Source organism: Spea bombifrons, chromosome 3 (genome assembly GCF_027358695.1).
Source record: "Spea bombifrons isolate aSpeBom1 chromosome 3, aSpeBom1.2.pri, whole genome shotgun sequence".
Classification (NCBI taxonomy): domain Eukaryota; kingdom Metazoa; phylum Chordata; class Amphibia; order Anura; family Pelobatidae; genus Spea; species Spea bombifrons.
The window spans coordinates 76,357,702-76,627,105 of record NC_071089.1 but is presented as its reverse complement, the minus strand read 5'-3'; the positions used below and the strand labels follow the sequence as shown (position 1 = coordinate 76,627,105).

Genomic DNA, 269,404 nt, shown 5'->3' with positions numbered 1-269,404 from the left:
ACAAGATTTAGTCCATGTTATTTCAAATGTTTGTGCATTTATGACACAGGGAATACTTGAAACACGAGGTTGAAACACAAAAACGTAAGCAGCTACTCTCCTACCCAATGTTGCGTTGCAATATAACCAAGGCTGTGTGGTGGGCTAGAATGGAATGGAATGTGAAATTTCTAAACACCATGGTGGTTATCTGGAAATGATTTCATTTACACAGTCATTTCTCCATGAAGGGATTTTGTGGGTGGGATGGCAAGATGTCACAAAGTTACTGCTGGCATGTGTTTCTCATGTTTCCTAAATTTAAGATGTTCATAAATCCAAATTTAAACTAAAATCAATTTAAGGAAAAGTCCCTGGATAACTGTGCGAGTAGTCAGACTTATCAACAGCTTTTCACATTTATTTTATTATGAGCACATTAAACTATCACAAAGAATTGCTTTATACTTACCAATATTGAATCCAGCCTTCTATTTATCTGAACATTCTCACAATTTAATAAAATAATTTCGCAACAAACACAATTTGGTTTCTTATACAAAAATGGAAATTATGTAAAAGAAAAAAATATCAATACCTCAGGCTCTTGGTGCCTGGGGATGGTTCGGAGGTCCTGTCCTGGGTTGACATTACAGCCACTTCTCATACCTGTGAACATAAGGGGTTAGGCTACCCAGAGTGCTCCCTCTTTTGAGGGAGTGGATTTGTGAGGTGCTGGGGCTAGCCTAGCTGCTTTAAGTCTGTGACTAGTCATCTGGGGGGTGGGGGTCGGGTAGAGTGAACCACTGACAAGAGCGGTGCTAGCTCTATACAGCATTAAATGGGTTGGGAGTAGGAGGACACCCTGTCTATGATGATGAGAAGAGTAACCCAGAGACCCAGGAGCATCACTCCAACCAGAGACCCCATACCATTTTTAGATTCCTTCTTTTATGGTAAATGCTAATGCAGAATAAAGTTTATTGTCTGTTTTTTATTCTGCTGATGAACTTTAGATGCTGACCTCAATCTTTATGGGAAAGTCACCCTTTTTTAAGTCTTTGTTTTCACATTCATAAATATTTTTCCTCTTCCTTATATGTTTAATTTGTCTCCAGTTTTGCAGCTTTATACTTATCTAGGGGTCCATTCACTAAAGGAAGAGTTGACAGGAAAGTGTTTCAGTTTTGTACATTATGAAGGTCCATCCTCCAAGACTTCCTCCTTGACCTGACCCAGGGCAACGGCAAGAAGGCGATCTACCCACTGCTGCAACACCCTCTGGACCTGCATCCTTAGGACTAGGTCAGCTTAGTCCAGGATACATCACTGGGGCCAGCTCGGCACTTCTAATTGGAGCAACCGTTGGAATTGCCCCTTGATAATGATCAGCGACATGAGAGAATTAAAACCACAACTCCTACTTTCCCTTTAGTGAATAGACTCCCCATTATGACATAAATTTAAACCTGTATGCCATACCCATTAAACGTAATCTACCACCGTGTATATATATAAATATAGCGTACAGTACATAATGAGACAGATATACAGTAGGATATTATCTATTATAGCATTGCATGTATAGATTATCAGATGATGCAGGGAGACAAATATTTTTTAAGATCCCACTATTAGTATTAGGGTAATCTGGAATATGTCGCAGTTCCTCTTTAATGAAAGATGTTTAAAGGCCACCAAGGTTAATTAGAAGCAGATGAGAAAAATAACATTAAAAATGGAGATTTGGGCTCTGTAGGCATTTGGCAGAAGCAAGTTACACACCGTAAACTGAGTTCTTTTTATCTATAGCATATAGAGTGTTTTTGTATCCTCATTTGATGTTTTGGTTAATATGGTGGGACTAGACCAGGAGAGATTACCCTTAATATCCTTTAAAAAACATTTTAACTGTATTAGGTTAAAGGGGTAATAGGAAAGGCCATCTCACATTAAAAAAGATTAGCAAAATAATTAATGCAGAAAGGCTAAGTATACAGATATGTTCCTGGAAGAAGTCTATGTGTACTTTAATTGCTTACTAAATGGAAACAATAAACAGTAATATCAGATCTTAAAATGGAAATTGCTGCTAGCTAGATCCCTCTAGGATAGATTACAAACTAACAAAGAATTTATCTTCATCCATTTGCTCCAGTGAGAATTAAGCAGCTGTTATTTTTGTCTGTATTCCTACTGATTAACTGCTCCAACTTGTAAAGGTTTAAGGTTATTTCTTTCTCTTTGTGTTACTAATATTCTAGAATCCAATTATTTGTGATACTTTTTTCAGCAAGCCAATTTTCTTTGATATTTTAGTGTAGTCTTTAGCGTCATAGTATGATCCACTCGTTGCATAAAAAGGTGTTAATGCCAGTGAGGAAAGATGCGGTACATTATTATTGCTATGGTAAAGAGTAAATTTCTTTATCCTAACTCTTCTTTATTTCTTCTTCTTTCTATCTTCTGTTTCTCTAGAGCCAGCGTTCTCTTTACTTGTTTTAAATATCCTCAGCTGTCCACAGGTGGCTCAATAATTGTCTGTCTAATTAACAAAGGCGGTGGAGAAATTTTACTCTTTAGATTTCAACTTGACCCATTTCTTCTACTCTCTCAATCTGTCCTTATTTTTGTCTATGTGCATTGTGCTAGAGCGCGTATGGATGATGGATGACTACTGTATTGTCTTTGACTTATATCATGTTTGCTTATACAGCATTTAATTATATTTATTTTTAGCCAACCTTTTTGTTTAGCATATACTGTATATATGTGTGTATATATATATATATATATATATATATATATATATACCGCAACTTCAGTTGTCAGTCGAGTTAACTCTTAAGTTATTGGTGAATAGATCTACATAAAGAGCAGTTGACATGTTCTAGTTTGCCATCATTTTTTATGCTACGGCACTGTAGGCTGTGTGTACTGCATTTAGTGGTCAGATTCTGCCATCATGTGGAGGACATAAAATACAAAACTTCATGCAGCTCAGCCTCTGCCAATTCATAATTTATTACAAATGAAACGTACATGTATACGTAGGAAAAATTTAAAACCATATCGGCAAAGTCTCTAAAGTGTGCAGTGATCCACATTAAGGAATTTACTCACATTTTCAAAAGCATGGTAATATTTTCATTAGCATAAATAATATTAAGAGCTAGTTAAAACAATAGGGTTTATGCATAAGACATGAAATTGGTGAATGCGTCAACAAATGGGATGGCACAGTCAGCAGGCCCTTTGCATGAAATACACTATTTGTTCACTTTTCTTTGTTACAGAATTTGAGCTTGATGGACCTTAGTTGATGTCCAGTTAATGAATCATTATTTGCATTTAGTATTAATTCAGCTTGGCATAACATGAATCACCAAATGTATTGATAGTGTGGCTGTCTCACACATTTAACCAAACTTATGTTCAATGCAATAAAAAGCATTTATGAAAATCAAAGCCAACATTACTATATTTTTTCTATTATCAGTTACATAACAAGTAACTTTATTAAAAGTTATTTTTGAAAGTAGAAATTCCATTGCTTTGGCAGAAGAGCAATGCTAGTAATAGGCAATAAATATACATGTGATAAAGCGAACGGTTTCAAATAACAAACAGTAATAACATACAGATAAAAGTAATGATGGATAGCTTTAAATAAACGTACTTAGTGAGGAAATATGTAGATTGATATCATATACGGAAAAGGGAAGGGAGAGAAAATATACTTGAACAAACAGATGCATACATAATGATCACGTGCAAAATTCACTCCACCAACATTTTCCAGTTTATTTGAGCTAGATTGCATATTTTATTGCACAGCTATATTTTATTTCCTCAAGCCTCCAACCTTAAGCCAACTCTCATTTTGTTTTCCTCTTCTTTCCCATAAAGGATAAGGGATGGAGGGAGTGGTAAGAATGATCTCATGCTTCTTGAAAAGGGTTAATTGAATTCCAACCTCTTATCACAACGGGAACCGAGGGCATTAGTGGACTCTTATATTATCTTTAACCATTTCATGGGGAATAGGATGGGCTCCATGCCTCCCACAGGCCTGATCATTGTATTTCAGTCCTACTGATGATAGGGGCTCTATATCCGCCAAAAAGATATTCATTTCAATTCTCCCTACCCAACACAAGTTGAAATATGTGAGTCAAGAAACTTTTGTGAGTCAAATTAAAAAGTCAATCTGACCCAAGTGTACTGTACTTCAATATGCAAAAAAGTTAGTGGCTGTTAGGTATGGTCAAGTTAGGCACCTGCATTTTCTTGCCAAATTAAAAGTTAAGTTCGTATTTGTTCACATGTGAGTTACGCATTTTTTGTGCCCTTGTAAATTTGACTTGGTTTACAACTTACCTACACATAACCATTTGTGAATCTATTGCTTAACTTATAAACTTCCATCTCAGGAGATTATGTTTGTGCACGCATATGTAACTCACCTTCTCTTGCCAAGGAAACCTGAGTATCCGCTAAGGAGGCTTTTTGCAGCATTCACTTCCTCATTGCTTGAAGTGGCTGCTCAAATTTAATGACACACCAAAAACACACCAAATACCTGATGTATAATTACTCCAAATAAATAGCTTAAGATAACACTTGAGGTAAATGTAGATTTAAGATAACTTTGAAACAGGGTGAGGTCAGGTCATGGAAACATTTTACAAACAGAGCAAACTGGAAGAACATTGTTGAATTGGTCATGTTCTTCTGAGCAAAGAGGATGACAGAAAGATATTGGTTATTATATTATCGATTATTTTTGTTATGTTTTATGTCAAGTAATTCCTAAAAGAGCAAAATGCTAAAAAGTAATTTTTACTGAAAAATCATTTATTTTGTACCTTCATATACCATTTTCTTTATAAAAGTGAACATTTGAATCTTTGCCCATTAAAGTATTCTCTCTGCATCAAGAGCAGTATTAGTCCAAACAATTCCCTAGGCACCCGATCCTGTGGCAGGTTGTAGATTTGCACAGTTCCCGGTAAGGCATTGCCCTGGTGGCCCCCTTAAACCAGAGAAGCCTCTCAGGCCAGGTTGTCCCCTATGTCCACGAGGGCCCATTGAGCCAGGTAATCCATCAAATGCCTTGCCAGGTTGCCCACGATCACCTAAAAGAAACAAAAAAAAAAAGGATATTTTCATATTGGTGTATGAATGTGTTGTATATTTCTCATAAAATTGGCATTCATATTAAATGGAAAAAAAAAGAGTTATGCTTGAACGAGTCAAGCCATTATTAGTTCATGTTGATAGACTAATTAAAATAATTCAGTAGTTGGGATTTGTTATAAACAAATAGGCTCTGGAGTTGACAAGTGGTTGGGTTATGTGATTTTAACATGTTTGGCCATTGTTATGCGTGTTTTATTTGTGATCAAACATCTAGGTGCTTTGTGATCCTGTTTTACATTACCTTGACTAGATCAATACCTACATTAAGAGATCATCCATGCATAACTTAACAACCACTTTTCCAATAACTAAAATTATAATTCATTTACAAATACTATGAGATACAGGATGTTTAGAAATATTTTTTACAATACAATAAAACTTTCGGGTGGTGATGTATATTACCTCTTGGTCCAGGATCCCCTGGCAATCCAAGGCGCCCATAACCGTTTGGGCCTTTGTCTCCTTGTTCTCCAGAATCACCTGTGTAATGCATACAAAAATAATTTTTAAAGAGATACCTTAACACTTTAAATGATTTTCCTATAATGACAGTCTAAGTAGCCAGTTATATCCTTCAATGTATTTCTTTTTTTATGCAGTCTAGTATCTGATTCCTTCACATTTCTAGCTGCATACTGAGGTGTTACTGCCTTTCTAGATCACTGTTGTACTTGATTGCAAAACGTATGAAGGACAACAGAGGTAATATAGTTTATTGGTCAAACAGTAGTTTTCCCATTTATTACACTAGACATTTCCCAGAGAAAATTATTAGTAACACATTAGTAACGCACAATGGAGCAGGACCCTCCTTACCTTTTGTTTCTGTAAGTCAACTTGTTATGTTATATATAGTGTGTGTAAGTGTGTTTACATATGTGTGCCACTGGACCCCCCTGCAATATACATATACACTCTGGCACACATATGTAAACACACTTACAAGGCCAAGGTGCAATGATGGCACAGACCAGCTGTTGAAGTTGAGAGGACCTGGGGCAATTTTCGCACCAGGGCCCTGTGGTTTTTAGCTTCGCCCCTGTATATACTACATGTCATGTCCTGTTTGCCCATCGTACAGCCCTGCGGAATACGATGGCGCTATATAAAACAATAAATAATTATTATTTTCTTGTTTGATCCGTGGGGTGCTCTGGTGCACTGATGTGGTGTTATCACTCTCCATATCTGCCTGCTGTGCCTGATGTCTAGCAAGAGATATGTGGGATATGATCTCATTCCCAGCAATTGTGCATTGCCAAAGTCACCTTCCATTAAGTCCAAATATTGTGAAAAAATCATCTATGTAATAGAAGAGGCGCATGTGCATTCAGCAAGATTCTAAAGAAAAGAGTGTAATGATATTTGGGGCTATATTTCAGTATTTCGTTACCTTTTTCTCCTTGTACACCAGGGTCACCTGCTTCCCCATAATATCCTTCTGGTCCAGTTTCTCCATCAAGTCCTTTCAGTCCAGGTTCACCCTATGAAAAGTTGTATAATTTGAAAATATTTGCATTTTTTAGCCCATATTTCTCATGCTACTATAAATCCAAATTACAATAACATAAAGATGAATTAAATACTTAATATTATAATAACAATATCGTCATGTCTGGAAACCTGCCGTGGTTGGTTACCTGAAGCTGCTCCTCTTTTGGGGGCATAGCTTTGTTCAAGGGGTAAAGTTAGCTATAGTATGATGGGTGGAAAGTGGATTGCAATTAAATTGTAGTAGTATAGCATTAGGTGGGATGTGAGCAGAACCTGAGCCTAAAGAAAACTGACCCAGACCCTCAAGACCCAGACCTTCCAGGTTAAGCCATGAAAGTTTCCTGGTATGAAAATCACTTGGAGTCCCCAGTATCATGTGGGCTACATGGTTCATTTTTAAAGCTCATTTAAGATATGGTTTCATTTGCATTATTTGCACGGGCTGTTTTATTATTTCTTTTTCTTTTTAATGTACTTACTGTTTTCCCTGGTGGCCCAGGCAAGCCGACAGGTCCTGGCATACCCATAGGTACTTCACCGAATAACGGGCAGGTACTAGCACACTGTCGCCTCACTGCCTGTGCATACGATGACATTTGTTCAAGAACAAATTTTTGGCAAACTTCTATTACTCGTGAAGCTGGAAAAGTTGGACCCTGTTGCAGGAAAAAAAGATCAAAAGCAAATCAATTTGTAATAATATCTTCCGTAATTAATAAATGAAGAGTATTAAATTGGCAGCTATTAAATGCATAGTGGTGGTCGGACTGTAAGGACACTTCTAAAAGGGCTCTTAAACCTACACTTATTCTATAATATCAGAGGAATGGTTTTCTGCTAATAGATTTTACCTCAAATTCATTCAGTAATCTGAACAATGTAATGTTTATAATATATTTTATTATGTTATTGGTAGCCCACATAGCTCCTAGTTAGTTTTATTTAGATAATTTTATTTTATTTCTTTTTATTTATTGCCATTTATATCATACCCGAGATCCTAAAGGTCCAATTTCTCCAGGAATCCCAGGATCTCCTCTGACACCTTGTTCACCTTGGGGACCACGAGCGCCGAGTTCGCCTGGAGACCCTCTTTTGCCAAGTCCTCCTTCGGGACCCCGTAAGCCAGTTTCTCCCACCTATATATTATGTATATTAGAAATGGAAGTGCATAAAACATGTATTTTGTAGTTTGCATGCTTGTCTCTTGTTAAGTATGTGATACAACTATTGGGTCTAATTAGTTAACCCAGTATTATAGTTCATAATTTCATCAAAAAGGCACACTGAACCCTTGGATGACTCTAATACAGTCCACTGAATGTCGTATTTCTTTATTTGCATTGCCTTAAGGATTTTAATAAACACATAACTCCAATTTTTTATTTCAATGGAATACCCAAGGTATCTCTACAATTCAACCCAATGACAATCAAAATTATGAACTCTAAACCTGAACAATGTCCCAGGCAACACATGAAGTCGAAGGAAGCACAGACTAAAAAATAGTTGTATATGCAAGTCACATAAAATATTAGGAGAGCTAACCTTAAATGTAATAACCCTAACCCCGAGCACACAAAACTTTTCAAATATATTGAAGAATTGCTCACTCTGAGTATTTACAAATGCAAGTTTTTATTGGTAAGTGTTCAGATGTCCTACCCACATATAGACATGATAATTTCATAAAGACTTTAGCAACTTTCCGAGTGACTCTGTGCAAGGGACTGGTTGAACCCGATCTTTTCAACTAAATTTTTGTCTACATGCATCGCCTTTTGTAGGAAGTCATCAAAACATTTGGTGTGTGGTGCCACCCCATGGATGTTTTGAGGCACTTTTGGACTTCATGAATTATGTACATTTCTGTGATTATCTAATTTAGAGACTTTTTTGTTTAAATGAATTTACGCTTTTTTTTTACAGTAATGAATTATTGTCCCTTAATTCAAATTCCTATGTGTACATATAGGAAGATGTTCGGCATCTATCACATTTTCTCTTGTAAAGAATGGTCACAGGAACTCAGTTTTCCCTGTTCTAAATTGTACCTGCTGCACATGGTCTCCACAGGACAACACCCAAACTTTTGAGTGCTATTTAGGTTGGATCAACATCAAACAGTAGAATGCAGAGGTTTAGCCTCGCCAACCTTCAAATGCACTATACTATTGTGCACCTGAGGCCAATAGATCAAAGGCACTAAGAATGTTACGATATGTGGGTGCCACATCTCATAATATCACCTGGACAAGTGGCCTTGATTAAATAGATTTCATTCATACTTACGATTCCTTTGGGTCCCTTTGATCCCTTTTCACCCTTGGAAAGATTAAACATGTTTGCTTTACATCAACATTATGTACACTGTTTTTTTGTATGTAATAAATAATGTATATTTTTGCATATAATTAATATAGTATAAGGGTAAGTATTAGTATGAATCACAAAATCAAGTGAAACAATGCTGTACATTTCAGAACTGAAATACTGATCTGCTATAGCCACATTTGTCTCACAGAATTGCTTAAAAATAAGACCTTAAATTGTTTGACTTGTTTGCATTCACTATATACAAAGTCATCAAAGTAAAAAACAGCTATGCATAGGGTAGCTGGCCCAGGGGATAAACAACCCTTGCCTTTCTTTACTAGGAGAAGATATGCCCAGGTGAGTGATCAGGCTCCCTGATGACCTGCACCTCAATTGTCCAGTTAGGGAGATATCTGGCCCATTTAGATAATAGAGGTCTGCTCTTAGCTAGTACTCTGTAATATATTGTACTTCACAACCCGAAAAATAGCTTATAGAGATTACCCCATGTCCTGAAACTTTGCATACAGAGTATCCTTCTTAAAGTTTGTAAATATCATGTAAAATACTATGTTTTGAGCACAGCTAAATTAACATTCCTGTTAAAAGCTTACTTTTAGACAAACATATTTTTCTCATCAGTTTAACCAAAATTGCATACGCACATGGATGCAATTGTTAATTACAAACACATATTTGTTGTATATATGTATACCTTTCCACCTGTTTTGCCACTGATTCCTTGTTCTCCTACAACACCCTGCGTGAAAAAATAAGGAAAGTAATTATTTCAGACACCAAGTTAAAGATCATTAGATAGCAGAAATATATTTGTTTATTAAGTAATAGATCAGGTGAATAGGGTTAGTGGTGTCTGGGTATGGTATTTTTTCGGTGCCTCCCTCCTCCATCACTAAAACAAATGCACATGACAACAATTGCTCTAACACCACGTCACTTTAATATCATACACTTCGATTAGATAGACATACACAATGGTGTATCTATTTTCGGTCTAACCAAGTGCCCCCCTTCGCGTTGCCTTGCTTATTGCTGAGCTTATTTCATATGCCGCCACTCCTCCTTCTAATAATGCTTGCCATCAGACAGGAGTCTCCTATGGAGGACTGTGCCAAATCGGTATAGTTCTCCATAGTTATCGTTATCTCCTTTTTAACTGTCCCACTAAACAGTGGTGAGCAAGGAGCCTGATCACCCAAGAGGATGATAGGCATATTTGTTTTGCAGCAGAGGGACTTTCACTATCCTGGACCTGCCAACCTAGAGTACACTACTGCAAACACTCCTTCCTCCTCTCCCTCCTCCTTGCACCTTTAATCCTAGGCTCACACATACGCTGAGACACACACATTCACACTCATAGTATACACTAACACACATAAACACACTAACACACACATTCTCAGTTAACGCACATACTAACAACATACACCCACATATGCTAACACCATATGCTCACACACACATGCTAACATATACAGTATACTAACACACACTACCACCATAAATTAACTCATGCACACGGATAGCGCGGAGAGGCAGACAAAAAAAGAAGAAAAATAAGAGACAAGACAAGAAACGGAGCTGCGGATAAAGAGCCAGGGACACAGAAGCGGCTGAAGGAGGAGGTAGGGAGACATTGAGTGACAGCATTAGAGAGTGTAAGAGTGAAAGAACCAACAAAAATTAAGAGCTCTCTGCATTTGGATTTGTAAATGTAAAATGCAAGCAAGCAAGCTGCCGTGCTGCTGGCGCCTTTCTACCTCAGGCTCATGTAACGTGTGTTGCATAACCCCGCTTGGAGCATTGGTTACCAGGTGCACCTGCAGTATCTATCATAGCTTATCCTATTAATAGCTAGATTTCCATTTTTTAACTGTTGGCATAATGAAATGTATTTATCAAAACTCCTTACAATCCATGACATTTTTGAGGTATTTAAAAATAAGGGACTGTTGCACTTTATATAAGCTGAGATCCGTCACAAAGGATCAGAGAACCGAACTCTTAATCTTAATCTGTAAAATGTAGAATTTTGCAAAAGTGGCAGATCTACTTCAAGTATGTCTCTTTAGTGATCTCTTTTTGCAGATAATATATATTATTTTATGAATATAGTTGATCGATAGTAGGTAATGGTCTGCAATGATCGTCAAAAGAATTACAAGAATGCTTTACTCATTCATACAAAGACGAGGAAATTATATATTAGGAATTTTGGCCTGTGCAATAACATTACTGTAATATACTGAGTATAACTTGACAGTTATAGTACCTTTTGTCCTGGGGCACCAGTAGGTCCTACATGGCCCTGAAAAGAGCAGAAAGAACTCATGGTAAGTTATCTTAGGTCTTTAAATGTATACTGTTACACATATATTGCTTTTTCTTGTAGCTTCATTACATTTATTAAGACATATATATAAAGACACAAACAAACAAAACAAGAGAATGACCACACCATAATTCTGACCCTACATCAGCCTAGGTAATGTTGTGTCTATGATGTTCTTTTGTTCTGTGTCTATTGATATTCTTTCCTAATTTTGCTGCTTTAAACAGGGCTTCAGTATCTCACATGGCACACTATTAAATAATAAAGTATTAAATATTATCCTTAAAAACATACTTACAGCAGCTCCAGGTGGACCAACAAATCCTGGTCTTCCTGGCTTTCCTGCTTCTCCCTTTGGACCCAGTGGTCCCTGTTTCAGTAAAAAGAAAAGAAGTGATTTTTTTTTAACGAAAACAACGTCTATTTGAAAACTGAGGGTTGTGACAAGGCAAAAACTCAAGCTTAGAATGCACTAGAGAAACTATACCACTGGCACCGCTCTGTTGCATGCTTGTTAACATAGGGGTAAACATGGTGGCTGCCTAAGTTACCCATATAATAAGACTGGACGTGACAATGGGCAATCCTGTTACACAAGATTTAAAGAGGCAATACACTTTATTTTAACTTTTTTAACAGTTAAGAATCTGCAATATTACGCAAACCTTATGAAAATTGCACAATTTTTATCAACAGTGAGGACACTGCTGGCACCCATTACTGTTGTGAGAGAAAGCAGGCAGCAGGAAGCTCTCAGAGGTAAGAGAACTGTTACTCAAACACTTTATCATTTTCTTAAGAGTTTCAATTCAAGTTTACTGACTCGTTAACTGCATTTTTTGTAGGATAACTTTTGAAGGAACATTATTCTATTGCTAAGGAAAGAAATAGGTTCATATTTATCAACAGAAACCATTTATTACAGCATTAGGGAAGTTTTTTCTTCTTTGATGCATGTGCAATCACTGTGCTGAAAACTGGTCTTTTTGATAGAGACAAGCCCTGGATATTAAGAGTAAGGGCTGCATGACTGGGCCTGTATTAACAGTAAGCATGCTGGCCAGGATTTAAGGGTCATCTAGGGGACATCCTATGGGGTGCCTCGACCTGTGGGGTGGGGTTTTTGGCGTATCTATTTAGAGGACCCTCTTTTCCCGCCTCTGGTCAGATACTATTGACCAGCGTTGTATAGCAGTAATCTGTTATAAAACAGTGAATCCCTGCCCTCCCTCCCCAATTTATTTACCTTTCTTTGTTTTACTATGGTTTATGGCTGAATTTTAGAGATAGGTATGGGATGTTTACAATTGGCTGTTATGCCAAATTTTATGTTCATTTGTATTTCTCCACGGGTTCAGTCCCTGGGGGAAGTTTGAAGGGTAGGCTGTTCCGACCCAGCGGTTCCCGTGTGGTATTCGGCGGGATATCCCTACAAAATGTTATTTAACAATGGTTATGGTTTTACATGTTAATCGATGCATACCTATCTCATATTTCTTAAAATTATTTCTTGCACTTTGTCACAGTAATAAAGCGCTGTGGCCTTATTATTTATTTATGTATTTCGCTGTATGTTAATAAATAGTGCCCCAGTCAAGGAATTTCAAAAGGAATATCGTATGATTATATTTTTAAAATATCTTGGCTATTTATATTGTTATCCCAAAAAGCAGCATACAATTATCTGGTTTGAGACACAGTTTAACACAACTTATGCCATGGTCTAGCAACATAACTGGCTAGCTATAACCTGGACATTAGCTAATCAAGAGCAATAACACTAGAGACCACGGTGAACAACCTATGAACATTGTGCCAATTTGTTAATATAAAGGAGGGTATCAGATATAACATATAATAATGGATGGTTACCAATTCCTTTCTAAATAAATTGTATCATATCTTCAAAATTCATTCTCTTAGGGAGATAGATGCACATAATGATTGATATCTAACTACTCCCACAAAGTGGTGAACTTTCGTCTTTCCAGATGATTTCAGGCATAAACAAATTAGGAACCAATTCTTAAGTGAATTTTAATTTCTACTCACAGATCTTCCCTGAGGACCCTCAGATCCTTGTATTCCCATGCGGCCTTTCTCACCCTTAAAGGTAAAGGTTTAAAAAAGGCATTATGTTAGAATTTTACAGCTCCAGTTTGAAAAAATAACAAATGATGTACAAAGACACAAAATAATGCAAACTTTGAGTTAAGGAATATTAATAATAATTAAGTGTATTATTAGTTAACTATTGGTTACCTACTTTCAAATGTATAATGAGATATTGAACTATCAAATATTTATCATTAGAATTGAATTTTTTTTTTTACCTTTTGCCCCAAAAGCCCAGGATTACCTTCACCTCCTTGAGGTCCCTGGTAGGCCTAAGAAGGAATGAAATACATAAATTGTTATTGTCAGTCGATCTCATCATGAAAATGTAAAGTGTGCACTATGATTGGGCCTTCATTGTATGCCAAGCCCAGTATGACCAAAAACTCACATCAAGGCTCTGATGGATGATGTTGTACTCATTGAGGCATGATCATGTTGTGTACAAGGAGGACTTGCGAGATGGTTGGTTTTATGCGTAGTGAGGGATGGAGGAACTGCCGGATTATATTGTGTGCAGGGGGGAGTTTTCAGATTTCGTATACAGTGACATGTTGTTTGAGAAGTTAGAGGGTCTTGGTGCAATTTGTTGGCACTTGGGGTTTCTAGTTACATCCCTGCACATATTTGTTCTATTTATGTATGATAAATTAATGGTATTCGCTGTAGACATGGAAAAAGCTATTTACATATTTTATTTTAACACTTGAATATTAATCATATGAATCGTTTAACTTTAAAAAGTGAGTGATAACCTCTCAACCCAAGCATCGGTTACTTAAACACATTTAATTAATCAACCAGGTGTTTAACAGGTATGGCACATTCATGCCATTAACCTTACTTCAACTCCATCAATTCCATCCCTTCCAAAAATGCCAGAGTCTCCAATAATACCCTGAAAACAACACAACATAATCTTGAATTAAAGGTTTTTAAACATTGTTGGTCAGCTGATAAATGTGTGAGCAAAACATAAATACGGTACTATATTATCGCTAGATGATGGCAGTGGAAATACTGAATTACATCCAGCTCTCCAACCTAAATGAAACGTCTCTAACAATATAATAAGATTCTCTAACAATCTCCCTGTGTGTTAGAGTACTCGAATTAAAAAAATATTCATTTGAATGGCCTAACAAAATTTCACTTCTACCCATTTTCTAACCATTTATAATCTAGAGTAGAAGCAAAGATTAAATAAAATCAGTTATAATTACCTGGGGACCTTGGGAACCTTGACGCCCCTTTTGTCCAGGTATGCCCTAAAGAAAATTGTAACGTTAAACTTCTCATTAAGTTACACAAGGGAACAGATGGTTATCACATAAAATATATTCGTAGGTATGTGCAGGTATAACAGTATAAACATAAATCTTCTATAGTTGTATATAGTTGTATAATTTTGCGTGTCAGAAATATTCACTTATCTCTCCAGCGCTTCTCTGTCTAAATTACTAGTCGGCCGTATATTACAGGGTATTCTAATACAGGTTAAATATGAGACATTAATAATATTTGGGGAAAACAGAATAGTGTTAAAAAAATAATCGTTAGACTGCTATATTATATTGACAAACTATATAATTACTTTTAACTACCCTGGATTTTACTTTAGCCTTTAAACCCTCTGCAGTTTTTCCTCGCCCTTAATTTGTTTGCAGTCACACTTACTTCCTGGCTAGGCACCTAAACTGATCCGTCATCAAGAATTGTGGACTGTTTCTTTGCTTTTAGAAGTGTTGATAGATTGTTCTATGCTACTGCAACCATTTTGAAGGATTGTCATACCTGGGAACTTGCCTGGTTTAACGTGGAGCCTCTATGTGATCAGATTTTCTCTGGGCAGGCAAGCAGTGTTTGATCATATCTATTCTTTTACCTGCTTCTGCCTATTCCCACTTAATCTTTACCTACCACCACCCACCTTAAAATCTAACGGAGGCTACCCCCATCATCAGGTTTGACAAACCTCTAATAAATGTCATCCCCTTAGAGGGGGACTCTGGGCAGCCAACACTGAGATGTTTCCAGAGATACCAAATGTCTGTTTTCTTATCTGATGATTTGAGAAATAGGGGAAATATTAGTGGCTGCATCTTGAGCTATTTATCCAACAGTTTTGGAAACCATTTTTGTATATTCTTTGTTGTAAACGTTTACTTTTGTGAAACTATGTCTCTATAACAGACACTTATAAATGTGAGTACCTGAAGCTTAGGGATGTGTACATTGCTTCACAATGAAGAATGATTGCTCTTTGAAAAAGGCGGTGATTTAAAACATTGGCACTTCCTCTCTTAGGTGCATTTTTAGTAAAAACCAAGATTTTGTATGAAAACAGCTCCAAACTTGAATTGCTTCAAAACTTATGTATGAGCAAGTAACCACTCTAACCTCCTCTCTTGGTATTACCGTATATATATGCTATTGCATCAATAAACATGAACATATTACACTGGATTTACCATGTCATAGTCTACCAAGTTAGAATTTATCCTACACATTTATCCTACACATATACTTTTTCATGCCGATGTACAAGCCAAAATATGTTGACACTTACTGGCATGCCTTTGAAGCCAGGCTGTCCAGGCTCTCCTGGGTCTCCAAGAATACCCTGGAATTTAAAGATATTTTTTATAACGATAATTTTAGCAATCAGTTCTCAGGTGGCCAACTTAACAATACTGTGTATTAGCCCCAGGTATCTTAAATATAAGAGCCACAAAGCGCCGCCAAATGTACTTTTACCCACCCTAATGTTGGTAGTAAAAAGTCAATTTATGTAGTATGTTCTATTATTAGGATTCAGCATCCTAAATGTGATGCTTCAATTAAACAAAACAGTAACCACACTTTCTAGTATGTTATGCAAAAACCTGTCATATCTGTCATATTATTCTTTCTTCTGTGGGTTTAATCACATATTTTGGCAACTATCAATGTCTATCAGTGTCTGCTTTTGTGAGTAGGTGCAACATCATCATTAAACAGAATCCATTATTTATGATTAATTATGATAAGGCTATATAACTATTGCGGAGCTATAAAAGAAGTGTAATATTTGATCAATAGAGTCAAATATGGACTATTACTAGCTACGGATTGATTTTCCTTTAGTTAATTTCAATTAATTTAGTGTATATCTTGAGTAATAAAGTAATCCTGCTCTTCCACAATAACATAAATGTATGAAAAAACAATGCAAAAATAAAAAGACAAACTTATCGTAAAGTAAATGCACAAAAATTGGACAATGTTCTAGTTTGAGACTAGTGCTGCCATAAGATGTGAAACTCGATAATACCTTTTGTCCTTGTCTGCCAGGGAGGCCTTGCCTTCCAGGAAAGCCTTCATCACCCTGTAATCAAAACGTGTATGAAAACATATCTGGACGTATTTTACCAACATTTCCTGTACCAAATCCTCACTGTTACATATGATGTGTAAATACATATAAAGTGTTACTGTAAACTGGTGTATATTTCCACCTTGTAACCTATACTAAATTCAATTTAGTAACCATCGATTGCTCTCAACATAGCATTACATCACTGAACTCAGTAAAGATCATGGGGTACAAAAGTATGTATAAAACAAAATGTGTCTTTGCTACAAAGTACACTCAGCACCATAATACTTATAAAGTGACCATTCCATTGGTTACTATGATGATAAGAGCACAAATCTCTGTTCTCACCCACTACACGGTCAGGCACTTACTTTAAATACATTGTTACCAGTATATGCAAAAACTAGTATTTCATATAAAATTACAAAATGATCACACAATTATTACAATGTTTTTTTTTTTTCTACAAGCACAATGATATGCATACTAGGAACTACACTAATTAAGGTTATGCGAAAATATGATTCTGATTTTTTCACACATATTCATTTATGACCTATATGATGATTCTATATATATGATATTCTATGTCTAACAACAAATGCTAAATTCAGAGACGGTAAGTAATCAGCAGAAGTTTATCTGGCCTACCTTTACACCTCGCAACCCAATGATTCCTTCAAAGCCAGGATCCCCTTCATCCCCCTGCATTATTAGACAAAAATATGTTAATTGCTAGCTATTCATAGAGAAAGAAAAATATACCTGAATATATTCATTAAAACATTTGCCATAGGTAATAAAACATGTTGAGTTAGTAAGTTGATTTTATACAATAGTTATATATGCCAATATTTATATTTTTTATATAGTAATATATAGGATGCTTATAAACCCCAACGCATATTGGACCATATTCACATAGAACATAAACAAAATATTATTCTCCTTTACACATCTGGAGAATACACATACACGCATCTGGAGGGGGGGCAAGAGGGGGCACTTGTCCCCCATGGAAATTCAAAGAGGCCTACTGGAGCAGCAGCAAGGGATGGAGAAAAAGTAGAGTAGTTTAAAACCATATTAGTCAGGGGTGTGTAGTTTTTATTTAATGCAATGCACCCTCTGTTGTCAGAGTGAGTTGGTCTGCTCTTTTACTCTTCCTTTTAACTGGTGTCCTCCATTTTACTCTGGTAGCTGCTCCTTCGCAGGCACAGAGTCCCTGCCAGAGCAGAGACGCAATTTGCATGTTGCCGACACGAGGTAGCTTATTTCAAGCATGTATTGCATCTGGGGTTAGTTAATACTCTGTTGAGACTACATTTCCCATGATTATCAGCCAGTCTGGTATATTAAGCATTGTGGGAAAGTGAGTACTTAACAACTGGAGTGGTTCAGAGCCTTTATGTCCATTTTTATTACTCTTTAACTACCTTCTTTTTTTGCCATACCTCAGAAACATTAATGTCTTGACTGTACTTCCCATGATGATGAGCAGAAAAATTGCTAGCTGATTATTATGGGAATTATAGCTAAAAACAGCAGATTGGGCTTTGGGGGGGTATACACTAAGTCTACAGTACAAACACTAACTTTTGTTGACTTCCTCTTCAATACACACTTTTTTGTTGTTGACTGCAGCTCCCATGATAAACAGTCATAGGGATTATAGACTGGGGTAGTTGCGACCCCATGATCATATAATTTAATTTAATTTTAATTAATAATCCTATTAATTGGTAGTGGTAACTAACCACCATAAATCCTTGAAGGTCATGAAGGTAGGCAATGGGTAGGAGATAAGAAGGTACAGGGATGGGAGAGGGAAAAAGGTGCAGATAATGTTTTGACCCCCCCATAGAAAAAATCCTGCAGACACCCAGTTTGTACAATAAGTAATTTAATTTGTACACATTCTGTAAAGAAGATATCTTCACCTTCTCTCCTTTTGGTCCTTCTATCCCCCTGGTTCCTGGTGGGCCGGCAATGCCCTAAAATAAAATGAATGCTGTTTTAACAAGATATTTGTTCAGTTAAATGATAAATCCTTTTTAGTATTTTGTGATAGTATTTTGGATGCATTACAATCTCTGGTGAGCTCAGTTGGTTTCTGGTGTAAAGCACTGCAAAAATGTAGCATGAAGCGAAATATGCCTTATCAGGCATTTCTATGGTACTTTCTGCCTGGACCGGCAGTCTGTAATAATGCAGGAAAAGGCAGAACACAAAACAGCTTTACTTACTAGATCATAGCAGCAAGACTCAGACAGGATAACTACATACAAAACAGCATGGTCATTTATTAGAGAAGGACAAGAACATGCATTACCCCCAATGTCCCTTGCCATACCTTAAAACCATCTGCTCCCGGTAATCCTTTAAAGCCAGGGTCACCACGATCACCCTTTTAAAGCAATATGTTTTATCATTACATGTGTTTAAATATACAATAAAAATGTACAATATAAAGCGTCCATTTACTGTAAGAAGTTTCTCTCATAAATAAAATATGTTACAACATGTGCATTGCTAAATAGTATATAAATGCTGAAGTTCCTCTGAAAAATTAACTATTACATTTAATTTCAACTGATTTACAACAAAGGAGTATGGTGGCGGATGGAGGATTCAAACAAATCCTCGGATTTTAGCAGCAAAACAAATTTTACTGTGGCCATCCTAATAATAATAAAATGACCGCCATTTTATTTTGAACTAATAACATTTACCTGTAACACAACCACACAAGTACAATGTAATGCGGCAGGACCAGGCCGAGCCAAACATTCAGAAGTGGCACATTAAGTCTAGTGTCCTCAAAAAGCTGCCTTTGCTGGATAGAGAAATGTAGTGGACCACATTACTGAATTATATCCGCAAACCCTAAACATATTAAAAGTGATGGGGCATAGAGAAAGTTAAGTTGTTATTTCGTTACATATATAACAATAATTACCCGTTCTCCAGAAATTCCACGTTCTCCCTTTTCTCCTTTAATTCCTCTTTCTCCCTAAAAAAGAAAAACGTCATGGGTATTTTTTTTTCTAACTTCATTATAAACATTATTCACACTTGAGTTACTTACTTTTGGTCCTGTGTCTCCAATTAATCCATAAGCACCTGGATCACCCCGTATCCCCTACTCAAAATAAATAATAGATAGATTTGATCACATAATCCTATTTGAAATTAAATTAAATAAAAAAATTTTTGGCTAGACATACTACAAAGTTATACATATTCACATACTGTATATTGCAGTATTATGTATTAAAAAAAAAATAGGCTTCTATGACATTCTTAATAAAACCACCTGGCATCTCTGTGCTTTGCATGCTGTATGTATGGTAAACATTATAAAGGACCACTACACTTAGCCTTTACAGACCATAAAACTCTGGGATAACGTAACATAGCACCTCTAGGAAAGTTATTCAACAGCAAGTAAATGCATGTATTCTACCAATACATGTGCAAGGGTTCCCAGCAGCATTGCACTGCATGCTGACAACCGCCATTACATACCAATGGATCTTTGCACAAGAAAACTGAATGTAGCAGTATACCACATTACCATAATTCCTGTTGGTCCAAATTCTCCTTGTGACCCCGTGTGTCCCTTCTGTCCCTAAGAATTTAAGAAAAAACATCATGCATTTAGATGTACTGTATTTCATTGTTGATATGCATGTTTCTTTCGTGATATTCTTTTTGTGAAGACTGAAGTGTCATTCTATGGAGAATGAATTCCTTTAGAGATGCAAGGAGACCCGGGTTTGTCCAGGATATCACAGAGCCTGGCAGAGGAATACCCTTAGGAGACAGGCCCCTGTGTTGAGAAGCCAGTGACTCTTGCAGCTGCAGATGGCTCTTGCTTAATGGAGACCCAAAACAAAAATAGGATCACAGTATATACCAAGGTATGAAAGAACAGTGCTAGGAGCAGTCAACAATAGCAATTGGAATGGCTACGTTGTATCAGACAGCAATTCCATTAAGAAAAGAAAGAATTTAAGGAAATTTAAGGTATTGAAGGAAAGGTAAGGCAGGTATAAATAATCTGTTGGTAGGCAATGGCAGCTCTTCTTTATTGAAAGCAGGTGCTTATTCTTATAACGGTACCATTGTTGCATCCAAAGACTCATAAACAGCACTACAAACATATAGGATGGATGGAGGAGAGGACACATGAGAAGGAATACTACCCAACTTGTGGTGGGTAGGTGTAGAATTGTGCACAACAAGTAATACATTCACACCTCTCATACAAACCTGGGTTTAACATAGGGATTGGCTTAGTCTGAGGAAGATTATTAGCAGGCATTGTTAGCAATGTTTGTCCAAGGCCCTATCATTATTAACCCACAAGCATGAGAAATCCAGAACTCATCTGTACTCAAGCTGACAGGGACGGGCTGGGCCGGGGGGCAGGGGGGCAATTGCCCCCAGGCCGCCTGAAATCTAATCTAAACGGCCGCTGGGTGCTGATGCCGCCGGCCGGCGCTACTTTAATACTTAAAATTTAATATGGCAAGCCGGATCGGCTATTAAATGAAAAAAAAATAGTATTAAAGCAGCGCCGGCCGGCGGCATCAGCACCCAGCGGCCGTATGCAATGGCCGCCAAGTGATGGGAGCAGCGTGAGGGGTGAAAGCTCCGCCCCCTCGCACTCACCTTTCACCCCTCACGCTGCTCCCATCACTATGCGGCCATCAGATTGTTGGAAATCGAATCTAAACGGCCGCTGGGTGCTGATGCTGCCGGCCGGCGCTACTTTAATACTTTATTTATTTAAAGGGGTGAAAGGTGAGTGCAAGGGGGCAGAGCCACTTCACTTGACTTGCCCCCCAGGCCTTAGGCTGCCAGCCCTCCCCTGCAAGCTGATAAAGTGATTCCACAGAATACAAAGTAAAAATACACCTTACTTGAACCCATATTTTCTACTTGAATTACCTTTGGGCCTGTGGATCCCTGAGGGCCTATCAATCCATGAGAGCGCTTAGTCCGGGAAGGAATTGAATTAACACTTAAATCTGCTGGTCTTTCACACTGTAAGTCATAAAATGAAAGAAGTAAAATAATAAATAACATATATATGAAAACTTCGGAATTGTATCTATCTATCTATCTATCTTCATTGTTTGTAGAAGCTGCCTGTATCTGCAAGAAAAAACTCAATTACTGAATATACAGTTAAATAAATTGAACTTGCATCAATGTGACTACTGCACAAATGAATTCATGCAACTTCAGAAACCCCGGTGTTTCTGGCAAGGTGTGGTCAATTTGAAAATCCAAATTGGAAAAGTGTGCACCCATGTCTCCCTCACCCCAATCCTGTATGGGTGATTTATAAATCAAACAGATCGTTTTCTTGGGAGCCTTAAGGGGTAGGAAAAAACATGTTGGTTGGTAAAATGCCCACACATGCCCACATCCCATAAAATGAGGTTTGGGGGCATGCATATTCAACTTTCCATTCCCCCGGCAATTAGAGGGTCCAGTAAAAATATTTTTGAGTATCATGACAAAATGTCAAGCTTAACAATATGATTATCCTTTCGAACAATGGGCACTGTACCATAAACCTCAATATTTACATTATGTCTTACAATATCTCCTAATTCTTCACAGAGGAAAAGAAAAAAGATCCCAGATTCAAATACTTGACATTGTTGAAAGTTGGAAAGTCAGGTAGCTGTCTACATCTAATCTAGTCACACATGTAACAGGCATCTCCTTGTTACCACACAACATATATGTATAGTTGTGTGTAATTTGTACACAAAGGATAGTTATCCCACATCATTAGAAATTGTATGATGTACATCAAGGACAGAATATTCCAACTCACTTTATCATTCAACTCACAGCATTCGTCCGTTAAAGCTTTTTCTGGGTCACTATGTATTTCAAGTTGCTGGATGTCGACCTGAAAAAAGTGAACACGCTAACAATTATTTTTTGAATGCTCTTTTTTTTAAACAAAAAAAGTCTATGCATGTAATATGTATCATGTGTAAAATGCATACTATTAAAACAAAGTTGTTAAATAAAAATACTGAATTTTGAATATCACTGTCACGTTTAATCAAGTGTTTTTGGCCTTATAAGCCTATTGTAGCAAATGTCAGAAACTCGTTACATTTTAATTATATATCATCCTATAGAAACAACAGTATTCTCTGTCTGTAAGATTTAAACTGTAGATAGGGACCTAAAACCTTAGGGAGTCAATCATAGTCACGGTATGTGAGAAATTCAGATGCCGCAGGGGTTAAAACAAATTAAAATGAAGGAGAATGGCCTATGAGGAGGTAGGGCTTAGATTTAGCACAACGTTGCCTTCTAATGATGAGACGTAATACTAGATAAAGCTGCCATTTTGACAGAAAAGCATATTGATGTAATCTTCCTATTAAAATGTACAGTGTTGAGCGAACGCAGGTCATTTTTATGCAGGACAAGCTACTTTCCCAAATTTTTGTGACATTGAAAAAAAAACTTTTGCTTTTACAAAAGAAGCCAAACTTATTTTTAAAGTTGAGTGACACTTTAACGTGCCTGTAGTCTGTTGGTGTTTTGGACATTTAAATAAAGTCCTAATTACACCAGAAATAATACACTGGATAAGTAAACTGTATTTTAAATATATCAAAATGGAAATGTGCTGGTACAATTTGGATCATGAAATATTACTCACCAAAGGGCTGGAGCCTGTGTTTCTTTTTAACAATGCAACAATTGTTTTCTTTGAATCTTGGCTTTGCTCAACAATGGGATTCACAGAGACCTCGCTGCAGTCTAATAAGAGCTTAGAATCATCTTCTTTTACACTTAGTGACAATTTGTGCCATTTTCCATCAAAAAATGTTTCTATGTTGCCTAATTCCTTTATTATTACAGTCTTTTCAGGCCAAGAGTAGAACAAATTCAAAGAATTTGAATTATCAAAATAAAGTCCAAGTGTTTGTTTTTCATCAGAATCAGTGATTTGCCAGATATTTTCAATTTTCTTTGGTTTGTCCGCCAGGATTTTAAATGTGACTGTGATAGAATATTCACGGGGCAATCCATTTACAGGGAAAAAACTACAAATGAAAATGAAATACCAGTTAGTGTTAAGAAATCCAAACAAATTTCAGTTTTGAAACTCCATCATGAACATACATGAACAAAGATTAAATAAATAGGAAAGTGCAATGGTGGAAGTTGTGCCTATAATGTGTACATCACACAGGTCATTGTACGTAGCTATTCATAGCCTTAATTCTTCTACTGTTATTTTCTTACCATACCTTGTTTTTTTGTTCAGATGGACCACAGGATTTGTGCGAAAAGCAGTTAAGTTTGGTGTAGAACCATTAACTGTTCTTATTTCTGGAGCTGTGGACAACCTTAGTTCTTCAAGAAGGTCAAAAGCTAGAAGTGAAACAAAACTAGAACATAAGTGCAAAATAACTTCTCTCTTTTGAGTATTTACAAATTTCATACAAACAACAGAAGACAGTAGGGGTTATTCCAATAAACATTATATAGTAGCTAAACTCAGGCAGTGAAGTCACCTGGTGAAGTAAGAAATTATGACATGGCAACTCCATAGAAGAATTGAGCTTTTATTGATTAACGCATGGTTAAATAATTTGAGTAATGAAGTTAAATAATTTAACAATACATTATTGAGCTTCTAATGCTAATCCTCCTCCTCACAGGAGATATTCTTTCCCAGGATTGGCCTTCACATTAGTAAAATTGGTGAGATTGAGTTTTTCATACCTACGAATCAAGTGGTTAGATCTCCATATGATGGAAACAGATTGACAGAACTATATATATATTTATGTTCTAAAATCAAATTCAATTGTTTTCATTTTATTTTATGCTTCACTCACAACTTTCTCTTTGTTGCTAAAATCACTGGTGCCCCCCAGTTATTAATGACTGCTTCTGTTTCCTACATTGCAATCTATTTAAAAGAACAGTCCAAGTAAATTAGACTTTCTCTTTGTTCTGAAATATTTTTTTCATTCCTACATTTCCTTGTTTTAGGTTACCGTTAATTGGACTACTAGGTTATACATGAACTATACATGAACTAATTACTGTACAAAGCAAACATATATTGCTTGACTTACCAGCAATTGTAGATTCTTGACATTGTTTAAGCCTGACTAAAATCAGGAAGCTAATAAGACTTAAGAAATTCATCGTGTTTTCTGGAATATATCTAAAAAAAACACATGGTGATGTAAAAAAGGTCAAAAAGTAAAAGGCAATGAAATGGTATTCACATAATTTAACACAAGGAAAATGACAGGCGTTTGATGAAAATGACGTTTGGGCCAAGCTAAAAAATAATATGTTCCTTATCTAGAATGTGTTGTGATTGGATAAAGTTGTATTGAATAAGGTGATCCAAAATGTTCTGCAAAGAACAGGGTAAAATGGCATTCTTATATAATCTTAAATCAAAATTTGTTGTCCAAGAGGAAATACTCATATATTCCATATGAATGATACAGTTTCCTCATATAATGTAGCGTAAGTTTTTCCAACAACCAATAAATAAGCTGGAAGCATTCCTACAGCAAATTTCAATTTGGACTTAATGTTCCTTACGGCTAATAATGTGAGAATTTTGCCCACATACGGTAGCTGCTTCTAACTCATTACACATTTCATTGTTCTGTATGTGAGAATGTAAACCGTTGGTGCTAGATAGCACTTTGCTGTGACATTCTATGCAGCCATATCCAAGCAGACACAGTTATGTATTCTTACACTACTCAAAGTCTTAGAAAGGTTTAATATTTAAAGCAACAACTGTTAGTTTACAAATCTGGTTATAAATATTGTATAATATATATAAAATCTATTTTATCGTATAAAAAAATTATAATTTGCAATCTGTGAAGATTATATAATATTGGCCAAGTTAAAGTTTACTAACCCAGGCAACCCATAAATCCCAAACCAACTATTTATTTTATCACACCTGCAACATCGGATTTTCAGTGCATTAAAAGCAGTGATCAAAACACACATTTTATGAGACAGTTCCTCTTAGAAGAACTGATCAATATCTTTTTTGTTTTCAATAAGTAGGGGATAAATCGAGCTTTTATAACACAGTGTTCCTTGGTTAAGAGGGAAAGAATGCATTATTGAATATATTATCTTGTTATGTAGAATTGTGAGAAGTTACAGTTTACATTCTGTCACCATGCAAAATATGCATCCCAGATTTGAATATCTTTTTAGAACTTACTTTTCATGCTCTGCGGTTGAAGACACAAAGTGTGCTGCAGCAGCTGGAAGATCCTTCTGGGAAGTTCAGGCTATAGAGACAAGAAGAAATGCAAGATTCCCAAGAGAGGGAAGGCACTGCAGTGCAGCACTGATTCTTCACTACTAGCAAATCGGGTGCACCTTGTGTGCCTAAGGGCTCTGCTCTCTGGTGATAGGTGTAACATATGGCCCTTGCATGTTGATTGGTTAGTTTTAAACTGTCAATCATACTGCAAGACATTTAATGAATTGTGCATATGTAAAGTCATAGGTCATTACTCTAGGTTGCAACCAATGGCGTTTGTATTTTAAACTTAGGAAGAAACGTTTTATTTGATTATACTTGTTCCTTTACTCTCTTTTACTTTTATCTCTGGTGAGATTATTTTATTTGTTATTTACAATTCTAATGTAAAGATATTAGTTTAAAAAAGTAATCTGATTGAACCCCAAAAACATGATTACTATGTGGAATTCAATCCAGTAAATGGAATAGTGCTGGTGACTTTTAACAATTCATATAAAAATGAATGAGACAAAATGAAAAATCAAACCGATAATGGAAAGGTTAAAAATCTTACTATGGGACACGAAAGAAAAAGATTTAGGTCCCATGATAATCAAATTTCCTAACCGATGCATTCAGCGGATTCCTAGTAGGGAATCTGGTTATTATAGGTCTTTTCCTTTTTAGTTTCAGTTGCGAAATATATTTTTTGTTCCAATTTTTGTTGCATTCATTTTTAATATGAATTATTAAAAGTTACATCTTAGATTATTTCTTTCTATGATTGACATGGTTACATATTTGACTCTTCATTTAGTACGAACACTATAGCAGTAATTGTTTTCAGTAATTTGCACACAGCTGAAGAAAAATACCCCTAAAATACATTAACTGTATTGATCAAAAACTAACCCCACACAAAAACATAAATGGCACTAATCACACAAAATTACAGGACACAATGTGCAGCCTTTTCCTTTTGCATTTTCTCCTCATGCCCCCTATCATTCTGGACTGCTTCCCACTCACCTCTGGCTAATGAGTGGAAGTTTTGGCCCTGGGCAGTTGCCCCTTTTGCTCTGTGGTAAAGACAGCCTTTATGATGGCCAGGGAGAGTGCTATTGGGTAAGATTCAGCAAGCAAATTTAGAACAAGCAGTACTCATTGATAAGATCAACTATTACAATGAAACATGTGTGTCTATATGGAATCTTTTGTTGACGTTGATTTATGATGGCTTTTTTATTGTTCATCAATCATATGTTGTTGTGACCTTAGTGGTCTTTTAATCTGGTGTAATTCTTGTAGATATTATATTTTAGATGGAAATAAAATCAACATTAGAATATTGTTATTTCATTACTGATGTGGGCATCGCGTTTGGGAATAGCCAGAACCTCTGCTAATCAGGTCAAATTTACTTTGAATCTGGAAAGCTACAGGTTAGAAAAGAAAATCCATGCTATACCAGATAAGTATTACTCTAATGAATTAGAAGAAAGAGTTACACACGTATAATAAAAACCTTCTATGCAATCGGTATATTTTACAGTGCATTCACATGTCTTCTCGAAATACCATACAATGTTACAAGAAACTGTTAGATGTAAAGTCAATAGATAGTCTATGAAAGGAATGGAGCCCGAACGTAGACTGAAACAAGATGAACTTCCAGGCAGTCCTGTATACCTCCAAAAGCTAGTTTATAGGCACTGAACCTTTGGTTTTTTCCATAAAGACCATGAGCATCCTTCCTTGCCCAGCAGTCTGTCTGATGGGCATTAGGATGAGTTGGGAAATGCCCTCCAGCAGAAATGATAGTGATAATCGCTATGGAATTTGATGGCGCTATATAAAACAATAAATAATAATAAATACAGCAAAGGAACATAGTTTTTTTCAGCAAGTAGAGAAACAGGTAGACCAGACAGGCTGCGCAATTCATACTTGTTGAATTCTGGCATGTGGCTCTCAGGTTGGCATAGACATTTTTTGTACAGTACATTTGTATTTAACCTGTTTATTTTACCTGTATTTTACCTGTTTTGTGTTAGGCCTTTTGGTTTGTTCAAAACAATATTTGGATAATCCACAAAATGTGGCATTGGTCACTGATATCCATCCAGTAATTTATTATAGGAAAGCATGACATATCTTCTGGATTTTATCCTAACATGACTGCGTCTTGTTACATGATGTTATAAGAGCAGATGTACTTGCTGATACTACAAAATAAACATATTACTGATATACATATAATATGTTCCAAGCCTTATTGGCCTAACTTGAAGGTTTAACTCTTGTTATATCCCAGTCTGTATATTAGTCACTGTCTAGTCTATGTAAAACATCTGTTTTTCTGCTTTAGAATCATAAGCATAGGCTATATCACTATTTAAAGTGTACTGAATCAGTAAGCATTTATATCATTGAATTAGAGGGCTCTTTAACCAGATGTGTTCAATCACTGATAAGACAAAATGCAAGTTTGTGGTTTCAATTTAAATAAATATGTACTTGGAAATGCTGCAATAATATTTACGCACACTTCCTAGTTTATTGACTTTGCTTATGCATAATACACTTAGATTACTAATAACTACTAATTGTCAATTCTGTATGTAACCCAGTGCAGTTATTTTGTCTAATAACATTACAGCTGGGTTGTCATGGATACTGACCTTTCCTTCCAGCACCAGGTTACTTGTCTCCTCTGAGCCAATCAGTATCTCTATGGGACATATGTCAGTTTTCCTAAGCTAGGGAATGTTTCTCAGCCTATCAGAGGAGAGGGTCTAGGAAGAAACTTCTGGAAGAGCAGAGCTAAGCAGGGGAGTGAAGGAGGAAGAGAGACAGACTGCCCTCCCTGTAATTAGGCCTGAAATAAGCCTGCTGCCTTTAGTGTGTGTACTGCTGACATCCAAGCAGTACATTGAAGTAGAAGTGTGCAGAGAATACAGCATGGTGCTGTATGTTCCTGAGTGAGTGTGAGAGACTGCAAGTACCCAGAGCGTCCAAGTCCTGCATCCTGTACCAGTGAGGTGAAAGCAGAGCTGCAGACAGACATCTGTGTGGGAAGACAGTTATTACTCTCAGCCAGGAGGTTAAAGGGGCAGCATCCCAGAGTTGCCTGAAGACACTAAAGAGGAGGTACTTCACTAATATATCAACATAAATATATCCTTGTCTCCCCGGGTAGCGCTACCTGCATCAAGGGCCACAACAGTGCACCAACACTGGGACATCTGGGTGGGAAGAACACCTACATTTGGGGTGGGGAAGCGGGTGTTGGCAGTTATCTGTGTTAAATATATATATTCTCAGGACTGTGCACCCACTGCTCGAACTGAACTGCATAGCCACAGCAGCTGGGTCTTTATATTATAATACCTGTTTATTTCGATATATTCTATAAATAATTAGCATTTCAGTTGTGTGTGTTATTTTCTTGTGTGAAAGGGGCCATTTCTCAGTGGGTGGGTTCCCCTACTCAACATAGTACAAATCACTGAGTGGAGGCACTGCATAAAGAAAGAAGATGTCCCGATCTCCCAGCAATTGCGGAGGCTCAGGTTTCCTGTCACCAGCGTCACTGCAATATGTAACTACCAGCCTGGCAGCGGAGCAAGGTAAAAAAAGGGTTACATGTATATTGTTAACTTTAATGTTATTGTTTTCCTCTCTCTTTTGTAATGGTGCTACTGAATCTGCTGGCACTCTACAAATAAGATGTAATATCAAATTAGGTAAATGTATATATTTAGATGAACTGTCACTTGATATTATCAATATGAATGAATTTCCAGTTACTCCAAAAAAATTTTGGAACTGGCAAATAAATCTTGGTTTTGGTTTTATACTGTAATACGGGTCTGTCTATTCAGTCTGTCGGCCTTGGATTTTTGTTCTGCTATATGACAAGTTGGATAAATATAGACAGGGTCTCCATTAGAGAATATGCCCAGATGTATACAGCTGTATGGTGCCTGGCCTCCAGTAGAGCCAGCACCCCACAAAGACTCACACTAGCATATTTTCCTTCCTTAACATTAAACCTATTGTGTGGTAAGGAACTCTTGAATCAGCACGGAGTGCGTTAGTCATCAGTCACAACCCTCACTGTCAGGCCCAAAATATGCTCCCAAATAACAAAGACAGGGGACATGAGGATAAGGGGTCTATGGAACATGAAGGGCCTTTGGGGGTATATGGTATATTAGGTAGCATGAGAAATTATTAAAGGAATATTATTCCCTGGGGAAAAATAAGGGAGGTTTTGATATTAGGGGATAAGAGGGATCAAGTAAGGTTAGAGAGAATTTGCAGTTGAGGGCATGCTAAGGATCATGAGAGACGTGGAGATTAATGGAGCCATAAATTGATACTTGTTAAAAAAAAATAGCCCTGCTTACAGATCCACCTTATATCTTCAAAGCAGTGAGCATTGAACGACACAGATCGTTCTGCTAATGATCAACAGGTAACATGCTTATACCTTTAACAGTACAAAGCCAAAAAAATTATAAATCAAACTATACCGTAGCTAAATTGTGGATAGCAGTACAACTTATTTATTATTGTATTATTAGTATGAAAACTTTGTTGAAACCTTATAGAAAATGTTGCATACGTAAAGAATGGGAAAGTATGCAAAAGTATTGCCTTTAAAGTGAGAGGCTCCTGAAAGTCTCTTTCATCTATGAAATAGAAGACAATTTAACCAGGAAAATGGCAGCTTAATTATTTTACTTTCTCCAAGTCAAATGGATGTTTGTGATTTATTTATTGAATATGCAAAGTGGCTTTAGTGAATTTGTGTTTTTGACTTCGGTCCGAGTTTTGAAAATGTGCTGTTACAGAAATAGTTTTTGCCAATTCACAAGCACTTGCATGATAGTGAATAGAGTCAAGTGTAATTTGCGAAGCTTGGTACAGATGTAATGATGATGTAATGTATAACTGGCTTGCTTATAGCATCACTTTCCACTAGAGGGCACTAAATACTTTAGAAACTTGACTACTCTCTAACTTCAAAAGTCCCAAACATTTACATCCCTGAGTAATGAAGTTACTTAATCTACAGTAAATGATCTCACCGGAATTTAGCAGAGACTTAGGAAATTAATATTTTTTTCTGAAAGCGCTTGTCATGTGTCACAAAAGCAAGTACAATGTTGACAAGAAACTTGTTTGCTCAGCACACTAGAGTGTTGGGAACCAATGGACTTGGACCAGCGACCCTGAGCTTACAGGTGTCATCACCAGGAGACTCTGCCGTTTAAGGCATTCCGGTCTCCCTCATGTCCCTGTTTAGTTTGTCACTGGTTCCTGTCACACAGTGGCATTGCTAGTGGGACCTACATAATATCCCGAACCCCCAAACTGAAACAGCATTTTTTTATGGCACGACGGAGCACCCATATAATCTAACACGTGTTCCCTTCAACCAGCGATTTTTTTATGAAATGCCGCCAGTGCAGAAATGCAACGTAATCTTGGTGCTTTTTCACGCTGTGTTTGACATCATGACCGCATATTAGAGACTCTACGTGATAGGCCTGTGTGGGAAAGTTAGTCGAGGATAGACAGTCAGACTGGGCAGAGCAGCTTTGTAGAATTAGTGGAGGACAGCCAGCCGAGCAAGTGAGTAGAGAGCAGTGAAGTATTAGCAGAGGACAGCTGAGCCTGCGCAGCAGTATGAGGTGTGCTCCCTTCTGTTCAACCTTAATAAAAATATTTTTATATATATATATAAATATACATGCTGCATGTTATTTACCAAGGAGATTAGATTTATTTTATTTGGTGATTATTCATTATGTGGTGATTAATTTAATCCCCATCCAATCAATAAAAAACAAATAAAATAAATCATATCCCCTGTTTTATTTTGCCCATCATCCATCATTCACATTAGCTGTATCCCCCCATTCAGTCCCCACACACTCTATCAATCAATGGGGGGCATAATGTTAATGACACTGAGGTAGCTGGAAAAAAATCTAAATGTTAATTTCAAAATGTTTTGCAAATATTTCCGTGTGTATGAATGTGTATATATAGATTTTTAAAATGTCCTCCCTTCTTTTGCCCCTGTCCCCCCAAGTGCTCCCCTAAATATGATTGCTGGAGATGTCAGTGCTGTCACACCTGAGGCCCATCAAGTAATAAGGGCCTTTATTACTAGGGATGGTTCCAGGCTTGATCTGTGTATTCTGGTTTTTGACCCCTGGCTCTGGATTCTGATTATGTTTCTTTGTCCTGATGTAGTACCCCATTTGGATTGATGAGACAGGTTCTTTGACCTTGAACTGTTCCTAGTTTATGCTTCCATCTCAACGCGGTGTACCATACTTTGGCCTTATTGAGTATGACCTTGGTTTGCTATCTTGTCTGCCACGTTTTCCCAGTCTCTGTTGTTATCTGGCAGTCTGCTATCCTCAGCCAGTTCCCTGCTCTGTGCCCGTCAATGGCTTCTGAGAAGAAGGCAAAGGCAGTCATGTGCAAGCAGGTACTTCTACACCTGTGTGGCCCATGCCGAGTTCTAAGCCTGAACCTATTCCTAGTTTAATGCTTTTTTTAAATGAGATGCATGTGCTCAAGATGAGCTATCCATAATTATTGCTCGTTTCCAGCCCTGGACTAGAGTGAAACAACACCATTAAACAATCCACAGTAATGTTTCATTGTTTAAATCCTCAAGCATACCCCTAAACATTCCAGGCATCCAAACCAGGACAGCTTTGTTGCGGAGTAGGGGTGGAGGTGGGGCAGAGATGGGTTGGAGTTGGGACAAAAGTGAGAACTTTCACCCTCCTTATCCATGCTTAGCTAAAATATGCCAAGCAAATTCCATCCATGTCAGAAGAACTCTCGCGCAAACCCATGTTCCCCAATGTCCCCAAAAGCAGGACATTGGGATGTATCACAAGCATGAAAAATGGATTAAATGGAACCCCAAAAAGGAATCCCATTTTGATGATTTCAGATTAGTTAGTTGATCAATCAGTCCTTATTTGTGTTCTTGGAACACAAAAGAAAACAAAAATTGAGCATTTATAAATCTGCACTCTTTGGGTCCACTGATCTACATGCCAAACTGACAAAACCACATGTTCATTTTTTGTTATTGAGAAGACTGTCAGTGTGTTACTACAGAGCAGCTGGATATGACTGCCTTGTTGCTGAATATATGAATATCCATGGTCAGGTGATTAGATGCCACTACCCAAAAAGTTATCATATTTATCATATATTTATAATATATATTTATAATATATATTTAATGCAAAATGGAAACTAATGAAGTGCACGAGTTACCAGGTAAATACGCTTACTATAAATTAAACATCCTGGCCCTGGCGGGCTGTTATTGAAAATACATGTAATGTAATCTCATGGAAAAAATAAATACCTCAGCTGTGTCTAGACAGCTAAGCACGTCTTTAAGGTGTATGACACAGATTTAACCACCATCCCTTAGAGACACTACTTATTTCAAGTGTGAGGCATTGGTATTAATTTGTATTAGAAATGTGTATTTTACTTTTTAATGCGTGTTGTCTGCTAATGCATTGGCTCCAATGCATTTTACTGCATGTATTTTTGAGTTACTGGAGGTTGAGACCTCTGTCTCATTTAAATCTTCTCTTGGCTGCAACTACTGCAACCAAAAATCATTAGTATGCAAGCTTCTTGCAGATGCTCAGTAGCAAAGACAATTTAGTATTTTCTTTGGAAGTAACAATACAAAATATTTAAAAAAAAATAAAAAAGGAATAATTCTGTCTTGTGTTAGTTTTTATTACTCAAGAAAATCAATGAAATTGTTAACTTCAGCTTCTGTATGAGAATATGACATATTTAGTTCCTGGTGTGTTTCAGCATTTTCTGAAACAAGTTTGCTAAGCTGATACAGTCGTTTCAGTCATATTTTAGCAATTGTATATGTTTATAGCCTCTCTCATTTTTTTCAGTTTGCCTACTGGATTTGCACGCATTGAACCTATACTACCGTATATGCCCAAAAGTATGTAGAAACTTCTACTAATTCTTGAATTTAGGGGTTTCAGCCACATTCATTGCTAACAAATGTAATTATTCAAGCACATAAGCAGCCATGTCCATAGACCAGAGGTGGGGAACCTTTTTTCTGCCAAGGGCCATTTGGATATTTATAACATAATTCCCGGGCCATACAAAATTATCAACTTAAACATTATATTCATCCCACCAGACCACCCTCCCTTTAGTACTGATTACGTGATGCACCCATCCAGCCCCCTTGTGAATGCATGCACCATTGCCCCCCAAACCCTTGTGTGTTACCCCCAGCCAGCTCCACATCTCCACATTGTATATTTATCCCACCACCCAGCCCCCCTTTTTGTATTGATCTATGTGATGCCCCCTGCCAGCACCTCCTTGCACCTCCTTGCGTATTTTGCCCCCACACCATTGCGTATTGCTTGAAGTCAGACCCACATTGTGTATTTATGCCACCCAGGCAGCATGTCATGTATCATGTCAGCTTTCGCACCCAGATTGCATCCACAGGACCTGCCTAGAATCCAGACTGGAAGCATAAGATATTTGCCCCCAAACAACCTCCCTGTGCCATCCCTGCCTCAGCAGCCTCCCTGTGCCATGCCCCCCCCACTTACACATCAATGCTATCACACACGTATTTATTCATTCACTCATTTACAACTTTGTAATTGACTATTGTAGCTGATTTTAATGGAATATCTTCATAGACGTACAAAGGCCCTTTATCAGCAACCATCACTCCTGTGTTCCAATGGTATGTTGTGTTCTCTAAGCCAAGTTTAAAATGCTAATTGATCATTAGAAAACCCTTTTGCAATTAATTAGCACGGCTACAAATGTCCATGTATTCTATGAAAACAGCTAAGTGACCCCAAACTTTCGAACAGTAGTATTTATATTTAATATTGTGACATAAACCGTGTCGAGAAGCATGGTCTTCTAGGGCAATATTTCAAGCAAACTGTGATTTTTATTTACACGTGCACAAAAACACCTGAAAAAAATAGATGTTTTTTGAATGGTATTCGCAGGGTATGCACTGAATTCTTGCTTTGTCTTCTGGAAAACCTCCCCCAGACAAAATGCTAAAAAGTCCAGACAGGTAGTGACCCTACTTGGCTCAGGGATAGTCATGAAGGCCTCTTCTTTCTGTGGGAGCACTAGGGAATTTCCTCTCCTCCCAACAGTCTTTCAGATTGTGAGGCTTCAGGGGATTTAAATGTCCAGCACCTGTACCTCACGTGGACGGGATAAATGCCTCAGTTACTGAGCACCTGGGTCCCCCACACACGCCTCAGCTCCCCGCCAGGCAAACTAGCCGTACATTTATTATATTTGTGGGATATTTGAGTTGTAATGTAGAATAATTAATATAGCGGAAGGCTCTTGGAGGTAATAAAGATGATTTTGAAGTGGATGAGCTGTTTCATAGAAAGCCAGTGTGTTTGTTTTAGTGTGGAGTTGAGTGATCCTCTTCAAAATGGCCTATAACATAGTCTAGTTATACCCATTCAAGTTAAATAGTTCAAGGTAGGGTGGACTGCTGAAAGCTAAGCATTTACATATTTTTGTTAATTTCTAAAGACCGCACTCATGGTGGTTTGGAATAATATAAATATTATGCGATTTTGCTTAACTTTTTTTTTTCCAAAAAAGCAAACCCTAAAGTGTGGAAATGTTGCTAAATTTAGCCTGAGTTAATTATAGTCTTCTAAAACCATCTGAGATCCTCTGGATAAGATTTGAATAATAAAACGAATATTCACATTCGGCCAATGCTTGATGTTCTTTCTGCATGTTTTACATGCCTTCATTTAAACCTTGTCAGAGGAACGGGTAGATCTGCAGATTATGTGCATATATGGCAAAGTCGATTCACAATGATACAATCACAGTGCTGTGAAATATAAAATCTAGGTACTGCTCCTTGCCAAAGCGTGAATCAGATGCATAATGGACCCAGATCTGTTCTGTTTTCCATTGCCTAATAGATTTGTATGAACAATTGCTCATAATAATTAAACTGATTAGACTAGCAGACACTGGCAGGGAAACTTAACTGGCAGCAGTCCCTGAGGCCCTTATTGACATTGTATTAAATTTAGAACAAACACAAGTTCATTAGTTCACATCAGTCACCGTATTTTGAAAATAATTATTGGTCTCTAAAGGACAAGCACTAGCGTGCTGGATAGAAGAAGAAAAACAAACCACTCTCCCTTTTCATATGTTTTTTTGCTCTGATCCAGTCTTATCGCTATTCAATCGTGTTTCTTAACAGAGGAAAGTGCATGTGGGTGTCCAGCCAACCACTGACCCACAACAGATATGAAGGAAAAAAATAAATGCTGTAACAATACATATATAATGTTTATATACTTTATATAGCTGCTTTTCAATAGTATGTGTTGGGTGTGCACTGATTCCTTGCTTGCTGTGTACAAAGTTGTAGATATTTGGCATTTCAGCAGCACACTTTTTAGGGTGTGCTTCCCTTTATATATACACTGATCAGCCATAACACTATGACCACTGACAGGTGAAGTGAATAACACTGGTAATCTTTTTATCATGGCACTTGTCAGTCACTGGAATATATAAGGCAGCAAGTGAACATTTCGTCCTCAAAGTTGATCAGAACATTTCCAAAACTGCAGCTCTTGTGGGGAGTTCCCGGTCTGCAGTGACAAGTACCTATCAAAAGTGTTCCAAGGAAGGAAAAGCGATGAACCGTTAACAGGGACATGGGCGTCCTAGGCTCATTGATGCACATGAAGGGCTAAGGATGGCCTGTGTGGTCAAATCCAGCAGATGAGCTACTGTAGCTTAAATTGCTGAAAAAGTTAATGCTGGTTCTGATAGAAAGGTGTCAGAACACACAGTGCATCACAGTTTGTTGGGTATGGTGCTGCAATGCCACAGACCAGTCATGGTACCCATGTGGAACCCTGTCCTCTGATGATGTCCTCAATGGGCATGTGAGCATAAGGACTGGACCACAGAGCAATGGAAGGTGGTGGCCCGTTCTGATGAATCACATTTTCTTTTACATCACGTGGATGGACAGGTGCGTGTGTGTTGCTCCACCTTGCAACTTACTGAACTTTAAGGATCTGTTACTAATGTTTTGGTGCCCGATACCACAGCACATCTTCAGAGGTCTACTGGAGTCCATGCCTCGACGGATCAGGGCTGTTATGGCTGCAAAAGGGTGACCTACACAATATTAGGAAGGTGGTGTTAATGTTATGATAGATAGATAGATAGATAGATAGATAGATAGATAGATAGATAGATAGATAGATAGATAGATAGTAAACTTTAAATTCTAAAAACATTAGTGTTCATTTTTGGTATAGTGACATCAAAGCACACTTGGTTTTTATGTATGCTATTTAATGTAAAGGAAACACTGCACTCCCATAAATGCTGTTTAAGGTAATACTATTATAAAGATAAGATGTTTAATATCTAAACAAAAGGACTGTGGGATGTGGATTAATCTCAGTTTTATTATTTCTAGCGTGTTTGTGTTGCCGTTATCCAGCTTGTATTGAGCTAGTATAATTTTTCTATTTAAAGGTTTTCTGGGAACATGGAATATGTTATGGTTTATTTTAAGAAACTGTTATGGGGATGTATTCTCTGTTATTCTAGTAGATTAATGGCTGTCCTTGTTCCTGTCTGTATATGTAAGTGTTCCAGACACATGGAAATAAATGCAGTTCCTGAAGCTGTATTTCTTTAAGCTACGCAAGGAATCATTCCTGTATTTGGAAACCTTTCCTGTATTGTGACTATAGAGAGACCATACTCTCATAATTTACAATTTGAGTGTTTATACACAAGCATGGTCTGGTAAACAGACCAGGGCCATTTGAGGAAACTCAAGCTGTAACATCTAATTATTTCTTTTTTTATATTTTTAAAAGGCAGCAGTCCATATTTATGGATGTGTATTAGCGCCGTTCAGCTGGAGCAGTTATTTTGATCTTTTTATTTTTAGAAGGCCGTTCAATGCCAGTGTTCAATATTTTGCCTCATAAAAAATATCACATTCTGAGAGTTACAGTTTAATTGGTGACTCACAGTTTTTTTTTCGTTTTTTTTGACCTATGGCTTGTGTGGCCTTAAGTGCCTAAACTGTCCTGTGTAGAGACATCCTGACTGCTCCTAACCACCACAGAGTTCCATGAAGGTCAGCAACAATGATGTATTCTTGGTCTGTAGAGGGTAGCTGGACATTACCTGGGGTTCAGAGAAACAGAGAAATGCAGTACTCAAAAAATTTTAGGCAGGTGTGAAAAAATGCTGTAAAGTGGGTGCAGCAGGTACTCTGGACTCATGAGTCAGAATTTGAAATTTTTGGCTGCAGCAGAAAATAGTTTCTCCTGAATGGCTGGGGAGCGAGGCATGGTGCAGGTTCCTTGCAAGTTTGTGGCTGCATTTCTGCAAATGGAGTTGGGGATCTGGTCAGAATTAATGGTCTCTTCGATGCTGAGAAGTACAGGCAGATATTTATCCATCATGCAATATCATCAGGGAGGCATCTGATTGGGCCAAAATTTATTCTGCAGCATGACAATGACCCCAAACATACAGCTAAAATCATTAGCAGTAAAGAAAAACGAGGAGTCTTAGAATTAATGGCATGGGCCCCACAGAGTCCTAATCTCAACATCATTGAGTCTGCCTGGGATTACATGAAGACACTGAAGCTGCCTAAATCAATAGAACTGTGCTTAGTTCCCAAAGATGTTTCATAAAAAATACTGTGTGCGAGTGTACCTAGAAGAATTGATGCAAAGGGTGTCACACCAAATATTGATTTAGATTTTTATTCTCACTTTACATTTTGTTAAGTGATAAAAGCCTAATAACATGCCTTTTTGACAGCATTCTTACTTTACAGCCATCATATTATGTGGTGCTGTACTGTGGGTACACAAAACATAAAAAGTAGTGTATCACACAGACACAAAGGGTACTTAAAAATAAGTACTATATCAACGGTATGCATATTGCTTCTCATAGGATTAACTGTGGCCATTTTAGTAGTCTCTAGTGAAGGCACCGAGAGGCTTAAACCTCTTGTTGGCTCCACTGAACAGGCAATGCTGCCAAAGCAGCCAGCCCCAAAAAACCTTACAGCTGTATTTCTGAAAAACATAATCCAGTTACATTACATTTTTTTGTCAATGTGATGTCTCCTAGTACAGCAGGTTTATTGCATTCTCTTATAACTCAGTGGCAGAAGAAGCACCAGGATGTTTAGGTCAATATCACATCATTTCTTGTAGAGATGCACTCTTTATTCCACTTTAATTACCCCATCTCTTATAGTAACAATATATAGCGGATTTCTTGGACCACCAGTTGAGGATAACTAGGAGTTACCGTGTACACAGTAAACCAGATCTTTGGGAAGGACATTTGAACAAATGGCTGATAGGCATTAACAACTTCCACATCATTGTCACACACCATTACGCTTGTACATTCACAGAGGGGGCAAGATGCACTTGGCATTCTTTTTTTTAATCTACGTCACACAGACAATGGTAGTTGTGTTTGTAATCCATGTTATTGCTATTATTTTTTCATGGATTAGGGTAGATGCTTCCACTTTACTCTAATTGACTTGATACTTAACTACCACATCCTACTCTGACATGCATTTTCTAGTATATACAGTGATCTTTGGAAGGCTTTGGACCTGCGACATTCATACTCCCATCAATTTGTTTCATTGGAAGTACTTGTTCAATACGCATCACAAATCTATATGATTTATATTGAATAAACTACTTGGGTTGGGGAAAGTGTTTTGGTGTTAGTCTTTGGGTGTCTGATTACCCAAGAATGTTATACTTGAGAGCTATTTTGGGACCTTTGTGGAAATGGAAAATAAGGGCTCCAGTCATTTTAACTTTTCAGCTTGAAAAAATTTTGGTGGATCCAAGCCAAGATATATTGTATTAGTTCCAGTTGTACATTTTTTTGATATTTTTTTTAAATGTGACATAATTTTGCTTTGTATAAATTAACACAGTGATTGTTTCTAAAATCTGTTTCTAAATATTTGCTACATCTGGTTTTCCAGATGTGGATATTTTTGGTCAGATAAGGATTAAGTGCTACAAATATAAAACACTTAATGTTCTGTAAAAATACATGACTAAATTTTCTCTGGGTGACTTATTAATATACCGTATATTAATTGTAAGTTAAAGTCGTAGTAATTTATTTTCAAGATTTTCTCAGCCATTTAAATTTGACTTTTCTCTACCCTCAGCCCTCATGCATAGTCAGCCACAAAAGGATTGGATTCCATTCCTGGATATTCACAAGCAAAATGTTTACTTTTCCCTTTCCATCCCCAGCAGTACAGTATAGACACAAGGGACTGTTCCTTTCAACCAGGTAGGGGGCCTATACCCCCATGTGTTTTCCAGTACTACCTGGTATGTTGTTTTCTAGCTCCCTCAGTGGTAACCTATTCTCTTTTTTCTTGTTCTGATCAGACCCCGGCTTCTATCATTAAAGAAGAATGAAAACATCCAGGAAGAAAGTTGAACATGTCCAAGGGGACCAGGAAGCCTTTCCTCTTTGATGAAGAAGAGGTGGCTCTCTAGATTCCAAAAGTGGATACTGTTATGGTGAAGGCTACTAGGAAGACACTGTTTCCAGTTAAAGATGCCTCTCGCTCCTCCAACTCAATGAATAGGAAGGCGAAGGGACCCCTGCACGAGTTATTTCATCTAGTTTCATAGCATAGCTATTTGCATAGCTTTTGCCTCAGTAGCCTAATCCATGAAGATCTGGCTTCACCCAGTGGAAGATGCCCATGTAGCTGGTGCCTCAGATTACTTAATATGAATGCAGATAAATTGTTAGTTTAGACTATATGTCCTATGAAACATTATTGTCTGAAGATTCCGGTATTCTCTTTGAAGGAATCCATCCTGAGTATTTGTAATCACTCTGTCTTTACCTTGGGAATTCCCCCTTAAGGTGTTATCTAGATTTTATCACTAGCAGGAGATCCATCTTCCGTCTTTTTTGTTCATGTCTCTCTTCATACTTGTAGAAACGTTTGCATTTATTGGATGTGAGGAAGTGTGGTCTGATTTATCTTGAAAGAACTGAGACTTGTCAAAAAACATGCTGCCCTGCTAGTCGCCTTTTCGGCTATCTCTAAAAGATGAAAGGTGTCAAGATCAGTATGTCTCACATCTGCCAGGGATGGAAAGCAAAAAAAATCTATTTACAGGAATACCTATTCTATCCCATGACAATACATTTATTTCCCACTCAATACATTCATTTTTGCATAAATATTTGTCTCTTATTTTGTGGATTTTTGTATTACACATAAGGATAATAAGAAAGGGGAGGTCATTTATATATATTTTTGCCCTATCGGTTGAGTCTCTCAAAGGGCTGCACTGGGAATTAAAACCAGCCCTGGAAATAACTGAATACCAGTTGCTGAAAAAGTTAATGCTGGTTCTGATAGAAAGATGTCAGAACATAGAGGGCATCGCAGTGTGTTGTATATAGGGCTGCATAGCTGCAGACCTCTCAGGGTGCCCATGCTGATCCCTGTCCACTGTCAAAAGTGCCTACAAAGGGCACGTGAGCATAAGAACAGGACCGCGGTGCAATGGAAGAAGGTGGCCTGGTCTGATGAATCACTTTTTTTACATCACATGGATGGCTGGGTGCTGTTGCGTTGCTTACCTGAAGAACACATGACACCAAGATGCACTATGGGAAGAAGGCACGCCGGCAGAAGTAGTGTGATGCTTTGGACAATGTTCTGCTGGGAAACCTTGGGTCCTGCCATTCACGTTGATGTTACGTGGACATGTACCACCTACCCAAGCATTGTTGCAGACCATGTACACCCTTTTATGGACACTGGCATTGGCCTCTTTCAGCAGGATAATGTGCCCTGCCACAAAGCAAAAATGGTTCATAGATGGTTTGAGGGACACAACAAGTCCAAAGTATCGACTTCAAATAACGCAGATCTCAATCCAATCGAGCATCTGTGGAGTATGTCCAATCCATGGAGGCCCTACCTCACAACTTACAGGACTTATAGGATCTGCTGCTAACGGTTTGGTCCCAGATAGCACAGCACACCTTCAGGGGTCTAATGGATAGATGATAATAATTAAACTGATGCTTTTCATTTTTAATAGATTTTTGATGTGGTTTGAAACATTTCTTCTTACATTGTTTTACTAAAAATGTGTATATTTAGAACAAGTATTTTTAAATAATTTGTATGTCTTGCTTTTGATTGGGAACTGTATTTTGTCCATACCAATTAAAGTCGTCTTCAAATATGTTAAATATAGAACAGAAAAAATCCTGTTAGCCCTTTACATGTTGTTTATCTAGGTAAGTGTTATATTGTTTTATGTAAAACATACCCTGAACATTATAGTGAAGGGTAATTTGACCTTATTCAATGCCCCGTCTCCTCATCTGCCAAACCCCAGACAGTGAAGTGCGATTCATCACTCCAGAGAAGACGGTTCTACTGCTCTTCAATACGATCCATTCCACTGCCAATGTTTGTATATGGAGATAGCTGACTATGTGCTTGATTTTATACACCTGTTAGCAATGCGTGTGACTGAAACTCAATAATTTGGACATTTCCACATAATTTTGGTTACATAGTGTTCTGTACATATGTTGTCACTGAAAATATGTAAAAAGTGGCACAGTAAAATTAGATTTTTGAAGAAAAAAAACCTCACTAATGAACAATAGGGCAATAAAATAAACAAATATATTAACTAATCTTGTTACTTACCAAATCTTATTATTGTGTAGTCAGTGATATTTCCAGTGTAATTTGTTAGGATTAAGTTATAGAATCTATAAATAGATAATGAGATTAAGCATGATGATTACATAGATATACGAGTTCCACTCATACTGTTTGTGTGAAATTAGTAATGTCTTGGACTTCCCAGGGCCATTCTTGCGAATTTAACCTTTTGCATTCTATTGCTTTTCAAGTTCATGTAATACATAAAAGCCATATATAACAGGATGACTTGTATTTGAAATTTGTCTAAAAGACACATTTGAAAAGGATAGGTATTTGAAAGGGTGGATTTATAGGACTGTTTAATAATGTGTTTGCGTATGCAGCACCCTTCTGTATGTTTTGTGTCAGCCTGTGGTTAGCAGGAACGCATGTCCACCAGCTCAAAATTATAAGTACTATGAGAGTACCTTCAGCATTATTTTAATGAGCACAAGAGAATGATTGTTGTAGCTCATAGTGCGCCCTGACCTAAGGCAAAAACTACACTAGAGAAGGTAGACATATGCATAAACTGCCATGTTTGTAGCAAAGGCAATGGTTCATGGATCAACTGTATCCATGTGTAAATACCGTAGCTTAATTAAACTATATGTTCATTTTGGGGGAAAAACTCCACCAATTTCCCACTTTCCCCAATACAGTATTTTATACATGTGCCTAAAATCATTTCAGTGCACTTTATGAGTCTCTGTGCTCTGGGGACCCCAAAGAGTAAAGTGTCCCTCACTGAAACCACTGAGAGGACTGATACATGGCCCATGAAATATTGATATGTAAAATTAATTGTCATCTTGGTCATAGCTGTATTGGGGTCCCACGTAATTTTTTCTTCTCTTATTTGAAAGGAAAGGTTAAGATGGATCAGGTGAACAAACAGTGTTGTACAACTTCTATTTTAATTGTTTTTATGCCTTTTGTGTTAGACGTGACTAATCATTTTCAGTATAGTGATTCAGAGGCCACACTGGCCTTGGCTCAGAGACGAGCGAGAGAAGAACGAGAGAAAAAGAGAACAGAAAAGAGAGGAGAAAGCCATCCTTCTCTGGCTGCATTGGTTCTTAAAGGTCGTTAGTGAATTTGCAAACTTCCAAGCTGAGATTAACCTGTTCACTCCCAGGTAAACGAGTATAACAGACATTGTAAAAGTGAGATGGTAGGAAAGGGTTTCGCTGAGAAAAAGAATAATTTTGGTATTTTAGTATTTTATGTATTTTAGTATACCATTTTAAGTCACTTTATAGAACTTTTTTTTATAGTTATATTACACGAAAATATGATATGACCAACAGAGCTGAGGAGACAGGATGTATTAACCTATAGAATGTAGCGCTCTACTTTTTAGTTCTATGCTTAATGACAAAGTTCCTCAAAACAAGCTATCGCTCACAAACCCTATGAGTCATGTTTTATGAGTACTTCATGAGTACTGTTCTTATACCATATTCATACTCCCATACTTGATAAGCCTTTGCAGGTCAGCCCTAATGTTGACACCTTGGGCTTTTTTCCTCCCACAGCTCCATGGATACAGATTAAAGGAGTAATCCTTGAAACCTTTAACTCAGACTGTTTCCAGCTGTTGTTATGTTATAATGGCCTTCTGAACTCATTCCCCGTCAGATCCACGCACGGATCACAACTCCCATGCCTTTACCTTTTAGTTGTTCGTATCTGTTGTCAACTTTACAAACTCATTAATATTCTGAGTACCAGTTGGCGAGCAGTACACTGCTTTGTAAAAATGCTAAATGCTTCTCCAGGATTAAAAATCTAAACCTGGTGCCAGGTTTCTATCAAGCTTGGCTTTCGATCTGAGTCCCACTGAAAAACACTGGACTTAAGACTCCCAGGCATTTCCAAGATAAAGCTGCTCTATACCTTAAGAAGAGTGAGCAAGCTAGGTTAATACCACTAATGGAAGGCATGCTCAGTGTATCCAGTAATTCACTGATATGCTCTGACACGTGGCTGCTCTAACATGTTCATTATTTAGGGACGGAATAAAAACAATCACCCAATTTATCCACTTGGCAACCAGAGCTGGACAAGTTTTATTTCATACATTTTCGCAAGCAAAACTTGATTTCATACAAAAGAAATTCAACTGGTCGATGACACCATCCACTCAAGCAAAATAAAACTGCGCCTATGAACTTGATGCGATGATCTGGAAAGTGTTACAGAGTTCTAGTAGACGGAATCTCACAGCCAAAATTTTAAATGAAACCACAAAAACTGCATTTCTGGCAAGTGACCAAAGAACCGTCTCTGAGGCCTCTGAACTTAACCCTTCCAGTGCCAGAGGAATGAAAGATGCTCATTCCTCTGGCTTCGAAGCTGTGAAGGTTTTAAGCGGCCAACAATGAAAGCCAATTCTGTACCCAAAGGATTTTAACCTACATACAGGCATTCAGTGTTATGATACTCAAGTGAATGCAGAATCTGTAGTGTTCTTTTAAGCTTGCTTCGTACGATTACCGTTTTGCAGTATTATAAATAATAATGAGGTATTCTTAATCTGTAACTAATGGAGTGTGTTTGGCATATACTGTATTTGCTTCCAGCTTGCAGAGAATCATAAATACATTCAACAACTGTTTTAGTGTATGTTTGCCACATATGAGCGTACATGTTAATTTAATGTAATCTCCCTTGCTTGTTTTTTCAAAGTATAAGACAAACAAATATTGTTGATAAAAATATATGTAAAAAACATGACTAAAACACATTTAAGGCCATCTGCAGGGTTAAAATCAAACGCTCGCATTATTCCACAATAATTTCTACATAATATTTTACATCTTACAAACTTAAATAGGCAATGAACAATGAAAGAACTCTCCTGAACATGTCCCCCTCCCTATCTTTTTGTTGACTGGTTTAATTTGCTCATGGGTGACCGCCGCTGTGGCGTTGGGATTTTGGAAGGTTTGCCAGTGGAAGAACGTGAACTTGCTCGGGGAGAGGGCCTTCCACTGCTGTGGACAGTCTCTGACATCTCTGAACATACAGACTGGATTTCTGAGATATCAAAGTCAGAAGCGTCACTGCCCCGCCGACTGCTCGACCTGCTTCCGGCCTTGCTTCCAGTTCGACCTCCTGTTCTTTTGAGATCTGAATAAAAACGAGGAGAAAAATCGGGGTAAATTTGCAGTAACTCAGCAATATGAATAATTTTAATGCGTACGATATCATTTTGAGATGGTATCTACTCCAGGGCCTACTCAACAGGCATTTATAGCTCCAGAGGTTAAATGCAAGCAGTGTCTGCATTGTGCCTGGATGTATGTGTCGCCTGTGATAAAGCTGCCATCCTCCACCTTTTCCAAAAAGCTACTAGCAAGCTATAAGACCTAGTGAGGTATTGTATGAGGCCGTATGTACATTGTGACTTATGGGTCATACTTAAAATAACTCTTACCAGCAAACTGTGTCCTAACTTTGGTGGCTGCGGTGGTTAATATACTGTTGTCCTCTGTGGAGTGAAATCCTTTCCCTGATAGATATCCTGGAAGCCTTAATTTACTTCCTTGGATAGGAGTTCCCTGAGTAAAAGAAATAAATAATTTAAAAAATTGCAATGTTACTTGACAACAGGTAACGAAGTGTCATTAAGAAATGAAGAAGTATTACACGTCATGCACAGAGAATATTACAACGTACATTTATTAAACGCATCACAAGGCAACCCCAGAACTGGTATGTGAAACCTTGAAATAATACAAACATTGCATTTGCTAATGAAGAGGAGAAAGGAATTCTAACACACTGAATTAATCTATCCATCTACAAACACGGCAATATTTAACCCCTTAATGACAAAGCCCGTACATGTACGGGCTCAAAATGCATTGTTTTCAATGGATTAACCCGCCCACTGTCCTTAAGGGGTTAAAGCTGGTACATAATGATAACAGTAGTAATAATAATAGTCTTGGTTAACACAACTCTTTAGCGAAAGGAAACATGATAATATTCCTTAAGTAAACAGGAGGTATCAAGTGTGTGAAATGGGACAGGACAGTTTGAATGTTTTCTTTACCACGTGCATTTCACTGGACGCAAGCAATCGCAATACTGGACAACAATACAAAAGCACAATGCCTTTCCCGACAATTGGGAACGACGCATGAATGACTATGATTGAGGACACTACTGTGTCTGGAGTCTATAAGCAATGTTATTGAGCAGAAGGCCAGAAGGTAGGACTATCTCACACAACAGAGGTGCCTTGTCAGAAAAATTAAATGTATACATGATTTTATCACTGTCTACCAGCCTTCACCTTCATGTAACTTGTTTCTTTCACATTCATTTGACGTCCTGTAAGCTTAGGACTTTTGCAACTGCTTAAAGTGATCTGACTATATGAGGTCTAGGAATATTTAGAAATATGCTGCAGGACTACATCTCCCATCCTCCTCAGCCAGCTCCATAGCTGAAAGAGCATTATGGGAGATATAGTCCTGCAGCAGCTGGAGGGCCGCAGGTTGGACGCCCCTTGTATACTGCATTTACATGCAATGCTTCAGAAACCTAAAAAAAAAGTATGTTCTATAGACAGGAGAATAACAAATAAAAATACATTCAATCAAAAAGAATAGACATGGCAAGTTAGTTTAAAGGTTTATATTTGGATTTACAAAATTGCAGTACATATTATTAAAGAGGAAAGGAATGTGATTATTATTATAGTATTAAACAGAAAGTGGGAAAATTTCAGACTGCTGTATCGAAGACGAGCATGAATCCAGAAGTGCATTAGTGTGCAAGGTACGACGTGACACGAAATAGTGAATAGTTGTTAGTGAACTTTTACAGTGGTGATCTGGAAAAGTTATAGGAAGTGATGCTCTGTCTTACTGTACCTCTGAAGATGAGAGCTGTGATTCTGGGGACTCTGGACTCTTACAAGGAGTTGATGTTTTGCTGTTTGTCAACCAAGGTTTACCATAATTGCGTGTTAAGTGGATAGGTGTCTGTATGAAACAATGGCAAATCAAAACCACTTATTCAAGTCGTCTAACTTGGTGCAGATATGGAGGGTCTCGTCACTCTTATTTCATGCATTCTTTTAAACATATTGGGAAAAGCCACATATTCTCAGAATTGGCTTAATTTAAGAATAGTAGGGCCAATAATTTAAAAAAAGATATTACACCATTTTAATAGACATACATCAAGATGTGGTATTCTGAAGGCGTCATATATAAAAAGGAATTTTAAAGACAAAGGAGATTGTACATTTTGACCGTGTAACCGGTACACCGTGTTGCAGGAGTGAGCATAACAGAGCTTGGTAATAACTCGGAGTGTCTTTCATTCACTGCTGAAAGGGTATTCTAGCTCCAATCATGGATGTGTGGGTATTGAGGACTAAGCCCAGGAAAACCCACAAGGTTGATTCTAAGATACAAACTTAAGACATTGGACATCACAAATATATTGATAAAATGCTTATTGTACTTGGAGCTTTCAGCTTAATCAAGTCATTTTACTACCCACAGAAGTTAAAGAGTATTTTGTCACAAAGTGAGATATCTTTTAGTCTTAAGAGTTGTGCGTCTTAATCAGAACTATTTCATACCCCCAAAATACCCATAAATGACATATATGCTCATCTTTATAAATGCATTTAGATCCCCACTCTGGATGTGATACCTGGCACTTGTGTCATAAGTATGGGGGCAAGAGCAACATGGTCAGTGGTCTACAAAAGAGTCCTCAATTTGAAAAATGGTCCCCTGGTGGCTCCCCTGTATTTGTCAGTGTATTTTTAATGATGTGATGGGTTTGAGCCTTACATTTTAGAGATAATGCATTATAAGACTTACCTACATCTAACATCAAAATGGACCTATTCCAAAGCTTTGGTGACTCTCATGGAGGGCAGTATAGGGGTGGCAATAACTAACAGTTCATATTCATAGATGAGCTGAACACTTTCTGACATTGCTATGCATTATAAACAGCAGTTCCAAGTGAGTTTCTGTTTCAACAGAGTCTACATCAATGAGATTGAAGTATTTTTCCCACACTACTAATTCAGTGTGCACACTCTATCATGTCAGGAGGTCAAAATGTTTACAATAACAATTACCTTGGGTGTAGTGATACCAGTAGCCTGTGATGAATTGGCCTGGATGATTGGACTTGAACTAGATCTGTTGGGTGATGCCCCTCGTGAAGATGGTCGAGATCTGCGACCCTTTGGCCGGAACGGAGTCATACTCTGACTAACTCCTTCAGGCAACATAAACTTCTCACGTAGCTCCATATTTGTCCTTCCTTTAGCTGCAATACGAACAAATATCTTAACACAATGCTCCGCTCAGAAAATAATTTACTGCTCATACCCGAGAAATCCCCAGCATTGGTTCCCAGGAGAGCCACCCTTTCAGCGCCTTATGGGAGGTAGCATTGTACATGGCCAGGTTACGGATAGCCCCTAACAGAGAATAAATGGGGTGGGGAGAAAGCAGGACTAGGAGATCAAAGGCTTTGAGGGCCAAACCCTGAGATTTCGCAGGTATGGAGCCGGTATAGTTGTATGTATAGAAAATATGAAAAATATGGGGCAAAACAAACAGAGACCCGGGTAGGATTGCAAACCTGTTCGATACAAGTCTGCTAATATCTTTTAGAATTATTTGTAATAACCCTTCTTTAGTAAAATAAATTTACTGTGTTAAAAAAAGTTTAAGAAACGCAACAGGAATAAAACAGGAATTATATTTAATGAATGCAAATTCCCCGGGAATGCAAACAGATTTGCTTATCTCTGTTTGGCTGCTACTTCAGAATACAGAAGCAAATTATAAAACAATGTACATCTGTAAGTGTATACATCAGAAAAGAACAAAAAAAATGGTAAAAGCCACAGCCATATATTGCAGCACATTCAAATGCCAAATATTTGGATGTAAGATTGTGATTATTCATTTTTCTATGAAAATTGTTACATAGTTACGGCTCATTATAATAATGAGCAGATATGCATCGTTGCAATCTTGGCTAATTATAATAAGTAGAAAATTGCCCTTTTGTACATTATTATAAATGATTACTTTAACAAAATAAGGTCTTCAATGCAGGTGCAAAGAAAAAAACTATTTCACAGTAGAGTTGTATGTTCACATTTAAAAAAAAAAAATCTCCCTGATTGATTGATGATCTAGTATGGTTTAAAAGTTAAATCAAGATGGCCATCCACGTGCATTGATCGTCCAGCCATGAAATGTATTGCAGGATCGAGAGCTAAAATGTTCTTAAACAATATGTTTGAAACTGATGGGACATATCAAATATTACAACAGCCCATACAGACAGCTTTTGTTATACACTGACTATTACACTTTAAGGTCATTTGGTTCTACGTCAAACAATGGAAAATTGAAGATAAAATAAACTCTGTACTCAGCTATTTAAGTAATGTGAATATCTGGCTCCAATCTATCACCAGTTGCAATAAAAAGAAACTGTGTCATCTGTCCAAAAAACTACCCCTGTGTGAGTTTTAAAACATCAACGTACAATGTACATTTTACTGTATATCCTGCAGCACCACGATTACTGACCGAGACAAACGCCCTCCACGAAACGCTTAACTTTTAAAGGGACACTATTAGGCAAAAATAGATAGGAATCATATTCTATATAGATCCAGGATATCAATGTTAGAAAAAAATAAATAAACCGTTTTGGATAGATCGCTGGATGGTTTTAAACTTATTGGGGGTTGTGTAAAAAGGTGCGGCAATCACAAAAAAAAAGGTACAGGCGTCTATCTTGGACATCTGATAGAGATCTTCCACTGAGTAAATTTATAGGAAAGAAACAAAAACAGTTCACCCGATTAAGAGGAAAATAACATTTAATTTTAGAATTCGTACGTTGTCGTACAAAGTTGTACGTTGCATCAATAATATAGTCATCCACAAACCATTCAAGATCTAAATGCCCAATCCTATTTTGCATGATAGTGCCCCTTTAAATGAAACCTGTGCATCATAAAAGGACTATTTACAATACATCTGACCTTCTTCAAACAGGTCCTCCTGCCTACATATCAAACCTCCTAATTGCATAAATAATTAAACCTTAAACACATTGTTGATCAATTATTAAGATTTGCCAGGTAAGACAAAAAATGTGTTAGAGCATCACTGGATCCAAAACCAACCACTACATTGTTAAGGCGTAACTTTAACAACCAAGATATTTAAGCACTCATTTTAACTCACAAAACACGTGGACGTATTTTGTGAGAATCAGCATGCAATATATGAAAATTTAGTTTACTAGATGTGAACATGAATAATGGTGTCCAAAACATCACCTCACTGCACATGCCAACCACAGCTAATACAGAAAATCACAATCGGTGCCCCCTGAAAATGCCAAAAAAGCATGCATGCGCTACACACAAAACCCCCAAAACAACACACATTAATACGGCAGAGCTGGTGAAAGAGAAAACCGTAAAGAGGTCAACAGAAAAAAAATGAAAGAAAGGGAGAAATTTGCCAACCTATAAGAGGCTGAGTAGTAATTGAAGAGTTTGATTCCGAACGTAACATTTTACTTCCATGATGATGAACTAGGAAGAAATGACAGAATACCAGTCGTGAAAAGAAGGCAGGGGATTGGGAAAGAAAGGAGAAGTACAGCACAGCCAGGAAAATAAATAAATATAGAAAATATACAAAAAGGCATAGATACTATATATTAGGAGATGGGATAAACAAAAACATTGAGGTATAGATTTTATTTTAGATATTTTGGGGTAAACAAAAGCACCAAGAGTGCGAGTTTTCCCATTTAACAAGCAACTCCCTGTTGGTACAAACCACTGTATAGATTTTAGCCTCTAGAACTTGTGGAAAAGCTTTTTTTTTCTCAGACCTTGATGAGCTCCATATAAACAAGGTGACAATTTCTGTAGCGAACCAGCACTATACTTACACCTGGAAAGACATTTCCCTCCTTGCATGTAATTGTTGAGAATCTCTATAGAGCTTTGAAGGATGTGTTTGTTATCTTGAAATTCAGCAGTGCAGAAGACGTACAGAGTTTGGGGCAGAGCAATTATTTCCAGTACAGGGGACATTGAGTACACAGAGTGCATCACACACAGGCACGGGAAACCATTGCTCGTCTCCTCTTCTGTACAGCTACTTCACTGCTCAGCGCCCTGCATGTTATTCCGCACACCACACACTCAGTCTAACATCATACCCTAACACACCGTACACTGTACAGCAACAAACACTCTTTACACATGAACTCTGACACGCCCACACACACACATTCAAACACCGTACACTGACACTTCACACACTCATTCTAACACCGTGACCTCCACACACACACCTACCCATTATAAACCTATATACTGTCAGCTCTCCACACACACTCATTATAACCCTGTACACTGTCACACACTCAGTCTAACACCATACACTGTACACGAACAAACACTCTGTACACAGGAACTCCACATAGTCTAACACTGTACACTGACACCCCCACACACAAACCTACTCAAAATAAACCTATATACTACCACTCATTATAACCCTGTCCACTGTCACACACTCAGTCTAACACCATAAGCTAACACACCATACACTATACATTTGTTTGTGTGTTCTGTTTAGCACAGGACACATCACATACATCTACACATACCTACCATGCGTGCAGCCCTCTTTGCAGCAGCACTTTTGCTGGTGGGTCACGCAAGACTGCATTACGTGACCCTGGGGAGCCCTGTTTCTGCAAGCAATTTGAATACTTAAAGGGGCGCTAGCGCATCTGCCTCAGTATTCACCTGAAGGCTGTGGCGGCCCCCCTCATTCAGGCTCCCCAGGAGATAACCTCTACTAAAATGGAACCTGTATTCTGAAAAAGCTTTTGTGACTGTGCTGAAAAGACACAAATTGAAGGGAACAAGCCGAACCAAAAATATACTTTACAAGAACTTGCTCCAAATTAACTAGTGATCTACAAAACACGCAGCACTTGCTAAAATTAGGGCAATTCTGCATGAAAAATGAAACTGCACTGTAAAAAAAAAAAAAAGTTTCCTAAAAAATATGTTTTGTACTTTGGGGTAGTACAAGGTAGTGGCTGTCTGTGTATTGTGAATTGTAAACGGTGGTTACATACAAAGAGCCATTCCAGTGCACACTGGTAAAAATGGAGTATTCCAGTGGTTGCCATTGCACCACATTTCAAATTGCTCTTTATATAAAACCTTTATGACACAGGTTTTCCGCACCTCCACTCAGCTTACCTCTACACGGGTCATTTTTCACCAAAAATTCATCAAGCGCCATCCAGCCGCCGCCAACCCGAACCATCACAGTGCTTCTCAAAATGCGTACGAGACGAAGTTGTTGGGAATCACCAAACTTTAAGAAGAGATAAAACCATTTTTTTTAAAGAAAAAGTCCTTTGTACCGAAGGAATGGAGCTAGGCATGCAGGTTTAATCCGCTTAGTGCGAAGTGATCCATGATTTTATTAGTTTCCCAAAAATGATTTGCGGCAGATTTGTGTAAACAGGTCTAAAACAATCATGCAAGACCTTTTACAGCAAATTGATGAATTACGTGGGTAATGCTTGTAGTGATTACGTGAAAAGATGCAATTTTAAGATGGAATGCAGGGAGGGGTACATTTTTTAAAAAAAAATTTAATTTCTTTATAAATGAATGAAACTTTTTTTTCTCAGCAAAGAATCAATTACCCTTTTGGAGCCATGATGAACAATTCATCACAAATCCCACAAATATGATATAACGAATCACTAATGATTAAACTTTAAGTATTTTACTTTGAGATCCCTATTTGCCCTATGGATCAGTGATCGCCAAATGCAGCTCGATATAACCTAGGTTTTCAGGGTGATTTAACAAAAAAAAAAATGCTTAGTAAGTTAAAGGGTTAATTTCATGTTAAAATACCAACAGGGGGACTAGTGTGCACATATTTATGAGTATTATGGTGCTATAATACTTGGTGCTACAAAAATATGGAAAAATATATACAATTAAGCCCAGGCAGCTATAGAGGCCATCGCCAGGATGATGCGGGGTCCAGGGCAAATGTGAATCGGGGGGTCCCACCATTAGGAGATAACGCTGGAAACAAGCGTTGACGAGGCTATCTGTCTGCCAGCTGCCCGTTTCTCTGATGTATATCTTCCCATGAAACCACAGCGAAATGACTCAATTTCAGTGTTTTCTACCTGTGTTCTTAATGTAGGATGCTGGGCCCCAATATACATTTGCCCCGGTTTGCCAATAGACTGCCTTGGCAGCCATAAATAAATTTGGACTTTTGGATTATCTTCAGATAAGTTACTGAAATGAAAGAAAGCGATTCCGCCACAAGCCCGTCACCAGCACAGTTACTAATCACCCAAAGCAAAAAAGGGTTGGTGCGTTATGGTAGGATGGTTGTGATTATGGCAAGATTGTAGAACCAGAAACACACACATATCATACACTTTACTGCTTTATACCTGATTTCCCAGGAAGAACTGACAAAAATGGAGAAAAAATACAGTTAGTGTAATTCTCAGTTTTCACAAAACCTTAACACATCTAACAAAAGTGAGCTGTGTCTAATGGGACATTACGTTGCAATGAACTGATCTTTGGGGGGAAATGCACTATATCCCTTTTCTCTATAGCTGCAGGGAATAAATCGTCTAGCAGGGGAGTTATCGTTTCATCTCATGGACTTCTCTTTATGTAACAGGGCACCAGCCCAAGTGGGCTTGAGCTTTAAGAATATCTTGGATGGCCCTCTATAAAACATTTCTTCTAGGTCATCTCACCAGCCCGGATTTATTTATAAAAACCTACTGTCAACTCCCACTTTAGTAAATAGTCTAACTTATATCACGTTCTAGACTGAAATACAGGGTTCTAATCTTATTGCTGATAGAACCTCCGGTGGCTTTTCCCATTTAACACAATTCCTCAGAGTGAAGGAACAGGGCTCGGAATACGCAATTCTGACATGTCGCACATATGGCTATGCGGACAAACTTGGCTCAGTTTTTTCTTTAGATTTTAGAGAATCTACATTATTTTGGGTGTTTTGAAATGCCACCTACTTCTAAAAATATAAAATATTGAAATGTCATACATAATTATTCCAGAATACGCTTGCAGGTCTTTTTTATTATATGTTTATATGCACACACATTTATTTTTACACGTGTGTAGCTTAATCCCTTCCCCACAGCTTTTTATACAAGTACATATGATGACTTACCCTGTACTTATTTTCTCCAATCTGTTCCACTTGGAATCTCTTGGCGCACTTACACTTAGCTACTTGTCGTGTCACCTGTTATAACGATTATTTTTTTTAGATTAAATATATAAGTACTCAGAAATTACAACAATTAGGCCAAAACATTTATATAATAAAATGAAAGAAGAATACCTCATCTTCAATTTTGTCAGCATCAGTGATCGGCTTGTATGCATCTTTGTTTGGATGAAGAGCTGCCACAAACTCATAATAGTCAATATATCCATCGCCATCACGGTCAAAGATATCTGCTACAGCACTCATCTCTAAGCGGCTGGTTGGGAACTCTAAACAAGGGGATGGAATAGAAACGCGGGTTAATGGACAAAGCAGCAGAATTTCAGGACTCAGAAATACACTATATGATCAAAAGTATGTGGACACTTGACCATCACACTTATACAAGCTTGTTAGACATCCTTTTCCAAATCCATGGACATTAATATGAAGATGTTCCCCCTTTGCAGCTATGACAGCTTCCATTCTTCTGGGAAGGCTTTCTACAAAATTTTGGAGTGTCTCTCTGGGAATCCAGTAGACAATTTGTGAGGTCAATCACTGACGTTTGACAAAAAGGGTTAGCTCACAATTTATTTGTATGCTGTAGCATTAACATTACACTGGAACTAAGGAGTCTAGCCCAAACCCTGAAAAACAACCCAGACCATTATTCCTCCTTCACTAAACTTTACAGTAGGCACTATGCATTCGTCCATTAGACTTCCAAATAGTGAAGCGTGATTCATGACTCCGGAGAACACATTTTTGCTGCTCCGTCTTGTGTGTAGCCATGGAAACCCATTTCATGAGGCTCCCGACAGAGGCAGTTGTAAGCGGTGCTACAGAGGACAGGTGATTTTTACGTGCTACATGGTGTCCACATACTTTTGGTCATATAGTAGTAGCATAATTGCATACTTAGGCCATGCCACAGTCTGATATATTCAGAACACCACAGCACAGCATAAACTCTAGTGAATCCTAACATTTATAAGGAAATGTGCCAACACAACAGCCTCTGTCTAAACATTTCAACATTGTAGACATTGTTTGAAAGGCGTTGCACATAGATTATTTTTCCCTTTCTAAAGTGATGTTACCACTCTTAATGTTTGTCAAGATTGGCACTCCGATATCTGGAATGATGACACACATCTGATTTTCATCTTGGGCCTTATGCGGAGTGTATTGAATGTCTCTGGCAGCTGGAAGACGTGACTAGTAACTGCTATTGAATTACATTTATTTTAATAGCGCCAGCAGATTCCATAGTGCGGTTACAAAAGGGGACAGTGAAAATATTTCACAACGACAATTTAAAATGAAAATTACATTAACACATGTTAAAACATACTGGTACAGAAGGAGAAGAGGTCCCTGCTATGTGTGTGTGCTGATAACTAATTAGTGGGAGACAGAGGAAGGACACATTATTGTACACTATTCAATCAAATAAATCCAGTCTCTACAATTTACAAAATTACACATAGAAAATAAAAATGATGAAACTATAAGGGCGGTTAAAGTTAGTTTTAGTGGGTCTGATCATAGTAGTACCACAAATTATATTAACTCAACTTACTTGAGGACAGGATTCCTTCGATGAACTCTTGTCTTGTTATCTTCCCATCTTGGTCTTTATCTATCCTCCTGAAGAAGTCCATCACGCGGGATTTTTTATGGTTCATCCATCTCATATATTTCTTTCTCCAAACATCAAAATCGAAGTTGGCGAATTCCTTTAGCTTTCAAAAAATATTTTAAAAATGAGTTCACATCACAAACTTATTAATGAAATAATCCCCAATATGCATGTAAATGATTCTAAAAGTGGTTTAATATGGTTCAAACATGGCCAGGATTTTCGTTATACTCCAGTCATGGACAAGTAGAAAGAAGTCTACTTTAGTGATATCACATAAGCAAATACTGTGGGGCTGTGTCTGGGTGCTTGGATACTGAATGTTTACTACTGCATTAGTCTCTGAATCCCAAACATTCCCCTCCAATGTAGTAGTTGACTAGTGTTTGAGTACATTTAGACTCTATCCCTCCAATGAACACCTAAGTCTAGCATGAAGACCTTTGTGGTGTACGTTGGATGTAAAATGATTCTGATGGAAGGGGAATGGGAGAAATCAGGTATGCTGAGCTCTTATTTAGTGATACCTCTTCCAGCCTATCCAAAGCGTCATTGAGGTTCCTCCTTCGCTCTAGTGCCAAAAGCCACACTTGTTGCCATTTGCTCACTAGTAAATTAACCCTTGGGTTCTTGGTTTCAAGGTGTGTTTGCGCTCCTGATGGATACAAGTTGGGTGTTGGTGATCGTTTTCCTATTAAGATGCAAGAAAATACCATTAAGTAAAACAAAAGAAACCAACTCATTCAGTAGAAAGCATTATTCATTTTAAGGTCCTATCAATTCTGCTTATCTAGTATAATGTGTGAAGATAATGCCTACAAAGAATAACCTAGCTTTTTATACTTACGGCCTGTTCTTCCCTTATCCAAGATAGGGATTTGAGACTGAGACGTAGTCTCCACTGCTTTCCTTTTGTATGTCTTTGTGACTTTATCTACATCTGGCTGCTTCCTAGTCATTTCTTCCATAAAAGTCTACAAAAATAAATACAATAAAGTTATTTGTGGCACAAAATCCATCATCAAAACACAACAAAGAAGAAGCACTTGATCCCTCTTCAATACGTTGGGATCTGTTTAACAATATCTATTTTACCTGATGTTCCGCAATCAAAGCTTTAACCTCATCAACCTCCTCAGGGATTTCTTCTTTGTCTTTATCATTGAGTGTTGTTTCAGCCCACTGTAACCATGACAGCAAAGATTCAAGCAGCTCCTTCTTGGTAATTAAATCTTCCAAAGCTACTGCCAGCCTCTGTTGATGTTGCTTTGCCCACGTTAGAACCTGGCAATTTTCAACCCAAACAGAAAACAATCACTGCCATGTTATACTTAGGAAATGTCATCAAATACCTGTCTCCTCAAAACAGTATCCTTAAAACATTACAAAATGGATGGGAAAAAATGATACCAAACCTCTTCAAATCGGGCCTTGATGATAGTAATCCAGTGCTTGATTGTAGTGATGGAGTCTGGGTGACATATTGCTAGTATTGTCTCTCCCATGCTTGCTCCTTTATTCAACTCTGCCCTCTTCTCTTCCACTTTCCTCATAAATTCCTAAACAAACACATTGGATGTTAGGTGCACACAAACAGTGGGGTGTTTAGCTTAGGTGTTGCCCCAGGCCTGATCCTGGCACTCAGCGCCATTTAGTTTATCTATAAAAGCTGACTTTGATAGTCTAAATGGGACAGATAGGGAGATCCGAGATACATCATTCCACAAGATGTCAAACATACCCATAAGATTACCATCTGTCAAAAAAGCCGTGGTATATTTAGATAAGCAATTTTCATGGAAAACAAGGCCATTTCTAGTTGTGTTACATAATTGAAAAAGGGTCATAATGATCAATTAGTCTTTTTCAACTTAAACTTGGATTAGCGAACACAACGTGCCATTGGAACACAGGAGTGATGGTTGCTGATAAAGATTTCATTAAACATCAGCCATTTCCAGCTACAATAGTGATTTACAATATTATCAACCTCTACATCCTGATCCATTTAATGTTATTTTAATTTTGGACAAAATTTGCTTTTCTTTCAAAAAGAAGTTAAGGATAATAACATAGATAAGGTATAGGCACAGCAGTTTAAGGTTGTCGTAAATTAGTTTTGTTTTTTAAACTATCACTCTCACTCTTTTTACCCCTCCTAATTATTTTCACACTGGCTAAACTAAAGTACCCGTTATGGTTACAGTATACACATTTCATGTACTTTTAAAATATATATATAACATCATGGAAATGAGACAGTCCCAACCGATACAGTTGAACAATTATGTGTGAGCCGGCTCATGTCTCAGGCATTTATATTCCTGCACCTCAATAAATAATGCAGCACAAGTACTTGGCTTGTGATCTCATGCTCCTTGTATGCTTCAAAGAAAATCTAAAACATTCGTAAATATCCCAAGGTTGCCAAAGCCACCACAGGTTCACTCGGTAAAGCTGAGATCTCCTGGCAGAACCAATCCAGGTCCACCAAAAAGAAATGGCAAGAATCGCCTCTTAGCCCATCTTAACCTGTGAACACCGTTACACGTTCATTTAGTGCACTGAGCTGTGAAACGTAGGGTTTGGAGATCATAAAAAAACAGCTGTAATCATAATAAATGTTGTGTATTTGATTTATAACCTCCTTAAGTCCGGGTAAATCGGATTTTTTCAAAAGTAGAAGCTTTTCTTCGGAAAGAGTGCTAACATAATAACGTCAATAATACAGTCGGTGTTACGACGCATAACCGAAATACTGTCCTCTTTTAATATCGTATGCCGAGCAATAAAAAGACTGTACAGCTACCGCATAGAGATATTTAAATGGTACATGACAAATCCTCTTTGCATCATTGTGGAAACATAAGAAAAAAATTAACACACTGCCAATTGGTACCAGGCATGGGCGGTCAGGGCGAGATATTGGCTGGAGCCTTAGACTCCTTTTGGCCAGGAACACAACCTCTGTCTCCGGATAGATTATTTCCCAGCTAGTCACTTGAACTCAAACTACTAATTCTTGTCAAACCCCAGATACTTTCGTAGTATTTTATCTAGAATTGGAAGAATCCACACATGTATCCTAGCATCCCACAAAGAACACTGTGTGACGCCAACTCAACACAAGCTCTGCATCCTATCAGCAATGTTTTTTGTTTTTTTTTCCCAGCAATGGCTTTCTATGTTTTTTTTTTTTTTTGCTTGGTTTTGTATTTAAATGAGTGTACTTTTGGGACATTAAGAGAAATGTATTACACAACTTTCTGTTATCAGCAAAGGGTTCAGTTATATAGTGCAGGGTGAAGGCACACTTGGAAAGTACAGCACTTTACTAAGATGTCAAAAAAATATATAATAAAAATAACCGTCACCTGTCTGCCAGATTTTTTAAAAACTCTTAAAATCTCTCAAAGTAACACTTCTATTTTCTTTCCAACAAGTTTTTTTGGTTCCAAACTAAACATCAGGCATATCGTCATCTGAAACGACTTTGCCTAATAAAGTCCTCTTTTACTTGCTTGTTATGTTTTCATGTGCAGTGTTATGTTTTACGTGTTAGCCTCCCACCAGTGTATCCAACATAAGATACTTTCTTTGAAAGAAAGTGATTATATTAATGTGGCCTAGGGGGCTTTTTCTCAGCCTGTATGACCACGACAGCTCTTCCATGAATAAATAGGAGATCTCGGGTACTAACGCTAAACCCCTGTAAGGAGGGTCAAGTTGGCCATGCACAACACAAACTCAATATAGAGTCAATATAGAAACATTAGAGAACTTCATGGGACATAAGGACCATCTGCCCATTTTTTCCTGATGTAAAGACTCAGACCTTAATCAGTCGTTGGTCTCCGGTTCAGTATAGAAATATGTCTATCCCATTTATGTTTACATTGTCTATATATATATATGTGTGTGTGTGTGTATTAGAAAGCCAAGTTATATAGTGTATATGACTTCTTAACTTCCCATTCTGAGGATCTGCATGATTGCCCTGCAGTTATTCTGCAGGTTCTTGTCGGCAGACTTTGTAAGGGTGAATGAGGAGAAGGACGATGGTGCCTTTTTGGAGATATTGACAAACCTAAATTTGCGGTTACGCGTGTAGGTAGACAATAAAATGCTTTTCTCTGATCACCTTATGCTGCTCTATGAGTGATCTCAGAGACTCTTCATCTTCAGGAAGAAGTCCGTGGAATCTCAGGGCTTGTTCCGCCTCTGCCAGCCACTCCAGAAGAACATGCACAGCCGAGTGGAATGCTTCTGCCTGCCAAAATAAAATACAAAACACCTTGTCAGCACGGCTATAAAATAATAACACAAAGCAGATTTAGAAAACAATCTTCATTCTAAAAAATGCCAAACAATGTTGCATTGTACATATATTTTATAACGCTAACAGATGGTTCATATTTCAATATAACACAAGCAATTCTACAAGTATTTTGATGACACAATGCACCTAGTTTACAAGTCCAGCACATTGTAAGGAGGCATTATTTTAATTAAGACCATTTATACATGCTACATTGCAAACATGGCACTTGTGTACTGACTATTTTTAGCAAAATGATAAATATTCTCCTCATCAGTAAGATTTATGCTGATGATGTAATGTACCAGTATAAAGCTGCCTTTCGTACAAACCAGCCTGTAAATGCTACATGTCACATTATAATGTTATTGAATGAGATTGCTTTTCTTTTCTTTTTTTAATGAATTGTTTTCATGGATTCTTCATCCTTAGTTTTCAAGCTTTCCTTTAACAACGAAGCAGAGTTTAACGATTAAAATGAGTGTCTCTGGAGTCGTTTCTAACTGACCCTGTCATCAAATGTTTAGACCCACCTGATGCAAAGCTTCTTCCAGACGGATCTGCTTGGCAACAGACAAGGCACAGACCGTCTCCCAACGAGTGCTTAATTCTTGCATTTGGGCTTTCACCCAAGACGGGTCGTCCCGGCTCCCCTCCACCAGTTCTCTTGCAGAGCGTTTCAGCGCCTGGATGCTGCCGCTCCTCTTACCCAACTCCTTCTGGAAGACCTGAGGAGACACACATTTAACACAATAAGATTCATGAGTAGTGAAAGTCAGTTGTACGCTTGTGGTTTTATTCTGTAGTGCCACAATTTCATTACATTTTTTTTTTACAGGAAATCTATAGTATCAGTCCCAATTCAAACAAAAACAAACAAAAAGTGATGGAATGTAGCATTTTACAAGGTGTTTGATTATGTTACATTTTAGCCAATCTCAGTGTTATTTTAACACTTTTACGCACACCCCATGAAAGGCCGGCTCTCTTGTGTGAAGTGAAAGGATTCTTTAAGACGTGCAGCGCAGCCCTGAGTGTTTATGGAAAGTTAGATACCAGTGGCTGACGGGGATGGCAGCTGGTTTATTTTCTATTTATGGTAAGTTCTATTATTCTAATTATAATTTTCTATTTATACAAGTTCAATCTTTTATCAGAAATGTTTTTAATATGACGTAGATCCTTTTTCCATTTCAACGTGAGTCGAATGCATATTTCTGGACACGCTGAGCTGAAAGATTCTTATCTGTGCTCTGATTTTTAACTCAATAAACCAAAGAAAAGTCTGCAAATCCATGAAATGCAGCAATGCTTAGCAACTGCTACTTTTTTTTTTACTGGGTATATGCATACAGGTACTTTTCTGTTTTACAGCCTTTTCGTTGTAAAGGGCTTGAAAAAAATAATATGGCAGTTCTTATATTAATAACATCAGTGCAGCATTTAGTTTACCTTTTCTAAAAATACACTAAACGCGTGACTTCAAAGCGCTGGTCCACAAAAGATTAATTGCACATTCTTATATATTAAGTAGATAAATCTTAGCAGATATGTTATTTTATGATTTCCTCTGAATGGTTTATCACATAGAATCACAGAAACTTTCAGATAGGCTGTTGAGTTTCTATGACAACAACTTATAACTTTTTTTGTCACGTGAAAATCATCTGATATTTAATAATAATAAAATTAATGATAATAATAAATTAACTATATTTCTGGGAATGGTGTCAACATTCAACAGTACTGAGAATTATATTTATATACCGTATTTGCTCGATTATAAGACGACCCTGATTATAAGACGACCCCCCAAAATCTGAATATTAACTTAGGAAAAAAAGAAAAAGCCTGAATATAAGACGACCCTAAAGGAAAAAAGTTTTACCAGTAAATGTTAATTCATGTAAACTATTTTTTTTAATAAAAGCTATGATTGAGAAAAATATTTTTTTTTTGTTTTTATTTCTTTTATATTTTCTATTGTATTTTCCAACCTGTCCCCCAGTTACGCACATCTGCCCCCAGGCTTGCCACACCAATATGGCACTGTGGCCCATGATATGCCTTTTAACCCTCTATATGCCACTGTGCCCCATGGTATGCCTTTTGACCCCCTATGTGCCACTCTGCCTCCAGAAATGCCTTATACCCCTATATCCCATTCTGGCATTTAGGGGGTTAAAATGCATATTATGGGGCAGAGTGGCATATAGGGAGGTATAAGGCATTCCAGGAGGCAGAGTGGCATTAAGGGAGTTAAAAGGCATTATATAGAGCACTCTGCCTCCAGAAATGCCTTATACCCCTATATGCCACTCTGGCATTTAGGGGGTTAAAAGGCATATTATGGGGCAGAGTGGCATATAGGGAGGTATAAGGCATTTCAGGAGGCAGAGTGCACTATTAAATGCCCCCTTAACGCCACTCTGCCTCCTGAAATGCCTTATACCTCCCTATATGCCACTCTGCCCCATAATATGCCTTTTAACCCCCTAAGTGCCAGAGTGGCATATAGGGGTGTAAGGCATTCCAGAAATGCCCTACACACACACACACACACACACACACACACACACACACACACACACTTACTTACTTACCGGTGCTTCCAATTTCCTGCTGTATTGCCGGGGCAGCGGGTTGACGTCTCATTCCGCGGCAGCCGGAAGGAGGTGGAGTTGGCAGCGGGGGTTTGTATGCGTCCGTCGCAAATACCTTCCCCGGCTGTCAGTGATCAGGAACTCTGGAACTCTGATCTCTGGCAGTCGGGGAAGGTATTTGCGACGGACGCATACAAACCCCCGCTGCCAACTTCACCTCCGGAAGCACCGGTAAGTGTGTTTGGGGGGGGGGGGGCGACGACAGGAGGATCCAGGTCCCCTGCAGCGGTGCGGGGGATATGGATCTTAGTCTCCTAATCAGACCTCTATTTGAGGTCTGATTAGAAGACGACCCCGATTATAAGACGAGGGGTATTTTCAGAGCATTTGCTCTGACAAAAAACCTCGTCTTATAATCGAGCAAATACGGTAATATATGTTTCATTTAGTTACAAAAGTGAAAAGTTTCAGCACAGTAGAACAGAACGTTTACAGTGACTGACACCTTTTCTTAAGCGGATATATATATGAAGTATTGCGCTCCTAATTGGCGATATATATATACGCCAATTAGGAGCGCAATACTTCATACTCTTGAATTGAACATCTAGGGCTCATCATAAAACACAATGAGTAGTCCACATTACGAGCTAATACTGTCCACCATGAAATCTCGGATACTAATAATGCACACCATTATCAGATGTGCTGCAATCTGTCTATATATACTTGATGAGATATGTATGTCTGCCATGACATAGGATATATAACTGTCCAATGTTGTCCAATGCTATTACCTTGTGGTTATCTATAAGGTTCATCACTACATCAATGTCTCCGTGCACAGGCTGATCTTCGGCCAGCTGGGGCTCTACTCTGTACAGCCAGTCAATGAGAGCTTGCAGAGCGTCCGTGAACTGGCCTGAGAAGAGAAGTGCTTCCTCCAATTTGTTTTGTCTGACAAACACAAAAAAAAACACATCATCAGTGCCATAATGGCTGGTTTCAAAGGAAACGTTGAGACCTTGAACATTCCCAACCACTGTATGAAAACACAAGTTCCAGGGGGGCTTGTACTTCTTGGAACCTCATCTGTAGTACTGCACAGTTCTACTAATATTCTGAGTGATACTTACTATATCCAGTCCTGTATAGTACTCTGTAAAATATATAGCATTTACGTAGATGATATATTCACATATTATATATATATATATATATATATATATTTCCCTTAAAAACAACCAAGAAGAGTTCAGATGGCGATGGTTATTGCATAAGAATCACAGTGGTACCTTTCTATAGATTTCCCACAGACGGTGTCCCATTTGTCTCTTATCTCACTAAGCATGTCATCCAGTTTCTGTATATCATCTGCCAGTGTTGCTTTCTCTTTCAGTGATCGCCCACTCCGCGTGGTGGTATCATAAACCGAATGCTTAGCTCCTAATGCTTTCTGAAATTCCTGCAATAAAAAACCCTATTTTGTTGATCACATTTCACGCTTTGGTAACCCCTTTAAAATACGCAGGGCAAAAGAGACGCTACAACATGGTTTGGTAATCCTTCCTGACCACGGGGAATGTTACACAGATCCATTTGGCATCACACTACTGGAATTATATAGTCTAAGACTCTAAATCATGACAAAGAATACCTAATGTGATACGTCATCTAAGTAACAACCCGACGGAAACATTTGCTCATAGCTGTTCCATCTTCCAGACCGATGTGTTGTTGTGTGTAGAGGGTTGTAGTACAGATTATGTTATTAGCTTGTGCAAGTAGTATAGGGATTAGTATTGGCAGATCATCAGAGGTAGTAAAAGCCCATTCCAGACTCACTTCAGTAATCTATCAGCCTATATACTGGCCGCAGGTTGAAAAAAAAGAAATTTATATGAATTTCCAGTTAAATTAGTATCTACAGTACGGAATTTGGCAGTAACATACTCATCCACAGAGGAGAGCTACAAAAACTGAAAAATGTACCCAAATATATGAGATAGACAGATATCCACCCTATACGGTTTGAATTCGGAACTCACTTGCACCTAAGTCAGTAGGGTATACTCACTACAGGGTATTTCCATAATACGTTAAGAAAGGTCAATTATGGCCAGTTCCTTTTACAAGCAGGTCCGATGTGGCCAGGTAGAATGCATAGTTAATGCCAGCAGATAACCTGCTCAAGGTTTACTGAATAATGCTTCTGCGCAACGAAAGCTTGAAGGAATTTCCCACAATGCTCTGCCAATTATTTAAGTGGTACTCCAGAAATTGTGATTTCCTTGTACAAAATAGTTATTTCTATTCGGATGGGATTTATCCTTGTGTTTTATTAATTTAAGATTATTTCCAAAAACCAGCCATACAAGATACACTTAACTGCTAGATTTCGAAACATTGTAGAACAATGCAGAATATGTACAAATCACAATGATTTCAGCCTTACCATTTTATTTGCATTGAAAAAAAGTTTTAATAATGGAAAGTCTGACTTCTTTTCTGAATCTCTTCCAGCTCTGGTTAGTATGGCAACCGAATTTCCCACAATATATTTTGGGGGTTTTCATTAAAGGGATGTGATTCCACATGCACTAGTCTCCGTCAATTATAGCTATTATTTTAAATTGCTCCATTATAAAATGTAAAAATGAACCAATCCAAACAACAAATCCTATAAATCCTGAATGCTGGGAAAACTAATTCCTACAGAGACCTCTCTGAAGTCCAGGTACATGTTCATTCATGCACACAAATGAAATCCAGAAGCTTCTACTATGTTACAGATAGGGCGTCAATAGGGGATTTAAAGAGGGATTTAGCAGGAGAATTTGCTTTTTTAACGGAAGCTTCAGTAATTCATAGTTGAATCAATTCAAGAAGAAAAAGGTTTGGCCCCTCAAAGGGCATCATACTATCAGGAAGATAAAATGTTCAACACTCTTGCAAACTTTCGCTTTAGTAAAAAAAACCTCTTTATGTGCCAAAGGAATATGAATGTACCTATATTTACATTCCAAGGGTTATTCTTCCAAACACAGACATTTCCACCGACTGAACATTTCATGTAAGGGTTATCACTATGATCTTTTTGATCTGAAGAATTTTTACTACCTCGTGTCTACAAGGGTATTTTACATTGAACTATGTGAAAGCAACAAAACAAACAATAACATCATTCTGTATGCTACATATATTGGGACATATTAGTAAGATAAATGACGGATAGCACAGAATGTATACCCCAATACCCAAAATCTGGGTATAATATCTGCATTGTATTGTAACATAACAAATATCTGTCCTTAACATAACATGGGGTTATTGTTGGGTCTTACCATATGTTTATGACTTACCTTATGCATTGTTAATTGTGTCTTGATCTTGTCTGGGTCATTTGCAATTTCAAGTTCTGAATCCAAGGATATTTCTGATTCCTCAAGCCATTCCATTAGTTTGTCAAAAGCTTCCTGAAACTATGAAACAATTACAATTAGCTGAAATGTATTCTCACCCCCCCCAGCACTAGAGGTTACATGTTAATGCTAGTTGTATCAGCCACTTTCTTCCTACACATCATAGGCTAAGATGGGCATAAAACCTCAAGCAGAATGGGCAGAATTGAGGTTGGTCAACATGGGCAGGTTTTCTGTTAAGGCCTTCCCCTTTGTTTTTTGTGATTAATCTTAAATCTAGGCATTCAAGACACATATGCACAATACCTAGTGGATAAACCAGCCCTGTATTGGCTGCGTCTTATCTATCCGTTAGCCATTCAGATATTGGGAAACAACTAATCTCAATTTACCTGTTTTGACCTTTTACGTGCATCGTCCAAAGCCCTTCCTCGCTCCAGTGATCTCTGTACCACATTTTCCCATCGGCTTTGCACACTGATTAGTAAATTTTTAATCAAAACAACATCTTGCTTTTGACTGAAGTACTTCAAGTGAGTCCCGGTCTTGTCTAGCTCCATAATCTGATCCTTGTGTGCATTCACTTCTGTCACAAACACCTAAAATGAGACAGCGAGCACTATTAACCTGTGCCCGTACAGCATTGCTCATGGACATAGGAATTATATAACCAACTCATAAATTGTAATACATTCTAATCAATTACTACTGGAGAAAAGACACTAGGTAGCTGGTGCTCTGAAATATTAGACCCACTAACCTTGTGTTCATCAATCTGAAACAGTACAGTATCAAGTACGAGGCTTGGTGGTGAAGCCATAGTCAGGGTTTGCTCTGCTTGAGTAAGCCAGTTAATAAAGTCCTGGAGAGAATTATGAAATCCTGTTGCCGATTCCAGAGCTTCTTCTAATTTTGTCTAAAACAAACAAAAAGAAATCCAACTGTTAATCCTACTGCCGGGTATCAAACAGGTAATAAAAAAGGTCTACTTTTTTGGCTTCTTTTTTATATCACCCTCAGATAAATTTAGACATACCTTTCTCTCACTCAGCTTGGTTTCAACAGATTCCCATTTCTCTTTCAGGTTGTTTATATCTTGATCTACATTTGCTTCCGGGTCATCCATGCACCTTTCCATTAACTGTTGACTTTTAAGCACTAGATTCCTGTATGGACCTTCTTTAGCTTCAAATGCAGCATATAGTTCCTATACATTGTAAAAAAGACTTTCAATTACCATCCATGTTAAATTCACCACTCCTGTGACCCAGAGAAAGAGCACGGTGACCTGGAGACTCTGGGTAAATCTCAATTAAAATGTCTGGTAGTTATTGTATTACGTTCAATGCAGGCTGATAGATCTGGATTTCAGAATCTGAGTGAGCACAGTGATAAATTATTTAGTAAACAATTTAAAAGAGAAGGATTCCAGCAATAACCTGTCTATCTTTGGAACTAAACTGCCTGTCCAGCATCTCCCAGATTCCTGGAGCCCTTTAACGTGTGAGCTGAAGTGGCGTTTTTGGAAGTTTTCAAAACAAGACTGCAAATTTTCCTTTCTATCCATTTAAATATTAGTGCATTTTTTTTTCACAAAAACAACTAAAAAGCACAAAATTGAGTGGGATATGTACAATGTAGTTTACATTCCGCTCAAGAAAATAACCTGGAATATAAAATATAACAAACACATATATTTATATATTCTCAAATAAAATTTAGAAAAGTTTACAAAAACATATATTTTTATGAATTCCGTATTCTACTTGATGATATTAAGCATCTCTTACTCAACAGAGTTTATGGTCACTTTTTTAAGATTATTAATGCATTAAATCCCAAATTATTGTTTTTTTTTAGCCCTCTGAAATAAGACAATGTCAAAGTGAATAGAGTAGGCAAACTCTATTCACTCTATACACAATATACTTTGTCTGCATAGGTCAAATCAGAAGATGACATCTTATTACAAATGGTTTGGTGGTGTAGGTTTAAAATATTGCTGTATATGGCATTTTTCTAGTTCAGTATAAACCTAGATACGGGTTCTTACCAGATGAGCATTGAGCTGCTCGCGAGCGGTTTCTGGTAACCCTCCAACGGGTTTGGATGTCAGTAAATGACGTTCAGTGTCTGTCAGCCATTGATGCATTTCTTCAATTTCACTGTGCAAACCTTGGGCCTATGTTACAGAGCATAGATCACTATTAAACAAATGTCAGGGATATAACATAACGCAGGCCCTTGTAACAAAGTCAACAGATACTTCTGGGTTTCCTGCAACGGCAGATAGTTTACCATATATTCATATGGAATTACGGAAGCTGGAACCAAAGTAGGATAATTTATAAATTAAGATAAAAATTCTCTTGATGTATTATCCATCTGATAGAGCAGGCAGAACTTTTCCGATAGATGGTAACGATCTACAATCATACTTATTATGTGCATTACAGATAGCTGAGTAACAGTTATAACTTGAGCATCCCAAATAATGAAATAAGTGAATAAACTACTAGATTATAAGACTGGCACGTATATATAACAAGACCACTGTCCCCACCGTTCATTTTGTACCTGGAAAAGTGCGCTGTCCAGCTGTTTCCTCCTCTCTTCTGTTTTGCTCAGGACCTTTTGCCACCGTTGGCCCAAAGTCTCCAGCCTGCTCTGTAAACTGCTTGCTTCTTCCCCCCCAGTAGATTCAATAAGATCATTGCCTGCCTTCATGACCGTTTCTACACTGGACTTATGTGCCAGGACATCATTTTGTAGTACCTGGTTTAACAAATGCCAAAGTTACAAAGAACATTTTAAATAAACTTTTTATATTTGTGTACCAACTTTCTGTAGTGTAAGTTAATATGGAGTGATAACGTTGGTTTCTTTTTGCAAAGTTACTTCCGAGAGGCATCAAAACACCTTCTGAGCAGGAAGCCAATAAAAAATAAAATCATTATCTCATGCGAATATGGTATTTCACAACATACATGGTGTTTTGCGAGTTCGATCTCAATTGTCTTGGGATCACCGCCAACGGGTTTCTGCTCGCTTAGCAGTCCTTCTGTGTGCGTCATCCATGTTAACAGCTCGTCTAATGCGTGCTGGAAGGGTCCCAAAGCCAAGAGCGCGCCTTCCAATTTGTGCTGAAGTGGAACAGAGTCCATGTTAAAAACCAAGCAAGATGATTTTATTGTAATCCTTTAGGCCCTGGATATCGATTGGGCACCATAAAGATACATTCACACACAATATCAAAACAATTCAATTTCCAGGGAACAGAGAAATAAAACTGTGGTAAATATCCATGAAATCATCAATACAACAAGGGGCAAAGGATGCCACCAGGATAACAAGGGTCTAGGATACATATCCGCGTTTATATGTGTCTAGTCACATACAAAATGCAGCTGTCCATGTCTATATCACACAGCACCCTTCATATAGACATTATTCTTTCCATGGGAAAGGCTGTATATTTAGAAGCACAATGAAGGTGGTGAATAATGAATCACTCGGTAGAAGTGTATCGTTTCTTCATATGCACCTTATCTATCTAACAATAAAGATTGCTGGTTTCTTCATACCTGTCGGTTGATAATTTTACCCTCAAGGGATCGCCATAAAAGTTTGAGCTCTTTCAAGGAATCTTCAACAGCTTGCTTATCGCTCTCCTCTGTCACTTTCTTCAGCAACAGCTCTTTTTGATGATTCAACCTTTCCAGTTCTATTTGCTGTTGGTACGCATCTGTCTTGAATTGCTGTAGAGGAACGTGAAGTTACCGTTAAATATACTGAAAGCATGCAGCTTTCTTATACAGAGCCTCAATATTTATTGAATGTTTTTCTTTAATCTAAGAGAGTGGCTTAATAATACACAACTAACATGACAAGTACCAGCTAAATATACACTACATTAAAGACATAAAGTGTAAAACTGGGTGCACAAGTATACATTTACTTACAAATCACAGTAATATCAGTGGGATACCTAATATAATCCCATATACAGCAGTAAAACTGTACCACAATTCTTTACGACAAGGGGCTTTACTGTTAAGCAATTTTTGGGTTTGGAAAACCAAAAAGATCAGTTGTTACCTTCAGCTCCACAATTTGCTGCTTCACTGTTTCTAAGTCTGTTCCAATAGGCGGCATCGTGTCTACTTTCCCTGTTGCGATGTCCACCCAGTCAAACAGGGCCTGTATATGTTATAACATAATGTGTATCAAACATGCAATAAGACAAAGGAGCTACAGACAGCTGATTCAATGGCAATTCTGTGATTTAAGATGAAGTTCTGCATCAGTTTACCAAGAGGCTTTCTGGAACACCATATGAACTAGTGTTGATGTAAAATGGACCCTAAAATAAATCTTACTGAAATGGGGGAATTAGGTTTTTAAACTCACCATATTAGAAACCTTTATATTATTTTATTACTTTTTCTTAAAAAAATAAATTAAAATAAAATGTTGATTTGTTTTTTTTTACTGCAGAACAACATTTAGTAAACAATGCCCTTGAAAGAAACAAAGATACTCAGAAAATCTCCTCTAGCAGATGTACACACCAAAACCAAACAAAAAAGAATAAATGAAGAAGAGGTCAACGTCTCACATAATAAGAGGTAAGACATGTTTTATTGTATAATACCTGAAGGCCATCTTGAAACTTCACTGCCGCCTGCATAGCTTCCTCGAGCTTCTGCACTCGTTCATTCCAGGTTTTATTTAGGGTGTCCCAGGCAGAATTAAGCTGAAAATCAAATAACATTTAACTCAAGGTCTATGAACCATACGCATCAATATTTACATGATTCTGTGAAACATTTTAATACATACCTCATCTATGTTTTTATTCACGACGGGTTTGTCAGGTTCACCACACGCAATGGTCAGCTCAGACCCAAGGTTAATGACGATATCCAGTTCTTCTTGTAACCCATCAATTTCTTCTCTTATTACCTAGCACATTATAACAGACAGGTGACTTTTATTATGGAAAGAAAACAGCACAATTCCGCACTCACAAAACATTGAGTGGTTCCAATGAGTAAGAGAACCACCACAGTAGCTATCAGCCTTTTAGTCCCAGTTCCCTTGCAGTCAATAATAATAACCAAAGAACCATTTGTTGGGTCGACACCTGTGTGAAATGAAGCGAAATCCAGATTAGAGAACAAGGCTGCTTCATTTGACACATGTTACTGTGTTTGTCATTGCCCCCAAAACAGACCATGGGATCTGTATTTCAGTAAGTACCATGTAAGACAAGATCAAAATGGAAATAATAAAAAGAAGACAACATGCTGTCATATGACATTTTGCCTTAAGTGGTTATTATGTATGGAATATGCCATACAGAGCTGTTTCGCCCCATCTGACCCTGGTGTCTCATGTGTCTTAAATCTCACCTCCGCGGCTTCTTGTTGCTGTTTAACTACAGAAGGATCAACCCCGGGTTCATCAAGTTCCCGGATAAAATCTTGGGTGTCCTTAATGGTGGCAATTAAAGCAATGTGGTCACACCAGAACTTCTCTGCCAGCTCCATAACGTCCAGCAACTGGGCCTCTCTTTCCTCTGTCAAAGCCTGGATGTCCTCCCAGATAAAGACCATTTGGTCAAGCTTATCTTGGACAGCTAAAAAAAAGAAGAAACTCACTATATAAATATTTGCTTCAGCAGCTTAAATCATTTCAACTAAAACAATTCAAATGATGTACTTTTTAGATGATTGTGGCTCTACAAAACTGCAATTAAAGCTCGAATAATGCATAAATTATTGTAACCATAAACAGATCTTAGCTCTAGCCTTTATCTTGCCAAAACACACATTTCATAACAATGTCTCAAGAAAAAAAATGATTATTAACTCCAAACCTAACTTTGGCACAATATGACAGAGCAGTACTTCAAGTTACACTACTTAGGTTTCATTGAGAAATAAAAAGATTGTTTTGTTGTTGTTTTAGAGAACACATTACCTTTGGCTGAGATATCCTTATCAGCACCTTCTGAACGAGCAATCATTTCCTCCCCGCGCATCTTGAGCGTTTCATAGACAGGCTGAAGCTTTTGCAGCTCTACGGACACATTTTTATTATCGCTGATCTGTTCTCTAATCTTCTCGCACTCTGCGGAGATGGAAGGTGGCTGCCTCAAGCGTTCAGCTATGCGTTGTAGGCTTTCAAGTGTCGGGTCGATCTTGTCATGAAACTTGTTGGGGGGGAAAATAAACACACAATTAGGTGCCACAAAATTATGCTCATAAACATAAAAGTGAAGTGATCTATGTTCTAGTAATATATGTCCCTTTATGCTTTCCATATTATATGGTCATCACTTAATTAAATAAATAATGTGAATGGATACCAATTGCAAAAAAAAAAGAGCACAAACATCATCTGGTAAGTTTATAAGCCGCCCGCCAAAGAACTGACAAGTGAGTGCTATTTCAGTTGAATTATAGACCCTTCTAGCATTCAGTATGACCTGTGCCGAAAGTATGCTAACAATAGAGTGACCTGAAAGTTCCTGGCACCAATACCTGTGAGGACTGTGAAATGGCTTCGTCCAAGGCCACAGCTCGTTTCTTCACAGCCTCTTTGATGTCACAGTATAGTGCGTCGGCCGACACATATTTCTCTTCGATGAGGAAGCCTTCTTCAGGGCTGAGTTCTAGGAGTTGCGGCCCAGTTTTATTCATCTTATCTATATGAGGTTTGTGTTCAGCGATGAGCTCACGGAGTTGCTAGGACAAAACATAAATGGGTTGCTTGTTTTTGCAATTACAGCACTTTTAATGCATCCAACTGGCAAAGTACAGTAAACATATTTATCCTCTGAGACATATAAAGCAAAAGGCACATGATATATGGACATGTGTAATCCTTATTTTAAGACTGTCTGTATGTGTCAGCTACAACTCTACATGTTGAACACAGGACTGCTAAGGCAGGAATGAACATATGGACAGTAAGCCACACACTACATTACAAGACTGGCTACAAAGTACACGGGGTGCATGGTGTGTCTGATGGCTAGTTCAGCAAATGAAGACGCCTGAGGTCTAATGTATAGCCAGAGGCTGTAAGGCATCAACGCAAAATATCCAGTGACTCAAATGAGCTCTAAACAACACTCTAAAACTGTTATTTTTACAAATTATAAAACATCAGGGTCTCTTGCATTTAAGTAATCTGTGTTGTAAATAAGTGCGGTAACGTCTCTGATCATCTGTAGGATAAGGTAGGTCTCACACAGATTTACACGTACTTTGTAAAAGGTGCTGGCCTACAAACTACATGCCAGAGGGTAACACACCAGTGACAATCAAAAAGCTAAATGCTCTATTTTTCTTAGAACAAAACTCTAAATGTATAACAGCATGGAACTGACTTGTGCAGATAATATATCATCATTAAGAATAGTTCTACAAAACAGTCCAAATATTTTAAAGAGTGGACATGAAATACTTTTATAGATGACTATTAAAGGAAGAGTAAAACCCTTGAATTAAAAGCCAGAGTTGAGGCGTGTATGAGCTGGAACTCCGAATTTAACAAATAAGCAATCCTTGTAAGTGACCAATTCAGCAAACTCTTTGTTTTCATAAAAATATAACCCTCAAAACTCTCTGGAGACCAGAACGTGTTTACAATGGTCCTGCAATACAAACATTGGAAGATTTTTAGTTTTGGAAAACTATTCAAAGCAACAAGTGATGGAGACGCTCCAATCCACCAGGGAGAAAAACACTGTTAGCACAATTAAGCAAAACCATGGAGTGGTCTTACAGTTAAAAACGTGTTATATATTTATTACATTTAAACTACCATGCATGAAGAATACCAGGATACCATCTTGGTTACCACATAAAATAATAATACTAATAATAATTTAGCTATAAATACTACATGCTACCGCACACATGAAGTAGTATCTGTCTAGTCTATGCTGCACTAAAATGTACTTTATCTTTAACATAACTGACAATAGAGGTTGCTTTCCTGGTTGTCTAGGTTGCTTTTCAAGGATTGTGAAGTAAATGAACATTACAAACAGGTTTGTACGGGTCCTCGGGGACAAACATTTCCTGCTGTAGAGGAGAAAGCTATTAGAGAAGTAACCGCTGCTCATGGAAGAACTCTTACCCGGATCTCTTCTTGTTGATATTTCAGAGTGTCATAATCCAGAGCCGGTGCGGGAAGCTGGGAGATGACGCGCTCCGTTTCCATTAACCACGGCCATAGTTCCTCACAGGTCTCCCAAAACTGACTGACTAAGGATACGGCTCGTTCCAGTTGAAGGCTCCTTTCAGCGTTCAAGTGACAGACGTCATCGTACTTCTTCACCAGGTTTCTCAGCTTGCTCTTTAGTGGGAACATAAATATAATTTTTTTACATGTTCATGGAATCCAACAACTATGATAAAGTGTAGCAGAAAAACTCCCAAATGTTTATTAATCATCAAATTATAGGGAGCAATCTATAACATAAACGTCAATAATGTATGCATATACCATAAGATTGTGTTGGCTCTGTGTGGCTGTTTTATGTAGTAGTTTGTAAAGTGAAATCCATGCCCATATGGACTGCCTGTTATATTCCTGTCTCTTCATCATGAAAGCACTTTAATTCAGTACAAAGCTTTGACATCCTGAATTCAATGTTTATGACCAGGGTAAGCACATTTTCCGATGTTTTATGACATAAATTAGCAAAATCTATTCATTTTTATCAGTGTGAAAGCTAGATAAAAGAGGGAATGTGAGTTATTAAGTTAATATAAATGTTAATGCTTTATTTTAGAGGTGGAAAAACAGTATGAATGACTTGGTTGCAGACATTAATTAAATGACAACAGAGCTATGCTCATTACGACAGTAACTTTATTATTTAACCAGTCACTTCTAACTGAGCCTTGAATCTAAAAACAAGCTTGGCAGATAGTTTATATTTCCTAGTTATTTTAAGAAAGCGCAGGTTTATATTTAAATATCCCACCTCACTATAACAGCTTAGCGGTAACATAGTATAACCACTTACAGGCTTCATGCATTTAAAGTCCCTTCCAAATCCATGTGTCTCACTATAGCTTCCCATCCAACACACCGAGTAATGTGCATGTCCTATCATCTAGACCTTCTAGAGTACTGATGGCCAACAGGCAGACTGGGAGTTGCAAGTGCCCCTCGAGCATTTTTAGTTTTCATACATTATTGACATCACTAATTTATTCGGTTCAGCCTCCAGAGGCATCTCAAGTTCTAATAAAAAGTTGGACAACACTGTCCTGGAGAACTGAAATATAGTTGTTGAAGCCAGATATTTGTACAGTCAGGCATGGAAAGCTATTCTATGTTTTTTTATGATTCAACCACAGCTGACTCATTAAATATCTGGTCTTTGTTTGGACATTTTTTTTGTATTACATGCAATATATTTATAATTATTTTACAACATTTATATTGGCATTCGGTATCCACTTGGCCTTTTCCTACTGTATTTAAGTTACACACCACCAAGAAAATAATAGAATTCTGTCTCAAGAATCTGTCAAAGCGTCTGGCTGCAGCACATAGCCAAACACCACAGGCGTGCAATCATACCCCTACGCGGTCAATGCATAGGTAAACTGGAAACTTTTTTATTCTAGCAGATTTTTTAAAAAAAAGATAACTTAAAAGGTATCATGATGACAAATTAAAAAAAAAACATGGATCTGTTCTACAAAGTAAAACTAAATTTGACGTGCCTGCAGCTTGTCATGGGTTACAAAAACACATGACATTCAATGAAGGAAACTGGAAAGATGCTGATGACACTGGGAAAGTACAATTGTCTTTCAATGTTGATGTCTCATCAAAACGCCTTGTGACATCCGCCCCAAAGGGCTTTCTAGTTATTGAATGTTGATATTATTTAGACAAAACGGTACCTTCATGGACTGCTTTTCTTCTTCGTTTAATGTATTCATAACCTCCTCTCCTGAAGCAATCAGTTCATCAATGGTATCTTTGTGTCTTAAAATTTCCATTGCGAATCCCTAGAAATATAAAATTGCTTGTGAGTTTCTGTCCGTCTAGAGTGGCATTAGAAACACATTCCCGCATCGTGAACACGTTACGTTACCTTTTGCATCTGGAGTTGTGCTACAGCCTGGTCTTGCTCGAGGGCAATGTGACCCGCGGCTATCATTTTATTTTCAGTTTCTTCGGTCCAGGACTGCTCTGCACTAACTGCTTGCTCAAACTAAAACAAAAGACACATGTTTAAATTATTATTATATCTGACAGATAAGGTAGTGGATAGTTAGATATAAAAATATAAAAAAATGTATATTTTTAACCCCTCAATCTTCCAACAGAGCATGCCTTATTACAATAGCGTTTTAGATTCTCCTGGGGCTCTATGAAAAAAATATTTCATTTCTAGAGCTCAATCCATAAGGGCATTTTGCCAATGCATGTAAGCAAATCCCTTTTTTTTCTGGCACAAATAACACAAAACTCTGATAGTAAAAAAGACGCGAGTTGAGTAATGGCAGCCAAGTTCTTACTGGTGATTTAGTTATTATGTCATGAAAAATGTTTTCAGTGCTTTACAGATTCATGTAAACTCCTTTTATCAGTGAAAACCATGCATTATCCTGTAGCATGAAGTTGAATATATTTTTTGACAATATACAGAGCTGCGGAATATGAAGTCGCTATATAAAACAATAAAAAGTAATATTAATATTGCGGCAGAATTCAGAGTAGTCATATTTATGTTTTTTATGGACAAAAATGCAATGCAGCATTTCTTTCTAATTTAAAGCTGTTCTCTGACTCTTGGATAAATGCACTTCTATGTAAACAATACTTGGTAGTTTTGAATCTTCCAGCTCATTAATAACTAGATCACATGGAAGACACAAAGTGACAAGAGCTGGGAACCCTTAGTTTTTTACTCTAATGGCTTTGTTCACCTTCGCTATCAGCATGTCTTATGTGTCTTCACACAATTCTCACACTACACCACCGGGAATATGTACTGCACGGTTTTGAACCAATACCAATTGCAATACAGCCAGTAGCTACCATACTGATGTTGGAGTCATGTATATCAGTCCCTGAGGTGGAGCAATTGGGCAGCAGGACGGGCCGGTACTCGATTTCCCTTCCTAGACAAATGTCCATGCCAGATTTTGACTATCCAGTCCAAGATTTTGATGAAGTCTGCGACAGGTGCAGGAGAGGAGAGGACATTCCTCTTTGCTCCCAGGGCAAGGAGAGTCCCTAAAGTATCCCTGAGTGTGGGCTACCTACCTAGACCTATGTATGCACAGTCTGGGGGAGGTTTTCCAGAGCCTGGCTTAGCTAGGCCTGGCAGGGATACGGTAGTGGATAGGCTGGTCAGTCTGGGCCAGGAAAGTATAGATCAGACAGGGTTCTGATTAGTTTAGTAGAATATTGTTGTTCCTGAGCCTTATAGCCATAGAACACTGCATCCAAAAAGTTACTACATTGACCCTCAGCTAAGCGGTTGTGTCAAGATCCTGTTCTTAGGGGTGACAAAGGCCTTCTCCGGGCAATATATCAAATGCTTAGGGTACTTAGGGTCAAGATTTAGGCTAACAAAAAATCTTGAAATTACATGATGTACAAACCAGTTCTTAATCCTTATCTCACTAGCCTAATCACCAACCTTAAATTGAAGATCTGCTACATGGCACATTGGTATTCAGCAGAGGAATACTGTGTAAGTGAATAGTATAGTAAGTATCTTAATTCATGCAAACATGAAGCCAGATAGTAAGACATGTTTAGTGAGGAGTACAATGCCATTAGACAGGCTGTGGATTCATATATGTACGCTTATTAATTCTGTCTGCATGAAGAAGAGATAAGGAGGGCTGAGTGATGGCTTCTTTTGATAAACTCAGGTCAGTGCCTGCCACACATAAGAGAGTATAACAATAAAGTAATAAGCAGGCACACAAATAGCAGAATGGCTATCTGGGGCCTTTTGATCTGAATAGCACGGAGTAGACTCCAACAATGGAACAGATGGCTATAAGAATATACAAATTAGCTTTGCTCCAGATACTAAATATCTCCCTAGTTTGGACAAATTCCTTTCAAGCTATTCTTTTGTCCATGCATGTCAAATTGATAGCAACATTACTTTTTTACAGAACGTATGCTTTTGTCTAGAGACATGACAGCTTTTTTGTTTGTTTTTTGTTTTTCTTTACATGCTGTGGAGATTGTTATTCTGTACCTGTTGAGTTCTCAGTCTGGCAGCATCTATCTCTTCAACCATTTGTGTTACAGTGTCATTTACTAATCGGTAGCGCTCATTATCCTCCGTTACCATCCGGTCGAGTCCTCCTCGCGCTCTCCAAGGCACAAGTTCCAACAAAGCACTGCTGACTTCGTTTAAGGAGTCGAGCAAAGACTTATTAGACTTTGCTTCATGTTTCAGCTCCTAAAAAAGCAGAGGAATTAGAACTATAAATATACTGATTATTTATAACATACTAGAACAGTGCCATGTAACTAGAAGCTAGTGAACGTTATTGTCTGGGTGCATTAAAACTTGAATGAGCTTCACCTTTTTTCTTTCATGAATGAGGCTCAGTTCCTCTGGTGTATTGCTTCCTACTTCATACTTCTTCAGCTGATCTTCCACCTTGTCTAGCCACTGGCAGAGTTCCTCATGTGTGGAGTGGAACTGGGTGGAAAGACGAAGAGCCTGTTCAAGGACCTTGGACACTTCTGAACTTAACTTTGTGATCTCGGAATATCTTGACTTAATTCCATCCAGCTTTTCTTGAATGACGACAACTTCATCACCTAATGTATTATAAGAAAATATAAACAAGTCGTTGTAAGTGTAAGTGTGTAACTCTACAATTACCAGGACAAAGTATACATACAAAGTATACAAAGTATACATTGTTGTACATTCATTTAGTTATTACACCAAGACCTCTTATAAAGTGATTTCCTAATGTAGCATTTCTAGCATTTATTTCTGGAAGACTTAAGAGTCAGAGGCCAATGGATTATGGACTGATTACATGGATTAAACGTTGAAACTAACAAACAATACATTACAACATACTAAACATTGAGCTCATTCAAATGGCCAAAATAAATATTAAAACTGAATCCCCTATTCTTAAGTAACCCTTGTTTTAACATTTTCATTCTACAATACAAACTTAGAGTCTTCGGCAGCCATTAACGTAGTGGTCACTATAAGAGTGGAAACTGTCCAAGAGATATTGTGTTCAGAACCCATTTGGCAATCGGACCAGACAGACAAGAACATGCAGTCATATTTTTAACCTTGTTTTTGGTCTGCGTTTCTTGAATTAATTTGTATTTAAAATAGCACGGATTCTGTATGCCAGTCTCCAGTGGGTTGTTGGCAGAATAGTTGAAGAAACTGGGTCTCAGCCCAACCCGGGATGATGTCTTGTATGATAAACAATTTGTCAGGAAGCAGAGCTTGTTTTCACTTTGTCAAATGGGGCAATCAATCCAAACAAAACGGTGCTAACGGCACTGAAATGCTTTCAGCTGTGTTAAAGGGAAATGGGCTGCACACGTCCCTTTACATGTGTGCAAACAGTAGTGATGAGACGGCTGATCTTCTATTATGTTTAAAGCACTCTCCACACCTTAATCCGCATGTATCCAAATAAATGCATGGATGTTACAATGTGTGCAATCTTTAAAGGGAATCACAACATATGCATATTTATATGTTGACTTAAGCAATGCATGAGATTCAGTGAGATTTTTGATGTTTTTGCATTTAGTATGTTTGTTATCACACTAGATTACCATAGTAAAATAAAAATTAGCATCACTGATTTTATTCGCTAAGGTAAATTACATTAATACTCTTAAGGGGCTCAGGAATGTCATCAGGAAGCATCTAACTTTAGTCCTAACATGAGGACTATGGTGCAATATGGCTTTAAGGTGCATCTGGCATAACACGGGACTATATCACAGAAACCATATTTAAAAGCCAAAGATATTTAAGTGGCATGCATTCCCCACACACTTTCATAAAGATAATTAACACTTATGGGCGCTGAGTGATAAATGCAACAGGTCACAGTAAGTTAAAATATTTCATAAATCACTCTAAAAAAATTAGATCCGCGTATAATCCTTTTTTGCAACCATATCCAATTAAGCGTCATAAAACATTTTCAAACCTTGGAAAAAGACCATATGGCATACACATAGAGCTACAGACCCAGCTCTGGTTACACCGTGCCATCAGTAACACAATCACTTTCTACAGCACTCGTTACCTTGTTAATACCAGGGGGGTAAAAACACTCACCGGTGGTTTGTTTCAGGAGTTCCAAACCATTTTGGATGGCCTGGTCCACATTTTGTTTTCTCAGAGTTATGTCTTCCTGAAGGAGCTATAAACAAACATAGCCTGAATGAGAACCACTCGTCTATCTTATACTTCAGGGAGCTTAATCTACATATAACTAGATAACAGCGAGCAAAATGTGAGCAGGTCAGAAGTGTTGTATCTAAAAAAGCATACAGCAGTTATCGACACATAACATACAGCAGTTATAGACGTACCGTACAGTCAGGATCATACAGAATGCTAGCCATATGTTATTAACTCACTAGCTAGCTTTTGTTCAACTAGACCTATAGAGGCTACCATAAGGTTCTTGAGGACATGCAGTATTACTGCTCCGGGAAAGTTCCAGAATTGATTCTTTCGGTATTATTGTGCTTCTCATTTTTTTGGCCAAAAATATGCTATAATGAGTTATCTTTTTGGGGGGCAGTGCTGACACATAGGGATGGTTGCAAACCACTTATATGCTCATATACATTACTATGCAAAATAGTCTAGGAAATTCTTTATGCAATGGCGCTAACTTGTCACATATTTCAGAATAATCCATTAATTTACTTTGTTTTTGTTTGTTTTTTCAACGTCAGAATTGCAAAGGAGAAATTTGGTTATAAAATGATAGTTATAAAAAGGTGTAAACAGAAAACAATAAGAAACGAATAAGAAGAAAGAATGAAAATAATGATAAACGGATGTGTAAGTACCAGCAGCTCGGTGTGTTGCTTTGTGAGCACACCGATATTATAATCACGGACTGAGAGTTTGCTTAGCTTGTCATACGCTTCGTTTAGCCAATTCATGAGCTCCACTTCATCATCGCCAAATATCTGAGCATTGCAGTGGGCCTGCTGCAGAAGTTCACACCGCCTGTTACTTTTCTCCGTGATCTCCACGTATCTTCCCTGGCAAGTGTCTAATTTTTCCTGAACCATCTCTTTATCGTCCCTGGAACTCAAAGTCTTTAAAGACTGCCCAATGCTCAGACACTGGTGTAAAACTTTATTATGAGCTGTGATGTCTTCTTGAAAGACCTGAGTGGAGGAGTGAAAATGTAAAACAGAACAAAAAAGGGATGGCCAAATCATATATAAAGGGCAAATGAAAGAACAGAAAACGCAGAACTTAATCGGGAGGGTTAGTGTTACAGATGAAGACGTTGGACAATCAGAGCACCTTGAGAAGCACCTTCAACTCACTGGCAGCTTAGACTCATGAATCTTTTCTTCATTAAAACTTGTGGCTATTAATATTTGCATTAATTTAGTACACCCATGAACAGGTGTTTAATGTTATATTTGTATAACTTTTTATTATTGTAACGTATATATTTTAGATAAGATGTTTAGGCATTCATAATACAACCAGATCATATTAGAAATAAAGCCAGTCACAATGAATGTGCTCATTAACGTGCCGTGATTGAATTCTTTCTTGTACCGAGGAAATTTTCAAACGATGAGAAAAGACCCCCCTTTGTGTGAACTCCGTGCATTACAGACTGTTAAAGGAACAAAAAGTTAGCAGATTCCAAGTTGTTAGTCACTTTTTAAGTTTTGTGTGAACTCCGTGCATTACAGACTGTTAAAGGAACAAAAAGTTAGCAGATTCCAAGTTGTTAGTCACTTTTTAAGTGTCTCCAGTTTTTTAAACATTATTTGTACATCACGCTGGATTGTTAAAACAAACATTTTTAAAGCACCAGAAAGTACTTAAACATCATTCAAATAAATAGTGTTACTTGCAGGAAATACATAATAGAAATTAGAAGGGAAGGGGAAGAAACAAAACCCATGATATAATCTTCTCAAACTGATTAGGTTTGTGAAATAAATTAAAAATGGTGCTTTAAAAATGTAAATGTGATTCAGCATCAGAAAAAGAAGTTCAGCCCGAAAATTCTTCATTATTTTTTTTTTATTTCTTACTTTTTGTTGGGAAATCTGCTGAAGAAGTTTAGGTGTCTGGGTACCGATCGGTTCAGAGTTTGCTAACTTCTTCTCTGTGGCACTGAGCCATTCGCACAAAGGTTCCAAGGTGTTGTGAAAGTGTTCTGCGACAACCAAAATGCCGTCCAGCTGCCGATTCCTGCAAACCATCAGGGACCATCAGTCACACCACTAAGCTCGGTATGTAAATGCAAAACCAAGTTATTATAAAAAAATATCACCCTTCCTAAAAAAAATGAAACCTTTACAAGAAGCCAAATTGTCTTGGATACCACATGGTAAGCATACATATAGTTTAGATAGGTGACCATCAGTCATATACCACTAAGCTCGGTATGTAAATGCAAAACCAAGTTATTATAAAACATATAAAAAATAAACCTTTACAAGAAACCAAATTGTCTTAGATAGCACATGGTAAGCATACATATATATATATATATATATATATATATATATATATATATATATATATATATGATTAATTGAGCGTGAAATATAGTATACTTAAGATGAAAACATTACAGGACAATTAGGGAATGCCATGAATGTGTCCCATACGTTTGCAAATCTCTTCCTTACTAAACATGTACTGTGGTTGTTCATTAATAACACAAGGTAAAACACCAATTGTGTTGGTCCACGTTCCTGCTAATGGGATTTGGTAATGTGCAGTAATGATATCTAGGATGGATATGCAAAGAGAATAACCTCAGAATATACACAACGTGATAGGGGTTATTGCACACAAGACAAGCTGCGGCAGAGAGAGACGGCCTGGGATCAAATTTTTGCAGTCATGGCTTACTTTAGGTCTTTTTGATGTGATATTAGACTCTGTACTTGTTACCAGGCAGTGATAACTGAAATCAGGCACCATACACCTAAACGATGAACTGATGGAAAACTTTTTTTACTCAAGCAATGTATTCAGTGCCACACACATCAACACTAACAGGATATTCATATCCTGAAGATCTTATTAACTGGCTTAAAATAGTTTTCATTCTATTATATATATATATATATATATATATATATATAGCCCTAATTTGTTTGGAGGCTTGTTACCCGGCCCAAACGCTGATAAAATCATCAATTTCAAATATGTCATTATACAAGGTTTTATCCAGTGAGACCGGCAACCACGACTTCCTTTTCAAACGTGGATAATAAAGCGGTGTTGTAATTACATAGAGAGAATCTCATGACATCATTGGCACAGAGAGAAAAGCCAGAACCACAAGATGCAATTATAGATTTAAATAAACAGTTTGGGTGGATTTGATGCATTATTATAGAAGGAAATGCATTTGCTGGCTCCACCGCTCTGTAGTCTCACGGCTCATGCCCTTGTGAACCCGTCTGTTTTTTTCCGACATCTTAGTGTTATCAATGTTTGTTTCTCTATCCAATGAGCCATCAGAATCTGTAACGCGCTACAGTAAATAGCCATTCATCTATGAGACATCTAACCAATGAAGTAAGACTGGAGGAACTCTATCTATTTTATAAGCTGTATTGTAATTATTTCGTTGTACTACTTGAAAAAATGAATTTAAATAGAATACTTTTCCATTTAAATCCTTTTTCTCCTCAAAAAAATACACCCCCCCAACTGCTACAATACAGCTTATAAAAAAATAACTTTATTCTTACTTGCTTTTTTTAGACGTTTGGAGAGCAAATATTTGATTACTTTCTATGCGATAATTGTTGTTTTAGTTGTATATTTAAATCTACTTTTATATATGATTTTTAATTGAGGCACTGAGTATTTATAAAGGTGTTTCTAAATGGTCCTAGAACGCATTTATCAATACATTCACTCAGTTCAATTAAAAGGTATTATTATTATTATTAAAAAGTATTTTTTGTACGAATCTACTGGACATCTGGAGGGGGTCCTATTCAAGAGGATAAGGGCCCATGGAACAATGGCTTGCAGTAGCATATTAATCCCTGCCGATCTTCTGCTGCACCCGTGTCTAAACCATAAACTGTAATTTCTAACCGGAAAAGGGCTTCATCATATTTTCTCATTTAATAATAATCTACAACACTGGCTCTTTATAAATAATTCAAAAAAGAATATACACTGGTGGATAATAAAGCTTTAACATTATGTGTTTCCTATTAATTGATATAAAAGTTCAAATCGTTTTAGAAATGGTTTAATTTCCCCTTTACATTTTTCTACATTGACATAAAAAAAGAAAAAAAAATAACATTCTTCTTAGCTCTATAAAATTGGAAACAGTCAGCCAAATGTATTAAAAGCAATGCATCTTAACCTCATTTGCAGCAGAGTAACACAGCCAGAAATAAGCGTGCAGATAGCAGACACCAGATGGGATTAATCTATACCTTAATCCTACAGGTCTGTTTAAAAAATATTCTCATCCCCGAGTGTTTAAATTAATGCTGGGTGGATTTACCCCAGTATTATCTCCGAAATAAAGAAACCATAATAATATAATCACGTATTCTTTTTTTGGCGATCAGATAACCTATACAATAAAAATACATTTAGTCTTGCATAACCATTTCAAGAAAGTTGCTATGGAGTCTGTTTGTAGAAGCCATGAAAACATGCGGTTTGTCTCGATTCTTATTCTGTACGGATCCAACTTTTTATAAGAAGTCACCATGCTTGTAGAAGACAATATGTCCCCTCATTTCAGAAAACTGTAACCAACCATGAGACATAAGAATGCTTAACAAATACAGTAATTATCAAGCAATTAAGCAGCTATCTTCTAACTATGTATACATCTAGGAATCAAAAAGTTGTTCTCTATAATCCATTTCAATTCTCTAACAGATGTAAGTGATCTAGTGTGGTCCAGTGAACGTAATCATTTGATATCATAATCGTTTGTACCTTATCTCAGCTTTTTTCAGTAACTCATCCCATCTAAGCTCCAAAGCACTCAGCTGCTTCAGTAACTTCTCCTTATCAGCCTGGTCTGAGGAGGCAGCAATCTTTTCTCGTTCTCGCTTTATGAGGTCAATGGTCGGTTTACGATCATCCAGTAATCTTTGAAGAAGCTGGAAACACCAGAGCGGAATTTTTATGTATTTACATATTTATTTTATTAAAATCATCAAAATACTAGAAAAGAATCAGAGAGAACACATCCATTAAACCCGGTGCTAGCAGAAAAGGAAGGAAAAAATGGCCTGGCCAAAAGTCAATGTTGTGTGGCCCAAATGTACAAGGTTTCACAACCTCACTATTTCAGCTACTGGAACATATGTGCTGAGAAAAACCATCTTGACAACCTGGATTATATTTCATGGGAACTATGTTGTAACTGGCACTCATCACACATGTAGTCTCTTTGAAATCGAGATGTGGGTAAACTTGTACGAAGTCTGGTGGGAAACCTAATCTGAAAGGTATAATCGCAGATGAATTTTGGACTACTGCCAAAGTGTACCTTCTGCTCTTGAATCTGGGCTTTGACAACTTTGAACTCGGCAGAAGGCAGTTTCTGATTGGCCACGAGCTCCTCTGTGTCCGTGAGCCAGCTCAGTAGGGACTCCAGAGCATCCTGAAACCTGCCGCAATGCAGGAGGGCTTCTTGTAGCTGAGCTGCTCGCTGTGCAACCTGAAAATCATAAGGTTAGATAATACGACAAATACCAGCTATCACAAAATGTATACAGTGGATGAGATAGTATGAATCATCGCAAATGCAACTATTACTCCTACATTTACACCACTACTGGTGTCCCAAAATGCCTGGTCAGGCCCTGGACCAGAGTACTGGCCAGAGGTGACAAGGGAAGATCATTGTATATTGGAAGGGCTATATTTGCACAGTATAGATATTTGCACAGATATAAAGGTGAATCTAATGTTAGGGCTTCACCCAGGGACACCTTTAACTTCTACATTCAGCTAGTGGAGCCATTAAGTCTGTTTTATATGCTAACAATTGTGTTATGACTATAATGCTTCGCTAAAGCGAAATCATTGGAAAGTTACATGATCAATTTAAAATCTATTTCAGGAATCTTCAGAATCTTCCTTATCTATTTTGATTAAACCCCTGCCTCCCAGCGCCTTGCTTTGCAGGAGATGCTGAGGAATGTGTGGCCTATTACCTTTTTGCTTAGGGTGTTCCATCTTGTGTTCACTTCTTCGAGGTCCTGTTCTAGGCTCTGGGTGCTGATGTTTTTCCCAGCACTTTGAATGAGTCCTTGGCCTAGCCAGTTAACCTCTTGCAAACGCGCTTGCAATGGTTCAATCTCTTCTTTCTGGAAAGTCTGCATTTAAAACAATCCATGTTAAATCAAAACGGATCGTGCAAGTTAATCATGCCCTGTTGCAAACCAGAAGAGAACCAAGTCTACACATTACGCTCCAGGATGAAAATATGTAAATGGAAATCAAAAAGGGGTGGAATAGTTGAAACAAGGGTAATTTTGTGCTGAGAACATGCTTGCACTAAATCAAAACAAGCGTCTTTGTGGCTCTGATTTATTGAGTACATAATATACCACTTATGGGCAATTTACATAAAATGCAGTTAATACCACACAGTGTAATGACAATAATTTAAACTCAGAACAATGTAAGATTATCACAATCTATGATTACAGGCCTGTTTTTGTGTTTGAGTGAGCTGGCTCCATACCAGTGTAATGGCTTAACTGGCCATACTGGTGTCGGTTTTTATAGCCCAGAAGAAACTATAACAGTGACTCATGTTCTCCGTAACAATGATGCTATCTCAAAGTGCAAACGTCGGATGAAATATGCAATGTTTATTTTAGGCTTTCATTATTAGACTGTTTTTGCTCAAGAACAGACAAGCCTTTATCTATAACTAATGTTAAGTGTGATATTATTTTCTCTGTGACGAAAATGATGAAAACATTATTTCTATTGTCTGAGATATGACTCTTAACATCTGTCCGGTTAGCCACAGTGAAAACTGCCGTGGTATTATAAGGCATTGCGGGCTAACGTTCATACCATTAACTTTAAGTGTTCACCTTTAAGTAAATTCCCAACTAGCACGTTTCCATTATACCAACATCAGTATTTAGAGAGGCTGGTATTATTATATTATATTATTATTATTATTATTAAATGGCATTTCCATACAGGATTCTAGAATTTTCATATAGCTTACCGGTATTTTTAGTTATTAACTTAATGCATTCTGTATCCCTACATAAACCTCCCGGTTAATTATTTCACTGAAATTAAATGCTGTGGCTTTATGTACAAGTCTGGGATTTTTTTTAATCACACTCCATGTCCAAACCTGCCGCTTCCACCAAATTGTCTTAATAATTATAATTACACACATTAAGTGCACATGCACCAGCAGTGGCTAAAAGCGAACTATTAGTCCCAGCTGACGGAGATGTGCAATAAAAGTCTCCACGTTACGGGCAACTCAATTGGCACTTCAAAGTAACTTTTTAGAGCGTAGATTCTACCCCAGTGGCAGACATTTTGCTTGGGCCGATACAGAGCTTATCACGAATAAACGGAGCAGGGTAAGGAGCGCTGACATTTTTGTATGATATGTGCTGTGTGTGTTTGCTAAAAGGAAATGCAGCATTTGCATCTCAGTCATGTGTACACGATGTCGCTGTTGATGATGGCCTCAATTCGTATGGTAAATAAGCTCCTTGATGAGTCGGTGGCCTTCACAGGGACACGGTCACAGTAAAAAGCCACCTATTCTCAGGTTTAAATTGGGCCTATAGAAAAATTCACGGGCAGCCCGTCATGGTACACATGCTTATGATGGCGATTAAAAGGTAAAAGAAAGGTATGGCCATAAACCCCTCTATATGGGAACCAGGACCAGTGGCAGCTTTAGATGCTTCAATCTACTACAGCAGCAGTTTCCACACATTCACTAATGGCATTTAGATTCCATCATTCTGTTTGAATTCTCACATAAGTATGTTGTGGCAAAGTGGATCCTGCCTTTATCTTTTACCTGAAAAAGCGTACCTTGTGTATTATGTCTTAGGCACATTGTCAGCGCTACTGCTAACACTATAAGGAAACACCAAAACAAACTCTCTGAAATAATAAACCGCATGGCTGAAACGATAAAACCACATCACAGACTGCTGCAGTTATGAGGGTAAATTCTGCCTTATAACAAAAGCCAAACAGGAATACTCCTTTTGAAGACAGAAGGTAATTCCGGAACAAAGAGCATGGCCGCCTAAACACAGGTTAGCATTCAACTCCGAGGCCCTGATTAACAAGCTAATTATTGTCATGTAAGACAACCACACACCTTTGATGACTGCAAACACACAACCCTGTTTTAGTTTTGTGTGCTGTGTTTGTTTTTAGATTAGGGAACTGGATGGATTTGTTCTTCTACTAAAGGCAAACACAACACACATTAGCAGGGCAGTTAAGCAAGCAGATAAGGCGGCTTCTCCTGAAAAGTTAACGTCTAACATTCTGCAAGGTTTTAAGTAGTTTGTGCTTGGGGGCTTTAGGATAGGTCCACAATTTATTTGCCCCCTGGTCAGTTAACAGGGTTTAATATATTTGCCAGCTGCTCCTTAGCTTCAGTTTTCACAATCTGTATTATCTCTGGCTGTGCAGCAATCTGTATCAATGGAACAGAGTAGGTTAAGCATATTTCTTGGTTAAGATAGCAGTCACCTAACCATGAGATAAAAGCAAGGACTGCTCGGAGACGGAGTCCTTTTAACTTCAATGTGGCCCTGTGCCAAATCCAGCTACATTGTGTCCCCACTAGGATCAGGGGCTTAGTCACGACTCACTGGGGGATTTTTACAACCCACTCTATTGATCTCAAACTAGCAGTTTTTGTTTTTGGAGATGAAACTAAATTGATTGCTTTCAACAATGAGATATTTGTTTATTAATGTAATTGTTTCATTGATAACAGGTCAGTGAAAATTTGTAACAAAAGATATGTTGCACATATCCAAATACTAGAATCTAAATATCAAGATATGAAACAAATCAGCTTGAAACATTTGGCAACAAGTTCACCCCCTAAGACTGAAGAAAAATGGCTTCAATTGGATATCGTGTTCATCACAGAAAAATATGTTAACGGGTTATTTCCTTTAATTCAGCCCAAATTAAAATTTTGATCTAGAATTATGGAAGCAACTTTAAAGTTACACTGAGACTGTTTTCTCTTTCTATGTTCATTCCCTACTGAGACGAGGCTACTCTTTATTTCGTATAGTCCTAGAATTCAATTGGATTGACTGACTAAGGGTTGTACTTACAGATACTTCTCGTCTGAAGTAACTGAACGTGCTATTCAGACCTATTGTTCTTAGTTCTATACAGTGGCATTAAAAGTGACAGTAACACAGCTGCGTGAACCAGGTATAGAGCAAGCTTCTCTCTTATAACGTAGATGGGAGCAGTTATTATTCTTATCTAGAACAGATGAGATGGCTTGAGCACTCGTTTAGCGTAAATGTTTAAGACCATTAATTAAGTATACTCTCCCCTTATTCTACACACCTCCAAATGATATAACATTAACTCCAGCCCTGAGACTGACATCGGAATCAACTTCTGTCAAGACAGCACAAAAATATATGTTCTGGCCTATTTTTCATCCTGCTGCAAAACTTCAAACCTTATTCAGCCCCATTGTATTAACCTCTACCACGTCTGCTGGAAGGTTAATTATCTTATCCAACACCATCTAAGTGATAAGTTACAGAACTGTGAGCTCACTGATTTCCCAGATACATTGAGAGTTATCCAAAAAGTCCACTTTTAAAGCAATTTGGTTAAGGTGGCTTAATCACCATTGCAACAGACTCAACGGTACTTCTCCTGGCTCCACTTTTACCAGTTTGCACCAGAATCATTCTTCATACCTCCACTGAAGCTTATCCTATTGGGAAACATGTGTGTCAACAAGCTGAACCATTCTGGAAATACCCAGAGCCACATTAGGATCAAAAAACATGTTGAGAAGTAAAAAAGATGTTGCTTTTTATGCCTTTTACTGCCCCTTTAAGGCGTGCATTATTCTCAATAGTTCTAATTAGGGATTTAATGAAAGTTAAACAAGTACTGGCAAGCTAGAGATTTACTTACGTTGTTACAGACAAAAGGGATATGTTATGCTACAGTATAAAAAGACCAATTATTGTATTTGTGGTTCACCAAAACATGGGGTTTTTTCTATCACGTGACTCTCCTTCTGTCATTATACAGCATTTGATGTATATATTAAAGCTTTCTCAGTATCATTATCAGGATCATTTGCTTTAACAGTTATATAGTAAATAAAATAGCATCAGGGCAATGCTAAACCATCTGAAATACTGGGACATACAGACACTGATTAATAAGCTGGTTGGTATGTTAACAATGATCAATACAAAGAGAATTCTGCAAGATTATGCCGGGTATAGCACCAAACGCTGTTTAATGTAACTATCCAGGGTTTCAAACATGGCCCTTAACTTTTAGTACTTGCCTAGCTAAAATATAATGAAACAAACAGTATAAATATAAATTGTGTATGACCATCAAATGTCGATATATATATATATATATATATATATTATATATCTCACATATACCATTGACTGAGATGCTTATTTTCTGTCAACTGCCACTAGAGTAAAGCACTAAATTGTAATTATCCTGAACAGGTCCCACTTAATTCAGAGGGTTTCTATTCATCAATTAGCAGAGCCAGTAGTTACCTATCATTCCATGATCTGATATTTCAGCCAGTTACTAAAAAGAGGAAAAAAATCCCATTAAAGAAAGAAGTGTCTGAAGGGTCTAATTTAGTATATGTGGATTAATGGTGCAAAAAGTGAGAATTAAATAACTGAAATGTAAAATTGTGAAACGAGTGTTTGTCATGCCACTCAGATATGGATCTGATCCACGAGCATTACAGCTTGTCTGGTCGACATACATTAATTGCCATAAACAAGCTCATTGACGTTTCGGCTTGCCCTCGACTCAATGACACATATTTCTGATGGAAGCTGCCATGTTTTCTGTTCAGTTGAGGTCATCCATGCATCTTGTGTGCACCAGCTCTTCTGCAATATGATTCTCATCAGTTGTTAACAGTCAGATATCTAAATTTAGCCTAATCCTGACTATATCGACCTGTCTCGTATGGAAATTATGGCCAGGGGGGAAAAAATAGGTTCCCAGCACAGTCCAATAGTACTCACTGAGCAATACCTACAAAATGTTGGGTCAGGGTCACAACAGCTAGAGATAAAGGTAACATGCTAAATAAGAACCATGTGAGAATCCTTACCCAAACTCAACTCCAGTCCTACTTGAATGTTAAATGTTCTCATTTCCTAACTCCAATAACTAAACAATGAATGCTTTAATTTACAGTAAAATGCATTGGAGTCCATGCAAAATTAATTCCCACGTGTATGAATACTTATGTTGTTGTTAAAAACAAGCTGAAACAAAGTGACCCGTTTGAAAGAACTTAAAATCTAAAGGACCTCTATCACTTTGAAATCAATTGTCTTATTGCTTTATGTATTCCAAACTCTACTTCCTCTACTTTTACAATGCGAAAAAAAGCACCCAAAAGCAACCTGGCAGAAATAATTAGACCACCACTTACTTCAGCCAACCTATAGCTCCGAAATGTATACATCACAGACAGAATTGTGCGTATAAAGGTGGAAATAATAGATTCCCTTTGTTTTTCCAAATGAAACAGCCCATATCAATATGGGTTCAGTATGGGACCGTAACCTCTAATTGGACAAGTACACCTACCAAAAATTCATTTGTTTAATAGAAAAAAACTAAAGCTCCACCACAGTGTCATTGTGTGACAGGGGCGACTTTTACGTGTTCCAAAAAGAAACAAGCTACACCATCTGGACAATAAAGCACAGGATTTCTGACAGCTGGGAGCAATCACTGTTGTCAAAGAGCTGCCATTTAAAAGGTGACCAAATAACCTCTCCAAAATGTATCCTATTTAGCATTCAAAGCAAAATAACAAGTTACTTAGTTTTGTCCAGACATCTGTTTAACAGAGCTGAGCTGATACAGACGGATAGCTTTCTGCTTGGGGTGTCTGACTTCTCAATGTGTTTATGAAATGAGCTGCTGGCTTGAGAATAATGGGGGCTTCTAAATAAATTGCACTTTAGTGTGCTGTGAAATGGGAATGTCATGTCACTTACCTGGTGTTAACCCTGTTCATGCACAAATGTTACACAGATCAGTGTTTCTAGATTTGCATTACTTGTACACAGAGGGGTCATCCTTAAGGCAACCAAGGATGCTTGCTAGGGCCTTGTCTTGGGCCATAACAGCTATTACAGAACTATGTATGTCCGCCAATTTAAAAGTGCAAGGATTGGGGTCATACATCAGTTCCCCTTAGGGTTTCTCCATTGCCCAGAAGTACTTCAGTACATGAAATGATATGTGACATATATTTCTTCCTAAATTGGTCCTAATGCACTGCAGAACCTACTGGCACTATAAGCAAAAAGTTTTCCTGCAGAAGAAAAATCACTTGGTTAGAAAATAGGCTACGAAACACCCATCTAAACGATATGAGAAAGTTGAACACTGTTGTTGCATTATTAGATGTTACAGAAGAACAAGAGATTCTGGTTATTACCTTTCTGGGAAAGAATTGCGAGGTTGTCAGTAGTTCTTGTTCAGATTCTTTTCTCCGTATTCTACATTTATCTGTGAGAGGAATAGTTTTGGGAAGTATATATGTGCCCTCTATCTCTGAATTTGAGGTGGAACCCAGCACTCTTAAAGATTTTATACGTGCTATCCTATGAGGTGGCTGACTATGTGCCAAAAAATCTGTGTCATGATTGCTACCATTAGAGGTGTCATCAGTTCTAGAACTCAAACCACCATCAAAATCATCGGATGTGTTCTCTGAAGGGGTCATGCCATGCCCATTTGTATAGCATTGGCTTTCCACTTCTTCAAATAAATGAAATGTTTCTTCTAAATTCACATAGTCCCCATATGGCACTGAATGCTCGCTATCCAGGTCAACGTCAGAGTTCAGGGCACTCTGGACTTCAGGACTTGTAGAATCTGGAATACTGCATGTTATCAAGCTGCAATCTAAGTCACTCTGTGCCTTTGTATATAAAAGGAAAGGAATGTGCTGATCACTGTTAGAAATCCCTGAAAATAACCTGTCGACCATGTTACCGTTATCCACACAGCACAAAGCAGACTCTCCTTCCATGGCCATTGAATCTTTCTTTTCTTCTCCTTCAACCTGAGGGCTGCACAACCCAGAGTCATTTTCTGAGGCTAGCGAGCTGGTTTCCTTGTTACAGGTACTTGATTTTAATGGATCAGAAACAGGACTTCCAATACACGGGCTTTCATTTCTACACACATAATCTGCTAGGTTTACCGGTACAAACATCCTCCATGACCTCCTATGCTCCCTTTTTTCCGTTTTACTTTTGTCTCTGTGTCGTCCTCCAGTCCGAATGATATCTCGATTCATCTTAAGCGCGTCAAATATCATTTTTTCATCCAGTTTGGTTGGCTCAATTTCCCGGCTTCTATATTCAGTCCCAGATGCCAGTGCACCGTTGCTACATAAAGTACTGCTGTCCAGTGTCCTCTGGCTGTACGGCAAGGTTCGGTCACTAAAATGCCTGGAGGAGAGGCTACCCTTGGAACCAGAATCTATCTGCTCATTTAACCTCACTGTGTCATAGATCGATCTCTGGGGAACGTAACAGTCCTCAATATTAAAATCTTCTTCCTCCACCTTTCCAACACATGTGGGGTTCTGACGTAAACAATCCGGCCGGCTCAGCGGCTTGCCCATTTTTTTTTTCTTAAAAATACTACAGAGGTCAAAATATTACTTTAAAAATCCAAACCATCATTTCGAAACTATGAAATACCAATTTTTCCTAAAGTCGCACAAAAACTTTGGGGACTGGGAATGTTACGTTGCATGACTATAAACGCCTATAAAGTGCTAAAGTGAACGGAAAGAACCCTTAAATAAGCACAATTTGTTGAGTGCATAGCAGAATTGTATCAGTCCTTGTTGATCTTTGTTTAAGCTTGCAGAAGAGATTCCAAACACTACGCGGAGGAAAACAGACCGTTCACAATCCTTCGTGGGTTACTAATTAACTGTAATCCATTTAAATAGCCTGTGAAATACAATCTTCGTGCCCAATAAGACATAGTAGTGCAAGACGTACAAAAACGCAGGAAAAGTGAGTAATCAGCATCATAGTACAAACCTCCAAAATTAAACTTTATCATCCAGGCTCCTTCATGATAACACAAAACACTCTTCATAGGCAGCAGTTAAAGATCCCATAGATTGCAGTTTTTCTAAAACTAAAATACTAAATACGCTGTGTTTTATCCTTAAAAACCCAGCAAGCAAAATATTGGCTTTATGACGCATCAGTTAGACGGTTCTTATATTATATCCTGAGTTGCATCCCAGCGAGATCAATAATGACAAGAATAATGAAGAGTAAGAAGTTCCACCACGCCGAGGATCTGAAATGAATGCAGTCACAGCGTTATCCTCCGCAGCGAGCCCGATGAAAGAAGTATGAATCGACGATGAATACGTCCTGCGTGTTCTGTACAATCCAGTGTCTGCGGTAAGCAATGCTGCTCTCCTCGGCTTGCTCTGAACTGACAGGCAACCTCCTCGCAGTGAGCTTTAGGAACGCCCTTATTCTTTCAGCAACATCTGCTACTACTCCATTCGTGCTCCTAGCTATTATTCTATTGCTCAGGGTCTGACCCCTCAGCCCTGCCCTTTATGTTCCTGTCCCACACAAGTCTGCCTCCGGCGGACCATTTGCCTTTAAGGAAACTGGCAGAACAATGCCTGCTGATTGCAAGCAAAGGGTCAGCGTGATAAGGAGAAGAACAGCGTGTCTGAGAGATCTGCTCTACACAGTGAGATTTATACCACGCGCAGTGAAAGCGGAATTGAAATAAACATGGCAATGAGGACGGTGTGATGGGAATGGAGATTCAGGAGCACGTCGTGCGAGGACAGAACGTTACAGAAATGTTGTAGACTGAGGAGTGGATACGCGGCACGGCTTTTGAAGAATCAGAGATGCCTCGATATGAGGGGAAAAAAAGGATGCATGGAGTAGGCAAAAAAGATCAATATTTTCAATCTGTTCCTATTTCTGTTACTCGTGTTTGCTTGATTTAAGTAGAAACAGGTGAAAACGATACATTTGCTTTCTAACAGCTTTCAGTGTCATTAAACACACTTATCAAACTATTTTGTATGCTGTGCCATGTATTTGAAATCAGCCTGGCTAAGGCTGTGTGATGTCTGGAGCTGAGGCTGTTATATAGGAACTTTACCATGGAAAATAGGTGCTGATATCCTGATTATTGATATCCTTCACGTGATAACCCCTGGTGGCAGCTGAGGTCAGGGCACATGGGGCTAAAGCTGCATAACAAATAACATGCCCATTCTAAACTCACCTCCCCTATCCTCCGCTCCCCTCTGACTACGCCCCCCACGGGCAAGATGAATAAACTCTTTACACGTATAGCTTATAACTTATATTTCTGTTTATTTATATCGCTGCAGCAAGTGACACAGTGCTTCTCACAGCACGTACATTCAAAGGGTACGACAAAGCTAGAAACGACAGAATCATTTAAAACGATACATTAGGTAAAGAGGCTCAAAAGTGAATCACGGTATTGATCAGACATGCATCATGTGAAGGCATGCAACATGTGAAGGCACATAAGAACCATCCAGCCCATCTAGCCCTTAATCGGTCATTGGTCTCATCTGAGATTTAGGATAGCCATTTGCTCATCCCATGCATGTTTAAATTTCCTCACTGCATACACCTCTACCACTTCTGCTGGGAGGCGGTTCTACTTACTGACCACTATCTCAGTAAACTAAAATTTCCTTACATTACATATTCAGCCTCTAACCCTCTAGTTTTAGATTATGTTCTAACATTTCTCCTTCTTTGAAATAAACTCCCCTCCTGTACTTTGTGAAAGCCATGCTTTCTCTGTGAGTCACACACTAGGCCAGGCACCAAACAGTTAACCGGACCAGTAAAATGAGTCAGTGGCTGACTGGTACTAAAGAAGAGGCTTTGTTGGTTACTATGTTCTATGGCGAGCACCACTGACCTCTGCCCTATGTGTTTCATTTTATTATTTTATTACGAGTCCATGTAGATAGATATCCAACCCGGTTCTTGTTATCAGATGCAAGATGGTGTTCAGCTGAGCAAGACCACAAAACAATCCAAATTAAACACGGGTTTGGTTGCTTTATTTGAGCACCCGTAAAAAAAGTTTATACACCTTAAACAAATACTTAGAAGAAAAGCAGTGGGCCCAAACTCATTTACAAGAATTACTGGTATTCACCGTATGAAACAATATGCAGAGCATTAATAAGCCAGCCAGATAGAAGTTCTATGGAGGAGTGGACTTCGGTAATATTGCCATAAAGTATCAGCTCGGTGTGGTGTCTGAGCAGGAAACTCGCCCTAAATATCACATGACTGACAGCAATGGCAGCCTCTAGATCGGAAGTAAAGGAAGGTTTGATTGACAGAGTAAAATAATTTCCATGTAACCTCTCATGAAAACATCTAAAAAAAAACATTTTTTTAATATGAGAGTAAAGTTTAGTTATTGTATAAAGGTACCCCCCCCAAAGCAAGAACACATCTGTTGGGGGCACGGTTATTGGCAGAACCAGGTAGGGTACTTACAAATGTTAAAGATGGTGGTTCCCATGATATATCCAAGGAGTGGGGTTTAATACACATAAATTACTTGTTTTAATCTACACATGTTCTGACATGGGTTTCTTCATTGTACATTGTAGAAAAGGCCGCAAATCCCTTTTAATTGCCCCTTTAATTGCCTAATACAATCATGCCTGTTTCCCAGCGGTATTTTTTAGAGGGGTGAGAAATCTACGGATTAAAAATAAACGAATGTTGTCAGATTTGTAATAACCAAAGGGCGCTTTTCAAAGGCATTTCTTCAGGGATCCAGTTGCCTGGGCTGTGGCGACATCTAAATATTGACAAGGAAACAACTGTGCAACACCCACATATATATACATATCAAATACGGTGAGTCAGGATTGTGTAAACCCCATCGCTCAGCCATGATCTAAGTGCCATATTTAAAGGGAAATGACACCCCCGATAATATAAGAGATAGTCACCATTATCCCAGCTATGAGATGTGTGATCTAAGTTAGCTCCAAGTCCCAGGGGTGGGGGGTTAAACTTCCTAAGCTCTCCGGAGGTTAATCCTAGCTATAACTTACTGACAGACAACTTATATTGTGACGGCTGACACTGTAATTACCCAACACGGTGTGGGGGGGGGGAATGGTTTACATGGGATAAGGGAGAGATGGCGACTTTCTCTCTGGGGGAGGTCCAGCCAAACGTCCTAGTGAACACATCTGGCACATATACTACCTCGTCCAACACGTGCCCTCCTTGTCATAGACTTGCCACATCAGCCGTGTAATTTCCACATGTTGCTGATCCACACACATATAAAAACCCCAAAGTATGTGGGATTTGGAGTATGTGGGATGTGTAACTCGTCACATGTGCCGGTCAGCAGCATCTGAATCGCATGCGTCCCGGAAAAATGCTGATGCGGCATCGCTGTTTTGTAGCAACAGAGTGAGCTGAGAGAAGAGCTTCTCTGTGTGCCAGCCCCACTTCGAACTGATAATAATATGTTTCTATGTCTTCTGCCAACCTCGCTTAGTGGTAAATACACGTGTAATTAAATATTACACGCAATGAAAACCCCCTTCAAAGCAGCATATGAAGCTTCAAAGGGCAGAAGTAGCATTCTGCAGTGTCTGTGCGTCTCGGCTGGGTAGCTGATGAACTTGGTATGTTGCAGGAAATGTACTTATTAAAGTTTGGCCTCGACTAACGCTGGTCGCTGCGACTGCTTTTAACATCAGCATAATTTTACATCCAGCAAACCGCAGAGCAGAGGCAGGTTTATTTGATTGAAACAAAAAAAACTCCATACGGAGCAGATGACACGTACGAGAAATGGCTAGCTGGCAGCTATACACCAAAAGCTGGCTAAGGAGTTAAAAATGTTTATCGACACCTCCTGTAAAGATAATACACAGTACATTATGTGCTTAGCTGTAGCATGTAACCTCAAACTCACTGGGGCAGCCCAGAATAATAAAAAAAATATCGTTTTGTTATATTATCGGTCTTTCTTAATAGACAGTGGCTTCGGAAGAAGGGTGATGGGCAGTATAAAGGAGTCTGTAAAAGGGTTGTACTGTACACGTGTGGCAGGGGTGGGACAAGGAGCTGGCAGGGGACAATACCTGGAAGGGGACAATATGAAGAATAAGTCCCCCCCCCCCGGTGTAAAATGGCCCGGGGTCTTTAGGTTACAGCCTGGAAGCACAAGAACCTGTAGAGGTGGCGTTCTCCCATCTCACAAGCCTCGTGCACAGCGTCTAGTGTCACCTCACCATGTTGGAAGCTACTAGGAGTTATGGAGCCCAACTGGTACCCGACTGAAATTGAAGGGAATAGGAATATTTCAGGCACTCTTAAACAATAGTTTTTAACTCACCTGCACTACACGTCTACTATGTTGAGTGTGACCTTATCCCTGTGTTTCCTGTGCACTATGATTTAGAACAGCTAGCCACAGGAAACTGACTCAGTTCAGCCTGAGAAAACAAGCCAAGGACGGAAGGTAAGCTCGGGCCGTGCTGCAGGCCGGTGACCTCATCATCCCATGGAAAAACCATAAGTTTTCCTGTCACTTCGGGGACATCTGTGGTGCTGAAGAAATATTCTGCATATACATATATTTATCACCCAGCTGATGTGCCTGTCCTTAAAGTGTCCTACTCACAGTGTCCAACCAAATCCATGTGGAGTGGTTCTGTACCTGTTCTTCCCTCCCTGAGTAGATGCTACACTCAGAAGATAAGACTAACTTATTAAACCTTCTCTTGCCCAGGTCTGCAAACAGCATAATACATGAGTACACTCGGCAGCGCATACTTAAAGCTGTTCAGCCTGTGCCACTCAGACTCCAACCCATTTAGCATTGCTGCACACGGCACTAGGGTAAGAGGTGCGAGCTCTATGAGTGTCAATGAAGAGAAACACGAGGATTTCACAATGTGCTGACAAACTAGGCAAAGGCTAAAAGCAAACCAAATCCGGCAAGTGATAGATGTGTTCCCAGTCCTAGGCATTTGGCGGATGTGACGTAAACACAGACACAAATATACAACATAATATATCTAGGAGAGGGTTTGTCACGAGTCTTCGGTACCCCACTGGAAGACTCCCCGGACACCAAATAAAGCGGTTATGAAGAAAGCTCCGCTGCGTTCTCTGCACACATTCTGATTGTACGAACAACCCTATTACCGTGCAAATGTACCCATATAGGCCTGGGCTACCATTTAACCACTATGGACAACTATGGCCTATTGTTTAACACTCTTTTTCCTCCAATACATTTAGGCCCCCATCTCCCATGTGGTGAATCTGTGGTAGAAATCTTTACAAAGCCTCCAGGCCTGCTGATTCATCACTCAAATTCCTGGAGCCTTACTTTAATTCCACATTTACTGAAGAGGCTAGACCGCAGATGAACCGTGACCTCATACACGTCCAAATACATTTGGGCATCACACTAGTGGGACATTACAAAGGCAAGTAGTTACATGTAGGTGGCATGGAGAGAAGCCTCCTTTGAAAATATGCTCCTGGGTGGCATTGCAGGCTACTTGAAGGGTCAGTGAATATGATCTCTTTGGTTGTGGTACACAGCAGTTTACCGAGGTTGATGTTTTACTGCTGCTTAAATATACAGCAATTGAAAAATACAATTCAGCGCAGAACTGTAAAAAAAAATGCAGCATGGGAAGGAACCAAAGCAAATGGGGGAAGAAAAGGTGCCTATTGCTATATGTTTAGCACTCCCACATCGGACAGCGCAGAATTTAGAAGGCGAATTATAGAAACCAACACTACCACACCACTGGCAGCAATTATCCTTGTAAATTGCCCTTTTACATGGGAATTACAGGGGTTCTGCAGGATCATGTCTGCATTAGTCGAATAAAATCATTCATATGGGAGTAACCTATAATTTCACTAGATTAACCTTGCCGGTTATGGTGCCTTCACACTATACAGTGGCAAATTATATTTTCACTAAAATGTTATAATTGAATGTGTTCTTTCAAAGTGTTTCCTAATTTTTTCATATACAACAAAAGACCAGAAAAAGAGCCAGCACTTTAGATAGTAATCTTAATATAACTAGAATTGTAATACTAGCCGTGTGATAACAGAGTAGCAGAACGAATCTGCATTGAGTCCTGGTGCGTGATGGCTGTAAGGTCCCGCCATGTAACTCTGGAACACCAAATTGACTATTATTCTGCTTCAGGATGAGGAGATTCATATATACACATAAACATCCAAATGCCAATCTCTTAGATATGTTGCAAAAACTGGTAGACATACAATCATGTATTTTTCTCTCACTTACCTTAAAAATGTTAAGCTGCTCATTAATAACATCCGTTTCCATTCCTACTGGACCTTGGGATTCTTCATGCTCCTCTACCACCTTAAGCAAATCAACAAACTGTTTTAAAGTGGTATAGAACTCGTCAGTTCTAGTGACGGTGGCATCAATTTGTTCTTCTCTGGATTTCGCTCTGTCCAATAGTTTGTTGCATTGCTTATTTAATGCCTCCAGATCTCTTTTGATGCCAATAAGGTCTGGAGAAGATTCTGTTGCCAGCATCATCTTACATGTCTTGTTGGCATTCTCATTACTATCTATAAGATCTCCTAGCTTTTTGAGGAATTTACTTATGTCTTCTTTCTGAAACTGCAGAGTAACTCGATCCCTTCCAACTGGTGACATACTGTCTAGTTCATCATCCAACTCTGCAAACTGGGAGAACATCTCCCGAATACTGTTTTGAAAATGACCGATGCCTTGCAGTTTGGTTTCTAAAAATGAACATGTTTGGTCTACTTGTTGACTGATGTCACTGTGCTTTTGCTGAAGAGAGTCTGCTTGCAAAAGTAGGTCAGAGACACCTTCAGCATCAGATGCTTCCACAACAAGTTCCTGGGCCAGTTTTATACACTGCTCCACTTGTGGTTTAAGGCTCTGGAGAGCCCTCTGCTGGCTCTGCATTACCGTCAGATGCTTGTTACTGCAGGCCTGGGCACCAAGTGAATTATGAATATCTAAGTGTTCCTGGGCAGCTGTAAGATGCCTTTCGGAGTCCTTCACAGACTCTTGATAATCTTTAAGACGCAGCATCATTTTCTCCAGCGAGTCTCTCTTATTATGCAAATCATCAACAAGTGATTCTAGTTGTTTGTTTATACTCGCCTTCTCATCTATAACGATTTCTTTATCCGTTTGACAGGAGCTTAATAATGTATCAGCTGCACTGTTTAACATCTCTACCACCCCACGCTGCTTATCAGCTTTCTTTTGTAGAACTTTCACTTGTCCAATTGAATTCTCTATTGCAACTGGATCTATGAACATCTTAACCGCAGACAGTTTATTTTGGTTCTCCTCAATCCATGGCTGTATGTTTTCTACCAGCTCTTTGTATTTCATAGCTTTCTGCTGGCAATCAATTAAACTCTGTTCCCTTGCTAATGTTCGCTTGTTGAGGTCTTCCCAATCACACTTAAGCAGGGAAAGCTGGGACTGAAGTTTAGCTTTTTCTTCTCCATCAGTTTTTTGTAAGAGATTTTCCCCCTCTGTTACAACATTTTCATAGGCACTAAGTTGGTTATCCAAGGCATGTCTTATTGCTGTCTGCTCTGTGATTAAAGACTTCAATGTGTCCAGCTTGGCGGATATAGGTGCAGCTTCAGATTGCTCCCTTTTCTTCGTTTGAATCCACGATTGGAAGTCTTCAGACATTTGGTGGAATTTTTGAGAGCTAGTGAATGCTGACTGTAGCTGTTCAACATGAAAACCTAAGGAGTTAATGAAATATAGTTAAGTGAACAAATCTTATCTCCCAAACGTGGCCTAAGTTTTCAGGGACAATCAGTGTGTCCTTGGTCAAAGCGTCCTCCTGTTTTAGCAACTCTCCCATGTTAACAAATATTGTGTAAAATTATTATGGGAATACAGAATATACAGATATTTTGTGACATATCACAAGCTGGTGGTCTCCTAGATATACTGTACAACCATCTGCACTTTTTGTAACTATCATGTATGTGTAAACAGTACATAACACTGTATATAAATCAGATTCCACCTGACATATTTTATTGGTTTAGTGTTCTGTTTCATGATACTGCTAATGGACTGTGACGACTATGTTGTAGAATGCACTATTTTGATTGCATAGGCACCCTAAGCCTGTTTTAGAAACTTTGCTATGTTTGTTTTCATTAGCTCTCCACTGGGACCCAAACAGCATGTCTGAAAGACCTTGTTCCAGCATTCTCTGTTTATGCAAGCACGCTGCCCTTATAATCGTTGGAATCTACACTATTGCGTAATCTTTTCAGTATTTGGATTTCTCCTTGTAGAGCTATGCTTCGTTTTGTCTTTCACATACCTGCTTTCTGTTCCAAATCCATGAATGGTTTAACAATGGTCTCCATTTGTCGATTTAGTTCAGCTTTCAAGTATGACTCTGAAACCAGCTCTGACAGCTCTTCGCATAACACTTTTGCATTTTCAATCTTTTTCATTTCTTGCTTAATATCCGCCAGAACTTCCCTGGCTGTGTTGAGTTTCTGCATCACGGCATCAGGGTGGGCGCTGACCGTCATATTGCTGCATAGTCTGTTGTTCAAGGTGCTACATTTATCAGACAGGCCTTTCAGAAGGTCCTGATACTGGGTGCTTTTCACAATAGCATTGTCAATCCTATTGCACCTGTCATTTAATTGACCAGTCAGTGTCTCCCATTTACACGCGACGGTGGCCAGCTGATCTTTGATGGCTTCATCGCATGGAGGAAGGTCACCGGGTCTGTTCAGTATCTTCTGCCCAGCTGTATTCAGTTGCTCGTACTGCTGCTTTCGTGCATCAAACTCTTTCAGGAGAATCTAGGATAGAGAGATAAAGAATCATTCTACGGCAAAGTACTAAAACTAAAGCATGAAATGGGTAAAGTGGAGAGAATTCATAAGGGACATACTGAGGTAGGTGCATGGGGTGCACCGCACTCAGGTGTCCCTACAACTCAATGGTTAAGAAGATCAGATATCTCCTTTACACAAAAATATAGTGGCAAGGAACGACTGTGCAGCCACCTCCTCCATCAGGCTGCTTTTAAGTCTGAGAACTTTGATATGATGCCATATCATGGAGCTCAGCTCTCTGAAAGAGAAGGAGCATGCCCATAACATAGCTACGAAGTGTGCAGATAGGATTGTGGTCCACAATAGATCTAAAAGCCGTTCTGCTGGGTCTCTAAGCAAAGGGTGTTTTTATAATCCTTCATATCTCACTGAGCTCACTTTCCTTCACGCCCACAGCCAATAGAGACACCCATTTATGTGTTATTTTCTAAATCCATATGGTCTGCTAACTTGAGAAAGCTAAGACTGTGTTATAATAACTGCTCCTCAGAAACTGGATATTTGACACAAATGCTAAAAACTGATATCCAGGGCCCGCTGGCGACTTGAGAACTGCATTTTCAGTGATCATTTTTATCTAATTTGCCAGTGGGAGATGAATCATCTGCTGCCATGCTGGTTTGTTCCTCTCCCTTTACCCTCCACAACCACTTTATTCCCATTACAATCATTCTCCAGTTACCATGCCTTGTTGCTATTCTCATTTTCTTTATTATCATTACACCTTCTCTCTCTCTCCAGCCACCAGCACCACCACACTATATTTTTGTTGTTCCCTCGTTAGTTTGTTCTCCCCTTCTCTCAAACCAATGCTCTTGTCACTGAAGATGAGGTTTATGCTCTTCTTCTTTCCTCTTGTCTAATGTGTGTAATATACCCTTACTCCCTCTGGATTGTAAGCTTATTTGAGCAGGGCCCATTCTAATGTGATATGCTTGTTAACCCATTGTGGAGTGCTGCAGAATATGATGGTGCTATATAAAACAATAAATAAATAATAATGATCTACGTTATAGAGAATTTGTCTTTATTTCTTTACTGCTGTTTCCTACTCCGATTTCTTAGTCCACATCAGTACTAAAATAATGACTTGCTACTGTACATATGACGCGTGAAGCTACATTACGGGTCGTCATATATCTATGCCCTCATGTAAATGCGTATACGTACTCGGTTTTGTTAGCCATCACATCAGTACAAACATTCAGCAGACCTTATCTGACTATAGCTGAAAAAAGTGAACAAAGAGCTAAGAAGTGAAATATCCATCACCTGAACTTGTTGTTTTTGAGTTTTCAGCATATTGGGATCAATTGAAAGGGGCCCTAGAACACTAGCCATGAGTTCCTTCTCCCCAAGCCATTGTTTTAATTGAATTTCCGCGGTCTGGAACTGGGTGATATCATTTGAAGACTCCTCCAGCGTCTGCTGCCTTTCAGCTGTCAGGCGGCTGATGTCACTCCACAAGGAATCTGCCACAATGAAAGTGATAAAGCACACATTATATCTTAGATTTTCATATGCAGGGACACGTCCTATCGACAACCAAAACAATGGGTTACCTCAATTATAATGCGCAGGATGCCTAATACCTACACCAAACAACACATAAAATAAAAATAGCTTATACACTGCATTTTTAGTTCACCCACTAAATATAATACTCTTAATAATACATGTTCACGTTATTGCCATGTAATATGTACCTCTGTATTTAGCATTATTTACGATGTAAGTGGAGTTTTAGACCCTTCTTTAAAATTAAGCTGCTTTTACATAAAAAAAAAAAAAAAAAAAAAGATCCACAGGTTATTGTCTGTGTTAGATGATATCAACTTTTAGGAGTACATTTAGCTTAATAAATAACCTTTGTGTGCAAATAGTATTCTTTCAAATGCAAATTGGGTATCTCTGATATCTCACCAGGCTTTCTGTATTATCATTAACCACATATTCAAAATGATGCCATGCCTAAAAGAAGACAGGATGCCTATGAACCATAGAGCAGACATGGTAGCTTGTAATGGCCGCATAGTTTTAACTCTTTAACAAAGAACGCTATCATAACCCTCAGCTGAATTTCAAAGTGTATTCTATGTCGTTCCGATGCTGGCCAATGTGCAGCAGAAAAAGATGAGTACAGACAGGGTTTATCTTACTCAGGAACCGAGATTGACTGAAGGAAGCCTAGTGCAGCCATTCCTGATGTGTTCCATCAAACCCATAGCGGTGAACGTGGTGGTATGTTCACCGCCAGCCAGCTCCAGCGCTGGCTCATGCAGAAAGCATGCACACCTTCTTCAAAAGGGTAGCATGTGTTACTTTGAGTTTATTTCTAAAAAGACCCTTCCCTTAAACGAAATCATAGTAATTAATTTGACGCTTAGTTCTACTGGGAATAAATACCACTTAAAAAATAATCCAGTTCTGTATTGTTTCTAAAACACAATATGATAGGACCCATACCCAGGTAATTAATTAAAAATTAAAATCAACACTGCAACGGGCAGTTCTTCAAAAATATGTCTGATTTCCATTATTCCCATAAATAATAATTACCAAAAGGTTACCCCGGTGTTCTTGGAGCACAGTAATAAGACATAGTGGGAATTGTCCTGTATATTATTCTAATTTACAAGCCAAGCTGACTTTGACAGATCAACATCATCTTTTGCATATGTGGCGAACCAGATGTGTGTTATTCATGGCGACCTTCTCTGCTGGCCATGTGGCCTCTCATTCAGCTCCCAACGAGGACCATCCTTGTAAAGAATCTGAGGCGAGCCTGGTAACTGTATCTACAGGTATATATCTCAGGTGTGGCCAATCGTCTGGGGAGATGTATACAATACACCTGAAAACACGGCTAGCCAGTACTTCTGCTATCCTGCTAGAAATACTCAGTGATCCTGAGTCCCACTTTGGTACCTTGATTTTGGACTTACTCTTATGTGATTTTGTAATTGCATTTTTCTCTCTCTTGATGAATCCCTACATAAGTGAAGACAACATTAGGTACCTATGTTATCCAGTAGTTCTTTCCACTTGTGGGATTCTGGTGCATCTGGATTAGCATCTAGCAAGGCTTTTAGTTTGTCCTTCAGCATGTCCACTCTACCCCCATTCTGCTGTACTTCTGCTGCAAAGCGCTGCAGAACAAATAGAGGGGAAAAAATCTTACTGGAGGATAATTTACAATACAGTAATACAGATTATTTGTTTGTAAATATGAGAGCGGCACGGCAGTGTTGCAGGTGCTTAATGCATTGTAAATGTACCTTGTGCTCTTCTATCTGGGCTCGAACCGCTTCGCTGTCTGCTGGAGCCTCCCAAGCTTTGGCTACCTCCTGCATTTTCTGAAACCATTTCATCAGCGTCTCCGTTTCTTCCTCGACTTGCTTCATTTGGGAAAGTCTGGCTTCCAGATCATGCACTTTCTCTTTTAACAAAGCACCCACATTCTCATAGCCTTCATTGACATCGGATACCTCCTTCTTTACTGTTGCCAATTCTTTAAACAAAAAGCATTTGATGAGAATATATATTAATATGTGTGTGTGTAAGGCCAACGATCACGTAAACAGCAACTATCTTGTGCGTAGGAACAAAGTTAATATGGTTATGCTTTGTATATTTTATCTTGATGCAAATAAGATACATAACATTTTCTGTTTGGCACTACAATATATGTAAAACCATATTGCACACGAGATATATGATTCTTCATTATAACCAGATTGAGTTTTTGGCAAAGGAATATAAAAGGGGTTTATCTGAAATACATTATATAAATAAGACTGTCTGGGTCTACATCAAGCATTCTGATTTGTAGTTCGTATCGTCTGCTGATTTTCAGCAGGGTCACTCGAGGTTTAAAACCTAACCAGGTTAGGGACGGACTGGCGATGGCTACTGTTTGGCAATCTGCTAAATGTATTACTTTTATAACTTAATGCATCTTTAGAAATATCTGTTTATACTGAAAAAGCATTGTAAAAGTTTCTGTGCTTTTCATTCTCTGTTATTGTATTAGTGCTACTGAATCTGCGGGCGTTCTATAAATACCATGTAATATAATGCATAATGCAATGTGAAAAGTCACAGTTTTTCAAACATACTCTATAATTGTCAGTTAATACACTTGAAGAAAGCATGCAGCTGCAGTCTATTGCCCTCCTTCTGTCACTCTACATTATTTTTCTTACACTTTTCTCTGTTTATTAAACACGCTTGGCTTATGACATCATTTCCCTGCCGTCACGTTGGTTTAGATAAAACCAATATCAGATTTTAACACGCATCCCCATCTAGTGGTAAGTTTAAGCAAATAAAAAAAGCTATACTAAAAAAAAATGTAGGTCATTTTGTAAACGACGGTGGACAGTACTCGGTTCCATTAACTGTAAACTTGTCCCCATTTAATAGATAAAGACATATCATCATTTTATACACAAAAACCCCACAATAACACAACTGAAAACAACAGAGGTAACCCAAAGGCACCAGTGTGATATCACATAACAGAATAGCCACTACATTACATAAACCTATTGACTGTTCTTCTTCTTACCTTTATTAGTTAAATGGTCCTTGGCATCAGAGGTCACAGCCCCGTTCACGACAGTCCTACCTGCAAAATCCAAAGATACACAAAGGGCTTTATTTATAGAGCGTGGTTTAATTAGTGGGAACACACTATTGGTTGCTATGGTGGTTGCTCCACAATCAGAAGTTTGCCCTGGAATTGTTCTTTTCACATATGGTCCAGGGCTCCATGCACTGGATCCATACGAATAACTCATTAACACAGAAAACCGACAACAAAATATCATTTGCTAGCCAAATGAAATATATTCAAATGTTTAGCTAAAAGATAAAAAGACGCACAACAGGACAGTATGTGTTTTGTTCCTGATCGCATGCTCGTGGGAACCCTGGATGATAGCTACTTTATGTCATTAACTGGAAAGTTCCACTACCCTTAATAATGTAGCAACTGGAAAACCTCTACATTATCTAGTGAGCATCTCATCATATGTATAAATATACAGACTTAGAATTTTCTTCTGATGCACTAATGTTATTCGTCTCTATGTCAGATAACTAAATGTGAACTGTTTCTACATCGTCTACTTTGGGAATGGAAATGATCGGTATAGAATCCATCTTCAGAGTCATTCATTTAAAGTTTTCTTCTTTGGCATTTTTGGGGTGAAAATGACGTGGCTCTATTTTCTCAGCGTGGAGCTAAGTGCAAGCACAAGGTGTCAAGACCAGTAGTGATTTTATGAGATCCTCTCTCTTCTGCTCACCTTACCCACACTAAATGCAAGGTACATAACATGACAAAAAAATAAATGAAATGGACCTTAGCTTTCTTAAATACCTACTCATCAGAGAAACTGTGTTTCACATAGAAATCCATTTACGGAGGTGTTCAGAATCATATCTGTCCATGCTATGACTAGCTAACATACTGGTGGCTGGGAGTTGGTGGTACTCAGAGTACATAACATAGACATGAAGGGTGGGGTTAATGTTACAAAAATGGAGCCCACGTCTCCTTAATGGCACTGCGTCTATGCTATGCACAAAAGGTGTGTTCCTAATTTATAAATCTTACTATTTCATCTGCAGACATTACACAACTTCCCAAAGTATACCGTACTTTAAAATACAGTGAATAATCTGCTTTTAGTGGCTAGTCATCCACATGTTTAGGTTGGGCCCTATAGGCCTAAGCCGGTCCCGGGGCGACCTTTGTCATATGGCGCACACCGTCTAAAAAAGGATCCTATGTGGTTACAAGAGACATTTCTGATATCCCCGACAAGCCCACTGAACAGTGGAAGGCATGCAGTATAGAAACAGAAACCATCTGTAGTACAGTACCTGCTTTACCTGTTGCCCTGGTTTTAGCAGGTGAGGTCACTGCACTTATTAGGTGACACAATGCTGCCCCTTTGCTATTGACTTTTTGTACGTCTGGTGCCTTTTGGGTCCACTCTGCTTGTAAGTTCTAAAAAGAAAGCAAAGAAGCTTTGTAAATAATTGTCCTCGTGTGATGACACAGCTTGTAGGTGCCAGCACGTAGACTGCTTCTTGCAAACCTACCTTACACTCATTCAGATGAGTAGATAACTCTTCCACGCCAAGACTCGGTGAGGCAGCTGGCATTCTTTTATCTACTGATATGAACCAATGCTTTAGAGATTGGACTAAAGCCTGAAACATATCCATCTGATTTCGGCAAGAAGACACATCTTCTTCCCTGAAAGAAAGAACACAATATATAGGTGAATAATATATAATTATTCCACAAGATAAAATCATAGCACATTAGATATACTATATTATAAAATACTACTAGATTTATCATACAAATCTATCATATGTAAAATGGGTTGCACATAAAGAAGGAACATGTCATGGAATCAAAAGAACTATTTAATTAATTGCTATACCGAGAACATCACTTTTCAAACTTTGCATACCAGCATGACAGCTGTGAGCTGTTAGGGCCAAACTGTTTCAGTCTACTATCTATGGTGTTAGTATAATGGCTCATTAGTAGCTATAGTTAACCATTGTATCTTAATGTATAAAATATGAAATGCACTAAGATATGGTTGAACATACTTTGTTTTAACAGCCTCTTCCAGATCTGTGTATTTCCTCAACATTGTGTTTACTTTTTCCAAAACCATTGCCTTGTCTGCAGGAGCACCATACACGCACAACTCATCAACAAGTTCCTGTAAGCTTTCCAGGCTTTTCTTATGCTCCATCAACTCAGTGCTTGTTTCCTGTAATTTTACAAAAATATAATAATAATAATAATAATATTAGTTAGCTGAATGGAAGTGTAGGACGAACTATGTACAACGTAATCATGGACGCTTACAGTTTAAGATGACTTTTATTCTATTTGCAGGTGAGAGTGGTCACAGTTCTGGGGAAGTAATAGTAAGCAGCTTGTGTATTTCTTTCCAAATACAGGGCCTTTTTGTCTCCATTATTTAATTAATAGCAGATTAATACATTTAGTAAAGTAGTAGTTAATCATCCATATAGCATGTAGCATGCTAATACAGATCAAGTGCCAACTAACACTGTTAGAACATGGTTCTAAACAATCATTTACTTCTGGGTATATATATGTGTGTGTGCTGTGATTCTGATACCTGCATATACTGAGATAGCTCGGTCACATCCTTTCCTGGACCATCTGTCTCGGTAAAGTCTTGGATTTTCTTGTCTAGGAATTCTTGGACTTTTTCAGACAGATTCTCAAATAATTCCACCTTGGTCTTCAAGCATTCCATTTGCACGATGCGCTCCTTTGTATCTTCACTAGCTTTATTAAAGCGCTGAGACAGCCCGCTCATTTTTGCACGTAAAGAAGAGGCTGTAGCTGGATCTGCTGTCTCCATAAACGTATTCACTTTTTCATTCATCGCACTAATACTGCTTTCGCGGCTGGAGATGTCTTGTTCCAGCAGCTGGGAAGAGGAAACAATGATCGTGGATAACATTACAGTAGTAGATCATACTCAGCTTTGCAGTAAGGTGCTTACATATATGCTTTACAGACTGGGGTAAACACATGGGTCTGGATTTGAGGTTTTAGGCAGAGGCTGCCAAATTGAACTCCTTCTGTGTTTCATTTCAATGAAATTATTAATCCTTGTTTATTATTTAGATTGCCTGTTACTATAATCTGTCATTCTCTATTAACTTGTACCAAACACATAAAAACAATTATTTGTTATGATTTTGGTAACAATTTAAATGTAATCAATTAAGCTAAGTTGACAGTCATACAATACTTCTGTAAAATGCTGATGCTGTTATGGCCAGTTATTGGAAAGTGCAGCGTGGCTGATAGCAATCAATCTTTATACAAAACTCTGACTGCTTCATATGGTTGGTTCCTGTTCTTTCCTGTAAAATACTGGGTTTAGCTCAGCAGCCAGCAGACCGGTTACCAAACTGCAGCGTTTAACATATTGTCTGCAGTGTTTAACCACTTTCACTGGCTTCATGGGGTTAGTACATGGAGACCTGAATTCATGACATCCTAGTTCTAGAACTTGAATGGGTACACTGCTAATGCAATGTAAGTAAATTCACTTACATTATTTTTTGATATGATTTCCTGAATGGCAGAAGAATTTAATGGCACTTGCTGTTGGTCTTTCAAATCATGTTCGACCCCCTGCATCCAGTTTAACATTTCATCCAAGCCATCCTGGACACTAAGTGAGCGAGTGAGGGTTATCTGGAGTTTCCCATTCCAGTCATTCAATGACTGGGATACGTTATCATATTTTTCCGCAATCTCGTCTGCAATAAAAAAATGATATTAACAAATATAACTGGTTAAGATCCCAGAAATCCCAAAATCCTGAATACTCATACAGTTTAAATTCCAAAAAGTGCGTTAAGTTAGATCCTTCCAAGATATCCCAAGCTGAATTAAATAGCTAACATGGCCTTTCATGAGATGCCATTGTAGCATGAGCGCGTCATCACAAAATAACATCACACATAACTATTAAAAGTTAGAATTTGATGTACCATTGGTATTTTAGTGACAAGCTAAAATAAATGAATAAGGCTTAATCAAGAAAAACCTTTGTTATGGGTCATGAACAATGAAATTAGGTGTAGCCCAAACTATTAATGAAGTAGAATAAATGAAGTATACCAAGTGGCTTCTGGATTTCATCGTTGTTTAGTAATAGACCTCCTTTGGTATCCAGAAGCACATCTGCTGCCTTCTTAAGCTTCTCTACCCCAGCTTGCTGGGTGGCCATCTGCTCACACAGCATCTGCAGAGACAAGAATGTTAACGATGTTCAGTTAACATCTAATAATAAGCAGTACACAGTTATAACTCAATATGTTCTTAACTGCTACCTTGGCCCGAGACAGAAAATTCAATTCAAGCAAACATAAGGCCCAACTATGTCCAACTCAAGTAAATGCTGTCAGTTTAATGTGAAATATATAAATAGAATCCAGAAAATATTAAACTTAGAAGAAGTTTCCTCCAGAGAAAATGTCCTCACTGAAAGTAATAGGGATTGTCAAAACTGCCTTGTAAATGGTGAATGTTCCAAGCGCTCCATGTTTTAATCTGGGCAAGTGTTTTGACCAACTACATCTATGCACATTTCCTAAACCTATTCTTAATACAACCTTCTCGCCCTTCTCCACTGCTGGCTTCCATGGAACTAAGCGTGGTACAACGTCTTCTGAAACAAATCAATGCAAAACAGATTTACCTTTGCGTCTTCCAGCTGCCTTTGCAAAGTTCTGGTGTCAGAGGCAATGGGCTCCGATAACCGTTTGTTTACAGCTACTTCTGAGTTCTGTAACCCGGACAGAAGTTCGGATGATGCTTCCTTGTAGTGCTGGTATTTGTCTACTAAATCTTTCAGGTTATTCCCCAAGACATTGCACTAAAAGAAAAACATATACAACTAGATGAAACTATTTGACAAAATATTACAACGAATAAAAACTAAAGAAATCCAAAAAATACGTGCTACTTAGGTAAAATGTGATAAATAGTGAATAAATATGTGAATACTTCCCTAGTATAGACCGCAGCTACCCAAGCGACACTCCTCCTCGAAGTGTTGAAAATGCAAGAAAACCAGAATGTATGGGGCGCAGGTGCATATATAGGGAAAAAAACAAAAAAACAACACAATATAGTGTAGATGGTATGCCCAGTATTAATTTATAAGTGATATGTTGCACTCACAAGTGAAAGAGGCAAATCCAACCCATCAATAAGGACTGTAAAAAACTTTAATATTCTTCAAGATGAATCTAAAAAACAAACTAAAATAGTGCGGTATCTTAAGTAAAACAGTATATACCGATAGTAATGCACTCACAGTTTTTTCATGCACAAAGTGCATATGCAGGCATTTGGTTAAAATCTCGTGAAATAAAGTCCAATTGAGTCTTTCTACGCGTTTCGCCCTTTGGGCTTCTTCAGGAAATCAATTGGTGCAGATGTCTGTAGATGTCAGTCAATTCAGCAAAAATCAGCAAAAGTCAGAAATCTGTGTGTACTTTCATCCCTTCAGTCTGTTCTTTTATAGTCTTTTGAATGTGTATTTCCGTATGTGTCATCCCGTTTTCACCTTTGTCCTTTGTTGTCATCACGTCTTTATCTGTCGTTTGGTTGTTTTCCCGTTTGTCAATAAAGATTGCCGGCAGAAAAAACTGCAAGGGGCAAGGACCGCGTCACCGCTATGTAGGAGGATATTCAGCCCACGTCACTCGGGAGACAGAGAAGGGATATTAGTTCATTCATCGACAAAAGGTGGATGATCGTGATGTATGCGTTTCAAACGGAAGGGATATGAAAGACTTTAATTTAGAGAAGAAATTGGAACTGAAAGTGAAAAGAGAAAGTCAGAGGAACTACCGCGGCATTCGTATTTCGTATGAAGACCGGGTTGAGGTCTTGCAGAGAACTTCAAAGACCGGGGTTCGAGGAGATTAAAGCGATCGCGATGTGTGTGTCCCGTATAGAGACTGAAACGGAATCGAGTGAAGAATTCGAGGGAGAGCAAGAAGAGGACCTTATTTTATATCCCGTGTGGAGACTAAAACGAAATAAAGTGTAGAATTCGAGGGAGAGCACGAAAATTAGGCTCTTTTCGTGCTCTCCCTCGAATTCTACACTTTATTTCGTTTTAGTCTCCACACGGGATATAAAATAAGGTCCTCTTCTTGCTCTCCCTCGAATTCTTCACTCGATTCCGTTTCAGTCTCTATACGGGACACACACATCGCGATCGCTTTAATCTCCTCGAACCCCGGTCTTTGAAGTTCTCTGCAAGACCTCAACCCGGTCTTCATACGAAATACGAATGCCGCGGTAGTTCCTCTGACTTTCTCTTTTCACTTTCAGTTCCAATTTCTTCTCTAAATTAAAGTCTTTCATATCCCTTCCGTTTGAAACGCATACATCACGATCATCCACCTTTTGTCGATGAATGAACTAATATCCCTTCTCTGTCTCCCGAGTGACGTGGGCTGAATATCCTCCTACATAGCGGTGACGCGGTCCTTGCCCCTTGCAGTTTTTTCTGCCGGCAATCTTTATTGACAAACGGGAAAACAACCAAACGACAGATAAAGACGTGATGACAACAAAGGACAAAGGTGAAAACGGGATGACACATACGGAAATACACATTCAAAAGACTATAAAAGAACAGACTGAAGGGATGAAAGTACACACAGATTTCTGACTTTTGCTGATTTTTGCTGAATTGACTGACATCTACAGACATCTGCACCAATTGATTTCCTGAAGAAGCCCAAAGGGCGAAACGCGTAGAAAGACTCAATTGGACTTTATTTCACGAGATTTTAACCAAATGCCTGCATATGCACTTTGTGCATGAAAAAACTGTGAGTGCATTACTATCGGTATATACTGTTTTACTTAAGATACCGCACTATTTTAGTTTGTTTTTTAGATTCATCTTGAAGAATATTAAAGTTTTTTACAGTCCTTATTGATGGGTTGGATTTGCCTCTTTCACTTGTGAGTGCAACATATCACTTATAAATTAATACTGGGCATACCATCTACACTATATTGTGTTGTTTTTTTGTTTTTTTCCCTATATATGCACCTGCGCCCCATACATTCTGGTTTTCTTAAAATATTACAACGTGCAGCATCAGAACTGAGTCCAATTACTTTTTTGTTAAGTAGATTGTATTTGGGGGTCATTATAAGAATTTCCAATCAGCAACTAAGGAAGAAAAACTTCGAGTGACCACTGATTGGAATAATGAACCTTTTACCTTGGTATATATGCCTTCACACTAATTATTGTTATGTCCTGCATATCTGCCCCACACACATGTGGAGTGATCAGTTTATTACAACAACCAAGTGAAAACAAAAGCTGAAAGGAATATGTTTTGGCAATTTATTCTGAGCCATTAGTCACTGTTGTCTGTCGTTAGATAAGAGAAGAGCGGCAAATCAAACATTAGGCATCAGCTGGGAAGAGAGACATAACGTAAAGAAATGCCACAATGTTAGAGTCCTGTGGGCCGTACAAAAAAAACACAAAAACTAGTTAAGCCTAAAGAATAAGTTAGAGCCAAACGCTCCATAATTACCAACAAAATCCTTTAAGGTTTGTCAGGCTCAGCCCTGGCTTATCATCAACATGCACTTACACATCAAGCAAGGCAGGAAGCTGTCTCCGGCCTTCACCGGCTTGCTTAGTACTACATTATACATTATAACTAATTCTGAATTGTATCCACAAAGATATAATGTATATATACACACATTAATTAGCCACCATCCACACAACCCATGGCATCATATAAGTATGTGGCTAATAAGCACTGCGGTGCTTCTTTATTGCCTTACTGCGGGCAAATCAATCAGAATTCTGTACAGATGTCATTAAGAATACAGTGCCCCGGGTACCACGACCATGTGAAACTGACCTTTGAGTGTAGTGACTTAAAATTCTCTGCTGCCGTGTCCAGCTTGCTCTGCACCATTTTGCAGGTTTCCAGAGCGCTAATGTTATTGTTGTTTTCAGTGACGTCGTCTTTGCTGCATGACTTGGCGGCATCCAGTACTCTCTGTCCGGAAATGGTGATGTAACGCAAGTCCCCTTTGTGAGAGATAACATCTTCCGCAAAACTTTTCTGTCTTTGGAGTTTGGCCATGATACCCGCAAAGTCCACGGGCCCAGATTCTAAATCTTCTAGTTCTCCTGTAGACTCGTGAAGCCAATTCTCAAATTCATTGTAGTCTCCTGTGAACTTTTCTAGCTCCTCTTGCACAGTCTGTATCGCCTTCATTTTTCGCTCTGAATCAAACAACGTTGCCTCATATTGGGCTTTTAATTCTTCAATGTCTTTCTGCAACTTTTCCTTCTCCTCAGGAGCAAGATGGCGGCCCTGCTTCTCAAGCAAGACTTGGGCTGACTGTGTGGCTATTATAACCGCCTGGTGTTGGGACATGATTTTCTCATGTTGCGCCTACAAGAAAAGAGGAAAGGATGTCAACATCTTAGTGCTCTTATCAACTAATACTGAAATACACCTCCCAATCTACCCCACTGGAAAAACAAACTAAGTGACTTACTAAGGCTTCATGAGAATGTTTTGTACATGTACATTTATGTACGCAGTAGTGTTGTCAAGCAGTTCAATGTGAGTATATATGAATACACACTGAACTTTTGTATTGTTAGATTGTTAGCGCATACAGTGAATTCAAGAAAAAGATACATATCGCATATCGTATAGACACTACCATTCAAAGTTTTGGGGTCACTTACAAATGTTCTTGTTTTTTGAAAGAAAAGCAAAATAACATCAGATTGATCAGAAATACAGCATAGACGTTGTTAATGTTGTAAATGGCTGTTGTAGATGGAAACGGCTGATTTTGAATGGAGTATTTTCATATCCGTATAGAGGCCCCTTTACCAGCAATCATCACTCTTGTGTTCCAATGGCATGTTGCGTTCGCTAATCCAAGTTTAAGTTTAAAATGCTAATTGACCATTAGAAAAAACAAAAAGAAATGGCCTTGTTTTCCATGAAAACAGCTAAGTGACTCCAAACTTTTGAAAGGTGGGGTATATCCCAAGTACGGCATATGGCACTTACTACCGTAACAAAATACAACTTCCCCTGTGTACTATTGTAATCTATCAGGGTTCTGGATTAGTTCTGATGCCAAGTCCATTACCTTCACTTTCTGATACTGGCTGCTTAAATCCTCTTCCTTGGCCTGTTCCTGGGCACTTACAAAGTTCTCTTTCCCATCGGACTCTATTAGGTTACCGTTCACCTCCTCCACACCACCAAGTAATGACGTGAGGTCACTATCTTTGTGATGGATCCCGTTATGCTGGGTCTTTGGCCTTTTCACACTGTTTCCATTGTTTGAGTCTTTGTCCACATGTGAGAGCCATTCCAGCAAGCCCACTATTTTAGTTTTACTTTCTTCAAGTTGCTCGACTGCAGCCGACTGGAAAAAAAAAACAGATGTCGTAATTGTGCAAATACAGTAAAATGAAAAACAAATGGAAAATTGATATTCCTTCTAAATTTCTTTACATTTAATTAGTATCAAAATTGCAAACTGTGCAGTGTATTACATTAGAGCATGTTATTAATAATGCAGAAGAAACCCCCTTTATACATAGCATAAAGGCAAAACATGTATGTTGTGATTATGGTAAAATGACATTGTACACACCTTTTCTGTTTCTTTTTTAATAGCTGTCGTTACAGCTTTTTCCAGCTCCTTTTTGGATTCATCTGCCCTCTTACTGAGAAGCTCGAATTTGGCTTTAGCCTCTTTGAGTCTTTGCTCAATGAGAGCTCTGTCTTCTTTAGAAAGTTTATCTCCATGATCCTGGAGGAATTTTTCTGTGTTTTTCACAATTTCAGCCAATTCGCTGGCACCAGCTTGCATGTCCTTTTGGAGCTCCTACAAACAATTAAGAACATAATACAAGTAATGAATCACGTCATTGTGGATAATGTTTCAACATAATATAACAATAATATAACAATAACAGTATATTTCATCTTTTGTGTTATTATTTAAAAATTGAGTGTGTTGGTTGAAACTCGGCTACTTGATATCAATTAACTACAACAATTGCAGCGTCCTTCAAACAAAGCCATTTAGAATAATATTCTACTAGATTTAGCAACATTATGAACCCTAAAGCTCCTACTTCCATTCAAATGTGGAAATTAGACAACAAATGCCTACTCATCCAATGACCTATTATTATATTTATTGTTTTATACAGCACCATCATATTCAGTAGCGCTGTACAATGGCTAAACAGGACGTAGCAAGTAGTAAATAACATAACAATTTGACTAACAGAAACAACAGGTGATGAGGGAGCTGCTCAAAAGACCTTACAATCTAGAGTGAGTTGGGGTGTATTATCAGTATTGTCTGGAGGCAGGAGAGGTTACAGGGAAAAGTGATCTATGGAATATTTATCTGCTTTTTGGCATTGCATGTCTGCTGGTATCTTGAATATGAATTTTATCACAGTGAGAAGTGTTACCGATACAAAATAGAGAGGGGGAACGGACCTCCTATGGTCATTCTCCTCGGCACCGCTGGAAGGATGCATGCTACCAAACCGAGTTTAAACACTCCCAGTATTAACTGCAGCCTAGTGTTTAGAGGGATCACATCTAATCCCATGAATGTATTAATCCCATTTATAAAGAAATTGCCCTCAATACAGCAAAACATTGTAAAATAAGAACTATCTTATTGTACTCATTTGTGTACCTCATATTCACTCTGATAATGCTGCAGCTCAGTCGGGCTCTCGCGTACACAAAACATGTCTTGCTTGCCGATGAGCCTGTTCTCGGTCTGCGTGAGAAGAGCGCAGATCTCCTCTAGCTTGTCCTTGTGCTCTTGTAACTGCACTTCAGCATCCTATAAGAATTAGAGAGAATAGCTAAGCGCTACGTCCCTATGTAACATGCCGCTTGGAAACAGAGTAACACAGTAACGGATCTACGTATGCTGTAAACATGATGGCGGCAGGTAATAGGTACCACATGGTGATCACAGTGTAAAAAGATAGAAAACATTACATTCATCTCAAAAGAGCTGTAAAAAAAGCTTCAATCACTGCGCGAAAGATTTGCTTAAAGCCCGACCATGCACATGTTAGAGTAGATGGCTTCACTGCGAAGGCAATTCCAGTAGCCTTTAATCCTGGAACCTGTGTTAAATGGCGCTTCAGAAAAAAGATATCAAAACAGAAGTTAGTTTGTATATGATTGTTAGAATAAGGAGTTTGCACAGCAAGGAAATATGTTTATAGATGAGACAGAAACATATAATGATAATAGTCAGATCAGCTCGTAAATGTATTTATATATGTATTTATATTGTGTGAACGAATAGCTAATTGTACAAAGTGTCATAATATTTTTCATGTTTGTTAAAATAACTGTATTGAGAGCAATGTGGCGTAGGACACTCATTTACAGCACTGCAACCACGCTCGTCCTCTTCGGCCATTATAATTCACCAGCATGCACATCCACAGAGAGGCAAACCTTCTGGTCACTCAAATCTTGGGCTTCCAATAAAAGACTTTTTAGAGATTCAATCTGGGTTGCAATATTCTTCTGAGCCTCGTGAAAGCTTTTCTGTGTCGTGTTGAGGAGCCTCAAAAGCTGTTTGCTTTGGTTAGGGGAAAGATCTTGGGCATGCTCTGATATGAGGAACTGGACATCAAATGCTGTTGTCTCCAGTTCAATCTTTCGTTCCGACAGTTGTCTACCTACACTCTATGGAGGAAACAGTGACAATAAGCTACAACCTAATCAATCCTTATAATATACTAAAGTACATTCATATTGTTTCAAAGGTCTATGGAAATTGATAAAAAGACACACCATAGAAATATAACAGGGCACTAGTGCCACCAAACCTTATATAGAACATAGAACATGACAAGCATTTCCGAGAACCTCTTTCTCAGTGCCCCTAAGCCATACTAGTGCACTGAATGTGGATTGTTGAACATTGCGTAACAGTGTAATAGTAGTACTTCTACGATGGCACACGGTCATATTACAACTAGTAGAAATGACATTTTGAAATCAGTTTACCTTGAGAGACTGCAAGCTTTGCTTTATTAGATCCACGCTGTTAGTGTTTACCGTACAGGACATGTTGTCTTTGTTTATTGTAATCCAATTGGACAGCAACTGTAGTCTGCTCAAAAGTTCTTGATGCGATTCTGCTAATTTAGACTGCAGCATAAAATATAATATATATATTAGAGAGAATACATTTGTAATATGCATAAAACACACACAAATTCAAAAAAAAATGTAACCAGATTATAATTATCTCACAAAGGCACATACACTCGAAATTTACTATAGTGACAGCAAAACACAGACCAGATTACTGTATACATGTTTAAAACATGTGCATATTTGTTATCAAATTCATAATCTCACCATCTCTGAGTCTACAGCCAAAGCGATCAGTTTTGCTCGATCTGAAGACATCTCACAAACCATGGCGAAGTCATTCTTCAACTGTCCTTTTAACTTATTAAGATGCTGCCTTGGAAGGTCATCGGTTGGAGATAATAAGAACTGCTTCTCTGCCAACTTGACGTCTTCTTTCATTGTTACAGAGAAGGTAGTGAGCTTAGACTCGAATGACTAAAAGTGAAGATATCCACAACTAGTTAAAATGCATCATTAAGAGCAAACCAAAAACCCCTTATTGAACACTACTTATCTGCTTCCAATGGAACAAGTTTGCAAAACTCAGAATATGCAAGACTGGTATCCACCATTTTTTTTAACACTACTTGGACATTATGGTTTGTGTAAAGTCCTCGTGTTATACAAATATGCCCAATAAAAAAGCAGCTAATCGCTACAACAGATGTGTCCAATTAAAGAGAACTTTATTACAATATTAGAGTACTGTGGAATGATATTACTATTGTAATACAGATATTATAGTACTGTTGATGTCTGTACGTTATGTTTGACTCCATCTATGTGAGGAGCAAACCAGTGATGCTACTAATAGAAAAAACTATACATCAGAATTTAGAGAAAATGCCACCACCGCTGCATTTCCATGATTGATGTGATTTCTTGAAACTACCTATAACTTCTGGTGTGCCCTCAAATACAAGAACGGCTTGCTGGTCCTGCATAATGCACATTTGAAAACCCTTCTAGTATTTTTCATTATATATATATATGATATTTTCGGGTAGCTGCATTCTAGCTCTGTTATTGCAGCTGAACCTACCAGACAAGCAGCCTGATGCCTTATACTGCCTCTAGTAAATAATAGAATTACTTAGTCTTAGCCCGACAGTCTGACTATTGAAAGTCTAGAGAGGGACTTATTGCTGTAAAGAATGATTGCGGTGCCTGAGCAGGGAAAGTCGCCCAAAATCTCATGGCTGAAAAGAATGGCAGCCTCCAGGTCTTCAGATAAAGGAAGTTTATTGGGAGAAAATGAGAGATAACCAGGGTTTTGCCAATCCTAGCCTACATTACTGTATACAGCACTGTAGTATGTGGAAGGAGAGAAACTATTTTTTACATAGGACTCCCTCTTTAATTATGCATTATGCCGGACGAGCTTAGTCAATGGGTTTGGTGAAAAAATATAAAAGACTTTCTATGTAACTTTTTTTTTCATGGAAACATACAAAAAACCCCCCAAAAAACTGAAAATCATATGACTGGTAAAATAACACTTTTTTTGGTGGCATACCTCAAGCTGTTCAAGTTGTATTTTTAATGTCTCCAAGCTATCGCTGATAGGAGGCAAGTTGTCCAGGTGGAATTTCAGATCCTGAACCACCGTCAGATGTTCACTTAATGTCTGAACAAAGTGACTTATTGCTGTATGCGCCTAAAATAATGAATTGAAGAACAGTAAGGCATACTTGATCATGCCAAGAAAATATCAATGAAATAACAAAATAGCATGACAGCACATGATGATTTGTAACTGAATATAAACGGCTTATCTTTCATTGTCTATTAAGTGTTCACTTGGCTGGTTGGATTGCTGCCTTAAACCATGCAGATGAAAATGTCTATATGCTTGTTCCATTTTAGTTTACTTGTTCTTGTAAAATAGTATACTATTTGCCTACAGTATCATATATGTATGTATGTCATATTTTTATTAACTAACATTCATTTCAAATGACTAATTGACAAAAATGTAAAGAAAAAGTATAAGGATAAAAAAATCTACTGCATTATTTTCATAGGCATAGTAGAAAATGTGATATGGTACAATAAGAGGTACAATAGACAGTCTGATCTATAAATTGCATCCGCCAAAGGGCTGGCAAACGTCTACTTCAAAAATCCTTAGATGTATATCTTTCCACTCTATGACTTCAATTATTTCTATGGCTGAATGTTGATTTATCTACATTTTAACTGTGCAGTATTAGTTAAAAATCACCTGGGGGCTATTCACTAGGTCATTCCTACTACATTTATACTATTCAACCAATTCAAAGCAATTGAGCCAATAATTGAACCTGGTCTATACTACAAGTGAAGGGCATACTCCGCTTTATCAAGTAGTTCTCGGAAGCTCCCAAAATGTTTTAGATTTAGCTTCTAAAGTGCGCCATGCTGTCCTTGAGTACTCTTAATATCAAATTATCATAACGCTGGGGAATCATTAAGAAACATGCTCCTTTACATAGTAAAGCACATTTAACAATTTCTTCTACCTTAGTGTGAACTCACCACATCAGCTGATTCACACCCCTGTGTGTCTTGTGTTTCAAGTTTGTTAATCGTTCCAGTCATCTCTCCTAGTTCAGGTCTTGTGACATGAGACTTCACGTCTTTGCTTGTCTGCTTTTCATCAGAGTCATCTTTACTACGGTTTGGCTCCTGTTTTGTCTCTATAGGTACATCGTCTAGTCTGAGTTTATCAATTGTTCCTTCGTTTATAGGCTTTTCTATGTTTCCTGATTTGGATGAAAAACTGATCATATCGCTCGAAAAAAGACCCTTGTTTAGGTTTATTATGAGTTCTTCAAACTTGTTAGAGGTTCCAGAATCAGGAGGAATATGAAAGATTTGCTCAAGTTGTGAAGAAATTAACTTGGGCTGATTAGGCAACAGGACTTGTTGTTCTCCAAGGCTACCATCAGCAGTCTCTTCCACAGTTTTTTGATTGATATCAACTTGTGTTTCAGGCTTCTCATTGCTGGGTAAAAGCAAGGTCTCTTGGCTATGAGTCCCTACTTCTTCATATGGCTGTTTACAAATGAGCTCGGAGACATGATTGCTCCTATCATCCTGCACCTGCAAAATATTTCCTTGGGGGTCTAAACTATTTATTGCAAAAATATCACCCTTTTGCCCACCGTTATCCATATTCACGGCATGAGCCTTTAATCCTCTCTCACTTTTGGCGTTATGATGTGAAAATAATTGATGACTTGACAATTTTAAGTCCAGCTGGGTTGGTGACTTAACGTTATCTTCACTTACTTCAGTCTTGCAATCATCAAAACTACGGATTCCATCAACCACAGCATGTTTCACATCACTTTGGGAATTACCTGGACGGCAATTAGAGAGTGTCATCGCATCCATGCTCAAGGGTATTGCTGTTTTCATGTTTTTCACAGAAGGAATAGAGCTGAAAGACGTGGACAGTTTTTCATTTTTATAAACTCCAGCATCCTGCTTAGAATTTTGGTCAAGTAAGGGGTTATCATTTTTTTCCGAACAGCAAGAATGTTCAGATTTTAGATTTGTTTGGACCATTACTGCGCATCCCTTTAGGTAACCTGTTAAATCTCCAATTCCATTTTCACTTTTAATACCTAAATCTATTGCTTCACAAGCTAACATGGACCCAGAATCAACTGTGGCGGTACTTGACTCCACCTGATTGAAACAATGTTTATTGCTGGTAGAATCAAATATTGTACACAGGCTGTCTATATGAATTGGACTTTTGGATAAGACTTGTGTGTTGGTTTGTCTATCCTCAGATACCTCTTCAGGTTCTTCCAGATCCCCAGTAATGCTGCACATTTCATTGGTTTCTCTAATAAGGGTGGTGGGATTTTCTATTACAGTGAGACGCCCATCAGCATGTTTATCATCCATGCCTTTAATATTTTCTGAATCTTTGCAATCTATGGTGTTGTGAACGGTCATTTCTGATGTATTTTCATTTGTTAAACTGAAAGGGTGGCCAATGTCTTTCTCTGCTTCACAAAATGTATCTCTGTTTGGTAAAACCTGGTCAGTGATGGTCTTACTTGCTCTGCTAGAATCTTCTGTGTCGGGGTACCTCTCTTTTTGAAAGTCCTCATGAAGATCTTGGCTAACACAGTTTGTGTCCTCGTTTTTTTGGCCAATATTATCCTGCATTTTTGTTGTGCTGCTAGTGATGCTGCTACATTCCACTTTTTGTTCATTTTGTGAATCACCTGTTAGTTCTGAATAGCAAAGGTCTGCAGGTTTTGGATTGCAGTCATCTCTTTTATTTGCATGGTTGTTTTCATCATCTTCCAAAATACCAATCAAACACGTATTGTCTTTAGTTTTATAATCCTGAATATGTTCATCTGCAAGTTCTTCTACCTGAGACTCAACTTCACTATTGGTCTCATCCGTAACAAAACATTCAATGTCTGTTTCACTAAAACAGCTTTCAGCAAAGTCATAGTCATTCTCCTCATCGGTCAGGTTATAAAATACTGTGTTGTTGGTCGCTTCAGACTTATTGCTCTCTCCTTCGTAAGCTCCTGAATCAGACACACATTCATTGACTCCTCTTCCACTTTTAAAAGGAAAAGGTAGGTCCTCTGAGCAACTGGTACTTTCTGAGTCTTCTTCAATAATGGTCTCCAGAAACTGCCTTTCATGTAGTATGTCCACATTTTCAGCGTCACTGCTAAAGTAGATGTCTTCATCAGAGCTGGTATCTGTCCTGTCTGCAAGCCTTGTGTCTCCATTCACTGGCATTCTCTCACATACACTAGTAGGTTGACAAACACCAATAAAATCATCATCACTGTCATCTTCAGACACATCATAATCACTACTGCTTTGGAGATCGTCATGGTAAGTTGAACCTAATTCAATAGGGGACCCTCTACAATGATCTCTGTCAAATGCAGACTCAAATACACTGTTATTCTGATCATCTAGTTCAGGGTAAAGCAGGCCACTGCTGTAATGTTTAATTAGAACATGTTTTAGGTCAGTTGGAGTACTGGAATTATTGCTGTTAGAGTCTTCATGCTGGTGTGTTAGAAGACTACCTCTGGAAACATCTTCAATGACATCAGTACTAGGCATTTGCAGAGTGTGTCCTACATTATCACCGTTAGAAGCATTAGGTGAAACATTGATTTGATCTTCTGTAGTTTCCACAGAAGGATCAATGTTAGACATTGATTTTTCATCTTTGATTGATGAATGCTGGGCTGCATATTCACCATTTCCTTCTACAGGCAGATCATGTACAGCAACAGCACTACTCCCATTAATAATTGCCACTATATCTGCTACCTTACAACCATCATTGGTTGTACTGCATTTATCTTCAGACTGGTACTGGTTTTCTTCTGTTGCATGAGAAGACATCACAATTCCGGAGGCAGGTGTAGAAGATATATGAGCATCTTCAAAATTATACAGGTCTTTTTTTGCATTTTCTATTTGCTGGCTATCTGTTTTATACATAGATTCTTCTTTAGGTAATTCGGGTTGTGCTGTTTCTGTTTCTTGATCACAGCATGCTAAAGCTTCAGAAGTTTCCAAACAAGACTGTACATCTGCTTTACTGCTACTACCATTTAATTTATCATCTGAATTTTCTGTGGTTCTATTGATCACATTAATGTCCGTTGTAGAAGGAATCATTTCACCCATTTGTTCTACTCCAATATTATTTTGTTCACCAAGCAGTTTTTCAGCTGCTAAATGATGATCGGTAGGCTGAGAGTCCGTCTCTTTAACTTGAGTCAAACTCACTGAAGTTCTGTCGGAGTATTCAATGTCACATGCTTTTTCACCATTCGATGTTCTTACTATGTGCTCAGACTCAAGCAACATGCTAGCAGCTTCATCGAGATCCCCATCAAAAAGCAAAAGTCGTTCTCCTGTATTTGCATCTATATAGCTGTTTATCATGACATATGAAAGGAATAATTGTTTAGTGTGTTCTGGGTTATGAGCCAGGACCTCCTCTGAATCCAAACATTTGTCATCTGAAAAGTCACTAAGGCCAGTTATATGGGAATCTTGTGAAGACATACATTTTAAGGCCTGCTTCCCCATTGGTTCCAACTGTTCTATGTTTGGCATTTTGTCATCTAACTGCAAGATGCTGAGGACAGATGCTGTAGTACTTTCTATTACATGCATCTGAACAGCTGAGTCCAGGCTTAAAATCTCGGAGGTTTCCGGAATATATATCCCAGCAATCTTCTGCCTGTTGTTTAGGATTTTTTGGGCTAATTCATTAGAAATCATTCCTTGCTGCAAAGATGTTGATATTGGAAATATTTCACTACTGTCCGGCCATATCAGGCCGATGAAACCTCTTTGCGCCTCAAGGACTAACAATGCACTACTGTATGAAATTAAGTTGCACTGAACAGCTTCGTCCACAGTTAAGTATTTCCCTGTGGATGGACAGATAATTCCTCCATTTTGAACTTGCTGGGTCAATATACCGCAAACTGCGGCTTGATCAATGATGCCCTGCTCTAGTGATTCCTCCAGTGTCAATCTGTTTCCAGTATCTGGATCGATTATTCCCCCAGAAAATATCTGTGCTCCTAGCAGTCTAAACATGACCTCTCGCTCTAAAACCCCTTCATGAGCTGCTCTCAGAACACTTATCCTTCTTCCAGATTTTAATAAGATTTTTCCCTTTTCTTGTGTATTGACAGTTAAAAACCTCATTCCGGTTTGTTTGTCTATAATAGCTCTCTGGAGAAGTTCTCCTAATGTAACCTTCTCTGCTGTTATGGGATCAAGGAGATCTCTGCCTAATTTCTGTCTCTCAATGATTCTTGAAAATAGCAACGTGGAAATTAAGTTTCTCTGGAGGAGTTTATTTAAGTTAAGAGACTCTCCACTGGCAGACATACAGAGACATCCACAGGACAAGGACATGTCAAAAATTTTTATTGCCATGTGTTCTGAAATTAACTCTTGTTCCAATGCTGCGGTTATGGGAAACTCTGCTGACGAGAGGGATGAGATAGTTGTTTTAGCATCTGATAACTCCTTGAGCCGCAACCCCATTTGCTCATCAATAAGTGAGTGATTCTTGGCTTCTTCAATTTCAAAACACATCTTCAAATGTGGAGAGACTAGTCCTGATACTACTAACTGAGCCTCAAGTAGATTAATTCCTGTCTCATAATCAACAAGACCTTCCATTATAGATTGGTACAGAGACTGAACTGTTCCAGTGACTTCATCAATGGTTCCAGATATAACTTTATCCACCTAAAACAGAAAATAATTTAATTCTTGTCATCTGGTCCTCTTCCTGAAACATGCACTTGACATTTGCAAATATATACTTACCAAATCACCGAAAATGATGAAAAGTATTAGCGGTTCAAGTGTGCAAGTGATTTATGGCAGTATCTTGCCAACAAAGGTGTGACGCAAGCTTTTGAACTCAACATGCATCTGTGATCTAGAGCTTTGCTTCAGGAAAAATCAAGTGGGTTAGTGAGAGAGCTGGTAATTACAGGGAGGGCAGAAACCACCTGTAAAGCAAACCATCATGCTGAAATGCCTGTGAAAGGTTAGCAGAGAGTAGATGTGACCCCCACACACACACACAAAATAAACACCATGCCATACATGTTTACAGCATACTGAAAAATCCACACCTGATGTAAAACAAACACTGTTAATATGGTAGGCAGAATGAAAACCTTTGGAAACCTATTGGAAACAGAAAGCCAGTCCTATATTTCAAAGAAAAGACTCAGGCCAGTAGCTAGACATTTCGTATGAACTGACAAGAAAGCAGCAAATGGGAAAGAAAAGCATATCTCACTTTTTTGCAAATGATCAGCCAATGCAACATCGTCTGCTCGGAAGTGAGCAAAGTTTCAGCTCATTAACTTCTAATACACATGAACAGAAAACATGAAAACCTGACTACTGTTGACATAAAAAATGGTTTATTAAACCTGGTTAATGCTCCTTTAATTCCATGCAATAAAACACACAGATTGCAAAAACGATGCATTTGAAAGCAACCAAACAGTTGTACTGATATCACCTTCTGTTCCACTAGTTTATCTACTAAATCCTTGGCTTCTTGCTGTTGTCTTTCATACTCTCTGGATAAAAGGCCATGACTGTCTTGTAGTCTTTTTATTTGTCTCTCAATTTCTCCTCGCTCTTCTTCTGTCATTCTGGAAATAATAAACAAGAACCTTATTAATCGTAGTTTTTCGTCAAAGAAAAATTCATTTCTAAAAACACACCATGACAACATAAGATAATGGAAGGCAAGCAAAAAAAATACAGTTATGCCAATTTAGGCATAAGGCACAAGGTTTGTTACTTTTTGAGTGCTTACACATGGTTACATGGGCTCCCCCATTTGCACATACCTTGGGTTTTTAGGTGCAGCGAGTTTCATTTCGGGGCTATTGTTTCTACCATGTCAGTGCTTATGAAGAGCTTTCCCATACCGCGTCATACAAATATCTATTCAAGAGATGACTTGAAGATCCCCAACTGTTATTAACCTTAGGTCCCATGTTTCTTTGTACACTCCGCTGCACATTATGGGAGTATTAATTTAACAAAGGCACAAAAGCCAGTTAGCTGATCACATGTGTAAATTTGTGATACTGATTTAGTGATATATTAATGATCACTTATTTCACACAGAGGCTTGGCAGACAGAGAATTCTGGTACTGGAGTATAGTATCAACACAACATCTGCAAAAGCATATCTGAATACCCAAAAATGCCAAATTCTTATAGAACTGAGGAATGCGAAATTGTTTGAGTCATGATCTAATGAGTGCACAGCACAATCAGGAATTGTATAATTGTATAGAACAAGCAAAGTACCTGTCACCATGCTTAGCTACAAGCAACTGCAATGTCTGCAAAGCATCTGTAATTTCTTCTTGTTTGCTGAGTATTTCCTCACTGGAAATCTAAAAGCATAAAATAAAGAATGTATTAACTTTTAATAAGGGGACGGATGCCGGTACTACAAATGCTTCATTTAAACTCGACTCAAGTTAGTTCTTTTTTTATCATTTTCTGTGTAAATCTAGAACGCTGTAAAAAGTCAGTGCTGTGTATTGCACCCTAGACAAGATATCTCAATAGGTTCTAAATTCAGTAGGGAACCATTCGGCCCATCTAGTTGGTTTTCCTGCTATTAAACAGAATTTGGTCTTGTCTGCACCCTGGGTTATATATTCCATTAATGTAGTAGACAACTGAAGCAGTTATAAAAAGTTGCATGGCCCCACGATGTCAAGACGATTTAGCTCACTTTTACACTAAGCAAAAACTTTTTGCGGTGCATTATGGAAACGCACAAAAAAAAAATTCAGTCACAAAATCTACCCTGCAAATGTGTATTCTGTGTAATAGACTTTAGCGTTCCACATAATAACTCAATAAATAATATGCAATATTGGACCATGGCATCTTATTTGTCACTGCTTGCTCTTTCATATAAGCATGTATTGCATTCTGATTAAACGCCAACTGCCCGCCAATCTGGGAGAAATTCAAATGGTGTCAAGCCTGGAACGTCTCAAAACCTCAAAACCCATCTGTGTCTCTGAATTCCCAGATACCAAGATAATCGCCAGCTCAGTGTTTATGCCAGCCATATGCTTTGATTCTGTCCTGTATGGGCTACTTAAGGAGGTCAGGAATGACTGCTCTTCAACTCTTCAATAAACATCAGTGTCATATGTTTCCTTTACACAAATGAATTCAAACACTTTAGTCCTGCCTGCCAGAGTAATCTTTACTACATTATACGGGAAGGCCATAGGCCATCGTGGTATAAGGAATGTTTATTTTTGTTTCTGTCTGTTGTGGAAATGATTGCACATGGACCATGAGGACCACGTACTTTGTGGATGAATACATTACAGGGGACTATTAAATGTTGTTTTGGAGAAACGGTATGTTTTAGGAGTTAGCTTAATTCTTGTTAACAGGTCATTATAAAAGTACATGAAATGATTGTTTGAGAACATTAACCTCTCGATTGACAATATTTCATTTAAATGTATTATATGTAAGTTTTCACTTTCTTTTGTTTTCCAGTTTCCCTCACAACAATCCCAAACCATTTATTTGAATTATTTTCTATATTTTCTAACATGTCGGTTACTGTTTACCAAGAAAAAAGATATTCTATTCTACTCCATGGTCGTTTTCTATTTTTTGAAGGAGGTGCTCATCCTAATACTTGGATGGCACAAAAGACATTAGAAACTGCCTTTTCAGAAGAGATAATGTGGATGTGATAATGGATAATATTGAATATGGCAACAGAATGAAATAAAGTATCACCTAGAGCCATCCAGGAGCAGCTTTCAAGCAGGACCTGATATATAAAATGTGATTATGTAGTCTATAAAGCAGGCAGCTAATCAAGTGCCATTATTTTCAATTAAAAGGGGGATTTGTAAATGGAAAGCAGAAAATCAACACAATGGTGTCAATTATATATTAAGTGCCCAGGACTAGCTGTAGGGTATGTGACACCAGGCAATCGATATCTCTGTTTGTCGATCTAACACAGGAACAGAGAGAGAGAGAGAGTGACCCCCATGCTGGTGCCCATTCTCTGCCCTATGCAGATGATTATTTAACTATAAAGTAGGGTCAGTGTGCTGCAAGTTTCATATAATACAGAGAGTTGTTCTTCATATTGTAAAGGGGGTCTTCATTTGTGTTATGCCATTTTTGAGAAGTGGCAGTGGGACATTGTCCACTGGAACAGAAAAGTATCAGCTGATCCATATTAAACGTTTAACTAAACAGAAATCCCTTATTTTTTAACATTAGTAAAAAAAAATAATAATAATGTATGTCTTCATGTAAACACAACACATGGGACACACTTTACAGCGCCCCATCACTGGAGAGTGTCTGTCTCATCTGTGTGTGTGGGAGATGTGTATATGTTTCCAACCACCCCATCTACTGTTTCCACGGAATAAATGGGAATCCATATAAAATAAAATAACTTTCCATGTTTTCTACCACTATTTTATTTTTATGGTGTCTTGTATAAATTGTATTGGTTTTCTGGCTGCAAATGATTTCCCGGAATTTCAGCAGCACCCCCGTCTCAACCTCTGCCTCTCGCATGTGCAACTATAAAAGTATCTAAACGGGTAGAAAATGTTCCTAACGTAGAGTCCTTCACTCGTTTAAGAAAGAAACAAGGGAGAAACAAAATATAAATATTTAACTTTACCAAATTACTTTGTCTGGCCTAGACGTCATATTCTAATTGCTAATTATATAATATAAAAATATTCTAAAAACAAAACTGTTATGTACTGGTGTTTTTTTTAACTGGATATTAGGTAGATTAAATATGCCAACAAACATTTAAATAATTATGGAAACCAGACGTAACGACTGAATTATATAGACTTAAATTTAATAAGGGATCTAATTTCTATATGATATTGCTTCTGTGTCACTGTTTTACAGTAACCCTTGTGATAAAACTCAAAATGTTTGCAAAAGGGCCGTACATTTCCACTACCTGATTTTTCTTATGAAGCACTAACCCCAACATGCTTGTTTTGCAACAAGTGCTATCTACATAATGCACGGTGACATAAGAGTGAAAACGTGACGCTCTCCTGCAAACTCCTAGGTTTGTCAATTCATTCTACTGTTGTAAGGGATGCAATTGTGTTACCGATTGAAGTCAACTCATTAATGGAGTGTCTCTTTCATCGAAAGTAAAATACAGGTATAAAAAACCCCCCTGAATTCTCAGAAGTCATGCTGGCTTTATTTTTCTAGATGACACCCTAACTGGCTTTGAAGGTTGGAACACATCTGAAGGAACTGGCCATTGCGTCATCATGAAAACTTACCATAACTGACCTTCTGCACATATTTTTCTGCTATTCATCTACATTGTCAGATGACACATATCGGATGAACAAAAATGGTTTTTTGTTTTTACTAGTTCCTCATCATTATTCTTAACCGTCTGATTATATGTTATACATTTTGATGCTGTGGTGCCATTCATAAGGTTTGCAGAGGGTATGTCCATACTACGCAGCATCCTCGTAGTGTAAGGTTGCCCTACATTTGTACCCTAAAAGATTCTACTGACAATCGACCGATGTAGCAATGAGAATCTCATTATTGTTGGGATACAAAGAACAAAATCATAACCAACGCATTTCACTAGAGACACTAGAGCATAAATGCAGGGACGCTACGGATGAAGTTATCTGAATACATGTTGCTCATTACTTTGTGAACAAGTGATGTCATTATTTGTTAAGTCAAGGTTAAAATAAATGACCAAAATGTTTGTGAAAATGGTTCTTTCTTCACATTTCAGTCCAGTTGAACATCCTCTACGTCCGCCACAAACCAAAAATATCACTTTATTTTGTGTTGGTGCATCTTATTGTCCGCCACATATTTATTGATGACAACATGGCTGAATGTTATCGCCGTGGACCAAGAGAGTGGAATTCTTTATCCAATATGTATACCTCTTAAACCTTAAAAACCATACTTTGGATTTTAACCTTTCAGCATATGCATTTTGTGTATAATATCTTTGTGATTGTGTGCCCATTGCTCTCTGTTTACTGAGAAGGAAACCTCTGAAGAAGATACGTTTTTGTTACCGTTCTGTTAAGGAGGGTTTATATTTTGGGGGGATTTATGACCTATAAACGAGGAGCAATTTATTGGAAAATTAGTTGGCTGGTATGGCAAATGCTTTTAATACCTGTGACTTAGACAAAGGTGTCTTTTCTGCACTTTGTTGACCTTCTTCTCGGCTCAGAGTTTTACTGACTTTAGACACCCAATTCAGAATCTCCCCTGCTTTCTTTATATGTTCCTTCTTTTCCTCTTCCATTGACTTCTGGCGTAAAATACATGCAAAACGTTAATCAAGGAAGGAAAACAATTTTCAATTAAGGGTTAAGTTAGACAGCATGCTAAAAAGAACTCGTAGAATAGATTTGTGTTCGAATAGAAATTTCATTTGTCATGATATATAAATGACATCATAAAAAAAGAATTAATATACAAAGTAAAATATAGCCATTATATGTTTACCATCCAACACAATATATGTATACCAGGCACATGATTCCTTATAATCAAAAACAGAAGATATTACTACTAATAATAATAATGTTTAGTAGCGTTTTGGACATTATGTCCATAGACCTGCTGCCTTTGCATTAGCTGCATAACTTTACAACATGTAACCGCACTCAAAGATGTTAAAGTCTCAAATGGTTTTGGATATTTCTCAGTATCCAAATTTTTTTTATATGGGATTGTTCTATACCTGTGGTTGGCTTAGCAGAGCCAGTACCTGTGGCAAGGACTGCCATATGCAAAGGACCTCAGCCATTTACATATGAGAGATCAATACAATCCGTGTAAAGCAGTCACCCATAAGAGGGCATTAGACACGGCGCTGGTCCAGGTTACATGAAAAAATACCTTAAAAGCAATAATTCAATCTGTGAAAAAAACACGTTTTGTTCAGTTGTTCATTCATTAGAAGGACTTGCTTTCTGGACCGGGTATTATGGATTAATTAGAAAGTAAAATACGTAGACTGATTAAACACTTTTTACAAGGTAAATGCACAGCGTAAAATGTATAGTTGGGTGGTAAATGTTAAGAAGAACAACACTAATGTTTTAAATTGTGATGTTTTTGCCTTTGTGTTACCACCATAGTTTTTCACACACATTAAGCGCTCCCCACTTATTTCTGTGTATATATGGGGGCCACACAGTATGATGAAAAAAGATTCACTCGGGTATATAGTCTGTCTACTTCACTATTGGCACAGACTTTCCTTTCCCTGTAATGATCTGGTGGTAATTCCAGAAACATCATGGTCAAAAGGTTCCTCACAAGACACGAGCATGATCCTTACTGAGAAGAGAAGTAAAGACTGGGGATTCCAACATTGCGAGGCAGAGGTGCTTCTGTAAATCTAAGTCCTGTGTGGCAGTCATACACTGCCTTCTCCAGCATATCTTTGTAGGACAGCTTCCTCCTTGTCTTGGGGCATGTGAGATTTTTGACGTAAGATCTTTCATCCTCTAATTTTGTTGCTGTTGCAGCATCAACAACTCCATTTCTGATCGCCTCTTCCAGTGAGAGCCGAGATTTAGATCTTGGGTCTATCAAACCACCTGTTACATATTGATACTCTAAGCATCTATAGCCAATTTCTTTGTCGAAGATGTTCACACTCATAGCTTCTGCAATGGGTAAGACTGCTTTGGTTACGGGATGTATGACTCCAGTGAAAGCTAATTCACACTTCTGAATTTGCTTGGCACATACCTCATCTATTATACCCTTCTGTAAAGCCTCTGTGACATTATACTTTTTCCCGTTTGATGGATCTATGATCCCTCCAGTGCTAGCCTGTGCTTCAAGGCACCTAAATACCGTCACCCTGTCAACAATGTTCCTGCGCAAAGCTTTAAAGACAGACGTACGCTCGTTGGTCTCAAACAACCAATATCCCGCCAAGGGGCTGTTGGGATCTCTGATTGGTTTTGATTTACTTATCAGAATATCAGCAATTTCGGTGGGTGAGAGTTGTCCCTCTTTGAACTTGGTGACCTGTGTTCTATCAATTAACCCTTTGCTAGCAGCTTCCTCAATGATAAACTGTCTTCCCGTTTTATGATCCGTTAGTGCTGTTTGAAAGCTACCGCTGGAGTCAAAAATGCTGGAGCTCTCCCAGAGGCATTCACGTTGTGAAAGCTCAAAATACGTTTTTTGGTCAATAAGACCTCTTTCATATGCCTCAAAACGATTCAGCTCTGAACCGGATTTAAGATCTACTATGCATATCTTGTGGCCCTTTTCTGCAGAGAAAGCAGTGATATTTCTCTCTCCAACTGGTAAAAGGTAGGTATTAGTCTGTAAATCCAGAACACTCAGCTCCAATAATTCAGAGTAATATATACTTTGTTTGCTGATTGGGCGATGAAAGCCCTTAATGTTACTAGCTGGTTCATGTAAGAACTTTAAGCTTGTGTGATTCAACAGACCTCTCAAAATGGCAACCTCTGCTGGGATTCTAATACTTTTGCTCGGGTCTATTACTCCTCCTGTGGCAATTTGAGCTTCAAGGATTCGCTTTCCTTTTTGTCGTTCAAGAAGCCTAGCTTCTATGGCCTGGAAAACCGACAGCCGCTTGCCAGAATGAATATATCCTAAAACAGCCTTTTCAGCTTCAAGGAGTTTTTCTTTGAACTCCAGATCGACAAGTCCATTGCTGATGGCTTCTTCAACAGAGTATTTATTGCCATTAGATGGATCAATGATAAAACCTGTCACTACCTGAGCTTCTAAAAACTCAAATGCTAAGCCTTTCTCAATGATTCCCTTCTTTGCAGCCAAAGGAAATGATATTTTTTCTTTGGTTGATTCAAGATATAGACCAGAAATAGCTGTCGCTTTGCTTAAATAAACATCAAGGGTCTTCTGAACTTCTCGAACAGACGTTAGACCCAATTCAAGTTGTTCCATTGTTTTGGCATCCAGAATTTTAGCTTCTACCATTTTTTTTGCAGACACACTCTTCCTGAGACCTTGAAACATGAACTTATCATCGGTGAAAGAACAGTCACTCATCGTGTCAGAGCCTGCATAGCTTCTGTAAGAGGATGACGCGTAACCCGTCTTCGGCAAATCTCCTCTCCTATATCCTTCCAACATAGTACGCTCTTCAAACCCCTGATCTTCATTGTTTAACAGAAACTCTTTTTCCTGTTTTACAGTAGTAACTTCGAGAAGTACATCATACTGCTTGCTCTTCAACATCTGCAAATAGTAATGTTTAAAATTGGTTCACACTGGTTCACCATCAAAGCTGCAAGAGTCAAAAGCATGAGCAGAAATGAGTTTTGTTTTAGGATTAGTATAAGGAAGGGCAGCAAAAAAGTATAAAAGTTGACTTGTTTCCCACCAGAGTCAGAAGAGCCATGCACAGAGTTGTAAGGGAATAGAAAGGTTATGACTTCTTCTAAGGGAAGCAGTTTATATGCAGTATTTTTATGTGTACATATCATAATGTACATATGCGTCTTAGATAGACGTGCCAAATAATTATGCACTAACATTTCCCGTACAGAATGCACCAAAAGTAGTGTGCGCATGGAAAAGTGAAAAGGCCTTCAAGACTAATATGAAGACAAAAAGAAGAGAGTTTCAGTAGCGATACAGTAAGCATGTAGTGATCGCTACATAAGGAAAGGAGGAGGATACACATAGAATACCTCCATAGGTTTTCCAAATTTCTCTTCACCAATCCTTAAAGTCTGAAGGGCATTCTTTATGCTTTTGTCCTTAATACTTTCTAGTTCTGAGAGCTGTTTGTAAGGACCCATGTTGTCAATAGAAATCTGAAGCTCTGTGCTTGTCTGGGTAACATACTCTGCATACGGTGCTTTGCTGTCCCCACCATCGAGCGACTGCTTTATTCTTGAAAGCTGGAGCTGCAATTCCTTCTGCATACTGTCATCAAAGCCATCAACATACTTCTTCTTTTCGTCTACGTGCTCAGTTTTAAAAACCGAGGAGTTGACGTCACGAGGGGATTCTAATTTCCGCCTTATTACAGGAGAGGCTGGGGATTTCAAATTAAATTGGTCAAATCCTTGCTGCGGACTTGATGAAGAATATGTATAGTTGTTCCCTTTCATCTCAGAAAGTTTGGAACTGTTTTGCTGAACCTCACTTTGCAAATACCTCAGTTGGTTTATGTGCTCCTGCTTCTGCAAATCAATTTTCTGCTTTAGAGTTTCAATGACTTGCCTTTGAGATGCTACTTCTTCTTCAAGCTTATGACACCTCTGAACATACTCCAGCTCTGTTTTCTTCTCCTGCTTAAATTGTTCTTGGCATCTTTTAATTCTTTCTTGCAAATTGGAATTTTCTATCTTCATCAATTTCAATTTTTCTTCCAGCATGCCCTTTTCTTGCTTCAGAGTAACAGCTTCAAGCCTCATGTTTGAGAAGTCACTCTCTGTGTTTATGTTAGTTTCCATGGTCTTTTCAAGCTTCTTTCTTAATTCTTCAACGGAATTTTTGTATTTGATGGCTTCCTCGTTGTACAGAGACAGTTTCTTCTGAGCTAGCTGCTCATCTGAAGTTTTTTTGTGAAGTTCATCTTGAATCTTTTTCAACTTATTGTTTAGGTCTTGCAAAGTTCCCTGGTGCATTTGAATTTTTTGGTCAGCCATCTTTTTCTCTACTGTTAGGCTATTTAATTCAGATTTCAAGTTTCTGATCTCTTTCTCAGAAGTCAGCATTGCGAGACTTTGCTTGTCACATTTTTGTTTAAGTTCATTTAGATCATTTCTTGATCTTTTCAAATCATCTTCTAGGCGCTTCACCATGTTCTGAGCTTCATGTTCACTTTTGGATTGTTTCTGCAGCTGTTCATTTACCATTCGTACTTGTTCTTTGGTGCTGTCTAGTTGGGCTTTCAACATGTCAACATTCTTTTGCAAAGTATTTCTCTCCATAACAGTTTTTTCATAGTCAGATTTAACTTTCCGCAATGTCATCTCTGTCTCGTTATTTGCTTTGCTGAGTTCATCTAGCTTTAGTTTTAGAGATTCAGACCGCTGATTGCTTTTTGTCACTTCATCCTGAAGATGCAGTATTCTCTGCTGGTCTTCTTTATGGGTTCTAACATTCTGATGGAGCTCTTCTTGGGTTCTCTTTAGTTGCTCACGTAAATTGTCAGCTTCTCCACTTCGGGACTGAGACCTCTGTTCTAATGACACATTTTCTTTCTGCAAAGAGCTGATTTGAGTATTCAGATACTTCACATTGCTCTCTGACTTTGCCTGTGACCGAACAAGTTCATCCACCTTTTTTCTTAAATCATCAACCTCCTGTTTCTTTCTGGTTATGTCACCTTCCAAAAACAATACTTTTTGGTGGCTATTTCTTTCAGACATTTCTTTTTGTCTGAGTTCTTCCTGACAAGCTTTAAGCTTGTCTCGGACATCATCATAATCACCATTTAGCAACTTTACTTTATGTTCCAGAGAAAGCTTGTCTTGCTTAACTGACTTCAATTCTTCTTCAAAGCTAATTTTGGCTTTCTTAAGGTCGCCTGCCTCATGCATTACTTCTTCAGCTTTATCCTTGCTCTGGTACAGTTTCCTTTCCAGTTCTCGCAACTGAACTACATAACTTTGTTCTTGGTGTTTTTTTTGCTCGAGGTCAGTTTTGAGTTGCTGTAGCATATTGTGTGTGTCATCCAACTGGATTCTCAGCTGACGGCTCTTTTCATCTGCAGCAGCCTTTTGTATCTGTAGAGTACTAAGCTCTGCTTTATACTGTTTGATTTCATTCTCGGCTCTCTTGTTGACCAGTGTAAGTTCATCTAACTGTTGCTTCAGAGTTTCTGCTTTTTTAGCATACTGTTCTACCTGAGATCCTCTTATGTCTGATTCTATCATATAGTGTGCCTCTTGGACTGATGCGCGTGCTGGCATTATGATTTCCTTGCCTGAAGAGTAACTATATCTTGAGTCTGACGTTTGTCTCTTTGTTTCATACTCAATTCTTTCCTTCTCAACCATCTTCTTCTGGATTATAAGGTCATGCTCAAGCTGCTTTATTTGCCCAAGCAGTTCTTCCTCAATGTCAGCCTTTCTTTTTAGTTCTGCCATCAAGCTGATCTTTTTGTGTTCTAATTCTTGCACGTCAATGTCTTTCCTTTTCAAGTGGTCTTCTAGCTTTCTCCTTGAAGTTGTGCTCTCCTCTATCTGGCTCCTAAATGCCCTGAGCTTGTCTTCTACAGCATTTCTTTTAGATTCTGCTTGCAGAGTGATCTGGCGGACGTGTTCCAGCTGCTGCTCGACTGCTGCCTTTTGCTTTACAGTAGACTCTAGCTCCAAGCGAAACTGCTGAGCCTCATATTCTGCTTTGGTTTTGTGCATGCTTAATTCTTCAAGTGCTTTTTGATGCCTTGTCATCTCTGTTTCGGCAGCAGCTTTCAGCTTTGGCACTTCTTGCTCTAGCTGGTATTTTTGCTTTTTTACTTCCTCTAAAGTAAGCTCAAGCTCTTGTATTCTTTTCAAGAGCCTAGTGTTTTCCTCTGTTACAGCTTTATGTTGATCTGTTAAATCTGGGTATGCTTTAGTGGAATAACGTTCTGACTGCATTATAGTCTACAAGTGAAAAGGAAAATATTTTGCTTAATAAACACAAAGCATGACAATTAAGTGACTACCGGAAAGTTCACACAAAGAACTTAGAGCCCAATTGTATCCAAGTGGTACAATTGTTTTGATGTGGAAAGCACGACGAACAATCTGTGTTAACAGTTCAAGCAGTGAATGAAGATAAGGTATTGTCAGTAAAAGTGAAAGACACTTATGGCTTTGAATAGACTTACCATATTCTGCAATAGGTATTTTCTACTACCATGCCTTCTAGAAATATTTATAGATGAGATCAACAGCACCCACATGTATTCAGAAAACATGCAAAACACACAGCATGAACAAAGTTGTGGCAATAACAGTAACTCTACCTTAACCTTTTCTTAAACCTATATATGTAGCTAGTGCAAAGGCAGATGCTTCCCTTAGTCCCATATTGCATTTAATAGAACACATATAAACACACAGCAGGTACCCTCCACCAGCAAATAATAAGCAACAGACAGGAAAAACATCTTACATCTCTTTAGAGAAGACAAAACAACTCTGAAAGTTTAAAAACACATTATATATATGTTCACTTTAAGTTAAAAGTCATTTTTCCTAGAAGAGAAAACCACATTATTTTTATTAGTTATGTTGCATTTATTTCTGCGAATTGTAAGAATTACGTATAAATGTGATGCATGGTATACAGTTGCTTACATAGTTACCCTTATGTTAATGCATGCCATGTAAGAAAAATCCAGAATGCCTTTTCATTCAAGAAGTTTTATCAGTTTATGTTACTCTTACCTCCTCTTCCTCCATTCTCTTAAAGGTATCTCCAGAAAACTTGACAAACTGAGTCATCAAGGTCATCAAGGCAGTATATCGAGTTTTTAAATCCATATACTAAAAAAAAAAGTACATTTCAGATACTTCAACTCACATTTCATTTGTGAATTAGGCATTAATAAAGCACGGTGATAATCAGCAACATATCTTGTATTTTCCACTGCTGCCTCCATGCTTCACGTATCCAATAATTGCCTTTTGTATTTAACATAATGTGCGTTTCATTGGTGATGTCACACCACTATATTGTTGCCTATGGGTCCTTTCTTTAAGTAATTGCAGAGACAAGGACATTAATTGGACAACCCTCCCATATTACATTACATCATACTACATCAGAGTAATCTCTTGGACAATAGAGTGTAATCAGAGAGAACAGCAGTGCTACAGACCAGTATTCAACTGACAAGTAGTGTAATGTGGGAGGATTTTCTCATCACTTTGAATAATTCATTTCTATACACTCAGTATCAATTCTGCTACATGTCCGTAGAAAGTTGCACATGTTAGAGACTGTTGAACAAGAGATCACTTACCTCTTGTATAACAACATCTGAAGAGCTCTGGATCCTCCTACGCTTCATAGGGGACTTTTGGTGGGAGTCCACTAATGCTCTGTATGTCATTAACTGTAACTCATAGTCCTATAAAAGAAATAAAATCATTTTCTACTAGGCCAACTATTATACACACATTACCGTTGTACCATTTCTGGGTTACTATTTCCTTTTAATGCATCAAGGGTTTCTTGATATACTTTGCATTTGCCCTTGAAATACCCTTGAATCACCTTAATTGCAGAGGAATATTGTTCTGAATACTTCTGGCACTCATCCATCTTGCTCTGCTTCATTTCAATTTCAGAAATTAGCATCTAAAAGACAAACATAATCACACCGACAAACGTGAGCTGTATTGGCTGCAGTTTAGAAAGCAGGTACTCTCAAAGAGACCCAAGCACAATACTACCAAATCCCCCCTTTACGTAAACCCTTTGACTATGTAAAGTAGTTTTAAATCAGTACAGGTTTTAGTATATATAGCATAGTTTTTTTATTTGTTTTTGATTTGATTTGTATTCTGGAAATAGCACATGTGTTGTGATCCAAGTTGACAACTACTGTGTGCATATTTTCATGATAGTGTCACAAATACGTCCCGGCTGAAACCAACACCTCATTATATCCTGCAGAAGTGAGCTTCTTATTAAAGCCTCAGGACCCTTACCTACATAGCCATGCTCCTATCTCTGCTCTTAACATGAATTGAGTCTTTCTTCTTTCCACGAAGTCAAGATTTTACCCTTGATGTACTTTATCTCTGGAACGCTCTACCCAGTTCCACCAGAGTCCCCTTCGCTTAGTCTAACTTAGGATGCTCACTAAAACCTCTCATGTTCAGAGAAACATAAAACTTATCCTCCTAGTACTGAAAGAAAACCGTCTAATCCTCTCTCAGCTTCCTAACAAACTGCAAACTTGCAGGGCCCTATTCAAATGTCTGTTAATGTTATTGTCAGTTTTGTACTTTGTCAGTTGTGATGCTATTGTTCATTTTGCTCTCGCTATTGTAACAACACTAAATAAAATGTAATTTAAAAAAGCCCATGAGACTCACCTTCAGCTGATCCAGTTGTTTTGACAGTGCCTTGCTATTATCGGGCAGGTTCCCTTGTAGCGTACTTTGCGTTTCCTCTGTTTGTCTAATCCAAGAGTCCAGTGCCAAGTACGATTCTCTGTAGTACTTCAAAGACTTGGCAATGCCACCCAGATCGCGTAATCTAATACAACGACATGCAATCATTTCAGTTAAACGACCAAACGACAAATAGGTTTTATAGCATTGAGGCCATATGGATATATCAGCAACAGCGAAAAAAGTGCTAATAATTACATATGTATAAGAGACATATGAACCCATATAAAGCCTGCTCATAAAACTTCAGCCAACTCATGACAATGATATTTGTTCACACAAAAGAAGTGTGGGCTTGGGTTGCTTAAGGTGGTATGCAGTGGAATTTGATGGTAGTTGTCACCTAACGTAATGAAACTATAAATGACCCGCTACCGAATCTGCTGGCGCTAAAGTTGCAACCCTAGAATTAATTGTACTCTAGGATATAGTGTTTGAAAAATGCGGAAATAAAAAAGCACAAGCCTGTTTTCAATCTGGGAGTGCACGTTCTGCCATCTCTCTCCAATCTGGTCTGCTTTCTCTTTATGCCAATCGAAGTCAAGATCACGCTCCTTGTGCGTTTTGAACATCTGTTCACTGATGGCCTTGGCTTTCTGCAATTCATCTTCCAGGGCGTGAAATACTTCTCGTTTCTCATCCACTTCAGATCGCCATTGCTTTAAAAAAAAAAAAGAAATATTATATGACTATATAATAACTACCATATCCATGTTGTACAACCTCAACAATAAGATTATTATTGAATGCCCTTTAACATTATAAATATATTTTGAAGAATTTCTAGCAACATATCCTTCATTTTCTAGCAATTTTTTTATTAATATTATTATTCATATGCTTCATAATGGTGGACCTTCTTCAAAACCCTCCTTGCTTCTTGATTGGAAAAGTACCATTAAAGGTGCTGTTCTACCTACCTATTCTGAATCGTATGCTTTTGCAACTAAATGCAGCATAAAAACGTCTTATTCCTAGTACTGCTGAGTGGCCAACCCCTTCCCAGAAATAATTACGTGAGTTTCACATTTTTATAGGGAACACTTAACTGTCAGGCGACACAAAAGGCACTGATAGTTTGTTGTCACCGTACAATGTATGCATGTACACAATGTATGTTCTCGTGAATAACTTATACCTTCAGCGTGGATACCACTCTTTCAATACTGTTTCTGTCTGCTGTAACAGCATCTTCTTCACATAGGTTTGTTTCGTACAGTTTCACCAGGGATTCCGCTTCTTGAGTATTCTTCAGCACAAGGTTTATGGTCTTTAATCTGAGAATAAAATGGTATTTATAATCGGTTACAAGTGTTAGACTGTAAGAAGTGGACAAGTAACCCAAAACATAGCTGTCCGCACAGATAGAAAGTAGAATGGAGAGCTACGTTAGCACATCTAGCAGTGCTGCACTCGTTGGATAGAAGCCAAGACAATTCACATAAGTCTGATGCATTATTTTACCGTATTTGCTCGATTATAAGACGACCCTGATTATAAGACGACCCCCCAAAATCTGAATATTAACTTAGGAAAAAAAGAAAAAGCCTGAATATAAGACGACCCTAAAGGAAAAAAGTTTTACCAGTAAATGTTAATTCATGTAAACTATTTTTTTAATAAAAGCTATGATTGAGAAAAATATTTTTTTTTTGTTTTTATTTCTTGTATTTTCCAACCTGTCCCCCAGTTACGCACATCTGCCCCCAGGCTTGCCACACCAATATGGCACTGTGGCCCATGATATGCCTTTTAACCCTCTATATGCCACTGTGCCCCATGGTATGCCTTTTGACCCCCTATGTGCCACTCTGCCTCCAGAAATGCCTTATACCCCTATATCCCATTCTGGCATTTAGGGGGTTAAAATGCATATTATGGGGCAGAGTGGCATATAGGGAGGTATAAGGCATTCCAGGAGGCAGAGTGGCATTAAGGGAGTCAAAAGGCATTATATAGAGCACTCTGCCTCCAGAAATGCCTTATACCCCTATATGCCACTCTGGCATTTAGGGGGTTAAAAGGCATATTATGGGGCAGAGTGGCATATAGGGAGGTATAAGGCATTTCAGGAGGCAGAGTGCTCTATTAAATGCCCCCTTAACGCCACTCTGCCTCCTGAAATGCCTTATACCTCCCTATATGCCACTCTGCCCCATAATATGCCTTTGCTCTGAAAAAAACCTCGTCTTATAATCGAGCAAATACGGTAATTCTTAAATAGTTCTATGTCTCTAAAGTACACTTACTTTTCCAAATATATAGATGACATGGAGTAGACTTGGTTCATATTTTGAATGACTAAATTAAGCTCGGCACGGAGTGTCTCGACTGATGGAGTGGCAGCAGCTTGACTGAAGAATTCTTCGCACTTCTCAGAGATTGTTGACAAATCTACTTTAAGGTGATCCAATTCCTTCTTGAGTTTCTGAACAAACATGGAATAATAAAAAATGGTTAAATACATGGTGACCTCTTATTACTGGGGATAACAAGTTAGTTCATACATTAATGAGACAAATAAAAAGTGATCTAACTATGGATTTTTCCAGTAATATTAGCACGTATTTCTGATTGGTTCTGATTACAGGGAGACTGGGCCTGAAAGATTTACACCACATGTCTTAATTTTGTTCCATTATCAGCTAAAAATAAAAAAACGTTTTCATACTAATATATATATATATTTGAAATGCATGCCTTTACGCCATTAGTACTCCAATCAGTATATTTTGGTTCTAACAATCATTCCAGATTGCGTGTATTCTTTGACTTTGACATCCTGCATTGCAGAACACACGTTCGGAAGAATCTGTACGGAGACATACCTCCTGTTCAGAAATTCTTAACACACTTTCATGGATGTCATCTCTGTCTAATGGAGTCCTGATTTGCCTTATTAGACGCTCTTCACAATTCTCCAGTCGGAGGCGGAAGTTACGAACGTCAGACACGTACAGATTGTAAATTGATTCTTCTTGCTCCTCTGTTGAATAACAAATGTAACATTTACAGGCAAATCTCATAGAAGTTTGTGTAAGCCATAACAGAAGGTGAGACAGTTTTGCAAGAGAGAACCCCCCCCCGCCATGTAAGTGCTAATATGCTCATATACTAACATGTTAAAGTCCACCAGCAAGAGACACAGTCTATTGCATGAGTATGTGACCTTGGACTCTTCAGACAGTATCTCCATGATGCTTGTAAACAAAATCTAGTTAAGGGTAGCCAACTTATATTAAGATGTTGTAAAACATTCAACTAGTAAGTGGTTTACCAATCCTTGTGATAGTTCTACAACTTCTGATGGGACAACCGGTTGATTATCCTTGGTTTACAAGAAGAATGTTGGAAGATCTAGCTCAACAACATCTGTAAAGCCACAGGAAGGTGGAGGCTGATCGAATGTAACGTTGTGTTGTACACTCGCTCTCGGGAGTTTATTCATTAACACACATGTTGACTATTAATGACTTCCAGAAAGTCTAACCCTTGCTGAATTTAGTACTTAAAATTCCAAACATGAAAGTAACACGATCATTTACCATTGAGTTGAAAACCTTAGACCCCATTGAATTTGTCAGAACCCACAACATTTTTGTGCAGAGACTGTATTTCTCACTTTGGCCATCATGTGGTGCCGTTGTACTTATTCACTTATTCGAGCTACCAATTCAGTGCAGCCATTAAATAATTCCTTTCCGGTTCATTTATACCACTAACATTTAGCAGTTGTTGTTGCTACTTGTCTAATTCACAGGTACTATTAGCAAATAATGCACACCTGTAAAAGCAAAACGCGTATGCCTAATAAACTCTAATAAACAGCCATTGTGTGAAGAATACGAATTAAATGCCATTAAAACACAGTTAATTGTGGGATTCCAAATGGTGTGCTGAAGTATATATATATTATATATATATATATATATATATATATACCGTATTGGCTCGGATATAGGCCGCCCCCGTATATAGGCCGCACCCTAAAAGTTTGGTGCTTTTTTAAAGAAAAAGTTTTTTTTTCTTTAAAAAAGCACCAAAAAAAACATGCTGCCACTCTGCCCCCCCCCGAGATATGCTGCCACTGTCCTCCCCCACCAGATATGCTACCACTGTCCTCCTCTGCCCCCCCCGATATGCTACCACTGTCCTCCTCCCCCCCCGATATGCTACCACTGTCCCCCCCCGATATGCTACCACTGTCCCCCCCGATATGCTACCACTGCCCCCCCCGATATGCTACCACTGTCCTCCCCCCCGATATGCTACCACTGCCCCCCCCCGATATGCTACCACTGTCCTCCCCCCCGATATGCTACCACTGTCCTCCCCCCCGATATGCTACCACTGTCCCCCCCCCCCGAGATATGCTGCCACTGTCCTCCTCTGCCCCCCCCCTCCTCGACTTACCGGAGCAGACTCCCGGGTGTCTTGCGGGGCCGGCGAGGGACATCTACGCAATACGCGTATGCAACTTCCGGTACCGGTACCGGAAGTTGCATACGCGTATTGCGTAGATGTCTCCCGCCGGCCCCGCAAGACACCCGGGAGTCTGCTCCGGTAAGTCGGGGGTAGGGCTGAAACAACTAATCGATAAAATCGATAATAATCGATTATGAAAATCGTTGGCAACGAATTTCATCATCGATTAATCGGATCGATTTTTATCGATTATAAAAAGAGGTTTTTTTTCAGAGCAAATGCTCTGAAAAACTCCTCTCTTTATATAATCCGACCTCAAACAGAGATCGGATTATAACACTAGAATCCAGGTCCCCCGCGACGCTGCAGGAGACCTGGATTCCCCTCACTGTCGGCCGGTCTCTCACTTCCGTCTCTCTCCCCCTCCCATCTGCCTCCTCCCCCCTCCCATACATCACTCTGCCTCTCTACCCGGCACTGTTACTGACAGGCACTTTCCCTGCAGCTTCATAGAAGCCACAGTGTAAGTGAAGGTGAGTAACGGAGTCTTTCTGTGCGATTGCTGACAGAGAATCATCCTCTCTGACAGCCCCACGGTCTGCATCGCACAGACAGACTCCGTTACTGCCCTTCACTTACACTGTGGCTTCTTTGAAGCTGCAGTGAAAGTGCCTTCAGTAACGGAGCCGAGCAGAGAGGCAGAGCGGTGTATGGGAGGGGGGAGGAGTCAGAGGGGTGTATGGGAGCCACCCTCCAATACACCACTCTGGCTCCTCCCCCTCTCATACGCCACTCTGCCTCTCTACCCGGCTCCCTGGTGTCTTGTCAGAAACGGAGGTTCACAGGAGGCAGAGTGGAGTATGGGAGGGGGGAGGAGGCAAAGTGATGTATGGGAGGGGGAGGAGGCAAAGTGATGTATGGGAGGGGGAGGAGCCAAAGTGATGTATGGGAGGGGGAGGAGGCAGAGTGGTGTATGGGAGGAGGCAGAGTGGAGTATGGGAGGGGGAGGAGCCAAAGTGATGTATGGGAGGGGAGGAGGCAGAGTGGTATATGGGAGGGGGAGGAGGCAAAGTGATGTATGGGAGGGGAGGAGCCAAAGTGATGTATGGGCGGGGGAGGAGGCAGAGTGGTGTATGTGAGGGGGAGGAGCCAGAGTGGTGTATGGGAGGGGGAGGAGCCAGAGTGGTGTATGAGTGAGTTATAGTGGTGTATGGGGGGTATTATGAATTTTTAGGGCATATAGGGGGTATAAGGCATATGGATATTAGGCATATCAGGGAGGCATAAACATATCTGGGGGTAAAAGGTATATCAGGGGGCTCAGTTGCATATCACTGGCATATAAGGAGTATAAGGCATATCAGGGGCACAGTGGCATATCAGGGGGCACAGTGGAATCTGGCATATAAGAGGTATAAGGCATATATGGGGGCAGAGTGGCAAGCTGGGGGTCAGATGTGCATAACTGGGGGCAGTTTGGTAAATAAAAAAATTTAAACAAGGCTTTTTTCTCAGTTTTTATTAAATATGAAAAATAGTTAACATATGAATTAATATTTACTAATAACTTTGTATTAAAACCTAGTTTGAGAAGCACTGTGTTTGGGTTCTTGTAGCTTTTATTATTATTATGTCAGTAAAATAAGAAGGTGAATAGAGAGAGGCCATTGCAATAAAGAGATGAAAGTGTAAATTGTACGTTTTTTATTGCAATTTTTCTTCAATTTAAAATAATGTATTTTTTTATCCGATTAATCGATTAATCGAAAAAATAATCGGCCAACTAATCGATTATTAAAATAATCGTTAGTTGCAGCCCTAGTCGGGGGTGGGCAGAGGTAAAACGCTTAGACAACCTCCCGTGCCGGCACCCCCCCCCGTGGGAAGTGCTGGCAGGGGAGGCTGTCTGAGCGTATCAGACAGTAGGATGCAGGTCCCCTGCACCGCTGCCTGCCCGGCGCCCGGGACTGCATGTCCCGGGCGTCGGGCGCTAGACCCCGAATATAGGCCGCACCCCCACTTTAAAAACTTAAAGTGGGGGAAAAAAGTGCGGCCTATATTCGAGCCAATACGGTATATTTATTTATTCTGACGGACACAAACAGTGCTATTAAACGTATACTTCAATTATGCATTTACCTCTTTCTGCAGATTTTAGAAGTTCCTCGTAGTACAATTTGCAGACATTGACCTCCCTCTCAAGCTGGCCTATGTCAGACACTGTGAACATCTTAGATTCTTGACTGTCGTCAAGGAATTCATCAAAACGGGCCTTTAGATTGCTTAGAATCTGTTGGTGTTCCCCTGGAAGAAGGGTTTTAATCTGAAATTCAAAACAGAATGATTAATTAATTCACAGATGTAACTAAAGATGTAAACATGTAATTAAACAATCATATCAAAGAGGTCAACGGGTAAGCCTGTTCACTCAAAGTGATTTCATACAAGCTCTGTGCTTGTTATATGACTACAAGTCCAGCCACATACTAGGACATGACAGCCAAGGTCAAACACTTCCCAACATTCTTCACCGATTGTCCACAAAGTCCTAACAGTATGAGGATCCTGAACTTACAGAGGAAACCTTGCTGGCCCGGATTGCTTCGATTTCATTCACTAGGTAATGCCAGGACACGATGCTCTTCATATTTACATGGGATTCATGCCATAGCGCTAGCACACTCTGATACAGCTGTTCAATCCTGCAAAAATACAAAATCTTTATTCACAGTCCTGTTAAACAGTTCATGAGCAGCCCATGAACCAACCTGCTACGTATACCATATCATGTTATTCACCTCCCTTAAAATATATATGATTCTCTGTTTTTAATATTTCTTTACAACCTTGTCATTTCAATTTCAAATTAATAAACATGTAAAACAAGACAGCCGTACCGGTTTGCTGCATCAACAGCCTCTTTATTTGGCGGTGGTACTGTAAAACATACAGCAGGGACCATAGCTTCATTGCCGGTCGGGCTGATCACCTTCCATTTCGCACGGTGTGAGTTACTTGCTAATATACATTCATCATCTTTGTAAATTGTGATCTAAACAAAAATTGGAGATAGAATAAAACAAGTGTATTATTTTCTAAATGGATTACTTTGTATGCAGTTTGAATACCTGCTGCTTATTCTGCATGGGAGAAAAAGCAGATCATTCTCCTTAAGAATTCTTGAAACTAACTATTTCTATTCCTGATGGAATACTACTACTACTACTACTACTAATAATATTCATTCTGATAATAATAATAAGAACAACAATTATTCTGATATATGCATTTCTTATTTCCTTGGACACCTTATTAAGTCTTCTTATTATGCTCATAATATGCTGGGTAAGCTCAGTTCTTCTTGTATGGGAAGCTCAACAGCTTCTTTATTATGCATAGTGTAGTAAGTTCTTACCTACAGTTTTTGGACAAAGAAGCTAATCAAGTAAAAGCTAATAATTAAAGACATAAACATAGCAAGCTATTTTCAAAAGAGCATTACCTCGATTTGTCTGTAGTCACATATAGCTCTGATAGGGATAGACGCTTTAAGTGGATTCTCAGGGTTCCGTGGTTTCAGCTGGACTATTGACTTTGCTTTTCCAACTAAACTGGCAACCGTGCCCTTGTACTGCAAAAGCTCCTCCTTTTCTTCCTAAAGAATTTAGAAAAGACAAAAAGCCATCGTGACATGAAAATGATTTTCTTCTTCTAATTATTTCATCCATTTCATTTTGTTGAGATATTTATTTTAGTTACCACGCTAAAAAAGTAAATATCTGAATATGCAAGCAAACAAGGTAATAATGGAAGCTTATCTAAAAGTCTACATCCTGCTTAGCACTAAACTGAAGATTCTAAAAATAATACCGAAAAGTGTGCCGTAGATATGATTCTCGTTTGTGGTCCTTACCATAGACTCCTGGACCAAGTCCTCCAACTTGTGGAGACTAGTAGACTTGTCACAGCTGTACTTTCTTAGAATGGCATCTTTCAGACTCTTCAGATAATCTGTGGCTTCTTTGGTGTCATTGAAGTACTGTAATAATAGAACCATAAGATTCATCATCTTTTGACACAAAATAAAGCAGATGGGTATGAAAAGAAATATGTTCATTAGTTATCTAGGGTTTATGCCCCATACTGCCTTTAGTCGTGACACCACTTTTTTGTCCGACATAGAAAAACCACGTAGATTCGGAATGGGTCTCCTATTCGGAATTAAAGAAGCATTAGCGTCATTCAATCTGAAGAAGTGACCTCTGAGATCATGAAAGATTATATGAATGTGCACTCCTTTTTATGATGGCCCCACAGGTATGTGACTGGTCCTCTGTGTACATCTTTTTCATGACGTACCTGGTTCATCATTGGTCATGAAAGGGTTAATATGAAATCTTCTATAGTATATTACAAAGTTACTGGGTGCTGGTGTCCTCATGATGATAACATAATCTTGTATAAATATAATAGCTACTGAATGTGTATGATGAAAGCTAAACAGAGAGGATAAACTTCAACATTCCCGATTTATTATCCTCTGGAATAAGTAATGACTATACCTCAAAATAGGCAGCGTTCTGGCGCATATGCTGCTCTACGCAGTGACAAAGCTGCAAAATCCAGTTCCACTGCGTCTGCATGGCAGCTTTGTAGGCCTAGAAATGAAGCACATAGAAGGATAACTTAAACAGATGGAGAAACTATTGCAAACAATGAATGTATATATATATATATATATATATATATATATATATATATACACACACACACACATATATATATAATCTGAATGAATTGCATATGAGGCCGGAAAGAGTAATATTATGACGGTTTATTCTCTGGGATATTTGGTTGCACAAAGCATAGATAAAGTGTATCGATGGTGTGCTGTGTCCTAATCAGAACAAGTAAGCTCATCCATATTGAGAAACATTCAAATAAGAACACAAGCTGATAAAAATATGAAATTTAGGGAGCTCTTCACTGTTTTTAAGGACAGGAGATCTAACCATATCATCACAAAACTGTGAGAGGCATCCTGCAGGACCACTGCTCCGCCCCGACCCTCCCTCCATACTTGGGTGAATTTTAGCCTGAGCCTCCTTTCCACCCCAGGAGCCTGCAGGAACTGGTGACGTCATGTTTAAGGTTTGTCCATACATACCTCGATAGTTGACCTTGCGGGATGATTCTGAAGCAACATCTGCTCTGCCATGTCCTGCACCAACTTGATGTTCTCCTCTTTTTGATCAAGTTCTCTCATTAGGTCCTTGACAAAAGAGATATTCACATTAGACCACTTGTGATGCCTGGCTCGAAGCATCGCGGTCATTCAAAATACAACACTTACTGCATGATAGTCCTTCTTGGCAGAGATGTTCTGGTTTCTTTCACTCCAGTCATATGCCACCTCCTCTTCTTCTTTTTCGTTCAGCCATATAAGTTCCCTTGTGGCCTTGGCCACAAAACTGTGAAGAGAGTCCAGGTTCCTTTGCCGGTTTTTCGATAAATTCTTTTTGTGTTACAGAAGCAAAGGAAAAAAAATGTTCTGTTAACCATCATATGTAGCTGCTTTTTGAAAAATGGACTTGAAGAATTAACCTTACCACGAGTTTCAAGTACTGACTCTCAAGTTTCTGCATAGTCTCAGAGTAGCTGCTTTTAAGACTGCCGGACATCTGGAGCCGAAAAGATAATAATTGTGTTATAATAATAATAATGTTAGTGCAGTTATTTATGCACTGTTAACTAATCACTATTACAGCTGCCACAATATCAAATATTGATTACATAGTATAAAAGACCAGAGGTTTTTCCTCTCTATAAACATAAAAATCCGCAGACTGATGTGTGCGCGGGTGCTAAAATGTGTCTATACATAAAACACTGGGCACCGCAGGATGGCATATGGCCTTGGGACATGTTATTCAAATGAGAAAACTTTGGTACACATCATGGTGGACCAACCACAACAAGCATCTTCTCCAAGAAAGGGAAGAGCTGGCACAGATAATGTGGAGAGAAGCCCTCTCACAGATTGTACGATGCATTATGCATTGCCAGGTCAGCCCTTCTTGCAGAAGAAGCTCTGGGGAGCGGGTTTCTCATAAACATCAGTGATACAGGTGAGCTGAGAGTCAAGAGAATACAATTCTAAGCCACCAACCATATATATCAATGTTTATTCTTCTTGAAAACAGTTCCTGGTAAAATAACCACATTGTGTGTAGGAAGCGCTCACGAATAAGATGTAATAAAAGCTTAGCTGTAAAAGATTTATTGGAAAAGGATGGTATGTAAAGATCTCGATATAAAACATGCAGTAATTTAGAGCCAAGGGCATTGTATGCTTGACGTGTAATTATATTTTAAAAACATGAATGCTCCACTCTTGCAAGCAGAGACATAGCTTGGCATGCCTGTAGCTTAATTGTGTATGATATTTATATCTCAAAGGCAGGGCACCTTCAATTAAGCATTGAGACATGCTGCCAAGAGGTTGCGTTGCACGACCGAGAACTGTTTTCTTCTAAAATCACCTGTTTGACTAAACCCCACTGCAGTTTAAAGACATAAATCTCTGAAATGTTGGTACAAAAGAAAAAGCGCTAGACATCTGGTTAATACTTTTAGTTCTCTGTATAGTACAACATGAGATGACTTGTTAGCTCTACACACAATGCAAATCCACACAAGGAAAGGGGTATGTGTGCTTATACCTCGCTCGTTTTTGCCTCCTTGAAACTGGCTTCAAACTCCTCAACAGCCCCTTGGAAATTTCTGTGAATCTCTAAATGGCTTTCGATAGTGGACAGGTCTGAACCCCATTCTGCCTGATCAAGTTGAACCTGTCAGAGAACAGCAACATGGTCAATCCACACAGGTCACTCCAACGGCAAGAAACACAGGAACACAGCTGACACTACAAGCTACATTTTCTGTTCAATGACATAACTGTTTCTACATTGCTCGACACAGCCTACACGAGACCCCAACATTTTATGGTATACCACTGAGGAAAGCTCAAATTGTAACACACTAAAATCTTAAACTCACGTTAAATACAATATGGTTGTCTCCCTGTCTTCTTTTAATGAAGAACTGGCATATCTGTATGCTCTTCTAATTATAAAGATGTGACAGTAAATGTTACCTGCATTTCTTCTACCCAGTTCAAGAGGTCCTGAACAAATCTTAAATTTGCTTCTTCTTCTGGTAAGTTTTGATCAGCAAAGGAAGATTTTAATATGGGTCTTTTGACGGGCACAAGCTTTAGTGACTGTAAAGGGTTTGTATTCATCCCGGTTGCATAGTTCTGGATTAAACCTGGATTAAAGTTTGGTGCAAAGCTTGGAGTCATAACTGGAGACATAGGCTGAGCCAACTGTGAGTTAAAGCCGTGAGAAATAGCTGGAGTTAAGCTTGACGGAAGACCCGGTGTCAGGCTTGTCGGCGACATAGAAGGTGCCATAGTGTGAGAAAGGCTAGAGTTCATTGTGGAGCTCATTGCAGGGTTCAAACTCTGTGAAAATCCTGAGTTCAGACTTTGTGATATTCCTGATATCATAAGATTTGCCTGGTCAGAAGTAAGCATCCGTCCTTTGCTGTATATCGATGTGTATTCATTTCTTATGGCCAGGAGCTCGTCGCGCAGTGAAGCCACTCTGCACATAAACAAATCAACGCTCATTTTCAGATAAACACTTTTATTAAAAAAGTATAAAGAGATTTAGTTTGTTTTTTTTAAAACTTTATAAAGGTCACCAGCAGCATATGTACTACTTCCAAGATTATTAAAGGTATAAAGAAACAGTATACAGAAAAAAGATTGCTGCTTGGGCATGCAAATGAAACACATCATAGTTGTGATCGGATTAAGGGAGTTATTCACAAATAATGTGCCGTAATACAGGAGAGACAAACACTGATTTCCTTTTTGTAAAGCAAAAATATGCACTTAATAGTGAAATTCAGCTACTTAAATATTTCATTGCATTTGCAAAGGTGACGTGCATTATGGCCAGTTTGCTGTGGGCACATGTACCTCTGTACCAGGTGGTCTGCTTGATAGTATTTCCCGTCTACCAGCGTCTGCACATCAAGAAGCTGCTGCCGCAGTAGGTTCTCGCACTCGATCAGGTAGCCCGCGACCTCTGTTTCATGCTGAAGTTGGATCCCAGATTCCATCCTTTTGGCATCCTGTGAGTTGAAGTACAGTGCTGCTTTTAATTCCTCTACAATTGAACTTATTTGCTAACCATGCTATCATAATAATGCATCAGAGTTTATATTGGTAATTATCAGCGTTAAAAAAATATCCAGCAAAAGAAAGAAGTAATCTTTAAGTTAAAAATCTTTACTATCGAAGGAATTAAACTGTACAGAGTGAAAACCCTTAATAATGAATCTATGGTAAAATAAGTAATAATAATAACTTACGGTAATAAGTAATAAGATTATGCCATGAATAAAAGCAGTGTTATAGTATACAGTTGTAAACTCACAGCCTGCAGTGCATTGCGTGCAAGGATCAGCTTGTCTTCACATCCCATGCTGTCCCTCTGCACTCGGTTTGCTATCTGCTGCAGCATTTCCAGCCTAAAAGCAGGGGGATAAAAGAAAATATTTTTAAAAATTCACACAAAAAAAAATATATATTTTGGCAAAAAATGAACTCCAACTTAATAAAAAATACTTTTCCCCATAAGGTGCATCTGAATTTAAGATATAAATATCAATGGATTTCTGGGTCCAAAATGCAGAAAACAGAATCTGGAACATTTCGGGGCTTTTGGTTTTTACTGGACTTACCTTTGCCTCCCAGGCTGCTCGCTGCCAAAGCTGATATACGAGTTGATCATGGTAGGACCACACTTAACAGATAGTAAGTTCTCATTGGAGTCAAGGCTAGTGCGGCTGCTGCCCGTGAGTACAGAATCACTACTATAGTAGCCATAACAGGTGCTGTTCATTTTTATAGCAGCGACCCCTACTTATCCATTCACTGTGACAGTATGATAAAAGATAAAGGTTTGGGGGGGAAAAATGTACAGCTTCAAGGAAAGAAAAACTATCCCTACTGGCTAAACGTACCACTAGCGTCTATTCTTAAATAGGCTCCAACATGTATATTCAAAACCCAGCAAATAATGTTCAGATAGCTCTTCAAAGGATTTCGCCCGGAGCCATATATACCCGTTCAACTTCGCCCCCCTGCTCTCTTTTTAATGCTGTGCATGTTAGGACTGATTAGCTTCATCTGGGCGTCTGTGGGAAATGGATATGCCAAATATTTCAATTATTCTCCGTGTGTCAGTCCCAAGAAACAGTTGTTGATGCACCTTAGCACTCCATATGAAGAAGGCAACGCTCAGGATACGTCAGAGACAAACATACATTCTGGCGAATCAAATGGTTAAGCCCAGCGTGTGCGTTTCACACCTACAGATATAGCAATGGCACGAGAATATGCATAAACATCATAGAGGCTTGGCTTCTAATACATATGTCTCGTTGGAATTTGTAAACACTATATATACTTATATATTATACAATTATATTAAATGTTATACCAATAATAACATGTTTAGAAAGCTGTATTTTTGCTATATGTATGTGTCTAAGCTCTACTATACAAACACATATACAGGACTGTCCAAAAGTTTTAGGCAGGTGTACAAAAAATGCTCTAAAGTAAGAATCGTAAAAAATAGACCTATTAATAGTTTATTTGTATCATTTGTATTTATTTGTAATCAAACAATTATTTGGTGTGACCGCCCTTTGCCTTTTCTTCTGTTTGCTCTCCTTGCATTTTGCTAAATAATAAAAATAAACTATTAACATATTTTTTATTTTACAGAGTTTTTTCCACAACTGCCTAAAACTTTTGCACAATACTGTTTATGGGGTCATTCCGGTGTAAAGTTTGGGCTTATCGCCAAAGCAACCAATGGAACAGTTCTATCAACAGGAAGGCACCTGCAGTTGCTATGGTGATAACACTACTTGAAGTGTTTGTCTTATTCACCTGGGGGGGGCAGCTGGCGGAAGTCGGGAAAGGAATACCAGGGAGTTAATCACCATACGCAGAATGTCAGAGTCACTGCTATAAAAATGATGTGCTTGATTATGAATGTGACGGCTAACAAAGGTGACCATATACTTAATGATGATTATGCCTCCTATGTCCAACATCATCATCATGACCTTAAGTTTCATAGATATAATTCATTTATACTGAACTCGCCATTTTACATACCGTTCAATTTCTGGCCTTATCGCCTTCTCCCTTTCAAACATGGCGATAATCAGCTTTCCCCATTCTTTTTCTATATCGTTTGGATGATATCCCTGGCAGAGCTTGATACGTCCAAACTCAATCCAAGCCTTTCAAAATATAAGAGGAATTTGAAGTGAAACGTTCCCCTTATCCACAGTTACAAGTGCGAGCAAGAAACAGCGACACTGACCTCTAGCAATGAGTACAGATGCTTAATTTTAGCTTTTTGTGTCTCCTTTGGTGGGATTTCCTTCTCTTTGAATTGCAAGTATTGTTGATAAAGTGCCTGCAAGGAGAGACAGACATGTATTAGACGAGTTAGTCATATAAGTAAGTAAGGTCTGCATTAATATAAGACCGTTAATTCTGGAGAGAGGGGGAGATGCTAGGAACACAAGAAGATCTACTCCATGTTTTCACCCAGAAAGCCAGAGTGGTCCTCACTGAAATCTTTAGGTACAGTTATATATATACAATATATATAATACAATGGTTGGTGCTGAGGGAAAGGCTCTCGTGTCACTACTTGACAAAATCACTGAGCACTTCTGCAGCTGCAAGTGTACATGTATTGGATAATGGACAAAAGGTCACAGCAGTATAAGCTTTAAGGTGCATGTGATTTCACATGAAATAAGCTTTCCATCCTTTATTTTCGTACAGGTTGCAACATTCCAATACCAATTCGGCAGCTTTTGAAAGCAACCGCATAAAAAGGCAAGGATCTACAACAGATCCTCAATAAAAGCTAATTCTATCAGTGACAGCCATGAGAAGAATGAGTGCCTTTACATACTTGTATCACCTTTAGTACAGAAACAACATATTAATGTCCTTGCCCCTTTCACATTTAGAGGAGTAGAAGGCTTTCCTGGCAAACAACTAAACTAATACTACTCTGGAGGCCAGGAGGGACAGGTAGCATTATGTATAAAATGTATATGTTTATTAGGTATCTTGCAGCTAAATCTTGGACTGAGGATATATATATATATATATATATATATATATATATATATATATATATATATATATATATATACACACATACATACATAGTATATGATGCCATAAACAAATGAATCAGACCATACATGTTATCACCAACACAATTGGACCTACCAAAAAGGTAGTAAAAGAAATAGTAAAGAAATACATTTAAAAAAGTGATTCCGCTGCAAAGTTTGAAAAGCTTTCTAGTGGCCGCTGCATCTAATAAATTGCTCCCCCATCACTGCTGATTGCTATGATGATAAGAACGCTGTTCAGACTTTGCATCAGCATCGCTTTTTTTACGGTTAACCCTTTTTATGCATGGGCCCGTGTTGGAGGATATGGTAGCATACCTTAAGCTCTACAGCATTATTAGGGAAATTCCTCTCAGACATTAGGCCAACATGGTGCCTGATCCACTGGATGAGGTAGTTAACCATATTCTGGTATTCTATCCACTTCACTTCCACGTCCTAGAACAAAACAAGACTGCTGTTAGCTCAACACAGCTATTGCAAAGATGCTTCACTGGACATTTATCAGCTATCATAGGATATAGGAACACAGGAACCTGCAATGATGATTAAAGAAAAACAACCAACAATGGTAAAATAATTATGGTGCCACCTTCTGAAAATGTTGCTTATCATTTTAACCCATCTATCTGTACCTATGTACCTATGAGGGATATAACTAACTGATAATTATGAGAGGTGCTAGCAGACGTTATCCATTCATCACAGAATTCAGCACTGTTTACTTTGCAACTTAAATGCCTATCCAAATATTAGCCCCTTAGCAGAATCTGAAAGCAGAAAATAACTATTTGGCCCATCTAGTCTGCCCATCTGTTCCTACTACCAGTGGCGGATTATCCATTAGGCAAACCAGGCACATGGAAAATGGATAAAATGCTGATGCACCGGCCGCATTATAGTTGCTGCACTGTTCAGGCTACTGTAGCCAGGAGGTGCACACTCGAGATCAAGTGACCCCCATAGTACAAATGTTGCACCAGAAGATGAGCTAAGGAAAGGAGATCTATATGTGGGTTTATGTGTGTGTATGGATGTTAGCGTGTGTGTGTGCATGGGTGTATGTGTGTATGGATGTATGTGTGTGTGTATGGATGTATGTGTATGGATGTGTTTGTGTGTGTGGATGTATGTGTGTGTGTGTGTGTGTATGGATGTATGTGTGTGTGTGGATGTATGTGTGTGTGTATGTGTGTGTGTGTGTGTGTGTGTATGGATGTATGTGAGTATGTGTGTGGATGTATGTGTGTGTATGGATGTATGTGTGTGTATGGATGTATGTGTGTGTATGGATGTATGTGTGTGTGTGTGTGTGTGTGTGTGGATGTATGGATGTATGTGTGTGTGTGTATGGATGTATGTGTGTGTGTGTATGAATGTATGTGTGTGTGGATGTATGTGTGTGTGTATGGATGTATGTGTGTGTGTGGATGTATGTGTGTGTGTGTATGGATGTATGTGAGTGTGTGTGTGGATGTGTGTGTATGGATGTATGTGTGTGTGTGTGTGTGGATGTATGGATGTATGTGTGTGTGTGTATGGATGTATGTGTGTGTGGATGTATGTGTGTGTATGGGTGTATGTGTTTGTGTGTATGGATGTATGTGTGTGTATGGATGTATGTGTGTGTGTGTATGGATGTATGTGTGTGTATGGATGTATGTGTGTGTGTATGGATGTATGTGTGTGTGTGTGTGTATGGATGTGTTTGTGTGTATGGATGTATGTGTGTGTATGGATGTATGTGTGTGTATGGATGTATGTGTGTGTGTGTGTATGGATGTATGTGTGTGTGTGTATGGATGTATGTGTGTGTATGGATTTTATGTGTGTGTATGGATGTATGTGTGTGTATGGATGTATGTGTGTGTGTGTGTATGGATGTATGTGTGTGTGTGTGTGTATGGATGTATGTGTGTGTATGGATGTTATGTGTGTGTGTGTGTTTATGGACGTATGTGTGTGTGTGTGTATGGATGTATGTGTGTGTGTATAGATGTATGTGTGTGTATGGATGTATGTGTGTGTGTATGGATGTATGTGTGTGTGTATGGATGGATGTGTATGCATGGTCATGCCCCTAAGGACCTCATGTTTCTGCTGGAAGGAAGCCTCACTCACCTACCAGCCTCGCAGTGAAAAATAAACCTAAATAAATAAAGCTAAGACTCTGCAAATGGCAAACCCTTCTGGGTTTTCAGTTAAAATATAATAATATATTTTAAATATAAAAATGAAAACTAAACATTAGAAAATAATTTCTTACACTTGCACTAATTCCTTCTCCACCGTCTGGCGTCTTTGGAAATGCATCATACATTGATGCAACATACGTTATTACTGACTTCTCATCTGGTGAAGAAACGTCAACATCTAGAACAAAAAAAACAAAACAGAACTGTATGTTTTCTCATCCTCGTTGTTTATACAATGTCATCTTCTGAATATATGATTACTGTTTGTTCACCTTCAGGATCAAGAAGCCTTGTGACACCCAGCTTCTCAGCTACATAAAATGCATTTTCTAAGTTTGTAATGTTGCTTTGAACAGCAACAGTATCCATGTCAATCAGGTCCGGCCTGAAGAAAAAAAACAAAAAACTGGTAATATAATATTCATTTTGACATAGATAACAAAATTGTTTATTAAAAAGTGGTTACAATTTACATATTTTCTTAGTATCGCATGCATGGGGAAGTGTTTTCGCTGCGCAGAGCCTTTATTAACAGTTTTTATTTTCCACATAGTGAAGAAACCCTATAAATCAGCGGTTCTCAACCTCCCGAATGCCGCGACCCTTTAATACAGTTCATATGTTGTGGTGACCCCCAACCATAAAATTATGTAATTATATATTGTGAAATATGTATTTTCCGATGGTCTTAGGCGACCCCTGTGAAAGGGTCGTTCGACGCCCAAAGGGGTCGCGACCCACAGGTTGAGAACCTCTGCTATAAATGATCTATCAATGCAGTTTTACATTAATGCTTACCCATATATTGTAAAAGCATGAGACAGATTGATTACTAGCGAGGATCAGGGGCAAGACTCAACCTATGCTCTAAACCACCCTCAGAAAATGCATAGGAAATCATCATGAGGATCAATGCTTTTAGATTTAAGGTAAGGAACTTATTTGTGTGAAAGTGGTAGATAAATGGAACAGCTTCCAACGTGGTAGAGGCTATCATTTCAAGACACAGCAGGTAATTATCAGCTATAGATTATATTATATTATATATATATATATATATTACACACAGTGTATATAAATATATACACATACATGTGTGGGACCGGTACAATATGTAATTTAACTTTGAAGCAGGGCATTTACATTTGGCTTCGCAATGGAAGATGAGGTATTGTGACTATAAGACCAACTAACAACATGGAATCCTGCGCTACTCTGTAACAATGCTAGAGCGTTTAATACAATACGGCATGGTGGCCAGGTGGCAACCATTAATGGGCGATGCTTATAAAGTGTATTGTATCATGCAATGCTGCATTGATTGATTTTAATGCAGCCCCACGATATGCATTTTCTATAAACGTCCGGGTTAAGCAAGCCATCTGGTCACTATAAAACAGACAGGATCCTGATTTCCGTGCTCTTCTTCCCTCTAGAGCTGCAACTGTACTCATTGTAAGGGACCAAACAATACTATATTATGTTATTATGTATTGCATTTTTTTTTTACTGTTTCATTATGCAGCAAGTAACATGTAATTTCCCCGGAGGATTTAAAGTAACCGTTCAATGTTTCAGGGCAAGTACATGTACAACCTAAGCATTAACAACTACAGCCATACCTTCTACATCATAGTGAAAGATAACAAACTATATAATAAGACAAATTGGAAAAGCTCCTATGATCTTATACTATCTTTATACTAGCGTGAACGCCACACAACAGACCAATGACATTTAATGACATGACAACAAAAACTACTAAGATCCCCTATTCCCATATTCTATTTCCCTTTATTATAGTGATTTACTTGTGGTGACAACTAAATAATCGTTCTTATGAAACAAAGAATAAAACCAACGCTTGCTAGGAAGTAAAGATATTCTGAATTAACGCTCCTTTATTCAATCAAGGATTCCAGCTTTGAGATACTAATGAGGTAAATCCGTACACTTTTCAGGAGGTACTATTAGTCCATAACTCGATTTGCAATATATATATATATATATATATATATATATATATATATATATATATATATCACAGTCGTGTAGGTGAAGGGAGGGAGAGGGTCTTTTCTTGGGTAGGATTATGTAGCTACTGAGCTGCTGCCGTAAAACACCAAAGATGCACACAATAAAAGAAATATACCTTAAATCACAAATAATTTAAGGGACCACTATCCACACCACACCACTTTTCCTTTTCCTTTCTGTTTACGCGAGGATCTATTAGTAAGATTTGTAACATGTCCAAACCCCACTACATTACTCAGGCAGAAAATTAGCCATTTCTACAGATTCATTGAAATCAATATTTCTCAACTACACCTCTGAGGAAGCCGCGTGTACGGCGAAACGCGTCAGATCTCATATTTCTTACCATGCGGCGCGTCAAAATATGAAAGTTACACTATACAGTATATGTGAACATTGTTTTTTTATGGTGTATGTTTATTTTTAGATACAGTTTTTTTTAATTATTACATTGTTTTAGTTTTATAGATCCTGCGTTGTACTTTTAATTTTTTTTTATGTACGGTTGTTCTAGTGTTTAATATTTAACTCCTTAAGAACTCCCACCAACTACTGTTTCTATACTTCTCAGTCATAACCATTTGGTAATGGTATGGGAATGGCTAAAGGTCATAAGCAGTGTAGGGGGCATAAGAAGGTCAGGGCTGGAAATTTTATTTACGTATGCATCAAGTTATTCAGAATTAGTGAGAGGTGAGGAAGAGATACAGATAATTATGTATTAGTACTCCGTCACTGGGGGAGGGCAGCCATCACAACCACGGTTGGATTTGCTATCTAGGCCACTAGATGTCTGAACCAAAAAAGCCCTGGATTTTATTTTTATAACAAAGGCTAATTTTCAAGAAAAAGATGCCAAACCACCCTCCATCTCCAAAGACATCACAAAGATCAAACAAGGTCCTAAGGAGCTGCTTAAAGTACAGCCATATCATCAATGACAAGCTCTCCATTAACTAACCTTTGTAATGCTATGAATGAGGATTTTAACCCCTTAAAAAAGCCCGTACATATACAGGCTCAAAATGCATTGTTTTCAATGGGTTTAGGGACCGCCCATTGTCCTTAAGGGGTTAATAAACTAAGAATTAATAATAGGAATTAAGGCAGGAGAGTTTAAATTCTGAAAAAGCCTGGAGAAAAAAAAAACAGGTCAACATCACTTTGACCTTGAGTATGCCCATGTCCAATTACTACTTACATTTTAAATTTCATGGACATCACAAGTGGCATTCATTTGGATAGTAACTCATTCATTTTGTTTAGTGTATACCCTTAAAACTAATATTTTACAGCAACAGTATTATGTAAATTACACAAAAGATCTGACTGGTAAAACAGTAACAAAAACAATAAGAAAACATATTCTTCTCCAACAATACTTTTAGAGAAAAATGTCACCTATCACTTGTAGCTATAATGGGCACATTTTGTAAATGTATTGCCTAACTGTATAATAAATTGCAAGCTTTCAAGGCTGCCCCCCCCCAATGCACTTTTATGTGTTAGAAAAGGGAGATAATGCAATAGGAGGGCTTGGGCAATAGAGTCAGAGTAATAGAAACATAGACGGTGGAAGAAATGTTGGCACAAGTAGAAAAAGAACAAGTGACGCTGTTGTTACATAGGATTGTTTCCACCAAACCTTGGGAGTTAGTCATTTTAAGAATTCTTTCTTATGAAGATCTCAGCCAGTCTTTGGACTCAATCCCACACTTGTTCACTTATCTAAACAATCCTCTCATTTTATCCATCACACAACCTCCTTACTGTTTAACACAGATGTGTCCCCAATGTGTCGCAGTACTGAAGGTCAGAAGACTACCAGTTGGACAAATAAAGCATCAGCAAAATAGGGGTTGTGCACAAGATCTCTATGTCTATAATTACTTTCCAAAAGTAAAAAAGACATGGCGTGTGGGAAAGGACAGCAGCGGGGCCTCATGTCTGGGGTGCAATTGGTCAAGGACCAAGACTGGTCATGATGGATACGACAAGAAACAGCCATAATGAATGCTGTTTGTCTCCCCATATGGCCAGAGATCATTATCCTGTGCGTAATGTCCTGCTAATATCCTGATGACATGAAGAAGCTTGAAACCATTACATATATTTGTTACTTTAGGGCAAACAAATATAGTAAATGCATTTTATTAAGCTAAGACGTGAAGAGGCATAAAAGAATGCTTACAACCTGCCTCCTTTTATAGCAATAAAAACAATGGTCTGATTCACCCTTCAGGAATATGACATTAAAAGGTTTGAAATGTGTTGGAGGCCTGCCGTAACATGTGAGGATTAGCATTATCCCCAAACTATATGCACAGGAACAAAACGATTTAGACGGGCACTAGGATATTAAAAGTAACGTGCAGGGAGCCAACATCAGAATATGACATCCTTGCATTTAGTGAGTGTGCAAGGAACACCATACCAAAACATTAGTATTACTCCACAGCAATCACATGACTATCCCAGGGAATTCACAGACATAATCAAACATGACCAGAAATCTGTGACAAAGCCTGAATTTGCCATTTGAAAGTTCTCTCCCTTCTCACCAAACCCTTACTAAGGATGCCTGAACTAATCGCCAAGACTCAGGAACATAGGGCAGAGATCTCAGGTGTTCTAAAGTAAACTAAATCTAATCTGTTTAAAAAAAAAAAAGCCAAAAGGAATTTTGATAAATCAGTTTAGTTATGCTAAAAGCTCACAGTTTACAGTGGCTAGTAGCCAGTTGCCTGAAAATCTTATATTACGCAAAAAAATAACTATTTTATATTTTTATATTTTATAAAAGAAAACAGCACAAGATTTTGGATAACTTGTTTTAATTTGATATAAGTAATAAACAATGGGGGGAATTCCTTTAAGTTTAAATTTACTATGTCCACAGGCTGCAGTCATTCATAGTGAGTTAGCTTTATATTGCCATGTTGCAACAGCACCATGTATTGTCTCCAATGACATGACTAGCTATATATATTCCACTTAAAGGGACAGTATAATGTCACTGCCACCCCACTATAACGGAGTGAAAAATCATCAAAGTGAAAAAATAAGGCACAAAGAAGATACAGCCCTGCTTCAGCAGCTGCCCTCCTCTTTCATAGTCTGACTATTCTTGCTACTGATTGGCTGGTTGGAGTAGCCAATAGGTGGCAAGAAAGTGCTTCCATTGAACTGACTTCACCCTAGTGTTGTCTAAGCTAGTGCTGGAGCTGAAGTATATCACGTACAGGGAGATGTGTTCAGCCAAACACATCTGCCGTCCTGCATTTAGTTGGGTGGGCATGATCCTCCATACATTTGCAAATGGGAAAACATGAAAATTTAAAGAGACCACACAGCTCTCATCTGCCTCAAAGGGTATACGATGGCTGGGGAGTCTCATTAAACAACTGACCTTACATTTTACGCCACAACAAACAATATCAATGAACCATTTTTATACGTTATGATTTACAATATATTTAGCTTTCAGGATCGAGATAAAAATGTATCGCATTCGCTACCATAATGACAAATGTCTGAACTATGCATAGTTTTGTGCTTACACGATACTTCCATCTCTACGACCAAATTTGGTTCTCATTTTTATCCTTGGTTCCGTTATATGAAAATACAAGATGTCTTCCGCTGTATCGTGACATTGACATGGAAGGATAACACCGTTTGGGTACTTACAAAGCATAGACCCACTCTCTGTAGGTACGCAGTCTGCCTTATACCAGTCGGCATGAATATAAAGCCTGCTAGCAGTTAGAAGTTGGCCTTGACAATCACAGGCAGGGACTGAAGACAGAGGTAAATATGACATTTGTATGTTCACTGGGATTTCTGTGCATGATCATTAGTGATCAATGATATCGTTGACCATCATGCCTATCATATCAACAACCAACAAATATGCATGGCCGTCCCTGTTTTTTTTGTTTGTTTTGAACTGACTTAAAAGGACAGTGTAGGCCCCTTGGCTGCTAAGGAAGTAATGAAGTAAGGATGGAAGCATACTTAGGTCCACTACACATCCAGTACATGCTCTGTAGCACCTACATTCATGTCAGCAGGAACAGCACCCAGTCATATGTATGCTATCTAAACATTGGTCCAAAGGGGAAAACTGATGGTAAATAAAAATGTGTTTTTTTGTTGTTAATGTAATAGATTTTATTATTAGATTAGATTTCTAGAATGCATTTATTCACACAGTTATCTTTGTGATATTAGAGTACACATATCATTTGTACACAATTTATTGTGTCAGGAAGCAGAAATCCAACAGTCCCCATGGAAATCATGGTCCACTGCTGCAGCGCTTTCTCCTTCGATGAGCGTATGTAACGGAACTCGCTTTGAAATAATCTGCCATTTTAAAACCATAATGATTAAACTTTGCCTGCAAAATTGTGAACTAATCCTTACTTATCCCTGCTTTGGACCTATTTAAAAAAACATTGCTTTCCCATTCTGCTTACTTGGCTAAACAGGGATTGCAGGGGGATCAAGAGAGACAGTCCGAGCAGTTAAATAGTGTAAGCATGTATGTTTCTAAAAGCTGTTTCTCGGAATGTTTGTGTTTCTGAGCTTTTTAGGACATTGGCCTCTGAGCTTCGTGGAGACTAGTGGTAATTATCATACTATGCAGGGAATAAAATAAATCCTGATATTCCACAGGACTAGCCACGGGCAGGAATTGCATGTGTTGTCAGTGTCAGAAGATTATATGTTGGGTTATGTCTAAAGAGTAATTCTTGTACGACTTCAGAAAAGTTGAACATTCCGTTCCTCCAATACTGATAAGAACCCTCCAGGCTTTGCTCTGAAGGTTGGTCCTATCAGCAAAGCAGCGATTAGTAAGGAGCCGTTCATACAGTGACAGTTAGTAGGAAGCTGTTGTACTTATCTTTCTGGCGTATGTCAATGCTTGTATAAACTGATACTGATATAACTGGCATTAAAGGCCCTTATAGACATTGTATAAGTAATCGGTATGCAATGCGTTTCCATGTATCTGCTGAAGCAGCTGCAGTAATGGGTAGCAGTGCTGCTTTACCACGGGTATCCTGATATTACTTTATACCAGAACGCTTGGCTCATTTATGCTGCTAGGCTGGATTCAGACCTTGATCTTGCAATTACCTGGGGTTTTGTACGTTTTGTGTACTGTGGGTTGATATCCTTGTATGTGCAAAAATACAAATTAATGGAGACACCAACTGGGCATGCAGTCGTATTTGCCAGATGTATATACATCCTATGCTCATTTTAGTTTATTTAGGACCTAACACATTCAGAGAATGAGAAATTCAGACCATGGCAGTATATAGTATATAGTGTTCTGTAGCCTGAAGTTGGTTACGCTCTGTACAAGTCTAGGTCCTTAAACTATATTTGACTGAAGACTTATTTTCTAACTTAAATAACCAAACAATGCCTACACCAATTTGCATGCAGTAAAATGCACTGGACTACATGCAAAACGGACTTCTATATGCCTTTAACATGAAAACAGTCCTGGACTGGGACTGCCCCTTTAAGAACCCTGCCTACGTACCAGAAGCATTGCCAGTAAGAGGGTGCCTTTTTTAATAAGCTTTTGGCTAAAACCAATCCTTGTGACTATACGCTGGGACGCAGTAGTCTGTAATAATATATTTCTTAACATGCCTAGCTTGTTGTATATTTATTAGTGTCAACATTTCATAGATCTCCATAAGTCTCTGTAGCTACATGAGGGATCAAGCAGATATTTGATTAAATAAATGATCAAAACAAGCCTGAAACTGAAAAATTGATCTAGGTATTATATGAATCTTGCATCTCTCCTCTGCACTAGCACTAGACAAGACAGCATCTTAAGTTTACAGAGGAACGTTCCAAGGCAAATACCTACTTTTATGTTCATTAATAATCAGATGATAGCGATAACAGCAGGGATGTTGATTCCTCACATATTTGTTTCATGCTATTTTTGCTACCAGGTTTTTAACCAAAACTCTTTAAAACATGAACTGTAAAAATCACTTTACTCATTTGCAAAACGTGACTCTTTAAGTTACAGTTTTAATTATTCTTGAGTTAAATTGCATATGCTCAGTTACAGAAGACTAAAGGAGAAGACATTGATAGGCTAAATGCCTTTGTTGCCATAGCAGCATTGAAAGCTTGGTTGGCTAATATTTTGGTGTAATGTACACAACAGTCTGCTGTGGCCAAGGATTGAGTCCGTGTGTACTGTCTGACTCACCAAAAGATGATATTGACTGCCCTGTTGAGATTTGATAATCCTTTGCCAGTGAAAATAGACATTTTTTTCTAAATTAAAGGAGAGAATACACTTGGAAGCACATTTGATTTCTTGCTTAAATTGAGATGTATTAGTAACTGTCAAGGTAGGTAAGAAGCAGTGGAAAGTCAAATGAACTAGTGATTTAGAAAATCAGACTCAAAGCCAAGAATACTGTATTTAGAACAGTCTCTCATATAAATTTAATTTATAGATCTCCATTCTAGCGCAATAGGGTACATAGCTTCTGGAAACCCCCTTTGTTTCCCATGGGCATTGAAAATGCAATGGTTTTTGCATATGGCTAATGTCTCCCCAGAGAAATGAGCCCTGTACAGACACGCCAATTTACTTTACCAATTCATTTATTGGCACAAAAAACTGGTAGTCCCGAAGACAGCACCTGGAACATCAAACATGAATTGTTTGCATAAGTTCTTTTTCATCTCTACAAGAAAAGACTAAACCCTAACAGATGAACTAATTTTGGCCAAGAGATTGTAACAAAGAGTTTGTATGTGTACAGTTAGTGAATGCCTCCGAGTTATTGTTTTGGTTGACTTTGTGGTGCATTGCCCCCCCTGCGGCGTGGGATCTTATCCATCTAGAAGTCTAGCTCATTAGCTGGAGTGTCTGTGTATGTCTCCCCAGCCTTTGTTCTCTCTGGGATTGTGTAATTTCTCATCAATATGGTTAAGTGATGTATATATTTTCTCCAGTGTTTCCCAAATGTAAATTATTTATGTCGTTGCATTGTCACTTACTCAATGGCTAACAAATAATATGAACATGGTATCCATGACTCCTTGATTGGTACATTCAAAGAACTTCTTGTGTAGCTTAACACATTAATGTTACAGTTGTCCATGTGACGATACAGTGGAGAACATCTTGTATTTTCATATCACGGAACCAATGATAAAATGAGAGCCAAATTTGGTCATAGAGATGGAAGTATTGTGTAAGCACAAAACTATGCATAGCTCAGACATTTGTCTTTATGGTAGCGATACATTTTTATCTCAATTCCGAAAGCTAAATATATTGTAAATCATAACATATGAAAACAATCCATAATAATATAATACGCTTACCCAAACATCATCTTACCCAGTCTGCAGCAGAAAACATAATACATACCTAGTTTGGTGGCAATTAACTTGTTTCAAGTCTACATCCATATTGCTCAATGGTAGATGACAGATAATTGCGAAATTGAACTGTCTAATGCTATAGGCAATACTTCATTTAACGGTTATATCATATAGACGTTTCAGATCACAGCGTGGTACTTTGTTTTACATACACTCACTGGCCACTTTATTAGGTACACCTGTTCAATTGCTTGTTAACACAAATAGCTAATCAGCCAATCACATGGCAGCAACTCAATGCATTTAGGCATGTAGACGTGGTCAAGACAACTTGCTGAAGTTTAAGTGACTTTGAACGTGTCATGGTTGTTGGTGCCAGAGGGTCGGGTCTGAGTATTTCAGAAACTGCTGATCTGCTGGGATTTTCATGCACAACCATCTCTATGGTTTACAGAGACTGGTCCGAAAAAGAGAAAACATCCAGTGAGCGGCAGTTCTGTGGACGAAAATGCCTTGTTGATGTCAGAGGTCATAGGAGAATGGGCAACTGATTCAAGATGACAGAAAGGCAACAGTAACTCAAATAACCACTCGTTACAACCAAGGTATGCAGAATACCATCTGAGAGCACAACACGTTGAACCTTGAAGCAGATGGGCTACAGCAGCAGAAGACCACACCGGGTGCCACTCCTGTCAGCTAAGAACAGGAAACAATTTGCACAGGCTCATCAAAATTGGACAATAGAAGACTGGAAGAATATTGCCTGGTTTGATGACTCTCGATTCCAGCTGCGACATTCAGATGGCAGGGTCAGACTTTGGCGTAAACAACATGAAAGCATGGATCCATCCAGCCTTGTATCAACGTTTCAGGCTGGTGGCTACTTCCAGCAGGATAATGCACCATGTCACAAAGCTCACATCATCTCAAACTGGTTTCTTGAACATGACAATGAGTTCACTGTACTCCAATGGCCTCCACAGTCTCCACATCTCAATCCAATACAGCCTTTGGGATGTGGTGGAACGGGAGATTCGCATCATGGATGTGCAGCCAACAAATGTGCCCTGTACTGTAAGTGTTACGCATCTTTGTTATGCAAACAGTTTAGTGAGCCCTGGCATGCTAATGATTTTATATTTCTGCTGACCACTTTATCCATTTGACTCTTTATTGCTCAGTACAATTATATGACCTGGTAATGTCATTGGTCTATAAAACCTGTTTGTTACAGTTCCAGAAATGTACAGAATCCTCTGTATTAGGATAAATCACATAATACAGCAGAGAAGAGTAAGGCAGAGCATGGTGCTCCTTTGCCTCTGCGTCCTTTAGGTCCTCAGCATAGTAAGCACATGCTTTACCTTCCTTGTTCCACCAGGAAGGAATGTGAATCATGCACGGGCCTGAGTGCTGGGAACATGTTTAAACACTGAGCCAAATGAATGCAGCAGCAGGCTAAAGAAGCTTCCAGAAGCCTATTCCATAAATTATGGCCTTTCTGTACCAGCAACTAAGAGCTTATATCTGATCTGATGGAAAAGTCGAAATACTCAGCTCGCTAAGGGGCAGAAAACCTAATTGATTCAAAAGAAAACATACCTTTCTCTCCTCATAGTACTACACCCTTAATATGAATAACTCCTTCCCATAAACATAAGCTCATGCCAGCTGATGACTTCAGTCTACTGGATGATGTCTTTAATGATGTCTTTTCTGGTAGACCTTGATCTTCAAGAGGCTACACGCTACATTAGAACTATGGTTATACATATTCTGACTAACCCAAACCATGTATAAACTACCATTAGACGGAGGGTCCCTGGTGAAATTCATAGGGGGGATATACAGTATTCATTTCACACCATTATTACCCATAAAACAGATTACAGAATAAATGTAATTAGCTGCTTTTTGAGAAAACATGCTATAAAAGCATTTTGAAGCTACATTGTATCTCTAATCTGGGAGGATATTCAACATCCAACTGCATTATACTTTAACTTCTGCACACTGCATGCTCAATAATTTACATGTAGCAGATCTTATATCACAAGCATTAGGAAATATCTTTCCCCAGAAAGTACATAAACAGTCAGTTTTCTAGCTCCTATTTGATCAGCATTCCAAACTTATTCAAGATCTGACACAGGCAACAGACATGACAAACCTCCTAACCAAACAGCGCATCACAGTAGCTACTAAAGAACATTCCCACCCTAAATATTCTAAAATTCAGTTTGCCACACTAGGAATCCCAAGCGCTCGAACCAGCAACAATTAATATTTATTAGCAATACAGCACTGCCACTGTTTAACACTTTGCCAGCTTTTGTGGAAACATTTATGTCATCTACCTGGCGGCCCTCACCTACACCAGTGTCAAGTCCAAGCTTGTTATCACTGTTATACAAGAATGAAAAGGAAGAAAACAACTTGAAGACCGGAACAACAGAGCGAAGATACTCCAAGCACAAGAAGTTAACAAAGATAACCATTGTGTCATACCTGTATCGATGAATGATGGCATTAAATAACCGGCCATCTCTCCAACAGGTGGTGAAGTTTTCACAGCGTATTCCGCCATATCCTTCTGTATTCTGTTGTGTCCAAAGGAGCAACTTCTCTTTGGCAGACATATCCTCTGACTCTCCGGTAACATGGATGTCAGAAATCTAAAGTCAAGTAAAACAGGTGTTATAAATAATCCCAAGAGAAGCTCATTCATTTGATCCATCATACATGTTTTACGTGTTAATTCATATACAACCATCTCAAAATGTACAGCTATTTCTCAAACATGTCACCAAACAATAGATGAAGGATGTGAAACATAGTTTAAAAACACTGCCGATGAGATAATAAGCTTTGCTGATACTTGGAACAGACTTGGCAGTAGAATGGCAGAAATGAGTGGCACTCGTTCCTTTACCAGACCTGATTGCCTCCTATGTAGTTTAGGACTATGACTATCGCATGTGACCCACATTACTCTGTATCTCTTGTGATGCTACCCAACGTTTGACCTTTCTGGACTCTCCATATTTTCACATGCAATTACAGCTAAACTATAAAAATTTTCACTACCTTCAACCTATGGGCTGTAATTTGTAAAACTGCAGTTTGCGGACAAGAAGAACAGTCCAACTCCACTCTTTATGATATATTATAAAGGGCTAGCCCCACTGAGCTCGTCCTGCCTTAGTTGGTCCTGCATAAAGCATGGGAAAAAAAGCGAATATACTGATTTAACACCATAGAGACAACCTCCGATCTTTCTTCTGCAAGTTGGTCAGCCCACCTCCACCATATATGAACTTTGTGCCACTCATAGATAGATGTAAACACCCAGGTGTGACCCAGGATGTTTTTAAATTCATAATACACCCATAATGGTCCTCCCGCAACTCCAATCTGCTCCGAGAAGTACAATTTTATATGCCATTCAAACTCTTTTGCCCTGGACTTGTCAATTGCCTTAAATATATATATATATAAAAAAAACAGGGTGATAATAATTAAATAATTGTTTTATTATTATTCTTGAAAATAAATAATTGTATCCTAAATACAATATGTACACCCAATTCTTTTATTCAAAATTAACTGCTGTGTGTATTCTCAAACAGAAATGAACATAGTGGTAAAATGAACAGTTGGATCAAAAGATCAGCTGCCAGCATGCAAGTACTTTATTTATTCTTTTAAAGTAACCATGGAAACCAGCAACTATATTAGGCATCCAGCCACATACATTAATCCTTATAAATAGCCACCAGGGATTAATCTTTTTTGTTTTTATTAAAGCAGGCACTGCAGATCAGTCAGTAACCTGATCAACAGCGTTCTGTCTTCCATGACTGATCTCAACAGAGTTGTATAATCGTAAGTGTGAAGATTCTGGACTGGTGCTAAAGACTGCCGCCAGTCACATCTCATTCATGCCTTGAGGAGAAGAGAGACATGTTGAGGAGAAGAGAGATAACTTCAGAACAGGAGATTGATAAGGTAATGCTGATCTCAGCTTGCATGAGCTGTACTTTACAAATAAAAATACCAAAACAAATTGCACTCATTCACACAAGTGTTGAGCACTTCTATAACAAATTAGTTATGGTAAAAGTTAAGATGATAGTTCCCCTTTAAAGAAAAGACTGATAAACTATAATCACAAAGCTCTTAATACAGGTACATAATCTCATACAGGGTAACCTGCCGTCATTTTGAAGGGGCAGAGCCAATTAGCTGTACAGAGTGTAAGACCTGGCCTCTCACCGACTTTAACTTCAAGCCGGAGAAATGCGCCCTCTTAATGGGTGTTAGCGAGTTGAGATGTGATTACGCACAGTTTAGGGATTAAGCCCCTATGAGATATAAACAGATATTCATGTTACTTCTCTGATGTCATCCTGCCTGCATTACCTCTACTTATTATTGGCTGACTCATCAAGCATGGACCCTTGAAAGCCCACCCAGAGCCAATCCTTTCTGTTAAGTGACAGCTGTGACAGCCAATTGCTGTGATCATGTTAATGTTGCTGTTTTGTGAACAAATGCTTTGACAGCACTACTTCATGGTGCCAACGTGTGTGAGCTGTTACATAGCAGCCAGAGGATCAAAACAAAGGGCCGCTTTTGTTTATACACGTGGTCTATGTTTTGTCCAGCTTAACTCAGTCTCACATCAAGTTGTTTATTATTATTTTATTTTTCAAGATAAAAATTCCACAAACATACTGAACGGCAATATTTCATTCAAATCGGTATTAAAACTCATAGATTGTCCCAATACTTTAATTGGCAGGCACTATTAAGCAATGAATAGAAGGAATGGTGGGCTTGATTCGATTACCTGAATAAATCTAATTTGGCCTCAACGGTGTAACAAATAACTCACTAAGCAATTTGATGGCCTGAGTAAACCTTGATGGGTGTCCGGAGGAAGGGCCAGAGGGCTCACTAACTTACTCTCTATCTTCCATGCTGTTATGGTTTTTACTTTGGATCAATAAAAGCTAAGTTTTATGATTGAAGACTCCAGGCTCTGCTTTTCTATCTACTTGCGGATCGACGGTAGTCTGGCTGATATACTTGTTTCAGTGTCAGTCAGGGGAGTGCAGTACAATTCTGTAAACCCCTGCTGTCAGAGTGGTTTGGTCTGCTCTCTTCCTCTAGTCTGGTAGCTGCTCCTTTACAGGCACAGAATCCCCATGTAGTCAGAGGCACAGTTTGCATGCTGCAGACACAAGGTAGTTTGTTTCAAACATACATTGCAGCTACGGTTAGTTAATACTCCAGCTGCGGAGACATTTCCCATGACTCTGTATCTCTGGTATGTTAAGCATCATAGGAAAGTGAGTACTCAACAACTAGAGTCCCAAAGGGTAGCTTTTATATAATTATGGATTGGTACTACGGCTGGTGTAGAATGTACATCTCACTCAGTAACTTTCAGCAGATATTTTGTTAGCTGAACATCATGGGAATTGTAGATATAGACTGGGGTTGTGGTGGCCTATCATGACCCCCATGATATACAGTCAGTCATTACTGGCTGAATACCATAGGAATTCAAGACCGGGGTAGTTGTGGCTAATCTAACCACAGATATTGTAAACTAAAGTTCTAACGTTGCTCAGGTACAATTTGGTCTGTTAGCTACTACTTCCATGGTCATAACTTGGAACAGTTGTTACAAGCTTCCCATCTGAAGTGGCTGCAATCAATATTTTCTGTGGCAACAACGCTCTCCAGTATCATCTTATGCTTTTCCTTTGATGTCATTGGCGCTTCATTATTTTGGCCCCTCTCATGATGTATATTGTGATGTGATTATATGCTTTTTGTGCGTTTTGGCTGTGATTGGTCTTTATTTGCTTTTAGTCTGGGGCCATTCTGCACTTTCATCATAGGCTTTTTATCTCTGAAGTGAATCCCTCCAGCATGTTACTACTTACTGAATGGTGTATACAGGCCTATATAGGTATATCGGCATATATAGATATGCTATCCCTTTAACTGCGCTCTCTAGTAGGTTAAGCAAATAAGCCTTAAGAGATCTGTCACTTTATTTTTTTCCTCAATCAAAGAAGAACACACACAGATTTTAAGGAGCTTTTTTTAGTTTCTATGGCAACAACTGGGCTAGCATCTCCTTTTGTGTCACGTTAAAAGGACAGTCTAATACCCCAAACAGTCTCACCAATGATGGATGCATATTAAGGTACTTAGTAAATACTTTAATAGATACTGCTTCACCTGAGCTGCAGAACGCTGCCCCATCTGCTCGATGTTTGTGCTACTTTTAGCTGAGAGAAGAAGTGTGTGACATCATTAGGAGCGTAGGGGGTCATTTTAGACCTCTTGCGAACCTCACCTTGGCCAAAGCATGAAGCATATAGAATAGTGATTTTAATGAATCACTCTATGCCTTTGCATGCAAAAAGAAGTAAAACACAAGGTAACACCAGCTATCTTATGCATTAAAGTGCTTATCATGGCTGGAGTGTGCCTTAGTGTTCTGGGGGAGAATCAGGGATAGCACAAAATCTTTAAGTGAACATTTACACATCATAGACCCCGTCTCTAAAATTTGTTCCTAACTCCTATACTTCTAGCTAAAGTATTTTCTGCAGCCCTTCCAGGCAGTCCAAACAATCGCGTCAGGTGACTAAAATGTTCCAGTATAACATGATGCAAGCTGGAATGATGTAAGTCAAGTCTGATTTTTACATAGACGTAAACAATAGACTACGTTCCTGATACACAATACTGTTATAGAGAGAGAGACTTTTTAGAGCATAAAGGGAATGTGCATAATAAGACAAATAAACACGCCAGAATTGCATATTTCACAGAGCGCATCCATAATAACACATTACTATGATGCCGTTAAATTGAAAGAATTCATTTTAGTGATCAAAATTCCTAAAATTAGAAAATATGGTGTAAGCCTGAGAATGCCATGATGTAATTTAAGATCAGATCTACAACGGAGGCATATGCAAGCGCGAACTGTTGTCAGCCGAGTTGTTATGTGTGTGTGTCCAAAGAGCCGACAAGCTAAATCTTTACACATTATAATGTAGTCAGGCAGACACAAATACACACATTTTCACTTTAAAGAACAGTGAAGAATGACTTGGAATAACAATTGCAGATACGCATGACATTTTAAACTTTTCCATATGCTTCCGTGAATTAATGCACTTCACTGGAAGCAGTATTCATAAGCAATGATTTTGTTCTTCCTGTTTAAATCTATAAATGCCCAGCTGGCTCTTACGTTCCAGTGCAAAGTTCAGAGCCACGGATTGTTTAATGAAACAGGGGTCACAGTCACCTTAGCCTCACACACTCCAAAATCACACACGTAGAGGGAGGAAAGGGCTCACACAAAAAGCACCCCGGCCTGGAATCAACTGATCTGCAATAAGTATAATAATACGGTGACATGTACTGAGACCATTGCTACTGTTACCTTAATCCTCCGAGGAGGGGAGCAGCGAGATGAACCATCCTTTGTAAAACAAGGTAAATCGGACACGTAAGAAGGCCTCTCTATGTCACCAGTTGAGTATATCCTAGCATGGAACAAACGCTCAGCACTGTTGTTCTCCTTCGTTAAAGTGGGATCACTCTTAGACAGATGTTCATCGCTTCTGTTTACGTTAGTGGACGTCGGACCTGTAATGAGGTCATCAGCAGAGGAACGCAGTGCTTTTTTAGGATAGCAGAGATTTGCAGGATTATGGAATGTTAATTCATTTGGAATGTATGGAGAAGAAGGAGTTCTGTCCTTGTGAAGAAAGCTATGTTTTTTTCCCAGGCTGCCTTCCTCTTGTGCGCTCGATTGTGTATCACCAGCTTCAGATGAATCGTAGTGAACAGTAATAGGGAGTTCCACATCTGGCAACTTAAAACCAGAGCCATGTTTAGAGAAATGTCGGCTGTCATCGCAATTGCCAGGGATGTCGTTACTCACGGACAGGAAAAAGTCTTCAGACACACGACCGTTTCCATTCCTTTCTGTAACGCAGTCTGTGGATCTCATTCCATTTTCTCCTTCCTTCGTTCTGTTGGACTTTTTCCTTTTAAAAAATCTCCTGCCTGGAGAGTGTTTTGCAGGGCTCAAGGGAGCCTTGGAAGGATCGAAGGTATGCTCCTCCTGAGATCGAACGCATCCACAGACATTTCCCATTTGTGTATATAAAGGAAGCACATCTCTATATACAGATCACAATAACATCTCTCGAAGGTCTTGCACAGGCAGAGTCAAATAAGCATTGTGTTTCCTCGCAGACAGATCACTCCCAAGCTCAGCAGCGTGTAGCCATTTTGGTAGCTGAGAAATGCACACGTAAGAAATGTCATGGCTGGGTGCCCAGGGCAGGCCTGTCTCTCATTAGATGTTGACTTATTCCTGGCCACCAATCCTCTTAGGCAAACGCTTAATTGCCTCTGTGCTAAAGCATGAAGTAAGGCTGATTATAGCCTTCCAAAGGCAGGAACCACGAGCATGTGACTTGAAAACTGTCAGATGCTCTGGAGTTTCACTTTAGCTATTTCTACCTGACACATGGCATGGAGCAGATTAACCTTTGGAACCATAAAGGAGAGTCAGCGATCCAGAGCAAACACGAATCGAGGAAATAAAGCGATTAGGTCATTTTTTTCCCAGATTTTTTTTTTACACTTCAAATACTAGATTTTACATTTAGCTAATCTTTTAAATGTAATCAGCTTTGAACTACACGAGAAAGCAATCTACAGTGGGCAAATTAACAACGTCACTTTAAGGGGCATTACATAAAGTCCGTGAACACATCTTAGGGAAACCTTAACACGTCGGTAGAAGAGCAGATCATCTAAAGATGTGCATTTTAAAAAATTTAAATTTTTTTTGTTTTTTTTTAAGTGCTAGCATAACAGTATGGAACCACTGGAATATCAATGGGAGGCAGCTGAAACCCCTACTTACACTGCAATGCAAACTGGGGGCAACTGAGCAACAATGCTGAACTCTAATAACCCTTTACGTTTCACAGCCAAAACTGCAAAAATCACTGTCAGTGCTGCTAAAATCCTATTGCTGGTGCTTAAGCACACGAGTTCCTTCACATCCATAGATAGTGTATGCGCCTTCTTGGCTCCTATTTTCTGTGTGACTGCCAAAATCTACATGAACAGGTAGGGCTTGACAGTTGGTCACCCCACCATGTTTGATAATGTGATGCAATGTAGATTAGAAATGGACATGTTCCATGTCATGAAGACAGAATGAGATGCAAGGAAGGTGTCAAGAAGTAAGGGCAGCAGTAAAGATTCCACACGATGTGTCACCTTTTATAAATATGCTTCTTTTTCACTCTGTTTCTGTAAAAACTCTTACTTTAATTGAGCCAGCAAGCAGCATAGAAACAAATTCTATCATTAATATACTTCTTTAAATATTGGGTATCCTACACGTTTAGTAAAATAATACTGAGTAGGAGCACATCTATGGCCTAGAAGTCCCAGTATGAAGCGGGACCTCCGCCAATCAATCAGTAAGGATCATTTATCTGAGAGCCAGCAGTTGTACAGCTAATTACTGAATCCTTGTGACGATAGGAGTCTGCAGAGAAAGGGAACACAAACTTCAGGGGCAACCACATGTCATCCTCACAGTTGTACAGGGAGCACTTGCTATGGTGATATTATCATACTATTTTCTATATCACTTGCTTTGTTCCACGTTCTTCAAGGGCTTCACAGAACTTTACCCTAATACTTGGGTAAAGCTGAGTCACAATGTTATACTTTGAACATCTAATAATGTGCTTCCTACCCATGCTGAGTAATCAGTTGGTCAGTAATAACTTCTCACAAGCTGCAGTTACACATTATTGAAAGCTATAGGAAGCCATATTTGGAAGGGGGAATTATTTCACCGTGACACAACTTCAAGGTGAAGGATTATTTTAGTCTTCAAATTCCAAACAGCAAACAGTAAAGATCACATAACACGTTTCTATTCACAGCCCTTCTCATGCATGTGGGACATATGTTTAACTCTTTATTCTTCAGATCAAAGTGGCTAAACGTTAGTAGCAGTGATCACCAGTCATTTCCAAAACCAGTTTAATTATCAAAGGCTTTCTGGGTTTTTTAAGAAAGTGGACATTTTATGTCAGCATAGGTTAGGTCAGTATTGAGTGGCCAAAACACGTGCGGTTATTACCCTGTCCAGACCCCTACTCCCCTCCTCTCACTTAACTTTTCTTCGGCTGCCAGAACCAATTCTCTTCACCAAAGGGGAGGAACAACTTGAGGAATATTCATAGATATCCTGTAGTAGTAGCAGTAGTGGTTAAAATGGCTTATAGACAGGGACTCAAATACATGGAATTATTTTGTATACCGAACTGTAAGATACAGCTTTAAGCCATTAAAGGTGTGATGCAGCGTAGTCATCTGTTTAATCGGCACTTACAGGATTAATGCATGTCCCATTCTGCGGTATACTGCTGTGAGTCATGATATATACAATTGTTTCTGTCTGCATTCTTGAAATCAGTTTGAAAAATATCTCATTATTCTTTCACCACAAACTTTCTGGCAGCAACACATTTGGGCACCATCTCGTGAACTATATATCATCGCCAGTTCTTACTGTGCATCGTGCAGTATACCTATTAATGGTACTTACACCATTTGGCATTGGTTTTTTAAGTTCTCGTAAGCGCAGCTCCAAGTGATATGTTACAACGATAAGAAAGCATTAGTGTTTGATTATATACAATGTATAGTGGCCTTCTAGACTAGTTTTTTTTTTTTTACACTAAAGTGAATGATGTGTAATATTAACCCCTTAATGACAAAGCCCGTACATGTACGGGCTCAAAATGCATTGTTTTTAATGGGTTTAGGGACCGCCCAAGGGGTTAAGAAGCAATATTTTGAAGGTATTTTGGGTTTCACAGACAAGCACATAGCACCCTGGAGATCATGTTTGCTCCCTGTGGCTATGTATTTCAGCAGCTGCACTTGTTTAACCTTTTGATATAGAAAAGGGCAGAGCACAGCATTATTTGCTCCAAGGGTTAAAGACGATTTACGCACCCCCATCCAAAATACATTGCAAAACTATATTTACATATATGGGCTAAATAAATAATTTGAAACCAGGGTGAGAGGTCTCATTAATCATATATGTCCATTGAGTGTCCCTGGATAGCAGATTACGTTCTCTTGATCGTACTTAATAGCAACAAAAATAACAAAACATCCTGCAGATTGGCAGGTCTTTCTTATCATGAATCCATGCACAAATCGTCAGCATGAAAGCATTTCTTTAATAGAACTAGATGACTTTGTAAAAGGTTAGGTAGGTTTGGAAGTCATGAGCACAAAGAGTTATATGTTTTAAAACATCCCTGGAGAATTATTTATTTTTCACCAACTGTGGTCCATTTTGGTTCCCAGAAGAAAAAGAAGATGCTGGGCTCAATAAATAAATAAACCAATTAAAAATACAAGAAATTATGAAATACAAAATCAAGGTATAGCTCAAGAATGAGAATTTCCTCTTCTCCTATATTTCCGTTAGTGCCAGCAGAGCTTTCACACATATAAAAAGCTGGAATGATTTCTCAGTCTAAAAAAGCTCTTTTTACTGTATACAGCCCACTCATCAATCTGAAAATAAGGTGTGTTACAATTACAATTGTATTATATCTTTCATAACAGAAAGACAGAGCTACATATTCACACACACTGTAGGTTATGGGATATGTGTAATATATAAAACAGTAACCTTTGTACCAGGGCATACTGGGCCACCATCAGGGAGGTAAAGTCGGTATAGCTGTATAAGGCCCAGCATCTTTGTGGCCTTTTTGGGCCCCCACAGTCCAACACCCTTGGGAGTAGGGAGAGTTGTGCTTCTTTTCAACATGGTGTGCTCTGGAGGTGGATTTTCTGTTTTATGGAGAGTACCTTGGATATTAACTGACTCTGATGGACAGTGGTGGGGAAGATGTCCAATGGTGGCCCTCTCCATATAGATTTTTTGGAATTATGCCACCATTTGACCAGGCCGGAAGGTGATGCAACTCAGAATACAGTTTTGTGAGGATTTTTGGTGTAACTGTACTGGCGTAACATGCCTACGGCGCACATGACCAACAGGCACACGACAGATTACACGCTCCACCACAATCCTTCTGTTTTACAAATGAACCTGTTGCTAAAGCTATTCTGCAAGAGGCACGACTTGTGCTTTACTGATATATGAAAATGTTGGTTCTTTTTCTTTTGCATTATTAAGCATCCATATCACAGTGTTAATCTTTACACACCTCGCAGTGTACATTCCTTAGCCTGAGGTGATGCAGTAGCGTACAGCCACTAGTAATAGAAGGCCAGCTGGTGTGTGTGCAAGTCTCTCTCCATCTAACCTTCAAGGAACATGTGCTATTTTTACTTTGTACCAAACCCTGCTAATGAACTCTATATAGCTGTCTCTTAAACATTATATGTTCCTGTCATTCTCGATCCACAGAGAGCCCATAGCTAAAAACTGTCGCCTGGAGGAGCGGACGCCAGCAAACACTGCTTCAGTGTCAATGTCTGCATGCTGAATTGGACTAATGGCATGCGAGGACGAGATTTCTATAGTGGCAAAAGCACAAGGGCCCTATAGAAATGTAATCTGATAGTAAACAGCTCCAAACAAAATGTACTGGGATGTCACAATGTATAGCCGAACAAGGAGAATTTGATAGATTTAGACCACAGATAATTGGCTATATGGTTGAGAATTGGAAACCCTGGAAGCAAGCCCTGGCTGGTAAAGGCCTTACTATATGGGTTGTGCGATGTGCATTAAGGAAACAAATAGTTAATTAAAGCTGACAATGTATATATTCCACTCTTGCTTAGTAGCAAGTGAAGTTGAAATGTTTACTGCTGTCCTTCTAAGGACACATGAATCTATATGATAGCGGTGTGTTCCCGTTACGTTTTTGTGGCGTCCTCATGCGTTTGCTATGATATTGATATGTTCAGGATAAATACTTCTCCACGCGTGTGATAAATTTACCGCCAGTCATGTGTGGCTCAGAGAGCCATGTGCACGTGTGAAGAAAAATCTCATTTATTTCAATAGGAACTCTGAACTGCCATTGATTGGTTGCTTCAACAATTGTTAAAGGAGGGCAACTGCAGAGCTGCAGCTTTTACCTCAGGCAAGCACTTTATTTTATGTTTTCATTTTTGAAGGATGCATTTTAAAGTACTCACAGAGTTCTTTAATATACATTCTTTTATAGTGGTGCTGTCAAGGACAATAAATGTATATAAACATTAAATGGAATGTAATTAAAAAATATATAGGCACGCTTTTTAATCCCGTGCAATCCTAATGCAAACATATTTTGTTTACTGACTAACTTCAAAGGGGGGTAGTTAAATTATACAGTATGTCAATACAGCAGTTATACTGTTCAAGGACATTTAGTTCAGTTTATATGCATTCCTATACTCTATCTAAGCACGGCCACCAAATAACCTACACACAGACCAGAAATGTCCCTCATCCTTTTGCCCTTGCTTTGGGATCAGATCTTCAAGCTACATGAAAACCATTCCTTTGAACTGTCAATAATTGCTTGGGTGATCATTTGCAAAAAAGTAAGGACTACTTTACCATGGGAATCCAAGATCTGTGGTAAGAGTGGACAACCTAGCCCTCAACATAACCATAATCAACTTCATGTAGTGAGGTTCTATGCTTTCTCTCAATCCCTCCACAAAGAAGGGAGCAACAGCTCAAAGGGACCCCCCAGTCAACATATGGCCTTTACTGGCACTTGATAGCTAAGAGGTCACCTTAAATATTAATTATGCCCCCTTACTTCAAGACATCTTTGGACCATGGAAAGGTGGGGGGTTCTACTGCAGCTTCTCCCTAAGGTACTTCCATATGCATGTACTGCTCAGGAGGAAGGCACAATATTTTACAAAATGTACATTAAAGCTAAGTTAATTTACTTCTGTTACCAAGCTCTTTAAGTCTACGGTGCCTAATAGTTGTTTTAGTGATGATACAAATGCAGATTAATATTCTTGAAATGAGCCTCCAAGAGTCATTATACGAAAGGTATGCAATCCATGGCTTGGAGACAGTACTAAAATACTTGACTACAAATCTAATGAAAATAAAAGTCAGAGTTATTCTCCTGACTCCAAAATAATTGATTCAAGAAGTAACAAGAAAACTCCTTGAAGCGTGCCTGGTAGCGTCTACTAAAGGGAATGCGTTCACGGGGCGACAGGTGCAAATGTTAGAAAGACAGAGAGAGAAAAAAAACTCAAGCAAGCTTTCAGTGGATTTTGGAGGACTCAGCAAATTAAAACATGTAACAAGAGTTCTGAACTCAACAAAGATATTTCAAATATTTGTGATTTGCAAATGATTAAATTAATAGATTATTGGGTCTTGGCAATGTATCAAAGAATAATAAGGATACAATTTGTAAAAAAAAAAAAAAAAAATTGGTCTAGACTAAATTAAGATTTTTTAATACACCCAACCTTTTTTTTTCATACACCCAATAGGAAACTGACAGATCTATGTCTCATTAATAACTTCGTATCCAAGTGTTTTTCATAGATAAACACCAAAGAAATGACATATTGTTTTGTTTTTGTTTTTTTGTTCAGGACAAGTAGGGCTTTTTATGAAACCATATTTATACATATAAAAAAAAAATATTTACTAACACTATAATTTACAAAAAAAAAATGACTAAAAACTTACTCCAATACTTTTGGAAAGGTGATAGAAATAACCCGTGCTGGTGGTCCTCTTCGGGATTTTACTTGTATCTAGAGGGCACTCCTGATGATGTTATGGTGACATCATATGAATTTATTATTTAGTATTAATATACGTATGTTATTATTGTTTTTTTACTTTAACACTCCCCTTTTCTTATTCTAATCACACATCGATGAGGAAGCAGGGCTCTGGAGCAGTACGTATGATCTACTAGGAGGTGGTTCTTTAAAGACCCTATAGGACAATAAAGACAAATGATTTGGGCATTGAAGCAGCTCTCACTAAACACTGTAGCTGTCAGCTCGAAGCCTGTTCTCGAATGAAGTGGCTTATAAGATGTGTACAGACCCATAAACAACATACTGGTTTTATCTGGGGACTGTTGTTATTGTTGCTGTTTCAGGATCTAATGGTGTCGCCACACATAGGCCAAGCAGCACCCAGACAGAAAGTATCTCTGTGTCCTCCACACACACCCCATGTCTTTCTTTATAATTAGAATGCCAGTGTAGGCCTACATAAAAGTTAAGGAAGACCACTAGAAATGTGCATGTCGGTGAGTCTGGTCCGTGTGGCAAGAAGTAATAGTCTTAGATCTAAGGAAGTTCTACCTCACTAAAGGCGGTGTAGAGAAATGATGCTGTCTTCCATAAGAAGTGGTAGAGGTTAACACAATGTGGTAATTTAAACGCATGAGATAAGCATAATGCTATCTTGAATATAAGACAAGTCCAAGGAACATTTCAGGTTTAACCCCCTAAGGACAATGGGCGATCCCTAAACCCATTGAAAACAATGCATTTTGAGCCTGTACATGTACGGGCTTTGTCATTAAGGGGTTAAGGTTTCCACAGCAAGGAAAAATAAGAAGGCTGGGGATTGGAGCCATAAAATCCTGTTTTTATGTCACAATGGCGCTGAGCTATTAACAATTTAGGATCTTTTAAGGTAAAAAATTAACCAAATTAATGGTGTCTTACCCATGAACACAGCTTAAAAATTAAACCACCCAGTTTAAATGTAGGAGGTACGCATGATAAAGCATAACAATTTGTAAAATTGACATTGGAAGAGATTGGCAAATCAGAGACTTTTCTTCACAGTTGGCACAAATAGCTTCATTCAATCTTTATCTTCTGAAAAAACAAAGCATTGCCAAGAGACATGCAGCATCTAGCAAAACCAAACCCTTCTGCGAATTCTGATCTCATCACTAATGAATGCTGCGCTTATTGGCTACAGTTCACAAACAGTATACTAAGCCTGTTTACGGGTGTAAGAATGTATTCCACAACATCAAACATATACACCTACATACTAATGATATTCCAAGACTCAACTTTCCACAACTTGGTAAGCAAGCTAAAGGAACACATTTTTCCAGCAGCATTACAGTAACGCCCAAACTTTAATTCAACTACTACTTAAGCGCTATGGTGCTCTACTTTCCTAATTCATTTTACCTAATGTAACCCGATCAAAATGTCTGCATCACTTCTGCACTTACTATATTTTTTGGCCTCTGTTTTATTATACAAACATACATACATAGAAAAGTAAATAACATCTTATTGGAGCAACATTAATCAGAATCTACTCCAGGGTTGAGAAATGTGTTACTCATCAGACATCGTTGGGACAAACGTCCATCATTCTCAGCTAGGATGGCAGTGCTGGCAATTCTACAATAGCACACATCCAAATATTTCAATAGATCAAAGGGGGCGCTTTTATTTTACAGGTGAGGTCCAGCAGTATAGATTTACTTAGCCTTTATATATGACTCTATGACTTACTGATACATAAATGTACTGTAACTTAGACATAAAGAAAAATGTATTTGCATTTCTAATTATTATTGCACCTTTCAGGGCAATAAAACTCTGTCAAACACTCATACCCAGTACACATTCTGAGCTCCAAGAGGGGCATGAAGTGAGAGAAGAGGGGCAGGTCGGACTAGGAGGGAGACTTGGCAGGTACACTTTTTACTTGAATTTGCAGGGCTGGATTTCCAATAAGCAGTCCAGACATGTGCTGCTTTTTGTATTATTATTCATTGATTTATAACACGGTGCCGTACGATGGGTAAACGGGTTGCCCAAACCAGGACACCTGTATTGGGAGGTGTGAAGAGGGCCAGGGGGCAGACAATATTATAAGATGTTTGCAGTAGAAGCCTCCCCTTCGTGACACAAACTTCCATAATACTTCCTGAAGCACTATGAGATCTGTAGTGCCATCTAGTGGAGATGTGTGGAACGTGTTGGGGAAAATGCTTCAGCATTATCCAGCAAACAGCACAAAATATAGAACTCCAGTATTTTAACATTTCCGAGCTCACCAGGTGCTGTAAGATAAATATTCTGGTGTCACTTTTGAAAAATGTATCACTGTAGTCACTAATGAAATGTTAATGCTAGTTGACTAGTCCAATGGTTACTATGATGATTGCAACACAATAGTTTTATATATAACACCCATCTTATTTTGTTTAAATGGAACACAGTTTATGTGGAGTTTTTCTAAATCCATTACATGCATGAAGTTTTACTTTCGTATTTCCTTGTGTTGTGATAACATTATACAGTATAGTAAGTCGTTTGTAGCGAAGGTCCACCGGTGAGAGAGGCAACAACAAGTGCTGGCCAAAACATACTAGGAAGTGATGTTCAACAAACGTTGAGGCCATGTCCACCATGAGTGAAACAATAAATCGGTGTACATGGAAAGTTATAAAAAGGTACAATGACAACCTTAAAAACAAAATAAACAAGACTTGGAAAGGACCATACCGAGGCAGAGTCCAAGGAGTATACTTTAGAGGGTGTAACATCAAACAATGTGTGGCCTTCACAGTCCTGAGGGCAAATACTAACCCCATCCTCGGCTGTGAGACAGCTGTTTATACACATGTAATACTACTAACACAATGAGACACTGTCCTCCAGACACACATCCTAGAAGCCTACTGCTACAATGCACACAATGGCCACCTTGCGTTTCATAGAGCCCTTCACCACTGGGAGCGGGATATTAAGGGAAAAACCACAGAAATCATATGGAAATATGCAACTGCCAATAACTCTGGGTAGCCAATTCTCTACATAAAAAGCACACCCATTTCCTGCTTATTAATTTTTTATTATTGAAATTAAACTAGAGTTGCAGTATTATTTGCACTTCGGAATAAATATATGAAGTTAACATGTCTTTAAGTTATGTATGTCTAAAAATAATTGAAATGACGCCATGATTTTCCTTATCATATACCAAACATTTTCAACCGGGTGCAGAATGCTAACACATCTACAAAGAACTATTTTTAAAGGGCCGCTGATGGTCAGAATTTTATGGGGCAGCAAATTAGTTTATCGGTGTGAAACAGCCAGTATCTACCCGACCAAAAACATGCAGCAACAGAATCCAACTAACCAGACTGCTAATCACACAAGAGAAACGCTATTAACGTTTAATACAGAGACTGATTTTATCTAAACCACGGAAGTGTAAAGAACCCGCTTCCTCCCAAAGATACGTTCTCTCTTTTCAGCGAATACATCCTCATGGCTCTGCAGTGCATGTCTGTAATGGTAGGAGAGGCCGATTTCTGATCTACTTAGGCAAAATCCATAATGTCTGCTAGTGGATAATCACAAGAAAAGCACACTTTTTATGATTCCTTACCAGCGTCGCAAAGCTACAGTAAGTTCAAAAGCACATCCTTTACATCACAAGACAGAGAAAAAAGGTAGCGTACCTGAAAGTGCAGTATGATGGTCCATATCAAACCCAAAGTCAACTTGGGATTCCCATCTGTTATGTCATCATTTCTGATATTTACTAGTTTCACCTGTAATAAAGTATCATATTTTATATACAATTCATACTTATTGGATATCATTGTGAGACATGTAAACGGTGGCACTGTTATGAGCAACGTGTCCATGTATTGAAAGACTCTTATATACATGGGGTACAGACATTGGTTTAGGGAAGGGGCACATCACGGGTACAAAGCACCCCTCAAGGTTTAGTAGACAGGGGGGCAAGGTTCAGAAATCTGATTGTAGATGTCATTACTTCGCCTTGCATCTGCTACTATGTAAAGAAATACATAGTTATCCAACAATGAAACAAAGAACACTACAAAACACTAAATGCATTTTGCCCTGGGCCGGCCCTGGCCGTGCTAAAGAGAATTAAAACCGTCTTAATCCCTAAAGAAAGGCAAGCATCAGGATACTCAATACTTACTCAATAGTAATGAAAATAAAGTGAAATTACCTGTCTTTTTTTCAAATAGTCAAGTGCAATTTGTACATTCTGTAGTCTATGAAAGCGCATTCTGCCTTTTTCACGGGGCTAAAAAAGAAAAAAAGAATATGATTATGTAAACGGCACTTCTATAGGTCCACTGATTTCACGATGAATCGGCACCACACTTCATTCTGCACGAGGCCTATTTCCATTATTACCCCCCCATTTCCGAACAGAATAATCCACTAAGCACTTAGTGAGTAACATAGCATCTTCTTACGTGTTTTCTAGTGAAAGCTATTTAAACAGCTAACCCATTTGAATATTGCCTTTGCTTGTCTTGGATATGGCTGCTAAAAGGCTTATGATCTATTCAGTATCACAGGATCTATTCAGTATCACAGGGTACTATGTATTACGAAGGGCCAACACCAGAGACATTCTCCTGCAAGAAGGGCTTTGACGGTCCTGTTTAATGTATAATGAAACTGAACTGTGCATTATACAGATCCAGCTTGTCCCTTCTCACCGGAGAAGCATGGCGGGGGTGGCCATGTCCGTGAGTTCAAACTGCAGCTATCCTCCCACCTCAGTGAATAGAGTCCTATACGTGGGGTCAAGTGGTGGGGCAGCATGGTAAATGAGATCTAATTTTACATGGAGCAGTCTGGAACCCTGCCTTCTGCATACATAGGCTCCAAATGAACTTGGCTTACAAAATGTCTAAAACCGTTCACTATCTGCAGCGTGTTTACTAAAAACTAGGAACATAGAACAGAGCATTTAACTCATGGGGGGTGTTTACTTAAAAGTACATCCGTCACATTCATAAAAAGCAGGAAAAAAACAATTTACTCGTATCATTTCTACTCCCACATAACCAACTGTTCATAACACATTATGCTAAAGCTTTAAAAGAAACATTGAATATATTCTATATGATATAAGCATTTTCATGAAGGTGACAGGTACAATTAAGGCTACAAAACTAAAATGAAGCAAAAAAAGACCAAACATGGAGACCAAATTATAAAAGGTACAGTCAATCATTTTAAAGGAAATTCATCGAAAGAATATGGCAGCGGGTTTCTGAACATGTTAGTGCACTAGTACCCAAACGCAGTACAGAACTATAGACATTAACAGAAGTTTCGTGACGTGGGATTAGTGACTAACACATTTTAAACCTGCGTTCCCGGGTCTGAATCAAGGTGGTGAGTGAAAATCTTGAATGTCTCTTTTCACGTTTGATGCTCAGCACCTTGTCTCAGTCAGACCAGAACTAAAACAGATTTCCATGCAAAGCCCGGCCCTCCGTGAGAAACAATGAGATGATTTCCAGAACCCAGTGGCAGCCGATGAGTGAGAAATATGTGAACAGAACCGATCGAATCCGCACAAGCGGAAATTGGCCACGCAAAGTAAACCAACACGACCTTTTGTGGACCTCACAAAGCTTCTCTGGAGAAAGGTGGCAAAAAGGGGTTGAAACATCATGCTGCTGAGTGACTTTACATCCTTTACAAGAGAAAACCATGCATTGCCAGTGGGATAGGAGAAAAGGCTCATCTAATCGGACTCCAGCTCTGAAAAGACTGAGACATTGGGTTACTACGAGAAATGGACTGAAGAGGTACTAGGTACTAGATCCCAACTTGGTACCTATAGGCTAACTGTATGGGAAACGCCATGATTGCATAAAAGATCTCTGTAATGGTTCTCTGTGCTTTGTGACGTTCCAGAACTGCAATGTATGGTTAACCTCGCCCTGCTTATAGCATGGTGGGGAAACATGGATAGGGTTGTGCTGTGGAAAGCTGACAATCTACGCTAGACATATGGGCTTTTTTTTCCAATACTTTTTCTTTTTTTAGCATAAGCGACACAGAAACAAGAAATGTTTTAATAAGAATATTTTTCTTTTCAATAACGCATCCACTGCCCCCCAGGGGTTGAGTAGGCACAACTCTCATCACTCACGTCATCTCAATGAGTCAGTAGTGACAGCAATAGGATCCCCACAACCACCAGAGGGCAGCAGAGGTCCACATTTTGTTTAATCTGTTAAACGTAAAGTAAATGTATTAGTTTGTTTAGGAATTTCTAGATACTAATAAGGTTTAGCTAAAAGGCTGCTATTAGCATCTATATGCTGTGGTTATGTACAGTAGAATACTCTGTGAAAGGGCACAGGCAGCGCTGTCACGCAAGCACATTAAGAAGGTGCATGGGGCATTTGGGGGGCAGACGGGGGAGACCTATATGTGTGACCCTGATGTACAATACAGCCATTTATTCATTATAAGGGATGAAACATTTCAGCTCAGCAACTTAGCTGTTCATTAGTGAGCTCACATAATGTCTATAAGCTGTGAAAGCAAAGGCTTTTTCACAGATACGTGAAAGTCTACTGCTGCATAACCACACAATATCAAATAAATAATGGCAAATAGATATCAAGCACAGATCACAGCAACGCAAGTAAACATTTCACCAAAGAACGAGAACCCTGCATGAGGGCCAAATACACAGGGACCAAGGGCCTTCACGGATGGTGACAGCAGAGCTCCTGCTGCGATATGTGCTTGTTTGTCTATTTAAACGTATACGCCACTACTGCCATCTAGCTGCATGTCTAAGGCAGGGGTCTCCAAGCTTTCATTTCATGAACAATAACAAATTATTTCAAGCCAACGTACTGGAATAATGCCATTTCAGGGATAAACGGTATTGTTTAAACATTTTATTAATGTATTAGTTTATTTATATATTAACTACACTACTTTTGGAAGTTTATGCATACAAAAATGTATTTACATGTATGCATCCCCCCTACAGAGGACTTGTCATGGTCCCCAGATGTAAGGATTGTCCCATAGGCAAGGAGATATTGGCACATTGGTGTATTACTTCTGTCCAGACAAATGTGCTGTTAGCACCACATAATCGGCTAGTAACAAGATTGAACATACATTTAAGCAACACTAGACTGATCACTGCAATGACTAGACAGGTATTAGTAGTGTTATGGGGGCCACACCTACCCCCTTATCCTCATCCTCCACATCCTCATGCTGATCATACTCGCATGCGTCAGATGGACTCACCAACCGTAAGGTCTTCAAAAAATCTCGCTCCCTCCGCTAATGAACACAACAGACAGAGAAAGAAGGCACGGCAAAGACACAAGACAGACCACAAATGAAGAGAAGAGCATGAAAAGAACATAATGGAGAGGAGGAACACAGATACAAGAAGAAATGCTTACCACAAAAAAGGAAATGATAATTGGGGAGCCGTTGGGGACAGCTATGGCTGTTAGGTGCGAGGGTGCTATGAACTAAACCTCAAACACAGGAGAGCGTAACACCATTGTGTTAAACCGGCTTTGAAGTAAAACTGTAGCTAATGTTTCAGTACCATTAAGTCACTAGTCATGAATGGGTCGAAGTTCTAAACTCAGATCTCTGCACCATCTCAGCTCTTTATACATATGGACCAAAGCATTACTTATGTGCTTAGTGTGTTCTTCATATACTATTACTGCAAATAAGCAGGAAAGCCAACACGCTGCCTGTTCTTGTGACAGCAACCCTTACAACAAAATAACTGTTTAATTTTGTAGTTGTTATACTTAGAATAGTATTAGAATGGTCTAAGAATTATTATTAAAATGAATATTAAGGATAGTAATAAGATAGCTAATAAGAATAGATAATTAAGTATACAATAGGCTGTGGATCGTTTCTGATATCATGACTGTAACACATTAGAGCTGCAAACCGTATTCATACAGCCAGGTCCAGGAATGACAATAGTAATTCTCAACTGAAAGTCCTTTAAACATTAAATGTATGTCAATGCTTGCTTTTAAAAGCTCTATTCTATTTTTTGCCGAACTAATAAGATGTTATGTCCCTACCGTGAAAGTTACCTGTAAACTGCACATAGGTTGTAATGGATCTATAGTCAAATCTAGAATGGATCTGATACAGATCAGTCTCTTTATACTGCTGACGTCAGTGTAAACTGACGTATAAACATACATGATGAATATAAGAGAGTGTGCGTGTGTGAGAGTGTTGTTACGAGCACCTATACTTTGAAACACATTGCATCACTTTACTGTATTTACATCGGGCTTCTATTTACACCCCAGTATAAAGTAAGCCGTCCCCTAGGTGATGTATATACATAAAGAACATGTATGCTTTATCTGTACTTGGAATAGTCTGTGTTCCCTAAACATTTCAAACAGTTTCTTGTGATATTTATGCATTTTACAAAATGAAAGCCAAATATTTGGAAATGCACACCATGTTAGCTTGCTTTCTGAATGCATGAACAAACAATTCATGGGGCAATTAACTAGGAATTTGTCTAGGGAAGTGGCACCCTACTTGTTATTTATTAAACTACATATAGCTTGTATATCTGTTTGTCGGTGTAATTATTTTGAAAATATTCAGTTTAAAAGGAACAGTTTATTTGACATAACACAGGCTGAGACCAGGGAGGAGGTCCAACTAGTATGTGAACAATTCTGTACTGATGTACACCTACTGTACCTAATTTCTCACGCCATATAGCACCAAGACTTTGAGTAAGTTAGGAAATGTACAAAAAAATCTGAAAATGGTGTTTTGTAGAGCAGTGCTAAGCGAGTGATAAAGAACATATAAATCATACGCTTAGTTTACTGCCCTCACTTTTCTTGCTGCTCCTTGATGGGTACAGGGTTTGTAATTAAGACTTACCAGGGTGTCTCCAGACAGTACTTCTAGGAGGGAGATCAAGTTATGCCCATCCCGCAAATCTTCATATAGGTCGCCGACATGTTTTCGTACCTATAGTGAGAAATAAAAAGAGAAAAAAAAAAATTCAAAACAACTACTGGTTTCGTATTGAGCTATCCACGTAGTTTACACTTTGTAGCAACTGTATCTCAACTTGACATGGTAACAAATCGATTGCTATTTTTGGTTTTTAAACGGAATATTCAAAGTTGCGGACGAATGAGTAGCATTATAGTGCTATTATTAAAGCCGCCACTAGGTGGCCCACCGGATCCTGCCAAACTGGATGAACAAGCCCTTTTTGCATTTAGAAGGTGTCCTATCACAATAATAGCTGCAAACAACGATTACAGTGCATATGTCCCTTATGCTCATCAGCAATTATTAACCTTCTTAAAATGAAGGCCAGTAACAAAAAAATTGTATACACAATAATGTGCATAATAGCCTTGTATGAAGCGGTGTACATGTGCGTTTATTCACATTTTTGCCCTTAAAGCAGCTTTTTTAGTTGAAATGAGAAAAATCATGCAAAACACGCTATCTACAAATATTTTCATCTCAGCCAAGGCCAGAGACACATTAAATGAGAGGAGATTACATGGTGGTGGCACCAGTGTGCGCGACACAATAGAACCTCTCACCAAAAGAAAAGGAATTATCAAGCAGTCTTAAAAGTAGAAAAAAAAACTCAAATAAACCAAGTAATAGAAATTTACAGCACATCAAATTATACAGTAAAATATATAAAGAGGTTAAACTACAGGAGGGAGGTATATTTCCAAGGAGTGAAAATGTTAGGAGAATAGGTCATAATCTAAAACTAGAGGGTCAGAGGCTTAGATGTAATGTAGCTTTACTTTACTGTGAGGGTGGTAGATAAGTTGAGCAGCCTCACAGCACAAGTGGTAGATGCTAATACAGTAAACATGCATGAGATGACCATATTGCGATTCTTGAATCTAAGAGGAAACTAACGACCGAAAAGGTCTTGGGGTTTGTACAGCAGGAAAAATGTGCAGACTAGATGGGCCTTGACGTTCTTATCTGCTGCCACATTCTTTGTTTCTAATACCAACATTTGTCATATGTGTCAATAAACACTACCAATGTTTTAAAGCATAAAATAAACAAACTGTCAAACATATGGGACCCAGAATTCCATTCTTCATGAAACATGAAACAAGTCTCTTCTGGAACCTCGTCGGGGGGTCTGATCTTTCATACAGCAGATACAGCACCTGCCTATTTTTAAGGGACACAGATTAAGTCTTGATACACATATCCAAGCCTTTTCGGTTACGCCGTAGCCCAGTGCCCCTCAATGCATTCATTGAGATTGTTTAATGATATTCATCATATTTATTCAATTTCAAGGGTGGAACCAGCACTGAATGTGCACGTAGGGATAACTGATTTAAATATAGCTCCGACTGTTCTCCTGATAATGCTAATTAGAGCCTCATCTGCGGTTCTAGGTCAGCTTGGTCACAGTCAATGCTGTACTTTTAGGTCAGGAAATTCTGCATACCTCTATGCTGAGCAAATCTGTTTTACACAAAGCAATTAAACTTAACCATGAAATGTGCAATGACACTCATGCTTAACCGAACGGAATAGCACTGCAAAAGACTCCGAAGATATTCAATAGACCCAAACAGCAGTCCGTATTACTATTTTAACTCATTTATTTTGAAGATCGTCTCATCTACTGTTTTGTCTTCTTCCATGTTTGCTTCCAATAACACATTGCAATGTGTACTATACTACGTCCTTCACTAGTACGCTAGTTAGATAAGGAATGGGTACTGTCTGAAAGCAAGTACACAATTTGGAAACGAGTGAAGCCACACGCTGATTACAAGACATTTAACATAAAGGAGCTTTTTTGTCTAATTCTCATTCAAGAAATAAAACCAACTGTTAAAAGCTAATTAAGTTACTTTACATCATACATACTCCTCTAGTATGCAAATGGCTCAAAGCGCAAGCCATTCCACTGCTCTCTGTATAGTTTCCTAGTGAAATTATTAAAAAATAAATAAAAGGTTTTATTGTAGACATGTTTTTATATATATATATATATATATATATATATATATATTAGGGATGCACCGAAATGAAAATTCTGGCCGAAAATAATCATCCACAGGGGCCAGGCTGCTTGCCTGTGCGTTAGTCATACAGTGTGCAAGCAGCGTCTTTTGTACCGGCCAGGAGAAGCAGGAACCCAGCGGAGTCACATGAATGCACGTCACATGACTCTGCTCCATTCTTTCTTCCCCTGAGGGCGGGGCAAGAGAAGTTGTTCCCACAGAGGGAAGCAGCAGGGGTATAATGCATTCTCCTGTATGCACTACACCATACAAACAACTGATGCTACTACTGTATCTAACAGCTGGAGTGCTAGAGCTTAATGCCTCCTGCTTACATTACATTCAGCAGAGGCAATGGGGGCACTAAGTAAATAAAATAGAAGTCTCATGTTCTAGTTCTCAAAACCAGAGAAAACCGGCACAGATTTGCGTGCAGTAAATCAAGTTCAAGCAACATGCATTCTTATCAGGCGTGGATTGATGAGGCCGTAAGCAGGATACCACTTGGTGGCTCCCCTTCCCTAGGTTGCCTTGTGCATGATCCGTCCCTGATTTCAATAAGCATTCATACACTATCCATACAACAGGATCATAAAATGTCTTTTTTTTTTTTTACTATACCATGGCATAATAGCAACAGTAGTTTCCAAGGGATTATGGATTTTTTTTGTGTAAGCCTTTGCCAAAAAGACAAGATAGGTCCTGTAACATCCTGTAGTTTCCAAATGATCTGCAACATGATTTACCCATGGCATGGGACACATGGAATCATTCCAGTAGGCGCTCCCCACTGACACACACTCCAAGAAAACAAGGAGGCTTCTTCAGAGAGCAGGGAAACCTGGGTTATGTTTGTAAAAGACCCTTTTTCAACACTACATGAAAAAGAGCCTGATTCCCTCTAAAGCAACCGTGAAGCTTACAGAGGTTCAGTTATATGAGAAGTCTGTCTATAGGAGCTGATAAGGGTAGATGACAGAAACTGGCTACACAAGACAAGGGGAGAGCTAGATATTCATTCTGGAGGTCCAGCAACAGTGAGATCTTGCTGAAACTGGCTCTATTAAAACCAAATGTGGGGAGAGTTCCTGAAAGTGGGTTCATTAGTTGAACTTTGCATTGTGCAGAGCCAGGTCAGCCATTTACACAGGGGCTTGGGGTGGATGGTTCTCAAGATGTTCCCTAGTTGGCACAGTAAGTAGCCTGTCGGACTCACAATATGAAGCCTGAGAGACGGATCTTTACACAAAATGAATCCTGCTGTTTGATATTTACAATTCCCATAATCCACAGCTTTTGTATGGCTGATAAATCCTGATAACCGTAGGAGGTGTAATTCAACAACAGCTCCTCAGCTACCTAGCAGCTACGCCGGCTCTATATATGGGATTTTCAAACAGAAAATAAAGTTATTCACCTTCATTAAGTGCTGATTGATCCATTTTGTAAATGTCTTCTTTTGCACTTTGTCTCTTTCATCTGAAAAGAAAGAAAGGAAAAAAAAGAAAGGTCAACACAGTAGCCAAAAAAAGACACCCTATAAATGTTTGAATAGAAAAACAAATCCTCTATTGTGAATATATAGACTGCCGACAGCCCACATTACTTTAGATTTGTATCCAGCATATTGTAAGCCAGTGTTTGCATACATGCCACCAGCAATATACATTGTATCTACATTACAACATATCCCACTGAAATGAATCAATAAAAGAACATATTTGGGGTCTCAGGACCCACATGGATTACTTCATAAACGTCCTTAACAGTGGCTGCATCATACTGCCAGGCATGTCATTTCCCATGAACTGTATGGCTGTGCTAATGAAGCCACTTGAACGCTGTATGACATCTTTCAAATATCCCCCAAGCATGATGTCAGCCTACAAACAAAGCAGGGCTTCAGGATATTCTCACCTGAGGACAAGTATCTCTTTCATTACCATAGAGGAATCATTCATAAAGACAGAGGTTCTGGGCATTCCCACTTTGCTGATTGGCTATACTGTGTCCATGTAATATTATGCAGAATACTGCACAAATACCCTGTTATCCTACTGTCTACCAGTAGTACCAAACACAATTTGTTTTTCCTCTTTTCAACTTTTCCTTGGAAAAATAAAACTGCAATCCTAACATGCAGCCCACCAGGAAACAAGGTGCCATATGGGAGCATGGTGTAGTGTTCCACATTCATCGCAGTTGGCCAAGAGGGACACTTTTGTTCTTGTGGGCGTGGCTAGAGGTGTGGCAGCGGGCGGGTGTTACGGATACTTTTTTGTGACTCACTGGTAGCTATTTATGTAAAGATATTTATAAGAAGTAATATAATGTGTTTTAGTTACTTAAACCTTTCCTAGCTTTTACATATGCTGTTGGGTAATACCACAGCATGGAAGCTGGAGTTCCCACAATACACTACGTGCCCACAAATGATGTCCCCACAATACATTGTGTGCCCACAGATGATGTCCCCACAATACACTGCGTACCCACAGATGATATCCCCACAATACACTGCGTGCCCACAAATGATATCCCCACAATACACTGCGTGCCCACAGACGATCTTTTCATAACTCCGTTGTCCCAGTTTCCTCCTCCAAGCTCAGAATGTTTTCTAGGCATGAGTGTATCACAATGTGTTACAGCCGTAAAGCTCACAATAATATGTATAGAACCGGCAGAAAACATAACTACATATCGATTTGTGTGCAGTTTTACATTGTATTCCTTCTCTAATAATCTCTAACATACTTGTGATCCCCGTGACTCGCTTGCATACAAAACAGCAGCATTCACTGCTTGACAGCATGTCAGAAGTGACACTGGAATGCCGGCTATAGCCACCTCTCACACATAGCTGCAAAGTCTAACCCTTTCATCGCTGGAACACATAAGCACTTGAGCACTGTACATTAAAGAGCTGCTAACCCTTTGGCGCTGAAATGGTTAAACACTTTTACTGTCTGTTAACCCCATATCGTCAGCAAGTGGGGTGTTTTTCAGCATGTATGTGAGAGCATACAACACTAAGTGATGCCATCATCAGTGATACCTTTATAGGCTTAAGGTCCCATTAGAGTGCAAGCTCCCAAGACAAGACAATACATCCTTCCAGTATATCGATGGCTAACCCAGTACTTTATTTATTAAAAAAACAACAGTAAATAAACAGTTAATTCAGTTTACTTGTCCAATCATGCAGAAATTATAAAAATACCCAAATAGCACAAAGTAGCTGCCAGCTGATATAAATGATGTACATACATGTCACAAGACTAAGAGCGCATGTACAGAATAAGAAATGATGAGTCCCCGTAGCAAAGAGGATGCCAATGAGATCTACTCATAAGTACATACAGCACCATTCACTAACATCTCTACTGATAACATAAACACCACTTGGCAATAAGTGCCTTAAGTGGATGTTCGTCATTGTATAATGTATAATATATCATATAATATAAAGTGACTCCTGATGGATCAGGACACAGAGGTGTCTTTATATATGAAGGGGTTCACGCTAACAGGAGTGATTATTAAGAGTCCAAAGCAATCCACCAGTATATATCAGTGCAGTGGAGACAATCTGCGTCCTGGCAATCAAAAAACAAGCGCGTAACATTTGTGTATATAATTTAACAAGAAGAGAAGCCCCCTAAAAATAGAGCAACATGCAAAACAATGAAGCGTTGGGATGAACAGCAGCCAATGGGATGGCCCAATCAGCACAAGCACTCTGTTGCTATGGCAATAAGACCGCTTCTAACTTTGCACCATGATGGCTTTGTATACATAACCTCCAATGTATTATTTTGAACACCATCTGTTTATTCTAGCAACTAATTTAAACTATGCTGTGGCAAAAAAAATAAAACAAGAATTCCCAAGCAGTACTTTTAGGAGCTCAGCAGTCTCTTTATCAGCAATTCTTGCAGAAAGCTTTAAGCAAACATATGATTAGCTCATTCAAAGACACCACTAGACAGACAGACAGACGGTTATTCATGAGCTCATTTTACTACTCAATATTCCGTGTAGTCACAGAAACAAAATAGGTGTGTACGGAACGCGATTATGAAATATATTGATAGAACGCATGTTTCCATAGGACGCCTAAAAACAAATATCAGCCAAAATACTGAAATCTAAAGTAAAAGGGAAGCTCAGATTTGTCTCTTTATCCAAGCAGCGGCAGCGCCTGGAAAGCCCTGGGTGTGACTGGGTGTCATACTGTCACATTCTGTGCCTAGGACAGACAGACACCGCATTGCACACACAGCGCGACTGCGGAGCGCGGCACATACTGACCCATACAGCACATCAGAGTTACCAGCATTGCGTTAACATCCCGAGAGCTGCTGTGCACGCGCCACATCATTCCTCGCTGAAGGCCAGTCCGCTGCTTCTCAAAATAAACCACATTTTGTCTTTTTTTTAATGTGTGCTTTTTTTTTTGCAATGCAGGAAGGAATCGGTGACGAAAGAAACGCTCCACCTACTGGATTCAGAGCTGCAACTCCCATTAAAAAAACTTTAGCTGCTCTGTTAGGAGGATACTCATTGGCGGTTAACCCTCTGAGTACCAGAGGACACGCGACGGTAGTTAAGGGGTTAAAGGCGGTTGTTGCTACGGATACATGTGGTATGACTGTAAACGTGTAGACAGGTAAGGGCGTGTGTGCATGTTACCAGACACTGCAGCATAATAACAAACAGTCCGCAAGCCCAAAAGATCCGATCCCTGACACATCATGACTCTTAGAACGATTCAGGACCTGAAAGTTATACGTGCATCACAAAGGAAACAAAATAAAAAATACAAGCGAGCCCTCCTTTTCCTTCTGTACATGTATGTGTATATTTACCCTCACCATGCCCTATTGTAACTGGCGCTATACACATTAGTGTAATGTACGTGTAATGCCCAATTAATTTAAATGTATTATTTTTTTATTATTATTTTTTGATGTTTTCATTGAGTATAATGTGTCTGATGCATATGTTTCACCATATTACAGTTACTATTCTAACAATGACACTACGAGATAAAGTCACTGGGGTTCTAAAACACATATCATATAGCCAACAGCAATTAGGAAAAGCTCACAATCAAGCTGGATAATCTGTTCTTGATACACACTTGCTAATGTAAACCTTTTAATCAGCAGATCATTTAGGAAATAAATAATAATATTATTAATAACTATAGAATAACAGTTACACCGTGTGTGTTTTAGGGAAAGGGATCATCTTAACAATGCATTAACTACAAAGATATTTACTATGTAAGTATTGCTATTCTAATCACTTAGAAACGTGGCCAATGATGTGTATTGTGTAAATTTTGCGCACTGCTGTGTTTTAGGGGAATGAGGCTGATTTGTATCTTATGCTCCACTAGTATGATTACAAACACCACGAGATGGAAATTGTGTACTAAGTTACGTCAATATTAATACAACAAGCATTTTGTGGCTTTTAACATGAAGTCTACGGCCCCTCTTGGTGGAGACGTATTACCCGATGAGTCTTAAGCGATGTTAATTTTCAACTCATAGTTAAACAAACGTTTACTGTTTGTTTACTGCCTTGCTTACTGATAACAGCTGCCTGTGTTTAGCAGCATGGACTCTAATGGCTATTGTATGAAAAAGAGGAAAAAGATTGTATCTGTACCGATTGATGAGCTGGATCATTACGTGCTGATAAACCTACTAAAGCTCTTGTACTCAAAGTTGGACACAGCATTCACTGGTGCCCTTGGTGTATTTTCTTTTTATGGCTGGGTTCGGCACTAAACCCATCAGTACACTGTGCGTGATATCAGCTCGTGGAACATGCTAGAGCTCTTGGACATTCCATAACACCCAATGCAACAGTCCAATGAGAAGACACATTCAACTGGTTACCATAGATATAAGACCAATTTTTTAACTTTTGCAAAAGAGTATCTTTTATTATTATTATTATTGTTTTATATAGCACCATCATATTCCGTAGCGCTGTACAATAGGTAGACAGGACATAACAAGTAGTATGTAACATAACAAATTGACTTACAGAGACAACGGCTGAGGAGGGCCCTGCTCAACCGGGCTTACACCATGTACTCTGTAGGTTCTGTTGGTCCCAACTATGATCTGACGCACTCAGTAACGTATCTGAAACTCTGTGGATTTTGCCGCTCCTCCGGGTCACTACAAGGAACCTCCGGGTTGCGGGAGCGGCGTGGCAGCACATTCCGCACCCCCACACACACGCACACCCCCACACAGTTCCCTTCCAACAACTGTGTGTCCCGCAACATCAGCAGGACATCCTACCTACAACCCGCAAGGTTGGCCAGAAAGTTCCCAGGTATGCTCAGTAGGCTAGAGGAATGCGCCATTATTTCATTTAAAGGTCCTGTTCCACTTGCTCTGCTGAAACATTCGGGTAACTTAATGGAGCCTTAGAAATAGCTTTCCTAATACTGTTGAATATCTAATGAAAAGAAGAGTTTGGCCTCTTGAAAACTTGTCATGTAATACAAAAGCAGGCGCTGAAATGTTATAGCCATACAAACCAGAGAAAGGATTATTAAAAGTGTTTTCTTAAAAAGTCTTTCAGGGGAAAGAATGTAAAGGAATGGAATGACAGATTTTCTACTGTATGTACTTAACATGCAAGAGATCAATTAGAGTGTTTTACGTCCAGTAATAGAGACCCAACCTGCACAATGATATTGACATTTCAGAGAACATTAAGAGGAGGACTATTAAAATGGTAAATGGTTTGCAGGATAAAAATGATCAGGGAAGACTATGGGAACTCGATATGTACAGCTTGGAGAGAGGGGAGACAGAAAACATTTAAATACTTAACGGGATTTAACAAAGTACAAGGGGCAATAATCCAAGACTAAAGGCCATACCTGGGAACTCTCCGGGTTTGGCCCAGAGATTGCCCGGTGAGTACCACTCCTCTGGTTCTCCGGGTCAAGACCCGAATCCTCCGAGCCGCGGGTGTTTCCCGTTGACGTCAGTGGGGACTCCCACCGACACCACGGGACCGCCCCCTGACATCAGTGGTCAATCCTGTCCGCGTCCCGCAAGGGAAGGCTCCGGGTGGCCGGAGCCCAGAAGTTCCCAGGTATTCTAAAGGGTCAGAGGCATAGGTGTAATGTAAGGACGTTTTATTTTACTGAGAGGGTGGTGGATAGGTGCAAACGAATATTGATGGGACAGACGTGGCTATTCTCAGTGCGAGACAAGAACAAAGAGTGGGGGAAACAGGCAGACTAGAAGAGTTCTTACCTGCAATCAAATTCTCATTTCAACGCAAAATGGACTGAGCTTCAAATCAGCAGTTTGAGTTTTTACACAAACAGGAGTTTGTCGGAGACCTGAGTGGATGCAACTTTTTGTTTAATTAAAAAAAAAAAGATGAGCAAAAGACTTATTTTACATAAAGAAAAATGCAAATGCCGCAACAGTCTGACTAATATGCTACTGATGTGGACACAAGTGTGCGCTCGTTACGTCTTTCCATCTGCAGTATTTTTGTAAGTGGCTGCGTAGCCCAGCTATGAGTGACTCCGATCCATCCCAAGTGCCACAACGTGCACTCATCTGACAGCGTTGGTACAAGCACTCACTTCACACACATCATGGCCAACAGCTCACTCACAGGAGTGAGCGGCTCGCTAGGCACTTGACTATAATTCTCAGCATGCCATTAAAGACCCTTAGGTTCCCCAACCGTTCTGTGTTGTAGATATGTGCCTTGCGGCGCGCCCGTTTCCCTGTTCATTTTGCTTATTTTTCTTTTGATCGTTTTTAGTCTATCTGCTTGCAAGTAGCGGGACGGAATAAATGACTTCATGCAATAAATGACAGGCTCTCTGACCAGATTGCGGAGACGGGGCTTTGGTGAGTAATTAAAATGCGGGTGCATTGTCGGGATACAAACAGTGTTTTGTGCGGCATATTGAAAGTCTCGGTGTGGTGTAAGCAAACACGCTTGGTGCCAAAAAATACACAAAAGGCGGAGAAGGGAGGAATGCGTGTGTTGCAGAATGAAAGGGTGTTTGAACAGTGACTGCCCTTATTTAACAAGCGAGATGTGTATTTGCACCCAGATGTTCATTCTGTATTCCGATTAGAAACCAAAAAGGCCAATGCCGGATTGAGAAGCTGTCCTGCAGAAATGTTCTGCTCATGGACCACATGTAAAAAGGATATGTCATCTCACATGTGCAGGGCATAGCTGATGGACCACGGCTCTCTGGTATTACATTTAATCTGCTAGTGAGGATAAACAGCATATTGTTCTTTGGATTCACACCTTTACTATTCCATCCATGTTAAGCGACAGGTTCACATTTTTGGACATGGTAACAATAATTGAACCTGATTTATTCATTTCATTCAAATAGATTTGTTTCATACAGAATACTTTCTCACAAAGGTTTTGCTGTTGTATAAATTAAAATAACTCAGGAAGCCGTAAATATCCTCAATCCACTTTTCATAGACTCTGAGTCCGCTAAAATACCTATTTATTGTGCTGTAGTCTATCGTAGTCAGCAAGAGATCCTCAAATGGTTAGAAAGCGCGACGGAACACACGTGTTGGGGCAATCTACCAATCCTGAGGCACAGGTTATAAAAATGATCATTAAAAATGTGGATTAGGTCCTGTAGTATTTTTCATGGTGGTATACATTGGGTTAAAGGCATTGTTCCACCTACTCTGTTGAGTTTAAACCTTTTGTAACCGGGTTGAAAAAAAATTGTAAAACATGAATAAAACAATGCCAAAATTTGAATGCAGAATTTTATGCACATGAGTATCTATAAAGAGAATTAATCACATAACAATACATTTAGTTCATGAATTCCATAACCCTATACACGTGTTTATGCATTCCTCCTAGAAGCATTTATAAATATGAAATGACTGTTTGGAAATGACTTTATTTTTCCATTGTTGCCTTTTCCGCACTCATATTACATTCTTAATGTATATGAGACATTTAGAGGCTCTAAGTAAAAGGACGTACATGGACTTCCATCGCCAATACATCTCATGGCAAATATAATTATGCATTAGCAAATAATCCTCTAAAACACCTATGATTACAGGTTTGTTTATGAAAAATATACATTAGAATGATATACATTTATGATAAATTTGCATCTAACGCCTCCCGCATCCCTGGGGGGCTCTCAAAGTGACAAATGACACATGCGTAATGTGTTTATACTGTAGCACCACCTCTGCTTGAGTCTGCTTCCATTATCAGAGGCAGAAGGTCTCCATTAAAACTAAAAGCTGAACACTTACTACCTTTCACCACTAGGGGTCACCCTACTCCAGGATTTCTGAATAAATCACTGTATTGATATAATATATCTTGATATAATATAAAAATACTGTTATTTCATTAGAGGTATTCTTTTGATTTCAAGTGCTTGATATCATCATCAGTGAGAAATGCATCACTAGTTTCACCTCTATGTTTGGTTATATAATCCAAACCCAGGAGGCCAGAGATGAAAATATTACAGAAACCAAGGTGAAGTAATCGCCATGGCAACTAATGGACTACACCTACTGTTTTTTTCCCCCCTTTTATCACTGTGCACTAGATTAGCGAATTGTAAACAACTGTTATATTTCTTCCTGCATTACTGACAGTGAGTCCTCGTTCATCTAGCCTTCCCCGTTACCAGAAAAAGATGGTCAACCCACATATATTTAGCTGGTTAACAAAAACATGAACCAAAAACAAGGTAACTTTATATAATTTAACTTAGTCAGCCACATTCTTGTTTCAAACAAGCAACTCAGAGCTGACCCAGTGGTGACAAAGGTAAAATCCTTGAAGAATATTTAACCAGGGGTTGGGGGTCAGGAAGGATAATGAAGTAAGCAGTGCATGGTGTTCCAGGGCAAGATGCATCGGTAGAAGTAGGATATGTCATGGTGGGGATATGAGAAGGGAAACTGCATGAAATGAACATGGGAACATTATTCCATTTTTTATAGCGGATAATTGAATTCAAAATACTTGGAATTTTTATGATATTTATGTACTATGTACATGGGTTATCTAGCATGTCCAAACATCTTGTCAACTGCCAAAATATGTTATGGAACACTGCTATGAACACTATTTCCTAGTGGATTCTCACAGGAGATCACTTTCCCATAGAATTTACATCTCCTACTACCTACCAGGATGGAGTCGGAAATATAGATCTCTGTTATGGTGATCGGGAAGCAATGTGACCATGGAAATAAACAGATGCATGTTTCTGATTCTATGTAATATAAGCAAGCAAAACGTAAAGTTATAAACATAAGGAGCTGTTCCTCAGTGGGAGGAGAGGACCCCCCTTCTCTCGTCTTCCTGTAGAAGTCAATGACTCTTATTATACACTCGTCTCTCTAAGAAATCTACATGAACTTTACATTATACTGGAGTACGTTCTATGGAGTATGTTTAGCAGCATTAACGTCACAAAAAGCAATGTGAGTCGCTGCAGCCTATCACGTGTATTGTAGCTGAACAACTAGCGTATATGTGACTGGCTGTCACAACTCCTACTGACTTAAGTGTGGGTTCTACCGGTATATAGCATTTTCCTATAATTAAAGAAACAGAAACATTTGTTCCAGTAAAGGAAACTAGTTATCAGTACACAAAAGTGTTCAAGATATGTTACCCGGTAACAAAATATGCATACTAGCTTATGAGCCTTTTCCGACAAGGCTTTACACAGTCCTTTCGCCACTGTCCGTGCCACAAAATACACTCTCAAGGGATGTTTTCTAGGCCCTCTGTAATATATATTAAAACAAATATGGCTTGCCTGCCCTAGTTGGAGCTATCCTTGTGTCTTGTCCCATAAAGCGTAGGAATCTAAAATACTAGACTTGTACGACCAAAGTTATAACTTTACATTTTGCTTGCTTATATTACATAGAATCAGAAACATGCATTTGTTAATTTCCGATGGCGTCTGATTTTTATCCTACTTTTTTACTGTAATGTATAAGATGACTGATTAGGGCTCCTACTTTTTACAATTAGGACAATTTTTAATATACTTTAATCCCTTCTGAAGATCTCAACCATCCTTTCCCAAGCTTCCCATGTGGCCATCTGGAACTTCACATACGCAGACAGCCTTGGATTCTTCTATGATGCTGCTGATACCCAATATATACATAGACATGCTATGAAATGACTCCCTACTTTACCAAAATGCTAAAATGGTAATTACCAGAAAAACATATGAGTATTTTGAGCCATATTTTGACACAAAAGTAAGACGCAGATTGGAGGTTGTAATCCAGACTAAAACATTCTTGTAGTGAAACGTACTTTAGTCACTATTAAAGTGCTAATTAGAAAGAAGGAATAACTGTTTTTGGGACCCATTATATACTAAAAGTTTATTCTTATTTAATGATAATTAGGTACATCTCATAGTACATCCTCGTAGCCTAAAAATAACTCCCAAGCCCTTTAAAACTCCACATCATCTTCAAAATTCTGTTTTTTTGTTTTCTCTTATCAATCTTCTGCTGGTTTCCTTGCTTCTTGGAAGACTTATATCAACATCCCCCTACAGCTCTACATATTGTATCTTTGATATACACACATTTAGTCATTTTACCCCAGAGCCTTTTTTCAATATGCAGTTTATTTTACTAAATATAACCCCATCTATAGTCTTTTTCTCAATGGACCTTCTCAGATAAGCTCATAACCACAGTATGCCAACCAAAGCCCAACTTGGTCACAACCATGTCTCTCAGTGGTACCTTATGAGAAAACCATTCATTTTGAAGTTATTGCATCATAACAGTGAGGAACTTCCCTGAAAGAGCAACAAATTAGATATATATATAGTGTGCCTATCAGAAAATCTATTATGCTATTATACGGTACTTGCAGAAAAAATGTTAAATGTATACCACAGGGTTCATAGGTAAAATGCTGTCTAAATTTTTCAACCACCAGAGACCAAATACTTGGAGTGATTGAAGACTTCAGACGTTCAGCTGTTCCTAGTGTTCGGGAAGCAGGTGGAGTCTACATGATACGGCTAAAACGAGAGACTCTGGATAACAGACTGACTCATCATTTCCAAACAGCAGCAGGGAGCTATTGGTCCCACAAATACTAATCCCAAATAGAAAAGGACAGGTGTCAAACATTTCTTTCAGCAGCAGTGAAACCACACAGATAGGCCAAATGTATTGCCATTACCGTTCAGCTTCATACTCTTAATTTTCCAAAATACACTTTAATAATTATTCCATCCCATGAGGTAGCAACACCTTTATATATAAGTAGCGGAATAAAATTTGATTAATTACTGCTGCTTTGTAACGGAGTTAGGTAGTCCTAGTAGATGAGTAGACCAATTAATGCTAATTTTAAGAGTATACCACAGAAACACAGACATACCCATATTAGAGAAGAGACACCTGAGGTCCCAAAAGTGTATGTAACTTTACATTTTTTTGTATGCTGACCTAACAAAAGGTATGAAGTTACACGTGATGAAGTAATGGTAAATCAAGTAGTCATTTTTCCCATATGTCCTGCAGTACACTATTTCTTCCTATTAACAACAGGCGAATGGCCACCAGAGGCACTATAGGCAATGCAAATTAAACAGAATAGAAGGTACACTCGGGACTCAATGCACTCTGCAATAGGAAACTGAGCAATCTTGAAATCCACAAATAGCTACATTTAGGGCATTATTAGTCTTATAAATCCCTGGTAGCGCCTCGTCTTTTAGACACCTAGACACTGCTTGAAATGCACTTTTAGTAAACCAATGGCACAGCAATGAGTTTGTTAAAGTTCAGTGCAGGCACCAAATAACATGTGACATCATTATGCTCATAAATAAATGGCCTATGTGGTGGATATGAACCTAGTATTTGTTTATTGCGGGTAAAATAAATTCTAGTGGTGCTTTGTCTATAAGAGAGTTTTGATTTCACTAGATTATTTGCAGTGATATAAGCAGTGAGTTGTAAGTGAAATGTGAAAAAAGCAGGAACTTTCTTCATTTGACTAGGGCTTTCCCAAAACTCACTGTTTAATGAATAAACCTCTAGAAGTGATATATGTTATATTCCTATTGGCATGTATTAAACTGAGATATACATGATCATCACAAAACCAAACCACTTACTATGTGTCTCTCATTCCTACCTGCCAAAGGCAATGATATTGGCTCTGCTATAGGAGTTGAAAAATGTAAAAAGTGGATACATAGCGAGGCATGTATGTGAAGTCACACTGATGCAAGGTTTGAAAAGTGCTCTCATCACAATAGCAATGGAATGGACCATTTTTCCAACTCAGCACCAAAACATTTACGCATTATGGAAGATCTCAAGATTTCAAAGAAACTTAGTTTGTTTTTTCTAAAACAAGACAAAAAAGGTTATTTTTAACTTTTAGCACTCTGTATGAGCTTTTGAGTGCCGAATGTACGTGCTGCTCATGTCTGTCTCTCAATGGGTTAATACACTTTCCTGGCTGAGTATTATAGTCCATAGGGCCTTAAATCTAAGACATTGCCTATATCCTTGCCAACACGTTATTACAATCCAAGATCTTTATTGGCCATTTCGGTTTATGCTAGCCAGCTGCACAAGGCTGTGTTATGCTTGGCCGTGTGGATATTTTACAAATGATGAGTTATGTGGTGTCGTGGCGTCAGGTGTCACTGCTACACTGGAATCCGGCAGGTTTATAGCCCATGCCTGAGACTGAGCAGTCATGGCCTGAAAGGCCGCAACACCTTAAATGCTAGAAAAAAAAACGACTTGGAAAGTGAGCCTACCCTGCTTCCTTACTTAGCAAGACGTTTGGAAAAATCATCAAGTTTCTAGATTGGGTACGTAAGTTATAGGAAACATAACCATCAGATTTATGAGTTGCAAATGTTTTGTTTAGCTGAAATCCCTACATGCCTGTCCCATGAATTTGATCTATACACCGTCTTATTAAGATTTCTCCCAAGTTAATAACTCAAACATGTCATTGTTTTTAAAGCTTTCTATTTAGGTCTGTATCCTGCCATCACACATGCCCTCATTCAGTGTCAGAACATGTACTTACAGTTTCATTAGTAATTTGTATAGATCAAATCATTTTCTCCAAGCAAAGAACTGTTATCCGTTTGCATTCAGATAGGAAGGGCACCTCAAGGAACTCTTGTTATGTCTTTGAAGTACACATTTGTACCTCCTATGTAAGCAGATCGTTATTAGATGCTAACTAATACCCCTTGGCTGAGTAACTTTAGTACAGTGGTTCTCCAAAGAAAGCCATGTTCTGGTGGCCCACAATGTAGATTCAGCCATATCATTGATGGCCAGCAACTTAAACAGAGCTTCCCATGTTTTCAGAGTCCTTGAAAAGCTCTGCTTTCTACTGTATTTATCAAGATAAAACTTGGCAAATCTATTGGATTTATGTTTGTAATAGTTAGAAAGCAAATATTTTTATTAAGTTTTTCCTTTCAATTTTGCCAAAAATATATCTCTAAATCATGAGATTTTAACTTGTCAAATATCCAAGAGCATCTCAAACAAGTTTATCTAAACATCATTATGCAATGTCTTATACAACATAATAATGTCTCTTTTTTTTTAATATACTCAAGGCAGGAAAGAAAGTGAATCAGAGCATACTGGTTATTGAAGCCGAATCCTATTAATTCCATTTTATTTTTTACAAAGGAATCAATCAGAACCTTTGATTAATTTCACTTCATTGTGCCTCCTTATCCCTATGGTACAATCCAGCTGGTGAAACCACACGTACATAATACAGAAATGAATATGTGTCTTTTACAGAGACAAAGTTACTCTGGCCTCAGGGCCAAAGCAAACAAGTTATAAAACAACATAAAGCTGACAAGACATATAACAGTTTTCATTCCGTTACCTTAACAACACTCTGTAATTATGATATATTTATATCAAATAAGCAGTTGTGTTACAGATCTGGAGAGCTCAGATTAATTGGCTTTCGAAACCTTTGGAAGCCGTTGTTATTTACAATGTTGTATATCTTCATTGGTCTTGTCACAGGCTTTGATTAAATCCATGCGAAGAAAAGAATTCACAAGTGTGTGAGTGGACTGGCACCCGCAGGAATTCCTTGCAGGAGACGTACCGATGACTTGGACGCAATGTTTGTACACGGAGCCTTTTATGGCGTGAAAATACCAATGCACCTGAGCGTTTGTTTAAAGGCAGGTGAACTGGTGATCAAGCGATGTTCTTCCAGTAGATCAAAGGCAGAAGAAACAAAGCTGTATGTGTGCACAGCAAAGAAAGCAGCACAGAGGCATACATCAAAATAACACCTATGCAGAGCTTGGAATGCGGGTAACCGGGGAGGTATTTCACCCTCGATTAGCTAAGCTACAGGAGAGCAGGACAAATTGCCAGGTAGACATAGTCCTCAAACTTTTTCACTGGCTGCTAACCTCTTGGGCCACCTTACACAAATCCCGTAGGCATCATCAAAATTCTGGTAACTATAGCAACATTGGGATGGCTGGTATCATTTTCTGCCTGAATCTTGCATAGATCTGTTAAGCCTTGGGCCTTGGTCTCCACTAGCTGTAAGGCCAAGGATGACCGACCATGGAACACAGAACAATACTCTTCATGTAACATGTCCTTCATGTCAAATCACAGCTAACATAACCTTACCAAGTTCTTTTGATGCTTTCCAGTTAATTTCATGGTCTAAAAGAAAACATGGTATCAGCAGCAAGGATGAAGCTACAAACAATTCACCAGCAGCACACTGGACATAACACACATGCCCTACATTCAAAATGTACATAGCATTTTTCTATTGTTGGGGAACATTTACTATTGGCTATGAAAGGTGGTCTTATCATCATAGGAAACGTCCAATCAGCATCAGAATTCCTCTGGTTGCTATTATAAGAATCACTTTTTGTACGTGACTCCGGTAGTGTTTATGCGTCATAGTTGGGCTGTTTACACTCGCAGTTCATTCTTGCACAGCAATGATTACATACCCATACAAACAGGTATAATCTCCAATAAATATTTTTATTACAGACATAAAATTACAAACCCAAACAGCAGGATAATGTATCCTGAGATCCTCTCAAACAGGAGTTCACTTAGAGATGTTAATGTGGGTACACTTTAATACAGTTGATACTTTGCTACTGAAACATGTAAACTTAAACCTTAATACTGTTTATAAAATAAAATGATGCCAGCTCTGGGTACAATACGTCAAATAATTGTTTGGTGTCTGCAGAGCGGTGATCAACTAAATGTGTATCAGCTAAAAAAATGAAATCCTGAAAAATTTACTAAACTGGCATAAATTACAGCGGTCTCTGTCAAAAATAAAATCTGTTAGGATAGCCGGGCAGGCAGCGGGGTTAGGATACGGATCCCCCGCAGCGGTGCAGGGGACCTGCATCCTACTCCTCGATACGCTCAGACAGCCTCCCCTGCCAGCACTTCCCACGGGGGGGGGGTGCCGGCACGGGAGGTTGTCTAAGCGCATCGTGCGGACTGTCCGCACGATGCGTTTTACCTCTGCCCCGACTTACCGGAGCAGAATCCAGTGCCGGCACCGGAAGTTGTATAGGCGTATTGCGTAGATGTCCCCCGCCGGCCCCGCAAGACACCCGGGAGTCTGCTCCGGTAAGTCGGGGGGGGCAGAGGAGGACAGTGGCAGCATATCTCGGGGGGGGGACAGTGGCAGCATATCTCGGGGGGGGAGGAGGAGGACAGTGGCAGCATATCTCAGGGGGGGAGGACAGTGGTAGCATATCTCGGGGTGGGAGGACAGTGGTAGCATATCTCGGGGGGGAGGACAGTGGCAGTATATCTCAGGGGGGAGGACAGTGGTAGCATATCTCGGGGAGGGAGGACAGTGGCAGCATATCTCGGGGGGGGACAGAGTGGCAGCATGTTTTTTTTGGTGCTTTTTTAAAGAAAAAAACTTTTTCTTTAAAAAAGCACCAAACTTTTAGGGTGCAGCCTATATACGGGGTGTCATGATTAACTCATATAATGTAGTGGATGCATGGAAGGGTAACCCAGCAGAGGTGGTTAGTTTCTTTGTTTAAGCATTCAATGAGTCAATCTGAGGTTGATTTAATGTGTTTCTTTGTGAATGCCCTCTGTATCTGTTCTGGCTAGAGGTGTCATCTTCCCAAAGGACCCCTGTGGTGATTCATGGCCTAACAGATAAGGATCCTTAGTTATAGGAATTCCATTCCTATCTTAAGTGGAGGGGTTTCCATCACCTTTACCCCACCATAACTTATTGGCACATCAAAGATGGGACCCGATTCTTGGGGATGGTGTCATATAATCAGTCATGTGGTCAGAGGGGCGTTTGCTTGCAAAAGTCTGATTTAGGGACAATGCAGCGACCTCAAAGCGGAACTCCATGATATACTCTGATCGGAACAACATCATAAGGAACCATCTGGACTTAAGGAGTTCCCACAGGCCTGCTTATTGGAGAAACTCGTGAGTGAGGGTCCTGTGTTTAAGTCCCCTTGTTTTTAAGAACTGTTTGCTGTTTTATTTTTCTTTTGTATGTCTTGTTTTTTGTAATTCTGGCACTGTGTAATCTTTGTATTTTTGTTATTAAAATATTCATAATCTAAGTCTGTCTTTGGGCTCTAGTATCGATATCCACAAACCCTAAGAGAGGATAACACGTTACCGTATTGTTATTGAGTTCTACAGGATATATATATCTATGTTGGTTGCCCGGGGTGGGTTGATATATATATATATAGAGATAAAGGTTCTAATTCGGATTTCTCACGAATCCGGTATCAAAATCGTGAGTGGTGGCAGACTACCTGGGGGGATACAGGCAGGATTTGGGGGTTAATTTGGTGTAACTTATGCCCTGTTAAGGGGTCTAGTTAGTAAATCCAGAGGCCTGGTGCTATTAACCCCTTCATGCCCATGCCCTCCACACAGTCACGGCTTGGCAAGTAGTCCTGACCGTGACAAACTTGGCGGCAGCTAGGTGGGATATCTAGAGTTTTTTAGTGCTATTTATATTGCCCGGTTTGGTGATTTTAGTACTAGAAGAAATTACATGGGTTTTGTGTAATTTCCCAAAGACATTACTCAGTGCCTAATTACAGACATACAGTGCAAAACAGTTCGTTCCTCTCCTTTTTATTTTTCTCTACCATACTGCATTATGGAGGCATATCGACGACAGCCAAAAGAATCTCTGGAGCTGGTTTGTCAAGAAAGGAATATACAAATTTTTGGCAAAAGCAAAGCGCAGCTGATTTTGGATCTCCTGGAACATGATAAACTCTGTGCAGAGCAGGCCATTGGAGCAGATGTGATTTTGGAAGAGCCTGTGGATCAAGGATGTTTTCCTGATAAAGTTAACGCCTTGAGTGCAATGGACTCTGAGTTACATATGGCACTAAAAGATCTGGGGAGCGTGGATCCTCAGCTAAAGTTCAACCTGATTCTGCAGTACAAGGAGAGAGAGAGGGAGGCTGCGGAAAGAGAGAGAGAGAGGGAGGCTGCGGAAAGAGAGAGAGAGAGGGAGGCTGCGGAAAGAGAGAGAGAGAGGGAGGCTGCTGAGAGAGCTGCGGAGCGGGCAGCTGCTGAACGAGAAGCTGAGCGGAGGTACCAGCTGGAACTTCTACGGTTAAAGCAATATAGTCCATCTCCCCAAAGCATTGTTAACGGGGATGGATATGCTAACCGACCTCGCCTGGAACACTTTCCAATGCTGGAAAAGGACACTGACTTGGATGTGTTTTTGAGAGGATTTGAGAAAGTGTGCCGGCAGTACCAGCTGCCCAAGGAAGAGTGGGGAAAGTATTTAACCCCACGTCTGAAGGGGAAAGCCCTGGATGTGTTTGCTTCCTTACCAATGGAAGTTGACCAGGACTATGAGGCCATAAAATCTGCCTTGTTAAAAAGTTTTAACCTCACCCCTGAATTCTACAGGAAAAAGTTTCGAGAGATGCAGCAAGCTACATCGGACAGTTGTACCGAATATGCGGGACAGCTTCGGACTGTTTTCCGGCAATGGACTGGAGGCCTACAAGTTACTACATATGAGGCCCTGGAGGATCTGATGATTTTGGAGCAGTTCCTGAGGACACGAAGTCCGGAGGCCCGAGAGTGGATTCTGGACAGAAAACCTAAGACCACGGCAGAGGCGGCAGATCTGGCTAACGATTATGCCAACAACCGTACTCCAACAACAAAGCGGGTACAAGCATCACAAGGACCATCTACTTGGAAAAGAGCAGCCTACCAGCCACCAACTCCTAAGCCAGCAGGGAGATTATCACCAACACTTTTTCTAGCCAACAGAGCAGGGGCCACATCGGGCCAGGGGGATACCTGCCGGTGTTATCGGTGTAACCAGATTGGGCACTTGAGTGCCACCTGCCCTTTTAAGAGGCCATCTCCATCGACAAATGGAAATGGAGGTACAGCTGGGGGAGCTGCACCTGTTTTATTTGTGGATAGACCAAAGGAGGCACAAGGAGACAACTTGCAGTGTGTAGCAGTTGAGGAACACCCAGCTGTCTTGTTTGTTTCCAGGGTTCAGGGGAATGAAGATGAGAACCTACAAAGAGTGACTGTAGGTGACTGTGTGACTATGGGACTCAGGGATACGGGGGCTGCTTGCACTCTGGTGCGGCCTGAGATGGTAAAATTGGAGGATCATATCCCTGGGAAGACCATGTCCATCCAAGGAATTGGCGGGGTGCGCCCTGCGGTGCCAGTGGCACGTGTGTACCTTGATTGGGGTGTGGGCAAGGGTTTGCGGGAGGTGGGGATATCCGAGGATATTCCTGTTAATGTTTTGCTGGGCAAGGATCTGGGTCGACTTGTTTGCCAGTATGCACCAGTTGAGGAAACCTGCAAACCTGGAGGGCTGGTAGAGGGCCCTGTCCAACCTAAGGTACTGTCTGAAACTTTGGGAGTAGTGGGTAGCTGGGAGGGAGCACAGAAGGTAGAAGTATGCCTGTCTGAACCAGCACCCAGGATCCTGTCTCCTGAAGAGATGGAGGGGGATGTGCACCAAGGGACCAGACCTAGCGAGCAAGCTCTAGGGGAAAAGTGTGGTTTGACCTTTGGAGGGGCAGAGGTTCAGGAACAGGGAGTCTGTAGTGGCTCTTCTGGTTCAATGCCCCCTGATACGGAAAAGCATAGTGTTACTATGGGTGATCAGGTAGCCAAGGGATTCGGGCATGCTGGAGATACTTCTGTCAACGTGTCTTCAGAAGTTGTATGTCCTGAAGGTATTATCCCTGGAAAACTAAAGGGGACTGGGGATGTGTGCCCAACCGTGTCTACAGCACCCGAGTACTTAGATCTCGGTGCAGGAGAAAGAATGCATTATGTTGGGGTGTCTGAGGATATTCCTGTTAATCAATTTTCTCAAAGGGAAAACAAGGGATATATGGAATGTGATGTTTCTGTGAGTCAACAGCCAAAACTCAGTTTTAATGCTCCAGAGAAAATGCTTACTTTAACCCTTAAAGTGCTGGAGGTTAAGAAGCAGGAAAGGGGTAGTTTCTCCACTGTGCCTAAGACTCCTACAGCTGTAAAGTCTGGAGATAAGGAGGAGGGGGAGGAAAATTCACACCTTGATATCCCTTTTGTGTGTTCACTGAGTGGGCAGTGTGAGGGGCAGAATATTTCCCCTGTATCTGTAGTGACATACCAGCAAGATGCTGGGGCAACCGCTACAGAGGATAATATAGAATGGGTTGATGAAAAGACAGCTACATTGACCAGTCAGCAAGAAACCCCTCGCCCTGTGAGTGTAGGTGAAGCCAAGAGCCTGGGATCCACACCGAATGCCCAGGACAATGGACACCCGTTTGCTGTCTTGCTTGGGAATGTGCAGCGTTTAACTATCCTAAGCAGGGCAGAGAAACAAATGGATGAGGCCTTAAAACATCTGAGTAACTTATCTCCAAAGAAAGAGGTTTATTCAAGGGTTGGCAGAGAGTGCTTAGCTATGGTGTGTGCTTTGCAGGAGTTACGGCCATGCTTGTATGGTTGTGACTTCACTGTTATAATCTATCACAACTCTTCTCTTCAGGCGGATAGATTAGATGGGAAGTTTAGCAAGTTGCACAGATGGAGTCCGGTGCTACAGCAGTATAGTTTTACTGGGCGGTGTGACAAGTCAGCTTCTATGGGAATGCTGACAGTTTGTCTTGTCAGAGGGAGACTAGAATTTAGGCAGACATAGTAGATCAGCGTGTGCTGACCTCCTCTGTCCACCATCTTAAAGGGGGAGGTGTCATGATTAACTCATATAATGTAGTGGATGCATGGAAGGGTAACCCAGCAGAGGTGGTTAGTTTCTTTGTTTAAGCATTCAATGAGTCAATCTGAGGTTGATTTAATGTGTTTCTTTGTGAATGCCCTCTGTATCTGTTCTGGCTAGAGGTGTCATCTTCCCAAAGGACCCCTGTGGTGATTCATGGCCTAACAGATAAGGATCCTTAGTTATAGGAATTCCATTCCTATCTTAAGTGGAGGGGTTTCCATCACCTTTACCCCACCATAACTTATTGGCACATCAAAGATGGGACCCGATTCTTGGGGATGGTGTCATATAATCAGTCATGTGGTCAGAGGGGCGTTTGCTTGCAAAAGTCTGATTTAGGGACAATGCAGCGACCTCAAAGCGGAACTCCATGATATACTCTGATCGGAACAACATCATAAGGAACCATCTGGACTTAAGGAGTTCCCACAGGCCTGCTTATTGGAGAAACTCGTGAGTGAGGGTCCTGTGTTTAAGTCCCCTTGTTTTTAAGAACTGTTTGCTGTTTTATTTTTCTTTTGTATGTCTTGTTTTTTGTAATTCTGGCACTGTGTAATCTTTGTATTTTTGTTATTAAAATATTCATAATCTAAGTCTGTCTTTGGGCTCTAGTATCGATATCCACAAACCCTAAGAGAGGATAACACGTTACCGTATTGTTATTGAGTTCTACAGGATATATATATCTATGTTGGTTGCCCGGGGTGGGTTGATATATATATATATAGAGATAAAGGTTCTAATTCGGATTTCTCACGAATCCGGTATCAAAATCGTGAGTGGTGGCAGACTACCTGGGGGGATACAGGCAGGATTTGGGGGTTAATTTGGTGTAACTTATGCCCTGTTAAGGGGTCTAGTTAGTAAATCCAGAGGCCTGGTGCTATTAACCCCTTCATGCCCATGCCCTCCACACAGTCACGGCTTGGCAAGTAGTCCTGACCGTGACACGGGGGCGGCCTATCTCCGAGCCAATACTGTATATGTATGGAGAAATTTGTGTTGAGACACATAGAGCACCATTTAGACACCTTTGTATACCACATTCATCTTGGTAAGCACAAGAGCTTATGAAAGAGTGTCCTTCTTTACACATCATTTCCAAACGTGTTTCCCTTCTGGGCAACCCTAGCATCTTGGATATGTTTACCCTATCATATATCCACGGCCCTTGGGTTGGACTGCAATATAAGAAATCTCCAGCCATCTCCACCCATATTGATCACAGTTCCTGTAAAGGCAAATCGAGAGGGGCCTTGATGAACAGACATCAAAGCTTTCCTTTATTTCTGCTCTACCTTCATTATTTATTCATGCTCACTGTATAATTTAAGAGCCCAAACGAGACTGTGTCAGATTTAGTAGTGTCATAATATTTAAATAAGTGCCAATTAAAGATACTGAGCTCTTTCCATCATGCACGGAGTCACTAGGAGACATCATTGTGAATTAGCGGGGAGCTGTAACCCATTTCAGAACTACAGAACACTGAACATTAGCAGGACTCGCTGGGGTGGCCTGTCTGCGCCATCTGGGAAGGTGTTATATGGAAGGAATTAAAGCAGTTCTATGCTCTGATCACCATTTTTATACAAGATGACTGTGTATTGTTCAAAGCTCCCTCTAACCTATACATTAGTAACTCATTGTAAGGTGTCACAGGAGACACATGCTGTTTAACATAATAGTGAAATAATACAGCAAAAAGCTATACTAAAGAATACGAAGAATATATATATACATACCTGCCATATGAGGCTATGCAAATGAGGCTTGGAATGCAGAAGAAGAATTCTAGGCCACTGAGACATGTAAGCATATGTCTTGTGCTATTTCATTAAACAAAATATTTACAAGACAAGTATGTCTTAGACAGTAAAACACTAAAGCAAAATATCGCAACAACGTGTGTCCAGCCTACGTACAACCGGTCTGTATTATAACCTTTAATTTAGTTTTTATTTCATTTGTTTTGGGGGAAAGGTCAATTTGGGTACTTTCAGGTTCTGCGTAACCCAACAGTATACACAACATATCATGTATTTTTATAAATCGTATAATAAATGCTAATATTACACAATATATGAAATCATTTGGAATTCGCAGTGGCTGAATCCATTCGAAATGCTGTGAAGCAGGGAAAAGCAAGACATCTGGCTTATACATCTATATAATAATGCTCTCTCGTACATGCATTTGTAAATTATGTATGTACCTGACAGATATTTGTCCAGAAATAAGCTCTTTTTATTTCACGAGTATTGGGTGAATAATACACCAAGCATGAGAACCGATAACAATGTTCCGCCAGCTCCAGTACCAGTGAAGCGCGAATGATGGGTTTATTAAGAAGAACCCGCTCCCGCTACTAAACTGAACATTTCCATTTCTTTTACGTATTTTCTTTTTCCCTTTAGCTTTCAGACACTGTGCTTTGTGGTCCCACCCAAAGTATTGACTCATCAGCTGCAAAACTGTTGATATTCTTAATAGAGATCAATAAATACATTACCGTATTTCCCCAAGTACAAGATGCTCCCTTGTATAAGACACACCCCTATTTTTGGGGGCCGAAATTAAAAAAAATAATATTACATAAAGTTATTGTACTGGCTGTCTGGGCATGATGTGATGAGTGTGATTGATGTTGGCTGCTAGCAACTGTTAGCAATCACACTCCTATCATGCTCAGTCAGCCAGTACATGCACATCACGTTCAGCCTCCCTGTTCCCCCTCCCTGTGCCCCCTACACACAGATCATGTTAACACACAGACACACATACATACATACATTCATTTACTCCCCCACCTTACCTGAACTGCAGATCTTCTGCTGACGCTCGCCGACTTCCGTGGGGGCCGCTGTTTCCCCTCTGCCTTGCTCAAGCAGGAACAGGAACTGAGCGGAGTCATGTGATGCGATGTGCATTCACGTGACTCAAGTGGGTTCCTGTGCAGCCGCAGCGGATTAAGGTAAGCAGCAGGTCCGCTTTTTAGTTAAAAAAAAAAACCACTGTATAAGATCCACCCAATTTTTAGACCCCAAATTTTTCTAAAAAAAAATGGGGAAATGGGGAAATACGGTAATTATGCCCTACTTAGACACAGCGACAGGAACAACTTGATTGAATTTTAATATATGTGTGTGCTTATATATATATATATATATATATATATATATATAAACTTTATGAATTGATGTAGCACCATCATATTCCGCAAGGGATACACAGGACAAGTAGCGCATTAACTAAGGACACAACATGTAAGGAGAGCCCTCCGCAAACGAGCTTACAATCTTCCTCCATGGTCTGGTGAATCTATCCAGTGGCAGGAACGCGCTCCAATAGAAACCAATGGCTGTGTTTTCCGCGCATGGACAGATCACTGCCTGCGGGATTTGACGAGCCAGAGCTGGGTCTGACTAGAGGTAAGTATATCACGCGCCAGAAGACGTGTCCTGCTGAACATATCTTCTGCACGGAAAAAAGCTAGCGAGTCCTAAATCTGTCAAATACCCACGTAGAAATGTAAAGAAGAAATGAATCTCACAGTCTAAGCATTGTCAAGGCAGACTTTAGCATTTAGATTAATGGCGCAACAAAAATAGAAGCAGAGAGTTCCTATTTTAAATACTTTCTCTTTACATTTTAACCAAGAAACACAAAGTCACTGAACCCGGATCATGTGACCACTGATAACCCATGAATTCTTTATGTGTGATGCTTTCCCCGCTCCATCAGCATCTCTGCGCTCAGACTATATTCTCCCACAGCTCTCAAAAGCATTACGCACTTATGGGCAGCGACCATCAATCAAATGCTCTCAATGCAACTGACCCGCAACACACTCATTCCAATTGGGATGTATTATTATTTATCTATGTAGCACCGTCATATTCCTCAGCGCTGTACAACTGGTTATTCACGCTGCAGTCAAATATTCTTTCGGAATACGTTGAGTAAAGTTAACGTATAATATTATCGATGAGTCGAGTGGATTCCCAAATAGTTTTGCTCAATTCGACTCTTGGCTAATTAAGGTTTGACAATAAAAAGGCTTCATACACATTTATCCTAAAATCTCACGTATGCTTTCCCTCCTGCTTTGTGACACTTGAACTGTTGATGCCTATTGTACACAGTGTTATACGCCCGAAATTTGATTTGATTTCAATCATGTCAATTTTAATCACAATTGAAATCATGATTTAAATCACTAATGAGTAAGACGATTGAAATCAGGATTTTTTTAAATGTAAAAACTCAATCTTGCTGGTAGTTCTAATTTTTAATGTTTGCAAGCAGATGAATATTTCATATTTAGAATAATAACCTGTCAGATTTAGTAAAACAGCTATATCAGAAATGATTTTATAGTTTAATAGGTTAATGACTCATATTTGGAGAACTACTTAAATTGTTTTATTTAACTAAAACCATAACATTATACAGTATACACAGTATACCCCTGTATTTGCTTAAACATCAATGATTATTAACTGAAGTGGTTCAAAAAATATCTTTCTTATTATTATTATTATTATCTTTTATTTATATAGCGCCAACAATTTACGCAGCTAACTCAGCTTTGAACTATAATGTATCTTTAAAACTATCTTCAAAAAGTATTTGATTCAAATAAAAAGAAAATCTGATTTAAATCAAAAAGATTAGATTTTGTTAAAATTTTTTATAAAAAATGATCCATTTTGATCCACCCTGACTACAATCATATATGGCTCAGCACAGTGAGCATGCATGGCTATATATCACCTGCGAAGGGCTACAGCAGTGCCCTAGGTTACACTATTGTATGCCTCTCATAGTACTCATAGTGTTAAATTCCATTATATACCTCATTGCCACTCCACACTTTTCGCAGCGGCAGTCAATGTGTGAAATCAGGCTTTTTCTACTGAATAGGTCAACACCCCCGGAATATTTGTCTTATCTATATGAAAGTCTAATTAAGCAGGTGCCGGCACGGGGTTTAAGAGATTTTTACAGCTCCGTATGCTTATACTGAGAAGAAAAGTCGATTTCACAATTACAACATCCAATTCAGCAGGCAGGATTTAGCTTTTGCATTGTACAAACCAGAAGGGGTCGAGAAGCCGCTAAGCCGTTCTAATGTCATTATCATCTATTCCTAGGTCTCAAATGGAGATCCGTTTTATTCGCCAGGAATGAGCCAAAGCTTCTGAAAACGCATTCCCATGCTGTTTCATTTTTTTTTACAGGTCCACGGTTCCCAAGACCATATGTTTTTTTTTTCTTCTTAATGCATAATTGGATGGCTTTAGAAAATTCATGCCTGACAGAGCAGAATTAAGAAATTCAGAGGCAACCTATTGCTAAAAAGCACTGTAGGAAACATGAAATCACGTATCCCAGTGAACGGTCCTCAGCAGCCCACCAAGGATGTGTTCACATTCCCTTAGTCAGGCCACCCACGCACGCATCAAAGGTCTGATGAATACTGCCTATTATAACTGCAGCGTTCTAACCCGATAGCCCTTATTGGCCACTGCCATTATTTAGATAATACAGCTATATAAACAGTATAAACCTGTGTCTAGCTAACTCGTGTCCACATAATGTAGTTGTCCAGGGCATGACAGAGCTTTGAAACAGGTCAATGGTACCTCAAGGCAGCTAATAGCAAAATTGTATTAATGATTGAATGGGGCGGTAAGATTGTTTTCATGGATCAGTAAACCAACCCTCTTCACTGACCCTGTCCTAGCATCAAATAAATGATGCTTCAGCTTCAGTTTGTTAGTGCTACTTCCCATTCGCCACCAGAAAGCATTACCGGAGAACCTGTACTGGAAGCGCAAGCGCAACTGGAAAAATCTTAATATTACCTATTATTTTTATTTTTACACACACATCTCTAACCAGTAGTAAGATCTAAATGGAAACATAATCACAAAAAAAGTCAAGCTTGTTGACTAGGGGTCACCTAAGTGTCCAAAAGATGGATTTTAAATCAGGGATCCTGGAAAACTAGAATTTGCATTTAAATAACGCAACAAAATGAAATATGGAAACATAACTTTATAGAAGTTCTATATTCTCCAGTTCAGAGGTGGTGTGATTTGGGCAAAAAGAAACAGAACAGACATGTAGTAAATGCCAATTAGATTCCAACAACTGTTCAATTGCATAGCAAAATCAAAGCATCTATCAAGTCACTTCATACTTCCTGAATCCTCAATAGGTGATGGGTCTATGGTGACATAGTCCTCTTAACTATGATACATTTGGTAACCATAAATGTCACTGAATGCATAGGACATTACTCCATAGCATGCATGTGAAATACCTTGGCACATGTTAAGTAAGGGAGGTTTTATTGCTAGGAGATAAAGCCCTCAAGGTTGTGTGAAGGCAACGTAGCCCTCATTTTAACCCAAAGCTCCAGCGGAGGAGTAGGAGAAAATTTCTGTGCTTTTAGTCTTATGCAACTTTACTCCCACTTAGATGAGTCACAAAAAATGATATGGCAATCATAGCCTTTCTTTTATTACATGAATAAATATAATAATCACGCTAACATAGCACCCATAATAGTAGTCCAACAGTGGCTGGAGAGGTGCTGATGCCATTCAGAAGGTCATGTAGATTCAGGATAGATAGGCTAGTGAAATGAACGGCAAAATAGTGATGTGGAAAGTAAGGCCTGGTAAACCTCTTCTTTAATGCTAGACCTCCCAGAGTATATCCCAGTCGTGGTCAAAAGAGAGTTTCTTCCTTGGCCCCTTCAGTGCACATGGACCTGTTGAGTGGACAATGGAACAAGCAATACACTGTGACGTGAGAAGGCAAGCGTTCCTTTACTGGAAGGCAGGCAACACATTCCAACATTACCCTGAGGTTTGGGTAAACACAGAACTGGTTCTTTGTCTGCCTTAAACAAACTGACTTTACGGGGCTGCTTCCTTCCATCTGACATAAACGCACACAGTAACCCTGTCATCATCCTCTGACAGATAAACAAATTGACTCGAGGACAGAGTGCAAACGGTATGAATCAAAACGTATGACAGAATGCTGCGATCAAAGCTTACCAGGCAACTATTGTGTTATCTATGAACCTGCCAGAGGAAGAAGAAATAGTTTGCCAATAAAGCGGTGCATACTTCAGTCCAACCGTTTCTCTCACATCATGCCTTCCATGTATATTTTATATAAGGACGTTAGCGGATTAGAGCTTCTTTGCGGCTAATTAATTGATAAGCTGATTTTCGAGACACCTGAGGAGTTCTCTGTGTACCGGTGTGGAATCTGTGTATCTATGTGGAATCTCGCACATCATGGTTGTCCAGCTAGCCATATGGAGTATTGTCTGCAGCTAGCTTATACTGATCTATAATCATTATCTTCATGGGGTCTGCCCATAAAACCCGTCCTTCTGTGGGACATATAGTATTTTCCATACAGAGTCAACACTACTTCATACCTCTGTAAACTGTGTTGCTATTCTATAAATTGGGCTATCTATATAAACAAAGAGTGTAGTGGGAGAGTCTACAGCAAGTCTGGACTAAGGCCCAAACATTGTGAAGACATTTATTGGGTTTCTGTATTTATAGCCAGGAGTTCCCTAAACGTGGCCCACGGACCACCATTGGTCAATTTATGCTACTTCTTAATTATTTAGTATTATATTTGTATTAAGGGTCTCTGCTACCTTCAAACAACACTTAGGAGAACCGAGCACTCTGCTCACCCATCAATAAGGATGCCACACATAGGATCTAGTACAGGGGCGTCCAACCTGCGGCCCTCCAGCTGCTGAAGGACTACATCTCCCATCCTCCTGATCCAGCCCCTTAGCTGAAAGAGCATTATGGGAGATGTAGTCCTGCAGCAGCTGGAGGGCCGCAGGTTGGACGCCCCTGATCTAGTATAATCTCCCAAACCTATTTCATACAATCTCACACAAAGAGCAAAGGAAAGATCCGCCACGTCAGTGCTACACTCATAGGCTTGTATATTTATGATGTATTTGATTGTAATATTGTAATATGAAAGTGTTAAAAAATATACCTAACCTAAAATAAGGTGGTAAACATATAGCAAACAACGTCCAGGAACCATCAGGAAACTATAGTAAAAAAGAGTGACTCTTTAAAAGTATTTACCCATATTTTGGTTTCATCATTTTGATTCCAAGAAAAGTAAAAAAATAAACGCGTGTAATAAATAGGTTAAAAAAAGTAAAAAAAAAAAAAAAAAAAAAGCATTTACCCATTTCAACTAATTACCAAACTGAAATAAATGAAGCCATATAGTTTTTCCGGCACACATCATGCACTCTTGTGAAGGAGCCATATGACAAGATGCAAACCTTAGCTCCACAGCATCGATTTGATAAAGCTAAATTAGTTGAAGGGGCCTTATGGCATTCAAGTCATATTGCTGTTATTGAAAGCAAGCATGGAGTCTCTCTAGACAGGTGTGTGATACTACGGAGAAGGAGATGCAACATATTTTTTAACAGAGCATGCCAGCAGCGCTAACTACCAAAGCATGGGTGCATGGAGCAGCCGCGAAGCATCATACAGTGTACAAATACTCCACTGGGACAGGGTTCCTTTAAATTAATATATATATATTTAATTTCACCCAACTACATCCCTTCCTGCAATTTTGCTTATTTCTTCCCACCCGCTGCTTCAGAAAGCCTCATAATAAAGAATAATACTGCCAAACCCTACAGACAACAGGGTGGCCATCTTTAATCCCCCAATTTTAATACTAATACAAGCTTTTATGTCTATTCTCTTAGAGAGAAAAGAACTTGGTATTTTGCAGTAGCATGGGATGCCTTTAATTCTTGAGAACTCTTTCACGACACCCTCTGAGCTTTGTCTATGTTAGTTAATTAATTATGATAGGCTTCAATGCGCAAAACAACACTTCTTATGTTTTCACTGCATATCGCTAAAGCCTTTTTGAAAATAGCAAACACAAAAAAAGGAGATTCCATGGGCTGACCTCGATACATCACGGTTACTATAACATCCCAGAATGGGACAGGGCCACTCTCAGAAATGATTTACTGCGACACACTGGTCGAGGACTAGGTCACGGGGAGAAAAGACTATTTTGTCATGCTAATGTTACCTTAACACATGCATTCACTTATGGAGCAGAAAAAAACCCAAACAAATGAGCGCGGGAGATGAACTTTTTGCATGTGACGTTACCTAAAGCCCCCAAGATTGTATCCAGCTGAATGTTCATCTCTGAAATGCATTTTATAAGGTATGTACGCGGCATATAGGTATAGGCGAGAAAAGCAAAAGTGGAGGCAGGAACGTTCTATCGCTTGCCATGGAGAGCAGACCCTTTTACCAGGTTACACAAGAACTGCTCTTTATACATAGCCCTAAAGTCCTGTACTTTTAATCAAGCAGCACAAAAGAGACACACGTAAAGACAGTTAGCCAAAAACACGGAATATTGTATGGAAAACAAATGCTTAATGAGTTTATTTGGAGCTTTTTGAGATCCTGGCTGGCTTGGTACACTCATTTCCCCATTTATTCTGCCAAACATATAAAGCCCTTCCATCTAAACACCATTATCTCACCTAATCTATCCTAGTCAGGAAATAATTTAGCCTTTATGTAGCGTTTATATTTTTTTCAGATTCATTCTGATGTAAAAGTCAGGTGACACAAAGTGCAGAGAATGACTGGTTGAAAGGCACGATTGCCATAGGAATCTGAAAATAAATGTACTTTTTATATTTAAAACTATATAAGCAAGTCTTATTAAAACATTTTCCCCATGTCTATGCGGAATGGATCTTCTACACAATAGCACACAATTTAAGCCATTTGTGCTGTCAAACGTTGCAATTTGGGTGCTTTGTACTGCCAACAAACCCCCCGGACAATGAACGATGCCTAAAATCTTTCAGTATAACAGTATGAAAGTGCTTTATTGGAGTAAGAAGCCATACATATATTTTTAATAAAGTCCTACTTTCCGGTAGTACAGAATGCTGTGGACTTAGTCCAGTCTGTTCATTAGTGGGATCATGGCAGCTAAAACCATTTCTTTGTTAGACTTTCCATAAAGGATTCTTTTCACAATGCATCTGGTGCGTGAAATAAAAGAGCAGTATTCACATTTGGCATTTACAAAATAATTTATTCCACAGACGCATACCATATGCAGCAAGTGCTAACAGCGTCCAACAAAGCTATTAAATGCAAATAAAACCCAGACGGAGCTGGATGCATAGACAGGAAGCCCCGGCCAAACACATGACCCTTCAAAAGAAATTCAATGATTTTTTTTTTTACAAACTGTATTGTTATTAGCACCAAAATCCATTTGGAAGTCATAATTAACATGTTAACTAAAACACATCAACGTAAATATGTAAAAGTAGAACTTGTGATCGGTGGCAGACTGTGGCAGGACCAGCATTTTCTAATCTCCCATTCTCTCAGTACACCTTCCAAAGGCTGCCTGAACAAAACAGCAACTCTGCCATGGGATGATGGGTTCACAAACAGAAGATATGTCCGGTACCCAACATACAGTGGCCTTGGCATTTCTCCTAATTTTTTGCATTACAACCTGGAACTAAAATGGATTTGTTGGTTTGTATCGTTTGATTTACACAACATGCCTACCACTTTGAAGATGCAAAACAAGAAATAAGACATGTCTCTTGGGGAACGTCTCTATGGGCTTTGCACATCTAGCCAGCTCCTTCAAGTTGGATGGGTTCTGCTGGTGTGCAGAAATCTTTAAGTTATATAACACATTCTCAATTGGATTGAGGTCTGGGCTTTTACTAGGACATCCCAAGACATTTAAATGTTTCCCCCTAAACCACTTGAGTGTTGTTTTAGCAGTATGTTTAGGGTCATTGTCCTACTGGAAGGTGAATATCCATCACAGCCTCAAATCTCTGGAAGACTGAAGCAGGTTTCCCTCAAGAATTTCCCTGTATTTAGTGTCATTCATCATTCCTTCAATCCTGACCAGTTTAACACAGGTGGACTTTATTTATTTAACTAATAATGTGACTTCTGAAGGTAATTGGTTGCACCAGATCTTATTTACGGGCTTCAAAGCAAAGGGGGGGGTGAAAATATATGCACGCACAACCTCCATTTTTTAGAATGTTTTAAAAAAAAGTTATTTTCTTCATTTCACTTCACCAATTTGGACTATTTTGTGCATGTCCATTACATGAAATACAAACAAAAATCTATTTTAATTCCAGGTTGTAATGCAACAAAATAGGGAACATGTCAATGGGCAAGAAAGAATACTATTGAAAGTCACTGTTCTGATACCAGGATCTCCAAGTGCATGTGCTACACTGTCTATTTTGTGGGGTTGCAGCAGACATAATCTGCACTGAGCCGACACCAGCCATTGGCCAGTCTTTGTGAAGTCCGGCTACCAGCAATGTCAGAATGCCAGAATATTAGAGTACACTGATGTCAGCGCAGCAGCTGAAAGCTGTCCCTTGGCCTTTGGATCCACCCATGATTGTGGTGGGTGAAAATTCACAATTCACACATGATGTGTACTGTGGGTTTTTTTCATTTAAGCTATAGCTATTTTGCCCAGTCTCTATTCTATTAGCTGAAAATGAACTTCCTAAGATTAACAAGAACCCTATAAGTGTTGACACTGGCGAGGTATGTAAAGTATGCTTTATAGCACTGCTTATTAGTCAAAGCCAATTTGTTACGCAATTAGTAGGTGCTTGTCAGAGAAGGGATGTTGTGGGGTAGGAAGGAGAGTGGAGTATGTCTAGTCACAGTCACTCAAGAGAGGAATGTCAGGATGTCTCTGGATCCTCAGGTCAATCGTTAAACTATATATCTCCAATACATTTGCACCAAACAAGGCACATGATGCATGGGTAGTTTTAATAAATAAATCCAGTTATTGTAAAAGCTGGGCATCAACAGTTCCCTAGAAGTAGGGGCTCGAGACTCATAGACCCTTATATTTCTATCGAGTATAAAGGGGATGAGAGTGTATCTTGTGTTGAAAGGCAAACAGAACAATGAAATGATTCTCTTCTCGACGAAAAAGACATTCACTCCTAGAATGCAACTTCAATGTGATGGACAGTCGTGTGAAATATCCAGCACAGTAAACTGAATGAAACAAATGCCCTCAAATATTTCACTGCGTAGTCATGTTTGACCTTTCCCAACTGTACAACTGACCCAGAACCAGGGCGACAACAGGAAAAAGGAAGAAAGAGCTCATTGAAGCAAATGTGTTTTCCATTTGATAACAGTGGCACACCTCTCTGCAATTCTGAGTATAGTTTAACAGAGCTTGTATGGAGATTATGTATACTGAGAAACGCTACAGAATGTACTACCTCCTGGTGAAAGAATGAAAGTGAGGATTGATGGAAACCAGGTATACAGCCTAGCAGAGTTAAACTACACCCTCTGCAATTCTGTGCCAGTCTAAAATGTGATTGAGGATCAGACAAGCTTTTGTATGACCACAGCTACAGCGCTACCTATTCCTGTTTCTTGTGGAATTGGCTACAGGTGAACTGCGTTAAAATACGTTTTTAAAGATTTTTGCTTGCATTCCTAGGCTGCCAGCAAGAAGGTAAGAAATTTGCATGAATGCAGGACACCAGATTTAACACTGTAAGTGTGTTTTAATGGTGCTTTAACATATTAACTGGCATAGAAATATTCCTTTTGGTCTATGCTAGTGGTGTGGATAACGCAGTTGTGGTCTAGAATCCAAAACATTTGTTGGACAGGTTCTTCTTTTTTGACATGTCTGAAGAAAGATGCTTGCTCCGTCCACATTCCACGATGAGGCATTCTAGTTTGTTTGCGCATGCCAATGGCTGGTTCCAATGCAGGCTCCTTGCTGCCTTGTCAGGAAGCAGCCTGCAGGATAGTAAAGTGATGCTGCTTTCACTCAAAGACAAGGATCAGTGAAGCAAACTCAGCATGAATGCCCCTTTCACATCCACATATCAAAGGATTGTGGTGAGGTTTAAAGGGAAAACAGCTATGGAGTTGGATTAATTGAAAACCCTACTGAACGTCCCTGTAACCAGCAGCTCAAAAAACAGCATGATATGTCGGCAATGTATTGAGCTGTAAAGGATTTACCATATCAGTCACTTAAAAGAGGGTAACTGCAAATTCTAGATGCTTTAGGTCAACACAGTGTAGATTCCATAGACAGTGAATGCATTTTACATACCGCCAGACAGCAATGTCTCCAGCATGTATAATTCATAAGCGTATGTGTCCATTCTAAATGGTCATTACGGTAGGCCTATTACAGATGGACAGTTGACTTTAATTTAAAAAAGGCAAATACTGCTGTCCCATTTCAAGCAATTTCCACTTCTTAGCATCTATTGACAACAGCAGCAGTGGGCGACAGGCAGGCAGACAGACTATAACAGACAGGAACGATCTGCTCCATCAGGCAACTTCAGTCAGATGCAGTGGTATTTTACCACTATGAAGAATGGATATTGTGTTTCTCTAGAAAATAATACTTTGCTCCATGTGCAAAAGCAAAGCCTTCCAACTCAATCTCTGTTTTTTAATTATTTAATTTATGATGCTCACACATACGCTCAGTAAAGGGTAAATTGCTTCTCGCGTTTGCTCACCACTAACCCAACGGACGCACATTCCAAATGATGCTGCATCATGTCATTCCAAGACACCAGGGCTGCTCCAGCTGACACTGTGAGCTAAAATACCCAACAGCTGAATCCCACGTGTGCAAGACAGCAGCGAGTTTCTCTAAAACGGGGGCAAAAACAGCATTAAAAGTAAGAAAAAAACTTTTTTTTCTTTTTGACACCAACATACCCAGAAACATAGAACTTTCCAATTTTTATATTATCGGGTCAACTGTGAAGTATTTTCATTTTCCCTAAAATATGGTAACCATTTGTTTAATTGTTTAAACATTCTAACTGTTTTACACCAATTACAGTTTAAATATCTGCCTTTCTGTGCGTTTTTGGTCAGTTTGGCAAAATTCTTTCACTTCTTTTTCCTCCTATTGCTGAAGATAAAAATACTTCCATCAACGTGGGTCCAGAAAACGTCTCCTGTAAAATGTGCACCGGGAGGTGGCATTTCCACTTTCTCAATGCATTCTCCCCATAACGTCTGGGTTCATAACTGAACAGCCTGCTAAACAGCATACAGCGTGGAGGTCATCCTGCAGAGGGTTTCCCACAACAATCCGCAGAGCATGAGAAGATTTCAGAGAATTATTAAAACCAAGCACGCATCCGAAAAGAATGCCTACTAAAAAGGGTGACCCGCTGTTTCATATTATCTCCATGTTGGCTAATGCAGTGTAGCATGTAATGAAGATGGTCCGATGAAACGGGAAAAAGAAGAAGAACCAAGAAATTGTTTTTATTAATTACTCACGCCGTTTTAACACTAATCAATTTTAACACACTGAAGAATAGCAGATTGTGCTGTAATTGGTAATTATGAACCAAAACTCACAGCAGAAAACAAAAGTGCATTTGTGTTTTCCCTTACTGTGTCTGCGTATGTGCGTGAAAAATTTGGTGTTAAAGCGGAACCCGTTACATGGTTTTCGGAGACTTTAAGAGATTCTGACGTTTTACTTGGCTGATGATTTACTTGTATGCATATAATTTAGCATTTATTTACAGAATGTAAATAAATGACATCATATTATTCCAGTGCTGTAATTCTTAATGCCCTTGATATAGAATAAGTATTTTTTTCGTTATCCGGTTTAAACCTGATTTTATATATGTATGCATAATGTTAATGCCAAATCATTTTAGTGAAACAGAGCGAAACCATAAAACACAAGCTAATATGAAAGTGCCTAGCATTTCAGCTTTACTATTATTATTATTATTATTATTATTATGTGAACACGCATGGAATAGGCATATGGCTAAGTCAAAGGATTGACTAATGTTTCAGTGATCTGTCGTCAAATTCTAAGTTTCTATATTTCACTGTGCGTTCATAAATTCAGTTCTAGATTCTAAAACTGCATGAAAGCTTTAAAATTGGTCACCCCCCCCCAAAGTGAGGCATAATAAACTGTGTAGAAATGAAAACCAAAATTAGAAACAATGTATTTCTCTTCACAAATCTTTTCACACTTTAAAACCGCCCCCCCTGATTAACAGCAAAATGTTTATGTGATTAGATCAGCTTCCCATAATGTCAGTATATCAAGACTCCAACTGATGATGTCATACTACTGGGACCCTTTTAGGAAGCCAGAGCACTCATGGAAATAAATGAAACTTGATGTGTTTCCCAGACATACAGTATTTGGACTTTTTGCCAGTATTGCTGTGAATTCTCCTGATATATTGTCTGCGAGGAGAGGTGCACACCTTGTCAAGCCGCAGTACAAATGCACGTCAAGAGAGCGACAAGCGGTTGGGTTACATTGTGTTTCCATGCACTCAGCACCTTAAGAGACTTCATTAGTTCCAATTCATGCATTCCTGTGTGCAGGTGTTTGCGGAGTCTATTCAATCCATTATATGTGGTTATGTGCAGTTTTTTCCAAGGCTATTTCAGTCCTTGGAATAAAGTACACTTACAGGTGAGAGTTGGGGTGGGTTGTGGGCAGCTGTAACCTCACTCTATGAGAGCCACAAAAATGAGTTGCACATTGCAGAATGTTGCTCATCAGTCTGGGAATAAATGAGTTAAAAGACTATAGCCTGAACTGCTGCTTTGTTCTACAATCATTATACTTAATACATCTCCGGTGCCCTGCCTCAGAAGGCTACATGGCACAGGGTAAGGATGCTGTGGAATGACGACACGTAGGCAGAGACCTCCTTTGTGTAAGGGGGCTGGATAAAGGGGAGATCTCCCAAAGGAGTGTGCTGCCCCTGGTCTTCCCGTTCCCCCGTACCTGACGTCCTAGCCCAGTACATAGCTCTGGTTTTCCACATCACCCTCCCTATAAATACACAAAAACAAAGGTTGGAATGCAGCACTCAGCAGTGAAATGGTGCACGAGCCAGGGTACCACCAAGTCCCTCAATAAATCCAAAATAAAGAAGCAGAGGCTCAGCACTCAAATGATAAGGTGAGTTTATTTCACACAGGCAACGTTTCGACGCACAGGTCTTTCTCGAGCCTTTCCTATAAATAAACCATCCTTACCCAAGCAGTCGCTATTTTTTATTTTAGCCCTAATAGACTGTAAGCTCACAAGAGCCCTCTATTTCCTTCTCCACCAGTACGTCTAAATGTGTATTAACGTTATTGTCAGACTGCATTTGGTCAATTTTAATGTGATTGTTCATTTACACTGTCCCCCGATTGTAACATCGCTACGGAATCTGCCTTTTGGGTTGGCAAAGCCCTCACCCATTTGGGAGGCTTGCCATAGTGACGGATGGCTTATAGCCCATCCCTAGAGGTCCCATTTCAATTTGATAACTAGCCAAACCTACACTTAGTCATAAGCTTCCATTTGTCTTAGGAATATCAGGTTCCTTTACCCAGCGGCACTGTAAATGTATTAGAAACATCTAGACTTGTCTTTATCGTTTACTGTATTTACTGACCAAGGTTGTCTATAGGTTTCTATATTATAGTCTATATAGGGGATAGTGGAAAGTCAACAAAATCCCTTTTTTTATTAGAAACGAGCCTTGACTATTACTGTAATCAACCTCAATTAATGAAATACATATCTCTTTTATTCTGCATCAAACACTTCCTTTGCTTAGTCCTTGATCAAAGGTCTACAGTACGGACAATTGAGGGTCATTTGATATTCATTCTGGAAACTAAATATTTCCTGTCATGTTGATAAAAAAGTAACAGAATGGATAAAAAAATGAACATAGTCCTATTGTCTATGCATAAGATGGATTGACTGGAACGCTGGTCTTTTGGCCACAGTAGCCAGAAATATTTAGCAATCTAGAACCGCTTCCTAAGATACCTCCTGAAAAACTAAACAAGGCATTTCCCATAACACCCTCCGGGCAACTGCTTTTGTGTCGGCTTCCGCACGCCAAGTGTTGCGGGTCTGGACTGATATTTGAATTTACGCTTATCTAGGGTTCTAAAAATGGAATGGTCATGTGACTGTGTCAGGGACCATGCCGCAAATACATCCCAGCAAGGGGGAGTCACTTGGAACATCAATAACTTAATTTATAAACAACCTTCACCCTTTTTTAACATTAGCACCACAAACAATCTTGGCATCCCAAATATATATTCCTTCCCATTTTGGCTAAACAGAAGAAGACTGAGAAAATGAACATTGCCATGAATGAATCAGGACAATGGACGAGCCAATGATTCATTTATGTAGCACCAACCATATCTTGGCAGGAGATATGCCAGAACTTTAATTTTCCAATGCAGTGCTCCAATTTTGCTCTACATATCAAGGTAAATCATATGGGTAATTAGTCAGCAAAAAAAAAGAAATAGAAATGAACCAAACCCATTTTCAATTGTAATTGGGCCTTTTGTCGAGATGGTCAAGAATAAAGCGATGCTCATCAAAGGCAAGCAAGCAGATCAGAGCCTTAGTATAATCTTCCTAGAATGACGGAACAGTCCACACACCCAACGATAAAAAGGGCAGTGTCTTACTGAGCTGCAATCAGATTACCGGCCTCTTCACAGAAAGGCAATTAGCTTATGGACAGCGACACTGCCTATGTGCACGCCACGACCAAGCCTTCCATACAAGAGCATCTCCCGCACACACACACGGAGCATTTGTGATATTACCGGACCGGGACACAACTTGGGACTGATCGTCTCATAACTACAATATCATTCATTCTGGCGATCATACGCTTCTCAGCGCTACAGCATACTAAACACAATAAAACATACAATATATTAAGGTAGTCTGCCTTTAATTCCATGATCACGCTACAGTAATGTGAACAATGGGGACGCCTGCTCAGTGATAAATATTGTCTATATATATATATATATATATATATATATATATATACACACACACACACACACACACATATACATATATATATGTTGCATGCATACTGAATCCTCCCATCTCTCACCAAAACTGTAAGTTGTGGGGTATTTCCAAGGCATGTCATACACAGTGGGCTATGCATTCATCTGTGGGCTTTATTATGGTGGGGATGAAAGGGTTAAAGGTGCATGCTGTCAAGCACAGAGTCCCCGTTTATGTGTCTGCAGTAAGCGACACTCGCTGGCCGCCTGCTTTTGCGGCTATTTTAAGGCGAGTGCCCTTCTGTGTAGCGAGCCAGGGAAAGGGACGGAGCGCCTGACCCCTGCCATTGCTCCCCGGTACCTTTGTATCTCTCCAGCACGTCCTCGTAGGCCTGTAGGTACTCCTGCTCGTCAGTGCGGGTGTATGGGGAGGTATGGGGCATATAGTGAGCCATGACTGAACTTTGCGCACCGGCTCAGCCAGCAGACACCCCGGCTCCGGCCACAGTAACAGTCTGGGATGTGAGGGCAATAGCGCCGGGAGGAGGTGGGGAATCCGGGAGGAGCCGCCTCTGTCTCAGTTAACCCTCCTTCCAGCCCCGCTGCTGTCACTGCCCCTCACACACTGTCATCCGAGGCGAGTGTCCAGGCAGCTGTCACTGGACTTCTCCAAGCGCCGGAGACCACTATGACAGCAGGGGCTGCGCATGGACTGGGCGGTGCCCAATGTATTACACAGCTCATCTTCAGCGCTCCCCTCTAATCGCTGAGCCTGGTGGTACCGCCCACAGCTATAGAACGCACAGACTACAGCAGCCCATCCCGCATCCTCGCCGCCTCTTAGCCCTCGGGGAGGATCCTGTGTCAAGAAAGAGAAAACTGGTACCCGCTGCCCAGCCTCCTCTACGGCTGCGGGCTTTATTAGATCAGAGTACAGGCTAATAACGGGAATCTGCTCCATCAGCCCCGCCCTTAGCATATATAGTACAGCATGTGGCGACCAACAAGCACAATACATATGTATATGATATGTGTGTATATGCACATGGAAATAAAAATGCGCGTATATATATAGATATATAAATAGTGTTACTATAGTGGTGATGTGTGTCGGTTACAGGCCAGGGCGGATCTGGCATTGTAAGGCCAGTGGCTACCTGATGACATAAGTGTGCCAACGTCTGAATATGCATGGCCGCCTGTTGTGTTTTTATGCTCATGTAGTGTGCGACCGGTCATATCCACGCACGTCAGGTGATAACAGCCAGCTGCCCATCGGGCATTTGCCCAATGTGCCAGATGGCCAGTCCGGGCCGCCTTAGAAGCACCTGCCTAATGCTTAGATTTTTCATTGGGTTCTTGCAGATGAAACTCGTGGATGTTATATTAATAAAAGTGCCTATTACAGACAAACTGCAATATTATTGTCACCAACACAGCTTTATTTAAAACACATTTTGCCAAGCATTGTTCCCAGAGCTGTTTAGTTTAAGGCATTATCTACTTAATGTTTCTTCCTGAGGTTGCCACCTATCTCCTCTCCCACCCCTACAAAGGCCTTAACCAATAGACGACAACCAGGAACTTAACATTAAGGCAGAGATAACTTCCGGGGAGGAATAATCATAGGAATTCAGACTCTGATCCTGTTTATACACATTAGGAGGGTTTTTAAATACACAAATAATGTTTCTTTTAATGTGTACGACAAGTCTAGTCTGGTCCATCACTTATTCTTGCATTCACTTAGGTTCCCTGTCCCATGAGCAATACGGTTTGATGTATGCACAATGACACATTAACCTCTATGTAGGTTGCAGGGAAAATGAAATGTACTTAAAGCACAACCCTTGCCAGGTTAACCCTAAAAGGAACTGCTCTGTCTGGGAAAGAACCCAGGATTTCAACTGGTGTAACCTACAGAAAATGAGACCCTGTTCTGTCAGCCTGAACATATGAAGCACTATATAGAGAAGAGATACACAAAACGTCGGCAACTTGAAACAGAGATGGGGGACTTTATAATCGAAAATGTGAAAAGGTACCAAATACACAAGGAATACATGATTGCGGCTGAGAAACTGAACAGATCTTAGCTATATATATATATATATATGGGAGGTTGTATAAGCTGTGCACATACAGTATATATATATATATATGTGGCTTGGATGACTTACTGATAGGGTTTCCAGAGCAACAATATTTTCGAGAAAAATTTATGGGCTCAGACAGAGTCCAGGGTTGCATGACTGAGAGTGGTTCTACGCAAAAACATGTATTGTGTCCTGTCTTTAAACCAAGCTATACGCGTCGTCCCTGATTTGATTTCTTGCCTTGTGTTCTACATTGTTTATGAAAAATGCGCACTGCATGGCTGCAAAGGAACCACAGTAGCCGTGCATCATGCATATTTTATAAGCATCCTGCAGTAAACGCAGGGTCGGGCTGGTCAGCTCACAGAATAAAGGCAGTAGGGATGCCCTTGCACTAATCTAATAATAACACTGTCGGGTGGCATGCTCCACACTGTTTAATAACATGGCAGTATCTGCAAACACACATTAAAAGCTTTGTGTACGTGTTACTCCAACCGCTACTACCACATAAAGAAAACCAATTATTATTATCTTTTATTTATATAGCGCTAACAATCTACTCAGCGCTTAATACAATGCATATATTCAAGGGGAATGACAAGACGAGAATTCACAGACTAAGACAAACCGATACATTGGGTGGAGACCTAACAGCAAAGCTTTTCCTGGTGCTGATCATGCCTTCTGCGCCGTATGTGAACATGTATGTAAGCCTGGGTCGGCAGGGATAGACTGCTCCTCGCTGCACGTTGCAGGGGTGCTCTGCTGCCCCCTCTCTAGCATTAGAGGGACAACACACAGTTATTATGCTGCTGGAAGTAAACACGTAGGGCATCGGCATTAAAACCAGATATCCTTGGGTTCATTGTTCTAGGGGCATTCTAATCCCACGGTCTGTGTTCCTTTGCATTGTTCTTTTCTGTTCTGCATGTAACAGATGGCGCCAGCTGACACCTCACCTCTTCCAGCAGCACCTGCGGAGTGGACGCTAGCAACAAACCTAGACACCAGCGCGTGTGCACATACATAAAACTTTCCTCCACCAGCAGAGCTATTCATTATCTTAACCAAATGTCCCTTTGCACTGTTGTATATGATAGATAGATAGATAGATAGATAGATAGATAGATAGATAGATAGATAGATAGATAGATAGATAGATAGATAGATGATACCCAGAATACGGTGGGGGTAGCATAACAAGATTTCTGTGGGAAAAGCAAGTTTTTTGGCTTGTCTGGTGGATGTAGATGAGCGTTTAATAACGCCTCCGCTATTTCTTAATTCTGGGTGGGTTGTCCTTCGCACCATAACTTACACTAACACAACAGATATGAGAACACAACTAAAAGCAATTCTTCAAGGTTATTAGGAGGTTCGTGGAAAACAGTCAAGTGGTTTGTTCCCCCCAAATACAGCTGGTTAACCCTTTAAATGCTTTACTGATGCATAATGAATTGCTTCTCTCTCTCTGGTACTAATACATTAAACTGACCAGATTGTTAAAATGCAATAGAGTGAGTACAAACTGCATTTGCCAGAACCTAAATATGAACCTAAACAGAACCTAAATATGTTTATCCTACTCAATATCACAGGGGTTATTTTTAAGGGCAGTTTTCAGTAAAAATTTGCTGCAGATATTTATAATGCCATTGAAACTAGCTTTAATGGCGTTTAAAGGAAGAAAACATGTTGCTTTTGAGGTATAATTTACCTTTAGATTTCAGGGGGCAGTAACAGCAACAAATGGGAACAATCTAAGTCTTATTATTTTATCATAATAATATGCATGAAGAAGAGACCTAGGTTGTCTCAAAAGCTTGCAATCCATTATACGTCAGTTAGCCAATAAAGGTATCATCTTTGCCAAATTGGAAATGAGCACAGAAGCCCTAATTATAGAGCTTTCTTCTGATTTGTAATAAAACAAGGCCACATGTAATAATTACTTAATTACCCAAGGCAGGAGTATATCTTAGGGTGCTGGAGCTCATTGACTATATAATGGCATACATTAAATATTTCCCGTCCGGTTACCAAGAAAAGAGGAATAGTATGACCAGACGCACTCGCTAACTGGGGAAATATACGGTATACCAAGCAGTAACCACTTGGTAACGTCTCCATAATAATGGAGTGGTTGTTGCTTACTGATAATCTCCATTTAGGAAAATGTTTGCGGCACTCTCGTTGTATTAGAGAATAAAAGACTTATGTGGCCTCATTCATTAATCTAACCGATTGCAAGGATACAGCTAATCTGTAGTAGGAATAAAATCATCATAATATAGTCACAATATAAAGTTTGATTTTAATCAGGCTTAAACGTGGGTGCTTGTTGCGCATGCTTCCCAAAATTTAAAACGACTGAAGAGGGGCACATGGTTTACAAGGGGGGGGGGCGTAGTTAGAGGCATGACAGGGGCGGGGCTTTCCTTAATAATATTAATAACAATAAGGCTTTAAGAGAAGAATATTGCATTTCTTTACAGAATTGTATTCTATACACATTATATTGACTTTTAGAGTTGTAGAGCACTGTGATAGACTCACAGTCACCTAGAAAAGAGGGTCACTGGCGGGTGAGGATGAGGGACCTAGTATTGTAACAGTCCCAGTGATATATATATATATATATATATATATATGGTAATGCAATGTAAACATTTATATATCACCAGCATATTCTGGAGCACTGTACAATGGGTACCATCAGACAGGTATACAAGGTCATTTTACACAGGGAATACCTAGCCTGGTTACGCACAATTTATGAATTTGAGGAATTACAGATTTCCAATTCCAATCCTTGTATCTATATACAAATACATTAATCCATCGTTTTGATTTTTTGGGGTTTAAATGCTTTGATTTAAATTACGAATCATGGACAATGAAAGAAATATTACATGGAATGTTCTATTCTTGCCAGTGATGGATATCAGAGCTGAAAAATTTATATCTAAATTAAGAAGATGTATTATTCACTCCAGTAGTACCTAGAAACCTAAAAAAACATGGTGCTTTACCTCTTTGTTTGATTATGGCATAAAGGGCACAGCCAGTAGGCATAGTCTTTTAATGCTTGCTGCTACCCCTGGCTAAGCTCCCACACATTGCAAGGGGGTCTTAGGGCAGTAGTCCAGCTTCCTTCGTAGTCACCCCCTATGAAAGCACCTCACCTGTAGAGTGCTAGGCTACAAAGCATCAACTAATAACAGTTTAGGAGACATCAGAAATTGTGAACTGACTTGAAGGTGATAAAAGATTATTCTCTGCCAAATGTGAGAAAATCTCACCAACTGAACCACAGGGTACACAAGCAATATTAAAGGGCCAATCACTTCAAATTGTCTTGTGGTTGTACACATGATCCCACTGACACTGGAAAAGAACGAAGTAAATGAGGCCAAATCTGACTCTTCCTTTCTCCCTGTCTGTGAATCATTAAATGTAATTTGTTATCATCACGTTCTTCCCAATTTAAAGGTCTCTGGAGTATTTCCCAATCATGGCTAGATGCATGCATTCTCAATATGTCTTCTGTGGCTTTGTGGGTTAACTACCTCACTGCCAGAGTTAGCAACACGGTTGTGTTAATGTATTTGTGCAACAGTACAATAGGGAAAACAAGCACCTTCCTAAATGTAACTGGAACTGCAGCTTTAACACCATATGGCACTTGGAAGCTAAAGCTTCAATTGATGTCTCAAGGGACCCTAAAGAAAACCATGGAGCAGAACAATGGCATGTGGTCAGCCTGGCTTTTAGATTGAATTTATATGGTCAGTAGCGGGAGAAGGGAAGGGATCGCTTAAAGTCTTTGTCCTACTGTGCGGCAGCTGACAAGCTGTCTGATATATTAAAGCATAATATTCAACATTGCTTCGTCATGCACATCGATTATGATAATCCATATTGCAAGAATGTAATTATATTAAAACATACTTACTGCATACCAGGCAGCGTAAAGAACGATGAGTAAATGACTAATCAATTTATGTTAATAAAGCACGCATGCATTACTCATGAGTGTCAATGGACTGCTTACCCCTCAAGGGGTCAAATGTCAGCTCGTAACGTGGCTCTCCAAGACGGCTTTCTCCAGTACAAGAATAAATATTTTCACTTTTAGTGAAATATTCTAATCAATAATAACCAGGATGGATGGTTGTTTAGTCTTGTGATGGGTGTCTCAACCAGCACCTAAATATTTACACAATTGTTTAAGACATAGCAGTAAAGTATGGTGGTAGATACCATATATATATATATATATATATATATATATATTCTGTAAGCAGACAGGACACATGATAAAAGCATTGCGCTTCAATTTGCATCGTCTGTTGGGACTGTAATATATTTAGAGGCAGACAGTACAACCTCGCCAAGGATGCAAACCAAGGATTCTGTACGCTATATTTCCATTAGTATCGAACAGATCAGCTGTAAATCAATGACGTGCATCTCATACGCTGACCTTGGGAATAAAATGTCTCTATATCCAGTGCTATCTAAACAGCACATAAACCGTTCTATTCTCCAAGCAAGTGGTCACAGATTGCTTAACCTTAAACATGCAAGAAGGACTGGATAACATGCTCATCATAAATGTTGTGCTTGTTCCAAAAGGTAATTTTTTTCAGATAAATTCAGCTTCCTGTTAAAGCAACCTATGAGATCGACGTAAAACACCCATCAATGCTTCCTTTATTAATAGATGTGATCCGTCATTCTAACGCCCAGAGAGGCTGAGAATTTATTTGCAACACACGCATACGTTTATCTTCGGTAACGACCTTTCTCAGTGAATTAACAAGAAGCACAGTGAGAAACATATCTATACCAGGTTATGTAACCAAATGCTGAAAAAGAAATATACGGTAGTTGCATTCCACAAGCATTACCGTTACTGATATTTTTAAAAGCAAATAATATTGTTGCTAGTAAGAAAAAGCTGATTTCTATGCTACCAGAGATCAAATGTGCGGTGCATATATAAGCACATGCATAAGTCAGGTGTGTTCAACTAGGGCAAGGAAAGGTTAAACCGGGGGATTTGCCATCGGAAAGGTGCTGGAAAGCATAGGGTGTCAGATCCACAATGGCAGAAGATAGGCAGCATTGTGGCAGGCCTCAAAAAGGTAAGAGGAGGATGGCAGGGGGGTAGTGTATGTAAGGGAGTATACTGTAGTGTCAATGTGTATGTGTGTATATGTACAGAGTCAGTCTGTTAGTCGTTCTTATAGTGTGTGTATACTGTAGTGTCACAGTCACTGTGTATGTGTATGTGTGTATATGTATAGTACTACAGTCAGTGTGTGTAAACGTATACTGCCAGTCAGTATGTCTTCTGTATTGTAGTGCCAGCGGGTGCCACAGGTGCACAGCATCCAGGTACCCGTGTTGTTTGACCCTGTTAAAGTGTATATAGGTATGTGTGTGTGCTAATCTATAAGATTATTACATATTTATAAGCACTAACATATCTGGGTCCACCTAAATGCACCAATAAATAATATTTATTAGCATGAATATGGTTAGATACAATCCTTGACACTAAAACACAAAAAGAGGAATAATGGCTAAACATATAAGCTTGGTGTAAAATACCCCTTGTCATGAAGGGGTTAACAGTGGTACTGTACAAAGTGGTACAGCGGAAGAAAGGTATGTTTTATTCTCTTATTTCCCCATCCTTTAACAGCAGACCAGGGGGTAATAAATGAAAATAAAAACATGATTGGGGAGGGAACAAAAAAACTGGCTCCTAGATTTTTTGGCTGGCTCCTAAATCCGAAACAAAATTGTCGACCCTGGGTTACGCAAGAAGGAAAATCTTTAGTCCCTGGTTCAGTGAACCGAATCAGTTTCTTGTTTACGTTCTTATTCTTTTGTTTAGAAACTTTTCAAACAGTATCATAATAAAATATTAATATTAATAATATATATATATTTTTTTTAAATAACACGCTTTGGCACAATGTCTTGAAAGATAGAGCAGTGCACCTCCATTGCCGACAGTAATTAACATCTCTAGTACCAACAGACCTTTACTGGAAAAGCATCAGTCTCTCCAGCCCTGGGGCCGAGCAAATTGTTAATGATAAATAAACATACAATATCACTTAAAATATGCTGTGATTTCCTTTTTAAATGATGTTGCAATACATAATCATCTAGCACACAAAGCGTTAATGGTAAACAGATAAACAATGTATTGATACTATGTTTTTATACTAGTCACATCAATAAGGTATGGCACATTATTTTATTTAGTGACAGCTGCAGCAGTTTAACCTTTTCCATCCCAGAAGTAATGTTACATGAGAAAGCAGTAATACATACTCCACAGCACGATATGCAGTACCTTGGTTCACTCAGGCACTTAAAAGGTTAAAGGAATACAGGAAGCATTAGAAGCAAGATAGGGGAATACCCAAAGCCTCAGTATTCTTTATGTTGTGTCACCGTAGTCCTTAGGTATTGTTAATAAGTATAATAATAATTATTATTATTATTGTCATTAAAGGTTTTATAAGTGATCTCTCTGGCGTAACAAGAAATCACTGGATCTTCCATGCAGCCGGGAGTTTTGGGGTAAAAAAGCCTTTATGATGATGTTAAGTGAAGCCTGTGAAGGTCTATGGAAACCAATTTCCAAGCTTCCTGTGCGTACAAACACTGCCCATGCAGAAGAATGGGACTGAAAAAGCTTAGTCACCACAATACATGACAGCCTGCCGGCTTAACCCCTCTGATACCAGAGTCAACAGCAGGACCCTGGACACCAGGCTTTTTAAAAACATGACTATGGTAGTATACCCCGAAACATAGAGAGCCAGATTCTAAGCCTTGCATCATATCAGAAGGTACAGAGATCATTAACCCAGCAGCTGCCACATAATAGCGAAACTTGGTTTATTATGCAGAACAGCTTCATCAGTCCCTAGTAAGCTTCCCTAGTAAGATAGAGCAGAGATTGGGGGTATATGGGCACATACTAAACAAGCCATCACTGGGACCCAGAGACATCTGCCATTAAATGTGAAATGATGTGTGGGTGTGTGAGCCCTCCACATGCCTTGTGCCAAAGGTGATGCCCCTTGTGCCCCCCTGGGTGATGCTCCTTACCGGCTATCCTGAGTACTGCCCTCTCTGCTGGGTCCAGCACTGCTGCCCCCGAGGTCTTCCTCTTACACCTCTCGTGTCTAGGTAGGTTCCAGGGCAGGGTGTCCCCGGGAGCAGGGGAAGCCGATCCAGACCTCTGACTATAGTCATCATCATCCGAGAAATCAGCCGAGGAAGACATGGAGCATCTGTAGGACGCTGTGCCCGAGCTCTAAGGAGACACAAGATACACAATACATACAATCAACACGCAATTCACAACCAATGCCACGCCAGCGAGGAGCGCAGAAACCAACGCAACGTATGGCATCCACACCCAACAGCTTACCATGGCGTGACATTCAGGAGATCGCCGGCAGCAGAGAAAGATGATGGTGAAGATGGGCAACAGGAAATGGTCGCCCCAGCCTACCGAGCCCTTCTGACCGTCCCAGCGATGAAGCCGGCAGCCGTAACCAAGCCTACTGCTTCTACAGCAGTGTCTGGCTCCCTCTGCTGGACGCTGCTAGAACTGCACGGGGTCTGCGACAAGCTCTAATTAATACATCTCAGTTACTCGTAGAGAAGCCTACGGGGAGGGTGACTTCCTTTGTTATATATTTCTCTTCCCTTGGCTTCTAAGACGTTAACCTAGTGCTTACATACCACTTATATCCTGTCTGCCTATAGCAAGACAATGGAACAGCACAGTGCATGAAAGAGCAGGAACTGACTCAACAGTGCAGCCCTGGGAAGCTTTATATACAGTAGGGCTGCTCCAGTAGCTCTCCCAAGACAGCTCCAAGTAAACACATGCTTCATCTCAGTTTATACCCCTAAGTCCTGGCATTGCTTCTCATTAAAACAAGCACATCTGCCTTAGGTCAACTCTATTGTCAGCTCCGGACAGCTTGTCCTTAGGTAAGGAAGGGGGTGCGATCTTCTACAGGAGCTGTCATCGTTTTATAATGCCGCTTAACACCTTATAACAACAGCACATTTTTGTTTAACCCATTCAGCCCTAATGTGGAAAAAGTTTGATTGGGCAAAAAGCCAACTGGTCACTTGTGCTGTTTTTGGAGAAATCAAAGGATAAGACAAACTAAGAAACGCACTTCCGACTGTAAGAAACAGCGAGCAGTGACATCACTAATTAGTAATAATAATTGGGGTAATTTCTGTTGGTAATACCATCAGCATAGAAAGAGGGGACGTCAGTAGTCTTGCGATTTAATGTATTTTATTTTACGATTGTTACGTTAATAACTTCAGGGACAATGCCGCAATAAAAATGAGCAGGGCATTAAATAAACATACTGATTAATAATAATAAGAGTAGTTATGTGATCTGTTAAAAATGGAAGGATTCAGCTCTCCTTTATCACCTAATGCGTCATATTCCTGAATTCGATTGCAAGCTCTTTTTATCAGATTCTCAGCATACATGATAATTCTACATTCAGCCTTCATTGCATAATGTATCCTCTATAAAATGAATTGCTGTTTACTGAACAAAACTACATCCCTCACTAAGATATATCGGTATTAGCAAGATGGATCAGGCCTCTCAAATGGAATGCTTAAAAAAGCCAGGTTAATGCAAAAAATATGATATTTTATGAAAAAAGCACCTTTTGTCACCAAGCATGTGACATAAACCTTCTGCGGCCTGATACTGAGTCATCTGGCAATAACCAGCAAGATCCCTAAAAGGCACTGAATGTGTCTGCGGCTTCTGGGAAGTGCTGTGAAAGGCTTACTGAAGGTAGAATCATTTTATGGGTTGTGTTTTTAAAATAAGGGCAATCACGTATGCCAATGCCCTGAGTTGTCCTTGGTGGCAATTTTACCTCTTTAGTTCTGTTTTGGATCCATCAGAGCACAGGGCACATGCCCTGAAAGAACAAAAGACCATTCTAATTATTTCTTGCAAGAAGGGTCAGCTCACTTCAACCCACAACAAATTAACCTCTTAACATGGTTTTAAATAACACAGGCACTGACTCTGGATCACCTGAAAATTCTGGGTCAAATTTCATATCAATTTAATGCAGGTCTAGATTATACATGTCTACATGCCTGCAAGGCCATTGCGCAGCATTGGGCAGGGGCACCTAGTATGGTACTTTCAACAGAAGGAAAGTGTCCATTTCACAGGTAGACATACAAGTACCTATAATAGCTGGACCAGAATCAGTACATAAGGTAAACACCACACGTGACACTAGCTTACCCCGACAGTTGCCAACTCTGTTACCCTATTAGCACTCTGAGAGGACTTTCCAACCCTAACCATGGCAAGACAATTCTGGTCTTCAGAACTAGCCATATCCTTGTAACGCCAATAAGGTAACCTTAATTCATTAGTCTAAAACCCTGTCAACACTGTTCTTGTCATTATAAACCCACTAAGGCTCAGTCTTCAATGTTGTGGCCAAGTGGACATCACTATAGTATAATATAAGAATCTATCCAGCTACTCTATCACCTTCCAGAACAACCATCTTTTTGTGTCTGATTACCAGGAGCCACCTCAGCAATGAGATTTTCAATGAACCTCCAGTGTTCTGCACGTCTGAACTAAATTATGTGACACAGGGATATTCTGTTTATTCAGTTCAACTACCATTCTTTGCTTTGAGACACATTCAATGTGCAGCATATAAGGGTCACGGAAGGTCTTGTGTCTAGGGATACATAAGATGTAAATCCATCGCTGTTGCCAAGGCTTTCATCTATTTTAGCAACGTTCTCAATGAGTCAGTATGACTCCTCACATGCTCTCATTTGGATTCCTATTGTCCTCTTGAGGCTCTGACATCAGAGTTCATCAGCTGGACCCTATTAAAATATTAGCTCATTCCTTTTGCTGTAAGAAAATGGGAAATTTGCCTAGTTTATAAGAAATTATTATTGATCAATGATGTTCCTCTTATAGTCACACCTCATCCAGCAATATGATGGATTCTCACCAAGCTGTTGTTTGGTAAAGCAATGAAATGTTGGTTATTGTTTCAAGAACTGTAACAAACACAAACATGTAAAGGCCAAACAGGTAAAATGAAGGTCCGCAGACCAATATTATAGTTGCTAGTACAGTTAATCCTAATTGAGAAATAAAAAGTCAAAATTATATACTTAACTATATATGTCGTAAACAAAACACAAATACCTATAACGTAGCAAGAGGCCTATACACATGTCCAACGTCTTTGTCAAGCAGCCAGAGTTCAAGATAACAGCCCAGTGTAAAATAAACAGTGCAAACATAACATATTAATGAAGTAGCTTCTTATTACATATCTTGTTTAATAAGCATACTATTGTGGTTACACGTTGGGATAACACATACTTGAAGACCAGACAAGGTCCTGATTGTGAGAATGAAGGGAGCTGAATATTTGGCACCCCGTAATGGGTTCCACGTCAAGATATGGGACTGTTGTTAAATGTGGTCTGGATATAAAACAACAAAGGATTAAAAGACTTTGCAGATGTCATTTCCAATTCAAATCATAAAATCAATAACCGGAGCATGCTTTCGAACTGGGATCTCGGAAACATTTCCACAGATATTCGACAAATCCTTATCTTCATCCTGACGGATTTGGTAAAATGTTTCAGGGTGACACTATTAGCTACAATCTGAAGTTCTGAACTCACATTTAAGTTTATGTAAGAAGGCCCTAAAGCCTTCCGTAGAGTGTTGCCATGGTAGCCAATACTGCTGTCTCACTGTTTCCTACCAGCCAGTCCATAGCGCTGGTTTTAATGCACACACGAGCGGATGCACACAGAAGCCTCGTTGAACTCTACCACTATTAAATATTATACTGTTATTTTTATTAGCCTACAAAACAAATTAAAAGAGCTTACAAGGAATTCAAAGGATAAACAGATATTTTGGCAGTCATAGTCCTCTTTTGACTATTATATCACAGGGGAATTACCTGCTTGAATACAGGTGACTTTTATACAAAATTAGCTCTTCCCCTTACCATCATTAGGACACTTTGGTCGCCACTATACTATTGTAGCACATTTGTGATTTGCTATTGAAAGAAAGGTTTATATGTGCTTTGGCTTCAGAATGAGCTCATTCATAAAATTACCAGGTATGTGAGTGATTTCATGGAGGTGCATGGAGATGCTAGATACTAAGGTTGGTGCTATCATGCAGAATGCCATCCCTCCTACAGGGCAGAGAGGAAGCACTTCATGCTATAGGGGAGGCATTCCACTGCGTAGATCATATATGCATACACACAGCATATATAGTATATATATATATATATATATATATATATATATATATATATACACACTATACACAGTATATACACACTATATATACACTACTGGTCAAGATACAATTAACATATAAGGGTCTGAACACCAAGCAGCTGCTCATCATTGATATCATTTATCTGGAATACAAGCCAATTAGAGCTATTAGTTATTTAGTATTTTCTGGCAGCCAATCAGTTGCAGGAAATCACTCCTATTGAGTCAATGAGTGCATGGGGGGTCTCTCCAGCAGTGTTCAGCAAGCCAGTGCTGGAGCTAACTGGAGGGGAATATATCACTTGCATGGAGATGTGCATACCTGGGAACTTCTCTGGTTCTCCCGGTCAACATCTGAATCCACCGGGTTGAGGGAGCATTTGCAAGGGGGATGCAATGAATATTGAAAGGGGCCCCACAGCTATCGTATGCATTAAAGTGCATATTATGGACTGAGCATCCCTTTAAAAAATCTTTGTACCCATATGACGTTGTGTGATTTATTAATTAAAGCAACACTCCAGTGTCCTAAGCAGGATATTCAACAAAGCATGCATATTAAAGTACTTTAATATGCATTCTTAAAACTAGGTAAAAAAGAAAGCACTTTACTTCAAGAGAAGCTAGAGCTCCAAAGCTGCAGCAGAACAATTCTTCTGTGTCTGTACAGTTCATGCCACTGTTTGGCTGGGAGCCAGAGCCAGACCTTACATGAGTCCTGATGGGTCCATGGCATACCTGGGAACTCTCCGGGTTTGACCCGGAGATTGCCGGGTGAAGCACCGCTTCTCCAGTTCCAGACCTAAATCCTCCGGGTCGCGGAGCTTGACACGCCCAGCTCCCAGCCCATTTTCCCTTTAAATAGGGGTGTTTCCCGCCGACGTCACGGGACAGCACCCTGACATCAGTGAGCCAGAGCCCAGAAGTTCCCAGGTATGGTCCATAGTACCCAGGCAGCACTTTGATAGAGGTGGCAATTTGCCACCTCAAGGCCATTGGAACTCTGCAGAATCCCCCATGCATTGCAACTGGGGCCGCATGGAAAGTTAGAGGGAACACTCAGCTATGATTGTATTATAGTCCATATGACGGCTGAAGTGAAATGCAAGGTGTTATTTTTTTACTATGCACTGTTAACAAAGCAAGACAATTAGAAAGGACTCGCCAAACTTGGGGTACTTTGACATAGTGGTGAGCTAAGCAATCTATGGCCGTATAGTGTGAAGGAATTTCCAATATTTCTGCCTTGGGTGTTTTTTCAATAGTATTTGCTGGGTATGCACTGAATTCTGTCTTTGTTTAATGTTTTTTTTTTTCTGGTCATTATTATTCTAGCAGCAACCCGGAAATCTGAATGTGAATGTCTGAAATGCTTTTTAGGTTGTGATTTCCCCTTTTTTGTATATTTTTTGTGCTATGCCGTGAAACATGTAAGGAATTTGTTGGTCCCTTTCTCAACCTGTATTGTGTACATATAACATTGAATTAATAAAATTGTAGATTCAATGAAGATTGTACACAGTGATATTTTTACTACAGGCAGCGTGCATGTTTTCTTCCAAATCTGAAAATAATTGATAGCTTGCCTGTTGGAGTTAGAACAACTTGATTGTTACCATCAAAAATAGTGTGAAAGAGAATGTGTTAAAAAAAAAAAAACCTCTCAAGGACAGAGGTCATAGAGGTCATAGGAAGAAACTGACATACACAAATATCTAGGGATAGAATTACATTTTCTGAAAAAAAGGAAAATGATTCCAGTGAATCACACATTCCACTTGTCAGCACTGACTAGCATCTAGCAAAACATGGCAGTGAAAATTTTAATAAATGCCCTTGGTATAAAATTCCTAATGCCCAAACTAGGTTTCCTGTTAATTTTGAAAATACTAATGTTTCTTAATACATTTGGATCTCAACTTTACTACAAGATTTCTTCTCCCACAGATTAACTTCATGCAGCATAATCAGTGGTGTATTTACCTTTGGGGCCGAGCTATGGCATCAGTTACATCCCAAGTGCAATAAAAGGCGCTATTTGGGATATGACATCATATCCTGGTGCGCTGTGTCTTAAAGGCACACATGGAGGCAGAGCCGCCATAGCGTAAATAGGCCTGTCAGGACCCTGGGGGGTTTGATCGCCTTAGAGTTCTTCTGTCTTCTATTTTCTCTATTTGTCCACTTCTCCTTGTTTTTAGCTTCATTATACAGGAGCTTCTCGAAGAGAGGGGAGCTTCTGCATACACCCTTTGCTCTGATTGGAGGAACAAGGGTTAGGCTGTCCTCGTGGATGTACTCCAAGAGGCCTCAAATATTTCAGATGGATTCACAAAGAAAAGGTTTTCTGCACCTCTCTTTCTCTACAAATCTGTGTTCTCTACAAAATCAATATTCTGGCCTTTTTGGGTACTTCCACCAAAAGGGCAGAGCCGGCCCTGTGCACCATGTGGACAGCCTGTGCCCCGTTCCTCCAGTCAGGGGAGAGGGTGTGTGTAGAAGCTCCGCCCTTTTGTGGGAGTACCAGGATAACAGAGCTGATACCGGCGAGAAGCTGACAAATAATAGAGGCAAAAGAAGTAGAGCTGTGGAAAAGGAGACACGGCACATGGAAGGGGTCAGAGAAGAAGCTACGGAGACATTGAGAGAGAGTATGAGAGAGAGTGAATGAGAGAGTAAGAGAGTAAATGAGAGCATGAGGGACCGTGAGAGAGTGAGCGACACCCCTAGGCTTAGTTGGCTAAGCGGCGCTGCCACAGATCTGAATAAAAGACAACCTTAATTATAAGGCAAGGTCATTTTTCTGATGATTTTTTTCTGCAAAAACACTTTATCTTATAATCTCGCTAATACGGTATTTGTTTTGCGTTTTATAGGATGTGCTACCTTATATTGCTTAATTTTACACATCAGAGGCCTAACAACATTGAGATCTTCTACTATGTCAAGGATTTGTCTCTCTGACTCTTAACTTGCACACAAATGTACTCAGCCCTGATCTAAACACCTGCTTGGACATGGTCTATCAACAGGTTGTAAGGCTCACCAGAAGACCAGAACACTCTGTTGCTTGACAAGGATCATTTTAAACCTTAAAATTGAATGACAAAAATGTGTTCACTTTACATTTCAATCTACCCCATTAGGGGGATTAACTAAGGACACCTTAAAATATAATTATCCAGTATAACGTGTTAAAGAACACCATAATGTTCACATTATACACTTACTGTGGAGTGGGGTAAACAGCATTATAGTTTATGACAGCAATAAAAGCAGATAATGGATGTCAAGAGGTAGTTAACCTTCATTGATAAGGACTCCTGTACAGTTCACCCTGGATACACAGCGGCATGTAACCAGTTACATTCCCTAAGCATGAACTGTCTGGTCTTACTACCAGCCATCTTGCCGCTAGTCCTGACTCGAGCACGACAACATTAGCGGTCTGGAGGCAGTTTTTCAGCAGGGTCAGTACAATTTCCCAGGCTGCCTCTTCAACAAAGAATTCATATTAAAGTATCTTGTAAGTGTGTTACCACACATTCTTCAACCTGTAGTGGGGGGGGGGGACTTTAAGAAAAGCTGCACAATCCAGAGATGCTGCACAATCCACTCACCATGGTCCCATTTTCATTCCACCAATTTACTGCTTAAACTTACTTTACTGAGAGGGCAGTATATAAGTGGAACGCCCTCCCAGCAGTGGTAGAGGTTCATTTAGTGATGGATATGAATAATTTCAGAGCAAAATACATATGTTATACATGATTGGCAAAGTGGACCCAGAATGCCAGCCACATATACATTTTGACACATACATTCTGACACTTTAGGTCCCCTCTTGTAGTTAGGCTCAGAACCCTATAGGAAGTTATGTCCCCTACCTGAAAGGGAAGCCTTGCAGTTTTGAAGGGGCACTCTAGCCAGCATATGCAATTAAAGCTTTTGAATAAGTCATTAGCCTAGGGGTTCACATACTTTTCCAACCCTGCACCATGAATGTATTCAATAAGCATGTTTATGAGTCTCAACAGCAGGACTAAAATGGGAAACTAGATGAGCTGAATGGTTCTTATATGCTGTCAAAAAAACATTCTATAAGGAGGACAAGTGGTTGTCAACCATTGCATCTCTTGTAAAAGGCTGGACTAACATGCATTTTTATACTTAATGCATTTAAAATACTGGTGCTATTTATTTTACACATATGTGAACATGCTGATTGAACGGAATGCTTTTATAGTAGACGCATGGAAGGATTAACTGATAGAGGTGAGTGCAGCTGCAGGCAAAGCCCTCTCAGCTAAGTCTAAGCAGCAGACTATGGGGTAATTTCCCAATGCTCAGGCGGCAGGGAATGAGTAAGGTGAGGGAGCTTCTCATCACCTGTCAGATTAACAGGAATACGTCCTCTCCCCATCTTAAAAAGGTAGGCACTGTATCTGTGTATGAATGGAGTGTGTACGTATACACTACCGTTCAAATGTTTGGGGTCACTTAGAAATTTCCTTTTTTAACCCCTTCACTACAAAGCCCGTACATGTATGGGGTCACGATGCACCGCATTCACAAGATGGCGGCTGTCAATCAATGAGTTCACAGAGGGTCAATCGATTCAACCATGCAGGTCAATGGAGCCCAGCTCACTAATCACAATGTGATTAGTAAAATAAAATGTAAAAAATTTTTTACAAAAATTGGTAACATGTCAAAATAATCCCCCACTTTCACAAAAAAGTCCAAATATATATATATATATATATTTATATATATACACACACAGTTTTTATATGAGCAAGCCCTACAATTAGCGCTATATCTTCACAAAACTTGGCGCATGGAAAGCATTAAATGCCCATGGGGTGTCTAGTTTAAAAAAAATGTATGATTTGATGGGGCAAATCGAATTGGCCAGCTTCAAAGATGTCCCAAATATGGGACATGGGCGCAGACTGACCAGATGTACTCAGGAGATGTTACTGAACACATATTGGGGAGTTGTTTGGCAGTGACATATACCAGGAGCGGTAAATTCACAGCTGAAGTACAATGCGTGTGAAAAAAATACAAAAAACATTACTACCATAAAGTTTGACAAAGATTGATGGTAGAATTAGTGCATGGAAAGGGTTAAAATACCAGCATTGGCCCGAAATAGCGCATGAGGCAGAATGACCAGATTTCAGGAAGAAATGGTTTTGAAATAGCAAAATGCTACTTGTAGTTATTGCTAACAGCAATCACACTCCTATCATGCCAAGGATTTTACATGCTGAAATCTGGGTATGCCTGGGCATTATAGGATTGTGATTACTGTTAACAATCATATATATATCGTTATTGATTTTTTTTGTCCAATTCTGGTGTGTTACTTACTTTTAATAAAAGTGTGTTTTGTTATTTTTTTTGTTAAGGTGGGGGGTCTTTTTCGGTTTTGGTTTCAGCCAAGTGAATGCTGAATTTTCAGTCCAGAATTTTCATTTTGATGCATCCCTACTATATACTAAGCCAGACACTGAAGTTGTAGGCCCACACCACATCAACATTTGGCTTAGTATATAGTGATAGGGGTTATGCTGCATTATTGTCAATGTCTGGCTCAATGTATAGGGATAGGGATTACACTGTACCACCGTCAATGTTTGCCTTAGTATATAGTGATAGGTGTTATGTTGTACCCCCGTCAATTTCTGCCTCAGTATATAATGATAAGTTATGCAGTACCACCGTCAATGTCTGCGAAAGTTATAATGGTAACAGTTATGCTGTACCACCGTCAATGTCTGCCCCAGTATATAACGATAGAAGCTATGCAGTTTTAAAGTGTGTGTTTGTGTGTGCCACATAAAGGATCCGCCCCAGGTGCCAAATACTCTAGGTACGCCCCTTGTTCCCTAAGCCAAGTTTAAGTTTCAAAGGCTAATTGATCATTAGAAAATCCTTATGTAAGCACAGGTAAAAATGTCCTTGTTTTCCATGAAAAGTCCCCCTAAACACTTGAACGGTAGTGTATGTTTGTGCATAAATTAATGATAAATGTATATGTAAATTCACTTTTCCATAATATGTACTGGAATAAAGTTGTATACGCGAGTGTGTATAAAAATGTGTGTATACAGTTTAATTTAAAAGAAAGTAACGAACAGAAGTATAGGCCAGGAGGTCTTGTGATTGCACCCCCACGGCAGAAACTTCCAGTCCACCCATGGACTATTAACAGAACACATACCGGTTTTCGAGTTGGTGTCTCTTGGACCGTCTGATAAAATTCTGGCTGCACCCGACTACTTTTCTTGATTCTTCTTCGTCTTAAAGGTGACGGAGTCTCTTGGTCACTCTGCTTTACCTCGACAAGAGGCTTTGATTCCTCAATGCGAGTCCGAGTATACCTCCTTAAATGACGAGGGCTGGGCCTGAATCCCTGCAAGACAATTAAAGGTATTTTGCTTTATATGGGGAAAAAATGGAAATGCAAATAACCTGAGGGGAATTGAATGGCTTGGTGAAAGGACAAGGTGTTAATGCACACCCAGGGTTAAAGGTATGCAGAGTAAATGTATGTGCTACAATGCATAAGTTTATGATCAATGGTTTTTAAAGTAACCAGAAGAGGTTTTCTGAACTTCTGTAGATTAGTCCTTGTGAGGGAAGTCATCATGTGCTTTATCAGCACCCAGTACTTCTTGCATTCCTTACACAGAAGAAACATTTTAACTAAAACATTCTAATCCAAAGTGGAAGTACCGGTATAATGAAAACATATATTTTTGGTTTTACAGTGATGGAGAACTGGGTGTTATTTCATATTCCTATAAACCTTGTTTACCTTCAGATCATGAGGTTGCCTTGTTTACAGTTGTGTTATATGTTGGTTACATTCCAAACAGGATCACCACACTGGTATGATTCTTTGTGGCAATGCTAATGAAGTCCCTCTCTCCTTATACATTACAAATAAATTACATTACATTTATTTATATAGCGCCAGAAGATTACGTAGCACTGTTACAATCAGTGGAATAATTTAAATTCACACACTGGCGAAATTACAATCTAGTCACTGGTTGATGGGGAAGTGAAACAATATACAATATACCTTAATTAGTCAGAGTCCATCTGGGTGATTAAGACTGATGCATTCTATTGTTTACATCACAGCAGAATACTAAGTGAAGACCCACATACAAAATGCCACTATGCAGTTCTTAGAAAAATATTTAGTGAAAAGTCCCCCTCTAACCTCTAACTATGAAGAGAGACGAAAAGTTAAAATTATCTACGCTAGAAAAACGGCATCTCAGAGGGGATATGATAACATTATAAAAATATATGCAGGGCCAATATAACAAGCTCTTTAGTGACCTGTTCATAAACAGAAATCTACAAAGAACAAGAGGTCACCCTCTGAGGTTTCATAGATGACAAAGGAAGGGATTCTTTACAGTGAGGACAATAAAGGTATGGAATTCACTTCCAAGGTGGTGTTATCAAATAAAATAGATGCCTTCAGAAGAGGTCTGGATATTGTTTTAGAAAGGTATGACATACAGGGCTATAAATAGAATAACATTAATATTTTAGAGCTTCTTGATCCAAGGAGAAATCCGATTGCCTCTTGGAGTCAAGAAGGAAATTTTTTCCCCTGATGGCAGAATTCAAAGTAGCTTAATTAAGGGGTTTTTTTTGCCTTCTTTTGGATCAAGAATAGATAGAAAGGTTGTAACTTTGGATCAAGAATAAGTAGAAGGGTTGTAACTATGTAACCTCCTTCCATACTAATAGAGATTACTGAGACCACAGTAATAGAAAATGTCAAGAAAAAACACATTTGGCATAAAGGCTTAAACAGACAGTCTAATGTTACTGCCAATCTTACTATAGAAGTAACAGAATAAAAATAAAAAATATAGCAGTTATAGCTATGCTGCAAAATCCTCATTCTTCCTTCATGACCCGACATTTCTTGACTCTGACTGGCTGCTCAAAGCTGTCAATCAGTGGCAGGAAAGTGCTCCCACTGAAATCAATGAAAAGACTTTACGCAAACACACTGGTGTCTAAACAGATCCCTGCACACAGCGTTCACCAGAGTCAGAACTGTACGTGACTGAAGGGGAGTACTTCAGATTTGACGGCTGGCGTGTCCCTTTAAAGAAGAGGAAGAGCCATGTACATCTATACATACCTGGACATACAGCTTAAAGAAATACAATGCATGAAAAAACAGCCTATGTCAGCTCATATTTGCTTAATATCAGTGTAGCCTGTGAGTCAGTTGTTATCCACATCACCAGTTCAGCCTGCCCTTGACTAAAGAGGAATGAGACAACCCCTGTGTCAGTGAATAATAATACTTTGTCCTGGCTGAAAAAACTGCCAAAAAATTATGCTGGCAAAACAAGAGAATGTCAAAACAAGAGTATTTAGGACCAGTATTGTAGAAAATAAGCAAAATGCTGTACTGTATAGAGAATAAGTTCCCTGCAGACGGAAAGGGTACGAACTTAGTTTCCAACCAAAGAAGATTGTATGAAGAATGGGTATGGAGCAGAAGAAGGTGGCCGAAATCATGAATGCCAAGACAATGCTACAGAGAATGAAGATTGTCTTGAGTGCTAAGCATAAAAAAATAATTGAACTAGCACTGGACAAAGGAGAATTATACATTACTGACATCAAATTCCATAGAGATTGACAGCCAACATAAGAGGATTGTAGCGTGAAGAGAGAATGGAAAACAAAAATTGCATTAGGAACGTGTGCAGAGAAGAAGAAGATCAGCTATTGGGAAGTCAGCAGAGGAATGGACGAAAGCTCCTTCCATGAAAGCAACATATATCGGGATTGTGCATTGCAGTTAAGGTTGATTTATATAGCATGCTCTGGAGATCTCATCTGTAAATGTGCTGGATGTACTAATTAAAGAAGAGGTTCTGCTGATACCAAGTGGTTTTGAAAACAGGGATAATGCATATACAGTTACAGATGCAACCCTTGAAAACTGGTCCGTCAACACATTCTAGTCTCGAGATCAGCAGAAACCTTCTTGAGTCATGTGATTCACACTGTTGTCCAAAAATTGACCTTTTTGTAACATTCCAATGCATGCTGGAATCCTCCCATGAGGTATGCCATATCTATAACGTAATTTGAGTTTTGATCATAACATCAAGCAATGGTTTATTACTTTTTAGAATCCACTGGCAGCCAGAATTTACATATAAGCGTAAATGAACACAAACATGAGACGGCGACCTTCCTCTGAGAAATGTACTAAGTGGCACATTTCCAATTTATAAATCAGACATCCTTACGTATATAAAGAATATATAGTATTTCTTTCGGCCACAATTATTTGCCAACATTTGGCTTTTATAAATATTTTTTTTATAATCCATTATAAATAATATAATAATATGTTTTTTTTTTTTTATAATTCAGTAGAATATTTCTACAATATTCCCAATAAATAACATTTTTGAATCTCAAAATGAACATAATCCAGCTATGTTTGCCATATCGTTGGCTGTAACGTTTAGACAAGCAGGTATGGAGCAATTAAACTATAAGGCTCAGAATGTAATTACGGTTTGATCACAAGATAGGCAAAGAAGATCTTTATCAAGCCTGACTCGACTGAAGCATCTATAACGTGCCGGAAAATCATTCATTCCTTCGCAGTACTTTATTAGCGTCAGGTGAGCTGGATCGCTAGTCGCTTATAAAGGCTGGGGTTGAATCTGGACATTTAGCTGTTTTATATATATATATATATATATATATATATATATCACATTTACCTTTTTGTCTCCTAGGGTTTTCATGTAATTTTCCATTTTCTTAACATATTTAAGCATTATGCCAGGTAATATCTGCCCTTCTAGCAGGAGAAGCACTCAGCAGGTGGAAATATAAGGCTTCAGGGAATGTGGATTACGTGTAATAACTTGGTAGAACAGAGTATGCTTCAATTAGATTTTGACTCCTGTCTTCCCCCTCTCTTCACCTTAGTCCGTCTCTATGCAGCGACACATTTATGTTTTGTGCTGCCCTAGGCCTTTGCATGCAGCATCTTCATTGCAGGCAAAACAGGCATCTTAAGCACGCTTAAAAGGTAAAAATACCTGCAATATCCATGCATGTAGCTTATTCATGTAAGTATTCAAATAGCTATACAGCACACTTACATACCTTTGCTAACACATATAATACCCTCATTTATCACACATTCATTCAACTGCCCCACAGTCTGTCTATTTAAAGACATTACATCCAGCTTCAAGATATTGTTGGTTATGTTGGTTATTGTTATTGCACCATCAGGAACGGTAGCTTCTAAACATATCGTCGCAGTCCATAGCAAAAGTTCTTTTACCATGAAGGAAAACACCTCCCAGGGTTTTGCAGACCTTATCTGCAGCAGTACCGCTTCTTGCCAGAAGGGGGAACAGTGAGCGCTCGCTGTGTGTGTACCAGTGTTTATGTCCCACAGGGGAGGGTGTTAGGTTTTATATAGCATATTATTATTATTATTATTATTATTATTTATTGTTTTATATAGGGCCATCAAATTCCGTAGCGCTGTACAATGGGTAGACAGGATATTACAAGTAGTATGTAACATAGCAATTTGACTTACAGAGACAACAGGTGAGGAGGGCCCTGCTCAAACAAGCTTACAATCTAGCATATTTTACATAAAGGTTATACCCCTTTCTGGAAAACGGAAAAGTGATGATAACATTAGTTTGCCTCTTTTTCACATTCATTGGATAAAATCTGATTCAGTTCACGTTCATGCAAATAGAGTCATGGAAAATTTTTTTTTTTATTTTTGCAATGCTATCGTAATTTGCATACACCTTTGCGTCTAAATAATATGCTTTGAACTAAATTAATTTAGATTATTACACATAGGTCTATGAAATATGAAAAACAATTATGGATTTGCATGGTTGTACTTCCCTACTGTTTTTTTTCCTACTTTTTTGCTTTTGGGTTATTTTATTTTTATAGCGGAGACCTAATATAAAAGTAAATAGAACATTAACTATAAAATTGTAAACAGGAATCAAATTAAAGCTAAATTTGAATACAAAATACGTTTCAGATGCCAGTTGGCCAGTTTGCAAATAGAACATTATATATAAAAATCACCGTGCAAACTGAAACCATGCAAAGCGATCTTAATCAACAGGAAAAATTTCAATTGTTCAGTGACTTTTTGTCAAAACATTACAAACTCTCTTATCTCAGAAATTAAGAAAGGTAAGAGGTAGTGTAGGGCTGCAACAACTAATCGATAAAATCGATAATAATCGATAATGAAAATTGTTGTCAACGAATTTCATTATCGATTAGTTGAATCGAGTTAGTCAAATATGAAATGAGTATTTTTTTATGAAAAATACCCCTCGTCTGTAATCCGACCTCAAATAGAGGTCGGACTATAATACAAAGATCCAGATCCCCTGCAGCGCTGCAGAGAACCTGGATCCTCCTCTCTGGCAGCCGGTGGACGTCTGCGGGATGTGCGCAGACAACCTCCGCTGCTGCCCGACACTTCCTCTGGGGCTTCTATGCCAGATTGACATGACCTTCCGGTGCTCCAGAAAAAGAAAGATATAGGGGACAAATAGATAAAACTGGGAGATAAGAAAGATGGTATGCGCGGAGAGATGAGGAGAACATTATGTTCAACATTTTTAATCTCTTATGGAATTAAACGGCAGTGGAATTAGAACATGGGTTCCATGTATATTTCATATATGTGCATTATACATTTAGATTAAACATGATGCATTCAAAGTATTTGCACAAATATGTAAAATACATGCAACCCATGTGCTGCTGCCACTTCTATTTTCTTAAAGTATGAGAAAAGACAGGTTAAACATATTCCAAATTATTCTTCTCCAGTCTCCAATTCGCCTCTGTTACAAAATGGAGGGGCTGGAGCCAGGAGCCTGGAAGACTGGTATATATAAAAAGTAGCTTGCTCATTCAGAGTGGTGGCTCTAGCAGAGCGCAGCACATGGAGCTGGGGTGATCGTGTTTCCTATCTACCATTCAGGGACACTTACTTTCTCACTTGGTTTCATTGCCACAGACAGTGGTAAAGCCCAACTGCCATCATTATATAGCAAGCCAGACACAGACTGTCCTACCGTACAACTCATCATTATATAGTGAGCCAGACACAGATGGTGGTACAGCACGACTCCCATCATTATATAGCTTCGCACAGACACTGCCACAGCATGACTCCTATCATTGTTTTATTGTTCAAAATGTCTTGGTATTTCCCCTTCAGCGTACCAAGACATTTTGGACAATCCTGGGCTTCCAACTTTGGGGGAACAGTTTTGGGAAGGCCCTTTTCTATTCCAGCATGACTGTGCCCCAGTGCACAACGCGAGATCTATAAAAACATGGTTGGATGAACACCTTTGGGATGAACTGGAACGGAGATTGAGAGCCAGGCCTTCTTGTCCAACATCAGTGCCTGACCTCACAAATACTATACTGGAAGAATGGGCAACAATTCCCACAGTAATTGGAAAGCCTTCCCAGAAGAGTGTATCGCTGCAAAGGGGGAACCAACTTCATATGATTGTATGTATATATATATATATATATATATATATATATATATATATACCATATATATATATATATATATATACCATATATATATATATATACCATATATATATATATATATATACCATATATATATATGGGATATACAAGTAGTCTTCACTTTGCACGGATATAAAAATATAAAGATGGCTCTCTTTTTTATAAACACTGACTCTACTCAATACTAGTCCTAAATTAGCTATATATATATAGAGAGTAAAATACCAGGGCCGACTCATCCCCAGTCTGGCCCTGATAATGTTATATAGATTTTATTCCTCCAAGTATAGGCTTCCTACCCTCTCCCTTTTCTACATTTAGCTTTCCAGGCCATATTTTTTGTGATAAATTTTAAAGGTACTGTTCCACCTACTCTGCGGAATTTACTACATTCAAAAATAAACATATCTTGCTTCAATTACCGGTAAATGCTTCATTGATACACAGAGGTCTATGCACAGCAGTGCCCGCAAGTGGCAGAGAGGGCCGTGTCCTGGGGTGTGACAGGACTGAAACACCTGAAAGTCTGGAAGTATGAGGTCCCCATGCATACGCATGCAAGGCTTTGGCTGTGTATTCATTTGCTATCAATAAATTTGCTTTTGGTTACTTGGCCATAACCTGTACAAGCCATTGGCTAGCTAAACGTCATATGCTGGAAGGAATCTTTAATTATCCTTAGACCTCATATATGTTTACAACCACATAGTCCTTTGCACTACACAGAGCACACAGAACTTGCTGCTGTATACTGAAACTACTATGAAGCTCAGCCAGCCAATTAAGAAACGGGGGCTACTTATACTGCACTAGACATGCATTCTGATTGAAGCGGAACCAAATACCGTGAATAATCCTACCATTGCCCACCAAGTGCAAATTAACCCTTTGGAAGCCTATTTTATTTAGTACAGGCTTTCTTGCACTGATACTTTGGCTAATCCTAAACTCCTGTTCCATACCGTACACTTTACCTTTACCGTAAACTCTTTAACTGGCCTCTTACACTGCATTAAGCCTGTTATGCTTTGCTGTCTTAACTCTATATATGCCATTTCACTGCTTAGTATAGGCCAAGATCAATAAACTCATTTAATTGCATAGTCGCACAGAATATAATCGCACAGAGTATAATCACATGGAAGTCCAACCCCTGCATTGACCACGCAGTGTTAAAAACAAATACATTGAATTGTTGTTCTGTTATGACCAAAACATCTCCTGGAAAGATTTGTTAATTCAAGTTACCTCTGAGCGAAAGTGATGAGATCTCAGGAAGGCATCTGGAAGAAGAAGAAAAAAACAGAGGCAATCAGCTTCAGTTCTTTATTTTTTGGGTTAGATTAACAGCAAATCCTCTTAAAAAAGGCATCAAGCTAAATCTGAACTGTCAAGGACATTGCTGCAAAGGCAGCAGGACCGAGGAGATGAAGGGGACCCGGGATTATGTGCTGTTGTCTGTGTTGTCCTGTGCATAATCCCCCCAGATTGTCCCAACATCTCACCCACTATACTTGCTCCAGTTTCGTGGAGTATGGGTGGAGACTAGTCTGCCGCAGTCCTGCTGGAAATGTCCTAAAAAATGTTTGCCAAATGAATCAGGTCTTAGGAGGACTGCCACATCTACACTGTGCCACCCCACCTCCACTGAAGTAAGCTAGCAAACCTGGTCAAAGCCAGCACCGAACCGCTTTATTATACTGCATCTCGCAGTATTCACAACACCCATGACAGATCGCTCACACCGTTGGTGAGATGTCAGGAGGTTCCGGTGGAAAGATTGACATAACTACATGCATAGAGAGCGTACAGGGAGAGAGAAATCACAGCCACAAACACGAGCCATACTGAAAATGGATTGAAAGGGTTTGCCTTACATGTCCTACCTCTGCTCCTCGTTCGGCCACCAAACACCGTCTTGATGGGATGTCTGCCTTTTTGGAGATTACGGTGCCAGCAGAACAGGAAGGAGATGGTGGCTATGGTCCCCAGCATTAACAGCAGCAAGATGAGAGCACATTGGATGCTGTAGGGTTTCAGCAACACCAGGAAGGCAGCAGCAATCATACTGAGAGTCAGGAGGCAAACCTACAGCAGGCACCGTATGGAGGTGGGGAGCGCTGATCTGTGCAGTGCAGGGTAGATGATCAGCACACGGACTCCGCACGACTTGAGGCTTCAGACCTCAGGATGAGTGTAATCCATGACTCAGCACAGGAGACATGCAGAGCATTTAGATGTCTCCCTCCCAGCACGGTGACAGGCAGTGGGGGGATAGATGCACTGCTTAGATACCCTCAGCTCCGCAGAGCTTTCCACTGCCGTGTCTGATCGCGGGTGGCGTGGCTGGTGACAGCAGCAGCTCTTCAGGATGCTGTGATTTGCGTGGGGGGGAGGGGTGTGAAGGAGGCGCGTGTCATTGGCTGGGATGTCCCCGAAATAAAAGTTTCTCTTCCTGAGTCCCTTGCCCAACTAAGCAGCCTCAGCATCAGCAGCTCTCCGGCCGCGGAAGGGAGAGAGAGATCGGAGATGCTCAGCTCCTCCTTGGATGGGTGCTCGGTGACGTCAGAGCTACCCCAATGCTGCTGCGGAGAGAGCAGTGATTATGGCTACTGCAGGCAGTAGTAGGAATGGCAGCACCTTGTAGCCTTATTATTATTAAGTAAAACAAAGTGTGTACACACTGCACCATGTACATGAGCAGCACAAACCCAAGAGCCTGACAACTAGAAAATAGAAAAGTGGAGATTTGCTCTAAAAACGATCAATTAATGTCTTACAGTAAAAACACTCTGCGTGAGATAAAACGTAGACGCTCCAAACTTATCTCAGCTTGTGTGGCAGGATCAGTTCTCCTTCATAACATATCAGAACCTCACAAGGAGAAAAACAGAATAAAGTGCATAGTGCGGTATTGTCTGTATCAGAAATAAACACTTATTGACATACCTGGGGCTGGGAACTTCCGGAGACCATCCTTGCGGGACGCGGCAACGACTGCTCACTGACATCAGTGAGTGGTCCCAATGACGTGGGGGTGTTCCCGCTGATATCAGTAGGGGACTGCTCCTTTGGGTGCTGATAGCCAAAGGAGTCAGTGGGCAGTCCTGGCCGCGTCCCGCAAGGGAAGGCTCCAGATGGCCGGAGCCCAGAAGTTCCCAGGTATGTCTACCACCTTCCCAACCCAAGGGGTTTTTTTTAGAAAATTAACCTTTAGGCTGAGCTGTATTTACCTTTTGCATGACATCTATGGAAGGGTGTGCTGGGCTAGCCCAGTGTCCATGGTGCACAGAAATGCCTCCTATGGGCTGTTGCTAGTTTGCCTGGGTCGGTGGGTGACCACTTCTGCTGCCGATCACGGCTGCAATTAGCTGTGATCGGTGACAGTAGTGGAGGATGTTATATTACATCCCTGGGCATAAATGCCAGTTGTGAGGACATAACATGACGTCCTCTATCCTTGTCATACCCTTTGAATATATGTATTGTATTAAGCGCTGAGTAAATTGTTGGCGCTATATAAACAAAAGATAATAATAATAGTTTAAAAATAGTATCCATTTGGTCTTTCCCCTCCCCCAGCACAAATTTACACAAAAGGCATCTCCTCCGCAGTAGTGTGTATACTGACTGCCAGTCAGCATCCAGCACAGTCTTGTGAAAGTGTTCAAGGAGGTCTAACAAGAATCCTTAGTCATTGAATAAAACTTTGCTGCCACCTATCTGTCATCAAAGATGGTAAGAATAAAATCACAGTCAGCAGACATAATATAGATATATTTATATATATATATATATATATATATATATATATATATATATATATATATATATATATATATATATATATGTGTGTGTAAGAAACCTTCTTGAGACATATACCTGGGTGCTTCATCATTCCTTCATATCGGAACACAAGAAAGAGAGCTCACCAAGATTTCATTAATGAAGGCCTCAAAGGGCAAAGTTGAATTTTTTTTGTACTAACCATAATTATATAATGTTTGTGACTTAATTATTTAAATCTCTGGGGTATTCTCTTTCTTGTGTCCCTTTATGATGGATGAATGACACACCTATGTCCCCCTTTTGCTGCCAGAACAGCCGTGGCTGCCCATGACTTGCCAGTTCACTGCTTTTGCTTCATTGGACCACTTTTGATAGGTACTGACCACTGCAGACCAGGGAACAGGATCCAGCTGCTCGGCCATGGAAACCCATTTTATGAAGCTCCCAACACACAATTTTGTGCAGATATTAATGCCAGTGGAAGTTTGGAACTCTTCAGTTATGAAATCAGCAGAACGTTGGCGACTTACATGCACCATGCACCTCAGCACTCGGTGACCCTGCTATGTGACTTTACGTGGTCATATGTATGTTTGTATATACACAGTAATGTGAAAAAGAAAATGTACCCTCTTTGAATTCTATGGTTTTACATATCAGGATATAATAACAATCAAATTTTCCTTAGCAGGTCTAAAAATTAGGTAAATACAACCTCAGGTGAACAATAACACATGACATACTACACGGTATAATGATTTATTCAACAACAATAAAGCCAAAATGAAGAAGCTATGTGTGAAAAACACAATAATGCTTCCACAGGAATTTAAATGCTAAGTTGCAGGCAAATTCACTGCAAGGTCAGACCATACAATGCTCAGAGAAATTGCAAAAAACCCAAGAGTTACATCTTGGACTCTACAGGGCTTAACATCTTAAATGTTAAAGTTCATGACACTTAGAAAAAGACTAAACAAGTATGGTTTGTTTGGAATGGTTGCCAGGAGAAAGCCGCTTATCTCTAAAAGGTTTGCAAAGCTGCATCTGAACAAGCCACAGAACTTCTGGAACACTGTCCTTTGGACAGAAAAGACCAAAGTGGAGCTGTTTGGCGATAATGCACAGTGCTTTGTTCGCCATATCAGCACAAACACATCATACCAACTGTTAAGCAAGACGGTGGAGGGGTTATTATTTGGGCTTGTTTTGCAGCTACAGGGCCTGGGAACCTTGCAGTCATTGAGTAGACTATTAACTCCTCTTCTTTTCCGTCCATTTGACCCCTTGCTTCAACAGGATAGCTACACTATAGGGTACAAGCTTCCTCGTACATGGAAACCAATCTGCTTGTTGGCATTGCCAGGACAAAAAAGTCCTAAAATATCACAAATACTGAGGTTGCAATGCTGCTTCCCATTTAAATCTGTGTAACGGAAAAATGCATTCCCACTTCCCACTGAGAATATAGTTTAGCATTCTTTTCATGGACAGTGTAAAACCGATTATGGTGTCGGAGAAATGCAACTGCGGTCTCTTCGTTTAATATTATGTTGGAATAAATATTTTTTGGTCAACATTATTTTGTGGGTCAACCGTCACACAATAACTAATAATAACGGCTGTAATATCGATTCAAAAGCGCAATAAAAACTGCCAGCATCCAAGAGGCAACAAAGCAGCTTCAGGTGGTAGAGCATGCAAGCCGGTAGAGCCCATTCTAAAGTGACATTGAATTTAGTTTATATTGTCACATACAAAATAATGACTTATTTCAAAAGTCTTTATCAAGCCAGACTGTACAAATGGGAAAATAAGCAGGGTTAATGCCCTTTTGTTTTAGGGGATGTGGTCACGGCTGGGGAGCAGCTTTACCATGATACTTTACATGGTGTCATGACCTATTAATGGCTGTTGATAAGAATAATGGCATATGTAACTCGTAAACTCAAGAGGGCAGAGGGATTTTGGTCCAAAAGAGGCACTGTTCCCCCTTAAAGAGGGACACATGGGGGTATAGGCTGCTTCAACGGGCACAGAAAAATGGTTATGGTTTAAAATGTAGGCATAACTCATATGCATTCTATTTATTTTAAACTGAAATTGTAGGTGAGAAGCTTGTAAAAACACGGCATTGGCACGCCTGTCAGTGACGGTTACTGAACATCCACCAAAGAGAAACGCGTCCTGTCAGAACCTAACCAAGAGTGTTTCCCGAATCAAATATGGCCGCCGCGAATCCTCTATAGTGTGACGCTCAGTCCTTCCTTTCACTACATGTCTCTATAGCGGAACTACATTCCCCGGAAGCCCTTATATCGTTGCAGGTCGCAGCGAGAAGCACGTTTTGTGTTATCGCAGCGTGGCGCGGGAATCTGCTTGTTTTCGTGGCTGTGCTGATCTCTCCCCCCGGGCGGTAAGCGGCTGTGAGTACCGGGTGGCCATCAACCCACCTCGCGGTCTAAAGCACAGGCAGCACAGGGATAAACCGACAGTGCGCCTGTCGCTTCCTGCCGCCCCCTGTGTAGCTGGCTGAGCTGTTACGAGTTGCCGAATGGGTAATTGTATAGGTTAGCTCCGCAGATCATGGCATTTTTCTATACATACACAGTCTAAAGAAAAATAGGTGGCATTAAATACCCCTTTGCAATTATGACGCAGAACATGTCTTCTTTTAAATGCATATACGGTATTGTAACCTATACGCATGTCCCACCTATCAGTGGGAGTGGGTGTTGCCATAACTGGTATATTAGTGCAGTTATTAGGTGTGTGGTTTTGTGGGTGTTATGGTGACCCCTTGTTAGAATAATGTTATTTACTGGAATGGTGTACCCTGTTGGAGAGAATACATTAAAAACATACATTAATCCGAATAGTTTATTTGCTGTCCAACTCAAGTTAAAAGTCAACATGGTCTATGGTAGTGGCGGTAGCAGAGTATTATGAGATGGTTAATGGCTGGGGTAAAACAGACTTTTTATGGCTTAGGTAATTCTGTGCTGTTTGGGGTCAGGCCTTTGCCCCACCTCTGATGTGGTGCTGGGCCGTGTTTCTGTTGGGTGACTATATATATTCCCTTGGGCACGTTACCCGTCGTTTCAAATAATGAACCTGGGACCACAAACAATATAGCAACCTTCTTCGCTTCTCCTGTATTGGACACCGTGTAGTTAGATCACAGATAGGGATTCTGCATGCCCCAATTAACAGGAGGTTTGTTTTTTAAAACTTAAGCCAACATTAAACACAAAGGATTCTTTTCACTACATGGAGACTTGACAGAAGAGTTGCTTCAGCTC

The 269,404-nt window shown here is 39.1% G+C and overlaps 2 protein-coding genes across 2 annotated transcripts; both read right to left on the bottom strand.

Annotated features, from left to right (window-relative positions):
• Positions 1-4,815: 4,815 nt before the first annotated feature.
• On the bottom strand, positions 4,816-27,196 carry LOC128483547 (collagen alpha-1(IX) chain-like). Its single transcript, XM_053459769.1, has 28 exons — positions 27,151-27,196; positions 26,095-26,164; positions 24,962-25,053; positions 24,125-24,248; positions 23,530-23,917; positions 22,681-22,758; positions 21,780-21,875; positions 20,401-20,454; positions 19,912-19,965; positions 19,783-19,836; positions 19,177-19,230; positions 18,764-18,817; positions 17,475-17,528; positions 16,779-16,832; positions 16,035-16,088; positions 14,689-14,733; positions 14,310-14,363; positions 13,684-13,737; positions 13,403-13,456; positions 11,649-11,720; positions 11,291-11,326; positions 9,710-9,754; positions 8,971-9,003; positions 7,671-7,817; positions 7,158-7,334; positions 6,578-6,668; positions 5,587-5,664; positions 4,816-5,117 (listed from the first exon to the last, which is right to left on the bottom strand). Exons 3-28 carry the CDS (start codon positions 25,032-25,034, stop codon positions 4,945-4,947), a joined length of 2,250 nt encoding a protein of 749 aa, XP_053315744.1. The 5' UTR covers positions 25,035-25,053; positions 26,095-26,164; positions 27,151-27,196; the 3' UTR covers positions 4,816-4,944.
• Positions 27,197-45,042: 17,846 nt separating this feature from the next.
• Positions 45,043-264,519, bottom strand: DST (dystonin). The gene is given in 104 exon segments (XM_053458898.1): positions 45,043-46,138; positions 46,446-46,569; positions 47,893-48,003; positions 49,125-49,318; positions 51,555-51,623; positions 53,322-53,439; positions 54,554-54,571; positions 55,315-55,389; positions 55,489-55,643; positions 56,939-57,101; positions 57,526-57,689; positions 57,846-57,972; positions 58,094-58,282; positions 58,414-58,557; positions 61,140-61,268; positions 61,850-62,044; positions 64,717-64,876; positions 65,215-65,384; positions 67,282-67,401; positions 67,734-67,940; positions 68,102-68,257; positions 68,378-68,548; positions 69,395-69,523; positions 69,919-70,116; positions 70,329-70,484; positions 70,926-71,099; positions 71,440-71,541; positions 71,996-72,097; positions 72,184-72,306; positions 72,756-72,982; positions 73,327-73,558; positions 73,890-74,093; positions 75,496-75,714; positions 77,283-77,390; positions 77,477-77,596; positions 79,610-79,816; positions 79,943-80,184; positions 81,698-81,782; positions 82,444-82,770; positions 83,665-83,824; positions 86,570-86,736; positions 87,129-87,299; positions 87,799-87,960; positions 102,272-103,740; positions 104,337-104,832; positions 106,141-106,340; positions 107,888-108,017; positions 108,147-108,379; positions 109,439-109,498; positions 110,761-110,887; positions 110,983-111,139; positions 111,508-111,674; positions 112,053-112,370; positions 113,006-113,214; positions 113,579-113,702; positions 114,159-114,335; positions 117,379-117,921; positions 118,640-118,921; positions 119,153-119,386; positions 120,221-120,373; positions 121,006-121,239; positions 121,564-121,707; positions 121,921-122,130; positions 123,212-123,352; positions 124,213-128,961; positions 129,755-129,890; positions 130,562-130,650; positions 134,469-134,606; positions 141,712-141,810; positions 142,290-142,397; positions 142,544-142,627; positions 143,371-143,533; positions 143,914-144,107; positions 144,587-144,725; positions 145,698-145,876; positions 146,277-146,434; positions 150,013-150,196; positions 150,449-150,575; positions 150,771-150,925; positions 151,376-151,528; positions 151,787-151,912; positions 152,436-152,531; positions 153,041-153,145; positions 153,227-153,388; positions 153,483-153,554; positions 154,590-154,724; positions 155,030-155,540; positions 155,921-156,075; positions 156,381-156,474; positions 158,138-158,265; positions 158,349-158,444; positions 159,505-159,624; positions 161,453-161,559; positions 161,654-161,766; positions 173,316-173,482; positions 189,392-189,484; positions 189,919-189,996; positions 192,999-193,034; positions 194,649-194,738; positions 198,201-198,262; positions 245,409-245,616; positions 255,901-256,092; positions 263,562-263,596; positions 264,200-264,519. Coding segments are annotated over 104 exon segments (22,653 nt in total). The 5' UTR covers positions 264,381-264,519; the 3' UTR covers positions 45,043-45,884.
• Positions 264,520-269,404: the final 4,885 nt, after the last annotated feature.

What these genes read in the sequence shown, in the direction of transcription:
- LOC128483547 (XM_053459769.1), bottom strand. Translation starts at nt 25,034, where the DNA reads ATGAATTTCTTAAGTCTTATTAGCTTCCTGATTTTAGTCAGGCTTAAA. An exon ending in AGGGTCCTCAGGGAAGATCT is followed by an intron (nt 11,721 to 13,402) that starts GTGAGTAGAAAT and finishes TTACTGAAACAG; the next exon opens with GGACCACTGGGTCCAAAGGG. An exon ending in TTGGTCCACCTGGAGCTGCT is followed by an intron (nt 11,327 to 11,648) that starts GTAAGTATGTTT and finishes TGCTCTTTTCAG; the next exon opens with GGCCATGTAGGACCTACTGG.